Raw genomic sequence first — 288,358 nt, 5'->3', positions numbered from 1 at the left:
GGAAATCCATATGCAACAAAATGAAACTGAATCCTCTTCTCTCGCCATGCACAAAAGTTAACTCAAAATGGATCAAGGACCTTGATATCAAATCAGAGACTATGCATCTGATAGAAGAAAAGGTTGGCTCCGATCTACATATTGTGGGGTCGGGCTCCAAATTCCTTAATAGGACACCCATAGCACAAGAGTTAATAACTAGAATCAACAAATGGGACTTACTCAAACTAAAAAGTTTTTTCTCAGCAAAAGAAACAATAAGAGAGGTAAATAGGGAGCCTACATCATGGGAACAAATTTTTACTCCCCACACTTCAGATAGAGCCCTAATATCCAGAGTATACAAAGAACTCAAAAAAATTAGACAATAAGATAACAAATAACCCAATTAACAAATGGGCCAAAGACCTGAACAGACACTTCTCAGAGGAGGACATACAATCAATCAACAAGTACATGAAAAAATGCTCACCATCTCTAGCAGTCAGAGAAATGCAAATCAAAACCACCCTAAGATACCATCTCACTCCAGTAAGATTGGCAGCCATTATGAAGTCAAACAACAACAAGTGCTGGCAAGGATGTGGGGAAAAGGGTACTCTTGTACATTGCTGGTGGGACTGCCAATTGGTGTGGCCAATTTGGAAAGCAGTATGGAGATTCCTGGAAAAGCTGGGAATGGAACCACCATTTGACCCAGCTATTGCTCTTCTCGGACTATTCCCTGAAGACCTTAAAAGAGCGTATTACAGGGATACTGCCACATCGATGTTCATAGCAGCACAATTCACAATAGCTAGACTATGGAACCAACCCAGATGCCCTTCAATAGATGAATGGATAAAAAAAAATGTGGCATTTATACACCATGGAGTATTACACAGCACTAAAAAATGACAAAATCATGGAATTTGCAGGGAAATGGATGGCACTAGAGCAGATTTGGCTTATTGAAGCTAGCCAATCCCTAAAAAACAAATACCAAATGTCTTCTTTGATATAATGAGAGCAACTAAGAACAGAGCAGGGAGGAAGAGCAGGAAGAAAAGATTAACATTAAACAGAGACATGAGGTGGGAGGGAAAGGGAGAGAAAAGGGAAATTGCATGGAAATGGAGGGAGATTGCTGAGGGCCATTACCAAGTAGGTATTGACGCATCGTAATCCTTGCCAGTGTACCCCATGTTAAATGGACTTGCCTTGGAAATTTGCTGCGACCTTGCTTGTGTGTTTGAGAAAGATGACCCTGCTCAAGGTGATCGAGGGTGGATCCAGGTTTGAGGAAGTATCCTGCAGGTTTGAGGAAGTATCCCGGTCCTTGGGCTTAGGGTGTTCCCGGTTTAAGGCGTTTCCCGGTTTAAGAATATGGGTTTTAGGGAAGTTGAGGTTGAAGATTATTGCTGCTGGGATTAGGGTGTTCCTGTTGCTTGTTCCCGTTGAGTTCTCGTGAGATTCAAATGGGATTTTGGAAAAAGCCTCGTGGAGTAGGTGAAGTGTGCGGCAGAACGAGACTGCCCCTGAACGTGTGTGGAGGCTGGTGTGAGATCCAGAATAAAGAATTGCTGTTTGAACCTACAGAGCTGTGTGGTGGCTCGTGATTCTGTGCCAAGCCGAGTCATTGGCACTTGGCTTCGGCATTTGGTGGCCCGTACGGGGAACATCTGAAATTTGGAGGTGAGTAAATTGCTCGCCCCTGAGGGAAGGCGAGAGAATGGGTGACCATTTCCAAAAACAATGTGTTCTTGTTTTGATTTATTTCGTTTTTGTTTCAAGTTGCCTGTCCCTAGAAATTTCTCAGGCAAACTGGGAAAAATGGTTCGCTCAAGGTTTGAAGTTTGTTAGCCCCGAGAAAGAGAAAATTGATACAGCGAATTTTTATTCAGTTTTTGTTTCATTCAGTTGCGGTTTTTTCTTATGTTATCTTATTGGGTTGCGTTATCTTTATAGAAGATTAGAAATTAGTAAAAAAGAAACCGAAAAGTTGTTAAGTAAATTGTTAGAGGTTCAGACCATGGAGAAAGACATTTTAGATCAAGGAAAAGAGAAGGTCTCTCGAGCTAGTCAGAGAGAGGAAGAAAATTTAAAGGAAAAGGGGTTATTAGGAAAAAGGCCACAACAAAAGGCTGTTACTAACTCCGTTTTATTACCAGAGGGTGTAATTCAACCATCAGCCCCGCCGATGGAGACAGCTGAATGGCCCTCAAACCCCATCGTAGTTGATAGATGGGATCCTGAGACAGGACCTCAAAGATTAGCATGCCCTGTATTTGAACAGGTAGGAGGGCAGCGAATTCACCGTGCTTTAGAATTTAAAACAGTGAAGCAGTTAAAGGAGGCTGTAACAACCTATGGTCCTCAAGCCCCTTTCACAGTAAGCATGGTGGAGTCCATTACTAACTTGGACATGACGCCAGCAGATTGGGCTAGCATGTGTAAATCTGTGCTAAATGGAGGACAATATTTGTTATGGAAGGTTGCCAATGAGGAATTTTGCAGGGAGACAGCTAGACGAAATGCAGCAGCCGGTTACCCTCAAAGAAATCTAGAGATGCTGCTAGGAAAAGGAGATTATGAGGGTCAGCGGCAACAAATGGAATATGATCCTGCTGTATATGCACAGATTGCTGCAGACGCAGTTAGGGCATGGAAGACTTTACAAGGACATGGAGATTTACAAGGTCAGCTATCTAAGGTATTACAGAGACCTAATGAACCTTACGCTGACTTTGTAGATAGGCTTATTCAAACGGCCGCCAAAATTTTTGGTGACACAGAACAAGCAATGCCATTAATAAAACAATTGGCTTATGACCAAGCAAATCGTTGCTGCAGAGAGGTTATTAGACCATGGAGGCATGAAGATTTAAACACATATATTAAATTATGTAGAGATGTTAATGAACAAGGGCAAGTCATGGCAGCTGCAATAAAACAGGCTTTAGATGCCAGGCCAGAAACATGCTATAATTGTGAACAAACAGGACATTTTAAAAGGAGTTGCCCCATAAGAGGAGGTTTTAACAAAACTAGAAATCAAAGGAATAGAATACCGGGTATTTGCCCACGATGCCGTAGAGGGAGACATTGGGCTAATGAATGCCGTTCTCAAACCACCATAGAAGGTACTCCCTTATCAAAAAACGGAGAAGGATCAGGTATTTACCCAAGATATCGTGGAGAAAGGCATCAGGCTTCATTGCCAAAAAACGGACAGGGGGGCCCAATGCTCCGGGGCCCACAACCACAAATATACGGGGCAGTGGAGGAACCCAGCAACCCCATAAGGGTGGTGCCCAGGACACATTGTCCATTAAATCCCTCATCAGACAAACCCGAGGGAGCGCAGGGTTGGACATCTGCGCCTCTGCCAGAGCAGTATTAACTCCAGAGATGGGAGTTCAAATCATTCCTACAGGAATAAAAGGACCTCTTCCCCAAGGAACAGTAGGCTTATTATTGGGACGTAGTTCATCTACATTAAAAGGACTTATGATAAGTCCTGGGGTAATTGATCCCGATTATGTAGGTGAAATAAAAATTATAGCTAGTTCTCCAGGAGGTATATCAGTAATTTCACCTGGAGATAGAATAGCACAGTTGTTAATAATACCCAGCCTACATAATAAGTTCTCTAGTCTTAATGTAGAAAGAGGTTCCAGGGGATTAGGCTCCACAGGTGTAGATTGGGCTATGTTGTCTTTAAATTTAGATTCTCGCCCAATGCTAAAACTAAATATTCAGGGTCGTGAGTTTAATGGCCTGCTGGACACAGGTGCTGACCTTAGCATCATATCTCTTCAAGAATGGCCAAAACATTGGCCATTACAACAAGCCACTCAAACGCTTCGAGGCCTAGGAGTGGCGACTAATCCCCATAGAAGTGCTATGGTATTAGATTGGAAGGATCCTGAAGGATGTGAAGGAACTATACAGCCATATGTTTTGGATCACCTTCCTATTAATTTATGGGGACGAGATGTCCTAGATCAACTAGGTTTGATGTTAACAAATAACATCAATCCTAATGTGCCCACTACTAGGGCTAGACAAGGTATCAGGAAAGAAAAAAGATTAGGAAAACAAGAGCAAGGTATAGCAGCACCAATTCAAATAGATCAAGGAACAGACAGACATGGGTTGGATTTTCAGAAAGGGCCACTGAGACAATTAAAATTACTTGGAAATCAGAAAGACCAGTGTGGGTTCCTCAGTGGCCCCTGACTAAAGAAAAGATACAAGTAGCCCATGATCTGGTCAAACAACAATTAGCGGAAGGACATTTACAACCTTCTGTATCTCCCCATAATACTCCCATTTTTGTCATCAAAAAGAAATCGGGTAAATGGAGATTATTACAAGATTTAAGAGCAATTAATAATGAGATGGTTATTATGGGACCTGCTCAATCAGGGATTCCTCAATTGTCTGCTTTACCAAAAACGTGGCATGTTTTAGCTATAGACATTAAAGATTGCTTTTTTTCGATTCCAATTCATCCCGAGGATAGTCCACGTTTTGCATTTACTATCCCTGCATTAAATCATGAAGGTCCTGATGAGAGATATGAATGGAAAGTACTCCCTCAAGGAATGGCTAACAGTCCGACTATGTGTCAAATATATGTTAATAAAGCAATCCAGCCACTTAGAAATCAAAATCCTGAACTACAAATATTTCACTATGTGGATGATGTATTATTAGCACATAAAGATAAAAACACATTGCTGGAATGTTATGCCACACTTACAAACTTGTTAAAAAATTATAATCTAGAGATAGGAATAGATAAGGTACAATTAAATTTTCCAATTAATTATTTAGGAGTTCTATTATCCTCAACCATGGTCCGTCCACCTAAAATTCAAATACGAGTAGATCAACTCAAATCACTTAATGACTTTCAAAAGTTGTTGGGAGATATAAATTGGATAAGGCCTTATCTAGGCATACCAACAGGAGAGTTGGGACCTTTATTTGATATTCTAAAAGGTCCATCAGATCCAAATTCACCCCGAATGCTAACTCCTAAAGCTAGAAAGGCATTAAAAATTATTGAAACATATATGGAAAATATGCATTTAGATAGAATTGATATAAGTTTGCCTTTATTATTTATCGTACTACCAACAAAAAATATTCCTACAGGAGTATTTTGGCAGGAAGGTCCATTATTGTGGATACATTTATCTTACTCTCCTAACACTATTCTTACTAGGTATCCTGAGGCTGTAGGACAATTAATACTCAAAGGAATAAAAGCAGCAAAGGGAGTGTTTGGAATTTCTCCCAATAAAATTATTACTCCATATACTATGGAGCAAATTGATGAGTTAGCTAATGAGTTAAATACATGGGCAATAATCATGTGTAAATCAAATGTTTCATTTGATAATCATTTACCATCTAATCCTTTGTTGTCTTTTTGGTCTAAGCATCCTGTAGTTTTTCCTAAAATGACAAGAAAAACACCTATCGTGAATGCTCCAAATATATTCACTGATGGGTCTAATAATGGTACAGCTGCAGTAGTTACCCCTGATCAAACTTTTACATTTTTAGTTCCCAAACAATCAGCTCAAAAGGTAGAGCTTAATGCAGTTTTACAAGCTTTCCTGATGTTCAAAGATTCTGTATTTAATTTATTTTCTGATAGTCAGTATATAGTTAACGCTATTATATCCCTTGAAGATGCTGGTAGGATTTCCCCTTCCTCTACTGTTTTCTCTTTGTTTTCCACTATACAAAGTCTAATCTGGGATAGAAAAGATCCATTCTTTATAGGACATATCAGGGCACATACAGGATTGCCTGGAGCCCTTAGTTTGGGCAATGATTTAGCAGATAAAACTACACATGATATACATATTTTTTCTACTGTAGAAGAAGCTACAAATTTTCATAAAAGGTTTCATGTTAATGCTAATACTTTACAAAAGCGTTTTAAAATAACTAAGGAACAAGCCAGGCATATAATAAAACAATGTCAAAATTGTGTGACCTTTTTACCACAAGTTAATCTTGGAGTCAATCCTAGAGGACTGATACCTAACCATATTTGGCAGATGGACGTCACACACTTGCCAGAATTTGGAAAATTAAAATATTTACATGTTACAGTTGATACTTCTTCCGGATTTTTGATGGGCTCCCTTCATGCCGGAGAAAAAACTAAAGATGTTATAGCTCATTGCTTACAAAATTTTGCCACTGTGGGTGTTCCTAAACAGTTAAAAACTGATAATGGTCCTGGTTACACTTCTAACTCTTTTAAACAATTTTGCTCATCCTTTGGTATTACTCATATAACAGGAATCCCATACAACCCACAGGGACAAGGCATAGTTGAAAGAGCTCATCAAACTATTAAAACGTACTTATTAAAGCAAAAAGAGGGAATTGGAAAGGGGTATATATCCCCCAAAGATAAACTTAAAATAACCCTTTTTACTCTAAACTTTCTAAATTTGGATTCATCAGGACTTAGTGCTGCGGAAAGACATATGTATCCGAAAAATGTACATAAGCCTAAGGTACTTTGGAAAGATATTCTAACAGGACAATGGAAAGGTCCCGACCCAGTTATTGTCTGGAGTCGGGGTTCCGTTTGTGTGTTCCCACAGGGAGAACAGCAGCCGATTTGGATTCCAGAGAGGTTAACCAAAACAATTTCTACAGAAAAAGAAGATGATTTGACTGAAATCCATAACAGCTGATATCCAGAGCTCCAGCTTGGCTATTCTTACATCTGCGACAGTGATTAACCACGGTGCTTTTTTTCAATATCTATTTTATTATTGCATTTTTCCCACATCATAAAGTTCTATTTTATTTTTTGAGCTCATACAAACCTAGGTTAATGTTTTTCTGATCAGTTTTGGTTTTTGACTGTGTTTTATTTTTTGACTGTGGAGTTTTTAAACATTGCAATGGAGATTTCACTTAGGTATAGCTACAAGGCCTTTACTTATTATTGTCTTATGTGTTGTATGTTATGTGTGTACTGTTTTGTGTTGCATGTCAGTATGTGTGTATGTCCATATTTTTATTTGAGGAGCGCTCATGAAAAAATGGATCCGAATTTTTTTTTTTTTTATTCACGTGATTTAAGTGGTTTAATCTAAATTAGGTAAACAGCTGTTAATGATTGTTTTCAAAGGTGGTTAACAGATCTGTTTGCTTGCTATTGTTTTTAAAAGTGATTAACAGATCTGTTTGTTTACTTTCACTTTTCCTTTTCATTATATTTAATAATTCTGTTCAGGATAATGTCTCTTTAACATCATTGCCAGAATTCCCATCTCCATCCCAGTGCCTGTGAAGACTAAGAAAACCAAACTACAGCTTCTATGATCACAGTAAACTGTATAAACTGATGCATCAATGAATATAACTCAACAAGTAATGCTCAATCAAGGACTTGATTTACTTTGGGAGGAAATGGACATATTGATAGACTCTTCCACTTTGAACTGCCTGCAGAACTTGCCTGGACTATATATCAGTTGCATGCATTGTGAACTATCGTCTGGTGCAGCGAATTGTGGTACTGCTGGCATATTTTTGCTGATGGTGTCACCAGTGATGCAATTTCCTTGCCAGCGCACCCCATGTTAATTGTGGTAACACTGGCATCTTTGCTGATGGTGTCACCAGTGACGCAATTTTTCCAAAGGAGCCGTCAATTGGCTTGGTGTCTTGGCATTTCTGTGTCTTCCTCCCTTCTACTAGTGATGGTCTAAAATTTGGGGGCCAACAGAGGTGAGGCAAGAACCTCACCCCCCCACTGGTGCTTAGGCCTATCCACAAGCATGGCTGAATGCTGGACCGGTAGTCAGTGACGGGTTGATCTGGTTGCAGTGGATTCAACCTAAGACAGGAAGTTGACGCCCAAAGGTCAGCTCTCCCATGACGGGTAAGAACCACATGTTGAATTGGACAACCTACCAGGCACGGTCCTAAGCCACATTGCTTGTTGTTTAATTAATCAGAAGGGGGGAGATGCTGAGGGCCATTACCAAGTAGGTATTGACGCATCGTAATCCTTGCCAGTGTACCCCATGTTAAATGGACTTGCCTTGGAAATTTGCTGCGACCTTGCTTGTGTGTTTGAGAAAGATGACCCTGCTCAAGGTGATCGAGGGTGGATCCAGGTTTGAGGAAGTATCCTGCAGGTTTGAGGAAGTATCCCGGTCCTTGGGCTTAGGGTGTTCCCGGTTTAAGGCGTTTCCCGGTTTAAGAATATGGGTTTTAGGGAAGTTGAGGTTGAAGATTATTGCTGCTGGGATTAGGGTGTTCCTGTTGCTTGTTCCCGTTGAGTTCTCGTGAGATTCAAATGGGATTTTGGAAAAAGCCTCGTGGAGTAGGTGAAGTGTGCGGCAGAACGAGACTGCCCCTGAACGTGTGTGGAGGCTGGTGTGAGATCCAGAATAAAGAATTGCTGTTTGAACCTACAGAGCTGTGTGGTGGCTCGTGATTCTGTGCCAAGCCGAGTCATTGGCACTTGGCTTCGGCAGGAGATCCTCATTGTTATACAAAATTACATATAAGAGGTGTGTGGGGAATGGGAAAATAAACAAGGAGAGAAATGAATTACAGTAGATGGGGTAGAGAGAGAAGATGGGAGGGGAGGGGAGGGGGGATAGTAGAGGATAGGAAAGGTAGCAGAATACAATGGTTACTAATAGGGCATTATGTAAAAATGTGGATGTGTAACTGATGTGATTCTGCAATCTGTATTTGGGGTAAAAATGGGAGTTCATAACCCACTTGAATCTAATGTATGAAATATGATGTCAAGAGCTTTGTAATGTTTTGAACAACCAATAAAAAAAGGGAAAAATGCTCATATCAAAAAAAAAAAAAAAAAGAACTGCCTTATTTATCTTAAGAGTATATTGGTGGGGCTGGGGATGTGGCTCAAGCAGTAGCGCTCTCATCTGGCATGTGTGCGGCCCAGGTTCGATCCTCAGCACCACATACGAACAAAGATGTTGTGTCAGCTGAAAACTAAAAAATAAATATTAAAAATTCTCTCTCTCCTCCCTCTCTCTCTCTCTCTCTTAAAAAAAAAAAAAGATCTTAAAAAAAAGAGTATATTGGTGTGGCTTGTCCTGGTACTTGTCCACCCCACAACCAACATTAACTTTAAGACCCTTTCACAGACCTGTATTGAGCTCTGTGAGGAAAAGTAACTCTGAGGAGATGGAAAAATAATTAAAAATAAAATGAAAGTGAGCAAGAGATTTAAACAGACACCTCACCAAAGTGGATCTGTAAATGGCCAAAATGTACATGAAAAAGTGCCAGACATTAATAGTCATTAGGTAAATGCAAATTAAAAAACATAACGTAGGGCAGGGGTTGTGGCTCTGAGGTAAAACGAATAAAAATATTGTGTCCAACTACAACTAAAAAAATATATATATATTTTAAAGTATTAAAAAAACACAATGTAGAGCTGGGGGTGTGGCTTAGTGGTTGAGCATGCGTGAGACACTGGGTTTGATCCACAGCACCACACAAAAAAATAAATAAAATAAAGATATTGTGTCCATCTATAACTAAAATAAATAAATAAAAAACACAATGTAAAATCACATATCCATTATAATGGCTAAAATTACAAAGGTGACAATGTTGATGAGGATGTGGTTCTGAAACTCACATTGTTGGTACAAATGCAAAATGATACAGCCACTTTAGAAAACAGTTTGGCAGTTTCTATAGTTAAATGTATGCTTACTCTATGACCCAGCAATTTCACTCCCAGTTATTTTCCTCAAGAGAAATAAAAATTATATTCACAAAAGCTGAATGCTGTGGCACATGCTTGTAATCCCAGCAGCTCAGGAGGCTGAGGCAGGAGGATCGCCAATTCAAAGCCAGCCTCAGCAAATATGGAGGTCCTAAGCAATTCAGTGAGACCCTATCTCTAAATAAAATATTAAACAGGGTTGGGGATGTGGCTCAGTGGTTAAGCCCCCCTGAGTTCAATCCCTAGTACCAAAAAAGAAAAAATAAGGGCTGGTGTATAGATCAGAGGTAACCCTCCCATTCCCTGGGTTTAATCCTTAGTACTGCCACCTCCACCAAAAAAAAAAAAAAAAAAAAAAAAAAAGTTTGTGCTTCTTGGAAATCAATCTTGTAACCCACTTCTGCCTCCTAGTGACCACTGATCTCTTTTTATTTTTATTTTTTATTTTTGCCATGCTGCAGATCCAGCCTAGGGCTTTGCACATACTAGATGAGCACTTATCGATACTGAGCTACACCCACTGCACTCATCTGCTCATCTTTTTTCTGCTTTGCCTTTTCTGGAATGTCATATAAATAGTATCATATAGCCTCCCAAATCTTGCAGGTATATGTGACCAAGTCTGGTGGAAGCACAAGGGAATTTTTTAGGGAAATGGGGATGTTCTGTGATCATCATGATTGTGGGTAGTTATGTGACTATAAACATTTTCCAAAACTCATCAAGTTGTAGTTTTAATTACTGAATTATTGAATTTTATTTTTAAATTATATCTCAAAATGATTTTGTAAAAAGGTTGCTTGCATTAAAACTGCAGTTTCAAGACAAATGTCTTAGACATTTTTCTAAATCTATTGCTACCCAAAGTCCTTTGTACATAGAAAGTTTGAAACCAGGCAGTGTAATTCCCATGACTGGGGAGGCTAGGGCAGGAGGATTGTGAGTTCAAGACAGGCCTCAGCAATTTAGTGAGGCCCTAAGCAACTTAGTGAGACCCTGACTCAAAAAATAAAAGGGCTAGGGATATGGCTCAGTGGTTAAGCGCTCTGTGTTCAATCTCTGCTACCAAAAAAAAAAAAAAAAAAAAAGTTTGGATCTTTCACTGTCTTTGTTAAGGTTCATCTTGCTTTGATTTACCACAGCTCATTTTTCTCTTAAAAAAGAATTTTTTATTATTTTTTAAAACTTAATACTTGCCCATATTTCTCTAGTTTGGCATTATGATGTTAGAAATATTAATACAAAGAAGAGTTGTAACTGGGTGTATGTTCAAGGGAAATACCTCCTTCAGCAGATACAGGTCCCCCAGAGACAATGGAGTCACTCAACACAAAGGTCAATAAACCCCTTCCCCAGTTCTCTACCATCAGTTCTCCCTCCTCTATAGCAGTAGTGGAAGTCACAGGAAATAACAGGAAGACTTTATCTTCCTTATGATGTCATGGAGTTTGGTTTGAAAAACTCACAAAATCTAAAATGCTTTAAAAATAAGTGGCAGGGCCAGGCAGGCGCAGTGGGGCATACCTGAAATCCCAGCAGCTCTGGAGGCTGAGGCAGGAGGATCACTGATTTCAAGCTAGCCTCAGCAACAGTGAAGCGCTAAGCAACTCAGTGAGACTCTGTCCTCTAAAATACAAAACAGGGTTGGGGATGTGGCTCAGTGGTTGAATGCCCCTGAGTTCAATCCTCGGTACCCTCCCCCCAGAAAATAAATAAAATAAAATAAATGGCAGATATAAATATTCAGGCTTTTGAAAAATCTAAATAAAGTTGAGGATACATAAACCAAACAATAGATGTAACTCAATTAGAGAAAAGTTTTGTAATTGAGTCATTCCTCTGCCCAAGATAATATCCATTTGCCAAATACAAGAGAACCTGCTCTAAAGCAGCTGGTATCAAATCCATGCTGTAAGAGGAGATTTAGTTTCTGTAAAACAGGCATCAGCCATGATAGCAAGTTAATGGTGTCAGTTTAATTTTATTAGCTATGATTTGTGTTGGGAGTCTCCCCAGCTCCAAAGACTAACTTCCCCATCCCCCAAGAAGAGCCGTAAAATGGTGAGCCCTGCTGGCTCACATGATACTTACCCACCAATCAGACTAGCCCTGCTGGCTCACCTAATCCTTACCCACTAATCAAAAGCACCCCATGCCAACTGTCAAACTGCCCCCGGCTCTATAAATATGCAGAGCTGTTCCTCAATAAATGGGCATTTTGTCCAATGGAAAGCCTTGATCGTTCTTTCATTGGTGCCAAAACCCGGGATCGAACCAGGGACCTACTCGGCTGCTAGAGAGATGTTTACCTACCCCTTCCTCTCCCCTCTTCCCAGCCCTGGGAGTATCTGGCCCAGGAGGGGTCCCGAAAAGCCTTGGCCAAGGTCTCCCAAAGCTCCAGCTCCGTCCAGGACGAGAGCTTCAACTGTCAGGATTCAGTGACAACCAATCTCTACAGCTCGAACCTGCCACTTAGGCACTCCTGATTTTTTGGCTCTAGCGGGGACTTCCCTTTTGCCAATAAATCAGTTTCCTCCTTCTCTGCGTCCTCTTCCCTCCTCCTTACATGGGTAACGTGTCCTCTCTGCTGGTCGACTCTCCCCTACAATGCCTCTTGGATCAAATATAGCACCCAGGCCTGGCCCACTTATCCCTTAGATAACCAAAGCGTGCGACCCGGGTTCAATCCTCAGCACCACATACCAACAAAGATGTTGTGTCCGCCGAGAACTAAAAAATAAATATTAAAAATTCTCTCTCTCTCTCTCTCTCTCTCTCTCTCTCTCTCTCTCTCTCTCCTCTCTCACTCTCTCTTTAAAAAAAAAAAAAAAAAAAAAAGGGATATCGGGCCTCTCCACAAAAGGCCCAAATAGCATGTATCTAGGTTCTCTATCTCTCAAGGGAAAAAGGCCATTACAGTAGACAGAAAACAGTTTATTGTGTCTATACCTACCCCAAAGAGTAAAGATGACTCTCCTTCTTGGGTTGGGCTGGGTACTTCAGGGCCTAGATTACTTTTGAATTTCTCCCTCCTCACCAGGGCGCTATATAATCTGGCCAAGGGCCCCAAGATGAACCCATACTCTCAGCAGTAGGGAAGCCCTTTAAAAAGGCCCTCCTCTGGGCACCCACCCTGCATCTCTCAGACCTCTCCCGAACCTTCACCCTCTATGTAAAAATAGGGACAAAGTCTGGGCATTCTGGGTCAGGAATATGGCCCCACATTTGCACTAGTGACCTACCTATCCAAACAGTTTGACTCCACCATCAGGGGTTGGCCCCCATGTCTCAGAGCCCTAGCAGTGGCCCATGACCTCCAGAAAGAAACACACAAGCTTACCTTTGGCTCCCTGATAACCGTCTCATCTCCTCACCATCTAAAGGATTTTCTCACTTACAAGGGGGCTACAGTCACTTCCTCCTTCCAGGGTTCTATCCTTCCTTGTCTCTCCTTGAAAATCCCTCCATCTCTTTTCAGCCCTGCTCTCCATTAAACCCTGCCTCCCTCCTCCCATCTTCTCACTCACAAGATCCTGTCCACAAATGCCTGGAGGTATTAGAGACAATTTTATCCTGCCCTACCACCATTTCTGAGGGACCCCTGCCCTCTTCAGACCTCGTCTGGTTCTCAGATGGTAGCTCCTTTATATACGAAGGGGTTAATGTAGTGGGGTATGCTGTCGTTTCCCTCTCATCCATCATAGAGGCAAAACCAAACTCTCCCACCCAATACCACCAACCAACAAGCTGAACTCATAGCTGCCACAAGGGCATGTGAGCTAGCAGAGGGAAAAACCCTCTCCCTAGATAATATGTCTTCCATATCCTGATCTCCCACACAGCCATTTGGAAAGAAAGGAGGCTATTGACCACCAGAGGGACGGCAGTCATTAATCCCACACTTATTTCTGGCCTAATAGGAGTCTCCAGGCTGCCTTCCCAACTGGGAATAATCCATTGCAAGGCCCACCAAACTGACTCCTCCCTTACTACTATGGGGAATTCCAAGGCTGATCAAGCGGCTCCATCAGCCGCCCTACAGAGCTTTACCTCCTCTGCGCTACTGGGGATCGGCCCAAAGATTCCCAACAACTCTTCCAGTTTCTCCACTCTCTATTTCATTCTAGTCCACAGAGTCTCACTTCTTTCCTTCACTCCTTTTTCACCCTTTCCCCACATGATAAGACCCTCCTACAACAGATCACTTCCGCTTGTCTGATCTGCCTGAGAACCAATACCAATACTCCATTAAAACCTAAATCTTTTCCCTTCTCATCAGGCCCGCGGTGATACCCGGCTGCAGACTGATTTCACCAACATGCCCCAAGTAAAAAATAAGCCTTTCCCACTTCTAACAAGCAGGCCTCTACAGTAGTTGACTCACATAATTCCCCCGTTTCGGGATGCCCACTTCTATCCAATCAGACAATGGCCCAGAATTCACCTCGCAGGTAACTCAGGGACTGGCTCACATGCTATCACTCCCTTGGCATTTCCACTGCCCTTACCACCCCCAGGCTTCTGGAAAGGTTGAAAGGACCAATCAGTCCCTTAAAGAGACCCTCACCAAGCTCACCATGGAATTAAGCCTGGACTGGGTAAAGGTGCTCCCCTTGGCTTTATTGTGCATTAGAGCCTTGCCAAAAAAGCCTTCTAATCTCTCACCTTTTGAAGTCATGTATGGCCGTCCCCTTGTTCCTCCCAGACTGCCTACAGAACCCCTACCCATCTCCGAAACCTATGCCCTGCCCCTCCTCTTCCATCTAAGCTCTGAACTCTGGTGCTATCAAGACTGGCTCCTTCCTGACCCCAGACTCTCTCAAAACCTTACCTGGTCAACTTATTTACTATTGCCCACTGGGGGAAAAGTCCCCTCTAAAACCAAAATGGAAGGGCCCTGGCTCAGGTGATTATGTGCACACCCTCAGCGGCCAAACTCAAATTACCTAATAACCAACTTACCCCATGGATTCATATTTCCAGGCTTAAGCCCGGCACTCCTACACCTTCATCAGAAGAGCCAACGATTGTCACCTGTCATTAATTACTCTTGTCAATGCTCCCCCTCATTTCTGGACCCTCTTGGGTCCTCTCTTTGACCCATATTCAAGGCAAGTGACCCTAAGGGCCCCCTCCAGCCAGTCCCCCTTCTCTTCCTTACAGACCTCCTACTTGCTTGGATCTGGCTGGTAGTGGGACTGTTGTGTGTTGTCCTTCTGACAAACCACTTAGGTGTCCAGAGCATGGTGAACCCTGAATAAGTGTGATCATAAGAGAGCACTTTACCAGTTGCCTTTTGGGCCTAAGGAGGAACAGGGTGTTTTGTTTACCCTCCCAGTTTCGTAAGAATTTCAAGTATCAGTATTTAAAGTTGAGGTGTTTTACATAAAACCTGGAGAGAGCTGATTGCTCTCAAAGGGAAATATGGTAACAATGGGCCACCATCCTCCCTTGGCCGCATTTGAGAAAGGCAAAGAGAGAAGCAAGCTGGTACACCCAGTTAGGATAAAGTTTGAAGAGCAGCCTTAATAGAGAGGGGAGGGAGCTAGATTGGACTAGGAATAAAGAGTGGAATTGAGGGTGCTAGGTGTAGGACAGGCTGCTCTGCAGGTCATGCCAAACAAAGTTAGCTAGCTGCAGGATGACCTGGCTTCTCAAACCCTCAGTCTGGTTCTTTATCACCTGTTTGCTTCAAGCCCAAACACCCAAGCCCCACTCAAGGCTGAACACTTAACCCCCCTTGTGCCAACAAGACAGCTTGCAGACCCAGAGACCCCATTAGATTTGGGCTATAAAATCTCCCTGTGTCTGTTCCTTCCCTTTATCATAAAGTTCATTCAGACTCAGGTGGGTAAAAAATTTCTAATCAAGCTTTTACCAGCTTCTCCTCAGGAATTACCAACTCCTGGCTACTGATGATACCTCCAGTCGAGATCTATGCTGAATGGACTGATATCATCATGGATCTGTGGTGGCAAGGAACCTTCCTTGATACCAGTCTTCTCTGCCCTCCTGTGGGGACTCCTTACTTCCATCCTCTCTTTCTCCCACACCGCCCCATTTCAGCAGGAAGCAGCCAGAATGATTCTACGCCCACTCTCTTTTAATAACAAAGAGGGGGGGATGTTGGGAGTTGCCCTGGCTCCAAAGACTAACTTCCCCATCCCCCTAGAAGAGCCATCCAATGATGAGCCCTGCTGGCTCACATGATCCTGCTGTCCAATGGTGAGCCCTGCTGGCCCACATGTTCCTTACCCACCAATCAGACTAGCCCTGCTGGCTCACCTGATCCTTACCCACCAATCAGACTAGCCCTGCTGGCTCACCTAATCCTTACCCACCAATCAAAAGCATCCCATGCCAACTGTCAAACTGCCCCCGGCTCTATAAATATGCAGAGCTGTTCCTCAATAAATGAGTATTTTGTCTGATGGCAAGCCTTGATTGTTCTTTCAATTTGCTTTTGATTTTTATAGTTGTATAAAAGCTGGATACATAAGAAGTTAATTCCTAATGTTGAGTTTGGACGAATTTAAGCAACTTTATTCTAAAAAAACAAATTTAGTATAATAATAATTCTAGAAGTCTAATTTTTTTTTAAGAATTAAGTACTCAAGCTTGAATTCATAGGTCCTGAAAACCCTCTGGAGTGACCTTTAGCTTCTCCAGGTAAGACTAAGACTAGGTCAATGATTTTGCTGGGGAATATGGGAAAGTAGCAAAGTTAGAACCCATAGTTTGTAGGTAATGGGGAAATGGGGATATTCTGGTGGAGCACAGAGTATTTATATATATACTGGAGATTGAACCCAGGAGTGTTTAACCACTAAGCCACATCCCCAGCCCTTTTTATTTTCCTTTTGGAGATGGGGTCCCACTAAGTTGCTAAGGGCCGCACTTAAGTTGACAAGACCAGCTTTGAACTTATGATGCTTCTGCATCAGCCTCCCGAGCAACTGAGATTACAGGCATACATCATTGCACCCTGCTGATTTTAGTGTAAATCCTAAAGTAGCCAAGTAGGAAAATTAGTCACATTATCAGTAGGAGATATTGGAGTCAAGATGAAGCCCAGGTTTCTGGCCTCATTGACTGGGTGGATCCTGGTGGCCATAAATCCAGGAATGGAACACAGAAGGTAAGCAGGTTTAACTACTTAGACCCACTTATCTGCCCAGACTGGCCTCAACTAGCCATTCTGATGTTATTACCACCAGTTCTCCAAGTGTCACATAGCTGCTGAGATTAATCAGGACACATAGCTGCATGTGAGAAAACCCTTTTGGTAATGTGTTTGTTTCCAAAAAAGCATTGGGGAGACTAGGCACATACTTTTCTTTCTCTTTGTATCTGTTAATTCTCTTACTGTAAAATTTACTCCTTTTAAAATAATATACTCTAATTTTCTAACTGATGTTACTGTTCTTTATGATGCCTTATTCTTTTGGTTCTTAGAATTTTCAACATTTTTTCTTATTCTGTTTTTATTTTGGCTTTTTTCTTTTCTTTTCTTTCTTTCTTTTTTTTTTTAATCAGAGATAGAACCTATGTGCACTTAAACATGGAGCCACATCCCCAGCCCTTTTTATATTTTATTTTGAGTCAGGGTCTCACTGAATTGCTTAGGGCCTCACTGAGTTGCTGAGGCTGGCTTTGAACTCACAGTTCTTTTGCCTTAGCCTCCTGAGCTGCTGAGATTACAGTTGTGTGCCACCACATTTTTTATTTTTGATAATAAAAATAAAACTAGGGGCTGGGGATGTGGCTCAAGTGGTAGCGCGCTCGCCTGGCATGCGAGCGGCCCAGGTTCGATCCTCAGCACCACATACGAACAAAGATGTTGTGTCCACCGAAAACTAAAAAATAAATATTAAAATTCTTTCTCTCCTCCCTCTCTCTCTCTCTCTCTTTAAAAAAAAATAAAACTTAGGGTCTCACTAAGTTCTTAGGGCCTTCATAAATTACAGAGGCTGGTTTTGAACTCCCAGTCCTCCTGCCTCATTTTCCCAAGCTGCTGGGATTATAGGCATGTGCCACCATGCCCAGCCTAAATAGATTTATTTACAATTAATGTAATTTCATTTTCCAAAAGTCAAAACAAAAATTTTAAATGTTAGTTTCCAGGATCATAAAACCCTTGTTCATTTTTTTCAGAACATCACTAGCTGTATTATTCTACTATATATCTTGTCTATCTCCATCATTGGAGAAATCTTCAGAGGATGATATTCCCTGCAAAACTTAGGTCCTCTGAGACCAGTACTTTATCACCCTGGCCAAAATCAGATTTACCCTTGTTGATTTAAAAAATATCTAGCTGGACCAAAGGCCGAATACTTTCTCTAATATGTGGATGCTAATTCACAATAAGGTGGGGAGGGACACTGAAGAAGAATAGTGTTATCTTAGATTAGGTAGAGGGAAGTGATGGGAGAGGAGAAGTGGAGATGTGGGGATAGAAAATATAGTAGAATGAGACAGACATTATTACTTTATATATATATATGTATATATATATGATTGCATGACCAATATGATTCTGCAACATGTACACTCAGAAAAATGAGAAATTATATCCCATCTATGTATAATATATCAAAGTGCATAAATACATTCTACTGTCATGTATAATTAATTAAAACAAATTTAAAAGTTTAAGAAAAAAATTTAAAAATATGCTTAGAAAAATGCTTAATGGCATGGGAATTACTGATGTGTTCATAGTTGGGAAAACATGTTACAAAGAAAGACAAAAAGATTCTATGTTCTTTCTTTTTTTTTTAAAGAGAGAGAGTGAGAGAGAGAGAGAGAGAGAGAGAGAGAGAGAGAGAGAAAGAAAGAAAAGGAATTTTAATATTTATTTTTTAGTTTTCGGTGGACACAGCATCTTTGTTTGTATGTGGTGCTGAGGATCAAACCCGGGCCGCATGCATGCCAGCCGAGCGGGCTACCGCTTGAGCCACATCCCCAGCCCCTCTATGTTCTTTCAAATGATATGTGTTTAACAGAGGCTTGATGCAGGTGTTGAAAAGAAAATACAAGGAATTTTGTGGTTACTTGAAAATTTAAATTATTTTACTTAAAAAAAATACACACACACACACACACACACACACACACAAACATACACACCTAGCTGGGCATGGTGACACACGCCTGTGATCCCAGTGACTTAGGAGGCTGAAGCAGGAGAAAACAAGTTGGAGGCCAGTCTGGGCAACTTAGACCCTGCCTCAAAAAAAAAAAAAAGTAAATAAAAAGATATCAGACTATAGCTCAGTGGTAGAAGACCCCTAGCTTCAATCACAGTACCACAAAATTAGTATTAATAATAATAATACCTAAGATGGGTGTGTGCCAATAATCCTAACTACTCTGAGGCTGAGGCAGGAGGATTGTTTGAGCCCAGGATTTCAAGACCAGCCTAGACAACATAACAAGACCCCATCGAAAACCAAAAACAAACTAAATACCTTGATCCTATTCCTAAAACAAACAAACAAACAAAAACACTGGTTATTGCTTACAGAATCAGTTTAACATGTTACAGTATAGTGTGAGGATCATCCTTTGAGAATACTTAAAAATCTGAATGAAATCTTTTTTAAAAAATTGATTGACATACAGAAAGAAAGGAAGAAAGAAAGCCAGCTAGCCAGCCTGGCAAAGTGTGCAGAGCCTGGAATCCCAGCGGCTCTGGAGTCCAAAGCAGAAGGATCACAAATTCAAAGCTAGACTCAGCAACTTAAGTGAAGTTCTAAGCAACTTAGCAAGATCCTGTCTCTACATAAAATATTAAAAAGAATTGGGGTATGTGGCTCTGTGGTTAAGCATCCCTGGGCTCAATCCCAAGTTCCAAATAGAAAAAAAAAATTGTTCACACAGTGTTATACGTCTGCAATCCCAGATACTCAAGAGGCTGAGACACCAAAAAAGGAAAAAAAAAATGGATTTTAGGTGGATGTGGGGAAAGCTGAGACAGGATAATCACAAGTCCAAAGCCAGCCTCAGCAACTTAGAGAGACCCTGTTTCTAACTAAAATTTAAAGAGGCTGGGTGTCCCGTCTGGCAGGACACATCAACGTGGGTAGTGAACCTAGATGGGGAGGAATGAAGGGACAAGAGACACGAAAGGTGACAGCAAGACAAAAGTTCTGATCAAGCTGCAAACTTTTATTGTTCACACAGGGGTATTTATATGCTGGGGATGGGGAAGCTCTCTAATCAGCAATTGCTGGGTGGGTATTCATATGCTGGGGATGGGGAAGGTCTCCGCAATTGCTGGATGTGGGTGGTAAAACTGCCAGCTGCAAGATGTCTGAAGATCCTGATAACCGCAGGATGTTCCAGGGAGATAGGTAGCTGCAGGATGCCTTCCGGGCAGGATGTCTCCCAGGGGGTTGTCAGGCTAATCTTTGAAGGAAAATTTCCTTCTAGTCCCCTACAGCTGGGGATGTGGTTTACTGGTTAAGCACCTCTGAGTTCAATCCCTGATATCAAAAAAAAAAAAAAAAAAAAAAGAATGGATTTAGTGCTGGGTGCTGTGGTGTACACCTGCAGTCCCAGAGGGAAGCTGAGGCAGGAGAATCACTTGAACCCAGGAGGTTGAGGCCAGCTGGGGCAACATCACTAGATCCAGTCTCAAAAGGAAAAAAAAAAGTGTGCTGCAGAGCAGTCTTTGTAATAAATGGGATTGAATCAATTGTGTATCCACATGGACAAGATATGAACCTTAATCTCTTTCTTCACATTATCCAAAAATTATTTTCAAGTGTATTGTAGATATAAATGAGATAAAGCAATAAAACTTCTAAAAGGAAATAAAAATATGACCTTGGGGTAGGAAAGATTTCATACATAAGGCATCAAAATGAAAGCATTGATCAATTGGACAATAGTAAAATTAGAAACTTAAAAATACACACACACACACACACACACACACATCAAAACATCATTAAGATGGTGAAAAGGGACTGTATGGCTCAGTGGTACAGTGCTTGCCCTAGCACACGTGAGGCCCTGGGTTCGATCCTCAGAAACACACACACACACACACACACACACACACACTCACCACAGAGAAAAAATGGTGAAAACGAAGCCAGAGAATAAAAAAAAAAAGACCTGAATGATGTATGTAACTGATAAAGGACTCAAAATCAGAATAAATTAACTGATCAATCAATAACAATAGTTAAAAGTCAGAGAATTCACTAAAAAAAATGGGCAAAAGAGGCACTGGGAGTGTGATTCAGTGGTAGAGTATGTGCTTAACACATGAAAAAGGCCATGGGGTTCAATACCTAAAACCAAAAATATACAGATGCCTGAGTAAAAGATATGAATAAGCTAATAAATGTCCAAAGATCAATAAATATGAAAAGGTGATCAACTGCCGCAGTCCTGCCGGACAAAATAACTGGGAGGTGACAAGCAACTTGAAAATTGAAGCGGGAACTGCTTTATTGCGGAACAGCAGAGGTATATATACCTAACTGATTACACACAGCTTGACTCAATTAGTATCATCTAGATACAGCAGTCAGCCAATAAGGAGTCCCCACCATCTTAATGGCTCCATGGCATTGCCTCACAAACCACTCCTCCTGGCAAACTGCCAGGCACCATCTTGACTTGATTGCAGCCCCCAACAATCAACTTCATTGGAAACTAGGTGTGCAAATTAAAACACACCTACCAGAAAGGCTAACATTTTAAAAACTGACAATATCAGTATTTGTGAAACTGCAGAGGAACTAGAACTTCATATGGGAATGAAAATGATAAAACCGTTTTCAAAACTAATTGGTATATGTGTAAATCGGATTTTACGAACAGCCTGTGGCACAGTAATTCTATTTCTAGATATACCAAACAGGAATGTGGGGCAGCAAAGCATGGTGGTGCACACCTGTAAACCCAGAGTCTTAGGAGACTGAGGCAGGAGGATCGCAAATTCAAAGCCAGTCTCAGCAACTTGGTGGGGTGTTGGAACCTTTTACCTCCCTTGGGACTGTGGCTATTATTGGGTGTTGGCTGAGGTGGCCTCATGGGTTCTTCCAGAGCATTTCTGTATGTGACTTGGCTGGATTGGTGCAGGGGCTTTTTTGACTTTAGCCCCACCTAATGGTTTAATCTGAAATCTGCCTAGGCCCCTTAGTGATAGTGACGAAATTGCCCCTTATTGGTTCTCGCTACTGTCTCTTCTTACCCCTTCCTATCACTATATAACCTTGTCCCTGATACAATAAAGTTGAGATTGCTGCACCTCTATGGTTGACTCAACTCCCAACGCAGTGTGATTCTTGGCCAGGCTGGGTGGCAGGCCAGGTCTCCACACTCATCATCTCGCTCAGCCCCAGAGACACTAGCTAGTCTAGTGCGCTTCACTACCTCTGTCGAAGGGCGGTTCCCTCGAACAGTGGGGTTCTTAAGGAACATAGCGAGACCCTGTCTCTAAATAAAATATAAAACAGGCTGGGGATGTGCCTCAGTGGTTAAGCACCCAGGGTTCAATCTCCAGTACCAACTAAATAAATAGAAACAAACCTTTAAAGATGGCTCTGATTTACAGTAAACTAATGGCCTACCAGGACAAAACTCAATTATTCTTGAAAGGAATACAATAAAATCCATATGATCAATATTGGAACATTATAATGACTATCATCCAATAAAAATTATTATACAATGACAAGAATAGGCAAATCTATTTGTTTGGGGTTTTTGTTTGTTTGTTTGTTTGTTTTTGTTTGTTTGTTTGTTTGTTTTTGTTTGTTTGGTTGGTTTTGTTTTACAGTACTGGGGATTGAATCCAGGAGGGCTCTATCACTGAGCTATGTCACCAGCTTTTTTTATTTTTATATTAAGACACGATTGTTAGGTCGGTGGTGGCGGTGGCGACTGGGTGGCCACTTATAACAAAGCAGCCCGAGCGGGAAAAGAACATCAATCAGATGCCAGTGGAAATGCCTGTCAATCAGCCAGATCTCCTGACTAACGCCGGTCAATCAGCAGGACCCTCTGGCCAATCCTGGAGTTCAGCCAACTCCCTTGACCAACTCCAAGGGGGCAAGGGACCCTAGAAACACCTTTTCCTGTCCCAAGTTGTTATTTGATTTTCCAGCGGTATGTGATGATTTGCTAAGGGATGCTATGATGTATGTAAAGTCCCTGCCCTCTCCAAAGAATGTATATAAACTCTGCTTAAGTTGTTCTCGGGGCTCTTTGTTCTCTGCTCTTCTGAAGTGAGCTCTGAGCCCCAGCATGCTGGACCCCCAATAAACCCTTTGCTGTTGCATGGGACGATCTCTTGGTGGTCTTTTCCTCTGACTGTAAGGGGGGGGTCCGGCGGAACGTCGGAGGGAGAGACCACACAAGAGACTTACTCCATGCAATTGGCAAAAGGGGATTTATTGGGGATCCATTCCAGCGCACTGGGACTCTGTGCCCACTCAAGAAGGGAGCGCAGCTCAGAGCCCCGAGCAGAGGTTCAAACAGAGCTTAAGTACACTTTTTGGGGAGGGCGGGAGGCTTTGCATACATCAGAACAAATCATCATGAGGCGCGGGGAAATTGAACAACAACTCTGAGACGTGATTGGCACATTCATTGGCGGGAACCAGCCGGGCGGGGGTGATTGGTCATTCCTAAGCAGGTTACACATTCAAACTGATTGGTTCAGGCCCTGTGAGGAACTGCACAGGGCCCTAGGCTAAACGGCCAGTAGGGCGTTGTCTTAACTATCTCAAGAATCTGGGTGTAACAGAGGAACTTAATAATACCTAATCTTTTACATTCAAGCTTTCCAGCTTAGAAACTTTACCCTTTCATGACGTTCACCCGACCTTTTCAATTTGGAGAAAATGAGATTAGGGAAGAGAGATCAGGAACGAGGAGACCAGAGAAAAGAAGATCAGGGAGGAGAAAGTTAGGGGAAAGAAGGTCAGAGAAGATCAAGGAAAAGGTTAGGAAAAGAAGATCAGGAAGGAGAAGGTTAGGGAAAAGAAGATCAGGGAGGAAATCAGGGATAAGAAGATTGGGAAAAAGAAAAAATCATGCAAGTTTCAAAGCCACAAGGATATAGTCAAAGTATCAAGTGAACCTCTGTTACAAATATATTAAGCCACCATTAAGTTGTGACTTTGTCACAGGAGAAGAGGTATCCCTATACAAGGATTTATTCAAGTGAGAAGAAGGAAGACAGAGCTCCCAAGGGGCAACTGTACTAGTTTAGGGATTTATATAGCTACTGAGAGGAGCATTGATCACTGTCTGTGCTAATCAGGTCTTAGAAAAGTACCAATGTTATTGGTCAAAAATCTATGTGAACCAGGTATTATGAAAGTATCAAGGCTATTGATTCAGCCCATGACCTTCTAATTTACTGTGTCCCTTTAGTCCTTGAATTCGAACTTTCCTATAACCTCCATTTGCCCCACCCATGTTGGGAAAACATATAACGGCAGCAGCACCTCAGAGAAAAACCCCAACATGGCACCTAAGGACCCTCTTTCTCCTCTTTTTTCTTTCACTGGCGTGAAACGTTCCCGCCGGCGCCAATGTTCAAATCCTGCTGGTGGGAAGCCTTAGCCCCAATAAGAATTAACTTCTTGGGCTCCGGAACTGACATATGGAATGTAAGGGTAAAATTTCTAAGCTGATTCTAAACTGCAAAATTAAAATGTAAAAGACCTGGGCAAAGTTCCTTTGATACACCCAGAACCTGAAATTCCTGAGATAGTTAAGACAACGGCCCTACTGGCCATTTAGCCTAGGGCCCTGTGCAGTTCCTCACAGGGCCGAACCAATCAGTTTGAATATGTACCCCGCTTAGGAATGACCAATCACCCCTGCCCAACCTGTTCCCGCCAATGAATGTGCCAATCAGGTCTCAGAGTTGTTGTTCAATTTTCCCACGCCTCATGATGATTTGTTCTGATGTATGCAAAGCCCACCGCCCTCTCCAGAAAGTGTACTTAAGCTCTGCTTGACCTCTGCTCTGGGCTCTGGGCTGCTCTCCCTTCTTGAGTGAGCACGGAGCCCCAGTGCGCTGGAATGGATCCCCAATAAATCCCCTTTTGCCAATTGCATGGAGCCAGTCTCTTGTGTGGTCTCTTTCTCCGATGCTCCACCGGACTACCTCAGTCCTGCTACCTCTCCTTAGACCTATATAAACACACAGCCTTTTGTAATAAAGCGGAACCTCTCTGGTGATCTGTGTCGAGTGGTGTCTCCCATTTGTATTGCGGTGCAGCGTCTTCCAACCCCAACATCTGGGACAAAGCCTTGCTGGAATGTTTCTGATTATTTCCACTTACTTGCCTTTACCTTTGAAAAAAGTCTTAAATGGGACTTATTACCCTGACTGCCTGACCATTTTACTATTTATCCTACCTATTCATTGAGACACATTCCAGTAATCAGGAATACTTACTTGTTCCACAACTAGCATGTGCCTGCCACTATTCCTGGTGCCTCAGAATTATGCACTGAGCAAAGGCTACTGCTGATACTGCCAGTTATCAGTGATGAGTTCTGCTCCCTCAAATGTTGAAGTTTGAACATTAGAGAAGCAGGCTGAGGCAAGCACATAACAGGGTTTACTTAAAAAGGAGTAACATAGACTTCTTCTGGGAGGGAGAAGGAGGCCTTAGCTGGTATCCTGGTGAAGCCAGATTTAAAATTAGGTAGTCAGTGTAGTTAGGTAAATCGGGTCTAATATCGAGTGAAATATAAAATGGAGGCCATGCTGGGAATGACTCAGGGAAAACACAGGACAACTCATGGAATGTTAATGAAGTCCTGAAAAGGCCCTAGGCCAAAGTCCACCTCAAAGAAGTGTTAATGAAGAGCCCCCAGCAAACTTGAAGGTGCTGACTCAGAAGTCCTTCCTGACCAGATTACTTCTTTGGCCCACCTGTGTCCCACCCCTCGGGCCTTCCAACCTACATTCCATCACCAAACCTATAAAAAGGGAAATACATTTGCCCGCCAACTGGATTCCACCTCTTGGGTCCCCTTCTTCCTCTGGGAGAAGTCTTTTCTGCTGTCCTTTAATAAACTTCTAATCTCTACTCTGACCTTGCTTCAGTGTGTGCTTTTCTGGTGTTATTCTTCAACATCGGGGAAGCAAGGACTCATCACCGGCCAACAGCGGTAACACTGGTATCCCAAGAAGCAAGGTGTTCTAACCTTTTTCTAGGTCCTAGGCTTTCTTTGTTCTCCAGCCTTCTTTCCCTTATCTTTCTCTCTAAGCCCAAGTATGCTCCGTGGGATGGCCAAAAAGTGGTAAACAGGTGTGCTGAAGGGGGAAGGACTGGGTAGAGTAGCCCAGGACACATTAATTAACAACTTTATAACTCCCTGTAGGGAGGGGCGATTCCTGGGACAGGTTACCTTAGCAACAGTTGGAGCAGGGGCAGGTTCTTGATAAGGGTGGACGAAAGGCTCTGAATGAATTAACATTTCAATCCCTCAGGGGACAGTCTCCAACTTGCTAACTTGGACTCCCTCAAAATTGTCCTGACTCCATCTGACTTGATTTACCTATCTAGACTTGTTGGTAAAGATGGCACCCGGAGTGCTTCTCTTCCGGAAGCTCAGGTCCATGATTCACTGAATGGCACGCGAACCGTCACCTCTAATCCCTGAAGTGGCACAAACTCTCTGCCAATGAAGAAGTAACAGCCCACTCGCCTTGCTCCTCCTCATCCTGTGTTAAGCCCATAAATATCAATACCCTGTTCCCCTTTGGTCTCTTACTCTTCCTCTCTCTCTCTCTCTCTCTCTCTCTCTCTCTCCCCCTCCCCCTCTCTGTCTCTCTCTCCCTCCTCTCTTACTCTCCCCCTCCCCCTCTCTTACTCTCTCCTCCCTCTCCCCCCTCTCTCTCCCCTCTTTCTCCCCCCTTCCCTCTCCCCTCTCTCTCCCCCCTTCCCTCTCCCCTCTCCTCCCCCCTCTCTCTCTCCCTCTCTCTCTCTCCCTCTTCCTCCCTCTCCCTCTCCCTCTCCCTCCCTCTACCTCTCCCTCTCCCTCTCCAAAAGGTAGATGGTTGTTTTGGCTTGTTGAGTTTATGGAGCTTTTCCATCATCCTTTACAAGACTGACTGCCTAATTCTAACTTCAGTGTCACAAAAAACCTTCATAAGGGTAATTTTTGTTCAGGCTCAAACTTACTCAGTTGGAGTATTGTGTTAGGTCAGTGGTGGCTACTTAGTGGCAACTTAGAACAAAGCAGCCAGCACCAGAAAAGAACATCAATCAGATGCAGGCAGAAATGCCTGTCAATCAGCCAGATCTCCTGACTAATGCCTGTCAATCAACAGGACCCCCCTGGCCAATCCTGGAGTTCAGCCAACTCCCCTGACCAACTCCAAGGGGGCAAGGGACCCTAGAAACACCTTTTCCTGTCCCAAACACTTCCCTTCCTGCTGTAAGCCCCATAAAAGTCCAGTCCACTCAAGTTTCCATGCGGTTTCTCCTCAGACCCTTCCTCTGTCCCCTCTGTGGGTCTGATGGAGTTCTGCCCAGGAGTGATATCTCAATAAAGCCTCCCCCGTCTGACCTGACATCTTGGTGCCAAAACCCGGGAAGGGATCTTTGGGCTTCTCCCTTAGGGGATTGAAGCCCATCCCTTCCCCTTGAAACGAACCTGGAAATTTCTAAGCGGCTCTTTCCCTCTCCCTTCATCTAGCTGACAGGATTTCGGTAAGTTCCCATTTCCCCTGACCTTCCAGACCCTTTCTTTCTGTCTGTCCTTGGGGTCTATCCATAAGTCACGGGCGTGCCATAGGCCCCACCCATTCTGTTCAGGGCTCCAGGGACTGTGGAGACGTCCTAGTCCTCCTGAGAGCCCCCCCCATATCTGTGCACAGAATTTGGGATGCCTTTTTCTGCCCCCACTCACCCCCCCCCCCCGCAGGGTACTGGAAAGTCATGGGAAACACTAAATCCTCTTTGGATCCCACAACCCCTTTGGACTGTTTATATTCAAATTTTGCCAAATTAGGACTTGCCCAAGACCTGAGCCGTAAACGCCTGGTCTTTACTGTGGCCTGGCCCCAATATGAATAGGACAATGGGTCAAGATGGCCCCCAGAGGGAACGTTTGACTTTCAAGTCCTCACGGATTTAGATAACTTTTACCTTTGCTGCCCGACGGGGGAAATGGGTACAAATTCCTTATGTTCAGGCTTTTTGGGATCTCTGCTCCCGTCCTTCTCTCTATTCTATCTGTTCTACTGCTCAAGTTTTTCTTGCTAAAGAAAATCCTAAAACTCTCATTGTTCATCTGCTTCTACATTCTCAGAACCCCCTGAATTCCTCTCAGCTCCACCTTCCCGTATCCCCCATCCCTATCCACACCAATCTGCCGCCGCAGCCCCTCCCACACCTCCACCACTCTCCTTCCTCTTCTGCTATTTTGATTTCTCTGCCCACCTCTTCTTCCACTGATACCACCCTTCCCCCTCCCCCTCCACTCCTCTTCCTCCTCTCCTACAGCCATGATCACCTCCACCCACTCACCCCTCTCCCATCAGTGCCCGCACCCGGTCCCACTGATCCCTCTTATCAGATAACCCACAGTTCCTTTGTCTTCTCAGGGAAGTACCTGGTGCTGAAGGGATACTCCGAATGCATGTCTCATTTTCGCATCAAGATCTTTCCCAGATTGAAAAATGTCTTGGGTCCTTCTCTGCTGACTCTTCTGCTTATATTAAGGAATTCCGATCTCTCTCCCAGACCTATGATCTTACCTGGCATGACGTCTATGTTGTTCTGTCCTCTACTCTGACCCCAGATGAGCAAGCCCCACATTCAGCAGGCTGTTCAAGATCATGCTGACCAAATTCATTAACAGATATGACTCTCCCCACAGGTGAAGCAGCTGTTCCCCTAACTGAACCTAACTGGGACTATCAATATGGCCAAGAAGGTCGCCACCAATGACCTAACATATTGTTGTAACAGTGCTTCACTTTATGCTTTGAATATAGCCCTTGCTGCTCTGCCAATGTGGTTTACTTTTAAAATGGACACATTTCTTTCTCTTCTCTTCCAAACCCCCCCCTACTCCCTAATACATTAGGGGAAACGGATTACCTTTCTTCCCCATGCTAGGCAGAGTTATCTGTTCTTGAGCACACACCACCATTGGAATGAAATTATTCAAACTTGAAGATGGCACCGGAAGATCTCAGAAATGACTTAACTCCCAAATTAACAAATGAATTACAACTCCTGACAGATGGAATGTAGACTTTGAATCACTTCTTTAAAAGCCCCCTTTCTGGGGCTGGGGATGTGGCTCAAGTGGTAGTACGCTAGCCTGGGTTCGATCCTCAGCACCACATACAAACAAAGATATTGTGTCCGCCAATAACTAAAAAATAAATATTAAAAAAATTCTCTCAAAAAAAAGCCCCCTTTCTCAATCCCCCCCCCACCAAAAAAAAAAAAAAAAAAAAAAAAAAAAGCCCTGAAAGGGTAAAGTTTCTAAGCTGGAAAGCTTGAATGTAAAAGATTAGGTATTATTAAATTCCTCTGTTACACCCAGATTCCTGAGATAGTTAAAACAACGCCCTACTGGCCATTTAGCCTAGGGCCCTGTGCAGTTCCTCACAGGGCCCGAACCAATCAGTTTGAATGTGTAACCTGCTTAGGAATGACCAATCACCCCCGCCCGACCTGTTCCCGCCAATGAATGTGCCAATCACGTCTCAGAGTTGTTGTTCAATTTTCCCGCGCCTCATGATGATTTGTTCTGATGTATGCAAAGCCCACCCCCCTCTCCAGAAAGTGTACTTAAGCTCTGCTTGACCTCAGCTCCGGGCTCCGGGCTGCTCTTCCTTCTTGAGTGAGCATGGGGCCCCAGCGCGCTGGAATGGATCCCCAATAAATCCCCTTTTGCCAATTGCATGGAGTAAGTCTCTTGTGTGGTCTCTCCCTCCAATGCTCCGCCTGACCCCTCTTACAGCCCCAATGCCCCCTGATGGGCAGAATCACAGCCTCTAGGACAGGAGTCCCCTGTTCTTCTTCTTTACTAGCAAAGCAATAAAACTTTTTCCTTTTTCTCAAAACCGTATCCTCATTATTGGATTGGCACAAGGACAGAGATTTTTGTAGGTTATTAATATTATTACCATTATCATTACTATTGAGTTGTTTTGAGTTTCATACATATTCTGGCTATCAAACTCTTGTCAAATATATGGTTTGCAAATATGTCCTTTCATTCTGTAAGTTGTTTCTCCACTCTCTTGTTGCCTAAGCTTTTTTTTTTTTTTCTTTCTTAGGTTCTCACTAAGTTGCTTAGGGCCTCACCAAATTCCTGAGGTTGGCCTTGAGCCTGCAATCTTCCTGCCTCAGCCTCCTGAGCAAGTGGGATTACATATATGTGCCACCATGGCTGGCAAGCTTTTTGGTATCATGTAATCCTGCTATAGTTTAGATGTGAGGTGTCCTCCAAAACCTCACATGTGAAACAATGCAAGAAGATTTAGCTGGGTTCAGTGGTGCATACCTGAAATCCCAGCAACTCATGCAGCTGAGGCTGGAGGATTGCAAGTTTGAGACCAGCCTCAACAATTTAGCAAGGCCCTAAACCATTTAGTGAGATCCCCCCTCAAAATTAAAAATAAAAGGGCTGAGGATGTGACTCAGTGGTAAAGTATTTCTGGGTTCAATCCTCATACCAAAACAACAACAAAAAGGTTTAGAGGTGAAGTTATAGGGTTATAAGAGAGTCTCAACCCAGATCAGTTAATTAACCCCTATAGGGATTAACTGAGTGCTAATTGAAGGCAGGTGGGGTGTGACTGGAGGAAGTAGGTGGTTGGGATGTACCTTTGAAGTATACATTTTGTCCCTGGTGAGTGGTGTGTGTGTCTACTTCCTTTTTTTTTTTTTTTTAACTGTGGTCTTTTTCCTTTTATTATTTTTTTTATTGGTTGTTCAAAACGTTACAAAGCTCTTGACATATCATATTTCATATATTAGATTCAAGTGGGTTATGAACTCCTATTTTTACCCCAAATACAGATTGCAGAGTCACATCAGTTACACATCCACATTTTTACATAATGCCATATTAGTAACTGTTGTATTCTGCTACCTTTCCTATCCTCTACTATCCCCCCTCCCCTCCCCTCCCATCTTCTCTCTCTACCCCATCTACTGTAATTCATTTCTCTCCTTGTTTATTTTCCCATTCCCCTCACAACCTCTTATATGTAATTTTGTATAACAATGAAGGTCTCCCTCCATTTCCATGCAATTTCCCTTTTCTCTCCCTTTCCCTCTCACCTTATGTCTCTGTTTAATGTTAATCTTTTCTTCCTGCTCTTCCTCCCTGCTCTGTTCTTAGTTGCTCTCATTATATCAAAGAAGACATTTGGTATTTGTTTTTTAGGGATTGGCTAGCTTCACTAAGCATAATCTGCTCTAATGCCATCCATTTCCCTGCAAATTCCATGATTTTGTCATTTTTTAGTGCTGCATAATACTCCATGGTGTATAAATGCTACATTTTTAATCCATTCATCTATTGAAGGGCATCTGGGTTGGTTCCACAGTCTAGCTATTGTGAATTGTGCTGCTATGAACATCAATGTGGCAGTGTCTACTTCCTAGTCATCATGTGCTGAGCTGTTTTCCTCTGCCACACAGTTTCACCATGATATTCTGCCTCATCCCAGGCCCCAAGGAATGGAGTCAGCCATCTGTGGGCTGAGACATCTGAAAGTGTGAGCCCCCAGATAAATAAACTTTTCCTTCTAAAATTGTTCTTGTCAGGTATTTTGGTCACAGTGAAGCCAGATTTAAAGATAGATAGTCAGTGTAGTTAGATAAATCAGGTCTAATAGCCAGTAAAATTGAAAATGAAGGCCATATTGAGAATGGAGTCTGGGAAAAGCAGAACAACACTTGGAATATTAATGTCCCCAAGGCCCAGAACCCATCCCAAAGAAATGTTAATGAAACAGCTGCTAGCAAACAAGGAGATGCTAATCCAAAAGTCCTTCCTGCCCAGATTACTCCTTTGTCCCACCTATGCCCCACCCTTTGGGCCATCCCACCTACATTCCATCACTGTAAGATAACAGTGCAAAGGACCAGAATGGGGGGGAAAGCTGGATGAAGACTTTAGCTATAAAAGAGGGAAGACCTCCCCCCCTTCCACGGATTCCACCTCTTGGGTCCCCTTTTTCCTCTGGGGAGAAGTCTTTTCTGCAGTCCTTTAATAAAGCTTCTACTTTCCACTCTAAACTTGCCTCTGCGTGCTTCTCTCATCTTATACTTCAACATTGGGGGAAAAAGGACTAATAAAACAAAGGTAACAACAGTAATGAAAAAGTTGCCTAAAACAAGTCCCTAACTACTCTTTTTTAAACCTTATTTCCTGCCTTCTTATTAGTATGCTCCCTGGGGAAGAGAATTTTGCCTCATTCATCATTTTCTTCCCAGTGCTTGGAATAGTGTTATTCATTCATTTCTAGGTTTTATCCAATCAATTAATATTTATGATGTTCAATAGATACGGAATAAATTAACATTATTTAATAAATGAGCACATATATGACTTGGCTCTTATCAGTTTCAATGTTGTTATTTTCTTGAGCTCACAAGAATCCTTTTCAACACATACCCATTTGTTATGCTCGAATTCAGGACCCCCAAAAGTCCACCAGAGACCAAGATCGATGTAAACAGCAAAGAGGTGTTTATTGCGAGCTAGCTCGGTCCTCCTCCGCGCGCGCGCGCGCACACACACAGCAACTGGTGACGCTGAGAGGCCCCAAGCCCAGGGTTTGCAGCGATTTTATACATTCTTTGGAAAAGGCAGGGACCCCCACATACATCGTAGCATCTTTTAGCAAATCATCACACACCTCGGGAAAATCAAACAACAACTCTAAAATATGATTAGCACATTCACAGGCTGGAAAAAGTTGGGTAGGAGTGATTGGTGAGTACAAGAGGAGGATTCATTTGAACTGATTGGTTTAAGCCAAGAGGGGAGTTCGTGCTGAACCACATGGTTTCCCAACACGTTATCAACCATCATAAACTACTGGGAGGGTCATCTGGCATCCCAGGTATTTCCCTGTCTCATGCTGATTGGTGGCTGCTAGGGGTTGCTATGGATCTCCACCTAGCCTGACTGAGTCAGGGACACCTGGCACAGCAGATCTCTCCTGTTATTTGTAGATAAACAACGTAGTGGGAATGTGCTTAGGAGTGCTCTGTGGGTCTTTCCAAGGACAAAGGTCATGCCCTTTCATTGGACAGGCTTTGCCTGAGATAGAGGCTGGTTTTTCACATTCACAGTTAGTTACCTGAACATATAGTTTACTTTGCCTCCTCTGTTAATTTTTTTATACAATTTCTCCAGCTTAAATACCTTTCACACTCTTCCCAACCAAGGAACTACATTTTCCTTTAGGACAAAGCCAAGTCCCACCTTCAGTGTAAGCATTTCCCTATTTTGATCAAAAATTTCAATGTCCTACTGTCTCATCTTCAAAGTTATGGTTTATACCTTCCCAGCACATAACATTTTAATGAACCCAGCCTAATTCCATCTTAAGATTGGGAGCCATCTAGTCACAAAGTCATGAAAAGTTAATTTCTGTTTTACTATAAATTACTGCAATATCTAAACTTGCTTGGAATGCCTGCCCATTCCTTGAACTCACCCAAGCCTGGCTTTCCCTGACCAGATAACAACCCTCTCTGAAACCTCAGCGGCGCCTCATAAATTCTAATGTTGGTATCTAAATTTATTCCCTACCTTGAAATATTAAGCCATGTAGATCATTAACCTATTATCTGCCTTTGTATTATGCTTGTCAAAAATCCTGTTAACTGTAAGTTCACAAGATACCATACTTTGCAACTTTTTGTACTATAAAACTATGCCCCTAGAGAGCTGGGGTACTGTTCTCTGGCCCAGGGGTTTCGGGAGAGACAGTCCTGGCCATAATTACAAGCTTGCTTAATATTTATTTGTTTGTTTAGTTCTCGGCGGATACAACATCTTTGTTGGTATGTGGTGCTGAGGAGCAAACCTGGGCCGCACGCATGCCACGCGAGCGCGCTACCGCTTGAGCCACATCCCCAGCCCACAAGCTTGCTTAAATTTTATTTAAAATTAGAGTCGGAGGTCTTTTCTTTGTGTCATGGTTTAACAATTTTATATACTTTTTCTTTTTAAGTATGTATTCTATTTTCCTAATTTATTTCAAGTTCCATAAAAATGGGAATCCTAGTTTCGTTTTTGTTCCATTTTGTTTCTGTATTGCCCAAGCATTGAACTCCAGAACTCCAATGATTCTCCTGCCCCAGCCTTTAAGAGTACCTGGGACTACAGGTTCAAACCAACTTGCCCAGCAGGAATCCTGTTTTATGTACCCAATCCTGTTTTGGCAATCAATTCCTAGTCTAATACTAGAAACTCTCAATAAATACCTATAGATTCTAATGGTAGATTTTTACCTTTAAAAATCATAATCATCATAAAAGATGTGGGGTACTTTTAAAACTTATTTGGTTTGTAAGTTCCATAAAAATGGAAAGCTATTAAAATATGGGTAACATTTCCATCAAATTTAATACTAGCATATATATTTAATTTTATGTGAATATATATATATATATATATATATATATATATATATATATATATATATATATAGAGAGAGAGAGAGAGAGAGAGAGAGAGAGAGAATTATAATTAAAATTGTAATTATAATTGTATAAGGTTGTGGGTCTATGTTGATACTCTATGGGTCAGTTTTCAAAGGCAAATGTTATAGTGCATTCTAGGACACCTGTGTCCACAAGATCAGTTCTTTGAAACTATATTTGGAACAAGCTATTAAAAGCTCTTGTACTCAGTGACCTTTAGGCAGAATTTAGATTGAATGCTCACATTGCTGCTGCCTGTTGCTGAGTGGAAAAACAAGCAGAAAACTCTGGATTCAAACATCTTTTGGGTTTTGTTTTGCTTTATTTTGTTTCTTTTCATTTTTGCCTTAAGAAGATGAACAATGAAACCACAACTTTGGTATCCTTGAAGGAGGCAATGAAAAGGTTGCTAAGGGGTCCCCGGGGGCAATAAGCATGTGTCTGAAATTCTGGGAAGATGGGGAAGCAAAGAATAAAGAGTAGAAATAAGAAAAGAACTACAGACATGATAATTAGAATTTTCTGTTAAAATGGTTTAAGTCTTCCAAGTTCAAAAAAAAGCATGTAAATTAAGCTGTGTGCAATGGCACATGCCTGTAATCCCAGCAGTTTTGGGGGCTGAGGAAAGATTGTGAGTTCAAAACCAGCCTCAGCAAAAAGCGAGGTGCTAAGCAACTCAGTGAGACCCTGTCTCTAAATAATATTTTTTTTTAAAGGCTGAGGATGTGACTCAGTAGTCAAATGCCCCAGAGTTCAATCCTGGTACCAACTCCCAAAATGTAAAAATCTTCTGTAATGCCATTCAATTCATATATATATATACTAAATGCTAAATTTACAATAATCCAGACTGAGAGACTTGAGCATGTCTCATGTTTCCTTGTTGGTCAGCCTTCAATAAAAGCTTTTTGCTTTTGTTTAAAAAAAAAAGTGTAAAATGTGGTTTCTGCCCTCAAGGAGCATACAGCACAGCTAATGGTGGTTTCTAAAGAGTTAATGGAACACAAGGGCAGAAAACTAAATTTTGCCTTTGACATTAGGAAAAGGACTCTTTCTATAGGAACATTTGAGCAATGAGAGTGAAGTTTATGAGAAATGAAAATGTGGGAAGGAATCTAGACTGAGGAAACAGTACATGAAAGCCATATATAAGTTTGGAATTACATATTAGTGACTAAAATGTGTAAGAGGGCAGGCAGAAGATGAAGGAAAGGGGAATGGGCTTCATGTTTCCTGCTAAGGAGATGCCATTTGGGATCTAAAGTTATTGGGCAAATCAGGGTGGCATAAAAGGTATATCATCTGTTGGGTTACATAATCAGACTGTATTTTTTAATATATACTTTTCTTTAGTTGTAGATGAACACAATGACTTTATTTACTTATTTTTATGTGATGCTGAGGATTGAACCCAGAGCCTCACACATGCTAGGCAAGTGCTCTACTACTGAGCCACAACCCCAGCCCAATCAGATTGTATTTTAAAAACTATGTCTGGAGGATGGATTGGACATGGAAGCAAGTTTCTTGGTTACAGAGGATGAGCTGGCTTAGATCTTGGGATGCAGAGGAGAGGATAGATTAAAGAGACATTAATTGGAGGATGAGAGAAAACAGGGTTGAGAATTATTCTGAGATTTTTAGTTCAAGTAATTGGATAAATTGGTAAGGTCATTAACAGAGCTAGGGAATTGTAGTGTAAAAGCAGACTGCACTCAGGTTTGCATGTTGTTTAATAATTATTTAGAATGGTCCAGGAATGCCTTTTTGGCGGGAGGATTAAAAAAATGCTGCAATTATAAACTTATATACAGATTGACAAGCTAGAATTTATTCCTAGAGTTTAAGCTAGAGATGAGCTATATAGCAATATAGTCTCAAAGATCTAAAAGTTAATACAAACAGTGTGCCAGGTGACATGGTTTTTTACTTGTAGACAGAGACTGTTGCCCTATTAGATTATGCAGGTTTGTATACCTATGAAATGCACATTTCATATTCCATCTTATCTGTGTTAATAGAATCTGAAGCAGTGAGAAAATCCCTCCATAATAATTTCTGAAGATGGAAGGGGTGTTAGTAGATTCAGCTCAGGACCGTTGAGTTTGACATTTCCAGGTAGAAATGTGCAAAACAGATGAAAATACAGGTCTAGAGCCTAGGAGCAAGGTGGAACCTGAAGCTGAATTAGCCTAGGAGAAGCTAAGGATCAAAAGAAGATCATCAAGGATAGAGCAACCACAAAGGTATTCAGGTCACTGGGGAAATAACTTGTATTCTTATGCGTCATTTATTTCAGGAAAGACAAGTGGGTGGCTTCAGGAAAGTGAGTTTTGTTTCTCCAATTTTTTTTTTTTTTTTTTTTTTTGTGTGTGTGTGTGTGTGTGTGGTTCAGTTAGATACAATTCTGCTGCCATAGTGCCCTCTGGTGATCAGGGCTATTCAAAGCTACTCAGATCCCCATGTTGTGTTACAAGGGTCAGCCTCTCATTCACATCACAAATGTCAATCACGTAACATAGAAATATTTTATTACTTCTAGATAAGACCTCTTTTAGGTATTGGAGGACAGGCATAAAGATATCTAAGAAATGGTCTCTGATTTTCTTCCTCTAAGAACTTAGTTTATGAAAAGCTAACTCTAAAAATGAAGTAGGGGTAAAGAGGGATAGGTAATGGAGATCATTCCTATAAGAGAGAAGCAGGAGGTAAGAAGATCTCCAGGTCCAGAGGAAATCAAGAAGGTGGTGGAGGGGCTGGGGTTGTGGCTCAAAGGTAGAGTGCTTGCCCAGCACGATGTAAAGCACTGGGTTTGATCTCAGCACCATATATAAATAAGTTAATAAAATAAAGGTCCATCAACAACCAACAAAAATATTTTTAAAAATAATCAAAAACAAGAAGGTGGTGAAATTTGAACCTTGAAGGACAGAAGGATTTGTACAGTCATGATAGGGTAGAGAAAGCCATATAATTATACAGTGGTCCCAGTATTAGCTAGTTACATGACATTAAATCTCAATCTTTCTAAGACTCAATTTCTTTATCTATAAAATAGTAAAAATGACTGTTTTAATTCTTATGGTTGTGAGAATTGAAGTCATGCTTGTATAAAATACTCAAAGTATAAAATATAAAGATAAGACATGACATATAATTCAAGTAATTAGATAATTAAAAAGTGTGAAGTAAGGAAAGAACAAATATGAATGCTAGAGGGAATGGCGAATGGAAACATCTGTTCATGATTTTATTTATTTATTTAACATTTTTTATTGATACATTATAATTATACATATAGTAGGCTTCCTTTTATACATTCATACATGTACATAAAATAATTTGATCAATTTAATTTCCCAGTACCATGTGTTCATAATTTTAAATTTAAATATTTACCCAGGAGTTGGAGGTAAAGCTCTGTGGTAGATATCTCCTTGCCTAGCTCACACAAGGCTCTGGGTTTGATACATAGCAGCACACACACATGCACACACACACCAAATTTCATGGTGGTTGTACATAATGCATTAGAACCTTAGGTTAAAGAAATACCTTAGTTTTTTCCCCTGACCTAAACTAACTCTGATTCTTTTATCCTATAGAGTAGACCACAAACTCCAAGCTTTAGAAGCACAGTTCAAAGAACTGGACAATACCAAAGATAATCTGACACAGAAATTTGAACATCATAGCAAGACTTTGGCAAGCCAAGCAGCTCAAGATGAAATGTGGACAGCAGTTTTGGCACTGAAGTGAGTATTGATAGAAAAATCAGAGGAATTTTATGGTAAAAGCTTTTAGTTGTTATTTCAAAACTGAATTTAGTATGGTCCCAACTATGGATTATGAAGAAATTACATTTTCTTGTGTTTATTCATTGAAAAAAAAATCAATTTTAGCACCTGTATTATATGCTAGGCCCTGTGGTACACATGTCCTCACAGTGCCTGTTACTTGCCAAAGTCTCACTAGCACAGAGATGGATAATAAAACTCCCTTGTCACTGAAGAACATACAGTAGTGTAGCCTGAGAACATAGCTATCTAGGTTAGTGCAGGGTCTAGTTCTAAAGTATTTTCTAAAATACAATAACTTCTACTGGATTTGTAATGATCAAATGCATTTTTATGTCTGTTAATAGTGTTCTGTTGCATAAGAAGTTCCCCATGTTTTTTCATAGGTTCACTTCAATTGAATTGAATATTTTATACAGCTACGTCATTGAAGTGCTTATCAGCTTGCACACACGTGTACTTGAGAAACTACCAGACCTGGTAAGAGGTCTTCCCACCTTAGCCTCTGTCCTTAGACGAAAAGTTAAGAACAATCGCATTAGAGTTGTGTGGGAGTCTGTTCTGGAAGAATGTGGGCTGCAAGAAGGAGATATCACAGCAATTTGTACTTTCTTTATTGCACATGGTCACAAGGCAGATCATTATGCTGCTAAAGTACGACAGATGTACATCAGGGATATCACATTCATGATCACTAACATGGTAAAGAACCAGGCTCTGCAGGATGGTTTGCTGAGGGCTGTTCAGGTCATTGAGAAAGGGAAAGCAGAGAGGATTCCTGAAGAGCAAAAGTCACCCCTAAAAGAGTTGATATCATCTGTCAAAAACTAACCTTCTGCCCCGAGATCCTGATGTCATTTGTAGTAATTTATCTTGAAAATAGTAAAATGTATGTGTAATTTATTTACTGCAGATTTATTGTTATGGCAAAAAGTAAAAGCAGTATTAAAGAATATGTAAGTGATACAATGAATATTTTCTATTTAGCTCTATAAAAGAACGAAGAAACTCTTTGTTTAATGATAGGGAGTTATCACCATAATGTATTGTTGTTGTTGTTAATTACATATTTATTGTTAAGTGGAAAATATTATATAACATATAATATTGGCTTAGCTATAAAATTCTGCAGAGATTCATAAAATTCTGCAGAGATACATAAGAAATTATATTAGTTGTTGCAGGAAAGAAATTAAGACCTTAGAGGTCAAAGATATGAGGAAGTCATTTCACTGTTAATCCCTTTTGGACATTTTAAATTTTGAATTATGTGAATGTACTACTTATTAAAAGGTGAATAAAAATAAAACACCTGGGCTGGAGATGTGGCTCAGCGGTAGCGCGCTCGCCTGGCATGCGTGCGGCCCGGGTTTGATCCTCAGCACCACATACCAACAAAGATGTTGTGTCTGCCGAGAACTAAAAAATAAATATTAAAAAAAAATTCAAAAAATAAAAAATAAATAAATAAATAAAACACCTAAAATCTATATCATGAGATGCTGGCATATATGTGTTCTCTAGTATAGTATCATAGTTATTTATACTAAAAAGAGAATTAACTGATCATTTATTTATAATGGTTATTGAATACCAAATGCCATGTGCTAGGTGTTGTAATAGAAATATTTAAAAATGTGGACCCTGTTTACAAGGTGAGGATTAAGTACTGACACTTTATTTGGAAGGTACAAATTCAGGTAGTCAGAGTGAGGAGGCATGCTGAAAGAAAGTAGGGTAGAAAAGGATATGAAGTAATATACCTTGAAGATGAGCCATGAGAGACATAGCAGGTTGTTCAACAGGTACATCTATCGCTCTTTCCTTCTGTACCCACATACTGTTTGGGAAAATCAGGCCTTGGAAGGAAGAAGGAAAGCAAATTTGTCTGTTGTACTCACTCAGTCTAAACTGTTTTCAATTGCCCAAAGTTCCTCCATGGGGAGTGATATCCTTCACTTCAATATGCGTTATCCATGCCCTCCTAGCAGCTATTAGAAGCCAACTCCACAAAACAAATAAAATAAAAAAAATTTTAAAAAAGAAGCCAACTCTTCATTGTTCAGAAGTCACAGGAGGAAGATGGGCATGAAGATGCATGCCTGTAATTCCAGTAACCCAGAGGTTGAGGCCAGCCTCAGCAATTTAGCAAGACCCTAAGCAATTTATGGAGACCTTGTTTCAAAATAAAAAATAAAAAGGCTGGGGATGTGGCTCTATGTCATACAAAAATATGTCTCAACTATGTGCTGGGAATAAAACATGGAGCAAGTGAGTGGTGAGTGTTTGCCTCACATACGTGAGACATCGGGTTTGATCCTCAACACCACATAATAATAAATAAATAAAATAAAGGTATTGTGACCATCTACAACTAAAAAAAATATTTAAAAAAAAACCCAGAACATGGAGCAAGTAAGGACTGACACAACTGGACAAAGTTGGACCTCGCCTTTTATTAACAGGCACCTAAAGCAACTGACTGGAATGAAGCTTCAGTATAAAGAAGGCAAATATATAGCATGCATGCTGATGACTCCCTTCACCACCCACAATAGACATCACTAATCCATTATATAGTATGCTGTCTTGCTCAGCCAGATATTCCTTGGAATTGTACTTTACACATATTCCAGGCATCCACTGCCAACTGGTCAGTTGGCACATGGGATGAACCTACTGCCTTGGAATATATGCCCAAGTCTGTTTCCCATCTCTCTTTTCACAGTAAAATAGTATGCTTCAGGAATTCTTCATATGTGACTCTCTCTTTATAACAGCAAATAACATTACTAGTAACAGTTAACACATGAGCTTCCTATTTATAAAATCACTTAGTCCTATGCTATTATTGGACCACAAGTTCCCAAAGTTCTCTACCAAGAACCCACAACTCCTTGTTTAGGCTCCACCTAGAAACCATTCCTTTTTTTTTTTTAACCTTTATTTATATTTTTTAAATTTTAGTTGTAGATGGACACAATACCATTATTTAATTTATTTATATGTGGTGCTGAGGCTCTAACCCAGTGCCTTACACATGGTAGGCAAGCACTCTGCCACTTGGCTATAACCCCAGCCCTAACCTTTATTTATTTATTCTTATGTGGTTTTGAGGATGGAACCCAGGGCCTCACGCACACTAGGCGAGCGCTCTACTGCTGAGCCATAACCCCAGGCCATGGAAACCATTCCTTTACCCAACCTGAATGCCCTCAGCAAATCCAAATGGACTTAAAGACTGTTTCATGCACAGTGATTTCCTTTTCTCTTCCTATGACCTTGTTTATACACTCTTATTATTTGCTTGACAAAACCAAACCTCAGGTCTGGCTTTTAAGTACTCTGGGGGAGGGGGATCACATTCTTTATGAATTTCCCATCATTTTCCTAGCCAAATTCTGTTTCATTTTGTTTTTCATTGAAACCAATTCTGTAGAATCAGTTGTGGTTCAAAAAGTTAATGGCTTGGGTATGTAGTTCTGTGGCAGAGTGCATGCTTAGCACATGCAAGACCCTGGGTTCAATCCCTAATGCCACTATCACCACACACACACACACAAAAAAAAAAAAAGAACCACAAAGTTAATGCTGAAATGCATAAAATGTAAAATTATATTCTTGTTAACCTCCTTTCTAGAGCTTTGCTCTATATGAAAACGGAACAATAAAGTGGTGTACACTTTTTTTTTTCTTTTTGATATTGAGGATTGAACCCACAGAGCATTTTACCACTGAGCTATATCTCTAGCCCTTTTTATTTTTTTGAGACAGGGTCTTGCTAAATTCCTTAGGGCCTCATTAAATTGCTAAGGTTAGCCTTGAACTTGTAATCCTCCTGCCTCAGCTTCCCAAGTCTATGGGATTACAGGAGTGGTGAAGGCGTTCCTGCACCTGCTGTCTGACAGGGTAACAGCATGGGGGATGCTTCGGCAAGGCAAGGCCACACCATCTGGAATCTGGAACCATTAGGAATGTTAAGTGTTTTGTTGATGATACTCATGATATGGATAACAGGGCATACTCAATCAATAATAAAAGTAAGTATTGCCTGAGATTGCAGGAAAATTCCCAGAATGAGACTAAGGATACAATTGAGACATGCCATGAGGCGCATTTCAGTCTCTCAGGATACAAACAATGGTGTTATTCCTCAAGCCTGAACAACAAGAAATATTTATTCCATGGATAACAATTCCATATTATTTATTTATAACAATTCCAAATATTTATTCCATGGATAACTAGTCCCCCCAACCCCATCCTAAAGCCACAAACTGTACAATAGCCTAGCTACAGAAAAACAATTGCTGTACCAACAGTACAAGGACCACCATATGTAGCTTATGGTATCCCCCCAAGGACAAGAGGCTAATAAAAATACACTCCCCAACCAATAGACCCTCCTTTGCCTTACACAGAAACTTATGATGAAAATGGAAAACACATAGTTAATATAAATGACAAATGGGTTGAGGTGCAGAGCCTGCCCTTTAGTTAAAAGATTACAAAGACCTAAGAATTGATGTGCTTTGAACAAGAATCAAGGAAGTTCTTTAAGAAATCAGTTAAATAAGTCATTTGAAAAAAGGAAATTACCTTGGAAATTAAAATAGAATAATGTAAAATTAACAGATATATTTTAGAGACACTTCAGAGTAGTAGGCTTTTAAATAATAGAATTTCACTACTTTAAGTGTGTTTTACTGGGATTTTAGTTTAGAAGTAAGAAAGCTTACCAATAATCATAAGTATGCTTTAAAGTTAAAGGTTAATGAAATAATTATAGGTATGCTTTAAAGTTAGAAGTGAACAATAGGTCAGGAGTCATGTAGTCTAGTTGCATTACCTAGCACCTAGTGATTGAGGTGAAAACGTAAAACCTTAATCATGATTGACTTAGGTTACAGAACAATATTTTGAACAATGTACTCAATATCTTAGGTAATCAATGTGTTATGCTCTAATTCAGGACTCCCAAAAGACTACCAGAGACCAAGATCGATGTAAACAGCAAAGAGGTGTTTATTTCGGTCCTCCGTGCGCGCACACACAGCAACTGGTGATCCTGAGAGGCCCCAAGCCCAGGGTTTCCAGCGGTTTTGTACATTCTTTGGAGAAGGCAGGAACCCCCACATACATCATAGCATCGCTTAGCAAATCATCACTCACCACGGGAAAATCAAACAACAACTCTAAAGCATGATTAGCACATTCACTGGCGGGAACAAGTTGGGTAGGGGTGATTGGTTAGTACAAGAGGGGGATTCATTTGAACTGATTGGTTTAAGCCAAGAGGGGTGTTCGTGCTGAACTACATGGTTTCCCAACACCATAAACTGGCATCCAGGTATTTCCCTGTCTCATGCTGATTGGTGGCTGCTAGGGGATTGCTATGGATCCCCACCTAGCCTGAATCAAGGACACCTGGCCCAGCAGATCTCTCCTGTTATTTGTAGATAAACAATTTAGCAGGGTGGAAATGTGCCTAGGAGTGCTCTGTGGGTCTTTCCAATGACAAAGGCCATGTCCCTTCCTTGGACAGGCTTTGCTCTGAGATTCAGGCTGGTTTTTCAAAGCTTGCAGTCTTCAAGGTTTTAGAAAGGAAGGCAATCCTAAAACAATCTATCTCTAGGCAGCAGACTTAAAGGGGCTGGTCTATAGAAGGAAGTATAAGTGCCTGTCAAGTTGTCTCAGGTCTACAGTTACTTTGACCATAAACTTCTCGGATAAGTGAACCTCTGGTAACAACTTTCTTAGGGATGCTTTCCTAATGTTTAATAAATAGAAGGCCATTGGACTGAGTTCTTATACTATGCCTAACAGACCAAACCGAAATGGATTTACTCATGCCAAATTTCCAGGCCACATAATCAAAACTAACCTTCCAAAATAAATCAGGTGAGATGAGACTGGGAATGTAGCTTAGTGGTAGAGTATTGGACTAGCATGTACAAGGCCCAGGGTTTATCACCAAAACTGAAAGAGAGAGAGAGAGAGAGAGAGAGAGAGAGAGAGAGAGAGAGAGAGAGAAATGATAGCCAAATCCCCAAATAGGCCAGTTTTATCCAGTAAGGAAATCCTGTTTCAACTTTACAAGGAAAGAAATTTTGAAACCAACATCAGTCTTTTTTTGTTGTTTCTACTTTCTTCATCCCTTTTCTCCCTATAAAGCCAATCTTTGCCCAGCTCATGGGAACCCAATAATAAAACCGAAAATAAAAGGTAATTTAAGAGCCAACATGGTGGCACAGGCCTGGAATCCCAGCCTTCAGGTGGGCTGAAACAAAGCCAGCCTCAGAAAGGGTGAGGCGCTAAACAACTGAGAACCTGTCTCTAAATAAAACAAAATAGGCTGGGATGTGCTTCAGTGGTCAAGTGCCGGAGTTCAATCCCTGGTATGGGGATGGTGGTTGGGGGAGAGGAAAGAGTCAACTAAGATCTCTAAGCTGAATTTGTCGAAATTTTCTTTTGACACTAAGACCTTAATAGAAATAGGTAATTTGAAGATTACTGAGGGAAAAATTAGAAAAATTATTGTTCCAGTCTTAGAGGTTTCCCTTTTCTACCTGTAATCTCAGTGATTTGGCAGGCTGAAGCAAGAGGATCAAGTTGCCAGCATTAGCAACTTAGGGAGACCCTAAGCAACTCGGCCAGACTCTTTTGTCTTCAAATAAAACATAAAAAAAGGGCTGAGGGGAGTGATGTGGCTTAGTAGTTAAGCCTTCGTGGGTTCAATCCCTGGTACCAAAAAAAAAAGGTTTCTGCAGCCTCTGAGGCCACCTTTCAAGGAAAGGCAGGAATTACCCAACTAGACCCTAGGAGCTGAGATCCCGGGAAGAGACGGGGGCGGAACCGCCTGGGCGGTGTGCGCAGGTCCCGGAAGTCCCGCCCAGCGGAACGTTAGAGGCTCTGCCCTAGGTCGGTTGTCGGAATAGAAAGGGCGTTTTGGCGGGCAGTTGTGACGTCACTAGCTCTTGTCTGGTTGCTCCGGAGCTCTGCAGCGAATAGGGTTTGTGGCTGACAGAAGAGCTGTGAGGGGCGTGTCAGCCCGTGGGCAATAGGACACAGCGCTGGGCCGCCTAAAGCTGGATAGCGGTGGCTCGCGGGCAGCACCCGCAGCAACGGTAAAACGGAAGTCCTGCGATCGGAGCCCGGTGTCCGGGCGGAAGCGGCATTCTCTCAGCGGTGGCCCGGAGTCAGCCCCGGAGCCAGCCGCGGAGCCACCGGCAGCCTCCTGACCTGGTAAGGGGGAGGAGGGGCACTTGGCGCGGACTCTCCGCTGCGTCGGAGCCCCATGTCTTGCCTGCCGCAGCGGTGGTGCTCCTCCCTAGGAGCCTTGCTCTTCCTACTAAAACCTTTATTTGTTTTCTTGGACGTTTGTCTTAAGAAGAGAGTCACCGCCTTGCAAGGTCTTATTGGTGGTTACCTGACCTGTACAGCGTCTCTTTGCTTCAAGCCCTGTTTGAAGCTCCTACTGTCGAATGGTGGTTCGCTGCAGGACATAGTATTAAACACATTACTGTTTATTTGCTTTCTCTGTGGTTCGCTGAAAAGACGCTTCTTTTTCTTTCAGGTGTTGATGTTGAGTAGGCCTCATTAGCATATTAAAATGGCTCTACCCAAGGACGCCATCCCTTCCTTGTCGGAATGCCAGTGCCAGATCTGTGTGGAAATCCTAATCGAGCCCGTAACCCTTCCATGTAACCACACGCTCTGTAATCCGTGCTTCCAGTCGACTGTCGAAAAGGCAAATTTGTGCTGTCCCTTCTGTCGCCGCCGGGTCTCTTCGTGGACTCGGTATCATACCCGTAAAAATTCTCTCATCAATATGGAACTATGGGAAACGATTCAAAAACACTATCCAAAGGAGTGCAAGCTTAGACTCTCTGGGCAAGGATCGGAGGAAATTGGTGAGTAAAAAACCGAGCATGTTAATTGGCTAATCCAAAATCTTTTAAAAACTGAGTCATGCCGGGGCGGGGTGGCGGACGCCTGAGTCCCAGCGGCTCGGAAGGCTGAGGCAGGAGGATGGTGAGTTCAAATCCCGCCTCAGCAAAAGTGAGGTTTAAGCAACACAGTGAGACCCTGTCTTTAAATAAAATACAAAATAGGGCTGGGGATGTGGCTCAGTGTTCAAATGCTCCTGAGTCCAATCCCCGGCACTCCCCTCCCCCCAAAAAAAACCCAACAGCAAAAAACTGAGTCACCATTTTTCCATTTTAAAAGAGAACAGAGAAAAAAAAAATCTGTCTAGTATTTGCCTAAGTTGTTCTTGAAGGTTTTGATTTTGTGGGCACCCAAATGTTGATTAAAGTCAAGAGCAAAATGTTGATTAAAGTCAAGAGCAAGATTTTGTCCATTTTTAAAATGCCCAAGCTCTGTGTTCCATTGCTGTTTGTGTTAAAAATGAAAGAAAGAAAATCGCATATATACACACATAATGTATGTGTACACGCACATACATATATACACAGATAAGCAAAGGTTGTAGTATACAACAACCACAGGAGGAACGACTGATTTCTATGTTAATGTTTCTTATACTTTTACTTTCTCTGTTAGCAATCTGTACATTTCCATTCATTGTATCTGTATTCGGTTCTCTAAAGCATACAGCACACCTAAAATAGCTTTCTATTACTAGTCCCATCTAGTTCAGTCATTTTAAATCAAAACCCTCCATACTGTGGACTTAAAGAGCCCCAAACCAAACACTTGACTCTAGCATCTTCTACGTGTGAGCAATAAATCATTCATTTCAGTGTTTTCTGTCTAGGCTTTGAATATGGTGCCTGTGCTCTGGTATACCTGCCATTTATTTATTTATGGTAAAAAAAAATTAACAAAATTTGCCCTTTTAAACATTTTTAAGCAATAGTTATCTTTAAAAAACTACTTTATTGAAATACATACAATTCATCCATTTAAAGTGTTCAACTTTTTTTTTTTTTTTTTTTTTTTGTACTAGGTATTGAACTTGAACCAGGAGGCACTTAACCAATGATCAACATTCCCAGCCCTTTTTATTTTGAGACAGGCTTGCTTAAGGCCTTGCTAAGTTGCTGAGACTGGCCTTGAATTTGTGAGATCTTCTTGTCTCAGTCTTCCAAGTAGCTGGGATTATAGGCCTGCTTCACTGTGCCCAGCTAAAGCATTCAATTTAAATGGGTTTTGATATATAGTGAAAAACATATAACATAAAAATTTTTAACCTTTTATTTTTTTGTGCTGAGGACCTTGTGCATGCTAAGCAGGAACTGTAATACTGAGCTATCCCCATAGCCCATTTATTTATTTATTTATATGTGGTGCTGAGAATTGAACCCAGTACCTCACACATGCCAGGCAAGCTCTACAACTAAGCTACAACCCCAGCCCCATTGCCCATTTTAACTATTTTTAAATGTACAATTTAATGGCAATTAATTATGTTCACAAGGTAGTTATCACCACTGCTTCCAAACTTTTTTTTGTTGTAGATGAACACAATACCTTTATTTTATTTATTTATTTTTATGTGGTACTGAGGATTGAACCCAAGTGCCTCACATGTGCTAGGCATGTGCTCCACCACTGAACTACAACCCAGGCTCTTCAATTTTTTCATTACCCCCATAAACTAACGATTAAGCAATGAATTCCCCCAGTTTACCCTGCTCTCAGGTTTGTGATAACCTCATACAATGTCTGGCTTGTTTCACCCAGTTTCTGAGGTTCTTGTACTTTGTAGCATGTACTTCATTTGAGGGCCTTCCATGGATATCTTGTATTACATTATATATCTATGTGATACATCTTTTTTTTTTTTAGCAGTGATATTTCTTTTTTTTTTTATTGTTGGTTGTTCAAAACATTACATAGTTCTTGATATATCATATTTCACAGTTTGATTCAAGTGGGTTATGAACTCCCATTTTTACCCCGTACACAGATTGCAGAATCACATCAGTTACACTTCCATTGATTTACATATTGCCATACTAGTGTCTGTTGTATTCTGCTGCCTCTCCTATCCTTTACTATCCCCCCTCCCCTCCCCTCCCCTCCCCTCCCCTCCCCTCCCCTCTCTCTCTACCCCCTCTACTTTAATTCCTTTCTCCCCCTTGTATTATTTTTCCCTTTCCCCTCACTTCCTCTTATATGTAATTTTGTATAACCCTGAGGGTCTCCTTCCATTTCCATGCAATTTCCCTTCTCTCTCCCTTTCCCTCCCAACATCTTTTGATTATATGAATAATGCTGATATGAATATTCATATACAAGTAATTCTTTGAATACTTGTTTTTATTCTTTTGTGTATATAGTCATCTGTTGATATCAGAAGATTGGTTTTCTTCTCCCACAGATACCAAAACCTATTGATGCTCAATTTTTTTTAAATATAAAATGGTGTGCTATTTTTCCTATAATCGTGCACATCCTCTCATATACTTTAGTTTTTAAATATTTATTTTTTAGTTGTAGTTGGACACAATACCTTTATTTCATTTATTTTTATATGGTGCTAAGGATTGAGTCCAGGGCCTCGCTCCAACCCAGTGCCCCCTATATACTTTATTTGATTTGTTTTTGTGGTGCTCGGCATTGAACCCAGGGCTTTGTACATGGTAGGCAAGCACTCTACCAACTGAGCCAGTCCTCCCATATACTTTAAACCAATTCTGGATTACTTATAATACCAAATGCTATGTAAATAGTTGTTATACTGTATTGTTTAAGAGAAGGATGAGAAAAAAGAAGTTCATACATGTTTAATACAGACAAGTTTTTTTCCTGAATATTTTAAATCTGGAATTGATTGAATCCACAAATGCAGAGCCAGTGACTACAGCAGGCCGACCATATATCTAAGTGTGGAATTGCTGGATCTGCCAAACTGTTTTCAACAGTGGCTATATTGTTTAATATTCCCATTAGTGATGTACAAAGTTTCCAGTTTTTGTTTTTTGCTTTTTTGGTACTGTGGACATTTAATCTCTGAACCACATCCCCAGCCCTTTTTATTTTTGAGACAGGATCTCACTAACTTGCTGAGTCTGGCTTTGAATTTGCTGTTCTCCTGCCTCAACCTCCCCAGTTGCTGGAATTATAGGTGTGTGCTGCCACACCTGACTTAATTATTATTAGTAAAGTTGCTGAGAAGATTTCATACAAGTTTTTTTGTTATTATATATCCTCATTTTCTTGCATAAGTACTTAGGAGTAGAATTGCTTAGTCATAGAACAGGCACTTATTTGTTCTTTAAAGAAACTATCATATCTTTTGTTAAAATGTCATCATTATAATCCTAATAAACATCTCCATGTTCTGGTTTTTGTACATCTTCACTGACCTTTGATATAGTTCTTTTTTTTTTTTTAATTTTAACCATTCTAGTAGTTCTTAGTAGCATCTCATTATAGTTTTTTTAATTGTTGTTTTTACATTTATTTTATTTATTTATGGCATCACACGTTACACATGTGCTTTACCATTGAGCTATAATTCCAGCCCTCATTATAGTTTTTAATTTGTATTTTCATCATTCCCCAAATGATGTTGAGTCCTTTTTCATGGGCTTATTGGCAATTGTATTCATTTTCTTGCTTTTTCCTTTAGGCTCTTGTTTTTTATTTCTGTTTTTTTACTTTTTTCCCCCCCTCTACTGGGCCTACCCAAGGCCTCACACGCCTCATACATTCTAACAAAGAGCTATACCCCCAGCCCTTTTAAATTTTTATATTGAATCAAGATCTCCCTAAGTCCCCCAGGCCTCAGACTTGAGATCCTCCTGCCTCATCCTGCCAAGTAGCTGGAATTATAGGTATGTACCACTATACCTGGCTTATTCATTTTCTTAATTATGTCTTTTCATAAGCTGAGACTTATAATTTTCATGAAGTCTGATTCATAACTTTTCTTTTTATGATTATTACTTTTTGTGACTTTGCCTGAGGCAAAGATATTCCTGGTTTTTTTTTCCCCCTAAAAGCTTTGTAATTTTTAGCTTTTATGCTTAAGTCTGTGATCCATTTTAAGTTAATTTTTGAATATTCTGTGAGATCAGGATTGAGATAACATTTCTCATTGTAGATATTCATCATTTCTTATACATTTATTGAGAAGATTTTTTTTCTAAAAAACGTAGATTTTTTTCTGTACAATTTATTTATTGGTTGATTTGATATTGATGTTACATTGTCTTGATTCCTATACTTTGCAGTATAGAATGTTTTGAATGAATGTATAATAGTTCTCCAACTTTGTTTTTTTTTTTTTATCAGGTATTCTAGGTTCTTTGTATTTTCATATAATTTGGTGGGGAGGCAGTCATTGAACCCAGGGATGCTAAACCACTGAGTCACATCCCAACCCCTTTTTGTTTTTTGAGACAGTCTCACTAAGTTACTTAGGACCTCAAACTTGTGATCCTTCTGCTTTAGCTTCAGTAGTGGGAATTACAAACCTGGGCAACATACTTGGTTTCAAGTGAATTTTTTTTTCCCAAGTATTTATAATCATTTAAAATTCTATCCTCCCTAGCCCTACAGAGTAGAATTTTACTTGAGAACTTTAATAGTTAGGGATAGTCTCAGCTGGGGCTATTCAACTATGGTCCACATGCCAGACTTGACTTTCTTTATTTTTGTAGGTTTTTTTTTTTTTTCAGACTTGACTTTGATTTTTTTTTTTTTCTTTTTAGACAGTGGATTGAACCCAGGGACATTTAACTACTTAGTTAAATATTTATTTTTTTTTTAAAGAGAGAATTTTTAATATTTATTTTTTTTAGTTTTTGGCGGACACGACATCTTTGTTTGTATGTGGTGCTGAGGATCGAACCCAGGCCGCACGCATGCCAGGCGAGCGCGGTACCGCTTGAGCCACATCCCCAGCCCTTTTATTTTTTATTTTTGAGACAGAATCTTGTTAAGTTGCTGAGGCTAGCTTTGAACTTGTGACTCTCCTGCCTCAGCTTCACAGGTCACTGGAACTACAGGCAAGCACCACCATGTCTGGCTCACCTTTTTTCCTAATGAAGTGTTATTCAAATGCATGCTCTATGTTCATTTATCTATGACTATAGGGGCTTTTGAACTATAATGGTAGAATTGAGTGACAGACCATATGGCCCACAAGACAAAATATTTATTGTACTGTCCTTTCCAGAAAAAAACTGCCAACCCCTAATTTATAACAGCTGATAAAGAACTACCTCTTTGAATATATCCCATTCCCCTTTATTAGAAGTACTGTAATAGAAGTGTTGTTACTCTTATTTACCTAGGCTTAGTTTCTAGCCCTTCCTGTTTTAAGGAGACTTAAACTTGTATCTCCCATGTATTCCTTTGTTGTCTCATGGATTTTCCTCAATGGTTAAAATAAATGAGAATTTAGCATACCTCATCTCAGTTTATTATGGAGTTATATCACTGTTTTACATTTCTCTACTAATTTGCAAACTTCTGGCCTATTTGATCATATGAAGCCTGCAGTCATGTTTTTTTGTGACCCATGTGGCACCAGTATTTAAATTGGAAGATTTTGCCAGGCACCATGGCGAATGCCTGTGATCCCAGCTGCTCTGGAGGCTGAGGCAGGATTGAGAGTTCAAAGCCAGCTTCATCAACAGTGAGGTGCTAAGCAACTCAGTGAGACCCTTTCTCAAATAAAATACCAAATAGTGCAGGGGACGTGGCTCAGTGATTGAGTGCCCCTGAGTTTAATCCCTGGTACATTAATTAATTAACTGGAAGATTTCATATGAAAACCTGGATTTCTAGATTTTCTTGGGAAAGCAGAAAAATATGACAGCAGTGTGCTTGACTTTACTGATGACAGTAGTCCACTGGAGTTGAATGGTGACTGTCTCTATAAGTAAGTTGCCTCTATAAGGAATACCTTTTTTTTTTTTTTTTTTTTTTGGTACTAGGGATACAACTCTGGGTCACTCAACCACTGAGTCACATCCCCAGCCCTATTTTGTATTTATTTAGAGACAGAGTCTCACTGAGTTGCTGAGTGCCTCTCCATTGCTGAGGTTGGCTTTGAACTTGGGATCCTCCTGCCTTAGCCTCCAGAGCCATTGGAATTACAGGCATGTGCCACCATGCCTGGCAGGAATAGCTTTTTATGGATGTTCCCTTTTTATAGTATCTTATTCTCCTTTTATGGAATAAAATTCTTATCAGCCCTGCTGAGGGGATACACATACATATATACATTTAGTTTATATTTTCTATTCCTGAATTGTTTGTTGTTTGTTATTCCAAGGTGGTTTCTGCCTCCCCCTCCCCCTTTTATATAGCTTAGTATTCCTCTTTAATCCTACAGATTTATTTCTCATGTCCGGTGATCCTTGGTTTGGGTTTCATATTTTAAAATGAGATCCTAGAATAAAGCTCCATGTATATAGAAGGGACTGGTGACTGGCAGACATTGGGGTCTTGAAGATGGAAACTGGCCATTGTACTTAGCCAGCTGTAGCTGCCAGGTCGCAAAAGGTTTTTCTCTGGGTTAAAGTAAAGTATTCTGATTTCTGAATTTATAAACTTTGAAATCTTCTGTCCTCAGTCCCATACTTTGTCACTCTGGATTCCTTTGTGCCTTATATTTCTGGGCCTCAGCCACTTTCTGGGCAGATATGGGGTAGATTCTCTTTGACCTCAACTATAGCCTTTCATTCCAAGGATTCCATTATTCATCTCTTCATTGGCTTCCCATTTTCTTGAACTTGGTTAAAATTTGTTTACTGACTAGACACCCCCTTCCCTAATCTCATTAATGTTGTGGGGTTACATATATATTTTTTAAATGCCTTTACTGTTATTGTAATGGTATCTAGAGGAAGAATTAAGGATTATATATTCACATACTATTTGGAACCAAAAAGTTTCTGGCATTTTAAAATGGAATCCCAAAAGAAGATATTATTGCTGGAGCTACTTATGATACATTTTATCTTAATTTTATATATTTAAACTAATACAGTTTAGTGGAAGGCCAAAATTAGCCATAAAGTTCTATTTGCCTATAATATTATTTTCTTTTTGATGTGACTAGTTGATGACTACCAGCCCATTCGTCTGTTAAGTGAACCTGGGGAATTAAGAAGAGAATATGAAGAAGAGATAAGCAAGGTAGGTGCTAAATAAGTCATCTTTTTTTTGAAAATTTTCTCTGCTGTGTTTTCAGTCTCAGATTTTACATATAATTTTATTTGCTTAAATAATTAGTATAGGGCTGGAGTTGTGGCTCAGTGGTAGAGAGTTTGCCTAGTATGTGCAAGACCCTGGGTTCTCTCCCCAGTACAGCAAAAACTGAAAAGAAAATTCAAAGTACTTTTTCTTTCTTTCTTTTTTTTTTTTTTTTTTTGTAGTGCTGGGAATGGAACCCAGGACCTTGTGCATGTGAGGCAATCACTCTACCAACTGAGCTATATCCCCAGCCCCAAATTCAAACTACTTAAAGCAATAAGAATTTGTTTGTTTGTTTGTTTATTTATTTATTTTGAGTACTGGGGATCGGACTCAGGGCACTTGACCACATCTCCAGCCCTATTTTATATTTTATTTAGAGACAGGGTCTCACTGAGTTACTTAGTGCCTCGCTTTTGCTGAGGCTGGCTTTGAGCTCCTGATCCTCCTACCTCAGCCTTCTGAGCTGCTGGGATTAGAGGTGTGTGCCACCAGACCAAGCTAGAAAATTATAATTAACTGGAATTTCAGAGGCTATGGGCTTCAAGGTTGGTTTCTTCTGGAGCTCCAGCTCCATTTCTTTGCTAATTTTTGTGATCTGGCTCTAATATCAGGCCAATGAAAGATGGTTGTACAGTTTCAAACTTCAGATGCATATAGAACCACATGCAGAAGAAAAGAAGCAGTGTCTTCTTTGGGCATTTCTTTAAGAGCAAGAAAACTTAACACAGAAGTCCTTCAACAAACTTTCCCTCGTGTCTCATTTGTTTTAATTAGGTGAAGAACTTACTTTTGAATCAAATCCTTTGAACTGTCAGTGTGGTGGCTGTAGGTCCTAGGAAGTGAGTTGGAATTCAACTCTGCCACTTGAAGACAGTAATTGTTTTTTCTGTGTGTCTTGTAATGGTTACTTCTTCAATATTTGTTCTGTTCCTGCCCACTGTTAGGGGATTGATACTAATTTCAAGGATAGGCACTGATTAGTATAAGTCAGTTTCTATCATTCCATCCTCTTTCCTAGGTTTAATTCAGAAAGTTAGGTTTATCTTACTACATGACATTCTGTCAACTGAGAAAAGTATTACCAAAAAGAATGTCCATAAATATGTAGCAGTATAATAGAAACTATGATAAGGACTGAAGATAAAGGTTTTGGGTCTTTGATCAAGGTTTCATTGGACTAACTGAGGAAAGCTTTCTGAGGGAGCCTTCTTGAATTCTGTAGTTTTTTGCCTCCCCAGATTTGTATTTCATTTGAAATATTTAAGATCTTACCAGTTTTTTCTTTTACCATTTTTATTAGGAAACACTGTAAATTATATTAAGTTCAGAGAAGAATTATCCTCTATTAATCATTTTTTAGGTGGAGGCAGAGCGACGAGCCAGTGAGGAAGAAGAAAACAAAGCCAGTGAAGAATATATACAGAGATTATTGGCAGAGGAGGAAGAAGAGGAAAAAAAGCAGGCAGAGAAGCGGCGAAGTGAAGTGGAAGAACAACTAAAAAATGATGAAGAACTGGCAAGAAAGCTAAGCATTAACATTGTAAGTTTTAGGAAAGAACTTTGAAGTATTAACATTTCAGTTGCTTTGACCATGTGGTTTTCATTGAGTTGAAGATGAGCGTTTACTATAATTAGAAGCTATATCTTTGCTCTATTTAAAACAAAACTTTGTAAATAACAAACTTTGCTATAGGAAGTGTATTTTTGTTTATTGTTACATAATTATAACTACACATGCCCTCATAATACATTATAAAGTTATCCAATCCCCCACTGTTATGGAGATTGAATCTAGGGCTTTGCCCATGATAGGCAAGTGCTTTTATTACTGACCTTACATCCCTGATCCATGTTACTCTTTAAAAAAGAAAGAAAGAAAAAAACCTTTTGGGCTGGGTGTAGTGGCAGACAACTGTAATCCCAGTGATTCAAGAGGCTAAGGCAGGAGGATCATGAGTTCGAAGCCAGCCTCAGCAATTTAGTGAGGCGCTAAGCAACTTTATTAACAGTTTCTTAATAACTTTTCCCTTATTCACCTGAAGGTGAGTCATACTGTTTTATTTCTTATGTGTTTTCACTTGATGGATCTTAAAGATTTTTGTAGTTGTGTTAAGATATATATGTAGTTGTTTTAAGAGAATAATATTTCTTTGTATAGATGTGGATCCGTTTTTGAAAGTGAAGAACTTAATTTTTTTTCCTCTTTTCTTCCTGTGGTACTGGGGATTGAACCTAGGACCTCATGTATACTAGGCAAGCAGTGTACCACTGAGCTGCATTTTCAGTCTGTTTCTTAAATAATGTATTATAAACCTGGATTTTCTTTTTCTTTTCTGTTACCAAAGATTGAATCCCAGGGGCACTTAATGACTGAACAATACCCCGAACCCTTTTTTGTTTTTTATTTTGAGACAGGGACTCTATAAATTGCTTCAGGCCTTGCTAAGTTGTTGAGGCTGACCTCGAACTTGCAATCCTACAGCTTCAGCCTCCAGTGTTGCTTGGATTTCAGGTGTGTGTCACCCCACCCAGCTTTGCCCTTTTTTACATATCCTTTCTTTTCTAAATTTGAGTAGAATACATTTTAAAACTATATGATCAGGAAAGTAAGTAAAAACATTGATGTATGGAATAATAAATGGAATAGGGAAGAAAATATGTTAAAGAGAAGAATTTGGAGTCATCTGTAAAACATCTTTCAAATGTCTTGTTGTAATCCTAGTTTTCACATAGCAATATGAGAGTAATTTTATTAAAATTTTAGAAAAATTTTTGGTTTAATATGAAGGTTTAGTAATGGTGAATAATCGTGAACTTTTCCAATAGTATGATAAGAAACTTATGAGACTAGTTATAATAAGTGAATATATATGGTATTTATTGATATACCCTTAAAGCCCAGAGTTATTTTTCTACAAAACTTTTACTCCAGATATATCCTTAGCTCTTTAAAATTTCTCCTATAAAATGGTTCTAATTATATAACACTTTATTAGAAAAATCCTCAGAAATTATTGGTGAGATTAGTATTATACCTTTTAATGCTTCATAATGTACAGTAAGAATGGATTAATTTAGACCAACATTGGTGAACTTGGTTTTGTTTATATAATATAGTTTTTCCTTGATATCTGCAAGGAATTAGTTCCAGGACCTTCTTTGACTATAAAAATTCAATGGTACTAGAGTCTATTATGTAGGCATTGTGCATATAACCTACACACATCATTTCTAGATTATTTGTGATATTTAAAACAATGTAAATGTTATATGTTACATTGTATTGTTTAGGGACTGATTAAAAAATGGTTTATGTATGTTAAGTTCACGGGTAATTTCATAAATTTTCATTATTGAATTTGTGATTTTTTTTTTTAGAAAGAATTTTTTTAATATTTATTTTTCAGTTTTTGGTAGACACAACATCTTTATTTTATTTTTATGTGGTGCTGAGGATTGAACCCAGTGCCCCGCGCATGCCAGGCGACCACGTTACCGCTTGAGCCACATCCCCATCCCCATATTGAATTTGTGATTTTAACTTTTTTTTTTTTTTAAACAGAGAGAGGAGAGAGAATTTTTTTATATTTATCTTTCAGTTTTCGGTGGACACAACGTCTTTATTTATACGTGGTGTTGAGGATCAAACCCAGCGCCCCACGCATGCCAAGAGAGCGAGTTATCACTTGAGCCACATCCCCAGCCCCGGATTTTAACATTTTTAATAATCACACTACTTACTTATTTATTTATTTGTTTGTTTGTTTATTTTTATGTGGTGCTGATAATTGAACCCAGTGCCTCACACATCGTAGGCAAGTGCTCTACCATTGAGCCACAACCCTAGCCCTGATTTTAACCTTTTTAAATTTTACATTTCAGTGACATTTCTTACATTCACAATTTAAACAATCACTACCACTATTTCCAAAAATTGTAATATCCCAAACAAAGACTTTGCAACCATGAATCCATAACTCCATAAATTTCCCTTTGCCTAGTTCCTGAAAACCTGGTGTACTTTTTAAAATATTTTTTTAAATGTATAGACTCTTATTTTATTCACTTATATGTGGTGCTAAGAATCTAACCCAGTGCCTCACACATGGTAGGCAAGCGCTCTACCACTGAGCCACAGCCTCAGCCCAAATTTTTTTCTCTATGATTTTGTCAATTGTAGATATTTTTTTAAACAGATCTTTTTTTAGTTATACATGGACACAAATTCTTTATTATTTTTTAATTTATTTTTATGTGGTGCTGAGGATCGAACCCAGTGCCTCACATGTGCAAGGCAAGCGCTCTGCCACTGAGCCACAACCCTAGCCCTATAGATATTTTATATAGGTTTAAATCATATACTATTTTTTCTGTTTCATTTCATTTTGCTAATGGCTTCACAGTTCATGTTATAACATGTACAGAACTTTGTTTCTTTTATCGCTAATATTCCATTACATGTATATACCACATTGTGTTTATCCATTCATCTAATAATACACATTTGGGTTGTTTCCATCTATTCACTTTGTGACTAACACTTCATTGGGCATTGGTTTCTATATAATTACCTTCCTGAGGAGTAGTTTTTTCAATTCATTTGTGTATACACTTTGGAATAGAAATTGCTGGGTCCAAGCTGCTGGGATTACAGGCATGCACCACCATACCCGGAATCCTCCAAATATTTTCATTTCATGATCAACTGAATCCCTGGGAATAGGAATGGAGAGCTGACTATACTGAGTTTTGTATGGTCACTATTCTTCAAAGAATATATAGAAATTAAATGTAGTTCTGGAAACATTTTGTGAGTTCTAAATTAATTGGTGTAATTAATAGCTTATTTTCTCATAAAGCTATTTTTAATTATGTCTTTTGTGCTTTTCTTGTTGAAGAATAATTTCTGCGAGGGGAGTACCTTGGCTTCTCCTTTGAATTCCAGAAAATCTGATCCAGTCACAACCAAGTCACAAAAGAAAAATAAGAACAAACAAAGAAACATTGGAAATATTCAGAAGTAAGTGAATATGACATAATCAATTATCTGTTGACCATCTACAGTATTAGTGTTTTTTGTTCAAATAATACCACTGGTAATTAAGGTTTTCTTCATGAGCTCTTTATGAAAACACTAAAGACAGACTGATATTGATGTAAAGTGAAAAAAGAAATGAGTTACTGCCATGTCATTCCTAGCTAGCACAGGAGAGATGTGAAAACTGTCATGCTTTTTACTCAGCCACTTATTTTAGTAGATTAGTACTTTTTGTCTAGTTTGCTCAGGGTTTGCATGTTGGATTTCCACAAAATGAACCAGTTGAATTCCTCTGCTTCATAGTTTAAATTCAAGTAAAAATAGCCTAGTCCAAGATAGGCTCATCTTCATTGAAAATCTCCCTCTCCCTTTTTTCCTAGTTTATGCATAGTATTTCTTTGCTACTATAAAACAAAACAAAGCAAAACAAAAACATGAATAAAGTAATCAAGGATGGCATGAGCTAGTTTCCTTATAATAGCCCTCTAGAATCACTTAATAGGTAGAATTGATGGTTTTGTGAGGACATAAGGTTTCCCATGCTAAAATTCATAGTTGAAAAAGTTTAAGAACCACAATCTAGACTTGAAAACCATGTGAGGACTTCTGGTTCAGCTTAGTATATATGTGCAGGTAACTCACATCTCCTTCCAAAATTTGTTGAAATTTTGGATTTAGAATGGGAGGACTTTTGGAAAGGAGAGTTAAATAAGGTGGTTGCTGTTAAATGAAAAAAAAAAAAAAGTGTGGTTCTATCAATATTATTAATACTGATGATTGATATGCAAAGTAGAAATCAGAAGAAAATCTTTTAAAATAGGAAAAGCAGGGCTAGGGATGTAGCTTAGTGGCAAAGTGCTTGCATAGTGTTCACAAGGCCCTGGGTTCAATCCCCATTTACAGAGGTGGGAATGTGGAGTATACAGATAGGTGTTTCATTTTCACATATATTGCTTAAGGATATGACTTATGAATCTTTATCTAAAAATATATTTTGAAATACAGACTTTTAAATTATTAGAATAAACCAAGTAACAAATTGAGAAACAGCTTAAGGATACGACTTATGAATCTTTATGTATCTAAAAAAAATTTTAAATTACTAGAAGACTAAACCAAGTAATGAATTTAGAAACAGACATCGAGAAACTGATAAAGCTAAAACAAAGTTAAAAACAATTGAGGGCCTTGGAGTGAGGCTCAGTGATGGAGTGAATGGTTAAGCTATATAAGGCCCTTGCTTTGATTCCTAGCGCCACCAAAAAAGTTTTATGAAAATGGAGCCAGGCATGGTACCTCACTTGTAGTCCAAGATAGTCAACTGGACTGAGGCAAGAAGATCACTTGATCCTGGGAGTTTAGGGCCAGTTTGGGCAACATAGCATGACTCTTCTCTTACCAAAAAAATAAAAACTGATGTGGTCTAGTCTCTAGAATATTACATTAAATACTTGTAACTCAACAACTAAAGACAACACAAATTAAAAAAGGGCAAAGGACTTAGACATTTCTTCGATGAAATATAAGTGGCCTGTAGGCACATGAAATGATGTCCACCATCATTAGTAATTTGGAAATGAAAAAAAAAATGGGGAGAGAAAAAAGGAGAAGAAAGACTAAAAATATATTTTAAAAGACATTCTCTGGAGATATGGCTGGTTTTGGGGGGGGTTGGTCGTGGCCCCCCCCCCCCCAATGCTGGGGATATCACTGTATTACTGAACTACATCCCCAGTCCATTTTCCCTTTAAACCCAGGTGGTAAGCATTTGGGTTTTCATGGTAATGTAAATTTTGAAAACTTTTGGAAGTATGATATGCATATTTTAAAGTGCACTAATTTAAATGTATTTAGTGAATTTTTACATGTATATAAATCATCCCCTGGATTAAGATATAAAATATTTACAAAAGGTAACCCTTGATACCCTTTTCCTTTCTAGTCAGGATCCCCTCCCCATAATTATGATGTATTACTTTTTTTTTTTTTAAGAGAGAGATGAGAGAGATAATTTCAACATTTATTTTTTAGTTTTCGGTGAACACAATGTCTTTGTTTATATGTGGTGCTGAGGATCGAACCCAGGCCGCGTGCATGCCAGGCGAGCATGCTACTGCTTGAGCCACATCCCCAGCCCTGTATTACATTTTTTAACTGTTCTCTTGTAAAGCTATTTATTTTATGAGGCAAAATATTCTTTTTTTTTTTTTTTTTTTTTTTTTATTGTACCAGGAATTGATCTCAGGGGCACTGAACCACTGAGCCACATCCCCAGCCCCATTTTGCATTTTATTTAGAAACAGGGTCTCACTGAGAGTTGCTGAGGCTGCCTTTTTTTTTTTTTTTTAATATTTATTTTTTAGGTGTAGATGGACACAATACAATGCCTTTATTTTTATGTGGTGCTGAGAATCGAACCTGGGTCCATTCTAGGCGAGCGCTCTACCGCTGAGCCATAATCCCAGCCCCCTAAGGCTGCTTTTTGAACTCGTGTTCCTCCTCTCTTAGCCTCCTGAGCCACTGGGATTACAGGCCTGTGCCACCATGCCCAGCATATTCTTCCTTGTAATGATCTTTAAGGGGGGGGGGGGAATCACAGAAGATTATATGTCTCTTTTGGGAGGGAGGTGGGATTTACTGAGGATTGAACCTGGGGGCATTCTACCAATCAGCTACATGTACCTCAGTTCCCCGCCACACCTTTTTTTGTTTGTTTGTTTTTAAATTTGAGCAGAATCTCACAAAGTTGCCCAGGCTGGCTTCAAATTTACCACTATACTCCTGCCTCAGCCTCCTGAGTCACTTAGATTACAGGGCTGCGCTCTGAAAGTAGGACTAGGCTGCCTCCCATTGGTAGAGAGCTTGCCCCAGGCATTTGTTCAGTCCCCAGCAGAGCAAAAAACAAACAAACAAAATAATGACAAAAGAGAATTTTTGGGTGGTTGGTGAGGAATAACTGAGCCAAGATACTGCAGAATCTGCCAGTTCTTTATCAGATCACTCAGGTTGCTTCATGCAGGCATTTTGAAAATAAAGCCAAGAGAAACAAAAGCTGTTTCAGGGAGAATATTGGAAATCCAGTTCATCTGAAGGGTAGATTAGCTGATTCCTGTATAGAACCACCATGGTTCTTGGAGTTGGGAATAGCATGTGTCATATCAGCTAACTAAAAATATATTTTAAAAGAAGCAGGATTGACTTCATTCATTCCTGCAATTACTTGGTTCACTTTCATACTCTATGGACCAGTAATATGATAAGTAACTGAGCTCTTTTTGGGGGATCAATAATTGTACAAATTTGACATGTACTAACTGTCACCAATAAAGGATTCCTTACTGGGAGGCGGGTCCTCAGCATGAGGGAGGCTCTGGGCTCAATTCCTAGCATCAAAAGGGGGGAAAAAAAGTTACATATGAGGAAGCACATAAGAATAGAAAGGGCTGATATGTATATTTCCTTTACTTGTTTATTGCAATGAGCATGTATTGATACGTTACTTGTTATTTTATAAATAAAGAATAACTGGAAGAGTTTAATGACTCTTTACTGATTCTGTTATATATTTGATCACATTTTGTTCTCTTAGGAATTTTGAAATAACTGTCATATAACTCTAATATCTTGATACTGATATACTTCCTAAATAATGGATTTTTCTCTTTTCCAAGCTGCTTTTTAAAAAATCACCCAAAGTTACCACCACTTGAAAACAATCAATATTTTGGGAGATTTCTGCTAAATTTTATTACAATTATGTGTGTGATTAGTTCACTGTTTAAAAAATAAACCTACCAATGTGTAATCTTCCTTTTTTATTCCTACTTATACCATTTTCCATTTTATTATATGTTATGTATTTTTAGTGGCAAACAGCCTATAATAGACTCTTAGAAATTTAGGGATTAGCTATTATGTTGACATATGTTAACATCTGCGTTTCTGTAAGCAGGTAGTTGGTATAAAAACTATATAATGGTAAGAATCTAATCATTAATTGTTTTTCAGTAGAGATTAAAATGTAGTAAACAGAGGCTAGAGGCATGTGGTTTGGTGATAGAGTACTTGCTTAGCATGTGTAAGGCCTGGGTTTCAAATGTCCAGAACTGCAAAGGGGGTGAGGGGAATGGAGTAAATAACCACAGTTTCTGATATGCAAAGACACCAACATACTTAAAATATTGTTTCTGTAAATTTGGGGAGGGTTTGCGTAATTTAATGCTATCAACCTTTTACATTTTTTTCAAGAATTAAAAAATATTTAGGGCTGGGGATGTGGCTCAAGCGGTAGCGCGCTTGTCTGGCATGCGTGCAGCCCGGGTTTGATCCTCAGCACCACATACAAACAAAGATGTTGTGTCCGCCGAGAACTTAAAAAAAAAAAAAAAAAAAAAAAAGAGAATCCTTAAAAAAAATATATTTATTTTTTATTTTTACTTCCTTTTTTACTGTTTTCTTTCTTTCACTAAAATATTGATGTCAGATTTTTTTGTTTGTTTGTTTTTACTGTGCTGGTGATCAAACACAGGATTTAAATCATGCTATGCTGATGCTCTACTGTTGATCCATACCCTCAGCCCTGTTAATACTCCCAGTTTTAAGTTTTGTCCTAGAGTTAAACCAAAATACCTAAGATCAGGAGGTGAAATACACTTTGACAAATCAGCTAATGAGTAAACTGTTCAGTCTTGGGCATAAATAATTAATCTGGCTTTAGCATATTGAGTATATGCTACTTGTCTTTCAAAGTATTCACACTTGGATAATTTTTTTAAAGGTATTTGTCACCTAAATCTCTATTTGGATCAGCAACACAGTCTGAAGTTGTACAAGAAGTCAGGAGAAACTCCACATCTAAGGTATGTTAATGCTGAAGACATTCTTGATTAGGCACGTTTACTGATGATATAGATTACTTATGGTTTCCTAACTTTTTTTAAAGCACTATAGTTAATGGAATATCCTTTTATAGTCATCTAGTCATCTTAGACTTACCTAAACCCAGGGATCAACAAATGTTTTCTCTCAAGGACCAGGTGGAGCTATTTTAATTTTTGTGATCAAAACAGTCTATGTCACAGCTATCCAATCATACTGTTGTAGTTGGAAGGATCCATTGCCAAATGTAAACAGATGAGCTTATCTGTGTTCCAGTAAAACTTTTGTTTATAAAAATAGGCAGCAGGCTAAGTCCATGGGCCATATTTTTCTGATCCCTGACCTAGATAATGAATCTCATAAAACTGAGTTATACCTGGTACCAGCTTCACATAGAAGATTAACTAAGAAACAAAGCATGCAACAGCCTGTAGGTGTACTTCCTGGGGTCCTGGTAAGAAATATACCCAGTCAAAAGAATAAGTCACTTAGAGAAGAAGCCTCGAGCTGAGAACACTTTTAATCCTAGAACAGAGGCAGGTAGGTCATTGATCACAGGCCCTTTTTACTAAGTCATATGGCCTAATAATATGTGTGACATTTCACCTTTATCAGATTTCCAGGTAAACAGAACCAGAGAGGGCTAGGATTGTGGCTCGGTGGCAAAGCACTTGCCTCGAACATGTTAGGCATTGGGTTCTATCCTCAGCACCACATGAAAATAAATAAACAAAAAAGATATTGTGTCCAACTACAACTAAAAAAAAAAAAATAGTTTTAAAAAAAATTAGGTGGTTTCTTGGAAGGCTGAGACGGAAGGAATGAGAGTTCAAAGTCAGCCTCAGCAAAAAGCAAGGCATTAAGCAACTCAGATCCTGTCTTTAAAAAATGCAAAAAGGAAATTAAAAAAAAAAAACTTTAAAAACATTCAAAAAGGGCTGGCAATGTGGCTCAGTGAGGTCAAGTGGCCCTGAGTTCAATCCCCGATACCCTCCTCAAAAAAAAAAAAAATCTAGGTGGTTTTATACCACCAAACATGCAATGAGCATTTACTGTGTGCCAAAAAATAGCCAGGAATGGTGGTACAGGCCTATAATCCTAGTGATTCAGGAAGCTAAGTCAGGAGGATCCCAAGTTTGAGGCCAGCCTGGTTGACTTCTTGAGACCTTTTCTCAAAATAAAATAAAAAGGGCTGGGGTTCCAACTCTGGTAGAACACTTTCCTAGCATGGGTGAGACCCTGAACTGCCAAAAAGAAAGAAAGAAGAAAACTGAGGCACAGAGTGAAGACACTTGTTTCAAGTCTCTAAAGTAAGTAGTAGAGGGAAGAATTCAACTGACAGTTCTGCTCATACACGAACAGAGGATTTGTAGAAGAGACATTGTAGGACTGGGATATTTTCCCCCACTGTTGTATTCACAGCAAAATGAGGTAAGCAGTTTAGAGTCTGGCCAGTTCCATCCACATTGGTTCATAAAAAAGTGCTATCAGGAAGGATAAATGGAAAGCAAAATAGGCAAAAGAATAGATAAAACGTCACACACAAGATATTCTTTGTTCCGAGGCACATTCTCCTCAAAGCCTTTCTTCTTAAGGCTTTCCCATTGTCAAAATTAATCCTAGGTCTTGACTTACCTAAGACCTAGAAGTGAGAAGAAGAATTATACTGACTAAAGCAAGAGTTCTTAACCTAAGGTCTAGATGGAAGAAAGAGTATGTATTTTGTTAATTTGTAATTTTAATATTTTCTTTAATTTTGGTTGCAGACAACAACCATAGTAATAGTATCTGTGACTTTGTTATCAGTAGAAAATGCAGCTATTTTCATGTCACAGTATATTTGTTACAGATCTCTTGAAATATTATTTATAATCATCTCTACTTTGATAGTACAAATTTTTGAACTTGCTACTAGCTCTTATTTAATGTGTCAATAGATGAACATTTGGTTTATTAACATTTTATCTGTTTTTGTTGTTGTTGTTTGTGGTGCTAGGGATTGAGCCCAGGGCCATGTACATGCAAGGCAAGCACTTTACCAACCAACCTATATCCCCAGCCTGGTTTATTAACATTTTAATAATTGCGTTACAGTATAAATTAATTCCCTTTGTAAGACTATGTATTTTAATTTTTATATTTGAAAATATTATTCTCAGAAGATGTCTGTCTAGAAGTTTTAACAAAATGCCTAAAGGAGGGTCCACAGTGCAGAAAGTGGCTTAAAAGGCCCATATCGCCATCTATCTGAGCTGGTGACCTGTGCTGGGTTCACAAAATTTGACTATTCCAATAACTTAAGGAAACTCTGAAGCAAGCAAGCAAACACACAAAAGAACCTTTTCAAAATCTGGGGATGGCTCTGTGACCTTAAGGGTCCATGGAAAGAGAGCGAGCCACTGGAATTATTTATTCTTATAGAGGGGACACACAGGTGAGGTTCCATGGAACATTCTATCCCCAAAATGGCAAAGGGGTAGGATTACAAAGGAACAGGTGGGTGCATTTCAATCCCATCCGGTCATGGCCGCTCCTGGAGCCACACCTTCCTTATCCAAGTGGAGGTAAGCCCAATGTATGCGGGGTACAATAACTATACAGTACCCCTTTACTCAGGACTTAAAGATGTGCTCATAGCTTCTGTCCAGAGACTCCTGACGGCCCCAGACTAGAAGTTCTTTGTAAGGTGAAAGAGTTCAGACCATCCTAATGCCAGCTCTTGGCCATACATAGAATCTAGTTTGTGAGTTTTGATTTGTAGGTTTCCATGGGGTGAAAATGAATTAATGTTGTAATCTAAACTGGAATATAGAATTAACAATTATATTAAGAAAGAAGTAGGCCTGAGGGTGTAACTCAGAGGTAGAGAACTTGCATAGCACACAGAGATCCTGGGTTCAATTCCCAGCACCGAAAAAAAAGAGGGAGGGAAGAAATACTTTGTTAGTAATACTTAACAAATATTCAGCTGTGGTATTAGATATATATTATGATTTGGTGTTTTCCCCTGTACACTCAGTATTTTTGTTTTCTACAGGAAATTGACAGAAGTCATATGAAGAGCCCTACAGGGCAAGATACAGAAATTGAAGAAGATATGCCAACACTTTCTCCTCAAATGTGCCTGGAAGTTCAAGAACAAGGTACAAAGTCTTCAGTAGAGTCACCTATGCCATGGTTATGTGTCTATGATGCAGAACAGTGCCTTGAAGGAAAAGCCAAAAGATCAAACAATCATGATCAAGAGTTATATGTCTTAAAGTATGAAGGACCTAAAACCAAAGTTCCCTACTCTAAAGAAGCTACAGTTAAGCCTTGTGACAAGACAGAGAATGGGCGTACTTCATCAAATATGATAAAAATAATTGGAGACAACCCAGTTGAGACAGAGTCTAGCCAACCAGACAGTAAAGGTGTTTCAAAAAGAAAAAGCCAGGAATCTTCAGTTGAAGCAGTCAGAGATTCATGCTTTTCTTTAAAAAGGAAGAAAAAGTTCTCAGAATCTTCTTCAGATCAAGAGGAAACAGAAATGAATTTTACCCAAAAACTGATAGATTTGGAGCATTTACTTTTTGAGAGACACAAACAAGAAGAACAAGACCGGCTATTAGCGTTACAACTGCAGAAAGAGGTGGATAAAGAACTAATGAAGCCAAACCGGCAAAAAGGATCCCCAGATGGGTACCAGTTACGTACTACATCCTCACCTCCACATAACTTACTAAATGGGCAGAAGAATTACAAAGACAGAAACTTCAAAAAGCAGACTGATGTAGAGCATCCAAAACCTCGAAGAGGCTCAAGAGATGAAAACTGGCAACCTTCTTTTAAAATCCAGTTGAATAGTTCGGCGAACGGAAAAAAGATGTCAAATTCTACTAAAGAAAATTGTAATGTATCTAAAAGTGCTCATTCTCTACAGCCTAGTAATTCACAGAAAAGTATTTTTCAGATGTTTCAGAGATACACCAAATAATGTGGGTGAAAGGAATGTCTTCTAGTAAAGCTGGATTGTGAAGCTCTCTTCTGTCATAGAATCTTTATAAATTTCACATTAATCTCTTGTCTAAGCATACTTATTATCTTTAAAGACTATGTGATTAAAAGAAAGCATATACAAATGTGTTTTCTATAAAACTCAGTGATAAGAAAGGATCCCTATTCATTGTTAATAACTAACATGTACTAAGTTTAACGGTCCTTTTATATATACAGATGTGTTCACCAAGCCAAGAAGTCTTGAAGTGCCATTCTTAAAAAAAAAGGAAAAAGTTTTATGGCCTTTGCTTGTTTTTTGTCATGAATAATCAAAACAAAGATTATACTATATCAGGTAGTTAAGGAATCTATGTAGAACATAGGGTCTAGATTTTCTTGTTACTTTCCCTTATATTTATAGAGCACTTGAAATATATCTACCATACCAATTGAGTAGTTAATTTCCATCTCCAATTTAATTAAATTTTCAGCATTATAGCATTTTCTTCAATTTAAAATGGATTAGAATCAATGTTAAATCAAGAGTTTTCTAGTAAATTAAAATTCAGTTGACAGAAAGGAAACTAGATTCTTTATGCATAAAGAAAGAGTTGGGATTAGACCAGTGGGATGGATTGGCAGTTTAGGAGCATTAGAACTGAATGGATGATCAGAAACTGGGTCCAGAATGGAGTAGCTGGTGTTATTTGCCAGAACATTCTCTCTTGTCATTTCTTTGCTATAAATGACACTGAAAACATTTTGGGTTTACATCTTTTCACACCATAGTGTCCACTGTCAAAATCAAAATTAGTGGCCAGGTGCATTGGAGCAAGCCTGTAATTCCAGGGGCTCAAGAGGCTGATGCAGGAGGATCGCAAATTCAAAGCCAAAGCCAGCCTCAGTGACTTATCGAGACCCTGTCTCTAAATAAAATACAAAAAAGGGCTGGGAATGTGGCTTAGTTAAGCGCCTCTGGGTTCAATCCGCAGTACCAAAACAAATTTGTTTTCTTAATTTTTGGAAATTCATACTTCTATTAAGTGCTGCTCCAGTAAAAAAGGAAATTTGCTATAGGAGAGTCATATGACAATGTCTCATGTTTTGAAATTTGAAACAACCATGAGTTTATTTCTTTATACTATCATTTGTATTGATATTTTTCTTTGTGCTTGTGGGTAGTAATAGAATGTATATAGATTTTGCTCTCTTACCCCTGAAAGTTAAATCAGAAGCACTGAATTCATTTGTGAAGTTTTAGAGACTAATGATCTTAATTCTGCTGCTAATTTTAGTTTTTTCTTTTTCAAAAAAAAAAATGGGGGCTGGGGATGTGGCTCAAGCGGTAGCGCGCTCGCCTGGCATGCGTGCGGCTCGGGTTCGATCCTCAGCACCACATACCAACAAAGATGTTGTGTCCGCCGAGAACTAAAAAATAAATATTACAAATTCTCTCTCTTTCTCTCCTCTCTCACTCTCTCTTTAAAAAAAAAAAAAAATGCCCTCTGAGTAATGATTGTGGTAAGATGAGGTATAGTCAGAAACTAACCAAATTTGTCTAAAACAGATTAAAATCTGTCTTATCAAATCAGAATTTTTCCAAGAACAATTCACTTGATGTTTTAATGTAGACATTGTTGGAACTCCTTGAATTAAAACTTTCTTGAAAGTTCCCTGACCAAAAAGGAAATCGATAAAAAATAGCCCGTGAGCTGGTGCTATAGCTCAGTGGCAGAGCACTTGCCTGGCACATGTGAGGCACTGGGTTCGATCCTCAGCACCACACAAAAATAAATAAATAAAATAGAGATATTGTGTCCATCTACAACTAAAAAAATAAAAAAACCCATGTTACAGTATTTATATATTTAACCACTTATTTGCCTTTGAAGAAGTCTTCTTGACTAGAGTTGGCTTTAAGATAAATTTTAATTTCTCTATTAATCTTTCTATTCTTCCTACCACATATGCATTTTTATTAGAAATTAATAAATATTTTGTGCCAGTCATATTAGAATGTAACATTTTTTTCCTATCATTTTTGTGGGATATGAGCATGTTAACTTCTCAGGGAGTACTAAAGCTGTGCAGATGTCATGAATTTTAAGAGTTATTAAAATTAAAATGGACAGTATATTTCACTATACTTAACATAGAAATTGGCTACATAAAAAGCATAAGTTCTTTATAATAAAACTATCATAAAGCTGGATATGGTGGAACATGCCTGTAATCCCAGTGACTTTGAAGGCTGAGTTAGGAGGATCACAAGTTTGAGGTCAGCCTCGAACAATGTAATGAGACCCTTTCTCAAAAAACAGAAAGGGCTGGAAATGTAGCTCAGTTATTAAGTGCCCCTGGGTTCAATCTCTGGTACCAAAAATAAAAAAGTGAAACCTACCATAAAAGTTGTAAGACAAGGCAAGCTGGGGGAAGAAATATTTTCAATTCATCACAAAGAGCTAATTTCACATATATAGTATCTGTCAGTTCATTAAGGTGAAGCTCAGTGGTAGAGCACTTGCCTACTATGTATGAGGCTCCTGGTTCCCAATTTCCAATGCCACACACACAAAAAGACTAACAAATCTGGGAAAATTAGAGACACCTATGTTCCCAAGAGACGACACACTCAGGAAGCATAAATGTCTCTTAAATATGTGAAAAAGGTACATAATATCACGTCTTTCCACCCTTCAGATTAGTAAAGATGAAGTATTTTCTCATTTTTGTGTATGTATGTGGTGCTTTTTAATTTTAGCAAGAATGAGGGAAATGGGCATTGTTATGCATGCATTGCTTGGTATGAATAGATAATTGAAAATCCCTATGGAGGTAAACTTAGCAGTTCTGCCTCTTGGGTTTTCTTAAAGCTGGTCTCATGTGTGCTGAATGACATGCATATAAAATTTTTGTGATGGCATTGTTTGTAATAATAAGTTAGAAACAACCTTAGTATTCATAATAGATATTCAATAAATGATGGTACAATGGGATACTATATAGCAGTTTAAAAAACTATGAAGAGAAGAATAAAAGTTAAATAAAAAATACCCAGTGTACAATAGCATATATAGTATGCGATCATTTGTCCAGAAAATAAATTTATATGTATTTCCACAAAATACAAAAGGACTGGGTGTAGTGGCTCATACCTGTAATCCCAGCGGCAGAGGAGGCGAAGGCAGGGGGATTGCAAATTCAAAGTCAGCCTCAGCAATTTAGCAAGGCCCTGTCTCAAAATACAATATAAAGGGCTGGGGCTGTAGCATAGTGATGAGTGCTTGCCTAGCACATGTGAGACCCTGGGTTCGATTCTCAGCACCGCATAAAAATAAAGGTCTATTGACAACTAAAAAATGTTTTTTAAAAAAGATATATATATATAGAGAGAGAGAGAGAGAGAAAAGAACGGGGAGGTGGTTCAGTAATTAAGTGCCTCTAGAGTTCAAGCCCCAGTACCAGTTTTTTTTTTTATGTGTATATATGTATACACACACACGCATATGTATTTGCAGGAGAAACAATTATAGTGTTACCAGTGGAGAGATGAGTTGAGAGAAGTAGAAGAATAATTTTATACATGTTCTTTTTTACTTTTTGAATTCTGAATGATTGAATATTTCATTTAGTCAAAATAGCTTATAAATGTTCTTAAAATATTACAAGATAAAGGAAGCTTATAAATCTCAGCCTGAACTACTTGGGTGGCCCTTTTGTCTTTTTTTTTTTTTTCTTAAAGAGAGAGGAGAGAGAGAATTTTTAATATTTATTTTTTAGTTCTCGGCGGACACAACATCTTTGTTGGTATGTGGTGCTGAGGATCGAACCCCAGCCGCACGCATGCCAGGCGAGCGCGCTACCGCTTGAGCCACATCCCCAGCCCGTCTTTTGTTTGTTAATCAAGAAAGTTTATTCAGTGTGAAAAAATATAGCACTGAAGGTATTTTTTTTTTTTTGCCTTAATATGGAGTTTTTAAATTATCTGAAAACAGAGCTTATGCTTTCCAGATAGGTCTTTAGCAGACTCACAATTCTGATATGAATGAGAAAAGCCCAGATACAAGTGTAAAATTGTCTATTTTAAAAGTACTAATGAGCAGGGTGGGGTGGAGTGCTTGCCTCATACGCATGAGGCCCTGGGTTTGATCCTCAGCACCATATAAAAATAAATAAAAATAAAGATATTGTGTCCATCTACAACTAAAAACATTTTTTAAAAAAGCACTAATGAGCTACTGAAACTAAAGACTTAAAAGGCTAACAATAGAGAAAGGGAAGCTTAAGAAATACAAATTGATATGTACAACCACCTTTTCTCTGGTAACATGATGATATTCTAAGTATAAGACAAGAAATAGGGTCGCTGCTAATGAACAGAGAAACTGACAGCTCTTGGCCATCTCCTGAGACTGGAGTACCTAGGAGATTTGAGAGTCATCTACCATGTGACTGGTTTCCCCATCAAGAAGACTGCAGGGCTGGGGATGTGGCTCAAGCGGTAGCAGGGGTTTGATCCTCAGCACCACGTACAAAGATGTTGTGTCCACCGGAAATTAAAAAATAAACATTAAAATTCTCTCTCTCTCTCTCTCTCTCTCTCTCTCTCTCTCTCTTCCTCTCCCCCTCTCCCTCTCTCTCTCTCTCTCTCTCTCTCTTAAAAAAAAAAAAAAGACTGCAGAAGACTGCTAAGCAGAAGCTAAAAGTGGGAGACTGAAAACCTCTAATGAAAGGCACAGAGTTGTTATCAGGTTCATTGTGCTGATAAGACAAAAGAGTAGAAGTAGGATCTCCAGTGGAAGGAACTCTATTGAACAGAACAGATTCTCAATGGAAAGCCCCATAAGGAGTCTGCAGGCCATCCCAACGGCCAAATCAGACATGCTAACTATTTCTAGGGCCAAGAATGATTTTTTTTAAGTTGTAGATGGACACAATACCTCTATTTTTATGTAGTGCTGAGAATTGAACCCAGTGCTCCACACATGCTAGGCAAGCACTCTACCACTGAGCCACAACCCCAGCCCAGGGTTGGTAATTAAACTATGAAAACAAGGGCACATAGAGCAAGAGGGAAAGAGAGAAAACAATTCCCTTATTGATTTGGTTTCTACCTGTGTGACTTTGGGGCAGCTACTTAACTTTCATTGCCTCCATTTGTATAATAGAAATCATAAGGTCACCAACAGAATTGCTATGAAGAGTTAAGGGAATTAATATGCTTGGAGCACTTGGCTCAGGTAGTAACAAAAATGATCCTCCTGGTTAACCTCCTCTCCCACTAGTCCATCAGTCCACTCCTTTATTTTAAATATTTTTTTTATAAAAATATTATGTGGTGCTGAGGATAGAACCCAATGCCTCACCTGTGCTAGGCAAGCACTCTACCACTGAGCTACAACCCAACCCCCATCAGTTCACTTTTGGAGGTCACTTTTTGGATTGATCAATGACTTCATGCTCCCATAAGTCCTCAGATACAACATCCAGTAAATTGTAGTTATCTTTCATCTATTGATCATTCCTCTCACCTCTTCCCAGCCAGGTCACAAGAGACTTTGCTCCAAAGAAAACCAACTCTCAAAATTTCTATGACTTGCACAAGTTTTTATATTAGCCCAGATATGTCGTATGAATAAAGTTGTGCAAAATGTACACTAAAATTTTTGAATTAAAAAGATTGGAGCCAGGCACAATGATATAGGTCTGAATTCCCAGCAGCACAGGAGGATGAGACAGGAGGATCACAAGTTCAAAGCTAGCCTCAGCAATTTAGTGAGACCCTGTCTCAAAAACAGTTGGGGATGGGGTTCAGTGGTGGAGCACCACTGGGTTCACAGAGTGCTAGGAGTGTGGTTTAGTGCATGAGATCCTAGCTTTGAGAAAAAGCAAAGCAAAACAAAACAAAAAAACAGAAGAGGATTGGGGAGTTGAGCCACCCCAGTACTACATGTTTACCCATTTCTTCCTGTGTAAAGATCATAATAATCACAATTTAAAATTTTAAGGCTGTGTCTGGGGGTATAGCTCAGTGATAAAGCTCTTAACTAGCAGGCACAAGGCATGGGTTCAATACCCAATACTACAAAAATAAATAGGTACATTTTGAGTACAATTTTTCCCCCTAGAATATTTTTCTCTTGTCTTAGAAGGACTTGAAGAAACATAGACCCTGAGTTCAATGGGTGGGACTTAAAGAATCCAGATTTCTTCTCCTTTTACATTTCTCTTCAACTTGACTTATGTGGTCCCAGGCTGCAACAAATTAGGATCCATTCCTGAGATTTCAATTAAGAAGGCTCACTCTCAGGGATCATAAATTGAGTCTGTCCTACCCATCATTTGTATCATTTATATTAAGAACTATAAAAGGGTCAGACATGGTGGCACATGCCTGTAATCCCAACGACTCAGGAGGATGAAGCAGGAAGATCAAATGATCAAGGCCAGCCTCTGAGGTCCTAAGCAACTTAGTAAGACCCAGTCTCAAAAAATAAAAAGGGGGGCTGGAGATGTGGCTCAGCGGTAGCGCGCTCGCCTGGCATGCGTGCGGCCCGGGTTCGATCCCCAGCACCACATACCAACAAAGATGTTGTGTCCGCCGAGAACTGAAAAATAAATATTAAAAAAAAAATTCAAAAAAAAAAAAAAAAGCTTTAAAAAAAAAATAAATAAAAAGGGCAGGGATGTAGCTCAGAGGTACAACACCCCTGGGTTCAATCCCCAGTACCACCCCCCCCAAAAAAAAAATCTGTCTCTTTTATTTAAGGTTAAACTAAAAATTTTTCTGAGTTCTAGGATCAGGAAGGGAGGTCTGCTTCCTATTCAGTTATATACTAACAAAGGTAGGTTATGCTGGGTATATTGATCAGGGTCCAGTTAAGAAATTAAAAACCACAGTATTTCAACAGTGGGCTTTCAGCATAGGGAAATAGTTATACAGGTGATAGGACAAAAAGGAACACTGAAATAAGCCAAAGATGATAACTTCAGAAAGTGGCTGCCACTCTCAAAGCTGAGAAACAAAAAGGTCATTTTTATTTTTGATTACTAGAATGTAGGAGCTTAGAGTATGGGGTAGGTTGGACCCTGAAGCCTGGGTATGTAGACATCTGAGAAGGAAACACCTCCCAGTTGCTGTTGGTACTTCCTAAATGGCCCAATTAGTCTATCTCTAGAACTAGAGTTGAAGGAATTTGGAGGTTGAGTCAACTACCACTGCCTGAGCTATACTGGCAGGAATATAAAAAAAGAAACTCATTAATAAAATTTAGTAGGAAGCCAGCTGGCAAAGGACTCTGGGAATTTTTTTTTAAACATCACAGCAGAATTTAGAATAGCAGGTTGGAAATAAGACATGGGGGTAGGAAAACACATCAAAGATGTTTTCCTTTAACAGATTTTAAACTAATATATCCAGAAATTTCTAAGGCAAAAACCTGGAAGCTTCTATCTTGACAAGATGGAGTAGCATTATGTGTGGGGAAATGATGCTTATCCAAGGGGGGTGGGTCATGAACTGAAATCGATTTACATGCACGTATGAGTTTGTCAGGATTATGTATAACTATAAAGCTCTAATTTTTTTTTAAAAAAAAGATGCTTATCCATGAATTCCCAGGAGAGGTCAAACCTCATTAAAGATCAATGGAAGAAAAGTGGAGAACCTTCAAGGGCCTGTAGAAAACCCAATTGTTTAGTTTCTCTTGCCCTGATTAAGACCAGAACTGATGATTCAGAAAACAAAGTTGTGTTTGCCTCACCCCCACACAGACTGGCAGTCACTTGAAGCTACCATTATCATTGTCCCATTTTCCTGACTCCCTACAAACCCTACAAATCCCTGCAATTCTTCATGTATGCAGATGCCAAGAACACCTCTTTCTTGTTTTCTCCATATGAAATCAAGCCTCTAGACATCATCATTAAATTCCCAGAGCTTCTAGTAGGATACCCCCTAGAAATAATAGAACACCAGGATACAATTCATTTTCTCTATTAAAAGGAGGGCATTTAAGTAATTGGAACTAGAACATAATGAAGTAACTCTCTGGAGTAAACCTAGATTACAAAAGATCAGGATAGAGGACATGTGTAACAATGCTAGCAAGAGGCACCAACACTAAATCAAATTGGTTTTAATGTGCAAGAGATTCTACTTCTGGGGCTGGGAATGTGGCTCAGGCCGTAGCGCGCTCGTCTGGCATGCGTGCGGCCCGGGTTCGATCCTCAGCACCACATACTAACAAAGATGTTGTGTCCCCTGAGAACTAAAAAATAAATATTAAAAAAAAATTATCTCTCTCTCTCCTCTCTCACTCTCTCTTTAAAAAAAAAAGAGAGAGATTCTACTTCTACAAACTTGAAATGCTGTCACTAATTCAATTCTAAATGTATTGAATTGAAAATAGTGTTTAAAATCTCAGGATTTCAAGGGTGACTGGAAAACAATCCAAGCATAGTGGTGCATGCCTTGTAATCTCAGCAACTCAGAAGGCTGAGGCAGGAGGATCTTTTTCTATCTTGTTGTCCATATCCCGAGTTTTTGTTTTTGTTTTCCCACCTTGAAGTCTTAGAGTCTTTAAAATTAAAAATCTAAGAATGGACTCCTTTTCCGTCCCCCTGCTTCCTACTACATTGATGGCAATAGGCATAATTTTGATTACAAATAATAGAAAACTTGAGCAGGGAATGGTGGTGTACACCTTTAACCCCAGCAGCTCAGGAACCTCAGGAGGATTGAGTTCAAAGTCAGCCTCAGCAACAGTGAGGTGCTAAGCAACTCAGTGAGATCCTGTCTCTAAATAAAATACAAAATAGGGCTGGGGATGTGGCTTAGTTGTCAAGTGCCCCTGAGTTCAATCCTTGGTACCAATAAATAAATAGATGACCAGCACCATTCTAACAAGCAACCACCAAAATAGGTTATAGGTTATATACCTGTTTAATCAATGTCAATTTGGTTCACTGAACACACTCTGTAAACCACTGACTTCTAGAAACCAATAGGTGACAGTCTCGTGTTTTGAAATCAGCTCATCATTGGTGGTCTCACTTCAGGAAACACACCTGTAAAGCTCCTCTGCCTCTATAGCCAACACAACCGATGCAATCACACCTCCTAAAACCATATGACATCAATGAGATAGACAAGTTGCTTTGTGCAATGTGACTATGCCTGTGACTTAAGTATAAACTCAGATTTGGGGTCGGAGAGTGGAGATCTTGTTTTGACATTTGACTTAGATTATGAAACTATTTGTTTCTTATGTTTGCCATGGTGAAGTTTTTAATCTTGATATTTTTTCAATCTTTTGAAAAATGAATTTTGAATTTTTGTTTAATATATTTTCTCACTACATATACAAATTTTCACTCCCTCTCACCAATACTGTAGTTTTATTTTTCATATTTCAGTGTTTAATTCATTTGTTATTTAACCTGGTATAGAGAGGGAAGCATGATCTCTTTTTTTTAACATTATTTAGGAGAAAAGGAAGGGATTAAGTGCAGTTCTACATACCTTGTAAGAGGATTTTTTTAAAAAAGGAATAGTTCTCCCAGTTTTATAAAGAAATTGAGACTGGAGCAGTTGACACTTCCTGAGGTGATTCTCGCAGAAGGAAAAGTCAGGGTTTGTATCCAAATAAGTCTAAGACTCATGCTCTTTCAAGCAATTCATGTGTTGCCTTGTGAAATATGAATTATATATAATAAACATAAGGTCGGGCGGGCATGGTGGCACATGCCTATAATCCCAGGGGCTCGGGAGTTCAAAGCCACCCTCTGCAAACAGCAAGGCACTAAGCAACTCAGTGAGACCCTGTCTTTAAATAAAATACAAATAGGCCTGGGGATGTGGCTCAGTGGTTGAATGCCCCTGAGTTCAATCCCCAGTACCCAATAAATAAATACATAAATGCATAAATTTTTAAAACAGAAGAATTAAATATACTTAACAACTGAAATGTATAAATCACATGTGATTTATTTCTGGTAATTTATGCTGAATATATGGTAAGACTTCCTATCCTAAAAAGGAAGAGAAAGGGGAGCTGGGGTTGTAGCTCAACAGTAGAGCACTCGCCTAGCAAGGGCAAGGCCCTGGGTTTGATCCCCAACACCACATAAAGATAAATACATAAATAAAGATATTGTGTTCAACTACTAAAAAAAAAAGAAAAAAAAAAAAGGAAGAGAGAGCTGAGCCTGGGCAACCTTGAGGGCAGATTGAGTGACCCATAAAGAAGCATAAGCTGCAGAGGAAAAGAAGATCAGAGAGCTAGAGAAAAGCCAGGTGTGGCACTATCAAAGCTAATAGGAGACTGTACTAAGGAAGGTGTGAGCCAGATTCTAATGAAAAGACTGGTGAACATCTATAGCAATTAGCAACTTTGATGTCTTGGGTGAGTGACCCCAGTAAAATTGGGTTGGGTACAGTGTGAGCAGATGAGATTGGAGTAGGTTCAGAAGCAAATATGAGGCGAAAAAATAAATGATAGTATAGCCAATAAGGTAGAGAAGTTTGATTCTGAAGGTGGTGTTGGGGCTAGGGCATAGCTAGAGTGAGGAAGAGAACACCTGGGTGTCCTTAAATGTCATTGGAGAAGGCTCATTTGAAAAGAAACTTTTTTATACATACACAGGCAAAAGAGGAAACAGGTTACATTGGAGGAAAGATGGCTTTTCTGTGGTGAGAGAGAAAAAGGGAACAGAATGCATTTGTGTATAGATTTGGGTTTTAGTATCAACCCACTCTTGCTTGATGGCTCAGTTTCAAGCGAGTGGTAGGATGGCTTAAGAGACTTGAAGAGAGAGAAGAAGGGCTCTTCTTTGGATTCCCCTAGCTTTACCTGCTTTTTATGCCTGCCACTTCTATAGCAGCCAATTCTGCTTGGACTCAGAAGAGTTCCTTCCACCACATAACACCTGATTTCCAGGCTGTGCCATGTGCCAGGCCTGGGAGTTGATTTTACTCTACTTGTAATAAATGAGCCTATTACTGTTTTATGGATGTTGGCAGAAGACAAGAGATTCTTGGGTCAGAGAACAAGGACTTTATTACCTTAGCACAACAAGTAGCATTTGTGTATCAGATTTCCTTGCCAAAGAGACAAGAGAGTAACAATATTTAATAGAGTGAATTTGTTCTTTTTTTCTTTTTAATCCTGTATTATAATTATACACAATAACAAAATTCACTGTTACATATTTGTACATGCACAGAATTTAATAAGTTGGTCAACTTTATTTCCCATTATCTCCCCTTTCCCTCTTCTCCTCCCTCCCCTGAGTCCCCTTCCTCTGTTCTACTGGTTTCCCTTCTATTTTCATAAGATTCCTCCCCACAACTTGATTCCATGTATGTGAGAAAACATGCAACCCTTGACATTATGAGTTTGGCATATTTTGCTTAACATAACGCTCTAATCTTCCATTCATTTTTCTGTAAATGACATAATTTCATTCTTCTCTATGGCCAAATAAAACTCCATTGTGTATTTATACTACATTTTCATTCATCAGTGGACACCTAAGCTGTTTCCATAGTTTGACTGTTGTGAATTGTGCTTCTATAAATGTGGTATGCATATATTGTTACAGTATGATGACTTTAATTCTTTAGGATAAATACTGAGGATACTGGTCATAGGGTGGTTCCATTCCTGTTTTTTGAGGCACCTCCATACCGATTTCCATATTGGTTGTACTAATTTACAATCCCACCAAGAGTGGAAAAGTGTCCACTTTTCCACATCTTCTCCAGCATTTATTAGTATTTGTATTTTGATGACTGCCATTCAAATTGAAGTAAGATAGAGTAGTTTTGATTTGCATTTTTCTTATTGTTAAAGATGTTGGACATTTTTCCAATGTTTGTTGGCCATTTGTATATCTTATTTTGAGAAGTGGGATTCATTATACCATATTCATAAATGAACATAACATAATTTGGTAGGTTTCATTCCCCAGTACTTTCAATCCCCTCCTCTCCTCCTTCCCTCTTGATCCTATTCCTTTACTCTATTGGTCTTTTTGGGAGACATTTTGAAGGAAGCTGAGATTATTTTTTTTTAATTTTTTAGTGTTTATTTTTTAGTTTTTGGTGGACACAACATCTTTGTTTGTATGTGGTGCTGAGGATCGAACCCGGGCCACACGCATGCCAGGCGAGCACGCTACCGCTTGAGCCACATCCCCAGCCCAGGAAGCTGAGATTCTGTGTGAGTAAGTAAGGGTGACCTGCCAGCAAAATTTTGGATAAGTATTATTGTGAACTCATTTGCACCCATATGCTGATAAGGTCTGAAACATTCAAGTTACACTTCTAAAAACCTATAGGTAGTTTATGGTAAGATGATAAGAACTGGGTTCTAGAATCAAATAAACATGAATTCAAATTCTGCTTCCAGTTATATATATAGCCCCAGCCTCTCTGAATGTTTCCTAAATGGTTAAATCATAAAGTTGTTGAAAATATTCTATGACTAGCAAAAGTATGATAGAATAAGTTTTTAAAATATTTTAACCAATATTTTATCTGGTCCTTGCACTATTTGGTCCTTCCTGCATTTATCAAGCTGGGATACTGGGGGGTTCCTTCAGAAAAGGATTCACCTAGAAGAAAAAGAAAAAAATTCCCAACACTGAAAAAAAAAAGTTTAAAAAGGACAAACATCTCTTTTATTTCTTTAGTAGTTCCCCTTTATCCACATGGAATGCATTCCAAACCCCCCCAGTGGATGTCTGAAACTTCAGATAGTAGTGAACATGGTACATGCTATGTTTTTTCCTATACATACTTACCTATGATAAAGTTTGATTTATAAATAAGGCACAGTAAGTTTAATAACAATAAAATAGAATGATTATGATAATATACTATAATAAAAGTCATGTGAATGTGGTCTCTTTCTCTCTTAAAATATATCTTATTGTACTCCACTCACTCTTCTTGTGCTAAAATGAGAATAATATGCTGAGGTGATGAGAAGAAGTGAGGTGAACAGGGTAGCATTAGAATACTGTTGCCCTTCAGATGAGATGTCAGAAAGAGTCTCATCTGCTTCAGGTGATCCCAGATCATTGAGCCATGATGATATCAGTGGTTGGGTGTCAGGCTGCAGTTGACTGCAGGAAACTGAAACTGTGGAAAATGAAATTGCAAATAAGTCGACACCACTATACTTTGTAGTAAAAAAGGACCAATTCACAAAGATAACCCACAACCTTTTAGTTCTCGTTTTTTTAAATTTTATTTTATTTTATTTATTTTTTTTTAGGTGTATATGGACACAACACAATGCCTTTATTTTTATGTGGTGCTGAGGATTGAAACTGAGTCCCGCCCATGCTAGGGGAGCGCTCTACCGCTGAGCCACAATCCCAGCCCCTAGTTCTTGTTTTTTGAGACAAGGTCTAGCTATGTTGCTCTGGCTGGTGTCTTCAACACCTGGGTTCAGTGGTCTTCCTGCTTCAGCCTCCTGAGTGGCTGAGACTACAAATACATGTCACCATTTTGGGCAAGAATCCGTGGCTATTAACATACACATCAAGTTAAGACTTTAGGAAAGATACCATCTCTGAGTCAGAAAGGAGTCAGAGTCTCCAAGAGCTTATTTTGGTTGGTACCAATTTTATCTCTATGGCCCTGATACTGGTCTATATTATCTGAAAAGGAGAATGGCAGATGACAGAGAGGGACCTTAGGCTTCTGTTATTTTTTTAAATATTTTTTAGTTGTATATAGACACAATAACTTTATTTAATTTACTTACTTTTATGTGGTGCTGAGGTTGAACTCAGTGTCTCATAAGTGCTAGGCAAGCATTCTACCACTGAGCTACTCCCAGCCCCAGGCTTCTGTTATCTCTTAAGCTTAATCAATGGCTATGCCCTTCCAGATATATAAGGCCCATGAGAAGATTCACCCAGGACTGTGAAAGTCCTAGTCACTGAAGAGTGGAGGCAATGAGGCCTATATTATGGCAGATGTATAGATTCTACAGGGGAGAACAAAGTTACTCATCCAAGTGGATGCAGATGAACACACTGCCCTGGATCCAGGATTACCTGAGAAACTGGGGATCCCAGTTATCTACTGCTGTATAACAAACAAATCACTCCCAAACTCAAGAACATAAAATTATAATAAACACTTATTATCATACATAGTTTCTGTGGGTCAGGAATTCTGGAATGACTTAGCTAAGAGGTTCTGACTGAAGTTCCCATCAGAGTATGGTCAAGATGTCAATTGGCTGTGGTATCTGAATGAAAGACTGGTGATGGCAAGTCATTGCTGCCTGTTGGCAGAAGACCTGGCTCCTTGCCACACAGGTCTCTCCAGAGCTTCTTGAATATCCTCATGATATGGCAGTTAGTTTTCCCTAGAATGAGTAATGCAAGAAGGAACAAAATGGAAGCTGTAATTCCTTTTATGACATAATCTTGGAAGTCTCATACTTCTGACATGTTCTTTTTATTAGAAGTAAGTCACTTGGGCTGGAGATGTGACTTAAGTGGTAGCGCGCTCGCCTGGCATGTGTTCGGCCTGGGTTCGATCCTCAGCACCACATACAAAGATGTTGTGTCCAGCGAAAAACTAAAAAATAAATATTGAAAAAAATTCTCTCTCTTAAAAAAAAAAAAAAAAAAAGAAGTAAGTCACTAAATCTGGCCCCTTCTAAAGAGGAGAGGAATTAGTTACCCTTTTTTGAAGGAAGGCAGGTCAAAGAATTTGTAGATAATATTTTAAATCAACCCCGGGTAGTATCTAACCCAGCCCTGAACTGCTTTGTAAGAGGAGTTCCTATCCTGTGGAATCTAATTTGGGACAAATAGCCAGGTCACCTCATCACAAAGGAAGGGACTTTTGGATAAAAAGTAGTTTCCTTTGCAATTATGCCCTATAACACAATCATAGCCAATGAGAAAAACAGGGAACTCTTCTGGGAGTTTCTGAGAAAGTTTTTGCTAAAGCTATCCTGCAAACATGAGCAAAAGACTGAGAATTATCAGCCCTGACTTCACTGAACAATTACCAGCCTGTCTACCTCTTGACATCTTATTACATAAGAGAAGTGACCTTCTATTACTAGCCACTGATAGCCAAGTTTTCTTTTCTTCCTTCCTTCCTTCCTTCCTTCCTTCCTTCCTTCCTTCCTTCCTTCCTTCCTTCCTTCCTTCCTTTCTTTCTTTCTTTCTTTCTTTCTTTCTTCTTCTTCTTTTTTTTTTTTTTTTGGTAGGGGATTGAACTCAGTGGCACTCGACCCCTGAGCCATATCCCCAGCCCTATTTTGTATTTTATTTGGAGACAGGGTCTCACTGAGTTGCTTAGTGTCTCACTGAGGCTGGCTTTGAAGTTGCAATCCTCCTGTCTGAGGCTCCCAAGCCACTGGGGTGACAGGCGTGCGCCACGGCGCCCCACTAGTTTTCTATTATTTGTAGTCAAAGTTATGCTTATTGCTATCAATGTAGTAGAAAGCAGGGGGAAAGAAAAGGGGTACATTCTTAGATTTTTAATTTTAAAACCTAAGGCTTCAGGGTGGGAAAACAAAAATAAAAAAACTCGGGATATGGACAACAGATTAGGTCCCAACTTTGAGATGATGGGACCTGGGCTTTTGCCCCAGATAAGATTCTATAGAACAGGAACTCCCTCTTACAGATGGTCGTAATAAATGTAATAATTGATTACAAGTAATGAGACTACCTCATCCCTAGGTTCCATAAAGATATCCTGGTCTGGGAATAATAAAAGTTTAAACTGAGTTATGGAAAAATAAAATTATACTTAATTGTTACATCAGTTTGTGAAGTAAAATTTATACTTACATTATACAGAAACTGTCATTTGACTGAAAATGTCATTCCTTTCTTGCCCTTCGATGTCTTATTATTACCCTAAACCATACTTGTAGTCATTCTCTGAAAGTTCACTTTTTTTTTTTTTTTTGTGATGCCAGGGATCAAACCCAGGACCTCATACAATGATAGGTGGACACTCTGCCATTGAGCAATACCTCCCGTACCAGAAAACTCATTTTTCTTCTTAATCTCTTACTAGAAATCCTTTTTTTTTCTCCTTTCAGGCTTACAATCTTGATATTTTCTTTTAATTTTGCCTCTTCTTTAGCTTCTCTATTATTTCTTTCTTGACATTTCATTCTTTTCTATCTTCCTCTTTTCTTCCCCACTTCTCCCTCTTTCTTTTTTAAAGTCTTTTATTACCAGAACTGATAATGCATTTAATATATTAACTTTTCAATTACAATACAGCTGCAGCTTCTGCAAAACTATTCTGTAGGGGGAGGTATTTAGACAGACACAGAAAATCACTAAAAATACAGAATACTGTTTTAAAACAAACAGGAACTAGGAGTATAGTTCGGTGGTAGACCACTGGCCTAGTGTATTGAATGCCCTGGGGTTGATCCCCAGCACCACAAGATGCAAAACACACACACACACACACACACACACACACACACACACACATACAAAATGCCCATAGAAATTTTTAAAAACCATTGCAGAATTCAGGTGTGATAGCACAATCCTGCAATCCCAGCTACCTGGGAGGCTGAGAAATAGGGATCACAGGTTCAAGGCCAGCTTCAGCAACTTTAGGAGATCCTATTTCAAAATAAAACAGGGTGGGGGCTGGGGTTGTGACCCATTGGTAGAATGCTTGCCTTGCACTGTGAGGCACTGAGTTTGATTCTCTGTACCATATAAAAATAAATAAATAAAATAAAGGTATTATGTCCATCTACAACTAAAAAATAAACAAATAAAAATAAAACAGGGAATGTAGAATGTTTCTAGGTTCAATCCCCAGTACCACAAAAACAAACAAACAAACAAAAAACAAGACCATTGCAGAGCAGATAAGATGTAACAAATTACTGAGACAAAATTAAAAGGAAAGTGGAATCCCAGAAAGGAAAACATTCAGCCTCCTTTCTTTGAAGACATTTGTCAAACCTGGTGAACTTGAGCTTAAAATTTCATGGCACTGTTGCTGAAAGCTTGGTCCTTGTCCTGGGTGCCAATCCAATAATGAAGACATGATTTTGAAAAAAAAAAAAAAAAAAGGAAAAGGAAAGTTTATTGCTTTGCTAGCAAAGGAGAAACACAGGGGGACTCCTGTCCAAAAAACTGTGATTCTGCCCATCAGCAGGAACAGGGGGCTTTAAACATAGATTTAGTTGTAGATGAACACTATATATTTTTTTTTAGTCTCTGAATGATGAACTTTATTTGTTTACTTATTTTTTATTTAATTGATTTTATTTTTTAACTACATGACAGCAAAATGCATTACAATTCTTATTACACATATGGAGCACAATTTTTCATATCTTTCTAATTTTTTATTTTATTTGTTTATTTAATGTGGTGCAGAGGATCTAACCCAGTGCCTTAAACATGTGAGTCAAGGGCTCTACCACTGAGCTACAGCCCCAGCCTGGAACAGGGGCCTTTTAATTGATTACAAGTAATGAAATTCAGAGAAAATGAGATTAGGCAGGAGAGATCAGGAAGAAGAACAGGGAAAAGAAGATGATCAGGGAGAAGATGAGGAAGGAAAAGTTTAGGGAAAAGAAAATCAGGGAGGAGGTCAGAGAGAAGAAGGTTGGGAAAAAGAAAAAAAAAAAAACATGTAAGTTTCAGAGCCACAAGGGATATGTAGTCAAAGCATCAAGTGAACCCCTGTTACAGCACCATGGGGTATGGAATAAGGAAGTGAAAGGCCAGAGTTACTACAGGTATGGAATTGTATTAGTTTGCTAGGGCTGCCATAATAAAATACTATAGACTGGGTGGCTTAAATCACAGAAATTCATTTTCCCACAGTTCTGAAATCTGGGAGTCCAAGATCAAGGTGTTGGTAGGTTTGGTTTCATCTTGAGGCCCCCCTTTCTTGGCCTATATGTGGTCATTCTCTTTATCTTCACATGGTCTCCTCAGACAAGGATTATAAAATATGACTACCATGTTTAAAGAAATCAAACAGTACTATCTTGAAAGCATTTGCAAGAAACAAGAATTTTTTAAAGTAATGAATAAGATTGTAAATAAAACTTCTAGAAATAAAAATAATAAGATTTTCAGGGGCTGGGATTGTGGCTAGCGGTAGAGAGCTCGCCTAGCACGCTCGGGACCTCGGTTCGATCCTCAGCACCACACAAAAATAAAGGCATTGTGTTGTGTCCATCTACACCTAAAAAAATAAATATTAAAAAAAAAAGATTTTCAACTCTTTCATATAAAAGTTACAAACATACAGAAAAAAGAGCATTACAATGAATACCTATGTAATCAATACCTAAATTCAACAACTATTTTCATTTACTATAGTTGTTTTATTTATTTTTAAATTTACTGAATCACTTAAAAGTTGCAGAATCATATTTTATTCCTACATTTAGAGTATATTTCCTAGAAATAAGAACATTTTCTTTTATAATGTCATTATAACATTCAAGAAAATTATTTCCTAATATTATCTCATATAGAGTTCACATAATTTTTGGCTTCCCGAAAAAGTCTTTTATAGCTTTTTTTTTCTTTTTGCAACCAAGATCTAATCAAAGCATCACATTTTATTATGATGTTTCTCTGTGTGCTTTATACTGAATGACATCCCCAGCCCACTGCATATGGATGTAGTGATGCCTTTTCACTTTCTTTTCATCTATAACTGTCCCCTGCTATTCCTTCCTACCGCCCTGTCTCTACCCATGTTGAGTTTTTGTTTTTTCTTTTTTTTGGTGGTGCTAGGGATTGAACCCAGGGCTTTGGACATGCTAGGCAAGTGCTCTGCTGATTAAACTATAAACCAGCCCACCACTAATTTTTGAAATGACTGAGACAGGCTTGTGAATGCCCATTTCCTGGATTTGCCTGAGTGCTCCTTGATAGTCTCCCCACCGCCCCCAGTGCTGGGGATTGAACCCAGGGCCTTGTGCATGCCAGACAAGCACTCTATCAACTGAACTATACCCCACCCCCATAGTGTTTTTTAACTTGTTTCTTGATCTTCCTGTATTTTTTGTAGTTTGAAAAGCAGACCTATAAAGTTTGGTAACAGTTTTGCTAAGAATAAGACATAGTTGCTACTGTGATTCCTAACACATCACATTAAAAACAAAAAAACATTAAGTTGCCCTACTCTTAGTAATGTTAAATTTGATCACTTGGTTAAGGTGATGATTGCTATCTTTCCAAACTTGAAATTAAAGAGTCACAGGACAATTTACCAGTTTCTTATAAAGTCAAAAATATTACATAGTAACCATATAAGCTAGCAATTCTACACCTTGGTATTTTCCCCAGAGAAATGGAAACATGTTCATACAGATAGTTGTACATGACTTTATAGTACCTTTATTCATAATTGCCCCCAACTGGAAACAACTCAAATGTTATTTAATTGGTAAAAGGGTAATCAGATTATGATACATTATTACAGTGGAAATTTGCTCAGGGATAAAGAGGAAACAGGGAACAATATGATGATTGTGTTTGTGTGTGTGTGTGTTTTGTATGTGTGTGTGTGTGCTGGGAATTTAATCTAGGGTCTCATATGCTACCTACCACTGACCTATATCCCCAACACCAATTTTATTTTTTAATTTTTCAATACCAGGGATTGAACCCAGGAGTGCTTAACCATTGAGCAACATCCACAGTATAAGGTCCTTGTTTAGCATCTGGATGGCCAATCTTAAGTGACAGCCACCATTTTAAAGAAAAAGTTTTGCTTTCCCGCCCAAAGGCATTTCTGAGAAAGGGTCACTGCTCCCTCATACAAACCCAACCTTTAACCACCCACATTAGGACCCGCCCTGCTCTGATTCCTGAGCCTCCCCCATAAGAGTCCCAGAACCCAAGCCTGTGTTGCCTCTCTCTCCTGTAGAGAGATGGCCTTTATTTGTCAATTCTGTGTATCTCTGCCTGGTCTCCATCTTTCTTTTCTCGTTTACCCGTCTCTCGTTCCTCCCTTTCCCTTAACTCATCCCTTTTCATTTTTTATTTTGAGACAGGGTCTTACTAGTTGCTGAAGCTGGCTTTGAACATATGATCCTCCTGCCTCAGCCTCCGAGTTGTTGGGATTATAGGCATGTGCCACCACGCCTGGCCAAATTTTAATTTAAATGCATCATGCTAAATTCAAGAAGTCAGACTCACAGAGCTACATTCTATTTGATTCTATTTCTATAACATTCTAGAAATAGCAAAATCCATAGGAATAGAAAATCCTAACCCTAAATGAAAACACTGGCAACTGAAAATTGGAGATTTTCCAAAGAATAATTTTACGTAATTGGGAATAGCAGAGCATTGCAAGGGGAATACACATGCCATAGGAATACATGGGAAAATTCACAGAGAGGCAAGGGGAAGTTTTTAAAGGTGAAATAAAAAGGATTATAGGAAATATTTTGAACTGGACATGATAGTACATTCCTGTAATCTGAACATCTTGGGAAGCCAAGGCAGCAGGATCTCAATTCAATACTAGTCCAGATAATTTAGCAGGACCCCATCTCAAAATAAAATAAAAAGGGTTGGGGATGTAGTTAAGTGATAGAGTACCCTGGGTTTAATCTATAGGACTGAGAAAAAAAAAGGCGGAGTGGGGGGAGAGAAAGATTTTGAAACAATATTTCTTGGTTACAAGTGTCAATAATAAGGGTGGCATTAGTCTTAGAATAAATAGACAATTGATGGGCAGAAAGCATTTTCTGTGTAATGTTGTGGTGGCCTCATGGAAGCATTTTCTATGTAATGTTGTGGTGGCCTTGTGTAAAGCTATAGTTCTGACAGATTTTTAAAAAATTTTTTTCCTTAGTTATACATGGACACAATGTCTTTATTTTGTTTATTTATTTTTATTCAGTGCTGAGGATCGAACCCAGTGCCTCACATGTGCAAGGCAAGTGCTCTGCCACTGAGCCAAAACCCCAGTCCCCCTGATGGAGTCTTTTGTGAACAGTTTTTATTATCAGACATATGTGCATGGGATTCCACCATAATGTCCTGGATTTATTTATTAAGTTTTTGGTGAAAGCTTGACAAAAGTGAGCCAATTTTCATCCAGCAACTTTCGCAGTACCAATATTTAAATTACTGTTCTTTTCTTTTTGTACTGGGGATTGAATTCAGGGTCTTATGCAGGCCAGGCAAGGGCCCTATCACTAACCCTAACCCTAACCCTTTTTATTTTTTTATTTCCAGACAGGGTGTATTACTCCGCTTTTCATTGCTGTGACAAAAATGCCTGATAAGAACAACTTAGAGGAGAAAAAGTTGATTTTAGCTCATGGTTTCAGAATTTCTGTCCATGTTTGGCTGATCCCACTACTATAGGCCCAAGATGAGGCAGAATAGCATGGCAGAAGAGCATGGTAGAGGAGCACTGCTTAATCATGGTTATCCAGGAAGCAGAGGGAGAAAGGCAGAGGGGTTACAGAGAAGATGAACACTTTCAGGGAAAGCCCAGAGTGACCTATTTCCTTTAGCAACGCCCAATCTGCCTACAGTTACCACCCAGTACAGTAGTCATTTCAAATTATTAATCCATCAAATGGATTAATCCATCCATTAGGCCATACTTCTCACAATCTAATCATTTTACCTCCTGCATGAACACAGGAGATTTGGGGAGATACCTCACATCCAAACCGTAACACAGGGTCTTGCTAAATTGCTCAAGGTAGCCTTGAACTTGTGATCCTCCTGCTTGAGCCTCTGAGTAGTTTGGATTATAGGCATGTGCCACTATGCCCCACCCAATTTTTAAATTCCATTTTGGGAGATAGGAGTCTCCAATGACTGCCATACTCATTCATTATTTTCCTAGTATCTAGGAATTTGGAAAGATTAAGTGTTATTCAGAAGGATTCTAGGTAAAGGCAAAAATCAGAAGAAAGGGAAATAGAGGAATATTTCATCATGTCTGGAGTAAAGCTTTATGAATGGAGAATATTCTGTTGATTGCCTGATTAACTAACATCCATTCCCCTCCTTCCTTCTCTTTAGAGCACTACACTCTGGGGAGGTATCCACCTTCCTCCACAAAGCCATATGCTTTACTAAACCAGTTATGTTTATCTCACATCCCTTGGCACAGGGACTGTTTTAGGAATAGAATTGTGACTCAATTCAGACTGATGAATTTTGAAGGAAAGTCTCCCAAGAGACTTCGAGGAAATGTTTCCTTTCTCAGTAGAAGAGAGGAGGTGGTGCTTCTTCCACTGCATCTTATTGTACCTCAATGTGATGTGTGGAACTGCTCTAGCTATCCTGACACCAGCTTAGGACAGATGAAGGAAAGACAAGAGGGTCAGAGAAAAGTAGAGCTGGATCTGTATGGTACTGCACATAGACCTTTCCCTAATTTTCCTTGTTGTTGATATCAGCTGAGTTGGGTGTAGGCTCTTCTACAACTGAGTGTCTATCCTAGAGTATAATGTACCTTTTTGTTCTTTAGTGCTTGGAGTTGAACCCAGGACCTTGTTAATGCTAGGCAAGTACTCTCCCACTGATGTACACTCTTAACCCATCTTTCCTTTTTTTTTTTTTTTTTGGTACCAGGGATTGAATCAAGGGTGCTTAACCACTGAACCACATCCCCAGCTGTTTTTATTTATTTATTTATTTTTGTAGTTGTAGATGGACAGAATGCCTTTATTTTATTTATTTTTTATGTGGTGCTAAGGATTGAACCCAGTGCCTCACACATGCTAGGAAAGAGCTCTGCCACTGAGTGACAGCGCCAAGCCTTTATTTTATTTTTGAGACAGAGTCTTGCTAAGTTGCTGAGGCTGGCTTTGAACTCATGATCCTCCTGCTTGAGTTGCTAGGATTACAGGTGTGTGCCACCACGCCTGGCTCGTACATATCTTTCCCTTTCTTGATTTGGACTTTCAAGATCCACAACTATGTTGGTTAGTTTTTCATTGCTTTGACAAAATGCCTGAGAAAATCAACTTAAAGGAGATTTATTTGGGTTCACGGTTTCAGTGATGATCACTTGGTTCTGTTATTTGTGGGCCTGTGGTGAGGCAGAACATCAGGATGGGGAAACTTGGTGAAGCAAAACTGCTCACCTCATAGTAGCCAGAAAGGAGTGGCAAAGAGGAAGGGACTGGGGACAAAATATACCCTTCAAGGGTATGTCTTCAATTATCACTTCCTCCTGCTAGGCCCTGCCTCCTAAAATTTCTACCACCTCCCAAGAGCCTATTAGATTATAAATTCATAAGATGCCAGGACAGTAGCACATGCCTGTAATCCCAGCAACTCGAAAGGCTGAGATAGGAGGATCATGAGTTTCAGGACAGTCTTGTAACTCAGCAAGACCCTCAACAACTTATCAAGACCCTGTCTCCAAAAATAAACCAGTTATGAATCCATAAATGAATCAAACCATTCATGAGTTCAGAACCCTAATGATCTAATAACCTCCCAAAGGCTCTACTTCTGAATGCAGCACTGGGTATCAAATCTTCAACACATGAGGGACATTTAAGATCTGTACCATAAAAACTTCAGGGCTGTCCATTCACATTGTTCTATATGAATGGTGCCCCCTGAAGCACAAAGTAGATGGTGTCCTCAAGTTGTGCAAAGCAGTTCTATTTGAAGCCATTAGGATAAGCTGCTACATTTTCTTCTCAAAGTTGCAAAGTTTTGTTATTCTCATTGAAATCTCAAAGAAGTATATAATTTTGGCCGGAGGTGTAGCTAAGTAGTAGAGCAATTGCCTAGTGTGTGGAAGGTTCTGGGTTTGATCCCCAGCACCAAAAACAAAAGAACAGGAGGAGGGCTGGGGTTGTGGCTCAGTGGTAGTGCGCTCACCTAACATGCATGAGGCACTGGGTTCCTTCCTGAGCACTACATAAATGTAAAATAAAGATTTGTGACCACCGAAAACTAAAAAAATAAATATTAAAAAAAAGAAGAGGAGGAAAGTGGAGGAGAAGAAGAAAGAAGACAGGAGGAAGAGAAAGAGAAGGAGAAGAAATATAAAATTTGCTTTTGTATCTAATATGAGTTCAGGATCTATTTTTTTTCCAGTTCCAGGGTTATCACTTGAATAGTCCATCCTTTCCTCTACTGTTAGTAATATCACTTTTATTATAGTGTCCATATATGCTTGTGTCTGCTTTTGGACTCTCTGTTCTATAGTCTATTTGTCTATCCTCAACAACATCATATAGTTAATTACTGTATTTTAATAATAATTCTTTATATCTGATAGACAAGACTTCTACCTTGTTCTTCTACTTCAAAAGTGTCTTATCATTTATCTTATCATTTATCCTTTAGTCTTGAATTTTAAAGTCAGCTTATTAAAATGCTTGAGAAACACAAAGATATTAATTGGAATTACATTGAATTTGTTGGTTAATATACAGAAAATTGATACCTTTGAAATATTGACTCCTCCCATATATTAATACAGATTTGTTTCATGCCTAACAAAAAAACCTTCATAGTTTTCTTCATAAGACCCTGTACATTTTTGTTAAATCCATGCTTAGGTACATTTTTAGTTAGTATTGTGAGAAGATGATGATGATGATGATGATGATGATGATGATGATTGCAGTAATAGAACCCAGAGCCTTGCACATGCTAGGCAAGCATTTTAACACCAAGCTACATCCTCAAATTTTGAAAAGAATATTTTAAAAATTACAGTATCAAACTATTTGCTGCTCATGTTTTAAAATGCAATATTGGAAAAAAAGACATACATACAGAGGCATTTTAAAAAATGCAATATTGGGGAGGGCACATGGTTCAGCACAAAAGTGGGTATCTACTATGGAGACCCTGGATTAAATCTCAAACATAGTACCCCCTATCATTTAAAAATATTTATTGGTTTTATTTTATTTTTGTTACCAGGGATTGAACCCAGGGATGCTCCACCACTGAGCCACATCCCAAGCCCTTTTTTTGTATTTTATTTGGAGATGGGGTCTTGCTAAGTTGCTGAAGTCTTCACTAAATTGCTGAGGCTGGCCTTGAACTTGTGATCCTCCTGCCTCAGACTCCTGAGCTAGTGGGATTACAGGTGTGCATCACCATACCCAGATTGTTTATTGGTTTTATATTGCAAAATATACATGAACTCTCTTTTTTTTAGTTGTAGATGGACACAACATATTTATTTTATTTATCTATTTTTTAGTGGTGCTGAGGATCGAACCCAGTGCCTCATGCATACTAGGAGAGTGCTCTACCACTAAGTCACAACCTCAGCGCTACCTGAACTCTTCTTATTGGTTGTAAAGTTTCTCTGTTGGTGCTCTTAGATCATATAAATAACCATATGATGTATAATAATGATTTCCCCCCCTAATTTAAAAATTCCTAGCTGGGCATAGTGATGTGCACCCATAATCCCAGTTGCTCAGAAGGCTAAGATAGGATTATTTTAAATTCAAAACCAGCCTCAGCAATTTAGTGAAGTCCTAAGCAACTTAGTGAGATTCTGTCTCAAAAATAAATAAATAAATAAATAAATAAATAAATAAATAAATAAAAGGGATATAGCTCAGTGGTTAAGTACCCCTGGGTTCAATCCCCAGTACCAAAAAATCTAAAAAATTAAAGAAAATCTGAAGTGTTTTTTTCTTGTCTGATTGCTGTGATTATGACTTCTAGTATAATGCTAAATAGAAATAACGATAGAGTGTGTTGTATGTATGTGTATGTGTATGTGTGTGTGTGTGTGTATATATATATATGTATATATATACATATATATATATATATATATATATATTGGATTTAACTCATGGGTGCTTTATCACTGAGCTATATCCCCAGCCCTGCCCTTTCAAATTTTTATTTTGAAACAGGGTCTCACTTTAGTGCTGATCTAGAACTTGTGATCCTCCTACCTCAGCCTCCTGAGTTTCTGTGATTATAGGCATGAGCCACTGTATCTGGCTTTATCTTGTTTTTTACTTTAAATAATTTATTAAGTATGATGGTCTTTACTCTGTTTTTGGAGTATATATATAATAGATTTTGTTGTTGATGTTTTAGGTTGTTTATCTAGTTTTATTAAGTTTTTTTTAAGTTTTGTCAATTGATATTGATTTATATCAATGTCTTTTCTGTATCTGATCAAATGGTTCCTCTTAATTTGTTTTACTATAAATTACATTGAAAAAAATCTTTTTTTCCTGTAAAAAATTATGCTTGTGGGCTGGGGCTGGGGCTGAATGTTGGAATGCTTGCCTAGCACGTGCAAGGACCTGGGTTCTATCCTCAGCACCACATAAAATAAATAAATAAATAAAAGTTATTGTGTCCAACTACAACTAAAAAAAAATATGCTTGCATTCATGAACTAAGTCCAATTTTAAATGAATGTATGTATGCATGCACGTGTTTGTTTGTGTGTAAATGGACTTCTAAATTTTGGTTTAGTTTAGGATTTTTGCTTAGTAACCTTAAGTGAAGCTGAGCTCTCATTTGCTGTTGTTTGGTTTTGCTATCAAGGTTATGCTAGCCTCATAGAATGAGTTATTTGTTCCATTTATTCTTTGTCTGGAAGTACTTTATTTGTTCTTTTGTCTGGAAGGAATTGTCTGTTTCTTAATTTTTTGGAGGTTGAAATCATTAAATCTGGTAGGTCTAATTTTACTATCATGAGTCTACCATAGTTGTATCAACTTTGGTAACCCCCACTCCCACCCCAGGAAACTGCCACACGTCTATTTTCTAACTAAGTTGGCATAACATTGTTCATAGTATTTTTAAGTCACTGCTATATCTGCTATATCCTTTTCATAGTAGTTTATGACTTTCTCTTTTTTCTTAATCTTATTTGTCAAAGTTTTAAAATTTTGTAAAGATTTCAAAGAAGCAGCTTTTGGTTTTATGGATCCTCTTTTCTGTATTTTGTTTATTTTACTGATTTCTGCTTTTTATAATTTTTCCTTTATATTTCCCTAGGTTTGTTCTTGTTTATTTACTTCTTGATTAGGTATTGGGCTATTAATTTTTTAATCTTCTTCTGTAATATAATTATTTAAGGTAATATAGTTTCCTTTAGATTTTGTCAATTCTGGAGTCCACAAATTTTGATGCCTGTTGCCATGACCATTCAGTTTCAAATTTGTGCTTTTTAATTTCTTTGCCTCTCTAGATCCACTTACTTCCTCCCCTTTCCACCCTGATCTATGCCCTGTGGGCTTCCTGTGTAAGCTAATCAATGTCTACTGGTCATGTCCTCTGTCTTCTAGTTGGGTTTGCTAGTGGGAATTTCTGGCAAGAGAAGAAGAATATGGTCAGGTTATTTATTTTGCCGGTCACTTCTCTGAAATAGCCTCAGCTAGCTACATCCCTTGATAGAAGGTCATTGTTTCTTGCACAGTGGCTTGCTGTACAAAGACTGGAATCTCCTTTGGGATCCCCTATAATCTCTCTCTCCTCTTCCCTTTGAACCTAGAAATTGTGATGGTTCTAGTGTTGCTTGTACAAGAATCTCTATTGTCCCTTGTGGCTCCCACACCTTTATTATCCTAAGTACATGTATGAAAACATGAATTGGTGTGAATATACTTTGTATACAATCAGAGATATGAAAAATTGTGCTCTTTATGTGTAATAAGAATTATAATGCATTCTGCTGTCATATAGAAATAAAAAATTAATTAAAAATCACACATAAAAATTATTCTTTTATAAATTACTTGGGTAGCAATTGGTTTCCTATTGAACCTTGAATGATACATTAATTTTATTTTGTCTTTAGTTCATGAGTTATTTATTTATTTATTTTCATATATTTTTAAGTTGTAGTTGGACACATTTATTTATTTATTTATTTGGTGCCCAGGATCACTCCCAGTGCCTCACACATGCTAGACGAGCACTCTACCTCTGAGCCACAAACTCAGCCCCTCATGATTTATTTATAAGTGTCTTTTGGAGTTTCCAAATATGAGTATTTAAAATTTTATTCTTTTTAGAAAAATTTTGTTTTGAGGCAGAATTTCATTATGTAACCAGACCTGCCTTGAACTTACAATTCTCTTTCCTCAGCTTCCCAAAGCAGCTAGAATTACAGGTGCACATCACCACTCTTGGCCTAAAGTTATAATTATTAGTATTTTTTGCTTTTTTGGGGGGTACTGGGGATTGAACTCAGGGGCACCCAATCACTGAGCCACATCCCCAGTCCTATTTTTTGTATTTTATTTACAGATAGGTCTCATTGCATTGCTTAGTACCTCACTGTTGCTGAGGCTGGCTTTGAACCCTCAGTCTTCCTGCCTCAGCCCACCCCAAGCTGGTGGGATTATACGCATGTGCCATTGCACTTCATTAATTTTTTTAAACTTTTTTATTTTTATTTTTGTAGTGCTAGTGATTGAACCCAGGACCTTGTATATGCCAGGCAGGCACTCTACCACTGAGCCACATCCCCAGTCCTAAAGTTATTCTTTTAAAAAACTAATTTCTAATCACTTCTTGGCCTTTTGGCTAAGATCAAATGTATTATCTGTTCTTATCAGCTTAATATCTGATACATACTCTATCAGACAACAATATTTTAAGTTGATTTTTGGAAATAGGAGAGGGAATAGAAGCTTACTCTATGAACTCCACACATGGACCTAGTATTATAGTGTCTCCAGGAAAGGCACACCCCCTTTGGAGGAATAGAAAAATAAACTAATTTCTAATTTAATTGATTTGTATTTAGAGAATATGTTCTATACTCTAATGATTATTTTACATTCTTGAGACTTCCTTTGTGGCCTTTACATGATCAAATTTTATTATGCTTTATGGGTGCTTGAATAGAATGAGTGTGTTCCATATGTTTATTTACTTTTGTCAGAGAACAACGGTGTGCATGATTGTACATTTGTCACATTTTTCCTTCTTCATTTATTTATATGCAGTGCTGAGAATCTAACTCAGTGCCTCACAGAAAGTGCTCTACCACTGAGCCACAACCCCAGCCTTGTCACATTTCTTCTTTATAGTTCCAACTTCCCAATTTTTTCTTTTCTTTCTTTCCTCCATCCTTTATTTTACTTATTTATATTTTGCAGCATTGGGAATTGAATCCAGGCTTTATGAATGCCAGGCAAATGCTCTACCACTGAGTTATATCCCCAGTCCTTTCATTTCTTATTTTGAAACAGGTCTTACCGAGTTACACAGGCAGGCCTTGAACTTGTAATCCTCCTGCCTCAGCACAATTTGGGAGTCTTAAAACAAAATCCTGGTGCAACTGGATGTAATAATGCAAATAGTAACTGATGTGTAGCTTTGGGACAATTGCCTTATGTCACTGAAAACTTTAATTTTCCCATTATTCAATGTATAATACTTTTGCATTTTAATTTGTTTTCTGAGGACAATCTATTTTTTTTTAAACACATTTCCAGCCGGGTGAGGTGGTACATGCCTGTAATCCTAGCAGTTTAGGAGGCTGAGACAGGAGGACTGCAGTTCAAAGTCAGCCTCAGCAAAAGTCAGGTGCTAAGCAACTCAGTGAGACCCTGTCTCTAAATAAAATACAAATTAGGGCTGAGGATGTGGCTTAGTGGCCAAGTGTTCCTGAATTCAATCCCTGGTACCTACTCCCCCGCCAAAAAATTTTTCCCATGATTTTAGGGATGCACTTAAGTATATTTTTTTGTGATTCTAAAGACCTTTCATATTCTTCAATGACCCAAAGAAAATTTTCAAAGTTGTGTTCTTAATTTTCTGCCTTGTTTTCTTTTACTTTATTTAAAAATATCTAGGAATCTCTTCCCTGGACTCGAGAATGCTACTATCTTTATCACTTTTTTTTTTTTTTTTTTGCAAGAGGAATCTAAAAATCACATCACTAATTAGTTTGTCCATCTGATGGAGATATAGTAGTAAATGTGCTTCGTTTTTGTAGTCAGTGGTGTTACACCATTTTATTTGAAACCTGATTTTGCATGGTTGGTCACAGTGACCGAGCCTTGAGGATTCAGGGTTTTAGAAAGGAAACGACACACTATTTCTTGGCCCTGGTCTCCTTGCTTCCACTTTTTTCCTTCTGGACTCAAGGTTACTCCTGCCTGAGCCTCCGTAGTAACCGTGACTACAGGTGGCGCTGCCTTCACTTGGTTATTTAATTTTTCCTAATACACCTTTACCCTTAGGATGTGGCAATTATCAGGATGACTCATGTCCGGGTGGGGGTAGAAGAAAGGAGGCTGGAACTAAACTGAATTTCTTTAACTTTATTCTCAAAATGGGAGATTATCAGATTTGAGGGCATCCCACTCAAACTTGTTTTTAAAATATTTAAAATTATGCAAGTAACATACAAATCTTTTTTGGCTTAAAAATAAAGGAGAAAAAAACATGAACTCAAAGAACCCTTTCGCCATCTCCTCTATCATTTAAATGAAACCATTATCAGCGTTTTGAAGGCTTTTTCCAGTGTCCTTTCTGTATATTTTCTTTGTACACGACGCCTCCTCATTTTATACGTGAGGAAACTAAGTAAGACTCTAAGGAGTGACATGTGTTGACAAATTTACTGAAGAAAAGCAGACTGGTTAATCGTTTATTACAAGCCCACTAGGTGTCAGACCTGCGCCCAGTGCTTTCTTGATAAGAAGGGTTCCGGTGTTTCACTTCTGAATGGGTCGCCGCACGAGGTTTGGCTAAAGCCATTAATTTTGAGGTTGGAGAGCGAGTATAGGAGTGGTTTCAGGGTGAGGAAATAAGATTTGTATTTTGATGGGAGATGCAGGAAATTTAGCAGAGTGCAGCGGAGTTGCAAAAAAGGAAAAAAAAATACATATATATCTTTACGGACAGTTGGGTTCATTAGTAAAGATGGTGAAGCTGAGACGCAAAAAATCTATTACCTGCGGAAACTGGTGCTTCCTTTGAAAACTGGGAATTAACACTGAGTCTGTAAGGTTGGCCTCCGAAATAAAAAAAGGATGCGGCGAGCAGGCAGCAACCCAGCAGCCAACCCAAAAGCCGAAAGCGCTCCGGCGCGGGGAAAGTGCGCCTGCGCGGGCAGTCGCGACGGGGGCGAGAGGGGCGGAGCATGGGGGCGGTCAGTGAGCCTGCGCAAACCGCGCGGCGAGGTGGGGGAGGGCGGTCCGTGTGTGTCTGTGTTGTTGTTCGGCGGCGGCGGCGGCGGTGGCGGCGGTAAGATGGCTGCCCACGGGGGCTCCGCAGCTTCCTCGGCGCTGAAGGGGTTAATTCAGCAGTTCACCGCCATCACCGGTAAGAGACGCGGTTACCGGAAGGTGGAGAGTGGGGTCCGGGGCGGGCGGCGGGGCTGACCCTGGCTTCCACTTACCTTCGTGCATTGCTCCCTCGGGCTTTACCCATAGCTCGCGTCCTCCCTCCTGAGCAAGAGGCGACGACGACGTCGGGGTCTCGGGTTCAGGCGGGCGACAGCACCCCCCCCCCGCGCTCCCCAGTTCCTCGTTTTCGGGCTCCTAGCGATTTGGAGGGAGATCCCCACGCCCCCTGCCAGCCCAGACCGGGGGTTGGGCCGAGCCCGCCGGTCCCCGCCGGCCCGCGGACCTGGGGGCGGGAGGAGTGGGGGGCCGCACCCGGGCCACCGCCCTCCTTCTCCTTCATCACCTCTTGTGTGTGCAGCCCACAGACAAGGGGGTGCAGTGCATCCTCTCCCTCCTTCTGCCTTTTTCCCCTGGCCAGGTCATTCTCACTCCGGTCCCTTGCCTGCCCTCCCCTTTCTGGGCCCCTCGGAGCCTTCGCGGTGGCCCTGGCGTGTTCGGCCCTCCGGTTTTAACGGCGAGACCGGTGGGTTCGGCAGCGCCTTTACACATCCACGGGGGGACAAGCCGCCAGAAACTGGGGGTGTTGAGGAGTACATAAGGGACTGAGGCTTTAAGAGAATAAAGAGGGGAAACCCCCCAGGCTTAATAGGGGAAGGTCTGGAGAAATCCTGGGTGGCGTTTCCCACCTCCCCATAATAAAATATGTCATAAAGACCGAGACGATGGCGCCTCAGCCTCCTGCTGATAAAATAGGGATGGCGACGGAAACTTCTTTGAGAGAAATCTGTTTCTGGGTGTCAGTATCCCCGCAAACCTTAGGCCTAGGTTTTTCTTTCCCTTTGGACCCCTGCGAAGGGCACACGCAGATCCTCTTACCGCCTGGAGGAAAGGCCCTAAGCCATTCTATGAATTCTCTGTCTTGTTTCTCTCTGATGGTGCTGAACTTTTTTTGCATGAGTTATTAGAGGGCGGAGCAAATGATGAAGTTCTCTGTGGAGTGATTTGAGAGAAGAGTACTCCATGTGCCTGAGTTTAATTTTGCCGTTCTAGTTTGTCATTTCGGAAGGAGGTCAGAATGTTAGTTCCCTCTCTTAGCAGAGTCTATGCTTCTCTGGTAGTAATTTGTTAAATACCGAGACTATTTCCACTGTTAATGGTCTTAGAACTTGACATGCAAGATCTGGTTAAGTAAAATTGTACGTTATTTTATTCATAAGGTTCTATGCAAGTTGCTGTTTTGTAATTAAAGCTAGTTTTAATTTTTGTTCTGCAACTATATATTCAATGTATTGTTATCTGTCTTGTGGCATGAAATATGACAAGAAGGTTGGCAAAGTAAAATTGGGACGAGGAGTGAAATGATAACTTCTCACAACATTTTGAAATCTTATAATTGGATTATTGTATTTAAGATGTAGATTTCCCAATGTCTGACCAAATCATTGTTACTGAAGAAAACTACAAAATTATTTTATATATAACTAATATTACTGTGTTGTTTATTTAGAACAGTCTTTGTAGTGAATCACATAGAGAAGGGAATATCTGTTTCTTCTGTGTATGGTATTGGACCGGTAGAATTGAACCCAGGACCTGGCAAATTAATTAAACCCTGTGTCACTGAACTACATCCTCAGCACTTTTAAATTTTATTTTTGAGTCAGGTTCTTGCTCAGTTGTCCAGACTGGCTTGGGACTTTCTATCCTCTTTCCTCCTAAGTAGGGGGATTACAGGCGTGTGCCACCATGCCCAGCTTCTTTATTTACGTTTCCTGGAGATGGTTTGAGATGCCATTTATTAATTTCAGTTTCTTTCTTTTTTTTTTAAATACTTATATTTTAGTTGTAGTTGGACACAATACCTTTGTTTATTTTTATGTGGTGCTGAGAATGGAACCCAGGGCCTTGCACGTGCTAGGCAAGCGCTGTACTGCTAAGCCACAACCTCAGCCCTAATTTCAGTTTCTTATGCAAAATACTACCCTTCAGAAATTCAGATTGTTTTATCCCACATTATTTCTTCTTAGTCTTTTTTTTTTTTAAAGAGAGAGTGAGAGAGGAGAGAGAGAGAGAGAGAAAGAGAGAGAATTTTTTTTAAATATTTATTTATTTTTTTTTAGTTCTCGGTGGACACAACATCTTTGTTGGTATGTGGTGCTGAGGATTGAACCCGGGCCGCACGCATGCCAGACGAGCGCGCTACCGCTGAGCCACATTCCCAGCCCCACATTATTTCTTCTTATGAAATATTTTTTTTAAGATAACATACAAAAACTAAAGTGTGGTGGGAAAAATAGACTCACTTAATTGCTTTGATTCTATTTCTGTCTGTAAGTCTACAAGCTTGTTTCCTGTCCACTGGCCTTTGTATTGCTGGGTTAAGTTGAAGTCTTTCAGTAGACTGTAGTTATCTGAAAGTCTACAGAAGGGAAATTTTTCTAGACTGTTTTTGATGAGAATTTATTTCTTTTCTTTGATGGGAATTTGAACCCAGGGCCTCAACACATGCTAAGCACCAGCTCTAACTCAGATCTACACTCTCAGCCCTCCAAAGGTGAACATATCTTTTTCGGGGGTGGGGAGTTTGACTCCAGTACCTTAGGATGCTAAAAGTGTGCTCTGCCTTTGAGCAGCATCTCTAGTGGTGTTGTAAATTTCTATTGATTTGGATTCTTTTTTTAAGTTGTGAATGGACGTGGTATCTTATTTATTTTTATGTGGTGCTGAGGATTGAACCCAGGGCCTCATGCGTGCAAGGCAAGAGGCAAGCGCTCTACCACTGAGTTACATCCCCAGCCCTGGGATTGTTTTTATAACATAGTGATTAACCATTAGAAATACATGATTAAGGTAGGCAGGGTAGTATACAACTTAGTTCCAACTACTTGAAAGGCTGAGGCAGGAGGATCACTTGAGTACTGAAATTGAAGGCCAGCCTGGGCAGCATAGTAAGACCCTATGTCAAAATACATATACATAACATATAATCCCTCTGAACCTTTTTCATGTATTTTAAGAAGAAAATTTTGTGGGTAGGCATGGTGTGGATGCCTGTAATCTCAGTAACTTGTGAGGCTGAGGCAGGAGGATCTCAGGTTCAAAGCCAGCAACTTAGTCAGGTTCTAAGCAACATAGTGAGACCCTGACACAAAATTAAAAAAGGGATGGGGATGTGGCTCAGTGGTTAATTGCCCTGGGTTCAATCCCTATTACAAAAAGAAAAAAGAGAAAAAGGAATTTTGGATTTTTCTCCCAAAAGATCAGTTCTCCTACATACGTTTTAAATTGTAGTGTTTGTGAATAATAAATATGAACCATTAATAAAAATGAATTGGTATTTATTGCTGGATGAATTAGACTGACCTTAAGAGCTTATACTCTAATTTCTTTTTTTTTTTATTTTTTTATTTTTTTTTTCTTTTTTTAAAGAGAGAGAATTTTTAATATTTATTTTTTAGTTCTCGGCAGACACAACATCTTTGTTGGTATGTGGTGCTGAGGATCGAACCCGGGCCGCACGCATGCCAAGCGAGCGCGCTACCGCTTGAGCCACATCCCCAGCCCATTATACTCTAATTTCAAAAAGGTTTTTTGAGGTTCAGTATTCTGGTAAAAGCAAATGAGTTCTTCAAAATTGTGATTTTTTTTTTTTAATAGAAAGCGAAATTGAAAGATTTTTTCATAAATCTTATTTCTCACTAGATAGAAACAAGTCTCTATAAAATAATATGGTGAGGTGGGATGCTGTGGCCATGCCTGTAATCCCAGCAGCTCCAGAGGCTGAGGCAGGAGGATCCCAAGTTCAAAGCCAGCCTCAGCATTTAAGGAGGCACTTATGAATTCACTGAGACCTTGTCTCTAAATTTTAAAAAAGGGTGGGGGCTGGGGATATTGCTCAGTGGTTAAGCACCCCTGGGTTTAATCCTCAGTCAAAAATAGTAATGATAATAATAATATGGTGAATAATAAAGTAACAGCTGATTTTTTAAAATAAAAGATATATAACAATATGAAATAATTTTGAAAAAGGGAAGAACCTAATCTTTCATTCTCACAATAGCAATATTACCTATTTTACACATTGACTTCCAATTCTGGTTTCCATGCTTATTATTTTCATTGAGATTCATAGTATTCAAAATATAGAATTCTGAAATTTTCACTTAACATTATATCATAAACACTTTTCCATAAAAGATCACACTGATAAGCAAGTGGTAAAGGGAATGATGTTCTTAGATGCCTTCAGAGTTATCTAAAACTACATACAAAAACTGGTGCTGTTACTTTGTAGTCGAATGACATCTTAACAATATTACATACTTTGATCTCCAGTGATATTCATTATATGTGGCTTTGGATGATTGTCATTTGGTTTTCAGAAGTCATATCAATTCTCACAGCATGAAGAAAGAATATGCTGCTGGATCTGTTTCAGAAGAACAGTTTTTTTTAACATTTTTTTTTTAGTTTTAGTTGGACACGATATCTTTATTTTATTTATTCATTTTTGTGTGGTGCTGGGGATTGAACCTTGCTCGTGCTAGGGGAGCGCTCTACTGCTGAGCCATAACCCTAGCCCAGAAGAGCAGTTTTTAAAAATGTTTTGAATCATGGCAATTTCTCAACATCAACTTTGGGCTGACATTCAGCCCTACATATACAAAATATAAAATGTATAATCAGAATAATTAATGGAATGAGAGTGAGGGATGCATAGACACTGTTATTTATTGCTGGAGGTAAAAATAACTAACAATCAGAAGGTAAGACAAATGTGAGAATAGAAAGTAGAGGCTGGGAAGAATATAAGATGTTAATAGGATAAAATTTCATAGAATTTTGTACATAGTAGGCATTCATATACTTCATGAAATTACAGAATCTCATTTGTAGAAGAGACCTCAGTTTAACCTTTTCTAAAGTAATTGAATGAATGGATTTTTAAAAATTAGAAACTAGGTAGTATTTGGCTTTGTGGCCAATTTCCATTCCTGTTGTTTAGTATGTTTTTCTTGGGCTAATATTAAAATGGATTTGACTTCTCTGTAACAGTAAGGTGTTCACATGTCTTATAGATTTTTTTTAATTAAAAAATTGTTTTAGATGTTGACGGACCTTTATTTTATTCATTTACTTATATGCAGTGCTGAGAATTGAATCCAGTGCCACCATATGCTAGGCAAGCACTCTACTGCTGAGCCACAACCCCAGCCCAAGTTTTGTAGGTTTTAAAGGAAAACTCTTGGAATTTTAAGAACCATTTCAAAAGGTGATTATGCAGTTTGAGAAAAATGTTAAAGGAGATAAATTTTTTCTTTTTGGTACCAGGGATAAAACTCAGGGGCACTTAACCACTGAACCATGTCCCCAGTCCTTTTTTTGTATTTTATTCAGAGACAGGTTCTTACTGAATTGCTTAACACCTCTGTAAATTGCTGAGGCTGGCTTTGAACTCCCCAAACTCCTACTTCAGTCTCCCAAGCTGCTGGGATTACAGCATGCGCCACCATGCCTAGGGAGATGTTTTTGAGCTGTAAATAGATTCTTACTTAAGCATTCAGTATTTATTGGTAGACTATTATATGACAGACATGGTTACAACCAAGTGTAAAACATAGTGTTATGATCAAAAAGCTTAAAGGTTAATGGGAATATAGATACATAAGTAGACACAGTAATACAGTGAATGAATAGTAAGAAGCTAATATGGGAACACAAAAGAGGGGGATCAAGAAAGATTTCCTTAGTCAGATATAGTGTGACATAACTATAATCCCAACTACTCAGGAGGCTGAGGCAGCAGGATCACAAGTTAGGCTAGCCTGGAGAGCTTAGTGAGATCCTGTCCCAGTGTAAAAAATACAAAGGCTAGGGATATAGCTCAATGGTAGAGCACCCCTGGGTGCAATCCTTAGTACTGGGGGAAAAAATATCAGGCTTCCTAAAAGAAATAGGATTTGCTTTGTTTTTGGTAAAACAAAAACTCAGGGACGCTCAACCAGTGAGCCACACACCTATAACCTAAATAGTTTTTAGTTTGATGTTTTTTTTTTCTAGAATGTCTTAAATGGAATCATAGGATGTAACCTTTTGAATCTGGTTTCTTCCACTTAGCACATTTCATTTAAGATTCATTCACATTTTGTGGTATCAGTAGTTTCTCTCCTATTATTGGTGAATAGTATAACATTTTATGGTTATTTATTTGGTACTGGGGATTGAACCCAGAGGCACTTCATCACTGGGCTGCATCCCCAGTTCTTTTTATTTTTTAAGAAGTTGTCTCACTAAGTGACTGAGGGCTTTGCTTAATTGCTGAGACTAGCCTTGAAATTTGGAATCATCCTGCCTCAGCCTCCTGAATCTCTGGATTTAGGTGTGCAACACCATACCTGGCTATTATATGGTTATATTAACTTTGTTTTATCCATCCATCAAATTAAACACACTTGTATTGTTGCTAGTTTTTTGGAAATTATACATAAATTATACATATACATAATAAGAAACTGCCAAATTGTTTTTTGGAGTCAGCCATACCATTTTGCATTCCCTGGGCAGTGTAGAAGAGTATCAGTTGTTCTGCATTCTTGCCTGCACTTGGTATCTTAGGGTATCTTTTTTTTTTTAAACCATTTTATTAAGCGTGTTATAGAATCTCGTGGTTTTAATTTGGATTTCCTTAAGAGCTATTGCTTTGGGGCATTTTTTCATATGATAACTTACCATCTATTAATCTTCAACTTTAATTTTTTTTTTTTGTAATTGTAGATGGACAGCATGCCTATATTTTATTTGTTTATTTTTATGTGGTGCTGAGGATTGAACCCAGTGCTTCTCACACATGCGAGGCAAGTGCTCTCCACTGAACTACGGCCCCAGCCTTCAATCTTCAACTTTTAATTATTAGGTTCAGCCGACATAAAGTTACTCCATAAGATTGCTATCAAAGTTTGCAAATACTTCCACTGGGATTTCTGTTTTTTGTTTTGTCATATACCAGGGAGAGGAGCTCCACTCTTTGGGTAGCACTGGTCCAGGTAATGGCAGAACAGGGACCAGAACTTTTGTGCCTTTGTTCCCAGGCTTATGCATTTTCTACTATGTTACTACTTCCCAATCTCAGTAGTTTTGTAGTTTTTTAAAAAATATTTTGTTAGTTATTGATGGATCTTTATTTTATTCATTTATTCATACGCAGTGCTAAGAATTGAATCCCACTGCCTCACACATGCTAGGCACATGTGCTACCACTGAGCTACAACCCTTGCTAGGTAGTTTGTTTTTGATCCAGTGAATATTTGCTTTTTAAATCTAACCTCTAACTTGAGCATGTCATTTCCCTGTACTTATAAATTTAGTGTTTTGCGTATATATTAATTTTTTTCTATTCTTGAAAACTTAAAAGCTTGCTAATTAAAGATCAATGAAGTTAAGGTTTCCACATATTTCTTACAGTTGTTACTCCCTTTCCTTTGTAGGTAGTTTAGTTTACTCTGTTATTATTGTTGGGGGAAATACAGAACAAGAAAGTAACTCCTTTGTGTCCCTTTCATTTCTATAAAGGAATTTAAAAAAATAAATCTGTGACTGCTACACTTTGCTTCCTTGATTGTAGTTAAGAGACATCCTCCTTTGACACTAACAGTAATGTAGTGAATAAGCATAAGGAACTATTAAAGTTTGGACTATACTGTCTCTTGACTCTTCCATGCAGCTGTGTTGGAGACAGGGACCACATCATAGATTTGGGACTGTTTCCTGTATCTAGCCATTAATGGAGAAAAGGGTGTAAAGGAGACAACAGCAAGGAAATGGCCACTCATAAATTGTGTGCCATAAGCTGAGTTAAATATGCCATTTGGTACCATTAGTAAGCTTAAAATAGATGGAAGAAAGAAAACTAAGGGATAAATAAAGAGATACATGTGGTGACTCACAGTATAGTGGGATTCCTGCCATAGATTATAGATTACTGAGTGAAATTAAGCTGTCCTGCTATTACCTATAAATTGGGAACTCAAAATAAGCTCATTTTCACAAGTTTAAGTCTGCAAACTTGCTTTATTAGGCTCTCCTTAAAATGTGTACTTTAATGATAAAATAGAAATCTAAATTCTTGGGCTGGGGATGTGGCTCAAGCGGTAGCGCGCTCGCCTAGCGTGCGTGCGGCCCGGGTTCGATCCTCAGCACCACATACAAACGAAGATGTGTCCGCCGAGAACTAAGAAAAAATAAATAAATGTTAAAATTCTCTCTCTCTCTCTCTCTGTCCCCCTCTCTCTCTCACTCTCTCTTTTAAAAAAAATAAAAAAAATAAATTCTTCATTCTGTTTATTTTTGTGGTCTAGGGATTAAACTCAGGACTTTATATTTGCTAGGCAAGTGCTTTACCATTGAACCAAAGCCTCAGAAGTCCAAATTCTTTATAACTGACCCATTACATTGTTATTACTGGGACAGGGAGTATAACTTATTGGTAGAGCACCTGGCAAGGCCCTGGGTTTGATCTCCAACCCTCCCCAACCCTCCAAATATTATCACCTTTGAGTATATAGGTAAAATTTGCCTTTAAGACTTCTAGACAGGGCTGCTGTTGTAGCTCAGTGGTAGAGCGCTTGCCTAGCACATGTGAGGCACTGGGTTCGATCCTCAGTGCCACATAAAAATAAATAAAGGTATTGTGTATGTCTACAACTTAAAAAAAAAAGACTTCTAGACATTAAGAACTACTGTACAGGAGCCTTTAATTATATTTTGGTTTTCTTCTGTTTCTAAAACAATACACTAAGATGCCCAACAACTGTTAGACTATGAATGACTGATTATGCCAGAACAGATGATAAGATGGTTTCTCTTTAAGAAATGGTATACTTTGCTATATGAGCTTCTTTTCCAACACTGCCTTTCCTTAGTCTTGCCAAAGCTTAGCATATGTTTTCTTTAAAAAAAAAAAAAATCTTCAGCAGGGTCTAATGGCCTTTAGTCCCAGCTCCTAGGGAGACTGAGGTTGGAAGATCAAACCCCAGGCCTGGAGCATGATAGACAAGTGTTCTACCCCAGAGCCACATCCGTAGCCCAACCCTTAGTATCTCTTAAAGATGAAAATTCTGTCAGATTGTCAACAGAGATATGATGGAGCCATCTCTCATCTCTCAAGATGTGCTGCAGATTGCATAGGTTCTAGCATTACATGGTTAAAGGAAAATTATGGTTAAGATGGCATAATGGTCTCTCCTCATCTTAATTTTGGACCCTGAGTATTGATACTCTGTGCCCCAAAATATCACAATTGTTATTTTGTTGCAGTTTTGTTATTTTTTTAATATCTTAAAATCATTCCCTGTGAGAATCCCTCTTTTAATAAATTCTATTTTGATATTTGGTTCTACAGACCTTTACTTGTTATCCAGTTTTCTGCTGTTTTAGTCTGTCATACTGGAGTGGTTTTTAGTTGATATAGATTTCTTTGGTTCAGATCCCTTTCATGTATCATTTTATCCGTAACATTCACTTTTTAATATTCCCCTCCCTCCGGCCCCAGTAGTAGAGGTTGAGCTCAGGGGTGCAGTTGCAGAGATTATAAGCATGGGCCACTGTGTCCAGCTGGGTTTTTTTTTTTTGTTGTTGTTGTTGTTGTTCATTTGTGTTATTTTAATGAGTGTTTAACATGAATGAAACACAGGTTCATAGCATCAGATGAGTAAGAAAAATTTAAAAAATTCCGCTATCTTACTTTGTTTACTATCTGACAAAATGTGGTGCTCCATAAGCTACATGTATATATTCACATTTTATACCTAAAATGTGATGTTTTTCATTTGTTGTTTAGGTGTAGCTTGTGTACCATATAACCTTGGACAGTCTATATTTATTACGAGCTTATTAATGCTTTGTCAATTAAGAGTTTTGCTGGGTTCTTTCATTATCAGTTTTTCTTAATCTCTACAAGTTCTTTATGAAGTTGGTGATTACCCATTTTATAACTGAGGAATCTCAGGACTAGAGAAACTAGTAATTTGCTCAAAGTCACATAGCTAGTCAAAGACAGAACTAGGATTTAAACTCAGGTTTATGTAAGCAGTTTCCAGGCTCTTTAATACCTATACTGTACTCTTTAAACTGTGTTCAGAAGGTATTATTACTAGGCACAGGACTGGACAGAAGCAAAATTTTGTTGTTTTAACTGCTAGGTACTCAAGTGTCTTTTTGATGCCCTAAGTTAATCCTTTGTGGCACTTAATTTAGGTGTTACCTCTTCCAAAGGCACTTGAGATGCTAAAGCTACTTTAAGCTATTTAAATTTCTTCTTCAAATCCATATTCTCTATATATCAAACCCTAATTCATTATTACTAGCTTTTAGGAAGGAGCAGTATGATTGGATTAAGTCACATAGTGAAATGATATATATATATATTTTTTTTAATTTATTTTTTAGGTGTAGGTGGACACAACACAATGCCTTTATTTTTATGTGGTGCTGAGAATCGAACCTGGGTCCTGCTGGTGCTAGGCGAGCACTCTACTGCTGAGCCACAATCCCGGCCTGATTGATACATTTTTAACTCTTCAATAAGTGCTTGTATTTTAAACAAAACATTTATCCTAGTTAATGTCTTAATTGGCAATATTTTAAGGAACATAATAAAGTGAAGAAAAAGGCAGTTAAGGAAGGCTTTTGAAATAGATCAAATGGTTGACAGGTCAATTTGCCTGAAGATTAGCTTAACAAGTTCCCAATTTTCCTAGTATCATTTCACTTCGATAGCACTGGCATTGGAGTTTAGGTAGGAGGAGGGTGGCAGAAAGGGTGACAGTGACAGTTTTTATGCATTGGTCGTTTTTATTGAATTTTTTATCAACAAATAAATTTCAAAATGAGAGCAAACAGTATTAAATGTTATTATAGCAGTGCCATCAGCATGTTCTTTGTGCATTTTGTGGTGCTTTAGTGCTGTGTGATCACTTAGACAAGAGCCAAAATAGTATAAATGAGCCAGTCAGTCATCTAAAAGAGTTAAGAATCTGAAGATACTATGAGAAACTGGTTTTAAGAGTTCGTGGTAGGAAGATGTTAATGCTTCATCTCTCTGCTAGAACAGATAGCCAGAGTAGTCTACTTTCAGAAATGTTTTAACTTTCAGAAGCTGCTGTGCAGCTAAGTAAATTAAAGTGGCAGAGTACAGTAGTCCCTAAACTTTTTTTTTTTTTGAGGGGGGGCGGTACTGGGGATTGAACCAAGTGCTTTACCACTGAGCCACATTCCCAGCTCTTTTATTTTTTATTTGAGACAGGGTCTCACTAAATTGCTTAGGGCCTTGTTAAGTTGCTGAGGCTGGCCTCCTGCCCCAGCCTCCTAGATTGCTGGGATTGTAGGGGTGAGCTACTACACCAGGCTAGACACTGGACTTTTAGGTTAGCATTTAAGAAGTACAACATAGTATAATTGGAGACGTTGTTAAAAACATTAGGAAAGCACTGAAACAAAGCCTTACATTTTATGAGTAAGGATATGGGAAGCACATAAATCTTGAGATTGCTTATCAAAATTGTGCTGTCTGCCCCTAAGAATTTGTATTTAATTACCTAACATAGGTTGGCTAATGGGATATTAGAACTCTTTTTTAAAGATATTCATTTATTTTTAATTTTAGGTAGACACAATATCTTTATTTTACATTTATGTGGTGCTGAGGATCGAACCCAGTGCCTTATACATGCTAGGCGAGCACTCTACCGCTGAACTACAACCCCAGCCCCGGGATATTAGAACTCTTTTTCCTCAGAAAGTTTATGGTTTTGTTTTAAGATTTCTCTTTCCTTCTTCCTTCTCCCTCCTCCATCCCTCCCTACCTTCCCTCCTTTTCCTGGAGATCAAACCCAGTGTCTCAAACAAAGCTAAGCATAATCTCTGCCATTGTGCCCAGATAAGAGATTTCATTTTGTACAGTGTTTTCTGAAGGTGAGAATGTAAATTTGTTCATACTACAACTTGAGAACTTTTGTTTTTGGCCAGTCCAGTGAGTTTTTAGTTTGTAAGATAGAAGAGCTAGCAGAGACAAGAATAGAGATTAAGACACCAAAAGAAGGTATATAACCATTCCTGTACCTACTTTAGGGTGAGGTGAGGAGGTGGGGGAAGGTCCAGAACTTAACAGAAAGCTGGGTATTTTGTACGTTGTCAGGAAAAATGAGGGGAATTGTTTGACTGATACCACTATCCAAATCATGCAGTTAATGGCTTTGTGAAGTACTACCAAGGGACCTACCTAGTTCAAGTAGACTGTTGTGGCTAGAGGATACAGTATAGACTTAAGAGCAGAGGGATATAAAATAGGAGAGGTAAATAAAGGTCAGATTTTGTATGCAATTTAAGAGAGATTAACTTTTCTAATTAGCAATGTAGAACTGTTAAAGTAGGGGAGACAGTCAAACTTTTAGTTATTTTGTAGTGTAGAAAATATATCAGTGAAGAGTATGACCAAGAGCAGTTACGTGCAGTAGTTCTTGAAAGGTGTAAGACTGTTCTTGAAATAGATGTTAGACTGTAGCAATGTGCAAAGAGAAGAGGTTGGGTAGGAGTGGTATTAATTAGGTGAAACTTCAGAATTTATTGGTCGACTAATGACACGTTCACATTTAAGGGAGAGAGAAGAAAGTTTCTCAAATTGAATAATATATGAACACTTTTGAAGGAAAAATCTCCTTGGTTCTGTGTAGCTTAAATTATCACATGTGCCCACATGTAAGAGATCCCAAATATGTGTTTAGTGTTTTTGTTTTTCCTCTGTTCTCACACAGTAGTCAATACAGAAGACTTCTCTTTGTGAACAGTGTGAGGATTTCTCCTTATCAGCAAGCAATCAGTTTTATAGCTGCCTGCATCAGGCTTGTCTTCTAATTCAGTTCTGACACTTTAAATACCTGGAGACAGTGTTAGATCCCACAAGTTGAGGCTCAGTCCCCAAGACTGTCCTGTCTTCTTTGGATGCCAGTTGCAAGCCCAGGTTGTTTTTACCTATCTGCTTTTGACTGACTATATATATGCCCCCCTTTTCTGATTGAATTAATTTGTCCCAGCAGCTGACAGAATGCAAACACTTACCTTTCCCACTAAAGGATTATTTCAAAGGGTTCAGATAAAGAGATGCGTAAGAAGTGGTATGGGTGTGGAACTTCTAAGCCCTCTCTGTATACACCACCCTCCAGGTATCTCACTTATTTGGCTATGCAGAATGTCTCTGAACCCTGTCTTCTGTTTTTTGTTTTTTTAAATGGAGACTTCATTACATATGTGTGATTAAGTCCTTGATAAGTGAGGGTCATTTTAACTTTCAGTCCTTCCTTCCCTGGAGGTTTGACGGGATTCTCAGTCCTCTATCACACCTTGATCTTTGGGGTAAGCAGCCCCCATCCTGAAGCTACCTTGGGGTTGCCAGCCATTAGCTAGATCAGTTGCATATCAAAAGACCCTCATCACCAAAGATTCCAAGAACTTTAGAAATTTTATTCCAGAAAAGAGATAGAAGACCAAATATAAGTATATATAATTGTTTGTTATTGTTTATTTAAACTTTGGGTTTTTAATCCCAGAAGAAAACAATGGAAGAAAAAGAGATTTGATCTCCTGGGAAGAGTCTCTGGGACTCAGGTCATTCTATTCCTTCTTTTCCTTGAAGATCCTTTAGAGATCCTCCTTTGCAGGATGGGCGAATATGTCCTTCTGCAGGTTTGATAGCTATCCAGGAGAAAAATATTCTAATTCTCCAATCCTGTCACATGGCGTGTCGTGCCACCATTGTTTGAAGAAGGAAGGAGAGCTGAATGTCAAGTCAGGCTGAGGCAGGGGGATCATCCACTCACTCAGGCAACCTAGAGAATCCTTGCCTTTAAACAAGCAAGCAAAAAGAGAGGTTCCCACAGCAAATAAAGTAAGGAAAGGAAAGCAAGCAACATCTCCCACCCCCATTAAAAAAGAATCAAAAGGAAAAGGAAAGACAGTGGAGAGGAAAAGAGCCATTCATCTATCAGCTACAAGGGATTGTAGCTAGTTCAAGACATCCCAAATATATTTTTAACAAATTAAATGTATTTCTTCAATTCCCCCCCCAAAAAATGATGTTTTTTTAAATTTTTGTTTTCTATTCAAGATACTCAACAAAATTTACCGTTTTAAGTATTTTAAGTGTAAATTTCAGTGGTATTAAATACATTAACAATGTGAAGTTATCACTACTGTCCATCTCCATAACTATTTCTGTTGTAAAACTAAAACTCAATACCAGTTAAACAAAAAATTTCCATTCTTCATCCCCCTTCCCCTAACCCTTGGCAACTGCCATTCTACTTCTTGTCTCTCTAATTTTGACTGCTCTTAAGTACCTCATATAAGGAATCAGTATTTGTCTTTGTGCAACTGCTTATTTCACTTAGCATAATGTCCTCAAAGTTCATCTGTGTTGTAGCATGTCAGAATTGTATAGACTGCATTTTACTTATCCATTCATCTGTCAGTGGACAGTTGGGTTGCTTCCATTTTAGCTACTAGGAATAATGGTGCTTGAAAGTAGATATACAAGGTGGTGCACTCTTGTAATCCCAGCAGTTTGGCAGGCAGAGGCAGGAGGATGGCAAGTTCAAAGCCAGTCTCCACAACTTAGTGAGGCCCTTGCCGCAGTCCGGCTGCAGCAAAATAATGGGGGGGGGGGGAGAATGAGCAACTTGTGTACATTGATACAGCAGGAGTGGGAGCCATTTATTGTAGGACAGGAGGGGTATATATACATTGCACACAGCTTATCTTAATTAACATAAACTAGATACAGCAGTCAACCAATAAGGAATCTCCACACTTAATGGCTCACTGGCGTTACTTCACAAAACAATCCCTCTGGCAGAAAGCCAGGCGCCATCTTGACTTGTTTACAGACCCTAACAGGCCCTCAGTAACTAAAGACCTTGTCTCAAAATACAAAATAAAGAGGGCTGGAGATGTGGCTAAGTGGGTAAGCATCCTTGGGTTCAATCCCTGATATCAAAAAGAAATAAAAATGGTGAAGAGAGTGGGGGGGGGGAGAAAATACAAATATTTGAGAGATCTTGCTTTTGGTTCTTTTGGGTATATCCCTAGAGATTAAACTTTTAGACATATGGTAATTTTACTTTAAAATTTTTTTAGGTGCTGACATAGTGTTTTTCATGATGACAGTACCATTTTACAGCCCAACAGTATTACACTAAGATTCTGGGTTTTTTTTTACAACCTCCCCACGCTCTTTGTTTTCTTTGATAGTAACCATCCTAGTGGGTGTGAGGTGGTACCAAAAAAGGTTTGGGGACAACCTAAGTATGTACATTTCTAAGACTAAAGTGAAATGATTAGATGCTTTTGGGGGGGTAATATGTTATTTATTGATTTAACATTAAATTGCACAGTATTGTATATTGGTGCTTTTTTCCACTCAAGTTTCATGAAATAAATGTATTCTTTTTCTATTTTCATTTACATCTTAGGTTTATGACTTTATCATTTACCTGAAAAGTTGTAGCTATTCAGTATCACCTGACAATTTTTGGAGCATGCTGTTTTTTACTTGTCTTTACATTGTTTGAGATATAACCACTTAAAAATTTGTATGTGATGCTTTTACTGAAAATTTTGTCTTAAGCCTATTTATCCCAAGTGCCCGTTTGCTATTTGTTATTTTCATGTAACTATATTGCTTTATGAGTTTAATTTAAATCATAAATATATTTACAAAATATATGCATATAAATTTAAGTACAAAATTTAAGATGTAGAAAGATTACCAGTGGTTCTGGCTCCTCTTTCCCCTACGTTACCAGTGCATAAGCAGGGATCCCCAGGGTGTCCTGGCCCAGGTTCTTGGTATCCTGAAAAAAGACTTGAGAGAAGTGAGACATTGGCAAGAAAAAGCAAAGGTTTATTGAAAGTGAAATTTCAATAAACTCTGGGTGAGTATAGTGGACCAAGCTACATAGTAGCTCAAGGCCGTATCCTACACAGTGGGGCTTGCTTTTATTAAGCTGTGCTAGTGTGTTAGGTGGATAGAGGTCCCTAAGGGGTAGTAAGCTCTCTTCTACTTTTTTTATCCCTTACCCATGCCGTGACTCACACCTAACACTGATATATTATGTCTCGAGCTAAAACACTATGAGTAGCTCTGAGTGAATTAGACGTTGATCATACATAAGCACAAACATAAAGCTAGGTGCTGGGTATACAAGCACAAGAAAACCATTTCTTGTGTTTAAGAAGCTTCTACTTTGTCAGAGAAACCAGAAAGTAAACCAGCATTTACTGATTAGCAGTACATCATTGATATACTACAACAGTATAGGGTTGGGAACCAGGAGGTATTTTAGCACATACATTGACAAGTAACACTTCTGGTGCTTCTCAGAATGGGCCTGAATGGGGAAAGGGCATTCCAAGCATGTAGCTTAAGTTTGACTATAGTAAAATTGTATAGGATAGAGAAAAGGAAGGCAATGCTAGAGAAATAAGCTGAGATCTCATCATAAAGCACTTTCCAGATCATAAAGACTTTGGAATTTATACTGTGTCAGGAGAGAACCATTAAGGAATTTTAAAACAGGGTGTGTGGCAGGTAGATGATAGAACCATACTTGTTTTTTGGAATACATGTTGGCAGCAAGGTGGAAGATAGAATGATGATCAGTTTGGATCCTGTTGGTAATCAAGTATGAAGTGTTAAGGACTTGATCTAAACCCATATTTGTAGTAGTAAATTGAAAATAAATGAGAGGTACAGGAGTAGAGTCAGCACTTCAATTTCTCACAGCAAGGCTAAAGGGCTGGCAAGAGGCTCAAAATGAAGTGTAATTGGAATTGCAGATAGTAGCTTTAATACAAGCCTTCACCTTGGTGGAATCTGCCCAAATTGAATGATTTTGAATTTCCTTTTTTATAGCTAAATAGGGCACAAGAAGCAAAGTTTAGGACCTTCCAAAGGAAAAGAATTTAAATGATCACTCCTCTTCATGAAGCTGAGATTTTAATGTTTCACCCATGCTGGGGTGAGGGTGCATTTATAGGGACAGATATATCTAATAAGGGTTGTTGGATGATAACATTTTCCATGTGGTCTTGGAAAGCTTCCAAATCAAGAATATATTTAAAGTGTTTGCGTGTTTAGTAGTACTACCTGTTGGGACTTTGCAAAGTCTATGAAATCCTCTTAGGAGGGATTTCAACCCAGTATTCAAAAATCTTCAGATTAAAATTCCAAGGCACACAAGATCAGTTTAAAAAAAAATCACAAATCTTGAAGAAACCATGGCACACAGTAAAAACCAGGAGAAACAGAAAGACATTGACCCATAGAGACTGCAGAAATTTTATATTGTGTCTCAATAATAACAATATTTGTTTGATTAATATGCTTGAAGAAATGAAAGCTTGAATGGAAAAATTAAGGTTTTCTGAAACATGACCAAGTAGATAAGGAAATAGAAATAGAACTTATAAAAGATTAAATTGAATTAAATAGATAGATTGGCACAGCTAAAAGAGAGAATGTGAAATGGTAGATAGCTTTTGTAGTTAGTAACCATGAATGCAGCATAGAATGATAAAGAGACAATAACTATATGAAAGAAAGATTGAGTGAAGAGTTCTAATAATTTAATTGGCATTCTAGAAGAAAATATGGTTTGAGGGGTAAGGCAATAGTCAATTAAGTGACTGAATAATTTTTTTTTTGGAGCTTTATCAATACATGTTTATTCTCCTGCTTGCTCCTAAATCGCTCACAGATGACTGAAGAATTTTTAGAATTGATAAAAGATAATCCATAAGTGGTGGAAATCCACTGAATCCCAAGGAGTATAAATAAAATTAGTCCCAACAAATCAGAGTGAAAGACAGGAAACAGGTCACAGTCACAGAAATCTTAAAAATGGCTATTTCCTTTAGTCTGACAGCTGATTTCCCATTAGGAACAACAGAAGCCAGAGGACATTGGAATGTTGTTTTCAGTGTACTTAGCTGTCAGCTTTGCAGTGATATACCTTGTAAAGCCATCTTTCAGGAATGACAGTAAAATAGATATTTTCAGACAAAAACTTAGAAGAGCATCTACTACCAACAGAAAGAAATTCTAAGGGACATGATTGAGATAAAGAAAAATCCCAAATGGAAAATCTGATACTTTATAGTGGCCACAATATATTAAATCAAATGGATGTTCTAAATTACATTCTGTTATCGGATATTTATGTTGTTTCCAATTTTTCATTTTTAACTGAAGCTACTCTGGACATATATAGACAAGTTTATGCATATACATTTTCCATAGATTTAATTTTTTTGACTAGATGTCCATATTACACTACTAAGTCAAAAAAGGAGTATTTGATCATTAGTACTTGTTGTAGAATTGTTTTCTTAAAGGTTTTCACTAATTTACATTTAATTTTAACAGACTGTGCAGATTTATTTATACATCAGTGTAAGGACCAGTATTAAATGATAAGATTCTTATTTCTTATCAGATTTTGATTTAGTTATATATCTTAGACAAAAATGACCCATCTCACTTTTTTCTTGCTTTCATATTAAAAATGCTTTGTAACAAGCAGATGCTAACTAAAATGCATTCCTTTTAACAGAAAAATATTTCTAACTTTATAGAATGATGTAGTTTTTTATTTTTCTTTATCTTTTTTTAATTTATTAACAAATATATACTTAGGTCATTTAAAGAAATAGCAAAGGAATGCTTTATTTAGTTTTCGATTTAGTATAAAAGATGAGTATTTTAATGCTGCTACATTATTTTCTAGTTCTGTATATTTCATACTAGCTAGCCAACAGTGTAAAAATGAACTTATTTAAAAATGAAAGGATTATTAATTTGCCTGGCAGTACTGTATTTTAACAGAAGCTGAATGAAAGAAGGTATCTTTAAAGCTTTTTTCCCCCCTGTCCTTTTGCTATTTCAGGTGCAAGTGAAAGTGTAGGAAAACATATGCTTGAAGCCTGCAACAATAATCTGGAGATGGCAGTCACTATGTTTTTGGATGGTGGAGGAATCGCTGAAGAGCCCAGTACCAGTTCAGCAAGCGTCTCCACTGTCAGACCACATACAGAGTATGAATTTATTTTTTATTGTTAAGAGCTATCCTTTGCCTAAGTTAACTAGTTGCATTTTTATCAAAGTTAGGTCATTTTCTGGTCTTGAAAAAAAATTAAGGTTGGAAGCCTCAAAAAGTATAAAGTGAAAATTTTTGTATTTATATACCTTGAATTCTCTTGAGCACTGTCATGTCTGTTTTTAAATTCTCTCTCAGTCAGACTTCATGGGCTCCACATGAAGTCCTGGAGGCCAGCAGTGGCATGGTGGAAAGTGAAGCTGCATGATTAGGATTGGCTTGTGGCCAGAGGCAAGGTTTGAACGCCTCACAATAGCCAAAGGGGGAGGAAGAACTTAATAGAACAGTATTAATGCCCACATTGCTAAGCAGGGGCATAGCAATTTTTCTGAGCCACATAGCAGTTAAGCAGCAGATACAGAAATCCAGTAAAGTTCATATTTCCCAATTCTAGATTTTCTTAATTGTCCCAGGAATGTGAGTTCCCATGAAAAATTTTTAAAAACTAATTCTGGTCTGCGGGTATAGTTCAGTGGTATGCTTAGCATTCATGAGGCCCTAGGTTTAATCCCTAGCACTTAAAAAAAAAAAAAAGTTAATTTACTTTAAAAAAAGGACAAACAATTTTGGTTACCTTAAATAGTTATATGTAGTTAATCATTAAAAGCATTCTCAGCTTATTGAGCTATAATAAATAGAGAATAGTAATAATGGTGAAGAGATTTGGTGGTTTTGTTCTTTACAATTAATACCATGAGAGTTTGAAATAAATACCTGTTGGGCAGAATTTCAACTGTCTTTGGAAAATATTAGGCCTGAACCTTGCTCAAAGGAAAGGCTTTTTTTTTTTTTTTTTTTTAAGTTGTAGATGGACACAATACCTTTATTTTATTTATTTCTTTTTATGTGGTGCTAAGGATCAGACTCACTGGCTCTCATGTGCAAGGCAAGAGCTTTTTACCCAGGGCTTTGTCCATGGTAGGCAAGCACTTTACCACTGAGGTACACCTCAACCCCGTTTTAAAAATTTTGAGACAGAGTCTCACTAATTTGCCCAGGCTGGCCTTGAATTTGGGATTCTTCGACCACAGTCTCCCTAGTAGCTGGGATTACAGGTTTATGCCACCATTCTCGGTGGAAAGCCATTGATTTTTTTTTTTTTGGCTTTGAATTTGCCATCCTCCTGCCTCTGCCTCCCGAGCTGCTGGGCTTATAGGCATATGCCACCACGTCTGGCGAGTCTTTTTTTTTTTTTTTTAAAGCAAGCAGCAGGTTTATTGCAAAAGTGATAGGGATAGACTTTATTTGAAGAGAAGGGGCCCCAGAGCTGGGAATCCCAAGACATTGATTTTTGAGACAAAATTTAAAAATCCTCAAGTGAGACTTTAATATTCCTTTTTATAGCATTGATTATATATAAGATTCAAGAAGAATCCTCTTAAATATGAAGAGGCAAAATACTAGTATTTTATTTTTACTAAATTAGAGATAAATTTAAAAACCAGATCATATACAGGCATAATTGCCTCTTTTGTTGAACTAGTTCCATATTAATACAGTATTGTTTTGTTGAACTAGTTCCATATTAATACAGTATTGTTTCCACATGAAGTGTGGGCCTTAGGAATCATTATAATTATAACATTTTTTTCATGTTAATGTTGGCCATTTATTTCAAGTGTGATATTTCATTCTCCTCTACCATGGCTCAGATTTTTAATGGGAATCAATATGAAAACATGATTTAGTTTATAGAAACATGAATAGTAGATGGAGTTGATTTAGGGGCACATATCTGCCCTTCTCATTGTATAAAATGTATTTTTTAAATTGTGCTTTAAAAGTAAATACATTTTTTGAGGTTCTGGGCATTGAACCCAGGGGTGCTGTACCACTGAATTCTACATGATGAATTATTAGTATACCCTGTGGAAGTGAACTTTGAAGAGAATTAACTTTCAAAAGATATGTAATTATATCTTCTGTTTGGGTCTATTTAGTAAGTAACCCAAGATTACTTACTAAATAGACTAAATATAACCCAAGATTATACCTGTATTAGTCTCTTTTGTAATTTAACATAAAACTCATTGTTGATTTATTTGACCTCACTTTAATATATCCTTGTGATTTAATTATCTGTCATTTTATATAATGTGGTAGTACTTCTGTTAAGCCTGTTTTACCATTTTTGGTCTGTCTTTTTTCCTGTAAAAATTTGATGTGGGGAACCTGAGAAGGGGTGGGAAATATTTTTTTATTTTTATATTTGTTCTTTATAAGATATTTATAAGACAGTCTTTATAAGACTGTCTCTATGCAAGGTATTCTAGTTCATTGTGTGAAAATCAACTAAAACACATTTATCATGATTACTGTGGTTCCTAAAAGTCACTAAGTCTGGGGTTCATTTTACTTAATTTAAATGTATTCACAATAATTAGTTCGAAGGTATTAGAAAACAGTTTTCATTTGATATTTTCCTACTTTTTTAATAGAGAAGAAGTTCGTGCCCCAATTCCTCAAAAGCAGGAAATATTGGTGGAACCAGAACCTTTGTTTGGTGGTAAGTTCAGTTTTTTCCCCTTCAATTGATTTTGTTGTTGTCTCTAGGATTTTAATGTAAAAATCAAGAAATATGAAGGCTTGTTCAGGGTGTTACTTAAGTGTTGTTAAAAATGTATATATATTTTTGGTATCAGGGATTGAACCCAGGGTCTCTTATTATCACCAAGCCACATCTTCAGCCCTTTTTTTAATGTTTCATTTTGAGACAGCAAATACATATTGTACATGTTAAGAACAGTAATGTAGAGAAATAGTTTGTAAGTTGAGAGCAAGAGACTTAATGTAAAGTTTTGTACCACAGACGAAAAGAAATAAGTTGTGAGAAGATGAAGAAAATTATATTAACCAAATCTTTTGACCTGAAAAAGCACCTTAGTTGAGAGGTTTTTTTTAAATTTTTTATTTGTTTTAATTAGTTACACATGACAGTACAATGATCTTGACATATCATATATTTAAGTTGAGAGTTTTTTAGAGATAGACTTTTAACTTGGCAGTCTTTTATAGAGTTTACTATACCAAGAAATAAAAATGCAGTTGTCTTATGTCTACAGAGAGTTGATTCTAGGAGACTCTCCCCTCACACCTTCTTCTGTGGATACCAAAATTCATGGTTGCTCAAGTCTCTGAATAAAATAGCTTAATATTTGCATATAATCTATGCATGTCCTCCTGTATACTTTAAATAGTTTCTAATTTACTTATAATATCCCATATAATGTAAATGCTTTGCAAATAGTTGTTGCATTGTTTAGGGAATAGAGACACTAAAGTCTTTATGTGTTCAGTATGGAATCATTTTCTTTTTCTCTCAAATTTTTTTCCCAGTGTTGATCTGCAGACATGAAACTTGCATATATGGATGTGTGTGTATGAATATTTCTAGATTCAGAAATAAATAAAGTTGGGGGGAAATGTTGAAATCAGAATACTATAATAATCCTTTCTGAACTATTCAGGTCAGCCAGTCATTGTGCTGTTATTATATCAGATATAATAATATGTTGTTCATATTTTTCCATACCAATGCTATGAACTGATTTTGGAGCTGAAGAATAATGTTCTTAGAAGCTTTATCTTCTGTTTATTTAAAGGAATAGGCAAGATCTTTGATTGGGAAAACCGTAGAAAATGAATTTTTGTCTTGCTGTTGAACAGAGGCAAACAGGATTTAATTTAAAACAACACTTTTTTCTTCTTCTTCTAGAATGACATACACTCAGGAGGGAGAGTGACTTTATACAGTTAAAAAGTTAGTCTTGTCATTATTAGGTCTTCTTATAACTTGACTAGGGTCTTTGCAGAAATGTTTTCTTCTTAGGACAGGTATTGATTTAAAGCACGGTTTTAAAGGGTGATCTGGGAGTTCCTAATGCCCTTTTAGGGGGTCTGCAAAGTTAAAACTATTTTTATAATAATGCTAAGAAGTTGTTTGTCCTTTTCACCAGAGTGACATTTGAATTTATGGTTTAGAAGCAGTGTGGAATGCTGGGTCAGACTGTCAGCATCTTAGTTGTTTAGGGCAGTGGCACCAAACTGTATCACTAGTCATAGACTTCTTCACAGTCACATGCTCAATTTACAAAATAATTAAAAAGGCAGTTTTCTTTTATAATTTTTTTTTTTTGTACCAGGGATTGAATTTAGAGGCACTTAACCATTGAGCCACATCCCTAGCCCTATTTTATATTTTATTTAGAGACAGGTTATCACTGAGTTGCTTAGTGCCTTGCTTTTTGCTGAGGCTGGCTTTGTACTCATGATCCTTCTGTCTCAGCCTTCCAAGCCTCTGGGATTATAGGCATGCACCACCGTGCCCGGCTGTCTTTAGTAATATTCTTGATGAAGCATTAAAAAGGATTATTTTCATTAAGTCTTTACTTGTGAATATACATTTTCAAAATACTCTGAAATAGGATGTGTATGTAGAATACACTTTTGCATGATGAAAGTACTGTGGTTGTCATAATCAGAAATACTTGTACGGTTATTTGAGTTGAAATTAGCAACTTTTGCTGACAGTATAATTAGATTTGGGGACTTGGCAGACATGTTCTTGAAAATAAAGAGTGAGGGCTGAGGATATAGCTCAGTTGATAGAGTGCTTGCCTCTCATGCACAAGGCCCTGGCCAGGTTCAATCCTCAACACCACAAGGAAAAAAAAAGAAAATGAAGAGAGAACTTGTTACTTCAAGATAACTGATAATACTTATTATCAGTGATCTTTTTTAAAAAATATTTATTCATTTATGTGGTGCTGAGGATTGAACCCAGTGCCTCACACATGCTAGGCAAGTGCTCTACCACTGAGCTACAGCCACAATCCTATCAGTGATTTTTAAAGAGTTTTCAAGTAAAATCAGAATTTTAGAAAAATTGAATCCACTATTGTAAGCTTAATACCTCCCCAGTACTTAAAGACTTTTTTCTCAAATCAGTAGTAACATTAACAGATTTTTTAAAAAATATTTTTTAGTTGTAACTGGACACAATACCCATATTTATTTATTTTTTATGTGGTGCTAAGAGGATTGAACCTAGTGCCTCATATGTGCCAGACAAGTCCTCTAACCCCAGCCCTTAACAGATGTTTTATTGGTTACTTTGTTGGTTTTTTGATATTGTAATGAAATGGTCCATATTTGGAATGTTTACTTAGGTCAGTGAATAAGTACTGTTAAATGACCAATGCATGATATTATAAAATATTATGCACTGGTAAGATTAATTCATACTTCAAGATGGATTGTATTAGATATTTATTGCTGTATAACAGATTGCTCCAAAATTAAACTGCTGAAAACAAACAAATATTTTGTTATATCACAGTGTCTGTGGGTCAAGAATCCAAGCATAGCTTAGTTGGGTGCCTTTGGTTAGGGTCCCTAATCAAGGTGTCTGCTGGCTATAAGTCATCTCAAAGCTTGAATGGAGGAGGATCTCCTTTAACACTCTGGGTTAGCAATATAACTTCTTTATCATAGAGCAAATGAGAGTCAGAGAGGACTGCCCAAGATGGAAGCTACTGTCTTTTTGGAAATGCCATGCCATCCCATCTCTTCTGACACATTCTATTTGATACCACCAATAATCAGGGTATTCATATATAGATTATAAATAATGGGAGAAAGGGATGTATGTGTAAGTTTTGTGTTGCTATAGCAAAGTACTTGGGATAATCAATTTAAAAATAGGAAGGGTTTATTTTGGATCACAGTTTTGGAGTTTCAGTCGACAAATGTCACTGTTTTTGGTCCAGGGACAAAGCAGAAGAACATAATGGTGGGAGCACCTGGAGGAAGAAGCAGCTCTCATGGTGGCAGTCAGGAAGCAAAAAGAGGAAGAGACTGGCATCCTTCTTTAAGGGCATACTTTTAAAGGCCTAACTTCCTCCTGCTAGGCTTCATGTCTCAAGTACTCCACCACCTCCCAATAGCATCATGAAGTGGGAACCAAACATTTCATACATGGGCCTTTTGAAAGGCAGTTAATGAAGCCCTAGTAAGGGATAATTGGGGTTCATTTTAGAGACTGCCTGCCACCTAGAATAATGGATTTTAATAGGACAAAATATGAAAAGCTCATTGATAAGATTTTAGGTTTCATGCTGCAACAAACCTTTAAGAAATTACTACTTAAAAGACCCAGAATTCCCACAGCAGTTCTAAGCCAAAAAAGCAATGCTGGAAGCATCACAATACCTGACTTCAAGTCATATTACAGAGCTATTGTAGCAAAAACTGTATGGTACTAGCATAACAACAGACACAGAGACATACCACACAGATAATAGTCATCTGATCCTTGACATAGACGATAAAAATATACATTGGAGAAAAGACAGCATTTTTGTTTTAAATAAGTTCTTTTAAAATATCTTTATTTTGTTTGTTTCTTTTTTATGTGGTGTTGTGGATCAAACCCAGTGCCTCACATGTGCAAGGCAAGCATTCTGCCACTGAGCCACAACTCCAGCCCAAAAAGACAGCATTTTTAACAAATGGTACTGGGAAAACTGGTTATCCCTATATAGAAGAATAAGACTATACATATCTCTCACCTTACACAAAAATGAACTAAAAATGATCAAGGACCTAGGAATTAGACTAGAAACTAAGCAACTCCTAGAAGAAAATGTAGGGTCAACACTCCATATAGGTACAGGCATTGACTTTCTCAAGCTTAGGAAATAATGCCAGGAGTTAATGAATGGGATGGAATCAAATTAAAAAGCTTCTGTACAGCACACAATTAAAAATGTGAAAGAATCTACAGAATGGGAGAAAATCTTTACTAGCTATTTTTCTTAAAAGAAGATTGATATCCAGAATATATAAAGAACTCAAAACTAACCACCAACAAAAAATAACCCAATTGATAATGGGAAAATGAACTAAGCAGACAGTTTTAAAAGAAGAAATACAAATGGCTAACAAATATATGAAAGAATGTTCAACATCTTTAGCAATTAGGGAAATGCAAATCAAAGCTATATGAGATTTCATCTCACTTCCAGTTAGAATGACAGCCATCAAGAATACAAACAATAAGAGGCTGGAGTTGTGGCTCAGTGATAGAGCGCTTGCCTGGCTCATGTGAGGCACTGGGTTCAATCCTCAGTACCACAACACCCAAAAAAATTAAAAACAAGTAAAGAATACAAGCAATAATAAATGCTGGAGAGGATGTGGAGAAAAAGGAGCACTTTTACACTCTTGGTGGAGTTAGTACAACCATAATGGAACCAATATTGAGTTTCCTCAAGAGACCAGGCAATTGGAACCTCACTGTATGACCCAGCTATACCACTACTCAGTATTTATTAAAGTCATCATACTCTAGCAATACATGCATATCCATGTTTATAACACCATAATTCACAGTAACTAAATTTGGAACCAGCGTGGCTGGCTGTCAATGGATGAATGAAGAAAGAGTGTAGTACATATACACATTGGAGTTTTATGTGCCATAAAGAATGGAATTATATCATTTGCAGGAAACAGGATGGAACTTGAAAACATGCTGAGCAAAATAAGCCAAATTCATAAAGTCAAGGGTCATATGTTTTTTTCTCATATGTGGAAGATTAAAAAAAGGAAAGGAAAGATTGTATGTGTGGGAGAGACTCATGAAAATTGAAGGAAGATCAGTAGGATAGAAGAAAAGGAACCAGAGAGAGGGAGGCGGGCAGAGGAAAGGGAAATAAATACTGGGGAACAATAGTGGCCAAATTATATTTTGTGAATGTACGAATATATGACATTAAATCCCACCATCATGTACAACTGTAACGGACCAGTTTTTAAAAATGGGGCAAAAAAAGAAACTGAACATTGAACCTTACTGATTAAATTGAAGAAGCAATCATATATACATCATATATATTATTAATGTTTTTTCAAGACCACCTAATAAAAAAGAAACTTCCACTAGTTGAGTTTTGGCATAGTATCAAAAAATATCCACAGTTATCTAATAAGATTATTAAAACACTTCTCTGTTTTGTAACTACATGCCTGTGTGGGGCTGAATTTTAATTTTATTCCTATATTTCAACTAAAAGAATATCAGTAGATATAAAATAATGCGAAGATGGTCTGAAAATCCATATTTCCTTGCTTGCTTTTTTTCTTTTTTTTTTTTCCCTCTTGTGGTACTGGGGATTGAACCAGGGGTAACTCTACCATTGAGGTACAACATGTCCAGCCCCTTTTACTTTTTGAGACAAAGTCTTGCTAAATTGCCCAGGGTGGCCTCAAATTATGATCCACCTTCCTTAGCTTTCTGAGTATCCGGAATTATAGGAGCATCCTACTGTGTCTAGCAATTCTTTAAAATTCTTTAATATAAATATTGATATATAGACATGTGAGTGATATATATTTATATATATTTTTTTAACAAGAACGAAGGTTTTAAACATGTGATTCCATATTTTTTGTTGTTATGTTTCTTATTTAGTAGTTTTCATGGAAATAATTGTCCTGTGTAATGACAAATACAGGTTGTTGAGAAGGATGCTTTGGCATGGGGTAGGGGATGTTATACTCTATCTTATCCTGCTGCTAATCATTATTGGTTAATATGGAATGTTCTGGTTATATGCTGGCCAGGTTTGCCATAAAGCTGCCGTAATAACTGTATATTGAAAAAAATCATTAAATGGCCTTATTTATTATAATGTACTAAGTGGTTTGGTAATTTAAGACCACTTTATATGAAAGATAATATTTTGATGATGGTGCTCTAGATCTAACCTATAAAATACCTAAAGACTGGGTATTAGACACCATACAGGGGAACAGAAGACTGTCATTCTATTCACTTTTCCGTTACTAAGCTATTATGTTATAGTGGGAATTCTTTTTCCTTCTAAAATTCAAGATTTTTTTTTTTTTGGTGTTTACAATTCTTCATGTGCATCCATTCACTAAGACAATTTTTGAGTCTTGGTTATTCAAGTGGTATACCAAAGGATAGTCATATCCCTTTGGCTAACCTGAATTGGATGTTTACAGCATGTATTATTTCATCTACATGTAGAATTGTCCTAAAAATCTTTCTTCCTAATATTACCACTGGGTTCTTCGCTTTTTGTCTTGGTCAGTTCTCCTTCTTACTGGACTTTAATTTTCTCATTTGTAAAACATGATTGTGCTGAAGATGGTTAGATTAATTATGAATGACTTAAAAGTTTTTAAAACTTTATTTTTTGTGGGTGGGTATCATTTTGAATATATAAGTGTTTTAGAACTTATAGATAAGGAAGTTTCTAGAATTAAGTTTCAAAATTAATGCTTAACTTTTTTGATCAGTTCTATTTTTCCCCCTAAAGCTCCTAAAAGACGACGACCTGCCCGCTCAATATTTGATGGTTTCCGGGATTTTCAAACTGAAACTAGTAGGTATCTTGGACCAAATTTATTATCTCCTTCTTCCCCTTCCTATTAAAATGGAAAAAATAATTAATATTAGGCATAATTGTTTTGAGAATTCAATTTATTAGAAAAATGAAATTATGAATTCAGTCTGTTTATGATGAACTCACTCTGAGCTAAATTGTTGTTATTTTCTAACCTATTTGGTTATAGAGGAATAATAATGGAGATGGAAATAACGTAAGAAATCTGGTAGTTTATCAATTTAGCTTGTTCATGAGCACTTAAAGGTGATTCTAAGGAAATGAAAAACTGATATTCCTCAGGATCCCATCTGTCAGTGGAAGAAATGACTATAACAAAAACTGTTAGGTTGGATTGAAAAAGAGAAGAAAATGCACATGACCCAAAGCAGCCATCATTAATGTTTTAACCACAGTTATTTGGAATAAGATTTTGGGTGGTACAGAAGGTTGAACCTAGGGTGCTCTACCACTGAGCTATATCCCCAGCCCTTTTTATTTTATTTTTTTATTTTATATTTTGGTACTAGGGATTGAACCCAAGGGCACTTAACCACTGAGCCACATTCCAGCCTTTTTTATGTTTTATTTTGAGACAGGGTCTCCCTATATTGCTTAGGTTACACTAAGTTGCTGAGGCTGGCTTTGAACTTGCGATCCTCCTGCCTCAGCTTCCTGAGTCTCTGGGATATAGACCTGTGCCTATAGTATAGGTCTGCTCCACTGTTGCCCGGATCCTTTTTATTTTTTATTTTGAGGCAGGGACTGAATAATTATCCTTATTGGTCTCCAACTTTCATTCCTCCTACATCTGCCTGAGTAGCTGGGATTATAGATTCATATCTTTTAATAGAATGAGTTAGAAAAATCTTGGCCATATATTTTTAGAGGACTTAGTATTGGGTTAGCAATGGAATCCTACAAAAAGGACAGTGTTATGAGAAATTATGAGGAACTCTTGGACTGTGCTTGATTTTGTAGTTTACTCATGAGCTTGTTGAGGGACAGACTGATCTTGTAATCTTGGAAACATCGGGAATGTCTGCATTGGTCATCATCCGTACTGGCGGAGTCTCAAAAGATATAGTTAGAAGCAACACATGTATTGATTTTACTTTCCAAATTAGATAAATGTACATTCACCTATGTAAATGTTTTTCCAAAGTAAAGTTAGTTTTTGAATATATGAAAGAAATTATTTTAGATGACTTTTTTGGGGGGAGGGAGGTGCTAGAGATTGAACTCGGGGTCATGAACATGCCAATTAAATGCTGTACCCCTGAGTTACACCTGAGCCCCAAATGATTATTTTAAATTAATTATCTGCTTTTATTATTTGGATCAGGAACACTACCGAGTCGTAAGACTCCCTCCTGATCAACCTTTTTATTTTATTTTTTCTAAAGTCAGCATTAGATATTTGCATTTGCGGTCAAGTACATTGTTCAGTAATTCTTCTAGTTTAGACAGCTTTTTTAAAATGTAATTCATGGGTCTTTTATTTTATGGCTAATTGAAACTTTTTCATCCTCTGTGTTGCAGTTCGGCAAGAACAGGAGCTAAGAAATGGAGGAGCAATAGATAAAAAACTAACTACCCTTGCAGATTTGTTCCGGCCACCCATTGACTTGATGCATAAAGGCAGCTTTGAAACAGTAAGTTGTTGAAGATTCAATGCCTTAAAACCTTCTGCATTCTCAACACTATTTTTCTGCCTAAGAACAAAAAGGAATTGGCATCTTAATAAGTATTTTTACATGATACACCTAAAGATTACATTGGTTTATGTTTCTGCCTGCAATTTATAAAATCCATTTCTAACAGCAGAAGATTGAGAGTGCTAGTTTGATGGTATTCTCTGAAAAGCCTTGTATGGTATCATTTTAGAATCTCTGCTTCTTAAAAACCTTACTTTTAGTTTATTTATCTTTGACTTACTATTGAGAATAGTATGTGAATGTTTAACTATTTATGATTTGTAGGCATCTTTTGCCTGTAGCTTTTTGTTTGTTCACTGAGAAATACTGCGAATTTCTTTTGTATTGTCCTCGGAATTTTAAGTTTATCATATAACAGAAAACTCCAATAAGGTTGATTTGACCAAATGAGTTTATTTTTTCATTTAGTCAGCCTAGAGTTGTGTAGTAGTTATCCCTTTTTAAATTTTTTTTTTATGTTTTAGTTGTAATTGGACAGAATACCTTTATTTATTTTTATGTGGTGCTGAGGATCAAACACCCAGGGCCTCGCACTTGCTAAGCGAGCGCTCTATCACTGAGCCACAACCCTAGCCCAATAGTTGTCCTTTATCTGAAGTTTCACTCTCCATTGTTTGAGAAACCCAAGTTCAAAAATATTAAATTGAAAATTCCAGAAATAATTCATAAATTTTAAATTGTAGACTCTTATGAGTAATATAATGAAATCTTGTGTCACTATACTTAGGACAGTATGTCCCTATGATATATAGTACCCACCTGTTAATTACATAGAATCCATGTTAGTTATTATGTCAACTGTCACAGTATTATAGTGCTAACATTGAAATAGCTATTATTTAATAGTGGCCCCAAAACTTAGCAGTAATGATACTGGTGGCTAATGAGAAAGTATGAAGTATTTTCCTTTAAGTGAAAAGGTAAAAGTTCTCAATAAGAAGAAAACATGGTGTGGTGAACTTGCCAAGATCTATGATAAGAATGAATCATCTGCTTGGCATGAAGGTGCATACCTTTAATCCCAATGACTTTAGAGGCTGAGGCAGGAGGATTGTAAGTTGGAGCCCAACCTGGGCAAGTTAGGGATATCTAATTTGATTTCTGTTTCAACATAAAAATTACAAAGGCTGGGAATGTAGCTCAGTGGTGGAGCATCCTGAGGTTCAGTCCCCAGTACCACACTCACAAACATACACAAGATTATCTAGCCATATGATTGTGAAAAAGGACAAAGAAGGTAACACTAATTTTGCAGCCATACCTAAGATTGCAAAAGTTTTGGCCCAGTGTGTGGTAATTGCTTAGTTAAGAAGGAAGAGACAGCCACGCATGATGGTGCATACCTCAGAATGAAAAAGGAATGGGAACTTAGCTTGCTGGTAGAGCATTTTTGAGTTCATTCCCTCAGTACCTCCAGAAGAAGACAAGATGGAAAAGGCATTAAACTTATGTCTATCTGATTATATGTGTAGGGGGAAAATAGTATATATTGGGTTTTGTGGTATTTGTGGTTTGGGGCAGACACAGAGGGTAGTGTGTAATATAACCTCTGCATATGAGGGGAGCCTACTCTATTTCTGTAGTGATCCTTGTGTGTTTTTAAATAATGAATCTCTGAAGTTGTAGAATACATTCTCCCTCACTCTTCTTGGTTTTATCTTGGCTAAACTGGAAGAAAAAATTGCAGAGCAGATTTAGGTGATTGCTAACTTTTAAGCTTAATAAGGGCAAGAAGAATGTGGTTTTTTTTGGGGGGGGGGAATCCTTAGGACCTAATAGTTGGCATTTAATAGGAGCAATTTTAGATACTCTTTTATTGAAGTGCAAACAACTTGGTTTTGTGTGTTGATTGGCATGTTAATGTTCTTTTGAAAATCAGAATAACATTACCATAGAAGTAAACTTAAATTTTAGGTAATTCTTATCTGTTAGGATAAAATAGGCCAAAGACTAACTGCAAGTATATATGCATCAGTCACATATTTGAAATAAGTTCTGAATATGTGTTTTAAAAAATTAAACTTTGGGTTGGGGATGTGTTTCAGTGGTAGAATACTTGTGTAGCATACACCATACACGAGGCCCAAGAATCAATCCCTAGCACCACAAAAAAAAAAAAAAAGAAAGAAAAAAAATTGACCTTTGAGGGGCTGAGGTTGTGGCTTAGTGATAGAGCGCTCACCTACACATGTGAGCCACTGGATTCGATCCTTAGCATCACATAAAAATAAATAAATAAAGTAAAGGTATTGTGTAACTACATTTTAAAAAATTTGCACTTTGATATACTTTTATACTAGCATGACATATTTAGGATAAGGAATTTAGCTATAAACTTGCTTTTTAGCTTTAATTTTCTGAATTGTGAAACCTGAAAGTGTTTGGCTGCATGTAGTAGAAAACTCAGATGAGGGTGATTTGACCAAATAAGTTTATTTTTGTCATTTAATCAGCCTAGAGTTGAGGGAGGGAATCATTGATGTTCATTCATCCGCTCAAAGATATCAGATTGGATGTTCCCATTGTTGTCTTTTCCCTTGTGATCTTAACATTGCAACTGCCTATCTTTTCTAATGTTCCAGTTATAATAAAGCCATTGAACTGAAAAGCAGCAATATGAAAGACTAAAAGGATCTGGGTTGTATGGCATGTTTTCTGTTTTTAATAACTTTCAAGTTGTTCTAGAGCTTAATGCAATAACTGAGCTGGGTTTAATTTGATAACTTTGGGCTAATAAAAAGCAATAGCTTGCTGGGCCCAGTGGTGCATGCTTATAATCCCAGCGGTCTGGGTGGCTGAGGCAGGAGGATAGTAAGTTCAAAGCTAACATCAGCAACTTAGAGAGTCCTGAAGCATCTCAGTGAGATCCTGTCTCTAAGTAAAATATAAAAAGGGCTGTGGCTGTGGCTAGGGTTTAGTCCCCAGTACCCAAAAAGGGGGGGGGGGGGTTGTTTGTTTGTTTATTGAGAAATATTGTGAATTTCTTTTGTACTGTCCTGAATTTTGTCACTTTTTTTCTTTGTATTTCATGACCATATTGTTTCCAATAATTCATTCTTTTTCTTTTAAACTGATAATACTAATTGTAAATATTTGCAAGTCATAAGTGATGTAAGAACTCAGAAAATACAGGCATTTCATTGTGATTAGATATCTCTTAGTAATATCAAAGTAAGTAAAAGTAAGGGAAGGAATATGCAAGTCATTGACCTTTAAAGAGGTAGATGTTAAAAATTGGGGGGATACTCTGGCTGCTCAGGGAAGACCCTCAAGTTCCATCTACATATTATATATAAATCTGGGCCACAGTTTTACAGGTTTAGGAACTAGTGTAACTAGACAAATCATATTCAGAGACTTTCTAGGGCAGCTAACCAAAGAGAAATTGATTAATTCACTTAGTCATTTGATACATATTTATTGAGACCTTTTCTACATGATGGAGATTATATATTTCAGAGTTAAGATCAAACTACATGTAGCTATGTACCACCTGACTATAATCCTAGCTTTTTAGGAGACTGAGGCAAGTTCAGAGCAATTTAGGTAGCTTAGTTGGACAACCGTGTCTCAAAGTAAACAGGGTTGGGAATGTAGCTCAGTAGTTGAGAGTTTGCCTCACATCTGCAAAGCCCTAAGTTAAATCCTCAGTTCTGCCAAAAAAAAAAGATTATGTTATATGTGACGGAGACAGGGAAAAAATGAGTAGCTTAAGTTAGAGAAGGCTAGGCTGTTAGGATGGTCTACTTCAAGTAGTTACTAGAGCTACAGTTATTTTTGTGTTTTTGTATCGTGCTGTAGTTCTTCCTTGTTCTTTTCAATGAGTCAAGATGACTTACCACTGTGTTTGTTTTCTAGCCAGCATGGAGGAGGGAAGGGCCTGAGTAGGTTATGGCTTTTCCTATTAAAGGCACAATCTGTAAGTTGTACACATCACTTCTGCTCACATCTTATTGATTAGAACTTGATAATATGGCCACATCTTGTTGCAGTAGAAACTAAGAAATCCAAATACTTAAGATAAAACTGCAGTTTCTCAGACTGACACGGGGATAATGTGTATCTGGTACCTATTTTAGTCAGCTTTGTATGACTATGATGGAAATATCTGACAAGAACACCTTAGGGGAGGAAAAGTTTACTGTGGGCTCAGGGTTTTTGAGGTTTCAGTCCATAGAAGGCCAACTCCCTTGCTCGGTTCTCCAGGTGTGGTAGTATATCATGATGGAAAGGGTGGTAGAAGAGTGCTGCTCTATTCATGGTGACCAGGAAGCAGAGGGAGAAAGGGGAAGGGGCCACAGGAAGAACAGCCCTTCCAGGGCACACCCCCAGTAACCCCCTTCCTGCAGCCACACCCCACCCACCTAAATTAACACCCAGGTAGTCCATTTAAACTAGGATGGGACTGATGAAGTTACACCTCTCAGTTATTTCACCCCTGGATAGTCCTGAAATGACACAGGAGCTTTGAGGGGACACTTCATATCCAAACCATAACTTTCTGCCCCTCACCTGCAAAAGCTCATATCCATATTCGAGAGTACCTATAGTCTGAATAGTTCCAGCATTTCCCAAAAGTTCAAGTACAAAGTCTTGACTTAAGGCAAACTCTTGGCTATGAGCCCCTGTAAAAATTAAAAGCAGGCCACATGTCTCTAATGTACAGTGGCACTGAGTAAACATTCTCATCCCAAAGTGGGGAATAGTGGCATAGAAAGAATGAATGGGACCAAAATAAGACCTAAACCCAGCCAGGCAAACATTAGGTTCTGCAACTTTATGTTCAGCATCTACAGCACGTTTTTTGGGTTTTTTTTTGTTTTTTGTTTTGTTTTTAGTACTTATTTTTTTAGTTTTCGGTGGACACAACTCTTTGTTTGTATGTGGTGCTGAGGATCGAACCCAGGCCGCACGCATGCCAGGCGAGCACACTACCACTTGAGCCACATCCCCAGCCCTACAGCACGTTTTTGAGATGTGAGCTCCAAAGGGTTTGGCAAGGCCCATCTCTTGGCCTTTCTGGTTGCAGTACTTGTAGCCTCCTAGCCTAACTGTCTTTGCAGACAGCAGCTTTCCTTGACAGACAGTCCATATTACTGATATCTCTTAATTCCAGGAGTCTCCATTCCACCTTTAGCTTCACTTACACAATTTTGTGCATTGCCTTCTCAGAGGATGCCTGCAGGAACTCCAACCCATTTGCCCTTTGCCTGGCCTTCTAGGCCTTCCTTTGAAATTTCGGTGTAAGCCTTGTGACCTCCAAATTCCAGCATCCTGCATTCCTGCAGAATCAGCACCATGTAGATGACACCATGGTCTATCACCAGCTTTAGCAGTGAATGGGCCCCCTTGGACCTTCATGGCTCCAACGGCCTCTGAGTAGCTGAGCACAGTGAAACAATTTCTTAGGCTTCCCTATGCAAATAGGGTGCCCCCCTCTTTCTTCTCTGTCTTAAAAATAATTTTATTTCAATTCCCTTAAACCTTCAGCAGGTATGGCTTTGCCAACTCCTGAAATGCATTCAAAGCATCTTTCCTATTGCCTCTTTGCAGAGTACTTAGCATCTCTTTGGTAACTGTTATCTCTTCAACAACCATACCTTCTTTGGTCTCAGTTTTATACACACTTTTCTGGCCAGGTTGCAAGTTTTATAAAATTCTCCTGTGCTTTTTGCTTCCAGTTCTCACAGTAAACCTGGCTTAAAGCTGCCAGCAATATCCATGCCACAGCCTGAATGCTATGCTGCCTGGAAATTTCCTCTGCTAGATTAATTTATCCATCACTTATAAATTTAGCCTCACACAGAATCTCAGGACATGAGCAAAAATTTAGCCAAGTTCTTTGCCAGAATATAACAGAAGGCTCTCTAGTCAGGTTGTCAGTAGAGTACTCATTTTCCTCTGAAACCTCATGAGCACAGTTGGCATCTGGTCTTCTGAGCTCCCACCAGAATCACGCTTTAAGCTCTACTTACAAAATCTAAAATTTTTTCAAGTTATACCTTTAAACTTTTCAAATTTCCTCTCACATATCAGCACCAAAGGCATCTGAACCACATGGTCAGTTATAGCAGTGATCCCAATTTCTAGTGCCAATATCTGTTTTAGCTATTTTTTGCATTACTGTGACCAAAATACCCTACAAATACAATTTGAAGAAAAACTCACGTCCCTTATATAAAATGATGTAGTATTTGCATATAGCATACATCCTTGTATACATTTAATCATCTCAAGATTATTTACAATACCAAATGCAATATAAATGCTCTGTACATAATTGTTATACTATATTGTTTGGGGAATAATGATCAAAAAAGGGTCCATGCATGTTCAGTACAAAGGCGGTTATTGTAGGCCTGCCTCCATAGTTCTTGAATGAAACACATGGTAAACAGTGCTCAAACAACAAGTGCCAGATAGAGACTGAGGATCTGTGAAATGTAGAAAGTTATAGCAGGGTATGCCTACACATGACTTCATTCTTCATTTGTGTGAATTCAACATAGTGTTCTGCATGTAGCAAATGCAAGTTTACTTTTTGGAATGTTCTGGAATTTTTTTCCCTGAATATTTCCCATCTGTGGTTGAATCCAAAGAGTGTGGAGAGCTAACTGTATAGCTTACATTTAGTTTTACTCTGTTTAAATAAAAAAATTAGGGGAAATAATATTTTTATTATAATTTTAATTTCCCCACTGTGCATATGCATATTTTAATATATTTCCTTGATTTTATTTATGTATATTTACTGAAATATATTTTTTTCTCTGATTTTTGTTTTTCATGCTTTCCTGATCTACCTGGGACTGGGATAAAGATGCTTGTCTCCCATTGTTTTGCCCATGGGTCTCCTCATAATGGTTTTTGAATGTTGACTTAGAACAAATAGATTTCAAGAGGGAAGTTGCTCATTTGTCCCATAGCCTACTCCCACCTCCAGTCTTTAACTTGTGTAATTGGTATACTTAGTGAAATTATGTAAGACTTTATCTTCCTCTTATTTAATTGTATATATTTAAAATGTGCAGCATGCTGTTTTGCTGTACATAGTGAAGTGATTACTTACAGTCAAGCAAATTAATCTGTCCATCACCTTTCGTAGTTACCCCCACTCATGGTAAGAGCTTCCAAAATCTACTCTCAGCCAATATTCAGTGTATAATGCAAAATTAATAATTGTATCCATGTTGTATAATCTCTAGAATTATTCAGGACTCTTTTTTATTTCTCCTAATATTGTTGCTCTATCTGGAAGTCGTGTCATACTTAGACTCTTTCTTCTAGCAGTATTGTTACCTTTGTCTTCAGTGTGGATAATACTATCAACTTCAAATTTCTTTTGCTGATATAAGGTTTCTTCTCCAATGTAAGATTTATGAGGGAATGGATTTTTGTGTTTGGTAACTGCTATAACTTCAGGATCTATAACTCTACCTGAAACCTGGTAGATATTTAGTATTTATTGAATGGCTGAATCTGAATTAATAAAAGCGTGAATGTCAATAAACAAATTTTAAAAAACAAAGTAAATGACTCATCATCATTTTTTTTTTTAAGAGAGAGAGAGAATTTCAATATTTATTTTTTAGTTTTCAGCGGACATAACATCTTTGTGGTGCTGAGGATCGAACCCGGGCTGCACTCATGCCAGGCGAGCGTGCTACCGCTTGAGCCACATCCCCTGCCCCTCATCATTATTTTTAACTCTAGAACTTCATTCATTTTCAGCTTTATGTATTTATTTTTTCTTGTCAGTGTTGTAGCTGTGGGCAACCTTACATAAATTTACTATTACAACAATATATATTCTTTAGTCTCTAAAAATCTGGGACTTTTTTTTTTTTAATACTTTTTCTTTAGATAAGGCAGTTTAATTAGTCCTTTTTAAATCACTTATTAAATCTTTGCAAGTAGATAAAGAATTAAATGGAACAAAATTGCTTTCAAAGAGCAAGGTGTTGTCTTATTATATTTATATGCTTTAAAATAAAATTTTCACCAGTAAAGATAGTTTGCTGGCTGAGTACAGGAGTATTTCTTTTTAGAATGTGACTTTTTACCTGTGGAATCAGTAATCGAATATTAGAAAAGAATTATCTCTGGGGAATTCATGCACACAAAAAAGAGCTTTATTAAAGTTGTGTAAACCATTTTAAAACAGAAAATAGTCTTACATTTTCTGATACTCCTCAGAATGATGCGTGTTCTTTGATTACTATTATACAAAATTTATTGATTCCATGACAAACTGATAGGGAAAAGAATATTGTTCCAGAAAAATACAAAAACTATGACTTTCTTGTCATTATTCCTGTACAAAGATTTCTTTGAGATTGCATTTTCTCATTTGCTTTTGTACCATTCATTTCACATTTAACAACATTTCAGAGTCTTTATGAAACAAAAAGTTCACACTCATGATTGGTGCTATAAATTAAGGGATCATGTGGAGATTATTCTCAGTCTTTTAGGAAAACAACTCTTAAGAGGTAATAGTGCTCAGTAGCTTTTATTAAAACATCTAGGGTGATTCTACAAGATAGAATATGCCTAATAAATGTAATGAATATGATATTTGGAAGTATTATAGAAAATTATGATGAAGAAGATTAAACAGCATAAAGTAATATACACACTCCAGTAACACCTATTAAAAAGGAGAGGTATATTTGTTGACAGGGATTGGAAGAGAATAAAATTTGTGAATTGTTGATCTTAAGTTTATGGAATTCTTTTCTGGTATAAATATATTTAAACATTTTTTAAATTCATTGTGACAGTGGGTTAAAAAGAAAATAGTTTATTTTAAATTTGAGAAATGTTTGAAATGGATAGTGTAGTTATGTATCTATATGGAAAGTAATAATAAATAATGTATAAACACTGAAAACTCCTGATATAAAGAACTTAATATTTATATTGAAAGGACAGCTTCTGAATTCTGAAACAAATCACTCACCAAATAGAAACTATTTTTAACAAATGTTGTATAATTTTCTCTTACAGGCCAAAGAGTGTGGCCAGATGCAGAATAAGTGGCTGATGATAAATATTCAAAATGTACAAGATTTTGCATGCCAATGTCTCAACCGAGATGTATGGAGCAATGAAGCTGTGAAGAATATTATCCGGGAGCATTTCATTTTCTGGCAGGTGAGAAGAGTTTATTGAATTTTGAAGTTGAAGAATTGTTGTGGTATTTAATTTCTATAGTGTGGTATTTAGGGGAGGAGGGATTAAATTGGGAAACTGAGTTAAAACTTGACATATAGACCACCCATAATGGCTGAAATAGTAAAGGCAAGTGAAAGGACAGCAATGGAGAACTCCCAAAGGAAAGAGTTCTTATAAACCAACACTCATTCCAGAAGCATCTTGATAGAGTGAATGTACAGCTACTGTACTGTTCAACAGGACTATAATGTATATAATTTTAAGCTTTCTATTAGCTATATTAAAAGAAATGAGTGTGCTGTGGCCGAGCACAGTGGCTCACTCCTATAATCCCAGCAGCTCAGGAGGCTGAGACAGGAGGATTGTTTGAGTTCAAAGCCAGCTTTAGCAACAGGCAAGGTGCTAAGCAACTGAGTGAGACCCTGTCTCCTGTCTCCTGTCTCTAAGTAAAATATAAAATAGGGCTAGGGGTGTGGCTCAGTGGTCAAGTGCCCCTGAGTTTAATCCTCTATACCCCCCCCAAAAAAAAAGAAAGAAAGAAGAAAAGGGTGAAATTAATTTAAAAATATATTTTGTTTAAATTGATATATTTATCATATAACAAATATAAAAATATCAGTGGGATGTTTTGCTTTGTGTATGTGTGTGTGTGTGTGTGTGTGTGTTAAATCTTCAAGATGTGGTGTCTGTTTCCATACTTAGGCCATCTCAGTTTGGACTAGCCAATTTCAAGTTCTTCAGAGAGCTATTTGGGGCTAGTGACTAGTGGCTTGTGTATAATTTGAAATAATGGAAAAACATTTGACTAAGCTGACTTTGAAGTAATGGGAAAACATTTGAGTAAGACTTGGATTTTTAGTTTGGCCTTCATTCTGTCTGTTATGTGGGGGCGTCTCTCTCTCTCTCTCTCTCTCTCTCTCTCCCCCCCCCCTCTCTCTTTCTCTCTCTCTCTCACATTCTGTTTCTGTTATATTTGGCGCACACGCACGAGCTCTCTTTCTTTCTCTCTCTGTCTCTGGCTAGGATCTTGTGCATAACCCTGAGCTATATATGCCTTCATCCTGATCCCTGATATACTAACTTTATATCCCTAGACATACCACTTAGTATTCTTGACTCTATAGTTTTTTTTCTTTGCATGTGCCACCACATTCAGCTGTAGTTTCTTTCTTTCTTATAATTACTTATTTGTTTATTTTTATACAGTGCTAAGGATCGGACCCAGTGCCTCACACATGCTAGTCAAGCACTCTGCCACTCAGCTCCAGCTCCAGCCCCACCCTCTAGTTTCTTTTTATATAAAATTATCCAGCTAAGAGCTGGGGCTATAGTTCAGTGGTATAATGCTTGCCTCCCACATGTGAGACACTGGGTTCAAGCCTCAGCACCACATTAAAAAATAATAATAAATTAATAAACAAAGATACTGTTTGTCCATCTACAACTAAAAAAAGAAAAAAGAATTATCCAGCTAAGGTTAGGTGATAACTTTTGAATGAACTTAGTTTTTCCTATTATAAGATATGTTAAAGTTATTAATTTGCCTGCTCATGTGTTATAGGTGCCTAAATTCAACATGATGATTTTTAATGGCAAGATTTATTTTTTTCAGCAAATATTGATTGAACATTTTGTTGCCTAGCATTATGCTAGACTCTCAAGCTAATATTAATATGTTGTGATATATTAGGATATCTATAGTTGAGGGTCAGGAATGAGAGAGGTGGACAGATACTTGAATAGGGAAGAGCAATACTTCTGAACCAGGAAGAAAATGAATTTCCAGGTGGGTCTGAGGGCAGGAAGTTGAGGGAGTCATTATATGACCTTCATTTTTTTTCTTTAACATGAGAATGAGATCCTAACACATGACACCAAGGGTATATTTGAAAAATTAATTGCTATTGGTGTATAACAAGATTATAGTCGATACTTTTTTTAAGAAGCTGACCTTTTTTTATATATCGATGATTTAACAGGTTTATCATGACAGTGAGGAAGGTCAGAGATACATACAGTTCTATAAACTAGGGGATTTCCCCTATGTTTCCATCTTGGACCCACGGACAGGTAAGATTTATAACAGTCTACAGCCTTAACCTATCATTTATTTTGCATTTACCTAGATGATTAACCTTTAATATTTAACTGGATCTGGTATTGGAACTATGATAATTTAGATGAAGGTTTCTTGTTCATTCACTTTATTATAATTATTATAATTATTTAAATGGGGGCTGGGGATGTGGCTCAAGTGGTAGCGCGCTCGCCTGGCATGCGTGCAGCCTGGGTTCGATCCTCAGCACCACATACCAACAAAGATGTGTCCGCCGAGAACTAAAAAATAAATATTTAAAAAATTCTCTCTCTCCTCTCTCACTCTCTCTTTAAAAAAAATAATAATTATTATTATTATTATTTAAATGTCTATTGACGTGTGTATTTAAGGAACCCATTTCTGGCAGCTTGAGAGATGGTAATATTTTATATTTGTGCAGTTCTTTTCTTTCAGCGAATAACTGATATGTTCATTTTATAAAGGGTCCCCTTAGGTTTCGCTGTTTTGTGTTTGTTTTTCTTTGTTTTGTTTCGTTTTCTTTTTTGGTACTAGGGATTGACACTAGAGGCATTTAAGCACTGAACCACTTCCCCAGTCCTTTTTATTTTTTATTTTGAGATAGGACCTTGCTTACTTAGGGTCTTGCTAAGTTGCTGAAGCTGGTCTTTTTTTTTTTTTAAAAACATGTCACAATTACATATTAGCAAGCGTTATGTTTTGTTTTGTTGGTTTTTTTTTTTTAAGAGAGAGAGAATTTTTTAATATTTATTTTTTTAGTTTTCGGCGGACACGACATCTTTGTTTGTATGTGGTGCTGAGGATCGAACCCGGGCTGCACGCATGCCAGGCGAGCGTGCTACCACTTGAGCCACATCTCCAGCTCCTGAAGCTGGTCTTAGATTTGCAGTTGCCTCAGCCTCCCAACAGGCATGCACCCAACGGCGTGTACCACTGTGCCCAGCCTCCTAAGTTTTTTAATACTAAAATATTAAGATTTTTCAGATAACTGGTTATAATTGCACCAGAGAAACACAGGGTGAAGCTGGTTTTATTTTTAAAAAATGTTTTGGGACAGGGTTTCACTCTATTCCCAGGCTAGCCTTAAATTTGTGATCCTCCTGGCCAGCCTTCTGAGTAGCTGGGATTACAGGTGTGCACCACTGTACCCAACTTGCTTTTATTATTGGTTGTGTTTTATTTAGACACTGCTTTGTTTTAATTTCTTCTTCCAAAATGGCAATAAGTGATAAGATAGTTGCTTTATCATGATGGATGGGAATCTGTCAGGTGGTTATCATTTATGTAGGCTCTAGGTTAAGCTAGTGAAGGATGGATGTATGTTTAATTATGCATATGCCAAAAGAACTACATCATGAGAATGTTCAGAAAAAGTTTTGAGTTTTTTTTATGTTTATATATCCTAATTTTTAATCTTTAGGTCAGAAGCTAGTAGAGTGGCACCAATTAGATGTATCGTCTTTCTTGGACCAAGTCACGGGATTTTTGGGTGAACATGGGCAGTTGGATGGACTTTCTAGCAGTCCCCCCAAAAAATGTTCCCGATCAGTAAGTATGAGTAAGAAGTGGTGATATAATTGTACATAAGCATCTTATGTAAAATATTTGATGTTAAGATAGTAATAATGATAATGTAAAAGCCAACAGTTATCATTTGTGGCTCTACTAATCTTAGATACCCACCTTTTTATTTCAATAATTTTCCACATAAGGACTCCATCTTCTCAGTGAAGTCATAAGACTCATATTCCTGCTCTCTGGGTACAGCTGTGGTGTAGACATATCACTTAAGATCTCCTAAGATCTTGATTTAGAAGTAAACAGTGTGAATATATAGAGCAGGAGGACTGACGTGGTAGGTCTGGTAGTGGAGGCCTCTTCCTCAGGAACAGCACTGTGAGGGCTTCTAGTATCCAAATCGAAGTAACAGTGTACATGTGGTTTTTGCTGGAACTCCTCTCATGGTATATAGTTTTAGGGCCTGTCTCTCTGACTCTTTCAGATTGTTTCTATATTTATTTTCTATAATCTGCTATTAGTAGGCAGACTTCTTTGATAATTAGTATCCTGATTAGTTGCAAGTAGTAGACCTCAAAGATAGGCCATCTCACATTGTTTGTAGTAGCTGTTTGGGTTTGATGATAGTAAAGATAAAAATAGTTTTATTAGTGCATGTGACTTTGGCAGTCCACATCAAGTAGTGATATAAGTTGTATAAGTTATTACCCAGAATGAAGTACCTATTTAAGGAAAAACCTTAGGGAATAACATTGGTTTTTTAAGGAAACAAAACCAAAAAAAAAAAAAAAAAAAAAAACAACCCAGTGTCTCTTTAATTTCCTTGAGAGTTTTCTTATTTTTTGCATTCTTAAGGCTGATGTTGGACAAACCAGAACCTGAGCCTATGAGCTACTGGATTATGACATTAATTGAATTTACAACCTCACTTTAAAGAGTTAAAGCAATAATTGATAGAGATCTTGCTTTGCATGCACAAGGTCCTGGGTTCCATCTCTAGCGCTATCAAAAAAAAAGTTAGGGCTGGGGCTCAGTGGTAGAGTGCTTGCCTAGCGTGAGTGAGGCACTGGGTTCCATCCTCAGCACCACATAAAAATAAACAAGGACATTCTTATATCTATAACTACAAAAAAAAATTTTTTAAAGTTAAAAGCATTTAGTGGGAAAGTCTGGACCATAAAATTGGAGCAATATATACATAGGAATGGATTTGGGTGTCTGGTACCTCAGACCTTACTTTTGATACCAAATTCTGAACTCTACAAAATTTATTTCAACTTCATATAAAAGAAACACCAACAAATAAAAATTTAAACAAGGAAGATGCTTATTTATCTCAGCAAAAAGTCCAGATAAGCAGTCTGTGTTTTGAATTCTGGGGGTGCCATCTAGGAACCAGGTTCCTCCTCTTTTTTTTTTTTTTTTTTTTTTTTTTTTTTTGATCTTCCATCTTTAGTCTTGTCTTTTGTTCTTGTGGTCAACGAAGAGATACTTCACTGATAGGTCTCATATCTGTATTGCAAGCATGGATGAGGAGGAAGGGATATCATCTTATTACAACGGTAAATAGCCACAGATAAGAATCCTGTGTATTTTAGCGGGCACATTTTCTTACACAAACACAGTCGAGGTGCTATTAATAAAGAGGCCGAGGAAAATAGCTATGAGATAGGAAACTAACCTATGTGGTTTACAATGTCATCTGTAGTCAGTCCAAGCTGTTACATGTCACGTGGGCACAAGTTTGCTTTTCTTTGTGTGTGATAAATTCACCTCAAGTTTATTTTTAAAATTGTATAGCTTTATTGACATAAAATTGTGCAGTAAAATTGAATATAAGGTTTATAGTTGGACAAGTTTTAATGTTGACCCTCTTTTCATGTGCTTTTTTGCTCTATGTATTTCAGTGAAATGTTTATTCAGATCTCTGCCTCTTTTTTGTTTGTTGTCTCTTTAATATTGAATTGTAAGAGGTCCTTTATGTTCTAAATATAAGGCCTCTTTTGGATAAATGGTTTGCGGATATTTTCTCCCAGTTGATGCTTGTTTTCATTTTTATACAGTGTATTTGAAGAGCAAAATTATAAAGTTCTGATGAAATCCAATTTGTCAATTTTCTTTCTCTCTCTCTCTTTCTCTCTTTTTGAAACTGGGGATTGAACTGAAGGGTGCTTAACCCTTGAGGCACATCCCCAGCCTCTTTTATTTTTCATTTTGAGACAGGGTCTTGCTAAGTTGCTTAGACTGACCTCAAACTGGTGGTCTCCTGCCTCAACCTCCTGAGTTGCTGGGATTACCGGCATGCACCACCATGCCTTGCCTTGCTATATTTTTCCTTAAAAATACTTGTAGTTCTTGAGTCTATGACCCATTTTGTATTGATTTTTCTTAAAATCAATTCATTTATTTTTACTGGTGAATTATAATGATACGTAAGAACAGAATTCCTTATGGCATATTTATATATGCATATAACATAACTTGGTGAATCTCATTCTCCAGTACCTTTCCTTGTAGCACATTATTTATAATACTACTGTCTAGCCTATTGCCACTCACACATCCCTCATTGTATTTATACTATTGTCTATGCACATATAATCCCAAGACCTCCTTTTTTATTCTGAATTATTTTACATTAGCAAATATTTTGGACATTAAAACAATAGGTAGTCATGAATTCCTTTTTGTTTTCTGAAGCAGGTTCAACAACTGTGCAATGAATAGTAAGAAGACTGGTGAATTAATTTTTATCTATGATGTTAATCTGTGGTTGAGCCAACTTTTATGGGTTTTTTTTTGTGTGTGTGTGTATGTGTGTGTGTGTGAGTGTGTATTTAGTTATGCCTTAGTTTCAATATTATGTGTTGAAAGGAATTTCCCTTCCCCCCATTGAATTTGCCTTTGTACGTTTGTCAGAAAGAAATTTAGCCAGATATGGTGGCACTTGCTTCTAATCCCGGCAACTCAGGAGGCTAGGACAGGAGAATCACAGGTTCAAAACCATTTTTTGACACTAAGCAACTCAGTGAGACCCTATCTCTAAATATAAAGTACAAAATAGGGCCGGGGATGTTGCTTAGGGGTTGAGTGCCCCTGAGTTCATTCCCAGGTACAAAAACAAATAAAACAAATTGATCTTGTATGTGTGAGACTGTTGATGTATTCAAATCAATTCTAGTGATTAATAATGTCTTTTACACCAATATTTCAGTATTTTAATTAATGTATCTTTGTAATGAAATCTTGAAATCATATGGTATGAAATGTCCCACTTTATTCTTTAAAATTGTTTTCATTATTTCAGGTTCTTTGCATTTCCATATAAGTTTTAGAACTGCTTGTTACTTTCTATTAAAAAAAAAAAAAAAGCTGAAGCTGCTGGGATTTTGTTTGGAAATGTGTTGGCTCTGTGGAGAATTTTGAGGAGAATTGACATCCTAACAATTGAATCTTCAGATCAGTGAACATGGAATATATCTCCTCGTTTACTTGTTTTTAAGTTTTTCTCAGCAGTGTTTTTGAGTTCTTACATATTGACCTTGTAGCCTGCAGCCTTACTAAACTAATTCTAGTAGCGCTTTTGTAGTTTCCTTAGACTTTCTTGTGTCTTAAGCCATTTTGTGAGCAACTAAAGACTTTTATTTCTTCTTTTCTAATCCTTAGGCCTTTTATTTGCTTTTCATGCCTTGTTAAACTTGCTAGAATCTGCCTTACAAAGTTTCATGGAGTAGTGAGATGAGACATGAGACACCCTTACTTTGTTTCTGGTGTTCAGGTGAAAGCATTCAGGTTTTTTTTTTTTTTTTAATTGTCAATGGACCTTTATTATTTATTTATATGCAGTGCTGAGAATTGAATTCACTGCCTCATACTTGCTAGGCAAGTGCTCTACCACTGAGCCACAACCCCAGCCACAAATGCATTCAATGTTTTACCACACAGTTTTGTGTTAACATCATATTTCTTATAGATCTACTTTATCAGGTGAGGAAGTTTCCTTCTGTTCCTGGCTTGCAGAATTTTTATTGTGAATGGATTTGTCATTTTTTTTTTATAACATCTGTTAAGACTGTCGTGGTTTTCTTTTAGTGAATTCCATTGATTGATATTTTTAACATTAAACCAACCATGCATTCTTGACCTAAAATCCATTTGATTATGATCCATTACTTTTTAATATATTGTTGAAATTTATTTATTTATTTAATGTATTGACTAGAGATGGGACCCAGGGTCTCACACATGCTTTGCAAGTGCAGTACCACTGCATTACATCCCTACCTCCCTTCTCCCCCGCTTTTTAAATCTTGGATTTTGATACAGGGACTGCAAGCTGCCCAGGCTGGCCAGAAACTTAGAATTCTCCTGCCTCACCCTCCTGAGTACCTTGGGATTATGTGTGTCACCAAGCCCAGCTGTTGTGAGGTTTTCTTTTTTTCTTTCTTTCTTTCTTTTTTTGGCGTCTGCGGGGGCGAGGATGCTTTTGGGGTTTTTGTTGTTGTTGTTCTGTCTTCCTTGTAACATCTTATAACATGTCTTTGTCTGGTTTGGGTATTCAGTTAATGCTGACTTCACAATAAATTGGAAAGTGTGTCCATGTCTTCTGTTTTCTGTAAGAGTATGTGTGGAATTGTTATTATGTATTCATTAATGTTTGGTAACATTTTCCACCTGGGTGTAAAAGAGTTTTTCTCTATGGGAAGTTTTAAACTACAAATTCAATTTTATTATTAGATATAGTATTATTTGGATATTCATTTGTTTTTGAATGAGCTTTAGTAGGTGTGTGTTTCTAGGGATCTGTCCATTTTATCTGAGAGGTTAAATATGTTGACAAAATTCATTATATTCCCTATTATTCCTTTAATGACTGTAGTTATCGCCTCTAATCCTGTTATTGGTAATTTGTTGGTTTTCTTTTTTTCCTGATAGTCTAACTGAATGCTTAATAGTTTTATTGGTCTTAATGAGCCAGATTTTGGTTTCACTTATTTATTTTTTTTTAAAGAGAGAGAGAATTTTTTAATATTTATTTTTTTTTTTAGTTCTCGACGGACACAACATCTTTGTTTTTTTTGTATGTGGTGCTGAGGATCGAACCCGGGCCGCATGCATGTCAGGCGACTGCGTTACCGCTTGAGCCACATCCCCAGCCCAAGTTTCACTTATTTTTATTTACCTATTGTGTTTCTGTTCTCTAGATCATGCATTAGTTTTTTGTCCTTTTCTGCCTCTCCCCTCTTCTACTTTGTTTGGGATTAATATTGCTTTCTTTTTCTGAGTTGTCAGTTTGTTTATTTTGTTTTGGTTTTTTTTTAAGTGGAAATTTACTGCTTTAGCTCACATACCATAATTTTTTCTAGCTTGACTAGTAAATGGAATTTCTTAGCGGACATGTTTTCTTTTCTTTCAGTGGTGGTGCTGGCAATTGAACTAGAGCTGTTTTACCTATGAGCTTCATCCCCATTTTTTTTATTTTTATTTTTTTTTGAAACAGGGTCTCATCAAGTTGCTGAGGCTGGCCTCAAACTTCAGTCCTCCTACACTGTGCCCATATGCTGGACATGTTTTGTTTTATAAACATATAAGTAAAAAATCAGAGGAGTGTCTGTTGTTGTAGTGTCTGTTGTGGCTACAATCTTTAAAATTAATCTACATGCTGTAAAATATTATTATTATTATAAATCTGCATTCTACCTAAGCTATTGAATGTCATGTGGTACATCTTTCTGCTTTTGGAGGGTGATAAATTGATGTTGTTTGAGATTTTCCCTTAATTTTTTATCATGTGACTGGTAGATAGTGGAAATCAAAATGAGGTTCTTTTTTATTTTTATCAGCAACACATAAATTTTTTACTTTTTTATTGTGGAAAAATTTAAGAATATTCAGAAACTGAAGGGATTTATGAGACTGTAGATATCTATTAGTTAATTTCTGTAATAATAGGTGGTCAGTTTTCTTTAATCTGTATTCCACTATATCTGCATTACTTTGAAGCAAATCTCAGAATTTATTGTTTTGTTCATTAATATTTGGAATGTATCTTGACAAAGGCTCTTTTTTTAAAATATTTTTTTTTAGTTATACATGGACACAATATATTTATTTTTTTAATGTGGTGCTGAGGATCCAATCCAGTGCCTCACATGTGTAAGGCTTTTTCTTTTAGTCGTAGATAGGCACAATGCATTTATTTATTTAATTATCTATTTATTTATTTATTTTTATGTGGTGCTGAGTATTTTTGATTTTTAAAAAAAATCATTTAAAAAAACCATTATAATACCACTTAGCATACCTTAAAATTAACAGAAATTTTTCTTTTTTTTTTTTTTAGAGAGAGAGAGAGAAGAGAAGAGAGAGAGAGAATTTTTAATATTTATTTTTTTTTTAGTTTTTGGCAGACACAACAGTAATTTTTCAATGATGAGATAGCCAGTGTTGAACTTGATCTTACAAATTTTTTTCCTCTGTCGTGTGTTTGAGTGCATATCTTAATAAGTTTTACTCTAGCAATCTGTACTTTATAACACACTTTGTTCAGTGAAGTCTTTTCTTTCTTTCTTTCTTTCTTTTTTTAATATTTTTAGTCGATGGACTTTTATTTTATTCATTTATTTATATGTGATGCTGAGAATCAAACCCAGTGCCTCACACATGCTTGACGAATGCTCTACCACTGAGCCACAACTCCAGCCCTTATTATTCAGTGAAATCTGACCCAAGAACTTTACCAAGGGGAAAACTCAAAATTTGCATTTTTCTTATCATAATGAAAACTTTTATTATAATTAACCTTGGGAGAATTTTGTTATGTTCCCCTAGTTTTGTATGACATTTTGTGTTGAATGTTAAAAGTTAGTGCTAATTGAAGAATATAATGGTGAGCAAGAAATACATCTTTTTCTATTATTTAGTCATTTTTAAAGAATGGTGTTTTGGCATGCATGGTGGTACATGCCTGTAATCCCAGCAACTGGAGGTTAATATTAATAAGGCAAGGTGAGCAACTTATCAAGGTCATGTCTCAAAACATAAAAAGGACTAGGGGTATAGCTCAGCTGTAGAATGCCCATGTGTTCAATCTCCCACTACCAAGTGGGTGGGAGGGCAAAAAATGGTGTTTGGGTTTTATATTTAAAACTTTAGTTCTTGTCACTATAAAGAGTTTTCTTGGGGGCTGGGGATATGGCTCAAGCGGTAACGTGCTCGCCTGGCATGCGTGCGGCCCGGGTTCGATCCTCAGCACCACATACCAACAAAGATGTTGTGTCCGCCGAGAACTAAAAAATAAATAGTAAAAAATTTTTTAAAAAAAAGAGTTTTCTTGGTTTTGTTTATTTTGATGGCAAAAATAATCTGTTTGAAAAATCAGTGTGCTAAGTGCTATGATAGGTTTTACTTTTCTAAATGTACATTCCAGTTTGACTTTGTAAGACAAAGTTCTTGTCCTCAAATAGCTTAAATTATAGTGGAAGAGATACAGTCATTAGAAAATAATGATGTCAGGTTGACTGTTATCTTTCTTAATACTCTGTTTGACATGATAATTTTTTTGGTTTAACTATTTTTCTTTCCACTTGTGTTTTATGACTACATCTCACAGGAGAGCCTTATAGATGCAAGTGAAGACAGCCAGCTAGAAGCTGCCATCAGAGCCTCCTTGCAAGAAACACATTTCGATTCAACACAGACAAAACAGGATAGCCGTTCAGATGAAGAATCTGAATCTGAACTTTTTTCTGGCAGTGAGGAGTTCATATCCATTTGTGGCTCTGATGAAGAAGAGGAGATAGAGAATCTTGCCAAATCCAGAAAGTCTCCCCACAAGGATTTGGGGCATAGAAAAGAAGAGAATAGAAGACTACTGACTGAGCCCCCTGCTAGAACTGAGCCTGGAACAACCACAAATCACCAGGGATTGCCAGCTGTGGATCCAGAGATTTTGGAGATGTCACCTGAAAAATCTGATGGAGTAGTGGAGGGAATAGATGTTAATGGTGGGTTAGAGTACTGAGTTACTTAAAGCTTGGATATTATATATTACTATGGGCACTTGTTTATTTAAATTAATCTCCTATCTTAAATTCATTTTTTTTTTTTTAAACTATTCCCTTAAGGACCAAAAGCACAGCTGATGTTGCGGTACCCAGATGGAAAAAGGGAACAGATCACTCTCCCAGAGCAAGCTAAACTGCTAGTAAGTATAGCTATTTGGTTGAATTAGAGAAATTAATAAATTGAAGTAAGTCCCTGGGTTCAATATTTAGTACTGCAAAGGGGGAGGCAGTGTTTTATATTTAATTCATTAATGCTGTTCTCTTTTGGGTTTTTTGGTCCTGAAAATTGGAACTTTCAGGGATGATCTACCCAGTCCTTTTGTAGTTTGAGTCTCACTAAGTTGCTGAGGCCAGCCTTGAACTTGTGATCTCCTGCCTCAATCTCCTGAGACACTAGGATTACAGGCATTTGCCATTTTCCCTTTTATTTTCATCTCATAGGTTTGTTTTTCTCTGTTTCTCTTAGGCTTTGGTGAAGCACGTCCAGTCTAAAGGATATCCAAATGAACGTTTTGAACTTCTCACCAACTTCCCTCGAAGAAAACTTTCTCATTTGGACTATGATATTACATTACAAGAGGCAGGGCTTTGTCCTCAAGAGACTGTCTTTGTACAGGAAAGAAATTAACACCATGGCCTGACCTCTCTCAGCTTACCCCTTTTTTCCCTTTTCCTGTGAGATACCATGTCACTAAGTATGCATTTTGGCTCATAGGACCATAGAGTCAAAGTTGGCAAACAAGTCACCTGCCTTCTCTTTTATTTCTTGTTCTCACCTGTAATCAGTCTCTTTCTCCCTCCCCACTTTTTTCCTCCCCCATTCTCTTATTTTTCCCATGTCCTTTCTTTCTTACCTAATCTGGTGACCAAATGGAAGTGTATGGATAAATCTCTCCTAGTACTGGCAGCAGGAAATGTGTGTGTCAGTAAGTGATCTCCTGCACAGCACTTTTTCGGGATCAAATGATACTACTTCTGAGACTTCTTTGACAAAGAATGGCTGGATGCAGAATAAGAACAACCTCTCTTTTTTTGTAAGCCCCCATTTGCAGTAAGAAGAACTTCTCAACCAATTTTTGTTGTTGTTGTTCTTCTTCTTCATGTAGGAAATAGCACGAAACAAAACATCCAAGCTTTTGTTTACATGGAAAAAGCACCATAATTATTGCTGATCATATTTGAATTTTTTCCCCCAAAGAATTCACATTTTTCCCATTTATAAGAGCTATTTCCATGATACGTGTTAGTAGAAAAATGAGTGTTCAGTTTAGGATATGTAGCATGGGGTTGCTTTCAGTGGCCTAGCCTGAGACAGCTTTCTTCATTACTACTGTGTTATATTGATCCTGCTAGTCCTAGAATGGACATTTAGTGAGCATATTGTAGTGACCGGGATAGGAAGGTGCTTGCCGTTTTTGCTAGTACAGCATATTAGTTCCTTTGGCTTCTCCATTGTCTGGGTCCACAGCAATCTGTAGGAAGGCAGCTATTCAATAATCATGCAGTACAATGGCTTGTAATTGTAACCCCTGTGGTTATGGATTGTCCTATGTGCTTAAGGCATACTTAGGTATGTCCCAGGGTAAAAGAAAACTACGCAGCTGAGAGTTGCTAACCATGTTCCTTTGGTTATAAATAATGATTCATTTTTTTTTTTTTTTTACCCCTGGTTGGAGTAAAAAAGGCTCTGGTGACTGACCAGCCTTTAATTCCTCATAGTTTTCTTTCAAAAGATATCAAAACTGAAAGTCTCCAAAAGGAAGACCTTTAAGCTAAATTCTTTAAAAGACAACATTTTAGTAAGGGATGCTGAGGGTTGCCAGTGATCTTCAGATGTTGTGGTGTTTTTCTGACAACAAACACCACATTCAAATATTAGTGAAAACTTCTTTCAGTATTATTTAGAAAAAGCCATCTTGAATCTATATAATACTGTTTACTTATCAGCTTCACTATATGCTCAATTCTTCCTTTGAGCTTTATGTAAAGTCTTCTGACAGGATAGTAGTAATCTGGTGGCAAAATCAGAACTGGTTATAAAACCATTTATATAGAATGACCTGTTTTGTCCTTTGGGGTTTGAATTGATTCTTCTACTTGAGGAACAAATGGTAAATTGCTATTGCTCAGAGACCTTTTAGGTTCCCATTTACTTTAAGATCACTCTCTTGGCAACTAAGGGATTTAAAAAAAAAAAAAAGAAAAAAAAAAGCTGTGTGTTGCTAGTGTACAATTATAGACTATGGTTTTTAATGGTTGGATTTTGAGGGACCCTTCCTAAAGAATGAGTTATGTATCTCTTCAAGGAAATCATGGAAAATTCTGTTATTCTTCAGTGAGTCCTTTTGAATTAATGTTCTTAACATTTTTTTCTAAGTCTGTGTAAGTGCTTATGTACACGTATATAATTGTATAAATATTTATAAATATATTTATATAATTGAAATTTCATTTATACCTTGAGTCAAAGTTCTCTCTTTAGATCGGTGACTGAATAATACCACTTTGGTGTTTTTCATAGGCTCTTGAGGCTTAACTAGCAGCTTCTGGTTTATTGAGGAAACATGGTTTTTATGTTAATTCCTCAGTTATATCTCTGAACTTGTATAACAGATTTGCTATCTGAGGAACAGAGCTATATACTAGAAGGTACATTAGAGGGTAAAAAACTTGTTGATAGTTAGTCAAGGTCAGAAATTAAAAATTCATGGAGGCACAGGGTAAGAAGTGAGGATATGCTCAGCTTTGTGCTTTGATAGCAGCTATCTTCACTCCCAGCAAAGTCATAGCTAAAACCCAAATTGGTCGAAATTCTAAGTTAAGAATTTTAACTTATAGGACTGTTTCATCCTCTTTCCTACTAGCTTCTCTCTTCATAAAACATATCTTGAAGTCCTGAGGCAGCATGCTCATAAATGAGAGGATGTAGTTTTTTTAAATATGCTCAGCACTGGCAAACCAGATATTAAAAACCAAAGTGACTTTTTCAACTTGGGTCACTATGAGATGACCGAGTATATATAGGATTTAAGTAAGAGACAGGGCATGGTGCATTCATCCATCCTGGATACAATCAGATGCTTAGAGTACAGAATGTAGGGGATTTTGTTTCATTTTGAAGCAGGAGTGTAATTATCTTGAGGTGGATAGAGAGGCCCATGAGGAGAGGTTATGGATTATACTTGGGAAAAGTAAGTGCAGAGTATTGCTTTGCTCAACTTAATCTATTTAGGGAGTATGCTTTCTCCAGTTTGCCTTATTTCCTCTACAAGTTCCTTTGCTTTTTGAGGGAGAGGTTTTATTGAATAGATTAAATGAAGTCAGTAAGATTAGATAAAAATAGTCACTCCCCCTTGTAAATATTGGAAACAACATAAAAGACAGTTTTTAAAAGGTATGGTGGAAAAGATAGATTTTGAGAGTGACAAAAGGATAGGGAGATAGAATGAAAACTAGCAAGGAAAAAGTGAGAGGGACACTTTATTGAATATGATTTAGAAAGAAACCACAGAAGAGAAAGAATAGTGCCAAATGAGGGAAGAACAAGGAACTAAAGTAAATAGCATGTGCTGTGTGCTTCATGTGCTTTTTCTCCTTTAATCCTCCTACAAACCGTACAAAATGTATAATTTCCCCATTTAACAAATAAGGAAGAAAATTAAAGTTCATAGAACTTGTTAAGGATGTCACAGCGAGTAAGTGGCAAATCAAAATTGGAATTCAGAGTCCATTCCTTTGACCCTGGTGCTGTGTTCTCCCACATAAGGGAAATCCGCCCAAAAGAGTATCCTCTCTCCTTGTTTGGCTTTGTAAATTAACAGCTGATTTTGTTTTCTTAAAGCTAGGGGGAGTAGTTGAGGTAAAGCTTGTGGAATTTGCACTATGCCTATAAATTCTTACTTATTTTGAGAGACTAATTATTAATAATTGCTTTTTTAAAATGATGCACTGATGAATATGTGAAAGGAGAATAACTATCTAACATTATTTGCCAAGGATAAATGTAAAGGGTAAAAAAGAATTTTCTTTCTTTAACCATTTTTCAGAAAAGATACAATTAATCTTTTCTGTGTTCCATCCATGCTAGATTATTGAACCTTCTATGTGTGTTTTTAAATCTTCTATAAAATTCTACTTCCTTGACCCTATGAAGAAACAGTTTTCTGTTGAATGCTTACTCAAAGTTGGAAATATTTTGAAATCTAAGATCTGATTCTTTACTGTTATCCAGTTAGGGAGACACATTATACATAAGATCATTGGAGAATATGTAAATGTTTGCCTTTCCCAGATGGAACTATAATTACAATAGAAGTTTAGAGAAAGGAAGGAATCGTGTAGGTTTTAGTTAGCTGATTCTTCACAAAGAAAGAGAACTGAAGGGTGACAAACACTAGCTCAATTTTTTTTTCATCTATAATCTTTAGTTTCATCTTTTTAACTACTAAATTTTTGGTTCAGTGAGGCATAACCAGTACTCAAGAATCAAAGGATTCTTGATCCCCAACACTAAAGATTCTTAACTACCAGAAATCTTACTTGGACACTTAGGAAAAACACCAGAGGGAGTTACTAGCAACTGAAAAACAAAAGGAAAGTTTTAACTTTTCCACCCAGGTACAGATTAAAGGTATAGTGTATTATATAAGAAATGCAGAAAAGGCACTATTTTAGGTTTAAGTGCACTTGGATAATAGCTGTGCTAATCAACTGTTATATTGGAAAGTCTCTTTCTACCTCTGAGTCTTGGGTTCCTCATCCAAATAATTGAAAAATCTGACTAGACTAATAATTCTCAGTCTTTTCAAGCAAAAGTACTTATAATTTTAAATTCTGGCATGAGTATGGAATTGTGGGGTTAACTGTGAATATAATTAATTCCGTAGAGAAAATGTAATGTGCATCTGGAATTGCAGAGCCCTTGCAGAAACTCTAGGCGCCCACATACTGTAGACCACTGAGTTGCATTATCTCTAAAGTCCTCCAAAATTTTATGCATCTGGTCTTTCCCCTTTGTTATATTTCCTTAGGCTTATTAAACGTGTTCTTGTTAATGTGTTCCTTTGCTTTTTTTTTCCTGTGTCCAGATATCATTTGCCCAGTAACTTGATAGAAGCATACTGCGATGATTTGAAATTCCCCAAAAGGAGAGTTTAATAGCTATTAGAGATATAGTAATGACCCTTGAAACAATTGATTAATTTTTAATACATAATGCTGTGTGCCCACTTGTTCTATACAACTAAAATGTAATTAATGAGAACCAAATACATCACTGACACTGGAGTTGAATTTTATTTTGTGGACTTTAAACAAAGGACTTAACTGACTTCAGCAATTGTTAGGAAACTGTATAAGTTGTAGAATTCACATTTGGATTTTTTTTTTTTTTTTATGGTGCTGGGGATCGAACCCAGGACCTTGTGCATGTGAGGCAAACACTCTTATCAATTGAGCTCTACCCCCAGCCCAGGACCCCATTAAGTTGACTTAAAGATAGTTCATGTCCCATAGAGTGTATTTCATTGTTTCAGTCTCTCTTCCTGCCCCGACTTTTGCCATTTTTCATTTAACTACTATGTAGTAAATTATACAGTGCTGGCTGATGAATAAGCAATGTCTTGTGTATAGCCAAAAGAAGAAATCCTGCCCCCAAGGAAAAAAGTAAAAAAGAACTAACCCTTCTGCAGTTTCCAGTAATAATAAGCCTTGATGAATAGGCCACATAAAAATAGGTATAAATTATGAATATTCAACATCATTGGTTTGCCTTGCTTATTATATTAGCATTCCAGTTATTGTCATGAAACTTAGTATTGCATAGTATACATTTTAGAATAGAAGCAAGAATGTTCTTTAGAACAGAAGAATACCACTCCACTATATTAATTTCCTCTGTTATGTTGAGATTGGGTATTTCAAGGATGATATTCTTGATTTTTTACTTACCTATGTGTCAATCCTGTTGGACAGCTTAAAATCAAGGTTGTTTTTGTTTTTAATAGAGATTATGGTTTCCTTGGTTAATTTTTCCTATGAAGTGAATTCATGTGATTATAGATTTTTGGATGTTATGAAAACTTTTAATTGGAAAAATCTTTTACAATCTTACTTTCTCTTTTGCTTCTCTATTCTCGATTTTGACATCCTTTTTCTGAAATTAGTCATGATTTTTAATTAATTGGCTATGTTTAAGAAATTCCACTTCTGAGTCGTAACGTATAATGTTTCTCATTTTTTTATAAATTAATATACAAGGGAAGAATTTGAGGCAAACATTTTTTTAATAGCTAATTATCTCTACTTAAGGAGAATTCTTTTATTCCAAATAGAGAATGGCTGACTGTGACACCCCTACCTTTTGACATAAAGGATGCTGTTGTATTACTTAGAATCTTGGCCATTCTCATAACCATGGTGATGTTTGGCCATATTTTTTATGACCTTTTTCTACCATGTGATCCCAAAGTAATGTTGTATAATCCAATATGAACTTCTTAAAACATAATTTAGCATTTCTGTAATGAAGTAGTTTAAAAAGATAACCAGATAGAATTAGAGATACAGGTAACCAATTATAGTATTTTTGCCTAAGAATAATCACATACTAATCTATAAATATGGGAACTTATTTACACAGAATTAACTATCTTGCTATAGTTAATTCTGTGTCAATAAACAGCAAATTTTTGTTTGTTTAGTGGTATTTCCTTTGTGGAAACCAAAATATCCTAAGATTTTATATACCTTATAAGGTCACTTAATTTTCAAATGGAAAGAACAGCAAGATAAACCAGACTGAACTTGAACTTAAGTAATATTTTATCTTCATTAGAAACGATGTTATTAATCTATCTAGACTACCAAGAGTCATTCACTCATTAGAAAATTGAAACAGTCAAATTATTAAATTCTGATCTGTTTTTAATTCTCCCTTCCTTAACATCTGTTTTATTTGCCATTTTAATAGACTTAGGGAATCTTAACTGGTATGAGAGAGATTTTTGATTTGAAACCATTCCTTACATTCCCCACAATCAAGGTTGTTGACATGATACATTTCATCAAAATGCATTTCAGTTACTGACATTGGAAAGTAGATACCAGTTGGATACCTTGCTGTTTTGAGCAAAATGATTTTATTGTGTGCTTTTCTCAAAGTCTTTGTGTTCTTAATAATGGAAGATAGCAGACAACATAATTCCAAATACACATTGGTTTATGACACTAATCATATGCTCTTACTAACTTTTTGGTTACCAATTGCCCTGTTTATTAATCCTCACATAGAGTGGCCATTGCCTCCAGAAAATCTGTTACCTGCTAATTAGAAGGAAAGTATGTTGCCTCCACTTTTCAGTTAACGAGTAGCAAACTTGTAATAGAGGCTGTTTATCTTACCCATTTGGGAACTTGGGACTTGCTGCTTTCTCTTTGGTTTGCAGACTATCTAAAACACCTTCTGGGAAGCCGTAACTGTGAGATAATCCTCTAGCCTCAGATGTGGGGAAATGAGTACCAATGGATGCTAATAGGAAACATAGGCTTGGGGGGCATCCATCCAAGCTTTGGCATGAATCTTGTTAGACACAACTTTTCACTCCTCTAAGAATCTTTTTCCTCCCCAGAATGATTTTTCTTTTGATTGTTAATTCTAAGCATCTGGTGTTCTTTCCCTACCCCTTAATCATTAAGGCACTCCTTTTTCTCACAGGTATCTATTTATTGTTTCATGTTAACTTTTCAAGAGTATGGTCTCCGTTCATGCTTTGTATGAGTTCAGTTTGAACAATGTGTTTAGTACCGTACACCTGAGATGTCCAATTCTGTCATTATTCACTAATTGTGTTTTTTAAACATCTTCCATGTCATTTTCTAAACTTCCCATCTTATTCAGAGAAGTCAGTCAAGGAAAAAAATTTGTTTTGGGGTAGGGATGAGGGTGGGTTGGGGACTTGAGTGAAGTCATCTTGGGGTATGTGCTTTAAAAGTGTTTGCTCAAGCAGTTCCTAACAGTATTTAGAGATTCCCTGGGATGTTTGTGTACTGAGCTTATTCTCGATAAAGTGGTGGTCTTACTGAGATTTGCATTCTTAGTGCAGGACAGGCTCTAAATTTAATCTACAATATAACCTCGTTATTGAATCCAAGATGGTAATGGACAGAAACAGTGCTCTTACTGTAGTGTTTCTGCCATGCACTCCCTAAAGTGCACAGTTTGAGGGGCCTTGAATTCAATGGTGCTCAGAGATATCATTTGTTTCTGCAGATCTTCCCAAAAGTGAAAGAAGGCTTTGGGACCAGTGAGGAAGGGGTAACTAGATCATCCACTATTTTTTGTTGTTGTTCAGGACCCAATAGAGATCCTCCTATATATCTAGTAAGTGATAATAAAGGTGCTAGGGGAAGCCTTAAATTTGAAGACACATGGAGGTGGTAAAAATCTGAACTTAAAAGGAGAAAAATATGCCGCTAGGTAGGACGGAGCTGTAACTGCTGGATAAAACTCAATGGAACTTCCACTTGCTCTGAAACCAGGGAAGTCTTAGATAACTGGGTGTGATGGATCTATAGATGAATATAGTCTAAGGTAAACACTTTCTAAAGTGAGAACCTTTCTCACAGTTGGTGATCCTCTGGTTTTGGCTGTACCAAATTGTGAATATTCTTGCTGTGTTGTACCCTGTTGCTTTATATTAATACTGCAACTTGAATTGGGGAGGGTGGGTGGGACATCTGGGTGGGGGAGGGAGGGGAGTGGGGGACGGTAAGTTTTTTGAAGACATCAGCTCACTGTGCTGAGAGAGGGACCAAACTCAAGGAAACCTCTGATCTATAAATTCAACTGCTGCATTTTTTTTATAAATACATGTAAATGTCCTGTTGTAATATTTGATCTTGGAAATAAAAACAAAAACTTTTCAGTATTTTTTTGTATCATTTTTGTGTGGTAAGACTCTTTTGAGTACTACTTTCATGTAATTCAAAAGCTTGCCCTCATATTCTCATGTTTAAGACTCAGTATTTATTGAAAAAGGTTAAATCATAGTCCCACTGTCAAGTGTCATATTTACTAGGTTTTTAAAATCTATTCTTAGGAACATGTTGAACATTTGTGGTAAACACTCCATAAGTGGTTGAACTGATGAATACATTGAGTGGGTTAGCTAGCATTGTTAGCAAAGTGTGATTCTATATTCGATAGAATTGAGCAATTCAAACATCTAATCTTTCAGTCCAGCAATAACAACTAATTATGGATAAGTGAAGGAAAAATGGTTACCAAATTGTAGAAGAGTCAGGAGGTAACAATTTTTTTTTCTGTAATAGAAATTGGGGTTGCTCCCACAGAAAGTGGTACACACCTGTAATCTCAGCTGCTCAGGAGGCTGAGGCAGGAGGATTCTAAGTTTGAAGCCAGCCTTAGCAACTTAGCAAGACCCTGTCTCAAAATAAAAAGGAATGGGGATGGAGGTTAGTGGTAGAACATTCTTAGGTCCAGTCTCTGCAGCAATCACTTTTGCCTCCTTTCGTAGAACATTTCCTTAACCCCATCTCCGGCTTTTTAACCATGTGCCAAAAAATGGGACATAGTGTTGAGCAAAACAGCTCCTACCCTCAAGGAGTAAACTTCCTAGGCAGAAATACAGTTGACATCAATGAGAAATTCAGATTTGATTAAAATATTATGGGAAAAATCTAGAAAAGGAGCCAGTAGAGAATTCTACTTAAATTGGATGTTGGGGAGTTAACTTTCAGACTGAGACCTGAAGGATGAAAAGAAAGTGATCTGTGCCAAGAATAGGAAAAAAAGTTCAAAGGTCATGAAGTAGGAGAGTGGGTATTTGAGATTGAGAGAAGACTAAGTAGCATGTAATGAGCAAAAGCACACGTGTGGCATAGGATGAGTAAAAATCAGACCATGCAGAGCCTTAGGTCCTGATTAGGAGCTTGGATATTGTTTTTGAGTATTGAGGAGCAATTGTGGAGAGTGGATTGGAAGAAAGCAAAAGAGTAGAGAAACTTGCAGTGATGAAAATGAAAAGCAGAGGTCGCCTGTTGTAGAGGTTCAATGGACTGGAAAGTATAATTTGAAATGAAATGTATATTTCAGAGGTGTACTTTTTAGTTGTCAATGAACTTTTATTTATTATATATGCAATGCTGAGAATCAAACCCAGTGCCTCACACATGTCAGGGAAGCATTCTACCACTGAGCCACAACCCTAGGCCCTCAGAGATGCCTTTTTTTTTTTTTTAAGAGAGAGAATTTTTTAATATTTTTTAGTTTTCGGTGGACACAACATCTTTTTATTTTTATGTAGTGCTGAGGATCGAACCCAGCGCCCCATGCATGCCAGGCGAGTGCGCTACTGCTTGAGCCACATCCCCAGCCCAAGAGATGCCTTTTGAAAGTAGAAATTAAAGGCCTTGCTGTTGGATTGAATATGAAGGAAAAATAAATCAAGAATGACACATTTGTAGCAGGTAGGTAGGTAGAACTCGTTATTGAGGTGTTGACCATGGGTGGGTCAAACAAGTTTGGGAAGAAATTCTAGATGTGTTAACTGATGGCAAGTGAAGATATCACATAGGAAGTTGGACATGGGTATCCAAAGCTTTAAGGAGTGATGGACTAGAGTTATAAATCTGAGAATTTGTTAGCAGGATTGATGGAGTTTAATACTATGAGGTCGCCTAGGGAGAAAGTTATTAAAGAAGAGGGCCCAGAGCCCAGCCCTGGGGAACACCCTCAATCAGAGACCTCTGGAGGTGTAGCCAGTGAGAAGACATCCCACTGTGGTGGCAGAGCCAGGAGAGTGCCAGGAAACTGCCTAGGGGTATAGTAAAAAGGACAGTGACATGTTCACTAGATACACAAAGTCACTGAAGACCAAGAACAGTTTCAGTGCAAAGTTAAAATTGGAAACCTAATTTGAGTGGGTTGAAGTTTGTAATATTTTTATAGTACTAAAGAAAGGAAAAAACACCAAACTTCCTCTTAAGTGGACTGGTATAAATGGCAGCTCTTTCAACACCATTTTGCTTCCTTTTTTCTCTCCCTCCAATTAAGGGAATGTGTGTCAGTTGAAATTTGAGCCCACCCACAAGGAGGATTAGTCAGTTACTCATCTCTGGAGGGGACTGGAAAACAGCTGGCCTGATTGTTTAGCTATATCATATTTTCCCTTTTCCTTCTGCGTGAATTCCATTTTCTCAACTTCCTTTATTTATTACTCAAATTGCACCTCCAAACCCCATAGAATGGAATATCTATTTATGCTGCTTTTCCAAGCCTTTCAGTCATGGGAAGCTTTTTATATCATTACTTAACACCCCCCCCCCACTCCCCGCCTGGCCCTGTTTGTTATTTGTACCCTCAGATTCCCATTTGCTCTTTCCTACATATATCACCAACAGCATAACGACTAGTCTCCAATTCAACCAAAATCTAAGAGAACACATTCATGCCTTCATGGCAGTGACCAGGCCTCTATTCCCATAAGCCTTACCACCGGGAAGAAAGGAAATTTTCCCTAGTGGTGGCCTTACTTCCTAAGCCTGTTTATCACAGTTTCTCAAAAAAGTGTCTTGCCAGGCATGGCAGTGCACGCCTGTAATCCCAGCAGCTTGGGAGGCTGAGATAGGAGATCACAAATACAAAAAGACAGGCTCATGAACTTAGTGAGGCCTTAAGCAACTTGGTAAAACTCTGTCTCAAAATAAAATATAAAAAGGGCTGGGGATGTGGCTTAGTAGTTAAGTGCCCCTGGGTTCAAAGTATCTTGTTCATAAGATTAATCATTGAATTAATTGTCACAAATTGATTCTAAGGAGCCATCACCAGTACTCCCCATCACCCACAAAGTTTGGCACTTTAAGGGGTGAAAGCCAATTCTAACTATCCCATGTTTCACAAGCACCACTTTACTAATATCCATACAAGAAAGTCAGCTGTTAAAAAAAAGGGGGGATATTGTCTAAAAATCTGGGTGATATCTGGCAATTAGCCATTTGATTATTCTAATTACCTAAATATGAGATGTTCTAACAGACACTGCATATGAAATTCCTTTTGATATCTGAGATCTAAGAATAGGAGAGAATTAACTCACCCTAGGCATTTTGTATTGTATTTAATTCTCAAAATAAATTTGTGAGAGAGGCATTATTTTTTTTTTAAAGAGAGAGTGAGAGAGGAGAGAGAGAGAGAGAGAGAGAGAATTTTTAATATTTTTTTTTTAGTTCTCGGTGGACACGTCTTTGTTGGTATGTGGTGCTGAGGATCGAACCCGGGCCGCACGCATGCCAGGCGAGCACGCTACCGCTTGAGCCACATCCCCAGCCCCAGAGAGGCATTATTTTATAAATGAGACACTGAGGCTCAGATTATTACTACCAAGTTCACACAATTAACAGATATTCCATTGTTGTTATTTTGTTTTGTACTGGGTATTGAACCTGGGGGCACTTAAATACCAAGCCACATCCCCAGCCATTTTTGTGTTTTATTTAGAGACAGGGTCTCACTGAGTTACATAAGGCCTTGCTGATTTACTGAGGCTGTCTTTGAACTTGAGATCCTCCTGCCTCAGCCTTCTGAGCTGCTGGGATTACAGGCATGCACCCCCATGCTTGGCGGCAATAGGTATTTATAGCAGGTGTTAAGACCCAGGTCTCTCAGGTGCCAAAGCATCACAATATTGCCTCCAAGAAGAAATACCTTCAGATATGGAATCTGGGATGTGTGTGTGGGGGGGGAAGTCTCAAGCACCAACATGTGGGACTATTAAAGAGTGTGGACTAAAGTGATTTAGGATTTTCCTCAAGCTTTACTTCACTCACTGTTACTTTGAACAGGTCAAATTCCTCTGGACTGTCTTTTTTTTTTTTTTTTTTTTTTTAATGTGGTGCTTTGCATGCTAGGCAAACACTCTATCACTGAGCCACATCCCTAACCTATGGACTGTCTTTTTATCTACATCATGATGCTAATATAAAACTTATTTTGCTTATTTTAGGACTATGATAAGGGTCCAATATAATAGTTTGTGTGTTTTGTGAGGTTAATAAGTTTTTTTATAAAGCTTTGTGAATCCTCAACCTGGTATCTTCTATCAAAATTCAATGTGGGGGCTGGGGCAATAGCTCAGTGATAAAGCGCTTGCCTTGCATGTGTGAGGCACTGGGTTTGATCCTCAGCACCACATAAAAATAAAGATACTGTATGTTCATTTACAACTAAAAAATATATATATATTAAAATTCAATTTGGGGGAGAAGATATAAGAACTCATTTAAGGCTAGGTACAGTGGCACACACCTGTAATCCCAGCAACTGGAGAGACTGAGGCGGGAAGATTGAGAGTTCAAAGCCAGGCTCAGCAATTTAGCGAGGCCCTAAGTAATTCAGAGGGACTGTGTCTCTAAATAAAATATAAAAAAATATTCAATGTAGGGACTGGATATGGCTTGGTAGTTAAGAGCTTCTGGGTTCAATCCCTGCTATCAAAAAAAAAAAAAAAGAATTCATTTAAGTTCTAAATTATTATTCTTTTAATGAAAATGAAAAAACTAGCTCTGTGTTAGTTTTTCATCACTGTGACCAAAATATTTGACAAGAACATCTTAGAGGAGGAAAGGTGTATCATGGCTCACAGTTTCAGAGGTTCAGTCCATGGTTGACTCACTCCATTGCTCTGGGCCTGGTATAAGGTTGATACTCAGATCATGGCAGGGAGGAAGTAGAGAGAACAAGCCAGGGGAAGGGGCTGAAGAGAAGGTTAACCCTTCCAGGGCAGCCCCCAGTGACTCACCTGCTACAGCTACATCCCACCTGCCTAAAGTTACTACCAGTTAGTCTATTCAAACTAGGATGGACTAATTAGGTTACAGCTCTCATAATTTAACCATTTCACTTCTGATTATTCCTGTATTGACACAGGAAATTTTGGAAGACACCTCATATCAAATAATAACAGACTATTATTTTATTTTATTTATTTTATATGTTTTGAGTCAAGGTCTTGCTATATTGTCCATGCTGGTCTCAAACTCCTGGGCTCAGGGAATCTTTCTGCCTCAGCCTTCCAAGTAGCTGGAACTTTTCAAAAGTTGTTTACCAGATTTAACTTGAGACATGTATACATGTGTACATAAAAATTCTTGCACAGAGCAGGGTTTGGTGGCAGACACCTGTAATCCCAGAGGCTTGGGAGGCTAAGGCAGGAGGATCACAAGTTCAAAGCCAGCCTCAACAACTTAGCAAGGTCCTGAGCAACTTAGTGAGACCCTGACTCAAAATTTTTTAAAAAATGAGTTTGGGATGTGACTCAAAGGTTAAACACCCCTTGATTCAATCCCTGATACATAAATAAATAAATAAAATATGATAAATTCCCACATAGGAAGCAGCTCATGAGAAAACCCCATTGTGCCCTGAGGATGCATCCTGTGCCTTGACTCACTTGTGAATGATGGAACCAGGGATTACATCAGTTGTCATTGCTATTGGGACAGCTGCAACCGGTTAGCCACCTTACAAAACATTCTATGTTAAAGATTGTCCAAATAAATTAATGGTAAACCTTTACATCCAGAAAGACAACTCCGAGATAGTGCATGCTTTTGAGATTCCATCAAAGGAGCTGGGAGATAAAATTGTGTACTGCCATTGCTGGAAGTCCAAAAATTTCTCATTCTGTGATGGCTCTCACACAAAACATGAAGAGACTGGAGACAACATGGAACCTCTGATTGTCAACAAAAAAGAAACTTAAACGGACCTCTTTGATGCTACAAACCAGCTTGTCATGATGTCACCTAATCATGTAACTAGAATGACTACCTCTTCTAATTCACCTGTCCTGGGTTCTAGATGTGATATATTGCAAACTTCAGCTTTCACATTAATGGCATTTACCTTACTTATTGAAACATCATCATGGTACACATTAGTTTATACAAAAAAAAAAAAAGAAAGAAAAAGAAAGAAAGAAAGAAAAAGATGCACCACCATGCCCATCTCTGTGTGTTCTTTATCCAGTACATGAATTCATTCTTAAATCAAATGGTTCTTAAACTCCAACCATGTTCCATAAACTATACTAGATTTAGGGAAAATAGAGCAGGTAACAGACTTCACCCTCAATGAGAACCTCAGATTTATGGTACAAGAGGCATGTAAAAAATACAGGCAAATAAAAATGCAATGGGAAGCAGACAAAGATTTTTTAAACACGACACAAAAAGTGTTGACCATAAAAGAAAAAAATCGATAAGTGGTACTTACTAAAGTCACTAGCTTGTTTTTTTCAAAAGACATCATTAGGAGAGTGAAAAGTCAAAGCATAGACTATAAGAAAACATTTACAATATATCCAACTGACAAAAGTCTTATGCCTGGAGTTACAATGTACTTCTACAAAGCAATAAGAAAAAGATAACTTATAAAAATGAGCAAGCCAGGTGTTTTGGCACACATCTGTAATCTCAGCATCTTGGGAGGCTAAGACTGGAGGATCCCAAGTTCAAGACCAGCCTCAGCAACTTAGAGAGACCTCCCCAGCACCTTAGCAAGACCCTGTCTCAAAATAAAAAGTAAAAAGGGTTAGGGATGTAGCTCAGTGCTAAAGCGCCCTGAGTTCAATTCCCAGAATTTTACAAAATAATTTGAGGGGCTGTGGCTGTGGCTCAGGGGTAGTGTACTTGCCTGACATGAGTAAGGCACTGGGTTCAATTCTCAGGACCCCATGTAAATAAATAAAATAAAGGTCTTTCAACAGCTAAAAAAAAATATTATAATTTTTTAAAAAAATTTTAAAAGGCATAAATGGGGATGGTGGCTTACACCTCTAGTCCAAGCTATTCGGGAGGCTGAGACATGAGGATCCCAAGTTTCAGGCTGGCCTAGGTAACTCAGACCTTATTTCAAAATAAAAAAGAAATATTTGCATGCACAAGGCCCTGAGTTCAATTCTCAGCACTACAAAAAATACATAATTAAATAAATAAATAAAAATAAAAAGGAGGTAGGTATGTAGTTCAGTGGGGGAGCACCCTTGAATTAATTGCTAATACACATGCTTGCACGCATGCACACACCCACACAGAATGTAATGGGAACATAGAGAAAGAAGTGCTAACTCTGAGTGAAGAAATCAGGGGAGACTGTCTCAGGAGTTTGTCAAAAGCAAATTGTGGGTTCCATTTAGAGCAGCGCAAAGTTCCTAGCACTTTGGTATGACTGTGATATGAAAGGAAGGGATAGTGGTCTCTGCCTTGAACCAAGAAAGTTAGAAGGCTAGTCCAGGCACCCCGTGGGCTGAGGGCAAATTAAGGGCAGCAATAAGGCAAAGGTTGTGCTGATCTGCTGAGTGTTACTCTTCCATAAGCCCCAAATCTGTGAGGAGTAAAACAGGAGGCAGGAGCAGCTGGTGTGTGGAGAAGTGTTGTACTTGGGGAAGACAGGAGGGTGAAGTATTTCCCATGGGTGCATCCAGTGACTCATTAAGACAGTTGAGCTCATGAGGCCATGCCTCTGATTTCCTTCCTTGGAGTCACATGAAAATGAGCTGAGGATGGGTCATGAAGAGAGGGCTCTCCAGGGACAGGAAGTTCCTTCAACGGAGGCCTGTGGGCAGTGGAGCGGGGGCACACATATATACACACATGCCTGGGTGACCTCTACATATATATACAGAACTTCCCTGGCCTTCCTAGGAAGAGTCTTGAAAAAAGAAACTCCAGATCTGTCCCTGCAGAAGTCCTAGCTGGGGCTGCAGGATCAAAGGTCTACTTCGAAGAGGGCATCCTTCTCGGGTTCTTTTTCTCCCATTCTGATTCTTGCCAGCAGATTCAGGTAAGCAGAGATTGAAGGGTCCTGTAAAGTGAAGGCCAGGGAACAGCAGGGCCTAGCAGTTACGACGAGCACAAACATCCAACTTGGTGAGCCTTCCCTCTGCCACTGAGCAGCTGTACCAGTCAGGACAATTCACTTCACTTCTCCTGCCTCAACTCCAGGCCTTTGCAAATGCTACGATAACTTTCCTGTCTAATGCTTCATTGTCAGTCAGTTTTAGTATGAACAGCTCTTCTCTGGGAGGCTTTGCCTCTGCTAGGGTTAGATGTTCCTTTGTGTACTTCCATTACTTTTATGTCACACACCTTTACTTGGCCCTTTTCACACTTCATTCTCATTGCTTTTTGTCCTGTCAGAGTCCCTACTAGACTTTGTTTCTCAAGAAAATGGACTGCCTCTTTTCCACCATTACCTCCCTGGCCCCTACCACAGAGTCTGCAGATAGTGGTCACTTGGTAAATACCAGACTGATGAATGAATGAAAGAAAGGGCTAGCTAGATAGGAGTGAGGGAAACAGACACACAGAATTTGCAGTCTCTTCCTCCTTGTGATTTAGCTGATCACTTAGTTGTTGCCCAAACATGGGCCTATGATTTGTTCACCCAGCTGGAATCTTAGGTTCGAGCAAGGGCCTCCCTGACAGCCTGGTTTTAAGGTTTTACCTTGTGATCCTGTTTGTCTCTACAGATATCAAAAATTAGCCAAGCTTGGGCTGGGTGCAGTGGCACACTCCTGAAGCAGGAGAATCAAAAGTTCAAAGCCAGCCTTAACAACTTAGCAAGGCCCTAAACAACTCAGCGAGACCCTGTCTCTAGTTGTCTAGATAAAACACAAACTCTTTAGCTCTTAAGCCAGTTCCTTGCAAGTGTTGTTAAAAGGTGAAAACCTTGTGGCTTCGAACATAGAAAATTACATTCTGGTTTCATATCAGTATGTTAAACTTTGACCTTGGGGTCTCTGACCTTGCCAGGGATCTCTGAATTCCACAACTTCTGAATTATACCCACTCTTAATCATACAGATATTTCCTAATATTTATCCTTTAAGAACCTTCTGTGACTTGCTCAGACAATTCTACAACTTGTTTCCATCTTCAGTTTTGTTCTATCTTCCCTTTCTCCATCCTGGACTTTAGGAAAATTCTTCCTTTACCATACAAAATTTTTTTTTTTTCAAAAATTAGCCAACTTTTTTTGCCAATATCCTGCTCACAGTTTTGGAAGGATTTCTCAGAATGTGATTTCTAAGAGTCTAATCAGGGAGGGGAAGTGAAATTTAAACTAAGTTACACCCGTGGAATAGGCACAGCGGGTACTTTATTATCAGATGGACAGGCCAGCCAGGGATCTCTGAATTCCACTCATTCAAGAGGCCACACTCCTTATCTTTAGTTTTCCCTTTGGGTATCCATCATTTTTAGTTTCCCCCTTATGACTTTCCTAATAGGAAAATTTGCCACAGGAGGGGTTCTCAGGGTGATTTTGTTACTCGATGTCTAGATGGGCCTCATTCAGAGCTGGTGTGGTTAGAAAGTGCTGAAGGTACTCTTGACTAAAAGCACCTCCTGGGCTTGGGGTCCACAGCGCATGACTGAAAGGCCAACTGTGCACCAATCCTTACTGAGGACCCCGACAAAATCAGTCATTGGTCAGGGCAACCGATTAATGTCATTACTTGTTAATACCCTCAATGGTTAATTTTCTTTAACATGGAAACTCACGGAGAGCTCTGTACTCAATGACAGGACAGTCTGGGGAGGGAGGCTTCCCAGATCTGAAGGAAACACTAGGACTAGGACACACTCTGATAGTAACTGAGGAGGTGGCTTCTGGTGCAAGGAAACTGACTTCAGGACTTCCAGCCAATGGCCAGCTGGGGGGGCTGAGGGGAAGAGACACCATCCTTCCTAACTCCTGCCCCCTACCCTTCCCTCCAGGCCCCTTTACTCCTAGGGTAGGGACTACTGTTTCTTTATATCTATCCCCTGCTCCCCCAGTGTGCCTCTCCCCTCTGCCAAGACTTAAACTTCCTTTCATAGGGGACAAAATTTTTCACTCACTGTGAGAGACATCCATTAGAAGCTAATATCCCATGGAGGGGGTGGGCAGGAAAGGTAACTCATCAGGACAAAAGCGGAAAGTTACAGGAGGAAACTCCTTTTTGGGGGGAAGGGTAAGAGATGAGTCTCAGATTAGGGGGAGCAAAGGTCACCAAGGACTGTGGGGATTAGGGTGGCAGAGAAGAGAGCACAGCATACCCCAAACACAATGGCCTGCTTAATGGTTGCCTGGCACCAGACTTTTTACATAAACTGTTGTTTGGACAAAAAGAAAACATTAGGCTAATTACAATTTTTTAAAAATGAGATTATAAATTGTAAAATTGACTTTAAAAAGTAGTGAAAAAAAGTTTAGGATAGTTATTCCTAGGAAGGAGTCCAGGAAGATAGTAGATTGGAGAGGGCACAATTGGGGCTTGAGGGGTATTATTGGTAATGACCTATTTTTAAAAATTGGTTATATTTAGCCAGGTGTGGTGGGGCTCACCTGTAATCCCTGCAACTCAGGAGACTGAGACAGGAGGTTTGCTAGTTTAAGGCCAGCCTGGGCAACTTAAAATAAAAATAAAAAAGATTGGGGATATAGCCCTGTGGTAGCCCGTGGATTCAAATCCTAGTACGGAAGGGGGCACGAATTGGTTATATTTATATCAGTGTTGCTACAAGAGATGTGATCTTTCTGTGTGGAAAGGATAGCAACAAGACCAAGCTGAGTGCTGTAAGCATATACAGGCAAGGCTTTAACTGGGGTGTCAGCACTGATTGAGAGGGGACAAAGCTATTCCTTAAACAGAAGAAGGGGCTAGCTTTTTATCAGGATATGATGTTTCTCACTGGTCCTGAGTGTGACATTTTTTCAAGGAATTTCTTGTGGAAGATATGGATCAGTAGTTATTTCATTTTTTTTCTTGGAAATGCTATATACCAATATTCTGGGTTTTATGGTGAACCCTGATCTTATGGTCATCCTGGTCCCTGTGCTAAAGTTATTGAAGAATATAGGAGAGAAGAAGAAAAGATAAAAAAATGCCAATTAATAAGGAATGAAAGATCAGAGGTTTAAGGTTTCAGTGTTTTTCCAGCTAAGGTATCAGGTATATTAATCTTCTGTTCCTGTGGTGGTCCCTGTCTTTTTGTTTAATTACCCCCATTCAAGCTACAAGTACAAATATATTTTATACATTATGTTTAATCCTTTGTAATTAGAAAAAATATATATATATATAAAGGTGTATATATATATATATATATATGACATATATATATAGAGAGAGATATCTCTATGTCTCTATACATCTATATATCTATATACCTATATATACCTATATATCTATATCTATCTATCTGTCTATATGTGTGTGTGTGTGTGTGTGTGTGTGTGTATATATATATATATAGAGAGAGAGAGAGAGAGAAAGAAAGAGAGAGAGAGAGAGAGAGAGAGAGAGAGAGAGAGAAGAGCAAGCCTCTAAATCTATATCCTAAATATATGTATTTTCTCCAGGTATAGTGGTGCATGGCTGTAATCCCTGTAACTCCAGAGGCTGAGGCAGGAAGATTACAAGTTTGAGGCCAGTCTCAGCAACTTAATGAGACCCTGTCATACTAAGGGCTAATAATGTGGCTCAGGATAGAGCACCCTGGGTTCAATCCCCAGAATAGTTGGGAAAAAAAGTTTCTTTACACTCCTATATTAATCCTCTTGGCTCCAGGCAACCTCTGATCTGCTTTCTGTTACTAGTTTTGCCATTGTTAGAATTTCACATAAATAGAGTCATATCATGAGTAGTCTTTTGTCTCTGGTTCTTTTCACTTAACATAATGCTCCTGTGTAGCAATAGTTTATTCATTCTTATCACCTAGTACTAGCACTCCACTGTATGGATACAACAAAATTTTTCTATTCATCTATTGATGCATATTTGGGCTATTTTTAAAGTGATTTTTTTTATCATGGTAAAATATATAACATTAAAATTTGTCATTTTAAGTGACACAATTTAATTACCTTTGCAATGTTCTTCAACATCATTATTAGCTATTTCCAAAACTTTTTTTAACCCAACAATAAACTGCTAAATTCTAACTATTAAAAAGTAATTCACACTCCTTCTCCCCAGACCCTGGTTACCTCTAATCTACTTTTGTCTTTATGAATTTGATAATTTTGGATATTTCATATATATGTAGAGTCATATATTATGTTTCTTGTAGGCTTATTTCATTCAGCATGTTTTCAAGTTCCATACATGTTGCAGCATAGATACAGAACTTTCTTTTCCTGAATGAATGATATTCCATAGTATGAACGTACCACATCTTGTTTCTCCATTTGTCCATCTGTTGATGGACATGTGGGTTGTCTGCATATTTTTGATTTTTAGTTATTATGCATAAAGCTGATATGGACATTCAAGTACTGTTGTTTATATGGACATGTTCTTTCATTTCTCTTGAGAGCTTCTTTGGAGGCTGTAGCAGGGGAGTGCAGCTACTCATATACCTTTGACCAAAGAATGGTTCTTCCAGAAGGATGCACATGGAGTGGTGAGGGAGGAAGGGGACACCGCCTAGCCAGCTAGAATCAGCAGAATCAACCTGGCAGTGAATGAGGTGATAGATATAGCAGCCAGATCACCCTCACATCCTCTCTTGGGTAAACATGAAGAGGTAGAATTACTGGCTTATTCAATAAGTAAGCGTTTAACTTTATAAGAAACTGTGAAGCTATTTTCCAAAGTGATATATTTGCATTTTTATCAGCAATGTATGAGAATTCTAGTTCTTCACTCCCTCACTGACACTTGTGGAGCCAAACTTTTTAATTGTAACAATTCCAGTGGTTGCATAGTAGTTGTGTGTGTGTGTGTGTGTGTGTGTGTGTGTGTGTGTGTGTGTTTGAGATGGGGGCCTCAAACTCCTGGGTTCAAGCAATCTCCTGTTTCATTTTCCCAAGTAGCTGGGACTACAGGTACCTGCCACCACACCCAGCTTTTCCTTTCCTTTCTTTCTTTCTTCTTTTTTTTCGGGGGTGGGGGGAAGAGATGAGAGGTGGGGTGGGGGGAAGAGATGAGAGGAAGGTACCCAGGATTGAACCCAGGGACGCTTAACCACTGAGCCACATCCCTTATCTAAATATCTTTGATACAGGATTTTTTTGTTTGTTTATGTATTGATCCAGCATCATTTGTTGAAGAGACTATCCTTTTCCCACTGTTTTATCATCCTTTCAAAAAATCATTTATAATATTGTGGAGGTCTATTTCTGTACTCTTTAGTCTGTTCCAGTAATCTATATACCTTTCTTTATGTCATGAATTTTAATTATTATAGCTTTATAATAAGTCTTTTTTTTCCTAACAGTTAACAAAAACCATCTTAAGTTTTTGGTTTTCAAAAAATGAACTCCTCCCAGATGTAGTGATGCACACCTATAATCCTAGTGGCTTGGCAAGCTGAGGCAGAAGGATTGCAAATTGGAGGCCAGCCTTAGCAATTTAGTGAGGTCCTAAGCAACTTAGTGAGACCCTGTCCTAAAATAAAAAATAAAAAGAGCTTTCGATGTAGCTCAGTGGCAAAGCACCCTTGGGTCAGTCCCCATACCAACAAACACACACTCCTTTTTCTTTTCCCAAGGCAATCATGATTTAATTTAAAAAGTGGTCATACATCCTAAAAGTATATTCCTTTAATGGGAAACTTAGCTTTAGAGAAACTAAAATTTAAAAGATTTTTAAAATTTTTAAATTCTGTTTTGTTGCCATTCTAAAACAAAATAAAATCTAGCATAAGTCAAGAAAATGTGTTTGTTACTTCAGGTCCTTTTCCTCCAGGAACCAGCATTATTACATTTAGCAAAATCTGATCTGGTTTAATTATCCTTCTTCCTTCTGGTGTGATTTCAAACTCAGTGATATTTTCCAGCACCATATTGACAAAGTCATCAAATCTAAGAACATAACAACAATTTCTTATCATTCTTCATTACAATGTTAATTTCTGATCCTATAATACCCTTGTCTACAGGCTCTAGGGGAAGCCACTGTCACAGGCTAGTAATAGTATTAACTGGCTTTGCTAAGCCACAATTGGCTAGTGCCATATTAAGTCTTGAAATCACATGTTAAGACTTGAAATCACATGGTATGAGTTCTCCAAATTTGTTCTTTTTCAAAATTGTATCAGTTAACCTAAGTCCTTTGTATTGTTATCTAATTTGGGTTTAGCTTGTCGATTTTTTTCATTAGTTTTTAAAAATATCTTTTGTTTTATTTATTTATTTATTTTATGTGGTGCTGAGGATCAAATCCAATGCCTCACACGTGCAAGGCAAGCACTCAACCACTGAGCTACAAACCCAGTTATAGCTTGTCAATTTCTATAACAAAATTCTACTAGGATTTTGCCTGTTTGAATCTAAGCATCAATTTAGTGAAAATTAACTTGTCAATGATATTGAGTCTTTGGATCCATGAACATGGTATGTTCCTCCACTTATTTAGGTATTCCTTAATTTTTCTTGGCAATTCTGAGTATATGTATCTTGCAGATATTTTGTTAAACTTATAAAGTACTTATGTTTAATGCTATTATTATTATATCTTTTAAATTTCAATATGTCCTTGCTTGTATATAGAAATACAATAGAATATTAATCTTTTATTTTATGACCTTGATAAATTCCCCATTAGTTCTAGGAACTAGTTTTTGGTAGCTTGCTTGGGATTTTTCTGTATGTGTGATCATATTATTTGTGAATAATGGCAATGCTATTTCTTTCTTTCCTATTGGTGTATATTTTTTAAATATTTATTTTTTTTAGTTTTAAAATTGACACGATATCTTTATTTTACATTTATGTGGTGCTGAGGATTGAACCCAGTGCCTCATTATGGTAGGCGAGCACTCTACCACTGAGCTACAAACCCGGCCCCATCCTATTGGTACAGATTTTGCTTCTATTATTTTCTTATTGTACCAGATTGGACTTCTTCTATAATATTGAACAAAAGTGCTAAGACAAGCTGGGTGTGGTGGCACATGCCTGTAATCCTAGCAACTTGGGAGTCTAAGAAGGATTATAAATATAATAAAAAATTTTAAAAAAGGCTGGGGATGTGGCCTAGTGGTAAAATGCCTCTGGGTTCAATCCGCAGTACAAAAAAAAAAAAAAAAAAAAAGTGCTAAGACAAGGTATGGTGACACTTTTAAAAATGCATTTTTCTTTATCAAGTAGAAATAATCACTGGGTGTGATACAGGCAAAGCAAACAAAATATGATGGAACGTGGAATGTGTGTATTTGTGTAAGTAGGAGTTGGCAGAAAATGGAGCAATTAAATCCTATTCATTAGGGAAGAATTATAAAGGAAAGAGTGTTTAAGGAAATTTCTCATCTCTCCTTGACTGACCCTGGCACTCTATTTTCTTTGCCTCACCACATTCTCTGAGGGTTCCTCTACCTTGTGCTCCATTGTGATTCTCTTTCCATCAGTTCCAGGATGCTGTCCCCTTCCTGCACGATGGCATGCTCAAGGACCTGTTCCCGCATCCTGGGGCTAAGCCTCGGGACTGCAGCCCTGTTTGCAGCTGGGGCCAACGTGGCACTCCTCTTTCCTAATTGGGATGTGACCTATCTGCTGAGGGGTCTCATTGGCAGGCATGCCATGCTGGGCTCTGGGCTTTGGGGAGGAGGTCTCATGGTAAGTGCCTGCGGTTCCCTGAGTGTGCATTCCCCAAACATCCCCCAGGGGTGGAATTGGAAGGTGGTGGCGATGACAAACACAGGAACACAAGTCAGTGAGATAACATATAGTCAAAGCTTTTATTAGGGCTTCTTTTTTTTTCCAATTAGGGCTTCTCTTAAGAGAAGGGAGACAGCCCCTACAGTAGAGTGTCAGGCTGGCCTCAGAACAAAGGGAAAGAGTTTTATTCATGTGAAAGGGCTGTTTGCAAGGGGGGAGAGAAGGTTTAGGAATCTTCATTGTCTTTAAGTACATTTCAAAGGTGCGTTTTTATTTTCCTATGTGGGCACTATGATTCTGAGGATGCCACATTCTGTATCCCATTCTGTCTTGTGATAAGGATGAACTGCAATAGCTGTTCAGAGAACACATTGGTGGAAAATAGAAGAGAACACAAATCATGGCCAGTTACAAGTTAAGGGCCCTGGGAATTTGTTCTGGTGGCTTCACAACAGTTTTTATCCTTTATGTCATTTGTCCTTGGGGAGTCATGGCAAGAGCTTCCTGGCCCTAATGATGTACTTGGTCTCTGAAGCTGATAAGATTTTTTGTTGTTGTTGTTGCTGTTTTGTTTTTTGGTGGGGGATAAATGTGGGAGAGCAGAGGGAAAAACTTGTACTATCTTTTAATGGCTGTCAGGCCATGAGTTAAGGTCCAGGTGTTTGTTAGCCCTTTTTCCCTATGTGTGGTCTCTGTCTTAGAGGGGGAGGAATGTTTTGATTCTTGGGGGAAAAAAGTACAACAAACTTGTTTCAAAAAGCTGGTCTCGGGGCCCATAGACACTACAAGGGATACCGGGACTTGTTAAGGGTTGCTGGATTTTAGTTTGGATCCAGGCAAGCTATTGTGAACATTAGTATTCACATAACATAAGATCAGGACAGTCATCCCAAACTGGGTCTGGACAATCAGCCAATAGGACAATTGAGCTGTTGTGAAGTGGCCAGCCCTCAATTGTGTGGTCAATTTCAATGGCTGTAGGCAGCAGCTAGAAGCAGAGATGTAAATTACCCAGTCTCTTCTTAACATTCTTTTCCTCTCTCCAGGTACTCACTGCAGCTACCCTCATCTCTGTGATGGGATGGAGATATTGCTGTTTCAGTAAAAGTGTACCCTGTCTAAGTGTAAGCACTGGATTTCATTCTTCTGATACCTGGAATGTTCCCATATTCTCTTACTCTGAAAGCAGAGTAGTCAAGGGGCAATTTCAGTCTTGAAGCTTTAAATCAGGTCCTTCATAATTCTAAGCTCTTGGGTACAGTTGTCTGACCCTTCCAGCCCCTGGTCCTCATCTGTAAAATTGAGTCAATCAAGTCAAGGAAGTAAGTGCTTAATGAACCACAAATGTAGGTAGCAATGTGAGAAACTGTAATTTTCTTTAGCCTATTGAACAATATGGACATGAGTTCTATACATTGTATACTTTGACAGAAAGTTTCCTGTTTTCTTAGAGATGGGGATGTAGCTTAGTGGTAGAACACTTGACTGCTACAGTGGTAGGTGTACATCTATTCATCTAACTCTGTGTTATTTTCTTAGAACTGGAAGGTTGTCTAGAGATTATCAAATCACTAGATTCTAATACAGAGGCCTATAATCTTGCACCCTGCTCTTGATACCTGCAGTCTACATATTGGGATCCCACTGATTCAGTTATGTTAAAGAAATAAATATAAAGACCTAGGCATTTTATTCACCATCTGTTCTCAGTCATATCTGGCTTTGTGATAGGCAAGTAGTTCTTAACCTTGAATTTACATCAAAATTCTCTGCTGGGGACCTGGGGATGTAGCTCAGTGGTAGAATGCTTGCCTGGCATGTAGGAGGCCCTTGCTTCCATCCCCAGCACTGGGGAAAAAAAAAAAAAAGAAAAACCTTCTGCTGGGCCTGTTAAAACACAGACTACTGAACCCTCATCCCCAGATTTTGATTGCAAACAAATTCAGAGACCACACTTTGAGAAAACTTGCCCTCTGTTTACATCAGACTAATTCATCCTGAGTTTGTAAGTACTGTTATGAAAAGCTCAGTCCTTGTCTCTGATGCCAATCCAATAATAAGGACATGGTTTTGAGAAAAAGGAAAAAGAAGTTTTATTGCTCTTTTAGCACAGGAGAAACACAGGGAACTCCTGTCCAGAGGCTGTGATTCTGCCCATCAGCAGCAATTTGTGTGTGTGGGGGGGTGGCTTTTGAAGAGGTGATTCCAAGGCCACATTCCATATGTTCTCTGTTGGAGTTGTAATTCACTTGTTAATTTGGGAGGTAGTCATTTCTGAGATCTGCTGATGACATTCCCAAAGTCTGGATTACTTATATTCCTATGATAGGAGAGGGCTCAAGGACAAATAACTCTGTCTAGGATGGGGAAGAAATATAATCCTGTTTCCCCTGAGATGAGAAAGTGAGAGAGATTAGGGAGAAGAAGTGAGAGAGGAAGAGAAAAAAACATGTTTGCTTTAAAAATAAGTTGCAGTGGCAGATCAGCATAAAGTGGACCACTGTTTTATTCAAAGCATAAAGTAGACCACTGTTACAAGAAGTGGGCATGCAATGACCAGTCTGCCCCTTTAACCCAGAGGCCAAATGACTATAGTCTGAGTACAAAATGTTCAGTATTGAGAACTGAATCCAGGGGCTCTCTATCACTGAGCTATATCCTTAGCCTTTTTATTTTTAAATTTTGAGACAGGTTCTCACTAATTTGCTGAGGTTAACCTGAAACTTTCAATCCTCCTGCCCTAAGCTTCCTGAGTTGCTGGGATTTTAGGCAGGTGCCTCCATACCCAGTTCTGTGTACAAAGGATTTTATGCCAATACCAAAGGCTCCAAATAGCCAGTGGAGTCAGGGAGACCCAAATCCAAGTGACTATGTTTTTTTTTGGGGGGGGGCCTTTCTCCCCTCTCTCTTCCTAACTCTACCCAGGGACCCCTCACCATCCACCTCATCTTGGTCATGCTTCTAAAGAGGTGTCATGGGTAGAATTATCCCCCTGTGATAGGATGGGAGAAAGACCAAACACCAGATAAGTTAGACTTGTCCAGTTCACCAGTTCACCCCTAAAACCACCTAGCCATGTTGCTGTGTCAACTCTATTTGCTCCCTCCTTCTACAGTTGCTCACTGCTCTGTTTTCAAGTGGCCTGGCTTTGCTTGGAGCCTTGATTTGCTTTATCACTTCTGGAGTAGCCCTGAAAGATGGTCCTTTTTGCATGTTTGATGTCTCATTCTTCAATCAGACACAAACTTGGAAATATGGCTACCCATTCAAAGACATGCATAACAGGTAAATAGAGTTGTGTATTTGAAGTCTTTTCCGAGAGAGAGAGAGAGAGAGAGAGAGAGAGAGAGAGAGAGACGGGGGGGGGGGGTTGGTTGGGGAGAGGGAGGGGGGGAGAATAACACAGAGATGGAATGGACTATGTTACAAACTCAGTTTTGATTGGGCATGGTGGTGCATGCCTGTAATCACAGCAGCTTGAGAGGCTGAGGCAGGAGGATCACAAGTTAAAAGCTAGCCTCAGAAATTTAGCGGGGCCCTAAGCAACTCAGCAAGACCTTGTCTTTAAATAAAATATAAAAAAGGGCTGCGAATGTGGCTCAGTGACTAAGTACCCCTCGGTTCAATCCCTGGTAAACAAACAAAACCTCATTTTGTTCACACATTCTAGCATCTCCTTACTCTGATACTCAGAAATTTAAGTGCTATAGTAAAAGTCACCTTAGCAAATCCAATCCTGTGACCTGAGCCAGGCGAGGTCTCAGATTTCTATTGGGATTGCATTTTTAGATATACTTATTCCCCTACTCCTGACCCCTTTATTTTTATTTTTTGGGTAGGAATTATTTATATGACCATTCTCTCTGGAACTCTGTCTGTCGGGAGCCCTCTAATGCTGTCGTTTGGCACGTGTCCTTCTTCTCCACACTTCTGTGCATCAGTCTCTTCCAACTTCTCCTGGTGGTCATTCATTTCATCAACAGCTTCCTTGGCCTGTTTTGCAGCCTGTGTGAGAAGTGACAGGTAACACTCTTTCATGCACTGGTGATTTTATCATAAGCTGCCCTGACCCCTTTCTGAAAGTAGTAGGTATGAATTATAAGCAAACTTCCCTTTTAAGTATTCCTGTAATAATGATATCAACAATAATCCTTGCATATAGGAAGAATGATATAATGCATTTAAAATCCCATAGTATACTTTAAGATGATACAGTAAAGGAAGGAATAACTAAGTCATTACTGTTGGATAGAAACATATAATGTATATGTTGTGATGTTATATTGACCATAAAATGTCCTCCAGCATGATATAATTTCAGCCTCTCAACAACCCCATAAAATTTGGTCACATGTTTCAGATAGAGAAGTCAAGGCTCCCAGAGAATAACAAACTTATTTACCCAAAAGCACACAAGTTAGGTTAAGGTGCAGTCAGCACCTGACCTTTTATCTTCTAAACTCTAGTTCATCAGTTGTTTTTGACTGAATTATTTCCCCCAAATTCCTAAGTTGAAGTCTTTATCCCCAAAGTGACTACATTGGAGATGGGCTTTTAACATGATAATTAAGGTTAAATGATCATAAAAGTAGAACCCTAGCAGGAAGTGGTGGCACCTACCTGTAATCCCAGCTGCTTGGCTCAGGAGGCTGAGGCAGGAGAATCTTGAGTTCAAAGCCAACCTCAGCAAAAAGTGAGGCACTAAGCAACTCAGTGAGATCCTGTCTCCAAATAAAATACAAAAATAGGGCTGGGGATTGGATCAGTGGTTGAGTGCCCCTGAGTCAAGCCCCAGTACTCACCCCCCAAAAAAGTGGGACCCTGTTCCAAGAGGACTAATGTCCTTATAAGAGGAAGAGATCTCTTTCTCTCTCTCTTTTGTGAACACAAAGAAAAAGGCCATATGAGGGGCTGGGGTTGTGGCTCAGTGGCAGAGTGCTTGCCTCACACATATGAGGCACTGGGTTTGATCCTCAGCACCACATAAAAATAAATAAACAAAATAAAGATATTGTGTCCATGTATAACTAAAAAAAAATAATAAAAAAGAGAAAAAAGCCATATATGACAGCAAGAAGGCATTCATCTGCAATCCAGAGAGAGAGAGGCCTTCATAGAAATCATATCTGCTATCACCTAGATCTTGAAACTTCTAGGCTTCAGAACTTCGAGAAGAGACATTTCTGGGGCTGGGGATGTGGCTCAAGTGGTAGCGCGCTCGCCTGGCGTTCGTGCGGCCCGGTTCGATCCTCAGCACCACATACCAACAAAGATGTTGTGTCCGCCGAGAACTAAAAAATAAATATTAAAAATTCTCTCTCTTTAAAAAAAAAAAAAAGAGACATTTCTGTTATTTAAGCCACCCACTCTATGGTGCTGAGGTTATGGCGGCACTAGCAGACTAATACATCAGTCTCCTTTTCATTACAGTGTTGAGTTCTACAGAGAGTATATATTGAGTACCCACTATGTGCTTGGCACTGCCACACATGGTGCAAATCTGATCTAAAGGTGACCAAGATATGGTCCTTGCCCTTGGACCCTGCCCTGCTCCTGAAAAGCTCATGATCAGGTTAGGGAAACAAGTTTATCAATAATTTGAACATTATATGGCAAAGACTACATCAGAGTTCAACTCAGGATGCAAGAGAAATGGTAGGAACTTTGGGGAGAGATCAAGGAAGGCTTTGGGTGCATCTGAGATGATTCTTTCAAGTTGGTCCAGTAAAAAAGGGAGGGAGGGTTGCCCCAGGAGAGGGAATGACTTGCTCAGAAGCATGCAGGGGAGACCAAGGCTGGTGTGGTGAGAACTGTGAGATCATAGTTGCTTTTATGAGAAACTAGAAGTCACAGGACCTCCTGCCCTCCCACTTTAGGATTGATCCTGCTCCATTCCCACATTGTCCCAGGTCAGTGAAGAGAGATGGAAGCAGCAGAGGCCTCCAGAACACAGTGGTTCCTCTGTTCCCAGGGCTCAGGAGCATGGTCCTGTTATGCAACAGTCAAACTAGCAGAGCTTGTAGGAGTCAGGTCCCTCAAAACACCCTTTCACCCTCTCCTTTCTGGGTGGGGATGGGAGGCCTGCCTTGGATGGTAAAGATGGACAGACAGAATTGTCAAGGACAAAAGGAGGCACTGCTCTTGAGCTGGCAGAGAGTCCTGAAAACCAGACACCACATCATATCCCATATGACATCCAAGGAGTCCTGCTGTGTTAGTCTCACATTTCTCTGTTGGCTGATTTAGTTTCAGGGTTGTGGCTGGAATGTGCTTGATCCATTGTGTACTAATACCTTCATACAATTAATGGAGATTTTTAAAAAATACCTTTATTTTATTTATTTATATGTGGTGCTGAGGATTGAACCCAGGGCCTCACCGTCCTAGGTGAGCACTTTACTGCTGAGCCACAACCCCAGCCCCAATTAATGGAGATTTTAAAGATGACTAAGGGCTGGTGATGGTGGTAGAGTATGTACTTAGTATGTACAAAGTCCTGGGTTCAATTCTCAGTACTGCAAATATATATATATATTGAATTTTAGATATATTAAGCACACACACAGAGATGCATGCATCCTCACAGCCACATCAGATTCATAATTCTCAACCTGTCTTAGCCCTACTTGGGTGGCTCAGCAGGGCCCCAAGATGAGAGACCTTAGTCATTAACAACACAGTTCACAGTGGATGGTTGATTCCTTCTTGCTTGCATCCTTTCAGGAACTTCAGACTGATGTTATCTGTACAACCTGATAGAGCTTCAAAGGACAATGTCTTCAACCTCTGCCTTGGCTGAGCCAATCGTCCTCTTCTTCAGTTGTGCATACGCACGGTGGATCTTCCTATTTCTGGGTGCTGACACTCCCAGAGCTTCGGAGATCAAGATCAAAGATGGGAATTTGGAGGAGGTGGAGCTAATGGATACTTCTGTGATTCTTTTTTTTCTTTTCTTTTTTTCAGTTGTAGATGGACACAATACCTTTATTTTATTTATTTATTTTTATGTGGTGCTGAGGATCAAATCCAGTGCCTCACACATGCTAGGCAAGTACTCTACCACTGAGCTACAACCCCAACACCTACTTCTGTAATTCTGAAGTGCAATCCCATTGTGTGGCCCTGACAGCTCACTTATGTTCTCTTTTCACAGTTCAATTCAGGGGCCTGAAATGGGGTGGGGGTGGGGGAAAGGAGCCTTGGAGAGGAAATGAAGAAATGAGAGGAGTTCTGCATTCATTCTACCATGGGCCAACTGCCCCTCCACACCTGGCTGTTGGCTGTCCTCTATGGGATTCCAGAAGGTCTGCATCCCCTTCCTTGTATACACAACCCAGGACCACCTCATCATTGGAATATGACTGCAGCATCTTTTTTTTCCCCTCTTTCACAAACAAAGCCACATCCTGGCTTGATGTCCAACCAGGGTGTTAGGTAGAGGGGCTGATACAGATCTATTCATCAGGCACTAAGTAAACATTTTAAGAAGAAAATCTGTCTCTTACCTGGCATATGCCTTTATGAATATCATCTTGGAATGGAGAGGATGTTTCCTTGTTCATATTCTTGCTCAGAGAAAGTAGACTCATCTTTGGAATAGGTGTTCTCAGCTCTCTGTCTGGACTCAGGTATTTGGAGATCAAAGGGCATTTCTCATAGACATAATGCCCAGTGATGTGGTTCAAAGAATAAAAAAATAAGACAACTCCATGTAACACATGCTCATGAACTGAATTCTACAAGAAACAACTGGGACAACTGGAGATCCTTCAGTGAGTCTGAACATTAGATGGCATTAATGTAGTGTAGTTATAGAAAATGACACTTTGTTTTAGTAATAATTAGCTTAGTCCATTGCTCCCGGCAATGGATGAGGCACAGCAAGCTTCCTGGGGAACTACAATCATGGATTAGAGCAGTGTTGACATTGGTCAGCAGAAGGAAGGCTCAATAAACCAGTTCAGATCATGAAGCAAAGAAGTATATGTGCACAGGAGATAGCCATAAAAAGCCATCAAACAATTTCAAGCCAAGCAGTGTCACTCTGAGGTAGTGTGAAGGGTGGAATGGGAAGGTGAAGTTGGTGAGAGTTTATTGGAATCAGGGAGACCAATCTAAGCAACAATTTCAATAAGGCACTTTGTAAACCAAATCCTGGAATAGTAAAATTAGTTGTCTGTACTGGAATTTGCAAAGACAGTTTTATTTGGCCCTACCCTTTTTGCATTGTATAGAAGCAAGTTTTGGAACTTGTTAACATAGTCAAGGTTAAAGGTTACCAAAGGAAGTCTGGATTGATAATGGGCAGAGGCCAAGACCTACAGCATTCTAAAACAGGAACAAAAACTGGTGCTTAAAAGCAAAGAATGAAAAAAAAATGGTAAGAAATACCTCCTAAAATCTGCTCTTTTCTGACTTTTGCAGTAACACAGGTAAGAAATGCAAGCTGGCTAAGAACTGCAGGCTGGTGATTATGGTTTCAAGTGGTGCTTTGCACTTTTTCTATAAGGGGCAAGATAATATTTTAGGTTTTGAAGGCAATATGGTCTTTGATGCACTATTCAATTCTGCCTTTATGGGACAAAAGTAGCAATAGACAAGATGTAAACGCATTCCAATAAAACTTTATGGGCACTGACGTTTTAAATCCCTATATTTTTCATGACTCTCTACATATATGATTAAAAATCTCTACATATATAATTCCTGTTCTTAGCTCATAAGGAGAACAAAAACAGAAGGAAGGATGGGAGGAAGGATGGGTTTTGTCCAAAGACTGCGGTTTGAAGACTTTTTTTTTTTTTTTTTTGGCACCAGGGATTGAACCCAGGGGTGCTTAACGAGCCACATCTCCAGCCCTTTTTATTTTTCATTTTGAGACAGGGTCTCAGTTGCTGAGGCTGGTTTTGAACTCGCCATCCTCCTGCCTCAGCGCCCAGCTCCTGACGACTCTTGGTTCTAATCAGAGCCTGGCTGCTCTCCTAGCTGAGTATCCTTGGTTATGATTCCTAACCTCTGTGAATGTCAGGTTCCTTGTGTATTTCCTAAGATTGTGTCTTTGTTGGTAAACGACTGGGCACGTTGAAGCGCCGGATAGAGACGCTCCGCCAGTTCCTGGCTGCAGCGGGTGCGCAGGCGCGGTGAAGGATCTGCCGCTGGGCTGGAGCTAGCGGCCTGGTCACGTGGGGACCTGGAGCAGCCCTGTTGTCCTGGCGACCGTCCCTCGGCCCCACGCGGCAGCAGCAAGCGGTCTGGGCCTGGTAGTGACTTACGCCCGGGCCGAGAATCCCTGATCATGACCACATCCGCCCACCCGTCCCTTTCTCGGCCCGTGGGCGACGGATTGCTTGACACTGAGAAGAACTCAGGGGAGGCGGAGAACACCTACATTCTGAGGCCCATTTTCCAGCAAAGGCGGGTAGCGGATGGGATGTGGCAGGGGCGACCTCGAGAGGGCTGGGTCCGCCTAGCACAGGTCGTCTGGGAGCCTAACGGCCGGAAAGGGGCGCGTGGGCCGAGACCCGGGCCTCCAGGGTTGGGAAGGGAGGGGCAGGGTGGGGGCCGGAGAGGACGGAGGGGCGGGGAGGAGCTGTGGGTCGCGGGGACGCTGCTGTTCTGGCGTTCCAACTCTTCTCCGGCAGCAGGGGACAGCAGAGGACTGGCTGCACCTTTGCAGAGTTAGGTCTCCTGCAAACAGGCTGGCGCAGCCGGAATGGTTGACACCTAGGGGATCCAGGACACACGCAAGGGAAAAGGAGATGGACCGAGAGAGGCAAAACACCAGCGGCTTACGAGGAACGCGGTTCATTGGTGTTTTGAGGGTTACCGTGTGCACAGCTGTGCCAGAATGCACTTAAACTCCTGGCACCCGATCGGTGTACAAAGTCCTTCCTATGTACTGCCCAGATGCTCTTAGACAGTATTAGCTTGCCGGAAGAGGGCAGTCAGCTAAGTCTGCAGGATCCATGGCTAATCACTAATTTTTATCATCTTCACGAGAAAGACATTTTTAAAGAATTTCCCAAGCCCTTTTTCTGTTGTTGGAAACCATATTGCCGAATTTCATTCTTAGCAAATGTAGTGTTGGAAACCAGGAACTTTGGTTACATGTGATTGAAAAAAATTCGTGTAGGGGCTGGGTTTGTACCTCAATGGTAGAGTGCTTGCCCAGCATGTGTGAGGCACTGGGTTCGATTCTCAGCACCACATATAAATAAATAAAATAAAGGTCCATTGACAACTAAATTTTTTTTTCAAAATTATGTAGTAATTTGTTATTGGGTAAAATGGACAGTGTTTTCAGTTATTCCAGTAAAGTATTCTACATGCATAGAATGGCATTAAGAGGGGTTTCTGTTGTAAAACAGTGCAGAACAGGATTAACAAAAAATATGTATTATGTAGGAATAATCCTATGAGTTTATGTGTGACATGTCTGAAGAAAACCTTAACATTTTATCAAGAATTAAAAAAGCCTGCTGGGGATATAGCTCAGTTAGTAGAGTGCATGCACAAGGCCCTGGGTTCAATCCCCAGCACCACAAAAAAAAAAAAAAAAAAAAAAAAAAAAAAAACTGAAGGGAGGAGCCAAATACAGTGTGTTTGTTAAGAAGACAACCACATTTTGGACAGAGCAAATCTTGTGTGTGTGTACACATGTTCACTGGGGACTGAACCCCTGTCCTCCTTCATGCTTAGCAGGCATTCTACCTCTGAGCAACACTTCTAGCCCCCAAATCTTGGAAATTTGATGATTTTGAATTTCACCTGTGCAAATGAGAAGGCAAGAAAGCAAAGGAAATATATTAAAAAGTAATGAGGGGACACTAGTGCTACTGAATATTAAACTTTATAATAAGCTGAAAACTTTAAACATTTTGATAACTTGGCACTTGATAGATAAACTGATGGAATATACAATTCTAAAAAGGACCTAGTGTTTTAATATATAATAAACTCAAGCAACTTGCTAATTGTATTATTAGGCTGGTGAAATTAAAGGAGGCCTTTTTTCTTTTCCCTGTCTTCATTTATCCAATAATCTTTTTTTTTTTTTTCCAAAAACTATCCATTTAAGCCAGGTGTGGTGGTACATGACTATAATCCCAGTGATTTGGGAATCTGAGACAAACTTTAGAATCACAAGTTCAATGCCAGCCTCAGCAACTTTATTAAGACCCCGTCTAAAAATAAAAAAGTAAAAAGGGGAGGGGATATAGCTCAGTAGTAGAGCACCTCTGGGTTCAAATCTCCAGTACCAAACAAAACAAACAAACAAACAAACAAAATCAGCAGGGCACAGTGTGCAGGCCTATAATCCCAGTGGCTCAGAAGACTATAGCAGGAGGATCTTGAGTTCAAAGCCAGCCTCAGCAAAAGCGAAATGCTAAACAACTCAGTGAGACCCTGTCTCTAAATAAAATACAAAATAGGGCTGGGGATGTGGCTCTGTGGTCTAGTGACCCTGAGTTCAATCCCATACCAAAAATAAACAAATAAAAGAAACAAAAAACAAAACAACAACAACAAAAACCAACCCCCTCCCATTTATTTAGTATCTATTATGTGCTGGGCATTGTTACAGGAAAAGGGAGTATAACTGAAAAAAACAGACAAATAATCTCTACTCTCATGGATTTTATGTCTAGCAGAGTTGAAGGACAATAAATAAGAAATACAAAAGTAAAGTATATAATGTATCAGAGGGTAACCCGGTAACAATTGCCAGGAAGGGACAGAGGGTGCTTTGAAGTTTGTTGAGTGTAGCTAGGAAGGTTGACTTTTGAATAAAGACTTTTAAGAAGTAAGGGAGGGAGAAAAAAAAAAAAGGAAGTGATGGAAGGCTGGGGTTGTGGCTCAGTAGTAGAGCCTTGCCTAGCATGTGTGAGGCCCTGGGTTTGATTCTCAGCACCGCATATAAATAAAATAAAGTTATTGTGTCCATATACAGCTAAAAATAAAAAGAAGTATGGGAGCTAGACATGCTTGTATAGGGAGGAATTAAACTTTGGGCAGAGATAATGGCAATTATAGAGGCACAAAGCTTTGTATGCCTGGTATGGTTAAAGAACTAGGAAAGCGGGTGGGGACTGTGGCTCAGTGGTAGAGCGCTTGCCAAGTACATGTGAGACACTGGGTTTGATCCTCAGCACCACATAAAAATAAATTAAATGTATTGTGTTGATCTACAACTAAATAATTTTTTAAATGTTAAAAAAAAAATAAAAGAACATAAGGAAGGCCAGTGTGGCCTGAGTACAGAAGTATGCAAAAAGTACTAGAAAACAAAGTCAGAAAATTTGTTGTGGTAGATCACATGATACCTTATAGGTTAGAGTGAAGACACTGGCCTTTACTGAGTGAATTATCCAGGCAAAAGATAATGGAAATAGTAGTTTGGAACAAGATGGTGGTGATGGGGTGGTAAGAGTGATTGAATTTTAGATTATTTTGAAGGTAGAATAGATAAGATTTTCTCACCAACAAGACTGGAAGACTAGAGTTCCGATTGACTGAGATGGGAAAAACCATAAGAGACCTAGTCTATGGAGAGGAGAAACTCAATACTGAATGAATTTAATTTGAATTTCTGGGCTGGGAATATAGCTCAGTTGGTAGAGTGCTTGCTTTGCATGCACCAGGCTCTGGGTTCAATATCCAGCATCACCAAAAAAAAAAAAAAAAAAAAAAATTGCTTATTAGACATTGGAATATTTGTTGATCTGAGGTTCAGGGATAGTCTAGGCTATAGAGAGAAATTTGGGATATGACTTGTTATATTAATTTGTTTCTATTACTTTTATAATGAAAAAATATGAGAAAGCAGGACTAAAAAAAAAAGAAAAAAAAAAAACCTGGGGAAGTTGAAGTGTGAAGGCAAGTTGGGATTTTGGAGTTACCAATTAGATGTTCTCAAATTTTTCATTTAGGTTCAGACCCTCTGTGGTTAAAGACTGTATCCACACTGTGCTCAAGGAGGAACTGACAAATGCTGAATATATTCCAGAAGAAATGTCTCAGCTCACAAAACATTTATCAGAAAATATTAAAGATAAATTAAAAGGTAAGAGTGTAATAACTGGAAATGACGTATTATCTTCAAGCATTCAGTTTTACCCATTTGTTTTCTTTCCCATCTTTAAACAAGGGATATAAGCTGTGGATTCTATTAAAGACAATTTTTTCTTCAGTATCTAGTCTTCTATAATTATTTGGTGACTTTTGCAGATGGTGGAAAAGAGTAGAGATGTGAAATAAAACATTGTAGGGAACCACTGCCCTAGAAATTTAAGAATTCAAAAAGGCCAGGAATTAAGGGTGACTTTCTCCCATAATTCCTGTTTTTGTTTTTTTTTCCCATTAATCTATCAATTTCTTAGTCTGGCATTCAGTACCCTCCAAGGCTGTCCTCAGTCCATTTCTTCAGCTGAATCCTTTACCACTTATATTACTCAACCTTCCACTCCTGCCAAACCCTACATCTGCAGAGTGTATTTTGCCCTTTTCCCACCTTGTCCTCTTTGTCTTTCTTTTGTTCATAATGTTAACAAAAACATTATTATGCTGTTACTATTAATGCTATATCATCTAAAAAGTTCTTTATTTCTAGCTGCTCTTTTTTTAAATTAATTTTTTTATTTATATATGACAGTGGAATGCATTACAATTCTTATTACACATATAGAGCACAATTTTTCACATTTCCCGTTGTATACAAAGTATATTCACACCAATTGTGTCTTCATACATGTACTTTAGTTAATAATGTCCATCACAAACTTAAAAACAGCATATTACAGAGACAGAGCCACATCAATGTTTATAGCAGCACAATTCACAATATCTATCTGCTCTTTTTAAAAGGAAGGAATGTCTTTCTGAAAGTAATTTATGTTCATTATAACAATTCTGGACCATACAGAAAAGTATACTTAAAGTTTTAGAAAATTACATGAAATTTTATTATCCAAAAGTAATTATCATTTACTATTTTGGTGTATTTTCTTCTTTTCCTGGGTTTGTTTTAGCTTTTAGAAATGAAAAAATATAGCCAGGTATGGTGGCACATGCCTGTAATGCTAGCAAGGTTGAGGCAGGAGGATCACAAGTTTGAGGCCAGCCCTACGCAACTGCGTGAGATCCTATGTAAAAATAAAAAAATTAAAAGGGCAGGTAATATAGTTTTCAGTGGTAGAATGCTTCCCTAGCCTGTGTGAGGCCCTGGGTTTAATTCCCAGTATTCCTTGCCCCAAATATATAGAAAAGCACAAAGAAGAAAATAGTAATCCTATATATTTCTTTCACTCAGAATTCACTACTATTAGTATATTAGCATTTTTGTTTTCTGACTTGTTAATGAAAATTCAGTTAAAATTATAGTAAAAACAAGATATATGCTCATTATAAAAATTTAAACACTGTAGAATAGTAAATAAAAGAAAAATCACCCCATAGAGCCGGGTGCGGGGCTGGTGTAGAGCATATGCTTAGCATATGTTGGGTTTATCCACAATCTGGGGAGAGAGAAAGTGGGAGGGGGGAAATACCCAAGTGTCACTACCTACACTTAGGCAAACATCATAGCAACCTCTTTTCTGGGTATATACATATAGATCCTTTAGTAACAAAGGGATACTGAAGATCTATTTCCCGTAGTCGTATAGTATTGATTCTATATTTATATGGAATGATTGTTCACTATTTAGTCCTTTTTTCATACTTTCATTGCCAGGTTCTTTATTTTGGTTCAAATTTACCTGATGAGATTTTGTCAGTTTTTTTTTTCAGGAGGGTCTCATAAATGCTGTATATTTCTTGTACTTTTTTATGTTTGAGATATCTGCCTTTTGTCTTTAAACTAGAATATGCTTTGTAGGATTTATTTATTTGTTTGTTTGTTTATTTATTTATTTATATATCCTTTGTGTATTTTAGCACATTTTACCTTTGAAACAAATTTTGTACAGTGTCAATGTATCTCTGAGTAGTTGAACAGTGATTTAAAACAAAAAAAAAAAGCTAAGTATATACCTAAGCCATAAGGTTTCATGCCATTATCATCTGACTATTGAAGAAAAAAGACCTGAATTATAATAACACATCTCAGCAAAATTTTCCAATTCAAATTAAAAGAGCTTCAATTTACAAATCTTTTTTTTTTTTTTTTTTTGAGAGAGAGAGAATTTTAATATTTATTTTTTAGTTCTCGGAGGACACAACATCTTTGTTTGTATGTGATGCTGAGGATCGAACCCAGGCCGCATGCATGCCAGGCGAACGTGCTACCGCTTGAGCCACATCCCCAGCCCTCAATTTATAAATCTTTTGAAAGGGCAATATTAATGCAATTCACATCAGAACATCCAGTTAATACAATTAACAACAAACCACAATTTTGCTATATGGTAGAACTTTCTACTGGTCTTTCAATTCCTTCAGCCTTCTGATTGCAGACTTGACTGTGACGGCAGAAGTGGTGTTGTAGGTCCAGGCACCACCAGCCACTGTTTTCATGCAGGAACCACAGTGCCAGATCCCCATAGCCTGTCTCTTCATCTTGGTTTTGCCACAGAAGGAACATGTGTATTTGGCGTGCTGGCTGATTTCAATTTTCTTCACCATTTTCCAGAGGGAGGCACCGTAGCGGGTCCCATATTTACTGACGATTCTGACGTTCTTAGTGTGTTTAGCCTGTTGCCATGACTTAGCCCTGAGACTGAAGAGCAGATTTATTTATTAATTTTGCAATGCTGGGGATTGAACCAAGGGCCTTAAGCATGCTAGGCAAGTACTCTACCAAGTTACTCTGTAGCCTGTATGAATATTTTTGGGGTAATAATTTATTTTCTTGACTCTAGTGTACTTTTCTTCATTGCCTTCTGGCAATGAATGTTAACCCATTATATTCCAAGTTTTCAATTCTGTGAATATTTCAGCAAAATTGGCACAGGTGTATTAAAGTAGGTTAGAAATCATAATCTGAAGCTTATATATATTATTATATTAATGTTATAATTATAGCATAATTATGTTCTCATTATTTAATTATACTATATATTATATAATTATATTGTATATTACATACTATAAGTTTTTGGGGTTTTTTTTGCTGTTGTTTGTTTGTTTTTATGTGGTGCTGAGGATTGAACCCAGGGCCTCGTGCATGCAAGGCAAGCACTCTACCAACTGAGCTATGTCCCCAGCCCTACTGTAAGTTTTTATAGGTGTTCCACATCTGGGACAATGAAACATAAGGGTTAATTGTCTGTGGATAAATCTGAAGCCAATTTGATGTTGTCTGCTTAAAGATGCCTATCCTTAGTTTTTATGCTCTAGGGTCTGGGTTGGTAGTTGGCAGATTTCATTTTTCCATATTGGAAGAATTTTCTTTCATCTCTGAATACATTTTATGTTCCATTATTTATATTCTCTTGTTCAGGATACCAAGTGTTCTTATATTGACTCATCTTTGCTTTCCATGTCTATTAGCTTTATTCCTCTGGCATAATTTCTTCCTTTTTTACTGTCATTTTTACTTGTGATTACGTTAAGGCAGTAATTTAGTTTTCATTTGTGTCTTCTTTATTTCCATTTTGACTTGTTGTTGTTTTTGATACTAGAGATCAAATCCAGGGGTGCTTGATCACTGAGCCACATCCCCAGCCCTTTTTATTTTTCGAGACAGACCTCGCTAAGTTGTTGAGGCCCTCACTATGTTGCTGTGGCTGGATTTGAACTTGTGGTCTTTCTGTCTCAGCCTCCAGGCTGCTGGGATTACAGGCAAGTGCCATTGTACCAGTATTTTTTGAGACAGTCTTACTAAATTGCTAAAGGCCTTGCAAAGTTGCTGATGCTGGCATTGAATTTACGATCTTCCTGCATCAACCTCCCAAAACTCTGGGATTACAGGCATGCCCCACTGTGCCTGGCTCTTTTACTACTTTGAATTTATTAGTTCTACAAAGACATTATTTGAATATTGGTTGTGTAAGAATTGTTTCTTTCCTAGGATGTTATCTTCCCTTTCATCTCTTTTCATTGTTTTATAATGTGATTGAGTTCTTATTTCATTGAATGTATAAACTTGCATTGTTTTATGTAAATTAATTATGAGGAATTTCTCTTCGTTCTTATTTATATTATCTACTAGGTTGAATTTTTTAATCTCTTATACAGTGTCTTTCACAGTGTGTTATTCTTTTGTTTTTGCCATTGTATCATTACATATTGCTATTCAGTTTCTTTTTTTGTTCTGCCTATATATCATAATTGCTCAGATATGGTATGGGTGTTTTTTTTTTTTCAAGTTCTCTTTCTAGCATATGAGAGTATTTTATTTTTCTCTTAGAACTGTGATTTGATATCCTAGCCATATTTCTATAGCATAAGGAATTCAGTAGAGAAAGGAGAAAGCTCATCTGAATGTGCAACATTTTTAAAGAATAACTTGGCCTGCCAGGAATGGTGGTGCGTGTCTGTAATCCTAGAGACTCAGGAGGCTGATGCAGGAGGATTGAAAGTTCAAGGCTAGCCTGGGCAATTTAGGAAGACACTGTCTTAAAATAAAAAAATTCAAAGGGCTGGGAAATGTAGCTCAGAGGTAGAGTGCCCCTGGGTTCAATTCCTAGTATGAAAAACAAAAACAATATAAAACAGACAAAAAACTTGGGCTTTATATTCTAAGATTTTTGTTTAATATTCTGAATTAGGAGGTTACTTGTATTCAGGTTGTTTGCCCAACTTAATATATAATCCTGGAGACTTTATTTTCACCAAAGAGAGTTGGCCTGTTTGTTGCCCATTTCCCTCCCTTCTTTTCTTTTCTTTCTTTCTTCTTCTTTTTAAAAAATTCTTCTATCGGGCTGGGGATGTGGCTCAAGCGGTAGCGCGCTCGCCTGGCATGCGTGCGGCCCGGGTTCGATCCTCAGCACCACATACCAACAAAGATGTTGTGTCCGCCGAGAACTAAAAAATAAATATTAAAAAAAAATTCTCTCTCTCTCTCTCTCTCTCTCTCTCTCTCTCTCTCTCTCTCTCTCTCTCCTCTCTCACTCTCTCTTTAAAAAAAAAAAAAATTCTTCTATCCCCTGCTCAGAAGAGTAGGAAGATAGAGGTGCCCTTCAGTTTTCTTCTGTCCAGATTTGGCATTAGTGAGAATTTTCAGGGTTTTATTTCTTTAGCAGTACAGTTGATGGGGCAGGAAGTTGAGGGTTGTGCTGGTCACTCCAATATACCCCCAAATCTTCTTATTGCTTTTCTTTCCTACCTTACTGAACAGCTTACAGTTTGCTGGAGAACCTGGGTTCTCATTCCTTTGCAAAAGCTATTCCCTCTTCAAAAAATGGAGAAAGATTGTTGACTTGGTCAATTCTCACTCATCCTTCAAGACTCATCTCATTTATTATCACACTGCCCATGAAGTCTTTTCCAGTTATCTCTTCCCAGCTGCGTGCTCTTTATGTACCTTATACCTGCTACTCCTGAAGTTAATGGCATATTGTATTTTCATGTTATTTTTCTGTCTGCCTTCAAGTTCTTTACTATTATTAGTAAAGTATTTTATTTACCTCTGTAACTTGAAGGCCTAGCTTAGTACCTGACTTAGAGTAGGGAAAAAAAGGAAGCTAAGCTTTATTGAGAGACCATTATGTGCTAATACTATTCTAGATGCTTTATGTATTTTTATACCTTATCTCACCTAACTTTATAGGTATCCTGGAGGTAGGTAATATTATTCCACTTAACAGATGAGAGGAACTTAAACTGAAAAGTTACATAAGTTCTCTAAGGTTATGGTCTTGGTTAATTTTATAGTTAAGATCTATCTTCAGGTCCCTCTGACTCACAAGCTTAACATTATACTCATTAAGTACTAGTGAACTGAATATTTAGGTCCATTCTGGACAAATTTGCCTTAAATAAGTAATTTTCCACAGAATTGCTTATAGATAACTTTCTTATTTTTTCTTTTTAGAAATGGGATTTGACCGATATAAAATGGTGGTACAAGTAGTGATTGGAGAACAAAGAGGTGAAGGAGTATTGTGAGTAGTTGATTTTTTTCTTCTTGTTTTTATTCATCTGTTTCTTATGAGGTATTCTTCCTCTTGAAAACTCAGTTAGATTGTATCTTTGCAAGAATGAGAAGAAAGGACAGTGTAACAAAATGCAGCTGTGAACTAAAGAGGTCCTGGAACTAGAGAGTAAGGTCCAGTCTAGATGAGCTCCATAGGGTAACTCATTCTTCATAGTATCTATAGGCTAGTAAATCTTTTAGGGTTTATGTATACATGCCTCCATATACAACATGGGATTATGGATACATATTTCCTACCATATTCCTCATTGCCAACATTTTGACATTTTTACTTTCATAAATATTTAATTGAGATGATCTTCTTATTAGCCAATCTACTAGCTCTTGTTCTTGGCCTTGGCTTCTGTTCTTAAAAGTCACTCCATTTTTTTTTTTTTTTTTTTGGCCCTGGTGTCAGTTATCTAACTTGTTTCTCTGTCTGCGTATTTTCTTTTCTTCACTGGCTCCTTTCTCCCTTATATCCCAGTTGTGAGCTCTCTACAAGGTTCAGTTCTTTTTTTTTTTTTTAAGAGAGAGAGGGACACACAGAGAGAGAATTTTAATATTTATTTATTTATTTTTTAGTTTTCGGCAGACACAACATCTTTGTTTGTATGTGGTGCTGAGGATCGAACCCGGGCTGCAAGCATGCCAGGCAAGCGCCCTACTGCTTGAGCCACATCCCCAGCCTTATATTCTTGGTGCTTTTATAGTGAGCTCATTCATTTTCATGATCTCAAACTCTCATTTCATTATTATTAATTCCAAAATCTGTTGCTTGTATTTTCCTATGCTTAAGTATTAATCCTCCATCTTCCTTTATAAATAGTGTCAAATGCAGGATTTTCTAAGAAAGTACATTATTACATATTTTGTAAGAAGGTATTGGAATTAAATGAATTAAAAAATACCTGTGGGCCGGGGCTGCACTCAGTGGTAAAAGTGCTTGCCTCACATGTGTGAGGCACTGGGTTTGATCCTCAGCACCACATAAAAATAAATCAAGATATTGTGTATCCATCTACAACTAAAAAAATATTTTAAAAATATCTTATAGGGCTGGGGATGTGGCTCAAGCGGTAGCATGCTCGCCTGGCATGCGTGTGGCCGGGGTTCAATCCTCAGCACCACATACAAACAAAGATGTTATGTCCACCGAAAACTAAAAAATAAATATTAAAAAATTCTCTCTCTCTCTCTCTCTCTCTCTCTCTCTCTTTCTAAAATAAATAAATAAAAAATAAAAAATATCTTATAGATATTATCACTGAGAATTTTTGCCATATAATATTAGATCTGGAAGGTACTGTAAATACTAGTGTCCTTATTTTATGGATGCCACTTCCGCACAATTTGCCCCAAAATATATATCTGGCTAGTGTCAGTGTTATTAATAGAGCTCGATCTTCTGATTCCTTCCCTTGACAGGGGAGTTAATCCCCAGTAACTGCCTCGAAAATGCCTGAAAGCACTAAGATTAGTGAGTATAATGACTGGCACAAAGTAAGCACTTAGTAAATGTTAATGATGATGAATCATATTCATACATTTCATAAAAATGTAAAACATCTGTAATTACTTTTTTCACATAACATTATATTGTGAATATTTTTTGCAGAACATCTCTTTAGCGACTACACAGAATTTCATTGCCAGGAAATACCATCATTTCATTTACCAATCCGGTCCTAATGGGCATTTGTTTACATTTTTTTCCAGGGATTGAACTCAGGGGCACTCGACCACTGAGCCACATCCCCAGCCCTATTTTGTATTTTATTTAGAGACAGGGTCTCACTGAGTTACTTAGCGTCTCTCTTTTGTTGAGGCTGGTTTTGAACTCACAATCCTCTTGCCTTAGCCTCCTGAGCTGCTGGGATTACCAATGTGAACCATTGATTTTTATTTTGACTAACATTTTTTTCTTATCTAAGAATTTGGGGGAGGGGGATAAAATGGCCAATTTGATAATTTAGAGGAAGCATAGCATTCTATAGAGATAATACTAGATTTAGTTGGAAGACTGAATTCTATTTCAGTTTGCCTCTTTCTTTTATGGAACTCTATAAAATCATCAGGTTGAGCTAACTGATCTGTTGGGCCCTTCACAGACCTCCTTCTCCCATACGTGCAGGAATTAAGACCATTAAAAGTTACACACAAGTATTTTAGTTGATGTAATCAATAGCAGAGCCCCACCCAGAGTACCAAAGACTTCAAGATATCAACCCCTGCAATTGTCAGGCAGTCAGTTGCTAAAGCCCCTGGGCTGGTCAGCCATAGCTGCAAGCAGCCTCACCTATGAATCATGTCTCTTCAAGGTATGCAGCATACTTTGCTGTACAAATACAATTTTCTTTGTGCACTAACCTGTGAAAAGGTTGGGAAGCACCAATTCAGAACAATGTGTGAAGGGTTGGGGATATAAGCTTAGTGGTAGAGCTCATGTCTAGTATGTGTGAGACCCTGGGTTCAATCCTCAGCACAATTAAAAAAAAAAAAAAAAGAGTATGAAAGAAAGCTTTTGCTTTTGGCAAATAGGTGTAGTTCAGATCCTTGTTATAGTGTTGATAATTTCTTGATCTTTGATTTTTTTAGTATGGCTGCTCGATGTTTCTGGGATGCTGACACTGACAACTACACTTATGATGTTTTCATGAATGTAAGTCTATTTGGAAACCTCTTTTCCTTTCCAGGATCAGTTGGGCATTCCAAATCAAATTAAGTACATTCATTAGGATCAGAGAACACTTTAATTTTAGACATTTGTCTTAAACTTCTTTTAGATGAGATGATTTTATTGTTAGTTTTTGTGTTAGTAAAGTAGAAACCTAGCATGCTGCTTATAGGCAAGGAGACTTGTATGTATACAGCTCAATGACAGCTGCTTGTGTAGTGCTTATGTGAGGCCCTGGATTCAATCCCCAACATGGAAAAGACAGGTGGGGGGGAATAGGTAGGTAAAAATTATTATATTATTTTTAGCTACATGACTTATACACCCTTGTATTCTGAAATCCAATTCTGACAATCCTTATTGAAGTAATAAATGATAACTAAAGATTTTAATTATATATTTGTTTATTTGAACAAGTCCACTTTGCTAAAGAATTTTGAATGGTGGGGATTCTACAAGCAAAGATGATTTTTCTTTCAGTTATAAAATTGGTTTATCTTAAAACCATTAATTTTTTTTTTCAGTTTTGGGTGGAAACAATACGTTTATTTCATTTATTTATTTTTATTTGGTGCTGAGAATTGAACACAGTGCCTCACACTTGCTAGGCAAGAGCTGTAACACTGAGCCACAACCCCAGCCCTTAAAACTATTTCTTAAAACAGAAAAAAATGAGCAATTTTAAAAAAGAGGTTTCTTTAAACATTGGTGAGTTATTGGCATAAGTGTTTTGTGCAGTTTAATTATATGCTGTTATTTTTCACCTGCTTCCAGAAATGATCCAATCCTCTGATGCTCCCAGGATTGGAGCATCAGAGGATTGGATCAGTCAGAGTTAGAGTAGAATAGAAACTGGACTGAATAAATTAGGAATGAGGAGTTTTATTTCCAACTGTGTCACTTTCCAATTGTATAGCTTTAGGTAAGTCATTGGATTTTTCTGAGACTATATTTAGACTATCAGGAAGTAGATGTTCCTAAAGACTGGCTGTGACTGCCTAAGAATAATTTGGGGAACTAGTTTAAAATATAGATGCCAGGGCCCTGCTCAAGTAGATTCTGATCAAATAAGCCAGACAATGGATCAGTAAATCTGAATTTTTTAAAAAAATTCCTCACATGCTTCTGCTGATTACCAGGTTTTTAGAAAAATGTTGGTTCGTGAGGGACAGGAAATTAATAGGTCCTTCACCACAGATAGCACTGTTGTAGAACACAGCTTGAAGATATCCAAAAGAATTTTGATTTTGTTTAATACCCAGGTACTTGAGTTTAGATTATTTTTCTCCCATCACTACCACGCTGCAGGTGAAGTTGGTAGATCAGAAATTGCTAAGGCAGGAGGAACTCCTGTAATAAGTACCTAAAAAATGTTTTAATGAGTTGAACTGGGCTTTGGAAAGCATTCTAAGAAGATAAGTGAATTTTTATCAGTTAAGGAGAAACACCCAGAGACCATTTCCTTATCTAGAATTTATGTCAAAGTGCTGATATTCTTATTATCAGGGATAGTATACTATAGTTACTTGAGTTAGGTAACACATGTGCTCCAAGAACTTAAAAGCATTTCATACATTATTTTACTTTGGGTATAATTATTCATTATGCAAAATAATTAATCATTACCTAAAGTTCATTAGTTCACATTTAATTCTTCATTCAAATCTAATTCTTTCCCATCAAATCCTTTTAGTAAGCAATTTTGTAGTTACTCAGAGGCAAGAAACTTTATAGGTATACTTTAGAAACTTGGAAAGTTTTTTTTTGGGGGGGGGGTACTGGGGATTGAACCTGGGGTGCTTAATCAGTGAGCCACATCCCCAGCCCATTTTTATATTTTATGTAGAGTCAGGGTCTCACTGAGTTGCTTAGGACCTCACTAAGTTGCTGAGTCTGGCTTTGAACTCATGATCCTCCTGCCTCAGCCTCCTGAGCCGTTGGGATTACAAGTGTGTGCCACTGCACCCAGCCCATTTTTTTAATTGAAGGGAAGAATTGAGACTGAAAATGGACAGAGATCTGATATGTGTTAATTTCAATTGCCTGTGCTGCCCTTATTACCTTATTAGCACTATCATTCTGAATTTCTCTGTTTTCTGATTTCTTTTTTTAGGACAGTTTATTCTGTGTTGTAGCAGCATTTGGGTGTTTCTACTATTGAATCTTTGAAAAAGCTGGCAAAAGATGACCATGAAGAAATCTGACATTTTTTTTTATTCTGTTAAGTATCTTGACAAAATAAAGATAAGCTGTTAGTTTGTCAACTTGATCTGTTGTGTTTTAGGCTTTATATTTTTAATGTTTTGATTTTGTATAATGTTCTTATTACATTTGGAAAGCAGTGAAAAAAAACCCATTTTTGTTATTCAAAGATAACCAACTGTAAATATTTTATATTTTCTACCAGTGGTTTTTTTTTTTTTAATTTGCAGGTTTTTTAAAAAAAAAAAAAACAGATATAAAATTAATAGGTCCTTCACCACAGATAGCACTGTTGTAGAACACAGCTTGAAGATATCCAAAAGAATTTTGATTTTGTTTAATACCCAGGTACTGATTTTTTAACTTCTTATAATGTCATGAATAGTTTTTATGTCATTTTATTTTCATTATGATTTTCAGAAGCATAATAGCTACATTCATTCCAGTAGGTTGTACTACTGTTGTTTTTTGCCATTTTTTGTAGTGACCGACTATTAATTTCTATTTTTTTTACTACTATAAAAATACAGAGATTAATTTATTTGTGCACTGAGCTTTCCCTATATTTTTTAAATTTTTTTTAGATGTTGTGGACTTTTATTTTGTTCATTTATTTATATGTGGTGCTAAGAATAGAACCCAGTGCCTGACACTTAGGCAAGTGCTCTACCACTGAGCCACAACCCCAGCCTCCCTATATTTTTAATTGTTGCATTTATCTCTCTCACCCAGTGTTTTTGCTCAAATATTGACATTCTTATTTACACAACCAATTAAACCCATGCTTACATCTCCAGGGTTTGTCCAGTGTCAGGGTATAAGAAATGTCAAACTCCCTTAAGGCTCGCTGACTAAGCTTCCTATGTTGGTTACTGTCCAAACACCTATTTTTTTCTTTTTGGTATTAGGATTGAACCCAGGGGTGCTTTAACACTGAGCTACATCCCCAGTCATTTTTATTTTTTGTTTTGAGTCAGGGTCTTGCTAAATTGCTAAGGGGGCCTTGAATTTGTCCTCCTCCTGTCTCAGCCCTCCTGAGTCGCTAGGATTACAGGAGTGTACCACTGTCCTTGGCTAAACAATCTTTGTAGTGATGTTCACCTTAGAAGCCCTGGAGTCTTCTGCAGCTAACTGTCCTTATTTGGGGTATTTTAGTTTATCAGCCATTTTCAAGTACCTACTTGAAATTCAAAAGGGAGAGGGTCAGTTTTAAATCCCTTTTCTCCATGGAGGCTAGTCGCACTCTTCTCAGCCACTTTAAAGTCAAGCATGTAGACTAAAGAAAAAAAAAAATCAGTAAATACATTAAAAAGTTCCTTTAGATATTTCTTCCATAACATTATGTATTCACTTGTCTTGATCTACAGAATCAAAAGGAATCTCTCCCATCCCACTCCACAAAGTTTTTTTTTTTTTTTTTTTTTTTTTAGTTGTAGGCGGACACAATACCTTTATTTTATTTATTTATTTTCATATGGTGCTGAGGCTCAAACCCAGTGCCTCACTCATTCACTCATGCCAGACGGAAGGTTCGTTTTTTTTTTTTTTTTTTTTTTACAAAAGGAAAATGCTTCTCTTCACAAACACCCTTGCTGCGTGTGTTTTCCTATCAGTGCTCTCCTTGCATTCACTCCACTCCAGCTCCAAGAACTTTCGGCTGATTCCTAAGGCTCATGTTTTAGTGAATCAACCTGGTCAAAAATAATAGGAAGAAAGAAGAGGAGGACTTGTCAGCGGACAAATTCTCCTTCCATCACCAAGGTGGTAAAGGGCGCAGAGTCTGGGTCACGAGTATGTGGTAAAAGGCGCAGCGTCTGAGCTACCAGTTTGTGGACGCTAAGGTGCCAGCGTGTCTGCCAGTAGGAAGGACCACCTTGGGTCGGGATGGGACAGCTAGGAGCCGCTGAGTAAGGCTTCTTGACCGACTGCAGAGAGTGTTAGTGTTACAGTGGGATGTGCACATCCACATCCCAGTAGGAGGGGGCATCTTCACTACACACACACACACACACACACACACACACACACACACACACGCGCGCGCGCGCGGCTTCCGGTGGAGGCTGACCCTTACTTAGCCACTCTTATCTCCTGCCCTCAGGTGTTTCTGCTCCCTCACTTCACTCCCGAGGGCCTCCGTGAAAGCGGAACTACTGTGTCAGCGGTCAGGGTTTCGGGGAGAAGTCGTGATCGGATTGACAAGAGAAAGAGCAGGAGGCGGGACTTCCGTCCTGCTGTTCCGTCAGCTGCCTTCCACGGGCGTCTCCCCGCAACCTTCTCAACTTCCCTTGTCGGTGACTCCGAGCCTGGAAGAAATCCGACGGAACAGGCACGGGGGAGCGTGAGCTGCTGGTGAGAACCCTCTGTGTGCATATGTTTGCGGCTCTGTTTGAGAGGAGAGACTGAGGGGCTGGGACTTCGAGAGACTGACTGGGGAGTGGGTCAGTGAAAGCGAGGGGTGTGTGAAACGGGCTGTGAGGCTACTGTGACCGAGGGATAGTGACAGCGAGGGGACTATGACTCAGGGTTACTCTTTGCGAGGAGTCTGTGACCTAGGAGCAGTGAATGCGAAGGACTCTGACCTCGAAGAACACCAGGCAGTGACTGCAAGAGGACCGTGACCACCGGGCAGTGACTCTCAAGGAGACTCTGATCGATGGATAGTGACTGATAGTGACTGACCGAAGGGAACATGAAGCAGCAACTGCGAGGGCACCCTGAACAAGGAGCAGTCACTTTGAGGGATTGACTTGGAGAAGAGGGTGAGACCAGTAATTGGGGATGGTATTGTAGGGTTGTGGCACAGTTGATATAGCGTGTGACCGAAAGACTGTGACCAGACAGAGGTCGTTAGTGGAAAGCACTCTCGTCTGGGACTTATCAGACACACCTGAGTTTAATTGTATGACCAAACTTTTTGTGGTTGGGAAACCTATCTCACCACTTTTAGTTTCTTCATCAGTGAATGGGAAGTTTAGATATACATTAATGTCTCCCAAACTGTGAGTTTCCATCCAGTTAACCGGCTGTGAATTCATTTTAGTGGATGGCACCCAATTTTTTTTTTTTTTTTAAATGGAATAGGGGCTGGGGCTGTAGCTAAGTGGTAGAGCACTTGCCTTGCATGCGTGAGACTCTGGGTTCGAACCCCAGCACCACATAAAAATAAACAACTAAAAATAAAGATGTTGTGTTCATCTACAGCTAATTTTTTTTTTAAATGGAATAAGATAGAAATTTTAAGTATATTTACATAGTAAGGGTATCATTTCATGAAATGTGTTTCACTTAAGTGTATATGAGATTATGATGTAAAATGTATTTTCTACGTCATAAAGTGTTTGAAGTAAACGGGGCGGGGTGCAGGCCTGTAATCCCAGCAGTTCTGGCCGGAGGATCTTGAGTTCAAAACCAGCCTCAGCAACGGTGAGGCGCTAAGCAATTCAGAGAGATCTTGTCTCTAAATAAAATACAAAATAGGGCTGGGGATGTGAACCCAGTCCCTGGGTTCAATCCCCAATACAAAAAAAAAAAAATGTGTAAAGTGAAGTGTAGTAAAACGTTTGAGAAACGTTGAATTAGGTTATTTCTAAGTTTTCTTCAGAATTAAAATGTAATAATTCTATAATAATTCTATGATTAGGGGCTTGTTTGAAAGTACAGAGATGCAGTTTGGAAAATGGGATCTGTGGTTGGGACACAGGCTTTATTTGATTGAACTGTCTTGAGGTTTCCTGAATGTAATTGAGATGACTAGTTATGACTAAAGGCTGAAATTTGGGATCTTAGTTGGGAACTAGAAGTTTTATTGAAATAAGGACAGTGACATTTATTGAAGCAATGAATATTTAGGTGTTTGTGGTAGGAGAAACTGCTAGGAATAGACATTGAGGAAAGGGAAGTTTTGAGGGTAGAATTAAGGCTTGGGAAGGAAACTGAAAATAGGGATGAAAAACATTCTGTCAAGAATAAAATGGAGGTAGGGAGGTATGACCTTCAAATCTATTCAATCTTGATATTTAGTGATTCTGCAAGTACATAGAGTTGCTAGTAAAAAGAAATTGAGAATGGGATTTGGTGCAGTAAAGATGGTAAACAGATGATGAACATCATGGGAAAAAAGGTAGACAAAAGGATGAGTAGTATCAGCAGTGGTGACTAGAGTGCCACATGAGAGGGTCTTTAATGCATTTAGCTATCCAATTTGATGATTTATGTACTGGAGGCTAAGCCTAACATACTGGGAATGGTGTTATACTGTAGGTAATTCAAATGATGTTTCAGTTGCACTGAAATATTTTCTACTCATTATCTTTCAAGAGGGCTGTTTGTGATGTGGATGAAATTAACTGAGTATTGTTACAACACTTAGGCTTAGGGACTGCATTACTCCCTTTGAGATCCTTTGTGTTGCCTGAATGGAATGATTCTTTTTGACCTATTCTGCTTTGTGCTTTCTCTTCCGAAAACCAATATGGTAGGGCTGGGGATGTAACTCAGTGGGAGAGTGCTTGCATAGCACATGTGAGGCACTGGGTTCAATCCTCAGCAGTACCACATAAAAATAAATAAGTAAAATAAAAGCATTCTTTCCATCTACAACAATAACAAAATATAAAAATAAAAGACCCCAATATGATAGCTTGATTTATGATAAAATGGACTTTGTTTTCCCCTCAGCATACAATTTCTCTTTGCTTAAATAGGTGGGGTTTTATTTTTCTTGGGGAGCTCCTCTTGGATATGTGATCCTTTAAGGAGAATGGTTTATTCCAATAGAGCCTTGGATTCAGAAGTCCCAGGTTACTTTATCTGATGTCAATATTGACTCATTTTGGGAATATGAAAAGTTTTATTGCAATTTCTCTTGTTTTAGTTTTCCTAAATAATTGAATTATAAATTATATTATCTGCAAACCAGATTTGTAGGTAGCTACTTTAAAAAAAAAAGTCTTTTTCCTTTTCTTTTTGTAATCACAAGTTGAAGTTGAAAGTTGTGTTAATTTGAGACTTTCTGTGTCTGAACTAGGATGACTGCCAATGAGCTAAGGGAACCCATGGATCTACTAGGCTGTTATATCACATGCACAAGTATTTGCAAACCAGTTTGAAGTGAGGGCTGCTAAAAATAGTGACATTGGTCTTTGCTCTATCCTAGAGAACATAATAAGTGTGTGACTCTTAACAGAAAAGAGGTTTTGGTTTTTTTTTTTTTTTTTTAATTTGCAGAGTTCCATTAGATGTAACTAATATAGATGTGCTTACTTTTTGGTCCTAGAACAGGGGTCTTAATCTTTTTCGTCATGACTCCTTTGGCAGTATGGTGAAACCTGTGGAATCTTTTGAAAATGGGATCTTGCTGTGTTGCCCAGGCTATCCTTGAACTCATGGTCCTCCTTCCTCTGCCTCCTGAGCAGCTGGAATTACGGTCAAGGGCCACTATACCTGGCTTGGAATGATGTTTTTATATGCAACAAAACAAAATAAAACAAAACAAAAACTCATAGAATTATAAGAAAAGCCAATTGGAATAGGTATCAAAATATTTTTAAGTGTATGATATAGCACTATATGTGTTTTTTATTAATACAGTAAATAATGCTTATTGTCTATCAGTAGGTCTTATAACTACAGTAATTTAAAAATGGTTTTTGGGTGTAAATACTATTTAAAGAGAATTTGTAGCAGGTATAAGAAATTGGGCTGGGGTTATAGCTCAATGGTAGAGCACTTGTGAGGCACTGGATTCAATCCTCAGTGCCACATAAAAAACAAATAAAAATAAAAGGTATTGTGTCCATCTACAACTAAATTAAAAAAAAAACTTATCCATGATTTCTATTGGTGGCAGTCTATTTATCTACTAAGTCTTTTATTAACATTTGTGGCTTATGCTTATTGTTCATAACTGAAAGAAATGGTGATTTGATCAGAAGTTAGTGAAAATAGATATGTAACTTTTTTGGATCCAAATTCACAGACTTCCTGAATTCTATCATAGACCCTGCCTTAGAGACATAAGTTTCCTAACCTGCTCTAGGAAGAGCACACAGGTTTTATTCACTAAATCTTCTGATAGAATAGTGGCAGGGTAAGATTGTTGAACTATTAAGAACTGGTACAAATGTCCCTTGGTATTTCTGGGATAGTCTCTTTCCTAAAATATGTGACCAGTTCCAAGCATAAATTTTATTTTGTTGTATGGCTAAACCAGGGTCTTGCACAGAATAGTGATCGTTCTATGTTTGTTAAATAAGGGTTTCTCTGGAGAAATTAAGAGTGAAGAGATCAAGTTCAAAGCTCAAATCTTAGATGTAGCAATTTATGGGCCTCAGATATTGAACAGTAACATTGAACTTTAGCTTAAAACTAATCTGTTAGTGTAGGTGATGTGAAATTCACCTTTTTTATTTAGGTGAATTTTTTTTTTTTACTTAGAAGTTCTCCAATCAGGCATTCTTTTGATTTATTCTATATAGTGTGATGATATATACAGGCTAGTTACCTAAACTACAGTAATCCTAAATCAGGAAATTATTTCTTGAAATAATCCTATTATTAGCACCACTTCCACTTTAGATTACACAGATCTAGGAAAATTTGTCACCAAATTATTAAAACTCATTCTGTCTTCATCTAGAATGGGAATTGCAGATTTCTTTGGTAAAGGGCTAGATAGCAAACGTTTTAGATATTGCAGGTCATATAGTCTCTGTTGCAGCTACTTAGTTCTGTTGTAGCACAGAAGCAGCCAGGGACAATATATCAGTGAATGAGCCTGCTGTTTTCCAGTGAAATTTCAGTAAAAATTTCAAAAACAGGCAGTGGGCCATCTTTGGCCTGCCAAATATAGTTTGCTAACCCCTGATCCAGGAGTTCTGCTGGTTCTTGAAGCCCATTCCTTCCTATTTTGGGTTAGCCATATCCTCCTTCAAGCTTCAAAGGACTTCCTATAGGGGGGTGATACCATTGTACTGTTACCTGCTGAAAGGTCTGAACATACAGCATGACATGATTAATGAATGCCAAGAGTATTAGATGTACCTCTTGGAATTTATAGAACTTGCCTTTTTAAGCGCCACCATGGTAGAAGTAGGTAAATATCCCACATAAGAAATAAGCTTGCTTACTTAGCCTTGGAACTGGGCATTGGTATGCCAGCAGAAAAATACTGAGTATAGAGTTTTACTGAAGAAAATAAGGTTAAGTCCAGAAATGGGGGAAATAGGAACAGAATGCTAAGTTTGAATCAGATTTTTGAAACATAGGAGCCTATAATTACAACTTGCTATCATTGAGGTAGTTACATAGTTTAGGAAACTGAGTTGACCTTCTGTTTTGCCCTGGGCTGCTTGCCATGTCTAAAAGGAAGTAGAATGAAAGGGATTAGGTTGGAGTCCATAAAGTGTCATCATTAAGACAGGCATGGGCTGGGGCTGTAGCTCAGTGCAGAGTGCTTGCCTAGCATGTGTGAGGTACTGGGTTTGATTCTTAGCACCATATAAAAATAAGTAAAATAAAAGCATGCCATCTATCTACAACTATCAAAAAATTATTTAAAAAAAAAGACATGTGCACATAAGCCCCCAGATTTCATCTTCTTCAAGAATTGATATTGAAAAAATACTTGACTAGATCTGTCCTTGGTGTCTTCTCACTACTACTCTGTTCTCTCCACAAACATTTTCCACTTCTGTAGCAAAGTTAATGCATCCAAGCAAGCATTTATTAGAACATAGAAGAACAAGGGGAGCAGTGTGTACTAGGAGATGAGTCAGCAGAAATTATGCCAGATTTTATGAATCTGAGTAAAAATAAATCAGTACACACTGCATTTTGAATCCCGAGAGAACTTTGGAGACCCTGAAGTACTCATAGGCTGCATGAGGGTGGTGGTGGAAGGCAGGTGAGCATGTAATGTCCATATTTAGAATCTGTTCTCACATAGATAATTTCAATGACTAAGATACAGTGACTTATCTAGAGACTGAATGGGTAGCAGTGTTGGATGATGCCTTACAAATGCTGCAGTCTGGCTGTCAGCGCCCCCTTCAGCCTTCTCTTGTTATACATCTTTTGACAAATTTTTCTGTAAGGAAAAAGGAAATTTTGGCCTACCTTTGTAGAGCTCATGAAGGAGATTCTCTATTTATGTCTGACTGCTTTTCTTTTTCTTTTTTTATATTTATTTTTTAGTTATAGGTGGACACAATATTTTTATGTGGTGCTGAGGACCAAACCCAGTGCCTCACGCATTCTAGACAAGTATTCTACCTCTGAGCCACAACCCTAGCCCACTGACTGCTTTTCTTTCTGACTCGTCCCCATTTAATTTATGTGGGTGCTATGACTGAAAGCCAGGATCCATCTGCAGGGCATTAGGTGACTTGCATTGGCTCTGAAAAGGTGCCATCATTTTCCAATCCTGTCTCCCACTGGACAAAGAAAGATATTAAGGCAGTCTCTGTGTGTATACATATTTTTTCCTCTTGAATATAGAAATTTATAGTCACCTCCTTTTCCAGGGCTATCACTGCATCTTTCTTTGAATGGTATTGGTTGATTACAAACGGTACAGTTATCATAAACAGTCTGAGAAATGTTGTTCCTATTTGTTGGAAATATTTAAATGGTTACTGGGCAATTGTGAATGTTGTAAAGATGATGTTATTTTAGGTACTGTTAAATTTCAGTATAATGACTTAAAAAGCTGTTAAAACATTATGATATGCACCCTCTAACATAGTGTTGGTGGTTGATTAGGGCCGTGAGTCCAAGCATTAACTACCTCTTGGGGATCCTGTGGGAAGCAACTGCAGCCACCATCTCTTTCATCTCTTCTGGGACAGGAGCCAGGGCCAGACAGGATCTCCCTAAGCTACCCAGGCTGGCCTCTCAAGCAGCTGGGATTACAGGTTTTACACATCTGTAAGTAGACCTCTTGGGAACTCTGTTGGCCAACCCAATGGTGTCCTCTACTACCATGTCTCTAGAATTTCACTATGAAACAAAGTGTGTGGTTTTCACCTACTTGTGACTCTCTCAAGAACAACATCTTCTCTCACCCCAAGGGGCTCAACTAGATAAAGTTTCACAATCTCTGGACCCAGAAGTATTTAAAAAAAATATTTTTTTATTTTTATTTTTTGTAGTTGTAGATGGACAGAATGCCGTTATTTTATTTGTTTATTTTTATGTGATGCTGAAGATCCAGCCCAGTGCCTCACTCATGCTAGGCAAGTGTTCTGCCACTGAGCTATAGCCCCAGCCCCATGGACCCACAAGTATTTTTAAAAGTTAAATCTGAAATTGAAGAAAAGCTAAAATCTCTGGACAAAGAAATTTCTGAAGTCTTCACCAGCACAGGCTTTGACCATCACATTTCTCCAGTGTTTAGCCCTGCTAACCCAGAACGCTCAATAGAGAGGACTGCTTGGTCCATTTTGGAGAAAGCATTGCAGGAACTGAGAGAACCTCTGCATAAAGCATTGCAAATCCTCCTCAGCCAATGAGTTACCTTTGCTGAATGGAAATTTGCTTCTCTAAGTAGTCTCCAATCTCATGCTGTGCTGGATTGTGTGAGTTTTGTTTTAGATGAACAGTGTCATTTCTTTTCTCACTTTTCTTTACTGTTTTTTCTTGTGCTTTCCCAAAGCATCTCTGTGTTTTGAATTGACAACTTTGCTTCTAAGTAGTAACTTAACTCTTCCAACAAAGATTTAATGCTTTGTATTATTTGTTGAGATATCAGATTTCAACAGATGCATTTAACTGTGGTGTAAACACAAGCTGTTGCACTTGTCCTGACCACTTTTTACTATGGTTCTTTCTTCTTGGCCAACATAGATAATGGCTGGGGTTTTATGCATTGTAATGTGTTAACATTATATTTTAGATATCTGTATATAAGATTATATCTACATCCCAGATATTGCTAAACTTTCGAATTGCACATCTGTCCGTGGAATATTTCACATTTTTATAGTGGACTTCCCTCCTATATATGGATCCTATATATTTTATATATTTAATATATATATATAAATATATATATAAAAATATATATCCTATATATTTTAAACAAGTTTTTTAATAGTTGTAGATGGACAGAATGCCTTTTTTTGTTTATTTATTTTTAAATATTTTATTTTATTTTTAGTTGCCTATGGATCTTTATTTTATTTATTTATTTACATGTGGTGCTGAGAATTGAACCCAGTTCACTGAGCTATGCAACCCCAGCCCTTATTTGTTTATTTTTATGTGGTGCTGAGGATCCAATCCAGTGCCTCATGCATGCTAGGCAAGACCTCTGCCACTGAGCTTCTGCCACTGAGCTATAGCCCCAGCCCTGAATCTGACCATATTAAACTAATTAAATGAAAGTATATTAAAATTAAAAAATATTATGATGTGCTTATTGTACCTACAATATCCTTATCCTCTCACGTACATTTTCTCTATACTGGATCAGTAGCAAAGTTGATGTGTCTAGGTGGCATCTATTGGAACATGAAGGAAACTGGAGAGTAATTTTTACATTATTTTAAGCATTATTATTAAATAATTCCACAAGCTGTGGTGGTACATAAAAGTTAGTAGATATGAGTGAACCGATGGTTGATCTAAGAGGAACATTGAGAAAAGGGAAAAAAAAATAAACCTTGAGAGACCTAAAAAGTCAGATTTTAAACATTACTAGTCTAGAGGAAAGGTATGAGGATTAATCTTTTTAATTTCTGAATTATTTTAGGGTTATTGTTATAAAATGTATATGATATGGTGTTTTCTTCCTCTTCATCATATCCTAAGATATAGAAATGTTTATACTAAAACCCAGAAAGCATTAGATATATTTTTAAACTTAAAGAATATATAAAACATATGTTCAAAATTAAAAGAGTCTTAAGACTTCAATTTGAAAAGTATAATGTAAAGTATAAAATAAAACACAAAAGTTATCTTTAGAAAAATAGAAGAACTAGGGCTAGGGATATAACTCAGAGGTAGAGAGCCTGTCTAGAAAAATAAAAGTAATAGGGCTGGGGCTGGTGCTGGGGCTCAGTAGTAGTGCACTTGGCCTGGCACATGTGAGGCACTGGGTTCGATTCTCGGCACCATGTATAAAGAAATAAAATAAAGGTCTATCAACAACTAAAACACACACACACACACACACACACACACAAATAGATGTATATGTAAGCAGATAACAAATAGAATAAACAGATAAGAAATAGTGGAAACAGATGAAGCAAAATACTTTTTCAAAAATTCATAGCAGCTTTCTGTTACTACATTGATTCAGTTAAACAATGGGCAATTACTGTATACTAGGGCTCATTACTAGGTACTGCATGTTTGAATTATGATTTTTTTTGTTCCAAGTGGTAAAAACAAACAACTTAATAGGTTTAAGCAAGAGGAGAATATATTGATTGGCATAATCAAACAGTTCTTGATCTGGTTTATCATCATCAGCAGCTCTGTTTTCTTTGTGTTGCTTGACTCCAGAAAGGCTTTCCTTCTATTTACAGAAGGGTCATTACGTAGTTACAGAATGGTTCCTAGAGCCACATTCCCAGGTTTAAATACACAAAGAAAGAACTAATAATCTTTGTCCAGGCATTTGCTGAGATTTACTCTGATTGGATTTACTTAGGTCACTTACCAGGGCCCTTCCCCTGCCACCCTACACCCTGGTTTTCTGTGGTCAGGGAGTATGATGTGGTCATTGGTTTAGGTTTGGCACATTCTGCCATTAGGGCTGAGGATGAAGCCACACTGAACAGATGAGTTTCCAGATGACAAGGTGGTCTTTTCAGATTAGGGTTATTATAAGAGTTTATAGTCTAATTTCTCATTTGATTCTTACCATGTTTCAGAAGGTAAGTACATTTTACCAGAACCTTTCTTAGACACATGAAGAAATTCCTAGCATTAAGGGACTTACCTTAACCTACAGTTAAGGAACCAGGGGGACCTGGAATTAAATCTCAGTTCATATGTTGTGATTCCTGGTATAGCGGCACCTCCACTTTTCTACTCTGGATTAAACCAAAACAAGCCCCTGGAGTGCCTAAGTACTCTGCTAGTGATATGCTTAGAAGGGAGGCCAGTTTTATGAAAAGTGAAATTAAATTCCTCTCTAACATAGTGTGTCCTGGTCAATATGCAATAAGTGATCATGACTAAGTGAATCTGTGATTGTATTATATAATGGGTCGTAGAGTGTTGTAGTTAAGAGCACAGACCCTCAAGTCAAAATTTATGAGTTCAAGTACTGGGCTGGCCACCTTTGTTTTACAAGTAAAGTTTTATTGGAATATAGAAAAAATCCATTTTTGCTGTGTGGTAGGTGTGTGAATGATTTCAGTCAAGTCATTTAATCTAGCTGTGCTTCAGTTTCCTCATGTATAAAATAAAGATAATAGCATTATCTACCTTGTAGGATTGTTGTGAGAATTAAGTTATTTAATATATTTAAAACTTATTGACATAGGAAGTACTCTGAGTGTTAGTTATATAACTATAATAATAAATTATTATTTTAATTAATATAAATATAGGTATATTTACATGAAATAATAACAACAACCAGTATTGTTTTGCAGTACCAGGGATTGAAATCACACATACTCTACCACTGAGCTACATCCCCAACCCTTTGTATTTTTTATTCTAAGACAGGATCTTGTTATGTTGCCCAGGCTGGCCTGGAACTTGCAATTTTCCTGCCTTGGCCTCCTGAATACCTGGGATTGCAGGCCTGCACCATTGTTCCTAGCTAGTTATAATTATTATAATCACTATTATCATTATAATCTTTGGGGCTGTCATGTAGAAATGTGGATTGGATGTTTGCATTGTGAAATGGATTTATATCCTATTGAATACCATAACTACTAAGAATTCTAAATACAGTCTGTATTCTATTTTCTGGAGATAATCTCTTTCTTTGTATTTTACATAAAGAGTATTAAGGGTGGATCTCAATGAAGAGAGAGGCTTCTAGTGATATGTCATATTGGAATATGGGAACATATGTCTGTCCTGATCAGCATTTTCAGGAGTACCTTGGATATAGACATAAAAGCCATGTTCATTTTTTTCATATTTATAGTTTTTATAACTTGTGATAAATAGCTAATATAATAGATGTCATTCAAGATTTGAAATTATCTCAACAGATTAGAACAAACAGACCAACCAATATTAACTTCACAGGATTGTGACAAACAAGATCAACTTTAAAAAAGGAATGAATGTATAATCTTCAGGCAAATAATTATATAGATCCAGGATAGTGGAAGTCTAGCTTGGGAAGTTCATATGAAAAAGGCTTAGAGGTTTTAAATAACAATATACTTACACACCAGTGATTTCTCAGAATTCTACTGTAATCTTGAACTTCATTGATGGGTGTCCAGGAATAAATACCTCACTATTTAGTGGGTAGGTCAAAATAGATGACACAAAGTCCTAGCACTTAATTGTTTACAGATTCTTCCTCCTTTTTTTAAAGATTATTATTGTAGAATAAATATTTATACTTAGTGTACATATTATTTGTTCATTCAACAAACATTTTAGCACTCATTATTTACAAGGAATAATGGCACTGGAAACATAGCCACGATCCCTGTTTCAGAGAATCTCCCTGACAGAGCTCACATAATTACAAGAATTTTGTTTTGGTTACCAAGATCATAAAAAAATGATCTACATATTGGAAATTAGCAGCATTGGAAAATGATGATTGAAAGTTAGAGAAGAATCACAGAAATGACAGAAAGCATAACATAGTTTTAAAACCCAGCTTTACAGAACTTGGTCAGGCCAGAGTACCAGAGTTGTCAAGAAAAGTTAATAGCTAATGAAAGGAGAGCGTGGAAAATTTTTAGAAGTATTTCCATTTAATTGTTGAAGTAACAAAGTTTTGCTCTCAAAGAAGTTTGAATGATCTCAATCTAAAGCCAGTCATTCCTCATAATTTGAAATTATTTTAGTTTTTCTTTTGCTTGTTTGTTGTTGTTGCTGTTTTGTGGTGCTGGAGATCAAACCCAGGGCCTCATACATTCAGTGCTCTACCACTGAGCCATATTACCAGCCCATACTTCAGGTTTTGACATCTTATATTCAGAAGAGAAAGCCTTGTTCTACTTTGTTGAGCCTCCTTTAGGCCAATGAGAAATTGATTTCACTTCTGGGAATATGGACATACTATGTGTTTGGAAATGGTTGAGAGATAGTGAGGGGAATTTTGAGGAACAGTTATAGGAAACGTTTGGCCATGGAAAGGGGAGACTTAAGGAACATGAGTTATGTTTTCATGTATTTGGAAAGCTACAATAAAGTATACTTTTTCTTTATTGAAGAAATAAAGGGACAGTACTAGCCCTTTAAGTTGAAGTCTCCCACCTTAGAAAGCAGATTTCATCTAATTGAGAAGAATTAACATTTTTTTAGTTGTTGCACTGACACAATATTAGTTCATTTATCAAAATGAATTCCTTATGAGATAGTAACCTTTCTATTCCTGAAAATGTTTAAATGTTGTACTCTTTTTATTTTATTTTATTCTTTTTGTGCTGGAGATCGAACCCAGGGCCTTGTGTAATTAAAAAAAAAAATCTAAAGTAGTATATCTTATAGCTTTTAGAAATATTGGTGATAACTATGCCCACCCACCTTTCAGGTTTGAAGCACATAGCTGTTTTCTTTCTTGTCCATCTGTCATGATGATATAATTATCTAAAAAATTTTAAAAATCACTATTCTAGCAAGAACTCTTCTGGAGTCTGATGTTAAATTATGATGAAGAAACATTACTGCCTCTACTGTTAGCACTTATATAGCACCTGTATGCCCAAATACTTTAAAATTACTGAAAATTCTCTTAATGTTTGTTTGTTTTTGGTACCAGGGATTAAACCCAGAGTTTAATTAAACTCAACCACTAAGCCACATCCCTAGCTCTTTTTTTTTGTATTTTATTTAGAGATAGGGTTCTCATTAAGCTGCTTAGGGCCTTACTAAATTGCTAGGACTGGCTTTGAACTTGTGATCATGTCGAGAGAATAGAACATTTTCTACAATGGTTCAGCTATAGTTTCAGGAGTTCTCCTTTAACTTCTAAGACATTTGTCCAGTTCTTAACGTTTTTTGTTTTCTATAATTTCTCAGATTCAGTACTGACTCAGACTATCAGTAGGTTCTTTCAACAGATAATTGTAAAATATTTTCTATTCAAACATTTGCTTATAAAATCAAGCAGTGCAACTGCAGGTTTATAGGACTGGGTGGATACTCATACTGAATTTAGGCGTGAATTGGCATCTCTGTATGTTACTACAGGTGTTAGTTTGTTAAAGTCTTATCAAGAAAGTGAGAAAATTTTCCTACATATTTTTCCTTGTCTTGGGCATTTTCTGTAGCAGAAAGCTATCTCTAGTGAACACCTTTGCCTGAGTGTCTTGGCATGCCAAAATGCGGGGCCTCCTGGGGTAACCCAGTTCCTTTTCATATAACTCCTATTCCTTACAAGATGTTGTTATTGTTGTTATTGTGTTTAGTTAAAATCTTGTGTCTGCATCTTCCAACAAGGCGATTTTCTGTTATCTAGACTCTTATTGCCCTGACCAACATGACAAACATTCAGATATTTAGAGTTATCAGGTATCTCTTGTATAATGTAGTATAGTGTAGATAATTATACATTAGTGTTTTCTGAAGCCCACTGATTTAATTTCATTCCTGCCTGGACCTTTGCTAGCTGTGTGACCTTCTGTCCCTCAGTTTCCTTATCTATAATGAGTGATAAAAATAATATACCTATCTCAAAAGGTGGTGAGCATTAGCCAGGAATGTAATTCCAGGGGCCTGGGAGGCTGAGGCAGGAGGATCACAAGTTCAAAGCCAGTCTTAGCAATTTAGCAAGGCCCTAAGCAGCTTAGTGAGAACCATATCTCTAAATAAAATACAAAAAAGAGCTAGGGATGTGGCTTAGTGGTTGAGTTTAATTAAACTCTGGATTTAATCCCTGGTACCAAAAACAAACAAACATTAAGAGAATTTCAGTAATTTTAAAGTGTTTGGGCATACAGGTGCTATATAATTGCTAATAGTAGAGGTAGTAATGTTTCTTCATCATAATTTAACATCAGACTCCAGAAGAGTTCTTGCTAGAATAGTGATTTTTAAAATGGTATAGGGGTAAGGATGGGGGAGAGAAATGTAGTATACACTTCATATTTTATGATACTTTTGCATTGAAAGTAAACTTTTAAATTCCTGGGGTGGGTACCAGGGATTTAACTCAGGGGTATTCGCCCACTGAGCCACATCCTTAGCCCTATTTTGTATTTTATTTAGAGATAGGGTCTTACTGAGTTGCTTAGCAACTCACTTTTGCTGAGGCTGGCTTTGAACTCTCCATCTTCCTGTCTAAACCTCCCAAGGGCTTGGGATTACAGGTGTGTGCCACTGCACCTAGTGAAAGTATACTTTTTATAATTGTAGTACTATGGTTTGGATATTATTTGAGTGTGCTTCCCAAGAGTTCACGTGTTGAAATTTAATCCCCATTGTGAGGTATTAAGAGGATGTAAACTTAATCCAGCTATAGTGTTTAGAGGTGGTTGAGATGTTTAGGAGGTGATTAGGACTAGATAAGATCATCAGGGTGTAGCTCCATGATCGAATACTGGTAGCTTTATAAGAAGTGAGAGAGAAACCAAAACAGACATGCATGTTCCTTGTCTCTAGCTATGTGATATTCTCTGCCCACCCCAAGATACTGCTAGCAAAAAGGCTGTCACTAACCAAATGTGGGCCTTGAGTCTCCAAATCATGATCTAAGTAAACTAACTTCATTCCTTCCTTCCTTTGGCCACAGTGGGGACCAGAAAGGTAAAGCTACCAGCACCATGCAATGCCTGCTAGGCAGCATGTAGAACCAGCCTCAAAGAGTAACTGTGTGTTCTGTGACCAGCAAAGCCATGAGGTATAGCTGCTCAGTGATTTGGGGATCCATCTCTTGCCACAGTGTGCACAGTATCTTGGAGCTTTGGTTTGGTTTTGATTTTGATTTGAGCTGATTACTTCTTTCTACTGCCTCTATCTTCTGTTTGGAATAGAAGTATTCATTTTATCCTTATTCCACCATTTTATTTTAGAAGTCTGTAACTTGTTTTTAATTTTATAGGGGCTCACAACTATAAACAGTTGCCTTGAGCCTCCGATGAGACTTTGAACTTGGACTTTTAAATGATGCTGGAACTACTTAAGACTTTGGTACCATGGTGTGGAATGAGTGTATTTTGCATTGTGAGATAGATATGAAACTTTATAGTTGGGAGCAGGCATGGAATGCTTTGGTTTATATGCTTTTGTTTTTTTTGGGGTACTGGGGGGTACCCAGAGGCACTTTACCACTTTACATTCCTAGCCTTTTTTTATTTTTAATTTTGAGACAGTATCTCCTTAAGTTATCTCACTAAGTTGCTAAGACTGGCCCCAAATTGGTGATCCTCTTCCCTCAGCCTCCTGAGTCACTGGGATTACAGTTGTGTGCCACCACAGCTGGTTTACATATGAGATCTTTAAGAAATGGAGTGTAATGGAGATTATGGGGGAGGGGCTTCCCTTAAAGGGATTAAGGTAGTTCCAGTGGGATCCTGAGTTAGTTTTCTCAAGAGGGTTGTTATAAAAAGAATAAACTTGACCCCTCCCCTCTCCCTGGCTTCCTGTGTGGTCATGTGATCTCTTCCTCTTGAATATGTTCCCACCATTATGATGATATCTGCCAGTAGGCCTTCACCAGAGATTGAGCTCAAGGAGCCAACTGATCTTGGGCTTTCAGACTCTAAAACTGTATGCTAAATAAACCTCTTTTCTTTATAAAAAAGCTTTTTTTTTCAGGTATTTTATTGTTATAATGAAAAACAGACTAAAACAGTAATCATAGGAGGAAAACCTAACATCTCTTTTCATGTAGGGATACATAGAAGGTAAGCTTCGGCACATGATGACAACTACTACTACTGAGTAATAATAGCAGCTAATATTTATAAGCAATTACTATGCCAGGGCTTTACTGAACTAGGGCTTTACCTGGATTATCCCACTTAAACATTATTTGATAGATAATACTTATAAGACTTGGAGAGATTAAGGAATTTGTCTAAGTGCCAAGTGGTAGAGAATAGGATTTGTACTTAGGTAATCTGATTTTAGGTTTGGATTTCTTAATCACTGCACTATACTGACAGGGTGAGGTTAAAGATTTTTACATTTCTCAAAATGCAACATAGGTAAAAAAGTACTAAGAAACTCTCTCTTCCTTAGCCATTTGATGAGAGAGATTTATATAGGATGGAGAGAGATTTTTGTTAAAGAATATATGTGACCAGCTGAAATACAGATAGAATATTACTATTATATACCAAAGGGTTATATAATTTATATAAGTTAACAGTAATAATGGCTGCCTTAATTTTTTTTCTATGCTTGTGAATTTTACTTTAGCTTTTTTTTTTTTTTTTTTGATACTGGGGATTGAATTCAGGCACTCAATCACTGAGCCACACCCCCAGCCCTATTTTGTATTTTTGTAGAAACAGGGTCTCACTGAGTTGCTTAGCATCTGGATTTTGCTGAGGCTGGCTTTGAACTTGTAGTCCTCCTGCCTTAGCCTCCTAAACTGCTGGGATTATAGGCATGCGCCACTGCACCCAGCTCACTTTAAATAGGTAGTCACCAGTCTTTTTTTTTTTTTGTCCCAAATCCCATTTGTGGTATGTTAAAGTATGCTTTGAGTTATATTCTTTGTGTCTTTTTTTTAAAACTCGTGAAATAGAGCCAGTGTCACAAGATCTAGAGACTCATTTAGAGACCTTAGATATTGCTAGGCTTTAAAATATCTTTGATAGCCACATTGATATTATTAACTCTTGGAGTAAAAAGCCTTTTTTTTGTTTTTAGTATGATAATATCTGGTATGTTTGGCCAGTTAAATTCAATCATATGACAAGATGATATAGTACTTTAAGAAATAAACATTTAAAAACAAAGCAAATTTTATGTGTTGCACATTTAATGTGTTGTCAAAGATATAAAAGCAGAAAAGTTGGATTAGGGAAGAAATGATCATAAAGATTATAAAGTGGTATGAGAAAATTTGAGGGTGGTAGATATGTTCATTTTCTTACTTTTGATAATTTCACATGTGTGTAAATGTGTTAAAACTCATAAATACACTTTAAAGTATGTCAGTTATACTTCATTAAAGCCTAAAGCTACCCTAGTTACCACCACTCCCCCCAAAAAAGAAAAAGAAAAAACAGAGCAAAGACTTCTGAGAAGCTCCTGTAAATGTGTTTTTAGATTTTTTTTTATTTTATTTTTTTAGTAAGGATTAGGGATTTTAATTTGAAGTTATGGGAAATAATATAGTGAATATGACATTGACCCCTGATTTATTTATTTATTTATTTATTTTATTTTATTTATTTTTTTTTTAAAGAGAGAGTGAGAGAGGAGAGAGAGAGAGAGAATTTTTTAATATTTATTTTTTAGCTCTCGGCGGACACAACATCTTTGTTGGTATGTGGTGCTGAGGATCGAACCCCTGCCGCACGCATGCCAGGCGAGCGCGCTACCGCTTGAGCCACATCCCCAGCCCCGACCCCTGATTTATTATAGCACCCTTAAAACTCTGTTTTGTACCACAAATGAGAAATATACAGGTCTTTAAAAGATCACCTTTTTGTAATATAGAAGGGGGAGGAGCAGAGATAAAAGAATTCTTTATCGCTTCAGTTTATCAGGAAACCTTAGCAAGACCATCCAGTAGGAAAGGTCTGTTGATCTGTATGGCTACCTGATTGGCAGTCTCTGAATCAGGCCAGTAGCTATATCAGTTTTATTTGGTTTGCCTTAGGACCTTTTTACCTTTGAGTAATCATGACTTTTTATCCCAGCGTTTAGTTAGGCTGACCGGCTTATATAAAAAAAAAAAAATTTGTATCTCTGAAAGACAGAAAAGTACAAGTTTTAGAATTAGACAAGGCTCAATTTAAAGTCTGACTTTCCTTCTTATTAGCTATCTGGTCTCATGGGTGGGGTTGCTTAACTTCCCTGATCCTTAATTTTCTCATTTGTACATTGTACTAATAATACCCACTTCTTAGATTATAGGGGTCAAGAAGGTAATATATATATATATATTAAATGCATGGCACAGTGCCTAGCCCATGGTAAATATTAAAAAAAGGATAGCTTTATTATAACTATTGCTATTATTATTTTCTTTGTAAGAGTCTTAAATTACTAAACGTACTTCTGTGTGTGTGTGTGTGTGTGTGTGTGTATGTGTATGTATGTATATGTGTATGTATCAATCATGTGTTTCTAGAAACCCTAAATGTCAATTTCATATGAGGTCCTTTCTGTGCAGGAAATTGTTGTAGAGCACTTTTAAAATTAAAACTTTTTTTTTTTTTTTTTGCCAGTTGCTGTGGCAACTGAGATGTAGGATTGCTTGTGCCCAAGAGTTCTCCATTAGCCCAGAAAATGGTGAAACTCCATCTCAAACAAAAATGAAAAACAATAAACAAACAAAAATTAAATGTTTTGTTTTGAAAAAAGTAGAGCCTATAGAAAAGTTGCAAGAATATTAAATTCCTTTATGCTGTACCTAGATTCATGTATTGAATGTATTGTCATATATACTGTACCATCTTTTTCCAGTGAGCTACATCCTCAGCTCATTGTATATATAATATACACGTTTTTCTTCTCTTTCTCCCTCTCTTCCTCTTTTTATTTTGAAAAAAGGTAAAAAATAGTAAAGCCTATAGAACAGTTGCAAGAATATTAAAATCTACTCCTATAAATCTCATTTAGATTAAAAATTGATGATTTTCCCATATTTTTTTTTACTTTTAAATATATGTTCTTCCCCTTGCCCTTTTCCTCCTAATTCTATTCCTTCTTTGTTTTTCTTTCACCTAGAGCAAGCTGTAGAAATCATGATATTTTATCCCAAGATACTTCAGTATGTGTATCCTAAAAACAATGACAGTCTTCTAGATAGCAGTATAATTATCAAATTCTGGAATGTAAACATAGATGCATGTTGTTATCTGATATATAATCTGTATTCAAATTTTATTGATTGTCCTAATAACTATCCTTTATACAATTTCCTCTCCAACCTGGAATCATGCATTATATTCAGTTGTCTCTTTATTCTTAAATTGGAATAGTCTTTTAGCCTTTTTTTTCCCCATGGTTGACATTTTTTGAAGATTACAGATTCCTTGTAGAATATCTTTTAATTGGGGTTTCTTTGCTTGTTTTCTTGTGAATTGATGTAGTTTACACATTTTTGGTAGGTAATATGTCCTCAGTGCCTTATATCAGGAGGCATTATTGGTGATGTTTTTGCTGAAATTTTTTTTCTACTACCAAAGAAACACTTTCCCTTTGTAATTAATAAGTAATCTATGGGGAAATACTTTGAAACTATGTAAATATCTTGTTCCTCAGCAAAGGGTTCACCTACTGGTTTTGGAATGCTGAAGAATATTTTTATATCAAATATTTATATTAAGGTGGGGCTCTGCATGTGATTTTCTTACAATGATTAAATTTTCCTTGAGAAAATACTTGGTACTTTCACTTTATTGTATTTTTAATTGGCAATAATAACCATATGTTTATGGGATACACTGCAATTTTGTGTGTGTCTCTGTGTGTTTGGTATGTGGATATAACCCAGGGCTTCACATGTACTCTGCAAGTACTCTAAAATTGAGCTACATTCCCAGCCCTCACTATGATGTTTTGATATATGTTTACTGTGGAATGATAAAAATCAAGTTAATTTACAAATTGATCACTTCACATAGTTAATCTTTTGTATGTGTGGTAAAAGCATTTAAAATCTAGTCTTTGAGCAATTTTGAAATATACAGTGGGTAATAATATATCTATTGTTAATTTATTATGATCACTTTTTATATTCCACATATAAGTGAGGTTTATGCAGTATTTCTCTTTCTGTACGTGGCTTATTTCAATTAGCATAATGTTCTCTGGATTTAGTTTGTACGTTAAAAATTACGTTAAGAGTACCTTGCTCACAGTTAAGTGCTCACATTTTTGACTGCCTGATAATATTGATTTGTCTGATGCCACTTTTCTCATGTGATAGAGAAAATGAGTGTCTAATCAATCCAATCATGTGCCATTGATTGGATTGATTAGACATTCTTAGCAGGCCTTTTAGACCAATGACTTGAGAGTACTGACCTCTGGATGTTTTGAAAGAATAATTAATAGCAGCAGTAAATAAAAGCTCTGATTGTTATAACTGGAAGAACTTAGTATTAAATATTAATTCACATTTGTAATGAAAGACAGTTTCTGGGTGGTGTTTATTTTTCACTTTAGATTCAGCTATGTGTTTGTCAGTCTAATACTTACCCATGACTCATGGGGTGTCACCTTTAGTCTCTTAAGAACCAGGCCAGGTTTCTTGTAGATCTTGTCACATCACCACTTGGAATTTAGCAGGAGGAAAGAAAGTAAAGCAGAATTTGTTTTGATGAATGGCTCATTCAGGAGGTCTTGTAGGAGGCAGTGAGGCAAAATATGTCCTCATTGTGTAGCTATCCTTTTACTTCTACCCTGATGATTTTTCACTGTATCATTATCTTAGAGATGACAGTTAATCACAGAACTTTTCCTATCCCAAATATTTGGCTGATATTTTTACATTTTATCATTATCAATAAATTAACTTATTGAGCAAATTGTATTACCTGAGAAATATATAAATATCCCTGCAGGAGATGTTGCACAAGCCAACATTTAAATAGGAAATAGCAAATATTCAGAACTTTCCTATGATAAACTAGTTGCTAAAACTCTTTGCAAAGTGAGACACTAAAAATGAGTTTCCTTTGGGTGAAGAAAAACCTGGGTAGACTTTTAATAGCTGGAGACTCTGAGCAAGCTTAAGGTACTAAGACCCTGAAAGAGGAAGGGAATATAGGTCTGAAAAAGGAAGGGAAATAACATTTAAGGTACACTATTACTTCAGTTTCCATAGAGCTAAACGCTAGTAGAATGGTCTACAAAGCATTTTTTTTTTTTTTTTTTGTACCAGGGATTGAACTCATGGGCACTTGACTACTGAGTCACATCCCCAGGAACATTTTGTATTTTATTTAGAGACGGTTTCACTGAGTTGTTTAGTGCCTCACTTTTGCTGAGGCTGGCTTTGAATTCTCGATCCTCCTGTCTCGGCCTCCTGAGCCATTGGGATTATAGGTATGCACCACCATGCCTGGCTTTCAAAGCATTTTGAGTTAAGAAATCCATGCTTATATGTTAAACCAGGACTTGGGTAATAGCTATCCTTTTAAGAAGTCTCTTTTCTCACCAGGGGTGGTGGCAAACACTTGTGATCTCAGTAACCAAAGTGGTTGAGGCATGAGGATCATAAGTTCAAGGCCAGCTTCAGCAACTTAATGAAATTCTGCCTCAAAATAAAACAAAAAAGATCTGGGGTTATACCCAGTGGTAATATACCCCTATATTCAATCCTCAATATTGCAAAAAATAAATGAATGAATATGAATGTACATACAAATAAACAAATAAATAAATAAGTCTTTTTTTTCTCTGTCTTTACCAGTCATACCTTTCACATTGCCTTGCACCTGCCATGCCTCCAATTGAACCAGAAATGATAAAAGGGGTATTCAATCTATATAGGTTGGAAAATATATATATATATATATATATTTTTTTTTTTTTTTTTTTTTCCAAAAAGTTTCAGATTCCCAAGCATTTTGGATTTCAGATTTTCACATTAGGGATGCTTAACCCTGTGCAAATATTCTAAATCTCAAGAATCTGAAATCTGATACTTTTGGTCCCAAGCATTTTAGATGCCAGATAAGCAACCTAGAGAGGTGTCTTTTTTTAGCCAGGTTATCCTAATCTTTTGCATATAGTCAAGATATAAAATTAGAAGTGTAGAGGTTGCATTGGTAGCAGGTACAACTTCTGAGGTCAGGAGATTAATTGCTTCACACAGAAGTGTTTCACTGTTTCTCTCAGAGCCTGTTTTGTGAGGCTTTGTTTTTTTTGCCAGATGTTCTTGGCTCATCTTGGTGAAATGTGTGCATTGCTTTGCTGAGTGTATTAGCATCTATGAAATACTGGTTACAAACATTTTTCCACTTTCTATTACCAGTTAAAAGAAGATGGATGCACAGAGTTCAGCCAAAGTCAATTCAAGGAAGAGGAGGAAAGAGGCACCTGGACCTAATGGGGCAACAGAGGAAGATGGGATACCTTCAAAAGTGCCGTGCTGTACAGTTGTAAGTAAAGAAGAGATTTCTTTGTGAACACTTAACCTTGCAGGGGGAAGGTATAAACTGATATATAACATTGGCAATATTAGTGTTACACATCTACTTAAATAATGGGAAGAAAGAAAAGTAAGTGAACAGTAGGGATGTTTTCACAGTTTTTAGAAATTTATGTTTTCTTACCAAATTTTATGACTCACAGCTCAGTTGTAAGAACTCTACACTGGAATTGGAAAAAGAATGTTAGGAAAATTTGGAGGCTCTGTGTTGTATTAGGCTACAGATCACATCCATACTAACAAAATATGAAAATTGGGGCTCCTGGTAATGACTTGATCTTAATGGTGTCTAGTGTTCTGTGTCTTATTGTCTTTTTTCCCTGTATCATTCCTCCAGTCTTAACTTGTTGTATTTTAGATGAAAATCTTTTTCCATTACTGCCCACTTGATGCTCCTTTACTCTGGGTCAGTTATTATAGTTTTTATCTACTGCCAAACCTTAAATAAAAGTCCCCATTCCAAACTGCCTGTCCTATCTTAACTTTATATCCTTCTTAAGACTTCCCCTAAAAAGAATGTCAAGCTGGGCATGGTGGTGCATGCCTGTAAGTAATCCCAGCAACTCAGGAGGCTGAGGTAGGGGGATCTCAAGTTCAAGGCCAGCCTCAGCAACTTAATGCGGCCCTAAGCAACTTAGACAGAGTCTCAAAATAAAAAATAAAAAGGGCTGAGGATGTGGCTCAGTGGTTGAGCACTCCTGGGTTCAATTCCTGGAACCCCCCACCCACCTCTCCCAAAAAAAGCATGTCAAAGAATACTTTCATATACACATACACACACAGGGATCACTCACACACAATTGAAATTATTACTGAGGCACACACAATTTTATTATGAAATCAGAGTTTCAAAATTTTAGTGACATAATTATGTATTTCTGTGTTTTCTTTATTTTTTTTATTTTTATTTTTTTTAATATTTATTTTCTAGTTCTTGGCAGACACAACATCTTTGTTGGTATGTGGTGCTGAGGATCGAACCCGGGCCGCACGCATGCCAGGCGAGCGCGCTACCGCTTGAGCCACATCCCCAGCCCTCTGTGTTTTCTTTACCTGTATTAAGCACTAGCCATTTATCAAACTGCAGCTTCTACTGGTTAGTTCTGGAGCTTTGTATCCCTAAGGAAAAAAAAAATTCTTCTCTGTGACAATTAATAGTTGTTCAAAACCAGTACTTTATCTTGAGCAATAAGAACGACTGGACTCTACAAATAGGAGGCATATACCTCTGGGCCTGATATTGATGATATTGTCAGGGACAAGTGTATTAGTTTCCCATTGCTGCTGTAGCAAATTACAACAAAATAGTATAAATGTATAATACATTTATATATAGGTCAGAAGTCTGTGTTGGTAAGGTTGGAGGTTCTAGGGAAGAATTCCTTGTTTTTTGTTTTTTTTAGCTTCTAGCATCTGCCTACATTGCCTAGCACATGGTGCTGGACAGTAATTATATCATTTTGGCTTTTTCTGCTCCTGTCATTGCATCTCCTTTTCTGATTGATTCTCCCTACCTCCTCTTTTCTCTTATAAAGATTATTTTGTAATTACACTGTGTACATCTAAATTAATCAGAATAATCTTCCTGTCTCAAAATCCTTAATCTGATCACATTTGCTAATCCATTTTGCCATATAAGGTAACATAGTCATAGTCCAAGGAATAGGATGTGGACATCTTTTTGTTTTTTGGTCCGGGGCAGATACCAGAGATTGAACTCAGGGGCAACTGAACCACTGAGACACCTCCCCAGCCTTTTTTTGTATTTAATTTAGAGATAAGGACTGAAAGGGTAAAGTTTCTAAGCTGGAAAGCTTGAATGTAAAAGATTAGGTATTATTAAGTTCCTCTGTTACACCCAGATTCCTGAGATAGTTAAAACAACGCCCTACTGGCCATTTAGCCTAGGGCCCTGTGCAGTTCGTCACAGGGCCGAACCAATCAGTTTGAATGTGTAACCTGCTTAGGAATGACCAATCACCCCCGCCCGACCTGTTCCCGCCAATGAATGTGCCAATCACGTCTCAGAGTTGTTCAATTTTCCCGCGCCTCATGATGATTTGTTCTGATGTATGCAAAGCCCACCGCCCTCTCCAGAAAGTGTACTTAAGCTCTGCTTGACCTCTGGGCTCCGGGCTGCCCTTCCTTCTTGAGTGAGTACGGTGCCCCAGTGCGCTGGAATGGATCCCCAATAAATCCCCTTTTGCCAATTGCATGGAGTAAGTCTCTTGTGTGGTCTCTCCCTCCGATGCTCTGCCAGACCCCTCTTACATTACTCATTCAATTGCTCAGCGTCTCGCTTTTGCTGAGGCTAGCTTTGAACTCTCAATCCTCCTTGTCTCAGCCTTCCCACGCCGCTAGGATTACAGGTATGCACCACCAAGCCCAGCAGGATTTGGGCATCTTTAGGAGGCCATTATTCTGCCTTACAAAGCAAGTAAGCTCAGAAAATAACTTAACAAAATAGGACATTGTTAATTTCTGAAAGTTTGTTAGAGAATTCAGAAAGTTTGTTCAGAATTCAGAGATGGTAGTGGGCACTAGTTCAGCACTATCACTTGGAGTAGGGACAAGATAACACTAAATGGGTGCTATTCTCAACCAGTTATCATACTCAGGAAGAGAACAAATGAGTCCAGTCTTTTTAGTGGAATGAGCTCTGAGAGGATTTAAATTGCTTGCTAGAATCTGAGGAATTTCAGTGCTTTAGATTACTTTGTTTCATATGTTCATGTAAAAGCAGTTCAGTGACTTGCTACCTATTCCACATTCCTCCCTAGTATACACTAGCTTTTTAGAATGGGCTAATAGTCAAAGTCTAACTCATCAAGACTGGCTGGACCAATCCTAGTGAGGAATAGTATCTGCTATCTCCACTGCTATCTCCACTGTTATCTCCAGTGTCTGTTGTCTTCACTGTTCCCTTTCTATCTTTGAATTCTCTTGAATTCAAAGCAAATGAAATGCAAACAAGATTTTTCTTCTTTTGTAATGGCTTTATTGAGATATAATTAAGATATCATATAATCTACACTACCAACCTAGCAATTCAGTGGTTTTTAGTGTAGTCATCACTACAATCAATATCAGATTTTTTTTTTTTTTTTTTTTTTTTACCACCCCATATAGCTCTGTGCTCATTAGTAATCACTGTCCATTTCCCTTCAATCTCTCCAGCTTCTGGAAACCACTGATCTTTCTGGGTATGGATTTGCCTATATACAAATTACATCATACAAAATGTGATCTTTTGTGGCTGACTTTTTTCACTGAACAAGTTTTCAAGGTTCATCCATGTCATAGCATGTTTGACTACTTCATTTCTCTTCATTGCCAAATTATATGCCGTCATATATCTCATACCACATTTTGTTTATTTGTTCATGAGTTGATGTTTGGATTGAGTAAATAAGATATTGCATGGTATACTGTTACTTCATAGCAGTAGGTGCTAGGGTTGTAAACCTTTGAAAGACAGAAGCATATAGGGGCTGGGGATGTGGCTCAAGTGGTAGCACGCTCGCCTGGCGTTCGTGCGGCCCGGGTTCGATCCTCAGCACCACATACCAACAAAGGTGTTGTGTCTGCCGAGAACTAAAAAATAATAAAAAAAAAAAGACAGAAGCATATAGAGCTCTATAACTCAGAGCTGAGTAACTTTAGGAGAGTGCTTTCCTGAAAGTGGGAAAAGGAATAGAAAGGTACCAAATATTAGGTAGCCAGACTGGTAGGTCAGGATGAAATGGATAGAAGAGAAAAGAGTTAAAAAGAAAAAATTAAGGAATAACACTATGTTGTTGTCTGTAAGTATAAAGAATTTACTGATAAAGATGTTTTTGAAATGAGAAGTACCACAAGAGCTGGGGAGGGTATCAGTCACTGGCAGAATGCTTACCTCATATGTGTAAGACCCTGAGTTTGAGCCCTGACACTGAAAAAAAATCCCAAAATATTTACAAAAAGTAAGACACTTAATCTATTTTAGTATTTATCATATAGGTAAACAAGTCATAGAGTACCTAAACTATGAAGAAAATTGGCCATAGTTCTGCTTATAGATAAGTAATTACAACAACCTCATTGCAACCAAATATATTTCTCCAGTAATATTATTTATCGTCTGCTTAACATACTATTACTTCACACTTCTGAATTTGTACTCTCTTATGTACATTTCTTGTACTCTTATTTATACAAGTATAGAAATGATCTCTTTTTTTAAATTGATTTTTAAAAAATGACAGTGGAATGCATTACAATTCTTATTACATGTATACAGCACAATTTTTTATATCTCTGGTTGTATATAAAGTATGTTGACACCAAATTGTATCTTCATACATATACTTTGGACGATGATGTCTATCACATTTCACCATCCTTGCTAATCCTCCTGCCCCCTCCATTTCCCTCCTACCCCTCTGCCCTTGATGAAACTTTTCCGAAACCACTGAGCCCACCCCTTGGGATCCTCTAAACAGCTATTGGTAACTTTAATTTACTTCTATTTGGCACTGTGATACTGTTTGTTATCTGTTGCTGTATCTTTCTCCTCTTTGTCCGTAAACTGAACAGTAACTCCAATGCATAGCCACTGGCACATAGAGGTTCTTAATTTATGTTGGTTGAAAGTCTAGGCAAAAGGAAGTTGACTGATTGGAAAATGCAGCGACACAGGTTTTAACTTAAAGCACAGTAAAAACCTTTTTAGGAATGGGAGTTATCTGAAAAGTGTCTGGGTTACCTCAGGAAGCACTGCATTTTGGCATGTCAAGACATTTAAGCTTTGGAAAAGATGGTTTAAACAGGGATATGGGGCTGGGATTGTGGCTCAGCGGTAGAGCGCTCGTCTAGCACATGCGAGGCCCTGGGTTCGATCCTCAGCACCACATAAAAATAAATAAACAAAATAAAGATATTATGTCCAACTACTTTAAAAAAAAATAAACAGGGATAGATAGAAGCTAGACCAACTATTTGTTAGATTGTTGTAATAAACCAGGTTGGAGATGATGCGGGCCTCAATTATGAGAGAAATTTTGAAAGTCCTTGAGAAGCAATTTAGACAATTCTTTGATGTTATGGGACTGCAGAAATTGAGAAGTGTTAAAGATGACTCTTAGGTTTCAGTCTTAGGTAGATTGTATAAATGAGGTGCTTCTCACTAAGATAAGACTGGGGAGAAAATAGCAGTTTTAGAAGGAAGAGAGTTTAATCAGATACAGGCTTATGAGACGCTCAAATGGTATTCAGATAGATGAGCTTTTTGTTTATATTCACTGAAATGGCACTACGTGTTGGAAAATTATTGTGTTTCTTTTCTTTTGGTACTGGGGATTGGTTCAGGAGTGCTTTACCACTGAGCTATATCCCTAGCCCCCTTTTATTTTTTATTTTGAGATAGTGTCTCACTAAGTTGTTTAGGGCCTTGAAAAGTTGCTGAGGTGGGTTAATTGCAATCATCCCACCTCAGCCTCCCAAGTTTCTGGGATTACAGGCATTTACCACAGCACTCTGCTTCTTTTCCTTTTATAAACAGATACCCAGGAGATGGAATCTTTCTGTTCCACTTTTATCCCCACTCTTTCAATACACATGTTCTTCCTCTTTTCCCTGTAATTGCTAAAATAAATTTGGATCCCAGAAAGACCTGTCACTATTTGTGCAGAATGTCTGGGTGAAAGGGAAATGTGTCTTTGTGGATTTTGGAAACTTTTTGCTAAAAAATATTAAAGAATCCTTGGAGGGTAGAAAGAGTAGTGGCATGTCAATACCAAGTACAAAGGATAATAATAATAAAGAGTAGACACAGAGACAAGGTGCAGAGGTAGGGAAGGTGGCAGAGTGGCTTCTTGTCCAAGCAACCACATTTATTTATACCAGTAGGTTACATTAGGTCATTAGTACCATGACTACATTATTGTTTAGAGGATCATTAAGGTTGCTTATTTTCCAGTTACATTTCCTAGTTATAATATACAATGTTAGGAGCTTCCTGCAGTTCTCAAGAAAGTCCATTGTCTGAAGTTACTGTTAGGCTGGCAGATCCTGCAGCACTGGGAGCTTGGTGTGAAACATTGTAGTTATCAAGTAAGCAAGTTCCTTTATTCCCAGGAGTTATGTGCCTAAGATTAAGGTCTAAGCATTACCATAACAGCCGGGCATCCTATACCTTTGCACAAAAACTTTCCCAGGCACCAGGCATGCCATAGCCATGAAGTTATCAAGATCCCCAATCCCAAACACAGAACCCCTACAATAACCAAGTTCTAGGCTCATGTTATTTGTGTTCTATTCCCTATTTATAGAACACCAGAATCCCTCTCTTTAATTGGAATTTTGAGAATAGTGAAATATTGTGTGTGAACATAGTCAGAAAAATGTTGTTATGGAAGCAATATTGTATTCAGAGATCATTCATAATTTGGGGGGATGTTAATTGTCATTATTATAAATTATGGTTTTTAGATGCACAGATTTTGAAACTTTATGTAGCATTTAGAAGCTAATCGCTTATATTATGAATGAAAGCATATATTATGTGTCTGGCTTCATTTAGCATAGTGTTTATAAGGTAATGTATGTCAAGACTTGATTGGTTCTCTTTTATAGGTGAATGATATTCTATTGTATGGAAACACCATTTTGTTTAGACATTCATTAGTTGATGAACATTTGGAGGGTTTCTTTTTCCTAGCTATTGTGAATAATGCTGCTATGAACTTTTTCATATACAAATTAAATATATATTTTCAGCTCTCTTAGGTGTTTACTGGGTCATGTGGTAATTCTGCATTAAATATCTTGCACTGTTTTCCAAAGCTGTGCACCATTTTACATTCATAGTTGCAAAGTATGAAGGTATTTTTCCTCCTTGGCAATACTGTTTTGTCTCTCTTTGTGCTTATATATCATAACATCCTGGTAGGTGTGAAGTGGTATCTCATTGTGGTTTTATTTTGGATTTTCCTGATGAGTCATGTTGTTAAGCTTCCTTTCTTGTACTGCTGGTCATTTGTATATATTTTCTGGAGAAATGTCTATACCTCTTTTGTCTCTTTAATTTTTCACTTCCCTATTCTCCCTTCCATTCATCAGGGCCGAATCCTAGATCTTTTGTAGTTTCTGTTAATTTTTAATTTTTCTTCCTGGATCTATTAACTTGGCCTTCTAAAGATTAAAGTTTCTAGTTTGATCTTGGATAAATATAGTGCTCAGTAGTTCCACTAATCATTTGCTGATGCTTTGTACATTGCTCACAACAGCTATTCGTCTCCTTTCTTCAAGCTTTCAATCTTATTCTAGCTTCCCTGTTCATCACAGGTTACTTCATTCCCCGCTTTACTGCACTGAGAAAAATGAGAGTATCAGACAAAAGTTTCTACATCTTCCTTCCTTTCATCCAACATTATCCTTTTATTGTCTTTTCTTTCTTCTGCTTTTAGAAAAATGTAATCCTTCGTGGGCTGGAGATATAACAATTGGTAGAGTGCTTGGCTTGCATGTACAGGCCCATCCTTGCATGTACAGGGTTCCATCCCCAGCACCACAGAATTAAAAAAAAAAAAAAAAAAAAGGAAAAATGCTTTGTATTTCTTGGGTTAACACCTTCTCCCTGCTGTCCTTGTGGCCATTCCCTGCCATTCTTCTAGATTCCTGCTTCCTAAAGTATCCATTTTTACTCCCTCTGGGATTTTCAATCACTTTGGTTTCTTCTGCTTCATGTTAGACATGTATAGATTTCAACTTTTTAAAAAACTTCCAGTTGATTCTTCTGCCCTTATTCGGTATCCTCTCTGTTTTTCTCATTCCCTTTATAGCCACATATCTTTAATAAGTGATTTTAACTAATCTATTGTTTCCAGTTTTCTTAGAGGCACTGGTGTTCTTTTACTAGTTATATTCTAGAAGGTTACTAATAACTATTTGAATCTCCAGATTTAAAGACTTTAATCTCCTTGGAATATTTAACAATTAGAGTAATCCCTGTCTTTGAAATTATTCATTGGTCTCTTTGACATTCCTTTTATTAGAGTTCTCCTTGAGCTCTTCTGACAACTTCTGGCTCTCCCAACCCTCTAGTATGAACACTTAGAATTTTTTTCTTCACCTATTAGTTTTTTACATTTTTTTCTCTTAAAGATTTTTTTTTAGAATTCTATTATATATATTTTATTAGACAATATGTCTTACCCAATAATGCTTATTTATGTAATGAGAAAATTTTAGGGCAAAGATTATTCAGTAGCACACTGCTTTAGATTATAGCTATTTAGCTGCCTTTTTAAATTGATTTTTTAAAGATAAATGGCAGCGGAATGCATTACAATTCATATTACACATATAAAGCACAATTTTTCATATCTCTGGTTGTATATAAAGTATGTTTACACCAAATAATGTCTTCATACATGTACTTTGGATAATGATGTCCATCACATTCCACCATCATTGCTAATCCTCTGCCCTCTCTTAAAGATTTTATCTTATTTTTTCATCTTTACTACTTATCTTTATTAGTGTCAACACCTGTCTTTTTGACATTTCTTTGATGATTAAGTATTATCTCAATCTCAAAATGAATTTGTTATTTAGAAATCAACTCCTAATTCTAGAAATGCAGGAAACAATAAACCAACTTAAAAACTCAATTGAGAATACTACCAGCAGAGTAGATCACTTAGAAGAGAGAACATCAGACAATGAAGACAAAGTATTTCAACTGGAAAAGAACATAGACAGCTCAGCAAGTCTGCTAAGAAACCATGAGCAGAACATCCAAGAATTATGGGACAATATCAAAAGACCAAATTTAAGAGTCATTGGGATACAGGAAGGCACAGAGCTCCATTCCAAAGGAATAAACTGTCTATTCAGTGAAATAATACGAGAAAACTTCCCAGAATTGAAGAATGAGACAGAATCCCAAATCCTAGAAGCCTACAGGACGCCGAATGTGCAAAATCATAAGAGATCCACACCTAGACACATTATAATGAAGATGTCCAACATACAGAATAAGGAGAGAATTTTAAAAGCTGCAAGAGAAAGAAAGCAGATTACATTCAGGGGTAAACCAATCAGGATAACAGCTGATCTCTCAACACAGACTCTGAAAGCTAGAAGATCCTGGAATAACATATTTCAAACACTGAAAGACAATGGGCTCCAACCAAGAATCGTGTATCCGGCGAAATTAAGCTTCAGGTTAGAAGATGAAATTAAAACCTTCCACAATAAACAAAAGTTAAAAGAATTCGCAGCTAGAAAACCATCTCTTCAAAAAATCCTTGGCAAAACATTACAGGAAGAGGAAATGGAAAATAACATTGAAAACCAACAATGGGAGGTAGGACAGTAAAGGGGGGAAAGTAGTCAAAGAGGATAACAAATCAGGTTTAGTAACATCAATAAACAAATATGGATAGAAGAACAAACCATATCTCAATAATAACCCTAAATGTTAATGGCTTAAACTCACCAATTAAGAGACACAGGCTAGTAGAATGGATCAAAAAACAAGACCCAACAATATGCTGTCTACAGGAGACGCATTTGATAGGAAAAGATATACATAGACTGAAGGTGAAAGGTTGGGAAAAATCATATCACTCATATGGACCTCGGAAACAAGCAGGAGTGTCCATACTCATATCTAATAAAATAGATTTCAAGCCAAAGCTAATCAAAAGGGATATAGAAGGACACTTCATACTGCTCAAGGGAACCATACACCAACAAGACATAACAATCATAAATATATATGCCCCAAATAATGGTGCAGCTGTGTTCATCAAGCAAACTCTTCTCAAGTTCAAGAGTCTAATAGACCACCATACAATAATCATGGGAGACTTCAACACACCTCTCTCACCACTGGACAGATCTTCCAAACAAAAGTTAAATAAGGAAACTATAGAACTCAATAACACAATTAACAACCTAGACTTAATTGACATATATAGACTATACCACCCAACATCAAGTAGCTACACTTTTTTCTCAGCAGCACATGGAACCTTCTCAAAAATAGACCATATACTATGTCACAGGGCAACTCTTAGACAATACAAAGGGGTAGAGATAATACCATGCATCTTATCTGATCATAATGGAATGAAACTGAAAATCAATGATAAAAGAAGAAAGGAAAAATCAAGCATCACCTGGAGAATGAACAATAGCTTGCTGAGTGATCAATGGGTTTTAGAAGACATCAAGGAGGAAATTAAAAAATTCCTAGAGTTAAATGAAAACACAGACACAACATATCGGAATCTATGGGACACATTGAAAGCAGTTCTAAGAGGAAAATTCATTGCTTGGAGTTCATTCCTCAAAAAAAGAAAAAACCAACAAATAAATGATCTCATACTTCATCTCAAAATCCTAGAAAAAGAAGAGCAAAACAACAGCAAAAGAAGTAGAAGGCAAGAAATAATTAAAATCAGAGCTGAAATTAATGAAATTGAAACAAAAGAAACAATTGAAAAAATTGACAAAACTAAAAGCTGGTTCTTTGAAAAAATAAATAAAATTGACAGACCCTTAGCCATGCTAACGGAGAGAAGAAGAGAGAGAACCCAAATTACTAGCATACGGGATGAAAAAGGCAATATCACAACAGACACTTCAGAAATACAGAAGATAATCAGAAATTACTTTGAATCCTTATACTCCAATAAAATAGAAGATAGTGAAGGCATAGATAAATTCCTTGAGTCTTATGATCTGCCCAGATTGAGCCAGGAGGATATAGACAACCTAAACAGACCAATAACAATAGAGGAAATAGAAGAAACCATCAAAAGACTACCAACTAAGAAAAGCCCAGGACCGGATGGGTATACAGCAGAGTTTTACAAAACCTTTAAAGAGGAACTAACACCAATACTTTTCAAGCTATTTCAGGAAATAGAAAAAGAGGGAGAACTTCCAAATTCATTCTACGAGGCCAACATCACCCTGATTCCGAAACCAGACAAAGACACTTCAAAGAAGGAAAACTACAGACCAATATCTCTAATGAACCTTGACGCAAAAATCCTCAATAAAATTCTGGCGAATCGGATTCAAATACATATCAAAAAAATTATACATCATGATCAAGTAGGATTCATCCCTGGGATGCAAGGCTGGTTTAATATACGGAAATCAATAAATGTTATTCACCACATCAATAGACTTAAAAATAAGAACCATATGATCATCTCAATAGATGCAGAAAAAGCATTCGACAAAGTACAGCATCCCTTTATGTTCAAAACGCTAGAAAAATTAGGGATAACAGGATCATACCTCAACATTGTGAAAGCAATCTATGATAAGCCACAGGCCAGCATCATTCTGAATGGAGAAAAATTGAAGGCATTCCCTCTAAGATCTGGTACAAGACAGGGATGCCCTCTCTCACCACTTCTGTTCAACATAGTCCTCGAAACACTGGCCAGAGCAATTAGACAGACAAAAGAAATTAAAGGCATAAAAATAGGAAAAGAAGAACTTAAATTATCACTATTTGCAGATGATATGATTCTATACCTAGCAGACCCAAAAGGGTCTACAAAGAAGCTTTTAGAGCTAATAAATGAATTCAGCAAAGTGGCAGGATATAAGATCAACACGCATAAATCAAAGGCATTCCTGTATATCAGCGACAAATCCTCTGAAACGGAAATGAGGACAACTACTCCATTCACAATATCCCCCAAAAAAATAAAATACTTGGGATCAACCTAACAAAAGAGGTGAAAGATTTATACAATGAAAATTACAGAACCCTAAAGAAAGACATAGAAGAAGACCTTAGAAGATGGAAAAATATACCCTGCTCATGGATAGGCAGAACTAACATCATCAAAATGGCGATATTACCAAAAGTTCTCTATAAGTTCAATGCAATGCCAATCAAAATCCCAACAGCATATCTTGTAGAAATAGATAAAAGAATCATGAAATTCATATGGAATAATAAAAGACCCAGAATAGCAAAAACAATACTAAGCAGGAAGTGTGAATCAGGCGGTATAGCGATACCAGACTTCAAACTATACTACAGAGCAATAGTAACAAAAACAGCATGGTACTGGTATCAAAACAGGCGGGTGGACCAATGGTACAGAATAGAGGACACAGTAACCAATCCACAAAACTACAACTATCTTATATTTGATAAAGGGGCTAAAAGCATGCAATGGAGGAAAGATAGCATCTTCAACAAATGGTGCTGGGAAAACTGGAAATCCATTTGCACCAAAATGAATCTGAATCCCTATCTCTCGCCGTGCACAAAAGTTAACTCAAAATGGATCAAGGAGCTTGATATTAAATCAGAGACACGGCATCTGATAGAAGAAAAAGTTGGTTATGATCTACACGCTGTGGGATCGGGCTCCAAATTCCTCAATAGGACACCCATAGCGCTAGAGTTAACAAATAGAATCAACAAATGGGACTTACTCAAACTAAAAAGTTTTTTTCTCAGCAAAAGAAACAATAAGAGAGATAAACACGGAGCCTACATCCTGGGAACAAATCTTTACTCCACACACTTCAGATAGAGCCCTAATAACCAGAATATACAAAGAACTCAAAAAATTAGACAATAAGATAACAAATAACCCAATCAATAAATGGGCCAAGGACCTGAACAGACACTTCTCAGAGGAGGACATACAATCAATCAACAAGTACATGAAAAAATTCTCACCATCTCTAGCAGTCAGAGAAATGCAAATCAAAACTGCCCTAAGATACCATCTCACTCCAGTAAGACTGGCAGCCATTAGGAAGTCAAACAACAATAAGTGCTGGAGAGGATGCGGGGAAAAGGGCACTCTTGTTCATTGCTGGTGGGACTGCAAATTGGTGCAGCCAATTTGGAAAGCAGTATGGAGATTTCTCGGAAAGCTGGGAATGGAACCACCATTTGACCCAGCTATTCCCCTTCTCGGTCTATTCCCTAAAGCCCTAACAAGAGCATGCTACAGGGACACTGCAACATCGATGTTCATAGCAGCTCAATTCACGATAGCAAGACTGTGGAACCAGCCTAGATGCCCTTCAATAGATGAATGGATAAAAAAAATGTGGCATTTATACACTATGGAGTATTACTCTGCATTAAAAAATGACAAAATCATAGAATTTGGAGGGAAATGGATGGCATTAGAGCAGATTATGCTAAGTGAAGCTAGTCAATCTTTAAAAAACAAATACCAAATGACTCCTTTGATATAAGGGGAGTAAACAAGGACAGGGTAGGGACGAAGAGCTTGAGAAGAATATTTACATTAAACAGGGATGAGAGGTGGGAGGGAAAGGGAGTGAGAAGGGAAATTGCATGGAAATGGAAGGCGATCCTCAGGGTTATACAAAATGTCATATAAGAGGAAAGGAGGGGTAAGACAAGATAATACAAATGGAAGAAATGATTTACAGTAGAAGGGGTAGAGAGAGAAAAGGGGAGGGGAGGGGAGGGGAGGGGAGGGGGGATAGTAGAGAATAGGACAGACAGCAGAATACATCAGACACTAGAAAGGCAATATGTCAATCAATGGAAGGGTAACTGATGTGATACAGCAATTTGTATACGGGGTAAAAGCGGGAGTTCATAATCCACTTGAATCAAACCATGTAATATGATGTATTAAGAACTATGTAATGTTATGAACGACCAATAAAAAATAAATAAAAAAAATAAAAAAAAAAGAAATCAACTCCTTTTTTTAAAAAAAAAATCCTTTATTCCTGATGATGGTACCACATTCTTATTTTCCTTAGTTCAAATATTCAGTTTTTATAAACTTACCTCTTTCTTAAGTGACAACATGTGTTTTTTCTTTCTTTATTTTATTTTTTGGTCCCTGAGATCGAACCCAGGGGGTGCTTTACCACTGAGCCACATCCCCAGCCCTTTTTATTATTTATTTTGAGATAATGTCTTGTTGAATTGTTCAGGGCCTCACTAAGTTGCAGAGGCTGGCTTTGAACTTGGTGATCCTTCTGCTTCAGCCTCCCGAGCCCCTGGGATTATAGACATGCACCATTCCAGGTGAATTTGCTAATTTTTGTGACTTGTTTTCAAGTTACCTCTGTATAACAACTAGCCCACAAAAATTCCCAAATATTTAACAATCTGTTCAAACACACCATTAATATTAACTTTTAGAGATACAGTAGGACTGATCTTTTATCCACCTGCACTGTTGTTTATAAGCATAATTTTTCTATTTTTCCACATATATGCTATATTGAGTTATAATTCATATACCATTATAACTTATGTATACACTTAAAAGTGTATATAATTAGGTGGTTTAATATCAATGAAATTTTGGAAACATCATCATAATCTATTTTAGAATATCTTTATCACGCCAAAGAAAACCCCTATGGCCATTAGCATTATGCACCATTTCTCCTAGCCGTCTCAGCCCAAGTAACCGCTAATTTATATCCTCCCCAAAGACTTCTTTACACTCCCTACTGGTCAGCACCCTTTTCTGCCAAATTTATTTGTTTACCACCAAAGATTAGTTTTCCCTATTTTAACCTTCTTATAGAAGGAATCATAAAATGTGTATTATTTTGTGAATTTCAGAAACAAGTTACTATTGATCATTTTTTGTGTATTAACTTTTTTCTAGAAGATAAACTGTTTTCTCTAATATCTTTCCAGCCTTTGAATTTAGTTCAATCATGATATGATCTGTTTAGAATTTAAAATTCTAAGTATACATCACTACAGTTCTATAGAAGTAAAAGAATTATAAGGGAACGTTATGAACAACTATATGCTAAAATATTTGATAATTTAGATGAAATAGATAAATTCCTAGAAAGAGACAAATTACCAAAATGAGCTAAGATGAAATAGAAAATTTTAACAGAGCTATATCAAGTAAGAACATTGAATTGGTCATTAAAAATTTCCCACCATGGACTAGGGGGCATAGCTCCATGGTAGAGCTGGAGACTCCAGATTCAGGCCCCAACTCTACAAAAGGAAAACAAAACACACCTTCCCACAAAGACAAGTTCAGGCCCAGATGGCTTCATTCGTGAATTCTATCAGGCATTTAAGGAAGAAATAATACCAATCCTACACAGATACTTTCAGAACATAGAAGAAAACAGAATAATTTCCAGCTCATTGTGTGAGACCAGATATCAAAGCCAGAGAAAAACATCATAAGAAAACTAAAGTTAAAAATTTCTCACAAACTTAGATGCAAAAATTCTTAATCATATTATTAGCAAATTGAATCCAGGAACATATAGAAAGTTTATTTAGCATGACTAACAGGGATTTAGCTTAGAAATGCAAGATTGGTTTAATATTCTGAAGTCAATTCATATAATATACCATAATTAATAAATAAAGGAAAACCAAAGTATGATTACTACAATAGGTGAAGAAAATATAATTAACAAAATCCAGCACTTGTTCATTATAAAAACTCTCCAAGAAACTGTACAAAGAAGGGAGATTTCTCATCCTAATGAAGAACATTTATAAAAAACCTGTAACTAGCATCATACTTAATATTGAAATTTGCATGCTTTCCCCCTGATACTAGGAAGAAGGCAAGAATATTTGCCCTTTCCATTTCTACTCAATGTTGTACTTACTCTAACTGCAATGAGGGTAATAAAAAGAAGAAAATAGGACTGGAGATGTGACTCAGTACAGTATTTGTCTAGCATGTGTGAGGTCCTAGGTTTGATCCCCAGCACCATAAAAAGAAAAAAGAAAGAAAGAAAACATATCCAGATTAGAAAGGAGTAAGTAAAACTATATTTATAGACAACCTGTTCTCAGATTAGAAAATCCTAAGAAATCTATAAACAACAACTACTACTAAAACTAATAATTGAGGTTAGCAGCATCACAGGACATAGAAATAGACTAATTGATACAATTACACAAATACATACAAATCAACTATATTTCTGTATACTATCAAGAAACAGCCTAAAAAGAAAATAAATAATTCCATCACTATAGTATCAAATGGAATAAAATCTTAGGAATAAATTTAACAAAAATTCTCAAACAAAGTCACATACAGAGAAATGAGCATACTTACTTGGTATTAGGGATTGAACCCAGGGGTGCCTAACCACTAAGTTACATCCCCAGCCTTTTTTATTTTTTATTTTGAGATAGGATCTCAATAGGTTGCTTATAGCTTCTCTAAGTTGCTGAGACCCTGGCTTCAAACCTGCAATCTTCCTACTTTAGCCTCCCAAGCCACTGGGATTATAGATGTGTGCCACCATGCCCAGCTATACTTGCATTCTTAATTTAATTTTGCCTCTGGGTAACTGCATTCAGTTCATACAAACTTCTCTGAACTTTATTTCCCTCATCTTTATTTATTTATTTTTAACATTTTTTAGTTATAGAAGGACACAATTCCTTTATTTATTTTATTTATTTATTTGTTTTTACATGGTGCTGAGAATCGAACCCAGTACCTCACACATGCTAGACAAAGTGCTCTGTCACTGAGCCACAACCCCAGCCCTGTTTCCCTCATCTTTAAATTAAGAATTCTACTGTAGCATTACTTGCCTTAAGAGCTGTTATGAACATTAAAACATAATTATAGTACAAAGCATTATACAGTGATAATTATACTAAATATAGTACCCAGGAGCTGTTTGCCTTTCCAGGTGTCTAGCTGAAGTAGTATGAAAATCACTCAGTACCTTGGTAGTTTTGTCACACGGTACAGGGTTGCCTGTTCTATCTTGCTGCAGAGGAGCAAGAGCCATCATTTTAGACCCAGATAGTTTGGGTTGTGCTTAGGTTCCCAATTGGATCACTCAGTTTTACCCTGAAATCACCAGCAAGGCATTTCTTTTTCATGCCGTGATGTACCCACTTCATAAAAGGTTGCAGTTTTCATTTGTCACTTTGAAATAATGCACCCTGCTTCTTCTTTATGTTATAAAGTTTTAGAGGAATTTTTGTTACATTACATTGAATAACTGATTTTTTTTTTTCAGTACTAGGCATTGAATCCAGAGCACTTTACCACTGAGCTACAACCCAGCCCTTTTTATCTTTTTTATTTTGAGACAGGGTCTTGTTAAGTTACCAAGGCTAGCTTGGAACTTGTGATCTTCCTGCTGTTAGGGCCTCTTGAGTCACTGGGATAGACATGTGCCACCATACCTGGCCTAATTGTTCTTTAAAGCTGTAATTTTTTAGTATTTCAATGTGTACCATTGAATTTTAACTTTTTTTTCCTTAATTCTCCTCTTAAGGGCTTACGGCAGCCAGCTCCTTTTTCTGATGAAATTGAAGTCGACTTTAGTAAGCCCTATGTCAGGGTAACTATGGAAGAAGCCAGCAAAGGAACTCCTTGTAAGTAGATACTAATTATTTTGTTGTTTTACTATAGTTTTAAACATTCTGTTGTATATATCAAATACATACCTACTTTCTATATACTTCCCTAAGTTTACTTCTAAAGGCTACTAATGGAGGGGTTCCTCCATTAGTACTGAGGGGTTCCTCAGTGTTCAATTTGGGAGGGTAACTCCATGCTATAAAATCTTATTATTTTCCTTATTTTTATGCACTTGTTTCTTGGCCTGTTGTCACAGCTGTGAAAATATAATGAAGCATGAACAAAAAGTTATTAGTTTGAATTGGGATAATTTATGGTCCTGAGACTCGAATCCACAGCTTTGCACATGCAAGGCAAATGCTCTGCCTACTGAGCTACACCACAGCCCCATGATCTTGTCTAATAATAAGTAAAATTAAGTGATAAATATCTCCCAAGTTGGGAGATATTTATCACTTAATTTTATTCTTAGTGGTATTATAATTTTCCAGTTTTCCCCCCCCTTTTGGTACTGGGGCTTGAATCCAGGGGGCTTTACCACTGAACCACATCCTCAGTCCTTTTTAAAATTTTTTGTTTTAAAACAGGGTCCCACTAAGTTGCTGAGCATCTTGCTAAATTAGGAGGCTAGTTTCAAACTTGCAATCCTCCTGTCTCTGCCTTCTGAGTCACTGGGATTACAGGTGTGCACCACCACTCCTGGAAAGACGTGCTTTATTATTTTCAAAGCTCATATTCTTTATTTGTAGGCTTAATTTATATCAGTGTTTAATAATTTTTAGCCACATAAATTTTGTTTTAATAATTTTTTTTTTTTTGGTAGTTGAAGATGGACAGCATGCCTTTGTTTTATTTGTTTTTATGTTGTGCTAAGGATTGAACCCAATGCCTCATACATTCTAGGCAAGTGCTCTGCCATGGGACTAGAGCCCCAGCCCAGCCACATAAATTATTAATATGTGGTCTGGATATTCTTTATATTTGAGGCAATTGGTTTTAGGGATCTTCATAAATAGAAACTTCCATGAGCACTTTTTATGAATAGAAACTTCCATGAGCACTTTTTATGAATAAATCCTTACTATTCTGTAAATTATTTCTTTTTTCTAATCCTTTTCTATTTCTTCTAATAACTATGGTAAATGCCCTCTCTACTCTGTAAATGCAGAGCTGGACATAGACAAGGGAATAAGAGGCCATTATATGCTACAAATATATCCTGTGTACATACGATTCCAGTCTTGGAGATCAGGATTGGGCCCTTGTCCCCTGGTGTTGAAGATTAAACACCTGACAAACACCAAGGCAAGCACAGAAAGCAAATTTTATTTAAGAAAGAGACAGAAGTAGACAGAGGTCCAGATCTGGGTGCCTGTGGTCTATTTTTTTATAGACCCCAGAATTCCCCCATCTTCTCTTTTTCTTCTCTAAAGGACAGAAAGGAGCAGCACAGAGGGTAATCCCTAGTAACTCCTTGTGCTCGGAAGTATGATCCAGAGGCTAGGTGTTAGCAGCCTATTGTCTTTTCTTTGATAACCAGCTCTCATCTTCTCAACCCCCATCATTCATTACCTACACTGACTGCCAGGCTTTCCACCCCCTGCCTCAGTTTGTTGAAAAATGTGACATTTCCTGTCCCCCCAGGCCAGGCAGGGCTGCAGGCAGATTGCTTTTTGGCAAAGAAAGCATGTGGAGAGTCAGTACAGTGAATTCATTTTATAGAATTATTCTCTTAACCTTATGTTCCCACCACCATCATCTATTTGTCCCCTTACATATATATAATATTTGAGATTACTTTTTAGTTTTGCTTCTTTGTTCTCTGTTATAACTGAGGAGTAGTGAAATTCAAATAGAAACAATTATGAACAGTACCAGTCCAAGATGCTTGTATGGATTGGCTGTATGGATTATGGTTTTGCAGGGGGGGTCCATAAAAAAAGAGGCTAGTTCCAGAGAATACTTTTCTTTTGCAAAAGTATTTAGATATAGCTCATGTTGACCATATCCCTTCTGATTCATGAAGTGATGTTTGAGTTTGGCATCCATTACTTGAGTAATAGGCAGGCAAATGGGGACAGGGTAAATAAAAACGGGGATAACCACAGGCTCTATGTAACATGGTGTAATAGTGGCAGGTCAAATTTCAAAATGCCAACAGAGAGTTCAGGGTTCATATTCAGATGTGATAATGATATCAGTCTTGGAAATCAGGATCAAGTCCTTGTTCCCCCAGTGTTGAAGATTAAATACCCAAGAAATGCCGAAGCAAGCAGAGAAAGCAAGTTTTATTTAAGAGACAGAACAGAGATAGACTTCTCTGCAGAAAGAGACCCAGAGCTGACGTCCATGGGAGTGGGAGTATATAGCTTTTTTATAGACCCCTTTCTTTCCTGCATACCTGCCCAAAGGCTGGAAAGAGTAACTCCAAGGGGCAGTTGTTTGTGTTGGAAAGTGCGATCCTTCCCTCCACCCAACCCAAAACATTGAGTGGGGAAGTGTTATACAGAGGTGTTAGCATCCCTTTTCCTTTTCTTTGATAATTAGCCTCCATCTTTCCAACCCAATCATTTATTATCTACATTGACTACCTGTCCTTTACCCTTGTCTCATTTTCCCCTCTGATTAAGGAAACTCTTACCGCTGTAAGAGAAATTGGGCACTGATGGCTCTGGCTGCTTCAGGCTGAGAGGGGGTGACATGGGGCAAGCAGTTCAGGTTTCCCTTTTAGATATGTTTCGGGTTGGTTGAAGGGTCCATGGTGAAAGTCTGGCTTGAAAAGAACAGGTTGTAAAATTATCTGGGAAGTGGGTGCTGTATGTGAGAAACAAGAAGACATGAGTACTGGAATAAGATTGATACAAAAGCAATGAATATGATGATGATGATGATGATGATAGAAACCAGTAGTTTTTCCACCAGCAGGTGCAAGAGCCTAAGAAGTTGTTCCTATGACAAGACTGGTGAGGACATAGGCTCTATTTGGGAATGTAAATTTAGGAATGTAAATCACACCACTTAGTCTTTCTTTCTTTCTTTTTTTTGGAACTGAGTATTGAACTTGGGGGCACTGGACCACTGAGCCACATCCCCAGCCATATTTTGTATTTTATTTAGAGATAGGGTCCCACTGAGTTGCTTAGCGCCTCACTTTTGCTGAGACTGGCTTTGAACTCGTGATCCTCCTGCCTCAGACTCCAGAGCTTCTGGGATTATAGGTGTGGGCCACGTACCTGGCAACTTAGTTTTTATAATATCACAGATGCCACCACAAGATATAATTAAGATATCTAATGTCATCTTTTGAAAAATACCTTTCTGTTGGCATAACCTTTGTGTTCAGTAGAAATCCCTTTATTTCTGTCACTTAGGGCTAGATAATCATACTAGCAAACACAGATTAAGTCTGCCTGGGAAGATTGGTAGGTTTTAAATTAACTAAAAAAAGCTTCTGATAGTCTCTTTAGATAATTATCAAGCACTCCTAAGAATTTTTCTTTTATAGCCTCTAGCTTTACTTACTTTTGATGGGTCTGACACAAGTATACATCTTAAGTTACTTTAAAAGAACTATTGTCTTGGAACTGGGGTTGTGGCTCAGCCAAAGAGCACTTGCCTAGCACATGTAAGGCCCTGGGTTTGATCCTCAGCACCACATAAAGATAAATAACATAAAGATATTGTGTCCAACTACAACTAAAAAAAAAAAAAAGAACTATTGTCTTTCCTTTTAAATATCCAAGTATGACTGTACTTTGGTTATAACTCTCTTGTCAGGTGTTTAAGACCAAGCTGGTCAAATTGAAGTTGTTCCTATATATTAAGAGTCATCTGAGTTTCCTTTGGGGTTCACTCTTGGGAACTTGGGAGAAGCCTCTTACCTTCTCTAGTACCATCTGCCAAGATAGTTCAAGGTCTTGCTGACCATGTAGTGGTTTCCCTTGGAAACATCAGGAATGTTTTCTTCTCCAATGACCCTCCTTTTTGCAGCATATGCACTAGTTGGCTTTCTCTTCTGTGGGGTCCCCTTGACCCCATCGATCGGGAAGTCATGTGGCCCAGAGTTGCAAAGCCCCATGGAGAAGTCCTTCATTCCCTGGGTTCAAGCTGACCTCAGAAGGCAAGAGCCAAATATTGGCTATTTTCTTTTTTGGTCCTTTTACTTCCTTAACTTTAGTCTCCAAGTTTTGGTTTTAAACATCTAGCAAACCAGTTTTACCAGTCTTAAAGTAGGAGTACTGGGTTTTAACCAAATTCTATAACTTTACAGTTATTTATCCCTTCCATTAAATTGGGGTCAGTTAGCCTTATATCCTGTCTGTTCTATGGGTAATGGCCTGTTATCTCAAATTGACTTGGGCTGTTATATTAGAAGTTGTATGTCTGCAAAGCACAGACAATAGTTATAAAGTTTACAAGGAAAATACAAAATGAAATTAACAAGAGTAAAAAAATATTTAGTTTGTATAATATTATGAACCAAGAAACATCATTTTTATAATCCCAAACCTTTACTTCAAACTTTAGTTTGAAGAGCACCAGCTTTGTAAAATGCTCTTCTAAGCCTTATATTTTAAAGATTTGTATACTTGGAAGATATGACTACATTAGTATACAAAGAGACCAGTAACAGTGTCACAATTATACTGATGTTCTTACGTTAACCGAGTTTAACTTTTAAATATCAATTTAGAATCTGTAGTGTAATACTCTAAAATTAAAGTTGTTTAACCAGAGTTTTACAAATCCCAATTCCTTTAAGATAGTTTCACTAAATAATAAAACTTAATAGATAAAAGAAATTATTTTGTTGGATTAGAACAGATTAATGTTTTAACAAATCCTTGTTACTTTAACACATAGAGGTTACACTTTGGTTTATATCAGTACATTAATATTTGACCTTAGGAAAAAACTCAAATTAACTTTTAATTGATTGTGCTAATTATAGCCAACTTAGTCATACATAAACTCTTTGAGACTTACCCTCCACAAACCTTGTTCAACTTACTTAGACATTCTACAACTTTTTACTTTACCATACAAAGACTTTCTTATTCAGAAACATTTCTTTTTTTCTTCTACTTTCCATATTAAAATATATTTCCATACCTAGAACTTTCTTATCTCTCTCTCCTAGTTGTTGACCCCTTATTAAATTTACATTCTGAAACAATCCTCATGAAATTTCTGAATTTAGATAAATGACACCATTTTAATAAGTTGAAATACGTTTGCTTTTTTTACACTACTTCAATTGAAATACAACTGAAACCTCTTGTACTTTGGTATATAAAATTACACCTGATAGAATCTTAATTCTTAGTAATCTTGTTTTTAGTGAAAACAAAGAAATCTTAAGCCTTTTCCCATTTGCCAATTTATGAAAACACATTTGACATTTAAATATTACTTTATGGAATTAAAGAAGTTAAGAGTACTTGATGATATATTTAGCAGTTGATGTTTTAGCATTTTAACTTTGTAAATTGATCAGATATCTCATCTCTCAAATACATTTATGAAGATTAATCCCATTTATGCTAAATATAATTTACTTATTTTTAACTGTAGAAACCAAGATATCAGACAAGTGTAGTTAACAGTATTGGCCATCTCTTCCCTGTTGAAGAAAATTCATAGAAGCAATGTATATTACATTCTAGATATTTATAGAAACGAACACTCTGTTAATTGTCTTAATCACCTAGAAAAACTTGTAAGTTAGTCATTTTAAGGACATCTTTACTCTGTTTACCTAATTTAAATTGAACTTCCTTTTTTTAAGTCCTATGAACTAAAAGATATTTAGACCCATTTCTCATGTAAATTTTAATTTATGAAGTACTCACATATCTATATGTCAATTTTGATACCATGTACATGTATATAGACACAAGCACATATGTAGACACAACAATACAATACAGAGGTGTGCACACATACATAACACAGGCAGGAAACAAAGATCTTGTAGCTTTTTGCAGGTAGATTTTCAGATAGGAGACAATGCTACAAATGTTTATTTAAGCCTCTATTAGATTTAACCTGTTAGAAATTAAAATAGAGCCTATTAAACTTTTACATTATGATATAACTTTAGGGAAGGCCAGGGCTGGGGTTGTAGCTCAGTGGTAGAGTGCTTAAAAAATTATATATTCTAAAGGTAAAGAAGACTTATATATGAGATCATTCCATTTTCCTCCCTGTGCTGTAGTGTTTAGGGAGGAACTTGGTACAGGATGGTAGAGTGCAAGAACAGATAAGATAGCCATTTAGGTCCCACAGTGACTTGAATTTAAAAGTGACATCTTTTTGGTCTCTAAACTGGTTTTGGATAATTGCCTCTGTAGCTTACATTTCAGATGCAATTCTTGGAGAGAGAGACATCTGACAGAAAGCCAAAAAGCTTAAAAGGCAAAACCTAATATATAGGGAGGGCACTTTAACCATTTATTTTCTGTTTTATAAAATCAGTCCCTTAAGTTGTGGTGCTAGAGTTTATGTTTCTTTGGACATTCCCCCAGTTGGTAATCAGGCCAGGTTTGGATGCAGAAAATTATACGACATCTCCTTTTTCTATCTATGATTAGATCATCTCCCAGGCCTGACAGCAGAAGAAAATGAGGTGCTTTTTCTTGAGCGTCTGTGGATCAAACTTATCCCAGTGTTTAGTGTGCAGGCTAGTGGTGAACCTGGCATAACTGTTGAGAATGAAGCTCCCATCTGAGTGACATAAAACAGAACTCATGTCCTATGCCACAGAAAACTGTCCGTCCGTTTTATTAGGGACATCTCTCTAAATGAGCTTCTGAAGGTCAGAAAAACCCACTCTCACTACCTGGTTCTGCTGGATTTATTGCTGTCTCACCAGCAAGAATAAACAAGGGTCTCTGCTTGGTGTATGTCAAAGACTTGGGGGGTTCAGACTTAGCAGCCATGACTGATTCCCTCCTGCCACTGTTAAACTTCCAAATGTGATGACCTATGAGGAAAAAAAAAACAACCTGACCTACAGTGGGGTATGTTCCTCTGCTTTGTGGGCTAGAAGAACACTCAGAGGTTAAGGAGGACATCTAATGGTTGTTAGATGCTTAACATCTTTTCCCCTGAGGAATCTAAGCCAAGGGTAAATTGAAAAGGGTGTGGATTTGAGTCTCGCTTTTTGCAGCCAAAGAAGCTAGGGAGGCACACAGGAGCACAGAAATAACAATGGGGAGAATCCCTACAGGTTTATAAAGGCTTATATGCAAACAAAGGGAACCCAGGCTATACCTTACAAACCACTCCACGTAAAATGGCTCTTCTATCAATGGCTGGGTCTGATCAGTAAGGGGAGGGGAGTGATCTAGAGGAAGGAGCCCAAGAGAGTACATGTGTTACTGGGGTGTTTGCTCAGTACCACGATTGACCAGTCACAGTGGGATACCCCTTGGACTGTAAGAAGAGGAGGCTGGAAGAGAAACTTTGAGATTCACTGGGGAGTAGCCTTGTCCAGAATCTCATAGTTGTTTCACCCCTTTGTTCATCTATGCATAACCAAAGGCAAAACATATTTAGGATGGCTGTCTACTGATGCCAGATACTCCCCATGTCTGGATAGGACAGCGAGAATGGCTTTGGAAGAACCCAATATGCCTGACCTGCAGGACAAGTAATTAGGAGTCACCAAAGCCACAGCTTGCATTTAACTAGCTGACAGGTGCCCAGTATCGTCCTCCAAAAAGAAAAAAAGAGACAGAAAAGGCTCTCTTCAGATGTGAGGTACAAAGGAGCTTAGATGATCCCACCCCCATCTAATACCAGTCTTGGAAATCAGGATTGGGTTCTGTCCTTGTTTCCCCCATTGTTGGGGGATTAAACATCTGAGAAATGCCAATGCAAGCATAGAAAGCAAGTTTTGTTTAAGAGACAGAACAGAGATAGACTTCTTTAGAAATCTAAATCTTTCCACCCTTGTGTTCTTTTTTTTTTTGGTACCAGGGATTGAACTCAGGGGTACTCGACCACTGAGCCACATTCCAGCCTTATTTTGTATTTTATTTAGAGACAGGATCTTACTGAGATGCTTAGTGCCTTGCTTTTGCTGAGGCTGGCTTTGAACTCATGATCCTCCTTGTAAGGTCAGGCAACCACAGCGGCCAAAAGGAGGCAGATTTAAAAAGGCCTGTGATTGAGGCTTTTTTGAGATTTCGCTCCCAGGAGGAACTATCTTATACTGACAGAGCAGGTAAGAAGAGGGTCTGAGAAGAAGCATGCTTGGGGCTGGACCGGACTAGAATTTTTATAGGCTTAGGGCAGAAGAGGAGGGCTTGGTACAGGAAAAGGGGCTTTTAGAGTCCCTTGTCCTGCTGGGGTGGTCAGGGGAGCTGGCTAAGATCCAGGATTGGCCAGGAGACCCCGGTGATTGACAAAGAGGTTCCATTAGCGCCTGATTGGTGGTTCTTTTGTGGGCACTGGCTGCTTGGTGCTTTGTTCCTAAGTCACCGGCATCGACCTGACACTCCTGCCTCAGCCTCCCAAGACTCTGGGATTATAGGCAGGTGCCACTGTGCCCAGCCCTTGTGTTCTTTTTACCCTAGAATAATGTTACTCTTTGCAGAGTATTAGTTATAAACAATATAAGGCCTTTAGAAAGGGACTTTTAGGTGGAACAAACTGTTGCAATTTAGACTATGAAGTTTGGTAGTCTTAATTTGACCGCTTGTTACTCTTCTAAAATCTTTTTCTGTCTGTTCTGTTTTATGTTAAATAATCAAGTAGCTGATTCAAAAAAGACAATAAATGGAAACCCAGCTTTTTTCTGCCTAAAGAAGGACATCTGGTTAATTTTTCCAGTAGTATTGCATTCATCTAATTTGTAATGGGGGGAAATTTGAGAATGACAGGTGTTGCTCTTACTAACATGCTGGAAACAACGGTTACAAATCAAGGATTGTAAGGTTTACCTGATCAACAGCTACTTGGTAAAGAATGGCTAACTCTTGCTAGTTATCCTCAGACTAATTCAACACCTTCTGAACCACATGACTAGTATAACATCCTGTGTTTATCAAAGACTTAGGGTTAAGTCTTAGGAAACTGAGATGCCAGAAGACTGGGGAAACACTTGAAGTGGGCAAGAGGAGCATCTGAGTTGGTTTAAGAAAGGATTCATTGATATTGTTTCTCACAGCTCCAATTTACCCACCAAATCAGGGTGAATACTCAGAGAACACTTAAAAGAGAGGGTTATGCAGAGAGGAATGGTCACAGAATACCAATTTCATTCATCAAATAGGAGATATTGAGTAAATGTATTTTTGTGATGATTCTTTTATTTGGATTCAGGTGAGCGGCCTGTGAGAGTCTATGCAGATGGAATATTCGACTTATTTCACTCTGGTCATGCCCGGGCTCTGATGCAAGCAAAGAACCTTTTCCCTAATACATACCTCATTGTGGGAGGTAAGAAAACACTTGATGATCACTTTAGATGCTGTTCAGAAAATCATAGTAATCTTATTTGCTTTCTTTTATGTACATTAGACCTTTTTTCAGTTTTTAAATAAAGAATATAATACAGCCTCTCTAAAACATGAAGTCTGTGAGACTCTCATCAACTTGAGATGTCCAGTATTTATCTCACTGTTTTTAGTTGAGTTTCTGTAGTCATGGGAGCAATACTGACCTCAGTTGCCTACTTAAGAACAGCATTTGCTCTAGATTTCAGCTTATCATTTCTTTTAATCAGTGAAGTACAATGGTGGGCCAGTCTGGTCTTATACAAATAAAACAGGGAGACATATTTAAGAACTTGATTGATGCAGAAATACACAGGCTGTACCCTCTTCTCCAAAGCATGAGCATGATATTAGGAAAAGCACTGCTACCCAGATGGTTGCAGTGCTAGGAAGTGGGAAAAGGTGGGAGAGGTTGGTGGCTTAGGAGGGTTAAGCAAAGGGAACCTTGGCTTACAACTTTATGATGCTATGACCCAGTCTGCAGTGATGAGCTAACACACAACTTTAAAGGCTTCACGGTGATGAATGAGAATGAGCGCTATGATGCAGTGCAGCACTGTCGCTATGTGGATGAGGTAGTAAGGAATGCCCCTTGGACCCTGACACCTGAGTTCCTGGCAGAACACCGGGTAAGAAATGGGGCACATTTCCATTCCTTGTTCCAGAATGCCCTCCACTTTCAAGGCACTTGCGCTAGTTTTCCACTAGCCCTATTTTACTTGCACCTTCTGTGTAAGTTTTACATTGTTAGTAATATTACTAACAATAGTATTCATCCCTGACATTTATATGGGGCTTGATGATTTATAAGCACTTTTATAATCATTATATTCCATTTTGTTCCCCACAACAGTCTTGTAGGGTGGTTATTATTTCCCCTTTATATATAAGAAACAAGGTCCTGGGTTGGGGTTGTGGCTCAGAGGTAGAGCATTTGCCTAGCATGCATGAGGCATTGGGTTCAATCCTCAGCACTTCATAAAATAAAAAATAAAGCTATTGTGTACACCTGTAACTAAAAAATAATAAAAATACAAAAAGAAAAAAAAAGAAACAAGGTCCTGAGAACCAAATAAACCTGCTCAAGGTTATACCATTAGTAGGGCTGTAATTGTACTCTTCAGTTATGTGATGTCCTCATCTACCACCACTGTGGGTGTATCTGCCCTTATAGCATACCAAACTCTTCAAAATACCTATAACCCCAGCTAAGCTCTCAAGAGGTTCACATTCCAGGAAATAAGACAGATTTATATAGACTTCTCTCAGGTTCACTTAAATTTAGTTTCAGGTCTTTGATTTTGAGCTAGAAATTGTGTGGGATCAAAAATCAGGGATGTTTCTCATTTTATCTCATGTAATGAGTTATAAAATCCCATACCTCCTTTTACATTATCCTGTATTAAAGCAACAGGTTTCCTACGAAAGGATGGCTGTAAAAGATTAGAAGGATTTATCAGGCTAGATTGGAGGCCCTCAACCTGGAGGAACCAGAAAATATATTGTCAGTTCTCTACAGGAGTATGCATAATATAGCAGGTGAATTATTCAGTGAAACAGGAAAGAACAAAAGTAGCTAAAGTGCTCCTAAAGCAATACTTGGGTAGGTCTGGGGCAAGAGGTATTTATTAGAAATAGATGGGATTAAGACAGACCTTTTATAGTTCTAGTTTTCCTGTATTAAAACCTAACAGCCAGTGGCAACAAAGATGATGAGCAAGCCCAGGTGGAAGTATGGGGTTAGGGAAACTTCCAAGTTCCATTTTCTCCTTTTTAGTGTATCTCAATCATGAGGGTTTTTTGCCCTCCATCCTTTACTTTGCTGCCTCTGGACTCCTTACAAGTTGTTCATGGGTAATTGAGATGTTAGCTGAGAGTCCTGATGAACATGCTTCACATGGTAGTGGCTTCTGGGAGTTTAGTATAGCAACATGGTAATTACATTATTCAGGCCTATTCAGGAAGGAATAAATAAGTGAAGTTTAGCACGGGTCTCAAAAGGATTATTGATCCCATTGTCATTAATTTTTTTCTACTCTTGCAAAGGGTATTGACAGTAGTAAAATGATAGATCCTGAGACCTAAAAGTTCTTTTATAGCTCTGGGTTTTGCATTTCTCAGTAGTACAAATATATTTATTCCAGTAAAAGGCTCTTGGTTGCTATTTTTATATTTCTTCATTTTTCATGAACTGAGAGAGAAGCCAGTTGACAAAGAAGTGACCTCTATTAGAAACCCTTATTTTTGACAATCCTTGTAGACTCAGGAGGATAGGAAAATTTCCTTTTTTCTAAAACTCTACCCATTAACTAGCTCACCAAAAAATCCTCCTCCCCACTGACCACAGGATGGTGATTGGTGTACAGAGAGAGGTGACACTTCTAGTAGAACATGGAAAGCAGCTAGAAAAGAAACTGGCTAATTTTTTATTTATAATCCATAAATAGTTAGGTTGGGTAGTTTGTGAATGGATTGTAGAATTTATCAGCAAAAAAAAAAAAAAATAAAAAATAAAGAAAAAGCCCATCTGAGGCCTGGCCTCTGCTTATTGTCCTTTTTCTAAGCCTAGGAATATTTACAGGGTATCTCTGAATAGTAGCTACTCTGGATTTTAAATGATGGTTCCTTATTTTCAGATTGATTTTGTAGCCCATGATGATATCCCTTATTCTTCTGCTGGGAGTGATGATGTTTATAAGCACATTAAAGAAGCAGGTGAGTAAGCTGATGTACATCCTCACTTTATGGGTTCTTGAGCAGATTCAGCCTTCAGAGATTCAGCCACATCACTACTTTTCAGAGGAAAATTTGCACACTAAGAAATTCAACATCCTAGTCAGGCGTGGTAGTGCATGCCTATAATCCCAGCAGCTTGGGAGGATGAGGCGGGAGGATTTTGAGTTCAAAGCCAGCCTCAGCAGTTTAGCAAAGCCCTAAGCAACTCAGTGAGACCCTGTCTTTAAATGAAGTACAAAAAAGGGCTGGGTATATGGCTCATTGGTTAAGTGCTCCTGGGTTCAATCCCTGGTACCAAAAAACAAAAGAAATTCAACATCCTCTTTTAAGTCACACTTTGGATAAAAGATAAAGGTGAACATAGCACTGACATTCATCAATTCTTGCTCTAAATTTCTGAATTTTAATCTCAAGTTCAAGTAGTCCCATAATTTTCTTAATTTTAGGGCCATGTAACTCCTCCTTTTCTTAGGCTTGGCTCTTGATTCAGTCCCTCATCTATATGCCAATATCTCTAGATTTCACTTAGTAATAATGGAGTCTGCTTTTTTGAGGAAAGGACAGAAGTGTTGCTTCCAATTTCCATCTAGTCCTCTTTCTTAGTATACCGGAACTTCATAGTGTTTGTCTGTATGTGTTCTTGAGTTAGGCATGTTTGCTCCAACACAGAGGACAGAAGGTATCTCCACATCAGATATCATCACCCGAATTGTCCGAGATTATGATGTGTATGCTCGACGGAACCTACAGAGGGGCTATACAGCAAAGGAGCTCAACGTCAGCTTTATCAATGTGAGTTTCAACCTCATTTCAGAGTTCCCTGGCTCTATAGGACACATGTTGTCTCTGACTTCATCTATGCTGAACATGCTTTTCAGTCTTCTGTAATTGTCACAATCCAAAGCTAATGAATGCCATTTTACAGAAAACATCATGCTAACCTTTTCACAAACTAAGAAAGAAGCAGCTTCTGCCTTAATGGCTCAATATCAACATACTAATATAAGGACATACAGCAAATTAAATAAAAATATGTAACACATAGTACACTCTTTATATTAATACATTTAAAATAGTTGCTCTTCACCTTTTTATTTTTTGTTTGGATGTTCTTTTGAAAATCTAATGAAAACTATAGATCTTCTCCCTGTGTAGATAGTGACATACAACATTCTGCATGTAATTTTCCCACATGGACCCAAGTTTTGTTTTGTTTTTGTACCAGGGATTGAACTTCAGGGGCTCTCGACCACTGTATCACATCCCCAGCCCTATTTTGAATTTGATTTAGAGACAGGGTCTCACTGAGTTGTTTAGTGCCTCACTATTGCTGAGGCTGGATTTGAACTCAAGATCCTCCTGCTTTAGCTTCCCAAACTGTTGGGATTACAGGCATGTGCCACCATGCCCAACTCTTAAATTTTAACTTATGAAAGCTTAAGTTTATCTTTTTTGCCCTTCAGAAACACCATGTATTTTGTATATAAAATATGTCTCAATTAAGTTGATTTAAAAAGAAGAAAGCTACTAACTATATTTTCTGTATTATCAGTTGACCATGCTTCCTCACCTGCTCCCAGCTCTGCTATAAGAGGTGAAATGGTTTCAACTGAACATAATTTATCTGCACAACTGGACCCTAACTACTTATTAATTAATCTGTTATAGAATCTTTATTTTCCCACAACTCAAAGTGTTTAAAAATCCTATGGGGCAATGGATGTAGCTCATTGGTAGAGCACTTGCCTAGCATATGTGAGGCTCTGGGTTCCATTGCCAATACCACAGAACAAAACAAACAAAACACCCATTAACAACCCTAAACATACTATCTTTCTTCTCCTCTTTCTTTTCTTCTTGTTTTTCTTCTTATTAAACCAGGGCCTGTGTACCTAAGCACATGCTCTACCACTGAGCTACATCTCATCAATTCTCCTTCTTCTTTATGATCTATAAATTAGGAGGATACAATTTTATTTGACTCAATATTCCTCCCCTTCTACCAAAGGATTTATACCACTTTCCCTTGTCTTTAGGAAAGTTGGTAGGACCAAAGAGTATCAGCTTCATTTTGCAAATGAGCAAATGGGCCTCTAAATACTAAAAGATGAAACACACAACTCATCTAAAATCACAGAATAAGCCAGTGATGGAAAAATAATTCATTAAGTAAAGATCTAGTACTTCCACTTCCAATCTATTATAATTGGCTTATTCTTGGCAATTTTGTGCAATGATCGTTTTGCAGCCTGTATAAGTTTTGGTTATATCTTTAAAAAAAAAAAAAAAACCTGACTTCTTTTGGCTATATGCCTGTTTGTTACTGGGCCTTGCATGTATATTTAGTTTAGTTCTTTGTTTAGTCCTGGAAACTTAGGAGTATATCTTTTCTGTTATTGTGCTAAAGAAGTATAGGGTAAATTTTAAAGATTGAAAAGCATATAGGAGCCATTATTTTTTTTTCTTCTGGTAGGGAAGGTCAGAATGAGTATTATTTCTCAAAATAGTTATTTCTTTGCCTAGGAGAAGAAATACCACTTGCAGGAGCGTGTTGACAAAGTAAAGAAGAAAGTGAGAGATGTAGAGGAAAAGTCAAAAGAATTTGTTCAGAAGGTGGAGGAAAAAAGCATTGACCTTATCCAGAAATGGGAGGAGAAGTCCCGAGAATTCATTGGAAGTTTCCTGGAAATGTTTGGTCCGGAAGGAGCACTGGTATGGTTCTTTCCCACTGGACGATTTGGGGAAATTCAGGGAATTTCAATGTGGAAAGATTCCTTGAACAGAAAGGGACCTCAACATTAAGAACATATCTAATCTGTTTCCCTTTATCTGGGTTTCAACTATTCCACAAATAGTTCTTCAAAATCTTTACAGAAAGAAGTTACACATTTTCCTAAATAATTTTATCAGCCTTCAATCTTGAAATCTGGTGACAAGACAAGCAAGTCTCCTTGCCCAGCTTACTTCTACATTATAGTTTTAAGTGTAAGGAAAGGAAAGAATAAAGAACAGTAAAAAGAAAGCTGCCTTCACTATAAAAAATGCTATGGGATCCTGGGTGAAGTGGGCCTTCTGTCTCTGAGGAACAGCAGAATCTTTTCAAACCAAGCAAAAGATTCAGCAAGTGATGCTAGGTTAGACATCAGGAAAGATCTGACTATGTGGGTATTTGGGAAGGAAATGGGATTTTCTAGAATGGGACTATAAACTAAGTAACCTTTGAAGAACCTTTTGACATAGAAGGCAAGGATTTGGTGACATTGGAAAGCTCATGGAAACTTTTAAATTAATAGAATAGCATAGGCCACTTTAGGGAAGAAGTTGCTTAGAATTGTATCTATGTCCCTCCTCTTGTTTGTTCAGTCATGTTTAACATTGCAGGGGCTAGGTGTTGCTCAGTGGTAGAGCACTTTACACTTAGCATGCATGAGGCCCAGGGTTCAATCCTCAGTACCCACCCACCCCCACAAATGCAGGGAGCACTCATGATAATTCGAAGTCTCAGATTTTCCAGTGGTGATTTAGTAGGATTCATAAATATCTTCTAACTCTTCCTTTTGGTCTCCCCAGAAACATATGCTGAAAGAGGGAAAAGGTCGGATGCTACAGGCCATCAGCCCAAAGCAGAGTCCGAGCAGCAGCCCTACTCGTGAACGGTCCCCCTCCCCCTCCTTCAGATGGCCCTTCTCTGGCAAGACTTCCCCGTCTTCCTCCCCAGCAAATCTCTCTAGGCACAAGGCTGCAGCCTATGATATCAGTGAGGATGAAGAAGACTAACTTTTCATTCCTCCTTTCCTCTCCCCTCTGTCCCATCACCTTCAGAAGCTCTCTCTTGAATTCCACATTGTGATCCCAACACTAAACCTAAGGACAGCTACAAAGGAAAGACATTTGGGGCAAGAGGAACTGGTAATGGGGGAACCAAAATAGCCCATTTCCCAAGAGACATCAATCACCCACACCAAGGAGGAGGTTGACTACATCTTAGAAGCCTGTTTTGCATCCATCTACTCTCCCCAAGGACTCTGTTTTACTGTTTATGTTCATGTGATCTTGACAGGGAAATTGTCATTTTTATTAATTTTTTTAAAAATTAGTCTTTCAAATATAGTAAGTAGAACTAATTTTTTGCCCCTGAGGAGTGGGCAGAAGAAGGTAGTGGTGTAATACCCAGAGGCCTTTTCTTCTTGATACACTGTAGTGTCTGCCTCCTGTTCTGAAGCAAAGTGGCTTGCCAAATCCTTCAAGCAGTGAGCCATGCTGATGGGCAGTTTGGGGGTTAGGAGGAATATTGTAATTTTGGTTTCCTTACAAAAAAAGAGCAAAAATTGAGCTAGTCACAAAAATCCCCTAAAGGCACTGCTGGCACATATGTCAGCATGGCTGAGGGAAGGAGATCTGAGCCTAACTTTTGTTACTCCCTGAGGAGTTTCTTGTTGGACCCAATGGGGTCCATGAAGACACTGATGGGGATGGAACCAGCCACGTTGTATCAACTACAGTTTTTCTGCTGTTCATCTTCTCAGAAAATCTGTTGCCAAGTAATTTGGGAGTTCTTGTCAGTTTCTTTCCTGCAACTTTCCTTTAAAGGTAGGAACTTTGAGGGTTACTATGATTAGAGAGAGGAATGGGACAAAACTCAATTCTGTATATCAGTTTACATTCATTTCCTGCTGGGAGTAAATTTCTGGCCTTGCTACTCCTTTTTCAATGCTGTTAGCTTTTTTTTTTTTTTTTACAAAGGATGCTTTGTAAATGTCTGCAGTTTGAACTTGATTTGTAAATCCATGTTGTTTACTCCATGTCGAATACTTAGATTTGCACAGAACATAGAGGCAAACACCTTCTTTTCTAAAGCAACAGCTTAATCTTGATCTCTGCCCCTCTTAAGAATGTTCTTAACTAGAACCAATACTCCATGGAGTGTTTCTTTTTCTCTGAGGGCTGCAACTGGCAGGGACTTCTCTTCACCACTCCTCCAGAAAGCTGCCAGCATGGATTTGCTTTATAAGAGGGTGGTTGGTTCCCTTCTTTCCCACCTGGGCCTGGTGGTTATTGCCCCATCTTTCCTGCTTGATTGCTTAGTGGAAATTCAGCACTTGAATTTCAAATAGAGAATGCTGATGTATAACACTTGCTGTAAAACATGATCAATTTTTTTTTAATCCCCTAGCATCCTATCTCTCTCCTCAGCTACCTGACCTAGCAGACCATCAATCATCAGTAATCCTAGCTGGATTAAGGGGAAGATTGTTTATGACCAGACCTCACCCCTGTCACTCATAAAATACCCCTTGTGGGGGTGGAGTTTTAGTGTTTTCAACAAAGAAAACCACATTTTCTCTTTCTTGCCCTTCTGCTAGGACTGTGAGCATCTCATAGTCCCCTCTCTAAACCCTTTCTGGTGAAGACTGCTCTTCTGCCTGAGGGCCAGAGGCTAAGATCATTGCCTGCCTACACAGCAGGAACCTAGACATATAAATTCAGATCACCCAGACCTGTGGGACATGGCAGAGGAGAGGGACAAAGAGAAGCCAACTCTTGTCCTGATGGCCCATGGAAACTACATTTATAACTCTTTTCATGAAGTGCTATTTTTTATTATCAACTCTGATTCACACAAGCCTTGACCTAGAATCCTTTCTTTGAACAGTGAAGTTAATGTTTTCCCACATTTCGCAGCTTTATATGATGTCATATTTTAACTTCTGCTTTGGTCTTCCCTCTGGGAATTCCACCGTTTTTGCTCTGCCTTATTCTCCCTGGTATAGAAAGGTAGTGTGAAGGACTGTGAAGTCCCTGCTGACACCCACCTACTTGTTCTCTCAGTGCACATGTTCCCCAAGTATACAGGAATGGAAGGGGAGATAAATGTCCATGATGTGATTTTCCTTCCTGAAGTTCTCTCAGGAATATTGTCTGAACCCCAAAGCTTGAGTGATCCTTGCTCTCAGTGGACTGCATTTGGCATAGAATAGGGCCTCTGGGCTGACATGTCTGTGCCACTGCTAAGCCAGCTTGTGCATATGTTAGAAGGCTCCTTTGCCCCTTTACTACCTTAGTCTCCAGACACTAGCATATTCCAATAATTGGACTGAAAACAAAAACTTTTAAGATGTGGAATGTTAGATACTTTGAGGTAAATGTGATCCTAGGTGCTGGAGAAGGATGCTGTTGGAATGGTGCACTGTTGTGCATTTCTTCCAGTTAAATGAGGTTATGCCTATGATCTGTAGTTCTTCAAATATGAATGCTTGAGTCTGTGGAGCTATTTCCCCAAATTCCACACAAGAAAGCAGTGAGCCCTGATGAACCAAATGTGGCAAAGATGAGACAGCCTCAAAAGATGATTGGCCTGTCTACAAGATAAAAGGAGGCTGAAGACAAGCCCTATAGCTGATGATGAAGGAGGAGCCATTTCAGCAGTTACATTGAGGGTCTTGAACAGAAAGTTTGCTATTTTCACATGCTAAGCTTAGAATAGAGGTGAAAACTAAAGGAACATAAATGGACATTTGTACTGCTGCAGCTGCTTCTGATAGCTAAAGCCAAAGACCCTTACTCTGCAGAGGCTTGAATAAGAAGGTTGGGGATGTAAGAATTGAAAATCCTGAAGAAGTAGTAGTAAAAAAAAAAAAAAAAAAAAAAAAAAAAAAGAAAGAAAATATGAGGGAGATTGAGAAACTTTTTAAACTCTTTTTGATTGCTGATAATTTAGGCAGCATCTGAGTTACTTTACTTGTGGCCAACACAGCTATTCAGGCACTCCCTAGGATGACCCTCTACAGTGGTTCCCCCAGGACTTTGTTTCTGGGTTATCTTCACTTGTTGGGTAGATTACTTTCTGGAGTTCATTGCCTTTTTAATCCTGTTTTACATCCCTTACCTAAAATCTTTCCAAATTTTTTGCTGCTTTTCTTTAATTCTCTAAAAGCCATACCTTCCAGATTTTTTGCTCGCATATACTCACCAAAATTTGAACCAGTGGGGTTGGGGTTGTGGCTCAGTGGTAGAGCACTTGTCTACCATGTGTAAGGCACTGGGTTAGATTCTCAGCACCACATATAAACAAATAAATAAATAAAGGTCCATCAATAACTAATAAAAATATTTTTTAAAAAGTTGAGCCAATACAGATTTAAAACAAACAAACAATAAAACCTCCCTTAAGTGTTTTAAAAATGAATGGTATTTTTTTTTAAGCTTACCAATATGAGTATTTTTAAAGGTTATATTTTTCACAGTCATAATAACTGTTCTGTTTTCTCTCATAGATTGTCAAGGGATAAAAAGTAGTCCCTGGCTTCTATTTTTCCAAATAAATAGAATATGTTCTTGGGATTATACTCTTTGTTAATTTTCTTAAAAGATTTTTCTATCTGCCAAAGTTTTATGTTGGTATTCAGATTAGGGTAGAAAGAAAAGCTCCAGGTTTAACATTAAGATGACTCAGATTGTGTCCCTTTACATTTGAAGTGGGCCTTCTACCCTCTTTTGGGAGGCGCTGACAATTTTGAACACTGAGAATTGATTGGTTGGAAGTTTTGTGTTAAGAATCCTCAAAAAAAATCTTGGAAAGAACTATCAGTCTTGGCATGAATATCCGCGCCATCACCAGTGTGAGTCTGCAGAGAGGTTTTCCTCAGTCGGGGTTCAGTATATCATCTTCTTGTCTATTATTAACTTGTTCAGTTATTTTGGCTTTTGTCATATAGCCAAATAAAGGCAATGTGGTTTTATATGAGTGTTCCATTTCCTGGGTTTTTGACCTGATATATTTGTGTGTGATGTTTTATGTATTTGGGGGTTTTACTTGTATTCTCAATTCTTTTGCTTTTGAGTCCTAATCTCTCCTCAAAATCAAGCTTCCTGACAATATTATCAGGTGATTACTTTTGCTAATTGGCACAAAAAACTGAAAGAAAACCTTCCAACCATTCACTGGAAGCCTGGCTTCTTTGAGATGTTGGGTTATATTGCCCAGCCAAGGTCTTCTCCTGTTATTATATCAAACAACAACTGTATATTCTTCCTCCTGTCTTCTGCTTTGGAAAAATTCAGAGTGAACTTTCAGCATACAAATTTTCAGGGTTAATAATTAGTGGCATCCACAGAGGCAATGTGCCTAGTAGTTACAGAGTTTCAGATTGTATCCTGTTTATTACAAAACTTAAAATACCTTCCCTGTGCAATATCCAAAACAGTTTCATTCTACTGCATAATTTGCCTTCATCTCTATAGTCAAGTGTAATCCGTTAGCTTGTGCTGACAATGAGATTCTTTCCCATTTGGTGAAGGTGAGGAACAGCGAAGATCTCATGTTCTCCAAATGCGTACAGCATCTCTCCCCATCATTGTCCAAGCCATTCTCCTCAGGCTTTGAGGTTCAAGTCCTGGTCTGGATACGAGAAAGTTTCATACCCAACCTTGTGGTCTTTTCTTCGGTAGTACATTCGCGTCAACACAGTCATCAGGAAAGTCTCCAGTATAAGGAGGTGGCAATTCATCACTGTAGTGTGAGATGAAATATAACATTGGTTATGCTAAGTTTTAAAGGTGGTAGATATCCCACTTACAGTCTGGTGTCTGAGTTAAGCAAGTTTCTCCCATTTATCCCCACACCAGGACATAGAGATACTGTCATAAGCAACAAAGTAGATTAATGGTAGAACTAGAATCAGACTTGGCTCTCTACCTTCTGTGATCTAATGCTCATACTTATGTGTTAATCAGTATGACCTACATTCAACTCACTCTCATTCCTCTCCCAGGAGTTAGACGTTAAACCCATGGCTTCCTGTATTAGCCATCAGGGCTGGTCTCGAGCTGTGGAACTGCAGTTCTCTGTGTGATTAATGAGGTTAGTCAAAGCCTCTGCCCAGATTTATTGGAGACCTCTTTTCTGAGAAGTCAGGCTGGCCTAACCTCTTGTCCAAGATCTTCTCTTTCCTAATCCTCTCCTATCTCATCCATCTCACAATGGGATAGGAGCCCTTATATGCTTACCTTGAGACCTGGTTTTAGAGGAAAATGGAGGTGAACAAGCAATCTGTCCACCATTGGCCAATATGGAGAAAATGGCAGGCTGCAGGGCAGTCATGATGAGAAGCATCTACAAAACAGAAGAGGGGGGATGGGTGGAAGGGGCTTGCCAGCCAGGTTGCTGAAGCTAGGACTTGTCCTTCCATTATGGTTTTGGCACATCATTAGATCTGTATAGCTAAGAGGGTTGAGATTCACACTTGATGAAATATTTATGGAATTTTAATCTTTAGCAAGTTACAATCTCACCTTCTATCCAATATTTTAATAAGAGTTGCTCACAAGAAACAAGAACTTATTCCCTTATCTTAATAACTGATGGACAGTTGGGGGTAAAAAAAAATCAGAAGAGGTGAATAAATGTGTCTTTCAGAGAATTTTCGGAAGAGGTTTTAAAATAAAGAGGCAGTGTGATGAAAAGAAGGAATGTGGGCTTGGGAGTTAGACCTGGAGTCTAGCTCCATCCCTCATTTGCCCCTGAGCAAGCCTCATCACACCTATGGGTCTCAGTGCCCTGCTTTGTAAAACAGAAATGTTAATGAGCTCTGGGATTACTGTGAAAAGTTACATGTAATATACATGGTATGGAGTAATTAATAGTTATAGCTGTAATAATGCTACTGTTAGTGGCATTGACAGATTATAAGACTTTAGGAAGTAATTGGTAGAAAAAAATTTAAGGGTTCAATAATACATGTATTATAGGTTGAATTGTGTCTGCCCAAAAGATGTTGAAGTACTGATCCAGTACCCCAGAGTGTGACATGATAGGGTGATTAGGTAAGAGGAGGTCATAATGGAATAGGGTGGGCCCCTAATCTAATAGGACTGGTGTCATAAAAACAGAAGGGACACTAGACACATGAAGAGAGAGCATCATATGATGGTGGGGGCAGAAACTGGAGTGATGCAGCTGCTGGCCACCATCAGAGAAGAGGAGGACAGGTGCAAGGTTCTCCCTGACAGGTTTCAGAGGAGTGTGGCCCTGCTGACACATTGATTTTGGACTTCTGGCCTCCAGAACCCTGAGACAATACATTTCTGTTGTTTTAAGCCACCTGTTTGTGGTATTTTGTTATAGCTACCCTAAGAGACTACTACAGCACAGAAAGGTATAAAATAAGGAGGGGAGGGGCTGGGGTTATGGCTCAGTGGTAGATCACTTGCCTAGCACATGTGAGGCACTGGGTTTGATCCTCAGCACCATATAAAAATAAAATAAAGGTATTAAAATGTATTAAAATAAAAAAGGAGGGGAAAGACCACAGTTTAAGAGGATCCCACAGGGAACCCACAGTTTAAGAGGAAGATCCTCAGTGCTGCTTTTAGCCTGTAGTCTCACCTCCTAACCCCAATCATCTGTAGACAGGAGGATCAAGAGTTCAAAGCCAGCCTCAAATATTTTTCCCTCCCCAAGGCATAGTTACCTGGAAAAGAACAAATTTGGCTCCCATGTTCTGCTCACCCAGGTGCAGCTTAGCTTGACGGAAAAGGATGGCCAGGGCCCAGAGAGCCATCAAGGTGGACACACCAAGTAAAGTGTTGATCCATAAAGCTGTGCTCTTCTCAGAAATCTGTTGGCAGACCAGAAAGTAGTCAGTGGGGGAGGCAAGCTTTTTTCTCCTTTTATTTCTCCCCTCCCATGTCAGGAAAGTTGTTTAAAAGCCCAAATCCTTGGCCTATTCCAGTCTCATCTCTCCCTCTCAGATCCCTGAGCCTCTACTTTTACACAGCCATCCTGACCCTGAGGCCCTGTGTCAGGGGATGCTGGCTCCAGCTATTTCTAGAGCTCAAGAGTACTAAATGAGTCTCGGACTTTGCTACCCCCTTACTCCTGGCTTACATCTGCTGGATCATAGATGCCATCAGGGATGAGGAACAGTCCCACCAGGCTCAGTGTTATCTTGAAGAAGGCATATTGGAAAGGGCCCAATATTAGCAGCTGAAGCTTCTTTCTGAGGAGGGAAGAGGGTTAGGAAGATGAACCCACAAACTACGTACCTCAAGACCTGCCAACTTCCTCACTGGGCTCCAGGGCTGAAGCTAGACAGATGACACAGATACTAAAATGGATGGGGATACAGGAAGAAGCCAGGATTGAGAGCACTGGGAACTCTCCTTGCCTCCCATTTATCTGTAGGCTAGAATTCTGCTTTTTGAGCAAGAATGATCAAAACGCAGTGTTTACCTCAAACTAGTAATCAAAATGGGCAGAAGGGGGCAAGTAAATGGCCCAAAGTCCAGTTCTCTCTCTATGGTTAAAGTTTGTGGAGAAGTGGGCTGAAGTTTAGGAGCCTTCCTTCTTTTTCTGGGGAATGGATGCCCATTGTGGGTCCTGGATGTGGGATGTCCACCCCTTTATCACTGGCTTTGTCCTATACAAGACTAACTTTAAGAACCTTGAAGGAGAGCTACAGAGCCAAAAGAAGCTCTTGAGGGAATGTAGAAAGAGGATGCTCACCTGTTTCAGGATGCCTCTCCCTTCTGCCTTACCTGGTGAGCAAGAGTGGAGGACAGCAGGGGCAGCAACAGCAGCAGGGGCCTGTATGAACCCTCATTGGGGTGTCCTTCAGAGCTCTCAATACTGCCTCCTTACCACCAAAGCCTTCTACCATGACCAACATGAGCAGGTAAAAGCACACAGCATAAAACCTGGGATAGGGGGAGATTGGGATTGCAAGTGGTGTGGTGGGGACAGCAGAGGGGACATCCCTTACTAATAAAGAGAGAAAGGTTATGGGGAGAGTTGGTGTTTACTGAGGGGAAGACCATAGAGGCTGACATTCTGGATTTGTGGCCCAAGAGGAGTGAGAGAGAGGACAGTCAAGAGGACTGGGAAGGTGGGAATCTGGGGACCAGGGGAGAAAAGAGGTGACTGAGGAATTGCCAAAATAAGGCACTCCCTAAATAGACCAGAAAGTTGAGCTTTGAATTAGCATAGATTGGGAAGGGCTGGATTCATAACTGGCATTAAAGAAATGGACTCTGAAGTCCTGGGGAGACGGAAATGCCCAACCAGAGGTGGGGGTGGGGCTGAACACTCACGAGGTTATGGCCATCTCCACAAGCATGAGGGAACGAGGGATCCAGAGACCAAAGCAACAGAACACAGACACTACCTGTTTGCAGAGGAGCAAGAACAGGTTAGGGCAGGGAGGGACATATCTCCAACCTATTGTGACAAGGCCTCAAGGAAGCAAGACATATATACATTTTAGGTGCCAGTCCTTAAAAATTGCTGCTGGGGGGGCTTGAGGGTATGCTCAGCAGTGAGTATGCCTAGAATTTACAAGGCCCTTGGTTCCATCCCATCACACAAAGTTGCAGCTGGAAAAATAAGGACCAATATAACTGGGTACAGTGGCGCACGACTATAATCCCAGTGGCTTGGGAGGCTGAGGCAGGATCGAGAGTTCAAAGCCAGCCTCAGCAAAAGCAAGGCGCTAAGCAACTGAGACCCTGTCTCTAAATAAAATACAAAATAGGGCTGGGGATGTGGCTCAGTGGTTGAGTGCCCTTGAGTTCAATCCCTCGTTTAAAAAAAATATACACACACACACAACAACAACAACAAAAGACATTCTCTCAACTTAGCAAGACACTCAAAGCTAAAAATAAAAAAGGACTGGGGATGTAGCTCAATGATAAAGTAACCTTGATTAAAGCCCCAGTAACAAAAAAAAGAATTGTCTATTGGCTTTCCCAGTCAGGGGAGCTCAGATTATATCCCCCTCCCCACAGGTAGTGGCAGGCAACTCTCTGCTGACGGGAAGTGTTCATTTAAAGAAATTTTCAAAATGATCCCTTTCTCCTTTCCAGTCCCTCCCAAAGGGCAGCTAAAGGGCCCTCACCGTGGGTGCAGAGCTGCTCCAGAGTAGAGTCCTCCTCTTGATGGGGCAATGGGTGTTCTTGTACAGATAGACAGCATCCTCCAGGAAGATGGCAATTGAACCCAGGGAAAGAGAGGTCATGATGGCCAGGAGGGTAATTTCCACAGGGCCCGATGCTAGAGTAGAAGGGGAAGGTAGATTCTAGTGAGTTTGAGAGAGGAATTTGGGGATATGGAGAAAAAAAGATACACTGAGTCTCAAAAAAGAAGCACCCACTAACTAAGTGTAAGATCTGACCATGAACCCTTGGAATGCAAAACAAGCAACTGTGAGCAACCCAGTCCATGTCCTTGGACACTAAAAGTAAAACATTGTTAGAGCAATATAATCGCAGGGAAAACTGACATAAAATGCATAGCTGCCCTGATTCTACCTCTAGTTCCAGCCCCTTGGTACTGTCTCTCTATAAATATAATTACCTCAGACCAAGGGGTTGCTGCTTCTTGCTCTCAAAATGGCCCCCATTCTTCCTTGAATGTGTCTCTGCTTTCCTAAATTAAACTGTCTATGCCTCTGACACATCCTTAAATTCATTTCTGCAATATCAAGAACCCCACTCATCCTGAGTTGAGGTCCCCCTCTCAGGAACTCCTTAGATCTCCTCTGGCGACAAACTGAAGACTGAATACTGCTCCAATAGTCGCTGTGAGTTAACATTAACACTGGTTTTGCTCCTTTATTAAGAAGGGATTTGGGGCTGGGGCTGGGACTCAGTGGTAGAGCGTTTGCCTTGCATGTGCGAGACCCTGGGTTCAATCCTCAGCACCACATAAAAATAAAAAGTGAAATAAAGGTATTGTGTCCAACTACAACTAAAATATATATAAATTTTTTTTTAAAAAAAGGGGATTTGACTGGGGATGTAAAATCAGTGGTAAAGTTCTTGCTTAGCTCAAGGCCCTGGGTTCTTTGCACAGCACCATCCAAAAAAGAAAGACTTTGACTTTTTGTCCTTGAAATTTTTAACTAATTTTAATGGACAAAATTTGTAGATATATGGTATAAACATATTTTTATAAATCTTTGCATTGTGGAATGGTGAAATCAATCTAATACATTCAACACCTCATGTATTTATATTTTGTTATGGTGAGAACATTTAAAATTTATTCTCAGCAATTTTCTAGAATATAATATATTTTTATTATTTATAATCACCATGTTATACAACAGATCTCTTGAATTTATTCCTCATATCTGAAATTTTGTATACTTTGACCAATATCTCTCTAATACTCCACTCTCTGCCCAATTATTAGTTCAAATTTTTCAGATTTCACATTTGAGATCTTTTTTCTTTCTGTGCCCGACTTATTTCTGTTAATATAATGTTCTCCATGTTGTTGCTGACATGATTTTATTGTGTAAAGACACCACATTTCCTTTATCTATTCATCTATTGGTGGACACTAGATTGATTCCAAATCTGGGTTCTTATGAATAGAGCTGCAATAAACACAGAGGTGCATCTTCCTTGAAACTTTTTTCCCCCCAGTACCAGGGATTGAACCCACTAAGCACTTAACCACTAAGCCACATTCCCAGTCCTTTTTATTCTGGCTTTTCTTGAATTTGTTTTTTAAATTTTTGTGTAGTTGTACACAATGCCTTTATTTTATTTATTTTTATGTAGTGCTAAGGATAAAACCCAGAGCCTTACACGTGCTAGGCAAGTGCTCTGCCACTGAGCTATAGCCCCACCCCACCCCCTTTTTTTGGAAACCTTTGAAAAACAAAGATGAGAGGATTTTTCTTTATTTTGGGGCAGGGAATTGAACTCGGGGGCACTCGGCCACTGAGCCACATCCCCAGCCCTATTTTGTATTTTAGAGACAGGGTCTCACTGAGTTGCCTAGCGCCTTGCTTTTGCTGAGGCTGGCTTTGAACTCACAATCCTCCTGTCTTAGCCTCCCAAGCTGCTGGAATTACAGGCTTGCACCACTGCACCCAGCACAACAGAGAATTTTTTTACGTAATTCTTCTGTTATGCAACTGTGTGTGTGTGTGTGAATAAAATGATCATGAACATACGCATAAAGCCTACCATACATCAAAATAATTCTGGATGGGTTAAGGAGATAAGTCTTTAAAATTAAATAGGGAAAATAGAAAAAGAATAGAATTTTATTTTCATTAAAATTTTGAAGAAAGGAAGATCATCCCAAGCATTACAGAAATCCAAGAAATCACAAATAGAATGATGGTCAAATTCAATGCAAAAACGTAAAACTCTGGGATGGGGATAAAAAAAGGCAACAAACAAACTGGAGGACTTTTTTTTTTTTTTTTAAGCAGGGGAATTGAACTTAGGGGCACTTTATTACTGAACTACATCCCCAAGCATTTTTATTTTGAGACAGGGTCTTGCCAAGTTGCTCAGGTTGCTCTGAAATTTGCCATCCTCCTGCCTCCACTTCCCGAATAGCTGGAATTACAAATGTGGACTACCATGCTCAGCTGAAGGAAAATGTTTTTAATAAATGTGCAATCAAGTTTAAGATAATTATTATATAAACAAAATTGATAACAAATACAGGAGGCTTTTGCTGAGAAACTGAAAAATGATATTGACACACTTCAGGGCAATGAGAAAATATTGAACCTGCTGAGTAGCTAGAGAAAAGCAAAATAGTAATGATATATTTTTAGTCTATTACAGGATAATGTTTATAATATTATTGATTAATAGTCTTAAATCAGAAACAACCTAAATATCCAACAATATTGTAATTTTTGAGTAAACTGCCCAATAAAATATTATTCAGTCCATAAAAAAAAATGTGTGCACACCATAAAAATCTTTGCAAAGTGTGTAATAATATTTTTTAAATTTTTTTTAGTTGTTGATGGACCTTTATTTATTTATTTATTTGTATGCGATGCTGAGAATCAAACCTAGTGCCTCACACATGCTAGGCAAGCACTTTGCCACTGAGCCACAACCCTAGCTCAAATTATTTTCTTTATTATGATTGCATTTTCCTTTCTAAAAAATATTTTTTAGTAGTTTACGGACCTTTATTTTATTCATTCATTTATATGCAGTGCTGAGAATTGAACCCAGTGCCTCACACATATGAGGCAAGTGCTCTACCACTGAGCCACCATCCCAGCCCTGTAATAATATTTTTAAAAAATATATTAACAGATCTGTATATTTTTGGTCACCTGATTTATGACAAAGGTGCCCACACAGTTTGGTAGTATCTATTAAAACCAGTCATACCTTAGACTTAGCAATTCTATTCCTGGATACATATTCAATAGAATAGAGGACTTATAACCACCACAAAGATGTTCAGAGCAACATTATTCATAATGGTCCCAACTGGAAGCAATGTTTTTCAATAAAAATACAGATAACTGCATGGCAATATATTTTCACAATGGAACATTATGTGGCAATAAAAAGAAACAAATTGCAGAAACACTCAACAAATTAATCTTAAAAACATGAGTTAAGGAAGTCAGAGTACATATTGTCCAATTATATTTTTTAAATATTTTTTAGTAGTAGTTGGACACAATACCTTTATTTTATTTATTTTTATATGGTGCTGAGGATTGAACCCAGGGCCTCGTATGTGCTAAGTGAGCGCTCTACCCCAGCCCTAGCCCCTGTCCAATTATTTTTATAGCAAGTTGAAGAATGAGAAAATTGATCTATAGAGATGATTAACATTTGACTGTGGGGCTTTGGAGGAATATCAACTAGGAGAAGAACAGAGATCCTTCTGGATGTTGGAGATGTTTTTAATATTTTTCTGGTAGTTGTTACATAGATTTTCACGGGTAAAAATTCATCAGCTACATACTTCTGATCATTGCCCTTTACTATCTGTAAGTTGTGAGTGAAAAAAAAAACATCAACAAAGGAGAAGTAAAATTACAACTATGTTTAAAGGATTTGGTTGGGGAGAGAGGAATACAAAACAGCTAAAGAGTGGGAAATTAATACTTTATCTTACAAAACAAAGTCAACAACCAGGCCTGGTGGCACATACCTGTAATCCCAGCAGCTCAGCAATGGCAAGGCATTAAGCAACTCAGTGAGACCCAATCTCTAAATAAAATTAAAAAAGGGCTGGGGATATGGTTCAGTGGCCTAGTGCCCTATGTTCAATCTCTGGTACCAAAATAAATAAATAAATAAAAAGTCAACAAATGCCATCCATACTTGACAGAACAAGAAATAAACTATAGATATATTATATGAAGCTATCCATATCCAACTAAAATTATTGACATTCTTATGTGGAGAAAATGGAAAAAGGTTGATGCTAAGTGAAATGAATCCTCATGGAGGCAGCCACTGATGTTGTTCAAAATTAAAACCCCAGGAAAGGATGGTATATAAATATTGGTGATTTGAAGGTAGTGTTAGGTAGGAGTTCAGGGACACTAAGATGGCAGAGAGAGGGTATTAGAAAGAAATCACTAGAGGACAAGAAAAGTTCTGGCCCTGTTTACCATAAATCCCCTCTGAGGTCTAATCACCATGACAGCTTCTGACACAGGTTTAAATTTTAAAATGACCAATGGGGGTAAAGAGGGCAGTATTCTAATTAAGTTTTCTAATGTAACAAATGGAGGGGGTGGATTGGAAAATATTCTAATCAGGTATCATAAGATAACCAATGGGAGCCAATGGGGTAAGGTCTTCAATCAGGTCTGTACAGGGAAAAGAAAACCCCACAGTTCAGGATATAAGACCCTAATTTCCAGATACTGGGGCCTTGACATCTGTCTGTTTCTCTGTCTCTACCTACTCCTAACAGAGTATTATGTCCACCTCCAATAAATCTATACTTTATCTGTTACTTTTGTGTATCTTGCTTAATTCTTTGTTTGGGCCACCAAGGAACTGAATTTCGACTGGACATCCCAATGGTAACAGGAGCAGAGGACTCATCAGCTAAGAGTTAGAAGCAGTTGTCTTTGAGGAAAAAGAAATGAGAATGAATAGGTCAGGAGCTTGCTGATTTTTATTAGTAGTTGTTTTGTACTAGATGACTTTTCAACCATGTTCATGTGTTACATGCTCATGTGTTACATGAACATTCTATCAAAGGATACAATAAAAATTTAAAAAGTCACTGCACAGAAAAATACCTATGATACTTTAAAAAACATTTAGCAATTGTTGTTTTGGAGTGATAACACTGTAGATGATTTTTATCTTCTAATTTTCTTTTGTATTTTTCAATTCTTTTTATATTGCATATTTTATTCATATTGTATTTGTACTAGGGATTGAACCTGGGGCATTCCAAGCTACATCCCCATCCCTTTTTATTTTCTATTTTGAGACAAGGGCTCCCTAAGTTTGCCTGTCCAGATTGGTTTCAAACTTGTAATCTTCCTGCCTTAACCTCCTGAGTAGCTGGGATTATTGGCAATGAATATGCATTTTAGAACAAAAATAAGCTTTTTAAGAAAAGAACATATGTGGCTGGGCACTGTTGTACATGCCTGTAATCCCAGGAATTCAGGAGGCTGAGGCAGGAGGATCATGAGTTCAAAGCCAGCTTCAGCAACTTAGTGAGACCCTGTCTCTAAATAAAATATGAAAAAGGGGCTGAGAATATGGCTCAGTAGTCAAGCGCCCTTGGGTTCAATCTCTGGTACCAAAAAAAGAAGAAGAAAACCCCACTTTTTTCCAAATATATAATAATGTGAAAAAATTCATATGATGCCATGCTTATAAAAACAGGACATAAAATTGTAGGTGTAGTATGGTTTCTACAAATGTTAAATAAAAGCTTAGAAAAGGGAAATCACACAAAGATATTCTCAATGCCTGACTTGGTTGGACAATTGATTTTTTTTCTTTTTGTTTTTTTCAAATTTACTGAAGCCAGATTATTTTCATGGTAGAAATATTTGGTTAAAAAAATAATAAAGTCAAAATCCAGAGAGGAAAAAGCAAAAGTTACTTCAGTAGATCTCTAAAAATCTATGTTTGAATTATTGGGAGTCTCTACTACTGGGCTCTCTGCCCCTCTCCCACTCAGCTCCTGTCCTCTGCTGAGCTAGAAGTGGCCTTCCACAAGCCATCCACACCAAAGCTTTTCCCAGCCTTCACGAACCAGGGTCCCCCTCCTCCTGGTTCCTCTCCTGACCTCAACCCCTGATCTTCTTCTTAGTCCTCACCCTCTCCCATACCCTGTGTTCTCCAGACTTCAAGGAAGTCATGTTAAATGGTACAAGCCCGACACATGTGGAAGCTAGAAATGTCAAAATCAAAGTAGAATAGTGATTACTGGAGGCTAGGAAGGAAGCGGGGACCTGGCCACAGAGGGAAGGTAGATAGCGAGTACTGCAACACCTGTTAGGAGGAACAAGTTCAGTGTCAAATGACTGTAGCTCACAAAAACCTGGTATATATTTTATGAAGGAATTGAGTAGATGAGCTTGAGGTCTCCAAAAATAAGGAAATCATATGAAGATGGAAATGCTAATTACCCTGATTTGATCGATACACATTGCACACACATCTTGAAACATCACACTGTATCTCACAAATGTGTACAAGTATTATGCGTTAATTAAAAAAAAAAAAATCACTGCAGCTCAGCTCCTCCCTTGGTGTCAAGGCTTGGGATCTTGCTGCCACTCTTTCAACTTCCCACCAACCACTCTGAGCCATTCCTGCCTCTAGGATTTTCTCCTTGGCCTCTGCTTTTCTCCCTGAGCTCTGTATCACTGAGCTCTTGGCTCCTGCTCCTGCGCTCAGGGGCAGCAGCCTGCGCTGACAGTCCTGTGTGATTTGGCTGCACATCACAGTAAGGTCATTTGCATAGCTGTTTTCTTGTTTTCATCTGCCTCCACTTGGAGGCAGGGGCTTTGTCTGTCAGGCTTGCTCTGTGTTCTGTCTCCTAGTTCCTGCAACAGTAACTATTCTATAACTATTTGTTGAAAGAAAGAACCCTGTAGGAACTCCTATCACCATCCCCATTTTATAGGCTTTTTCAGGAAACTAGACTTAGAGAGTCAAGCATTTTGTCCATGAGACACTGCCTAGAAGTGAAGATGAGATTTAAACCTGAGGTTCCTGATGTCAAGTCCATACTCTTAACCATCACGGACAGACTTTGGGTACATGTGTACATAGTTAGGGGAGGGAAAATCAACTGCGACCCAAAGTTCAAGTTTATAAAGTAAGGGTAGAGTATTGACTGCCAACAGAAAAAATGATTTGCAGTTTCTTATAACTGCCGTTTTGGTCCTCTGTTCTTTTCATACTTGCAGTATTTACAGGTTTTTTTTTTTTTTAATCCACTTCCATAGTGCAAAAGCAAAGAAAAACAGAAAAGTTCCTTAGCATCCATTAGCTCATTTATCCTTTAGAAAACTGATCTCTCCCTTACTTTTCTGATCTAACCCAGTTCTTCTCAAAATGTGTTTTAATAGCTACTTGGGGGCAAAAATTATTCTATGGCTAAAGGATTTTTAGAAATGCATTGAACAGAATTTAATGTTTTTCTTTTTCTGCAGAGCATACTTAAGTTTCTAATTTGCTAATTTATAATGTGAATTTCCAAAAGGAAAGTATAGAATGCATCTTCTCCAAAACAATTTTCTATAGAACTCTATTTTCATGAAACACTCCTTGTAATTAATATTCCAAGGAAGACACTGGCATATGCTTGTCCAATTAATCATTTTGAACTTATCTTTAGCAATTGTCAAATTTCCCACTGTTTCTGAAATAGTAATTTTTTATTTATTTTTTGCTGGGGATCACACATGTCAAGCAAATGGTCTACCACTGAGTCACATCTCCAGCCCTGAAGAAGACTTTTTAAATAATGAAAACAATATAATAACATTACATAAAATTTTGAAAGAATAGTCACTCATAATCCCAGCTTCCTACTAAAAACTTATTTCTGTTTTTTCACATTTTCTTTCTGGAGGTTAAGATTACAGGTTTTGGAGTCAGAGATAGTTGAATTCAAAGTAAAGTGCCACTTAACTGTTTACTCCATGGACAGATGAATTATTTTCTCATTAAATCACTTAGCAAAGTATGTGGTATACATTAGTTACTCAATAAAAAGTAGCTTTTAAAAGTATCTGATTTCCTGGGGGTGGTGGCACATGCCTATAATCCCAGTGGCTCAGGAAGCTGAGGCAGGAGGACTGCCAAGTTCAAAACCAGTCTCAGAAACTTAGCGAGACCCTGTCTCAAAATAAAAAATTAAATAAAGCTGGGGATGTTGCTCAGTGGTTAAGCACCCTGGGTTTGATCCCTGGTATAAAACAACAACAAAAATTGGGAGTTCATAACCCCCTTCAATCTAATGTATGAAATATGATATGTCGAGAGCTTTGTAATGTTGTGAACAACCAATAAAAAACAACAACAACAACAAAAACCCAGCATCTGATTAAAGGGCCTACATGTTGTTGTTGTTGTTGTTGTTATTATTATTGGTACTAGGGATTGGAACCAGAGGCGCTTAACCACTGAGCCACATCCCCAGCACTTTTTTATGTTATTTAGAGACAGGGTCTTGATAGGTTTCTTATGGCCTCACTAGGTTGCTGAGGCTGACTTTGAACTTACAATCCTCCTACCTCAGCCTCTTGAACTGCTGGGATTATACGCATGCGCCACTGCGCCTGACTTCTACATGTTTTATTATAATCACTGTATTACATAAAATTACAGCTATTGTACTATATAAAATATTTTGTATTCTGTTTTTTATCACCTATCAGACATTTAAATTTTTTAAAAAATTTATTCTAGTAAGTTATGCATGACAGTAGAATATATATATGCACTTTGATACATTATACATAAATGGAGTATGATTTCTCATTTTTCTGATTGTAAATGTTGTTGAATCACATTGATCATGCAGTCATGTATGTACATAAGGTACAGACTTTTTTCCCAGAGTAATAGCGATGAAATGATATTTCATTGTTTAATTGTAGTTCCCTGATTACTAGCAAAGGAGAGCTTTTTTGCACATTTATTAGCCATTTGGGTTTCATCTTCTAAGATTCGTCTGTTCATATGTATTTATCCATTTGGGGGGAGGGTACTGAGGATTGAACCTGGGGGTGCTTTACCACTGAGCCACATCTCTAAACTCCCTTTTTTATTTTTTAAATTTGAGACAGGGTCTCACTAAGTTGCTTAAGGCCTTCCTAATTTGCTGAAGCTGGCCTTGGACTTGAGATCCTCCCGCCTCAGCCTCCCAAATTGCTGGGATTACAGGCATGTGCTACCTTGCCCAGCTATTTTATCCAATTTTGATTGGCTAACTTTCCTCACACTGACTATGCGAATCCTTTGTCCATTAGAGGTTTGAAAGCATTTTATCTTCCCCATTCTGTGGTTTAACTTTCAACAGCACTTTTAATTAAATAGTTTTTTTTTATCTTCATGATCATTTGTGCTTTCTTGTTTTAAGAAATTATTCTCTATTGTCAAACATAAAAAATGTCTTTCTATATTATTTTTGTAAAAATGTTTGCATTTTACACTTAAGTACTTAATCTATCTGAATTAAAGCTACTCTAGAGCTAGTTTCCTATGGGCTATTGCCCAGCACCTCTTCTTAAAAGTCTATCTGGCCCAAGGGAGCATCCACTCATATGGTGACCATCTAAGGAGGAATAGCTGATTTCCGGACCTCCATTCTGTTGCTTTGCTTTATCTCTGGCCCTTTGCCATTATTGCCTTATTGCTTTAATTACTACAGCTTTATTATAACCCTTAATCTCTGGTAGGGTGGCTTTCCTCCATACACTTTTCCAAATTGTCTTGGCTTTCTCGACTCTTTTATATAAATTTTCAAATCAATCCATTAAAAAAAAAGTAAGGATTATAATCACAATCAAATCATTAGCGTTTGAAATGCCAATTATTGAAAGATTTAATAGTTCTTCTGGAATACTTTTTCTTATATAACTAAGAGCAGGACATGGTGACGCACACCTGTGATTCCAACAGCTTAGGAGGCTGAGGCAGGAGGATCCTGAGTTCAAAGCCAGTCTCAGGAATTTATCAAGGTTCTAAGCAACTCAGGGAGACCCTGACTCTAAACAAAATATTTTAAAAGGGGGCTAGGGGAGTGGCTCAGTGGTTAAGCACCCCTAGATTCAATCCCCAGTACAAAAACAAAAACAAAACAAACAAACAAACAAACTATTTAAGAAACAACAGCGTTTACCAAAGGAGTGAGGAAAGGGTTTATTTACCACATTCTCCAGCCTCTGGTTCTCCTTTTCTTTCACTGCCATTGCCTTGAACCTACATTTACCTGTCTAAATATTTACCAGATCACCTGCTCCTTCTGCATTCCCCAACCCTTCCTTTCCTTTCCCAACACTTCTGTGACTCAGACTCTTCTATCACACTAATTGAGGACAGTAACCTCTCATTTATATCCCTGCTGCTCAAGGCTCTTCCCCCCCGACCCCCGCAGTTCATCCTGATTACTGATTAACGGTCCTAAATCACTGTTTCATCCATCCCCTCCCAACACCACAGCCCTCACCAGCTGCTTCTGCCCACAGAATAAAGTACAACTCCTGGATCTGATGCTCATCAGGCCCCACCTTACCTGCCCGACCCTCTCAATTGTCTTCTCCTCCTCCACCAGTAACCTTGAATTCTGCCAGATACAGTTCCCTGCAGTATCTGGGAAGCCTGCCAATTCATTCTGTCCCCATCCCTGCTCCAGGAATGCCCAGTGCCTGCTCTTCACATCCCAGATCCCACCTGTTCCACCTGGATCAAGGCAGCTTGCTCAGCTCCCAGACCACAATGGTCAACTTGTGTTGATCATCTTTGGTGTTTCTGTTTACAATTTTTTTAGCTAAGCAGTGTAAGAACTATTTTGTTATGTTAAGCGAGATTTCTCAACCTGAGGCTTTGGCCTAGATAATTCTTTGTTGTGGAGGGCTGTCCTCTGCACTGTTAGGAGGTAGGTGTGACAGCCTCCCTGGCATCTACCTACTGGATGGTATTCTCTGGTGTGGCAGTCAAAACTGTCTCCAGATATTGCCAAATGTCTGCTGGCCTGAGGTCTCACATGAGGAAAATTTGTGTCTCCTGCTGCACTCTTAAAACAGAAGCTTCCTGAAAAATGATTGTAGCTGTCAACTGTTGGCACTAACCACTGAGCACCACCAGGCATCTCTGGACACTTTGGCAGTTGGCAACACTCTGGTTCAGAGCATCTGAAGGAGAGTTGTGCATAGCTCAGGGACATGCCCACATCTACCTCCCCAAACACACTGACAGCAAGCACCCTGTTGCTCAGGAAGTCTATTCTGCACAGTGTCAACATCTGGAAGGAGGCTCAGGAAAGCATTAAGTGTACCACAGCAACATGATTCCTATTCAACATCTTAGAGGTGGTTTATCATGCAGCAAGATAACAAAACAAGATGTGTGTGTGTGTAAGTCACATTTGTTAGAAAGATGCAGAGCCATTTGATTCTCAGTGTTTTTTTTTGTGTCTAGGGAATGAACCAAGTCATATTCCATGCATTTCACTTTCTTTCTTTCTTCCTTCTTTTTTTTAACTCCATGTGCTATTATTATTATTATTTTTTAAACTCTTTTTTAAAAATGTTTAGTTTTTAGGTGTAGATGGACTCAACACAATGCCTTTATTTTTATCTGGTGCTGAGAATTGAACCCGGGTCCTGCCCATGCTAGGTGAGCAATCTACTGCTAAGCCACAATCCCAGCCCACCATGTGCTATTATTTTTGTTTATTTACTTTTATGTGGTGCTGAGGATTGAACCCAGTGCCTCACACATGCTAGGAGAGCACTCTACCACTGAGCTACAGCCCTAGCCCCTGCCTTTCACTTTCGAAAGCAATTGAGCAATACCCATCTAAATGGCCAATACTTTGAGAACTCTCTTTTCTTTCTTTCATAGTGGAAATTGACCCCAGGGGTGCTATCCCACGGAGCTGCAACCTAGCCCTTTTTATTTATTTTTGAGACAGGGTCTCACTAATTTGCCAAGACTGGCTTCAAACTTGTGATCATCCTGCTTCAGCCTCTTGAGTGACTGGGATTACAGGCATGCTCCACTGCACCTGGCCTGAGAGAACACTTTTATAGATTCATTTAAGTTGAGGTCATTACTCAAAGTAGCTTCCCCTCTAAGTGCTATGTACTCTTTTCTGAGAGGATGTTATGCAGCCTGCCTCTAGGGTACTTGGATCATTTGGACACCATCTTGAGGCCCTTGAAAGCCCTGGAATCTAGAAAATGCTCCATGTTCCAGTGTCCACAATTTGAATATGCCTTGAGGCTAGGATCTGTGGAGGGCCCACCTCAGGTTTGACTCCTGGGCTAGGTTGTCATGCCCCACTTTGGGCCTGCTGACTCCTCAGGGAATTGCCCTTCTCCAGGATATTAGTTACTATAAATACCATGCCAGTCATTCCCCAAAGCTGATCAGGCTGGCCAGCTCAGGACCCCTTCTCTTTTGCTCCCCCATCTGTCCAGAGAGGGATGTGTATCTCCTCTCTTCAGTGCCTTCTGGGGAGGGCCCTGACTCACCTCTCAGGAGCTGGGTTGCAGTGGGGGGGTGGGAGAAGCAGTCTGAAGGGATGCCATAGTTGGTTCTCAGCACCTCCAGAAGATCTTCTGTGTACCTAGAGAGACACCAGCTTGTGTTTGGAACCACTGGGTCTAGAGAAGGATGTGTGACCTTCACAAGCAGCATGTAACCCTATTACCTGATACTTCTCCTGCGCCCCTCCCCACAGGGGGTTTGTTCATTTCCCCCTCAAGGTCCTGTTTCTTGGAGAGGGGAACTGGCTGGTTAGGGTGGAGGGTGAGCTGCCAATTAGCTACAGGCAGGTCTGGCTGCAATGCCCAAGGAGCCCACAATTCTTTTAACACCCAAGAGGGCAGCAACCCAAGAAGAAAGAGCAGGGACCCAGAGAAAGAATGGATTCTTAGCACCAGGGATGGGTCCCCTGTTGGTCAGGGCTCGGTGCAAGCTCCCATCTCTGAGATCTTTCTCTGCCCAGGTTGTGGAGGAAAGTCCCTAAAGTGGTCCCACAATTTCTCTGAGGATCCAGGGGACAATCAGAGCATTTTAGTTCTTTATGCAGGGAATCAAAGGGCTCTGGGAGGAAGAGAGGGACAGGTCAGAGCAACAGGAAATACTGCTGATTAGCAGCTGGCTCCCCGCCCAGGGTCTGCCAGCTTCACTTACCTAGGGTCAAGTTTTATCTGAGTCCTGTCTGGCTCCATCATCCCTTTTCTCTTCCACTCTCCTGTAGTCACTGAAGGAGTGGGAGGACAGGCAGGGCCCACAGGTTGGGGGCACAGAGAGGGGTGACTCCTGCCTGGCACTGCGGTGCAGGCTTTCTCCAAGAACCAGGGTGGAGGGCAGGTGGAATCGGATCTTGCCTTCTGAGTCTCTCAGCTCCTAGTGCCAACCTCCTATCTAAGTCCACCCTGGAGGAATTTGATCCTCTAACTGGCTGAGTTCCTGGACTCCTCCCTATCCTTAGGTGTGGTCTCTCCTCCCTTCCTCAGACTGATGCCTTTAGCTACCTCTTGCTCACCCCCCAACCCCCATCCTACATTCTCCCTTAAAGAGCTTTTAGAACTGGCTGGTCCCAAGACAAAAGTCCTCCTGCCCAGGCCCAAGTTGGGGACAAAATCCTTACTCGTCCCTGAAAATCTCCTGGTCACCTGAAGATGGGAAACTTAGGGACAGAGCTCACTAAGCCAATAGCTGTGTCAGATGCTGTTGGCCTGGCATGGGAAGAGGAGGACTGTCTGGAAAAGTGTGAAGAAACCATAAAGATTTCTTCAAGCTCAGTCCCTGGCATTGTTGATGATGGGTTTATCCAGCCAAACAGCTGGGCCTGAATATGCAGGCAAGAGTGAGGGGCTGCATTTAAACATAAGAAGTGGGGCTAGGGTTGTGGCTCAGTGGTAGAGCACTTATTTGGAATGTGTGAGGCACTGGGTTTGATCCTCAGCACCACATAAAATAAATAAATAAAATAAAGGTATTGTGTCCAACTACAACTAAAAAATATATATATATATATCATAAGTGCAGCCTGGTGTTTCTAGTTCAAGGCCAGACTTGGCAACTTAGTGAGTCTCAAAATAAAAAGGGCTGGGGACATAGCTCAGTGATAGAGTGCCCTGGATTCAAACCGCAGTACAGCAAGTTGCAAATTAAGATTTCTGAGCATTTTGACAGGCTTTGAAAAATGACCAGATTATATGTTTATCAACTATTTTACTGATTGATGTAAAATAGATTCTTTCTCCAAATAGATTTAAATCCCTTTGAGACCAAACAATGTTATGCACCCACTAGGTTTCTGGCATAAAGCCTGACACATAATAAGTGCTCCTTGGATTTTAGTTGTATAATGGATACAATAATAACATTAGAACAGCAGCAGCCAATGTCTTCTGAGCACGCATGGCTTGCCCGATGCTGTGGGAAATGCAGCATGCGCCTTATCTAAACCTTACAACCACTCTTATAAAGTAAATGCTATATCTACTCCCATTTTACAGATAAGGAAGTTGAGGTCAAGAGAGGGGAAGAAACCAGGTTAGAGAGCCACAGGTGTGGAGACAGAGGTTCAGGGGAAGATCATGAGAAAATGGCCCATAAGGGGGTTAAAGGAGTCCGTTGGGGAAGACAGATGCAACCACAGGAAGTAATTATGGACATGATACCAAGAAGACTTCCTACCCCTGTCTCAAACACCTCAAATTATCTCTTGAGGGTCAAGCAGAGTCTTCTAGTTTTACCCTCCTCCTGAAGTACAATGCTTGGGACAAGACAGGGTAGTGATTCAGGAGTCTCAGGGGCCCTGTCACCTCCTGAGGTGGAGGTAAGAGCAGGAAAAAGAAGACAAGGACACTGTTTGAAGAAGGTTAATGACCTCAGCCCCACCCTGACAAAGAACAAACTGACTCAGCTTCCTCAAACCATTCCACAAGAATGTTCCCTGGGTCATTGATCTCTAACTCAGTGAGAGGCCTTGAGTTTAAATGCCTGAACTTTAGATTTCCTTGGAGCAGATAACAGGGTGCTGAGGACTTCCCCCAAACTTCCTCAAGTACAGAAGGATCTCCTAAGGGAGGGAAGTGGGGTTAGAGAGCAGGAGGAGGCAGGAAGGGACAGTGGCTGACTGAGACTCAGTGCTGGCTGCTGGACCAGAGACACTTCAGGACAGACACTGGATGAGGAAGGCAGAAATGGCAGAGTATCCGTTAGAGGAGGGCTTTAGCTCTGATGGGTGCTTCTGCCCTTCCCAAAGTCCCCAAGTGGCCATTATCCATACAAAGTGGCCCTCAGATTAGCCCAGGGTTGTGCCCTAACTCAAGGCCCATCCACATCTAAGATTTAGTGAGAGAAGACAAACTGAGTGGGCCAATCAGGTTCTTCTCTTGCAGTTTTGACCTGCTAGCTGTCAAACATGGGCTTTCTCTGAAGAAGAGTCAACTAGAAAACAAAGCAAAACAACACAACAACAACAATAACAGAAACCCACCAGGATTTCTTCAGTGTTCTGCAGGGCTCCTCAATTACTTGATCTTTAAAGGCCATTTTCCCTCTTAAAATTTTTCTTATTGAGATATAATTCACTTCAAGTAAAATTCACCATTTTAGTTATTTAAAAATGTACATTCCAATAGTTTTTAGTATATTCCCAATGTTGGGGTTGAGCTCAGTGTATGTGCAGCCCAGTGGCAGAGCATTTACTTGCCTAACATGCATGAGGCCCTGGGCACACTGCAATAAATAAATAAATAAATAAATAAATTTGTGCAAGATTGTGCTATTATCAGTATTAATCCAATTGCTGAAGGTTTCCATCACCCTAAAAAGAAATCCCATATCTCCAACCCCCCACCCCCACTTGTCTCCCTGCAGCCATTAATCTGTTTTCTGTCTCTATAAATTTGGCAATTCTGGGCATTTCATATAAATGAAACTATACAGAACTTTTAAAGATCATGCTTATGAGTCAGGATTCCTAATCCAGAAACAATGGCCTGTAGGGAATGGAGCCCAAAGGCATCATCAGGAAGAACTGCAATGAGATTGTCAACAGCTTCAATGATATGAACCTCTTGGAGACCCTCTACCATGGCATCTACACCTAAGGTTTTGATCCATGGCATCTATACGTAAGGTTTTGAGAAGGCCTCTGCCAAGCAGCACTGAACAATTCTTCCTCATAGCAAGGGTACTGATGTGATTGCTCAGACCCAATTTGGAATCAGAAAAATGGCACATTTGCCAAATCATTTCTGTAACAGAGTGAGTTGAATCTTAAGGCCAACCAAGTCTTTGTCCTGACACCTGCTTAAGAGTTGGCTTAGCAGACACAGAAGGCGGTGGTGGCATTAGAAGATCACATGGGTGCCCCCTGTCATCCTTGCATTGAGGGCACCAACATGTGTGCTGAGGTGCTGAAGCTGCAGATGGATGCTCCCTGCATCCTCGTGGGTACCCTTGACCAAATGTTTGACATGCTTAACTGGAGATACTTGTCTCCCAAATACATCAAGATGTTTGTACTGGATGAAATTGAGGAAATGTTAAGCCATGGATTTAAGGACCAGATTTATGACATATTTCAAAAGCTTGACATCACTACCCAGGTGGTTTTGTTGTCAGTCACAATGCCCTGTGATTGCTGAAGGTAACCAGGAAGTTCAGGAGGAAACTCATTCATGTTCTTGACAAGAAGATGTATCTGCCAATTCTACGTGGAATGAGAGAGAGGAAGCTGGACACACCATTTGACTAGCATGGAACCCTGACCATCTCCCAGGCAGCCATGGTCATCAACATTAAGAGAGAAATTGCATATGGGGCATGATGGCACATACCTGTAATCCCAGCTGCTTGGGAGACTGAGGCAGGAACATTGCAAGTTCATAGCCAGCCTCAGCAACTTAGCGAAGCCCTAAGCAACTCGGTGAGATCCTGTCTCAAAATAAAATATAAAAAGTGCTGGGGATGTGTCTCAGTTGTCAAGTGCCTCTGGGTCAATCCCCAGTAACAATCCCCCCCCAAAAAAAAGGTAAAACTGAAGCCACAGAGTCCACTGTAGAAGACCTTTTGACTGCAAGGGTGTGGTGACAGAAGATAGCAAGAGGACCCTTCAAGATATCAAGTGCCAATGTCTTGTCTGGGCACAGAATCACGAGCCACTCACAGCTTTGTAGATTCAAACAGCAATTCTTTATTCCCGAACTCACACCAGCCTCTACACACGTTTGTAGATTCAAACAGCAATTCTTTATTCCCGAACTCACACCGGCCTCTACTCCCGCACAATTCACATCCCAAATACTTTTTCAATTCCACGAGAACTCAACGGGAACTCAGGCAGCAGGAACGCCCTATTCCCAGCAGGAATAACCTTCAACCTCGAACTGCCTTAAACCCAGATTGTCTTAAACCCAAATTATCCTAAACCGGGATACTTCCTAAAACCTGCAGGATATACCCTAAACCTGGATCCACCCTCGTCCTTGAGCAGGGTCACCTTTCTCAAACACACATGCAATGTCATATCGAATTTCCAAGGCAAGTCCATTTAACATGGGGTACGATGGCAAGGAAATTTTGATGTGTCATTCCTACTTGGCAATGGCCCTCAGCAATCAAGACCTTCCACAATACCTCTACTGAGGAGATGCCACTCAGTACTACTGTCCTCATCTGAGAGGGCTGTTACCTATTCCAGGTGAAGGTTCAATCCTGAAGGGCTAGGAGCAGATGGAGAAGGGGAGGGAGCCAAGGGATGGACACTTCATTTTTCCTTTGAATAAATGTCACTTTCTGAAGCTAAAGAAAAAGTGGAACTAATATAATATGGGCCTTTTGTGTCTGGCTACTTTCATTTAACAATGTTGCAAGGCTCATTCAAGTTGTTGTGTACAGCAATCCTTCAGTCCTTCTTATGGCTGAATAATATTCCCTTGGGTGGGTATACCATATATATTTTGTTTTGTCTATTCATTGACAGGCATTTCTTTCCACTTTCTGGCTATTATGACTAATGATACAAAGTGGCCCTCAGATTAGCCCAGGATCCTGTCCTGATTCAAGGCCCATCCACACCTAACACTTAGTGAGAGAAGACAAATTGAGTGGGCCAATCAGGTACTTCTCTTGCAGTTTTGACCTGCTAGCTGCTGCTATAGGATCATGTACAAGTATTTGTGTGAACATATGGAATTGCTAGGTTTATATGGCAACTCTGTTTAACATTTTGAGAAACTAAGTGTCCAACAATAGCTAAACCATTTTACATGCCCAGGAATAATGTGATATAGTTCAGTTTTCCCACATCCTTGTCAATACTTGCTGTTTTCCTTCTTAAGTTTTACTTTATTATAAACCAGGTGCAGTGGCACACGTTTGTAATCCCAGCAGCTCAAGAGGCTGAGGCAGGAGGATTGCAAATTCAAAACCAGCCTCAGAAACTGCAAGGCACTAAGCAACTCAGTGAGACCCTTTTTCTAAGTAAAGTACAAAAAAATAGGGCTGGGGATGAGGCTCAGTGGTCAAGTGCCCCTGAGTTAAATCCCTGGTATCAAAAAATATATATATTTTATTATAGCCATCCTAGTGAGTATGAAGTGGTATCTCAAATTGTTTTAAATGTCTATTGGAATCTTACCTATTTAAAATTGGGCTGTTTATCTTTTTATTTTTGAGTTGTAAGAATTCTTTGTATAATTTGAATTCCAGTCCCTTATCAGATACATGATTTGCAAATATTTTCTCCCTTTCCTTGGATTATCTTGTCATTTCTTAATGGGACCCTTGAAACACATTGCTGACAAGTCTAGAGGAGTAATCATAGAGGGCACACACCATGCATGCAGCTGTCTACAACACCCCTGTCTGAACTTCAAGAGAGAGTCTCCCACCTTGCAAGACCTATATAGAGAGAGTGGGTCACTTAGGCTCTGACACAGCATGCACTGTGTCAAAATTTGCAAATATTTTGCCAAAGAAACTACATGGAAACTAAGAACTCTGTTTGTAATTAAACTCAACACTACATGCAAACCTATTTCCCTGGACGCATTTTCAAGAGAAAGGCTACTTACTAAGAAGGCCCTCACATAAAAGTAGAAGAAAGTTCCATCCCAAGAGATGCATAAATTCCCACATGAGAAAAAAAAATAGCAACATAATTCCTCCAAAAGTAAATAACTCTAAAAACTGACTCCACATATATTGAAGTGGATGAAATTCTGGACAAAGAATTTAAAAGATTGATTTTTAAACTGATCGATGAGTTCAAAGGAGATACAAATAAACAGCTGAATGAACTAAGAAAGACAATGGAGGATATGAAAGAGCAATTTACTAATGAGATAGAGATTTGAAAAAGAACCAAATAGAAATCTTGGAAATTAAAGCTCAATAAGTCAAATTTAAAAACAACAACAACACCTCAATTGAAAGCCTCAGCAATAGACCAGATCAAGCATAAGAAAGAGTATCAAGGCTTACAGACAAGGTGGACAAATTATCACATTTTGACAATTAATAATAATAATAAACAAGACACTGAGATCAGGATATACGAGATCCCTAAGACAACACTGAAAACCATTCAACATAAAGATTTAGAGGAGGGAGTAGATTACAGGTGAATGGCAAAGAAAACCTATTCAGTAGCCAGGCACAGTGGCATTGCTTGTAATCCCAGTTACTCAGGAGGTTGAGGCAGGAGGGTCACAAGTTTGAGGCCAACCTAAGCAATTTAGACAGATCTGTCTTAAAACAAATAGGGTTGGGGATGCAGTTCCATAGTAGAGTACTTAACTTAGCATGTGTGAGACCTTGTGTTCAATCTCCAGTACTACTAAAAACAAACAAACAAAACAACAACAAAAATAATTATATTCCATGAATTAATAGCAGAAAAATTCATTGGGAATGATATGGACATCAGGTATTTGAAGCATTTAGAACCTCAAATAGTCTTGACTAAAAAACAACTCTGTGACATATTAAACTGCCAAAAGTACAGAACAGAGAATATTAAAAGCTGCACGAGAGAAGCATCAAGTTACTATAATGGCAAACCCATCAGAATTACAGAAGATTTCTCCATAGAAATTCTAAAGGCCAGGAGGATATGGATTGATGTATTTCAAGCCCTGAAAGAAAATGACTGCCTAACTAGATTGCTATGTACAGAAAAGCTATTCTTCAGAATCAGAGAAGAAATAAAGACTCTAAGACAAATAGGATTTTGTGGCACGTGTCTGTAATCTCAGCAATTTGAGAGATTGAGGCAGGAGGTCTACAAGTTCAAGGCCAACCCTGCAATTTTTAACAAGACCCTGTCTCAAAGTAAAAAGGGGCTGGGGATGTAGTTCCGTGGTAAAGTACCCCAGTAAACCTCAAACACACAAACCTCTAAGATAAACATAAGCTAAAAGAGTTCATGGCCACTGAACCAGCATTTCAGAAAATGCTCAAAAGAATTCTACACCCAGATGAGGAAGCAAGAAAACATGACCACAAAAGCACAGAAAAGAATAAATCTCACTAGAACAGTAGATTAACAAATGAGAAGCCAGAAAGAATCAAACATTATTATCTCAACAAACCATCAAACCTCTAAGATGAATAAAGGGGTGGGGGAAGAACACAGGTTATTCAAAACAACCAAAAGAACAATATAATGATAGGAACTAGTATATGTTTTTCAATAATAGTCTTGAATGCAAATGGTCTGAATTCAATTAAACAATGCAGACTAGCTGATTAACTTTAAAAACAAGACCCAACTCTTTGTTGTCTGCAAGAGTGAAATGATGGAGAATGATATTCTGATCAAATGGAATCCACAAGAAAACAGGAGTAGCTATGTTTATATCTGACAAAATAGACTCTAAGCTAAAATCAGAACAAAGAAAGTCATTATATTGATAAAGGGTCTAATCCATCAAGAAGATATAAAAATTGCAAATATGTATGCACCAAATGTCAGAGTACCAAATTTTATAAAATAAACACTACTAGACACAAATGGAGAGATAAGGCCCAATACAGTAATAGTGGAAAATTTTAATAGCTCACTTTCAACAATAGATAGATCATCCAGGCAAACAAAACCCAACAACAACAACAAAAATTAAATTTAAATTATACTAGATCAAATGGACCTAACAGACATCTACAGAATATTCTATGTGACAACTGTAGAATGCATATTATTTTAATCAATACACAGAACTTTCTAAAAACTAAATCATATTTTAGGCCATAAAGCAAGTCTTAACAAAAAAAAAATAAAAATAACTTCTTGCATTTTATCAGAACATAAGAGAAAAAAAATTGATTTTTTTTAGAGAGAGTGAGAGAGGGGAGAGAGAGAGAGAATTTTTAATATTTATTTTTTAGTTCTCGGCAGACACAACATCTTTGTTGGTATGTGGTGCTGAGGATGGAACCCGGGCCACACGCATGCCAGGCGAGCGCTCTACTGCTTGAGCCACATCCCCAGCCCCAAGAAAAAAAATTGAAATCAACAGAAAGACAAACTGCAGAAATTATACAAACTCATGGAGATTGAGCAATACACTTTCAATGAGTAGTGGGTAATTGAAGAAATCAGAGGTTTAATTTTAAAATTCCTAGAATCACAAAGCTACCAGTGGGAAACAGAGAAAGTACCTATAAGAAGGAAGTTTATAACTGTGAGTGGCTATGTCAGAAAAACAGAGATATTAAATAATAACATAATGATCCTGATGATGCATCCCAAGGCTTTAGAAAAACAAGGACAAACCAAATCCAAAATCAGTAGAAAGAAAGAAATAATAAAGGTCAGATCAGAAATAAATGAAATGGAGACTAAAAGAAAAAAGCAAAGAACTCTTGAAATAAAGAGTTGGTTCTTTGAAAAGATAACCAAAATAGAAAAACCCTGAGTCAAACTAACCAAAAGAAAACAAAGATCTGAATAAATAAAATGAAGGTGAAAAAGGAGTTATTACAACAGATACCACTGAAATACAGATGATCATTAGGGAATATTTTGAAGAATTGTATACCAATAAGTTGGAAAATCTAGAAGAAATGGAAAATTTCTATACACCTATGTCCTACCAAAAGGAACCAAGAAAATATAAAAATCCAAATGGATCAATAACTAACAATGAGATTGAAGCAGTAATAAAAAGTCTTTCAACAATGAAAAGTTCAGAACCAGATGAATTCACTGCTGAATTTTATCACTTTTAAAGAAGAAATGATACCAAATGTACCTCAAACTATTCCACAAAATAGAAGAAGGAACTCTTTCAAACTCATTCTATGAAGCCAGTATTACTCTGCTACCAAAACCTGATAAGAAGATTAAAAAGAAAAAGAATAAGAAAATGAAAATGATAGACCAATCTCTTGGATGAATATAGATGCAAAAATCCTCAATAAAGTATTTGCAAATTGAATTCAAAATCACATCTTCTGAGGCACAACTTTATCTCCAGTGCTGTGGTCCTGCACATGCTAGTCAAGTGCTCCACTACTGAGCTACATCTACATCATTGAGGCATAGATTTTTTTTGTGGGGAGGGGGACGTGTACTGGGGATTGAACCCAGGGCCTTGTGCATGTGAGGCAAGCACTCTACCAACTGAGCTATATATCACCAGCCCTGAGGCATAGGTTTTAAAAAATTTTTATGAAATCTAATCTATGTTTTTCTTTTGTAGCCTATCCCTTTGTTGTCATATCCAAGAAATCACTTCAAAATCTAACGTCATGAAGCTTTGGCTGTATGTTTTCTTCTAAGAGTTTTAGTTTCATTGACATAGGTCTTACACTTAGATATTGTATCCATTTTAATTTTTGTATATAATGTGATTTAGTGATCCAAATTCATTATTTTGCATGTGGATATTCAGTTGTCCAACACTGTTGGTAAGACTT

General features: G+C 38.2%; 8 protein-coding genes, 1 non-coding gene and 3 pseudogenes across 12 annotated transcripts; 9 read left to right on the top strand and 3 right to left on the bottom strand.

Annotated features, from left to right (window-relative positions):
- Positions 1 to 34,669: 34,669 nt before the first annotated feature.
- Smco1 (single-pass membrane protein with coiled-coil domains 1) lies at positions 34,670 to 40,273 on the top strand. The gene is made up of 3 exons (XM_026394379.2): positions 34,670 to 34,848; positions 38,049 to 38,198; positions 38,627 to 40,273. The coding sequence occupies exons 1-3, from the start codon at positions 34,799 to 34,801 to the stop codon at positions 39,069 to 39,071; spliced, it is 645 nt and encodes a 214-aa protein (XP_026250164.1). The 5' UTR covers positions 34,670 to 34,798; the 3' UTR covers positions 39,072 to 40,273.
- Rnf168 (ring finger protein 168) lies at positions 38,113 to 68,771 on the top strand. Of its 3 annotated transcripts, none has more exons than XM_026394365.2 (7): positions 38,113 to 38,198; positions 45,817 to 46,153; positions 53,287 to 53,363; positions 54,784 to 54,963; positions 58,322 to 58,443; positions 63,239 to 63,320; positions 66,377 to 68,771. In XM_026394365.2, exons 2-7 carry the CDS (start codon positions 45,853 to 45,855, stop codon positions 67,313 to 67,315), a joined length of 1,701 nt encoding a protein of 566 aa, XP_026250150.1. In that variant the 5' UTR covers positions 38,113 to 38,198; positions 45,817 to 45,852; the 3' UTR covers positions 67,316 to 68,771. The 3 variants fall into 3 exon arrangements, with proteins under 3 accessions (XP_026250150.1, XP_026250141.1, XP_026250133.1); XM_026394356.2 differs by lacking the exon at positions 38,113 to 38,198 and adding an exon at positions 38,634 to 38,720; XM_026394348.2 differs by lacking the exon at positions 38,113 to 38,198 and adding an exon at positions 45,155 to 45,485.
- Positions 68,772 to 95,824: 27,053 nt separating this feature from the next.
- LOC113188258 (U2 spliceosomal RNA) lies at positions 95,825 to 96,015 on the top strand. The gene has a single exon (XR_003301519.1). It is a non-coding gene; the product is annotated as a U2 spliceosomal RNA (small nuclear RNA).
- Positions 96,016 to 98,487: 2,472 nt separating this feature from the next.
- Ubxn7 (UBX domain protein 7) lies at positions 98,488 to 152,190 on the top strand. Its single transcript, XM_026395857.2, has 11 exons — positions 98,488 to 98,598; positions 117,614 to 117,761; positions 120,262 to 120,329; positions 127,171 to 127,236; positions 128,779 to 128,891; positions 137,964 to 138,110; positions 140,111 to 140,201; positions 141,629 to 141,756; positions 149,339 to 149,732; positions 149,853 to 149,932; positions 150,259 to 152,190. The coding sequence occupies exons 1-11, from the start codon at positions 98,526 to 98,528 to the stop codon at positions 150,418 to 150,420; spliced, it is 1,470 nt and encodes a 489-aa protein (XP_026251642.1). The 5' UTR covers positions 98,488 to 98,525; the 3' UTR covers positions 150,421 to 152,190.
- Positions 152,191 to 162,891: 10,701 nt separating this feature from the next.
- Positions 162,892 to 164,572, top strand: LOC113187551 (CDGSH iron-sulfur domain-containing protein 1-like; annotated as a pseudogene).
- A 2,006-nt stretch (positions 164,573 to 166,578) lies between these two features.
- LOC113187543 (U6 snRNA-associated Sm-like protein LSm5 pseudogene) lies at positions 166,579 to 172,698 on the bottom strand (annotated as a pseudogene).
- A 1,515-nt stretch (positions 172,699 to 174,213) lies between these two features.
- Tm4sf19 (transmembrane 4 L six family member 19) lies at positions 174,214 to 178,476 on the top strand. 2 transcript variants are annotated; one of them, XM_026396330.2, is made up of 4 exons: positions 174,214 to 174,414; positions 175,503 to 175,580; positions 177,572 to 177,741; positions 178,296 to 178,476. In XM_026396330.2, exons 1-4 carry the CDS (start codon positions 174,214 to 174,216, stop codon positions 178,474 to 178,476), a joined length of 630 nt encoding a protein of 209 aa, XP_026252115.2. The 2 variants fall into 2 exon arrangements, with proteins under 2 accessions (XP_026252115.2, XP_026252123.2); XM_026396338.2 differs by lacking the exon at positions 175,503 to 175,580.
- Positions 178,477 to 183,656: 5,180 nt separating this feature from the next.
- Dynlt2b (dynein light chain Tctex-type 2B) lies at positions 183,657 to 198,477 on the top strand. The gene is made up of 5 exons (XM_026395919.2): positions 183,657 to 183,870; positions 187,386 to 187,519; positions 193,430 to 193,499; positions 196,130 to 196,193; positions 198,322 to 198,477. Exons 1-5 carry the CDS (start codon positions 183,752 to 183,754, stop codon positions 198,367 to 198,369), a joined length of 435 nt encoding a protein of 144 aa, XP_026251704.1. The 5' UTR covers positions 183,657 to 183,751; the 3' UTR covers positions 198,370 to 198,477.
- Positions 189,871 to 200,566, bottom strand: LOC144252796 (large ribosomal subunit protein eL43-like). Its single transcript, XM_077794908.1, has 3 exons — positions 200,485 to 200,566; positions 199,592 to 199,686; positions 189,871 to 190,171 (listed from the first exon to the last, which is right to left on the bottom strand). Exons 2-3 carry the CDS (start codon positions 199,636 to 199,638, stop codon positions 189,871 to 189,873), a joined length of 348 nt encoding a protein of 115 aa, XP_077651034.1. The 5' UTR covers positions 199,639 to 199,686; positions 200,485 to 200,566.
- Positions 200,567 to 200,652: 86 nt separating this feature from the next.
- Positions 200,653 to 259,621, top strand: Pcyt1a (phosphate cytidylyltransferase 1A, choline). The gene is made up of 9 exons (XM_026394144.2): positions 200,653 to 200,762; positions 222,682 to 222,808; positions 240,136 to 240,235; positions 249,552 to 249,668; positions 250,202 to 250,353; positions 252,361 to 252,439; positions 253,110 to 253,252; positions 254,984 to 255,172; positions 256,031 to 259,621. The coding sequence occupies exons 2-9, from the start codon at positions 222,692 to 222,694 to the stop codon at positions 256,235 to 256,237; spliced, it is 1,104 nt and encodes a 367-aa protein (XP_026249929.1). The 5' UTR covers positions 200,653 to 200,762; positions 222,682 to 222,691; the 3' UTR covers positions 256,238 to 259,621.
- Slc51a (solute carrier family 51 member A) lies at positions 259,422 to 278,643 on the bottom strand. The gene is made up of 10 exons (XM_026395389.2): positions 278,606 to 278,643; positions 277,942 to 278,036; positions 275,979 to 276,145; positions 265,354 to 265,533; positions 264,548 to 264,621; positions 263,996 to 264,154; positions 263,346 to 263,457; positions 262,930 to 263,076; positions 261,467 to 261,572; positions 259,422 to 260,969 (listed from the first exon to the last, which is right to left on the bottom strand). The coding sequence occupies exons 1-10, from the start codon at positions 278,641 to 278,643 to the stop codon at positions 260,833 to 260,835; spliced, it is 1,215 nt and encodes a 404-aa protein (XP_026251174.1). The 3' UTR covers positions 259,422 to 260,832.
- Positions 278,644 to 281,391: 2,748 nt separating this feature from the next.
- Positions 281,392 to 282,263, top strand: LOC113187527 (eukaryotic initiation factor 4A-I pseudogene; annotated as a pseudogene).
- The last annotated feature ends 6,095 nt before the right edge of the window (positions 282,264 to 288,358 follow it).

This window comes from Urocitellus parryii, chromosome 2 (genome assembly GCF_045843805.1).
Source record: "Urocitellus parryii isolate mUroPar1 chromosome 2, mUroPar1.hap1, whole genome shotgun sequence".
Lineage (NCBI taxonomy): Eukaryota > Metazoa > Chordata > Mammalia > Rodentia > Sciuridae > Urocitellus > Urocitellus parryii.
Note: the sequence above shows the minus strand (reverse complement) of the source record. Positions and strands in the feature narration are given on the sequence as shown.

What these genes read in the sequence shown, in the direction of transcription:
- Rnf168 (XM_026394365.2), top strand. Translation starts at nt 45,853, where the DNA reads ATGGCTCTACCCAAGGACGCCATCCCTTCCTTGTCGGAATGCCAGTGC. An exon ending in GCAAGGATCGGAGGAAATTG is followed by an intron (nt 46,154 to 53,286) that starts GTGAGTAAAAAA and finishes TGATGTGACTAG; the next exon opens with TTGATGACTACCAGCCCATT. An exon ending in GGAGAAACTCCACATCTAAG is followed by an intron (nt 63,321 to 66,376) that starts GTATGTTAATGC and finishes TGTTTTCTACAG; the next exon opens with GAAATTGACAGAAGTCATAT.
- Slc51a (XM_026395389.2), bottom strand. Translation starts at nt 278,643, where the DNA reads ATGGAGCCAGACAGGACTCAGATAAAACTTGACCCTAG. An exon ending in GGAGCAGCTCTGCACCCACG is followed by an intron (nt 264,622 to 265,353) that starts GTGAGGGCCCTT and finishes CTCTGCAAACAG; the next exon opens with GTAGTGTCTGTGTTCTGTTG. An exon ending in CCTCCACTCTTGCTCACCAG is followed by an intron (nt 263,458 to 263,995) that starts GTAAGGCAGAAG and finishes TTCCCTCCTCAG; the next exon opens with AAAGAAGCTTCAGCTGCTAA.
- Smco1 (XM_026394379.2), top strand. Translation starts at nt 34,799, where the DNA reads ATGAACAATGAAACCACAACTTTGGTATCCTTGAAGGAGGCAATGAAA. An exon ending in TTGAAGGAGGCAATGAAAAG is followed by an intron (nt 34,849 to 38,048) that starts GTTGCTAAGGGG and finishes TTTATCCTATAG; the next exon opens with AGTAGACCACAAACTCCAAG. An exon ending in ACAGCAGTTTTGGCACTGAA is followed by an intron (nt 38,199 to 38,626) that starts GTGAGTATTGAT and finishes GTTTTTTCATAG; the next exon opens with GTTCACTTCAATTGAATTGA.
- Tm4sf19 (XM_026396330.2), top strand. Translation starts at nt 174,214, where the DNA reads ATGCTGTCCCCTTCCTGCACGATGGCATGCTCAAGGACCTGTTCCCGC. An exon ending in TTTGGGGAGGAGGTCTCATG is followed by an intron (nt 174,415 to 175,502) that starts GTAAGTGCCTGC and finishes TCCTCTCTCCAG; the next exon opens with GTACTCACTGCAGCTACCCT. An exon ending in TTCAAAGACATGCATAACAG is followed by an intron (nt 177,742 to 178,295) that starts GTAAATAGAGTT and finishes TTTTTTGGGTAG; the next exon opens with GAATTATTTATATGACCATT.
- LOC144252796 (XM_077794908.1), bottom strand. Translation starts at nt 199,638, where the DNA reads ATGGAGAAAAGGGATTTAAAACTGACCCTCTCCCTTTTGAATTTCAA. An exon ending in CTCTCCCTTTTGAATTTCAA is followed by an intron (nt 190,172 to 199,591) that starts GTAGGTACTTGA and finishes TCTGCTCTTCAG; the next exon opens with TCTCAGGGCTAAGTCATGGC.
- Ubxn7 (XM_026395857.2), top strand. Translation starts at nt 98,526, where the DNA reads ATGGCTGCCCACGGGGGCTCCGCAGCTTCCTCGGCGCTGAAGGGGTTA. An exon ending in GGATTTTCAAACTGAAACTA is followed by an intron (nt 127,237 to 128,778) that starts GTAGGTATCTTG and finishes TCTGTGTTGCAG; the next exon opens with TTCGGCAAGAACAGGAGCTA. An exon ending in GGAGGGAATAGATGTTAATG is followed by an intron (nt 149,733 to 149,852) that starts GTGGGTTAGAGT and finishes TATTCCCTTAAG; the next exon opens with GACCAAAAGCACAGCTGATG.
- Dynlt2b (XM_026395919.2), top strand. Translation starts at nt 183,752, where the DNA reads ATGACCACATCCGCCCACCCGTCCCTTTCTCGGCCCGTGGGCGACGGA. An exon ending in AGGCCCATTTTCCAGCAAAG is followed by an intron (nt 183,871 to 187,385) that starts GCGGGTAGCGGA and finishes TTTTTCATTTAG; the next exon opens with GTTCAGACCCTCTGTGGTTA. An exon ending in CTTATGATGTTTTCATGAAT is followed by an intron (nt 196,194 to 198,321) that starts GTAAGTCTATTT and finishes TTCTTTTTTTAG; the next exon opens with GACAGTTTATTCTGTGTTGT.
- Pcyt1a (XM_026394144.2), top strand. Translation starts at nt 222,692, where the DNA reads ATGGATGCACAGAGTTCAGCCAAAGTCAATTCAAGGAAGAGGAGGAAA. An exon ending in AGTTCCTGGCAGAACACCGG is followed by an intron (nt 250,354 to 252,360) that starts GTAAGAAATGGG and finishes CCTTATTTTCAG; the next exon opens with ATTGATTTTGTAGCCCATGA. An exon ending in TAAGCACATTAAAGAAGCAG is followed by an intron (nt 252,440 to 253,109) that starts GTGAGTAAGCTG and finishes TTCTTGAGTTAG; the next exon opens with GCATGTTTGCTCCAACACAG.